Here is a 202445-nt window from a genome sequence, read left to right as displayed (position 1 = left end):
AGAAAGAAAGAAAGAAAGGAGGGAGGGAGGGAGGGAGGGAGGGAGGAGGGAGGGAGGGAGGAAGGAAGGAAGGAAGGAAGGAAGGAAGGAAGGAAGGAAGGAAGGAAGGAAGGAAAAGAAAACCTAAGAGCTGCGCATGATCAAACTCGGCTGGGGCAGTTTGCAACACCTGTGCCATATGAGGTACTCTGTACCATCCCAGGAGGTTCCAGGTTGGTTCCAAGAAGATCTGCCTCCACCATCACTCTTGCCCTGCAACAAGCCTACAGAATGCATCTTGCTAACTCTTCCCTGGATGGAGGTGTAGTGAAATGCCTGGGTCAGGGACAAGACTAAATGTCAGTTTTATAGTCCTTTTCTTTTCAACCCCATTTCACACCAGTATGTGAGCAACCAATAACCTCAAACCCAGAAAACACCCCGAACTAAGTTGTATGAGGCGGTGACTCCTGAATGCCGGGAGAGATGTTACATCTTTCTGGTCCTGGCCTCTTAGTTCACTGTCTCTATGTCTAGCATCCTTCCTTTCTACTGTCCCCAGCCCCAATGTCCTGGACACCCCTGTTAGCCTCACTGGCTTACAAACTGGCCTCCTGATCATGCTGGAAAAAGGTGAGGACGTGAAGGCTTCCTTCTCACCCCACTAAGCATGGCCACCTACCCGAAGTGACGTCATGGTTAATCCCACTAACAGAAATGACAGCTTCCGCAAGGTTATTATAATTCTCATCAAGCACCATTCCCTTGATGCCCTGGTGTACCTGCGAGAAAGTTTACAGTGCATGGTTATGACCATAAGACATGTGTTCAGTGTTTGGGAGTCCTAAAGCCCTTTTTCATATGTTTTTACATTCGATCTTCGCAAAGATTATGGTAATAGCCCCTTAGCTGGTCTCTCCGCCCTCCTGTTCCCGACAACCTCTCTCAACAACGTGCTCAAAGTGATCCTGTGAAAATCCAAGGCAAATCATGACACTAGTCTACTCTCTGTCTCTATGGATTTGACTACTCATAGAAGCAAAATTATACAATGTTGTCTTTTTGTGACTGGGTTATTTTTCTTTATATACTGTCCTCAGAGTTCATCCATGTTGCAGATCTCAGAATTCCCTTCTTTTATAGAACTGAAGAATATTCCATTGTATGTCCAAACCACATTTCATTTACCCACTCATCCATCAATGGATTGCAAGCTGGGCCACAGCTACCTTTCAGCTACTGTGAATGCTGCTATTAGCATTGGTGTACAAGTATCTCTTTGAGATCCTGCTGTCGGTTCTTTTGGACCTACACCCAGAGGTGGGGTTGCTGGATCATGTATGCTATTCTATGTTTAACATTTGAGGAACCACATACTGTTTTTCATAGTGGCTGCATCATTCCAGATTCCCAGCAACAATACACAAGGGTTCCAATTCTCCACATCCTTGCCAATGCTTGCTACTGTCTGTCTTTTATGGTAATTTTTTTTCTTTTTTTATAGACGTCATCCTAAGGAGTGTGTATTTGATTTGCATTTCCCTAATGACTCCTTGTTGCAAGCCTTGCATTTTCTGTGGTGTCCCCATCAGGGTGTCTCTTTTCCCCTAGAAATCTGCATAAATTTCTCCCTCACCTCCTTTAAGTCTGTTTAAACGTCATTTTCTCTGTAAGGCCTTCTTCATTAGATTTCGCATTTAACAAGTCATAAAATTTACTTTATTATTTTGTTTAGTGTCTGTCTCTCCTCCCTAGAATACAAGCTTTATATGGGCAGGGGTATTTGTTTGCCCATTACCCCCAGCACACGGTACAGTTTCTGACAGATAACTGTGCTCAGTAATGTTGAATGAGTAAATCTGATGGGTAGAAACAGCCCAGATGTATGGTATGGAGTCAAAGTAAAAGTCAGAACTAAGCCTCACAAAAACCCTTGCCTACCACTGGAAAACACTTCTCTTTCTGTAACCAGGAAAGTTCAAGAATGGGATTTTACCTGTTCCAAGAATTGGATTAGGGCTTCCCGATTACCCAGCCACTCACGCTGTAATTCCTCTTGGCGAGGAAACTTGTCGCAACTCAGTTCCAGTGTGATCTCAAAACAGTTGGTATGGAGATAGTTAAAGTCTTGCATTCCTAAGGGGAAGAGGGCAGAGGGAGATCTGTATAACCAGGATCCCATCAATGCCCCCACTCAACCCTCCACAACCATGATTTCTCCACGCCCTGCCATGACCTTCCATTCTAGCTCTCGGTCTCCATTTATTTCTTTCCTCCAGAAAACCTTTCCCCAGCTTCCCAGTTTCCTCTCGTCATAAATGCCCATGTTGTCACCCCCATCCCCTCCTCCTCCCCATTTCACCCCTTAAATTCACTTCTTGACCCTCAGCGTTTCCACAGTCTGCTGGTTAGTGGTGCCTTGATCTGAGACCCTGCACTTGTACTGCCTCCGGGGCACAGACCTTCTCTTTGGGTGATGGTGTTCTTCAGACCTTGGAGGGTAGAGAGAATATGAATGTCTTGCTTTCACATCCCTCCTCCTATCTGAGAACACAGCACTAACATGAGAACAGTTAACCCAGAAAAACAGGCCCTTGGAAAAACAGAAGGCAGCTATAGTTTTCTTCCATCGAATGTTTGCCTGCTTCTATCTTCTGTATTCTCCAATTGAATCAAGGATTTTTTAATATACTCCCGATTTATTAGAGTGGTGTTTATGTAACAAGGGTATTGGGTTAAAAACTTCATTGAATCAACTTCACCTGCTCTAAGCTGATGAGCATAAGTGGCTGTTACAGAGAGGACGGGGACAGTTGGAGAACTGTGCCTCTGACACTGGATCGCTCTCTGCATCAGAATCATCAAGAAGGCTGTGCCTTCCAGCCAAATACAGGTTGCTGGGCCTTCACTAGGGTTTCGGTAGGTATGGGGTGAGCCCCCTCTTCCAATGTGCAGTTCTAACAGGCTCCCAGGTGATGCTAATAACACTGGTCCGGAGACCGCACTGTTGGAACAATCATTTTAATGAGCTGAATAAACTTGGAATCGTACCAGCTTATTTTAGGGCAACGATTTTCAGTGGAAGCAAGGTCAATGGTTTCCCAGATGATGGGAAGGGGGAGGGAGAAACAAGTACGATTTGGAAAAGTATATTTCATATTTTAAATTGGGGGGAGCGTGATCTATTGGTTTTCTAATGCACACTAAAAAAAACAATAATAAAGTTCAACAAAATCTTCTCACTTCGTGTTCAAGCAAGTTTTCAGCCACAAGAAGTGGATCTCCTCCCAGTACTTAGTGACTCCCTAACCTTCCTCCTCCTTACTTTCCATAGAACCAGCTACCAGCTCAGCTCTTACCAGTGAGCTTTCTAGTACCTGAGCTCTGTCCAGGTCCGATTTGAAAGTATGGAAGAGATAGCTGCTAAAACACTAGGCCCTAAAAGAACCTGGCTTCCTGCTTCAGCCTCCTCCCTATCTTTAGGTTCCCTATCTACCGAAGGTCATAAACAGAGGTTCTATCTCAACCCTTGGTGTTGGGGAAGGCCCAAGGAACAGAGAGAGAAGCCCCTGCTGGAGGTTTCTGCTATGCTATCAATAGCCGATGTCCATGGCAAACACTGGCTCATAGGAGATGGGCAGGCAGGATACAGAGAGCACATAGTGGAGGAACTGCTGGTGTCCAGGCCAGCTCCTTTGGTCATCTGTTGCTATGTAAGGCATAGCTCCATGCTACTTAGAAAAGACCTTAACAGGGGCGCCTGGGTGGCTCAGTTGGTTAAGCATCTGCCTTTGGCTCAGGTCATGATCCTGGGATTCTGGGATCAAGCCCCACATTGGGCTCCCTGCTCAGTGGAGAGTCTGCTTCTCCCTCTCCCTCAGACTTTCTCCCCTGCTCATGCTCTAGTTCTCACGCTCTCTCTGTCTCTCTCAAATGAATAAATAGAAAAACCTAAAAAAAAAAAAAAAGAAGACCCTAACATTTGGGGTGCCTGGGTGGCTCAGTTGGTTAAGCATCTGACTCTTGATTTCAGCTCAGGTCATGATCTCAGTGTTGTGAGATCAAGCCTCAGATCGGGCTCTGTGCTCAGCGAGGAGTCTGCCCAAGATTCTCTTTTTCCCTCTCCCTCTCTCCCTCCCCCTCTTGCTTGTTCTCTCTTTCTCTCTCTCTCTAACAAATAAATAAATCTTATTTTTTAAAAAAGAGAGAAAAGAACCTAACATTTGTAAGCCGGGCATTTCCAAATGCTTTATGCACATCGTTTTGCTTAATATTCACATCAAAATTACAATGCAAGTATTGTTATTCTTTTCTTTTTTCTTTTTTTTCTTTTTCTTTTTTTCTTTTTTTTTTTTTTTTTGAGAGAGAGAGCATGGGGTGGGGCAGAGAGAGACGGAAAGAGAGAGAATCTTAAGCAGGCTCCACACCCAGTGTGCAGCCCAATGTGGGGCTCAATCTCACAACCCTGAAATCATGACCTGAGCCGAAATCAAGAGTCAGATGCTTAACCGACTGAGCCACCCAGGCGCCCCAGAAGTATTGTTACTCTTACAGATGAGAAACTGAAGCACAGAGAGGTTAAGTAATTACCCTGAAGCCACATAACTGGTAAATGGGCAAGCTGGGCTTCCACCCAATGTACCCTTACAGCCACACTCTTAACCACTTGACTACACTATTTCCCTCCTATGCCCTGATCTACTGTGTAAAACACCAGTTTTAAAGGACCACACGGTGGCCCTACCTTCATTTTAAAGAATCACAAGATGACAGTTAATGTCAACTTAAGACTTCTCCATTTCTCAGATCTCTACTTGAATGCAAAATTCTATGGTTTTCCTGTTGTTTCCCTGAGAAAGAGAGATAAGCCCTATTTCACTTTGGCTTGCAGCACTGCTGTACCCAGGACTCTTCTTACCCTTGCTGAGAGAATACCAGGAAGCCCCATTGGTGATGCCATCCGGGAAGTAATCCCCACAGTTCCAACCTTGGTGCATCCATCCATGTGCATACGAGTAGACCTTGGCCAGCTGTAGGTAAAATAGATGGAAAATGCGCTGAGTGTTCCCAACTCATACAGCAATGCTCACACTCAGAAATAGGGTGACACCATGAAACCCCACTATGTATAAACAACTGATTACTTGCCTTAGTGAAAGAAAATACCAGCAGGCATAGGAAGATGGGGTTTGTTTGTGTGTGTGTGTGTGTGTGTGTGCGCGTGCGCGCACGTGCATGTGTGGGAGACTAGAGTTAGAAGAGCTGTATTCTGATCTTTCCACTATCTGGGGGATAAGTTTCTTCAAGTGCAAAGTGAGGGGTGATATTAGATGATGTATAAACTCCTTTCTAGGTGTACCATCTTCTAGTTGAGTTTTACGGAAGAAAACAAGGAGCAAGTAAGATAGGCCTTGGCCATGAAAACAATTACAGTAGTCCCCCCTTCACCCATGGTTTTGCTTTCTATGGTTTCAGCTACTCATGGACAACTGTGGTCTGGAAGCAGAAGACTCTCCTTGAGACAATATGTCAGAGGGTCAATAGTAGCCTAACGCTAGGTCACGATGCCTACGTCATTCAGTTCATTTCATCTCACCGTGTACGCATCTTATCATCTTGCCTCATCACAAGAAGGGTGAGTGCAGTACAGTAAGATTTTCTTTAAAGATTTGTTTATTTATTTGAGAGAGAGAGCAAGAGAGTGAGCACGCCCACAAATAGGGGGAGGGGCAGAGGGAGAGGGAGGGTGAGAATCCTCAGCCCAGCTGTTGAGCACAGAAGCCGACTCAGGGCTTGATCCCAGGACCCTGAGATCATGACCTGACCAAAACCAAAAGTCAGCTACTTAACTGACTGAGCCACCCAGGTGCCCCTACAGTAAGATATTTTGAGAGAAAGGCCATATTCGCATAACTTTTATCATACTATGTTGTTATAATTGCCCTATTTTATTATTAGTTATTATTGCTAATCTCTTATCATGCCTAATTAATAAATTAAACTTTATTGTAGGTATGTATAGGAAAAAATTATATATAGGGTTCAGTACTATTTGCGGTTTCAGACAGCCACTGGGGGTCTTGGAATGTATCCCCAAGGATAAAGGGGGGACTACTGTATGTATTGGGGGTGAGAGGTGTGTTGGAGGGAGAGGAATATATGTGGAATCTCTATAATTCTCTTTCATTACTACTTCATAACAGTGGAAAAAATGAGATTACTGGAAGAAAAAAATATAATAATAAATTTTCTTTGCAAAGCAATAATTGGCGTTATTCTCTGTGGAATTCATTAATCGATGAATTAATAATGTTAATTTTTATATTAATCATATTTACTAATCATATATCAACTATAAAAGAATTAGTCCATTCTTTTTATTCTCCTGCTGTTTTGAACTATTATATAAATATTTTTTCATGCACAAGATCTATTTTTCATTAATGTAGCCATATCATCATAACCTTGTTTATTAGACCCCCTAAATACTCTCCTGAGCCCCAGATGCCTCTGGCCAGATGAGTTGCCATTCTGCATACCTTCTGGAAGAGCTTGTCATCAGGCGTGGGGGTATTGGCAGTGCGGCGGAACCCTCGGACCCGGTGCTCCAGGGACCTGTCATATGGGTAATTGGCCACCACTGCCCCTCCATGGAGATTGGCCGAAAGAATGAAGTTGAAGGAGCGGATCCACTGGATCACAGCCTGGGTCTCAGGTTCCACCTGTGGAGAGATGAGGGCCTGGCAGTGAAGCTGCAACCGGAGGTGCCAAATGGCTCTCCAAACAAGTCTGTCAGGAAGCGGCCTGAGAAGATGGCATGTCCGAATACAACAGAAAGTGTCCTCCTGGATATGAGAAGTGTAGATGGGGAAATTTTGGTCTTTTGCCTGATGGTTTAAAAAATGAAGTAGACGGACTCTTTTTCAAAATGAAATCGCATATGGAATCCCAATACACAAAACAGCTAAAAGAAGAGCATTTAGGGCAGTGAAACCATTGTGTATGAGACTACAGCAGAGGGCAGAGGCCATGATCCATTCGTCAAAACCCATAGAATATACAACACAAAGTAAACTATGGACCTGGGTGATGATGAGTCAGCGTAGTTCTTCGACTGTAACAAATTACCACTCCGATGGGGGGAGGTTGATCCCTGGAAGCCAGGGGTTTATGGGAACTCTGTACTTCCCCCTCAGTTTTGTTGTGAATCTAAAACTGCTCTATAAAAAATAGTCTATTACTGAGAACTTAGCAGGCGCAACTAGCAGCTGAGAAATTCAAAGTTCAAGGTGAAGCTGTCTCAAACATTCAAGAGAACATCAGACTCCAATTGTACATAGGAAGAGTGAAGAGGAAGAGGCGGATCAAACAGGTGTAGAGGTTAAGGACATAGAATTGGTCACGTCACGAGCAAACATGTCAGGAGCAAAGGCAGTCCGAGCCTGAAGAACAGCAGTAATGTTATTACATGACAATGTAACCATCAGAAAATAGAGAACTTTTTTTTTTTTGGTGTTTCAAAAGAATAACTATAGCTTGGTTTGAAATTTGTACTCTTTCTATCATTCATAAAGTTGTGGCTTCTTGTTGGATGAAAAAAAAAAGTCTATTTAAAAAAAGGGAGAGAGAGAGATTGGTTTGAAGAGGGGTAGCATGGTTGGAGAGCTTAGAGTTCCCTGAACCTCCTTCTATAGCTAATTGTTGGTGAGCACACAGTGCGTCCCATGTAAGGGAGACTTCTCTATAGGTGCTAGTCCTCTGCCAACAGTACAGTGCAGTAGAAAGAATGTTGGCTTAGGAGCCAGAAGACGCGGGTTTTAATCCCGAGCCCATCAATTACTAGCTGTGTGAGTTGTAAAACAGGGATGGGTGACTGCTCCGTGCACTACCCCCCAGTGTTACAATGATCAACTGAAATGCTAAGAAAGAATTTTGTACAACTGTAAAGTACTGAGCAGCCAGCCGTAGGATAGCACTTTCCTTTCACTACCGTGGCCACTAACATCAAACAGTATGTGCTCCGCAAAGGGCTCTCTGCTGGGGGAGAGAATGAATACAAAAGGCAGAAGATACCCTTCCTACCACTCTGGACAGATAAACATGAGGTTAAGTTGATGCTAAATTCTTGCCTGCTTAACTGATGTGAAGATTGCTAGAAATTCCAGATGCTGATTTACCTGCTTCTGCGTGCAGATTTCGTCTCCTACCTGACTTTTCCAGTTGTCTGGAAGGGGCAAGTGGTGGTTGGGGCCTCCGTGTTTCTCATTGTAGTAGATGTAGGTGTTGAGATCAGGGAAGTTGCGGTTCAGGTCCACTCCATTTGCATTGCTCCTGCCAACCAGATACCCAGAACTGTCTGCGCCCTAGTGGGAAAATGAAGAAATGAAAAAGGAAGGTTTCCGACTGAGTCCTATAGTTGAAGAAAACTATGTGGCATAGTATTTTGGGGCATTAGCTTAATCTATCAAATGGTGTAGCATTTTCTTCTTTAATTCATCTAAAGTCCCAATGGCATGGTTCAAGTTTTCTTGTAGACCACATGCTGATGGTAGAGATCCCAGGAGAAGCTCTAACAAGAGTAGGGTGTTTCAGAATAATGGGAACCTCTATTTTTTTTAAATATAGCTTTATTGAGATATAATTTACATACCACAAAAGGTAGGATTTACATACCATTTTAAGTGCACAACTCAATGAGTTATTAGTCCCTGCTAACACAGTCTTGTGAGCACCAGCACAGTCTAACTTATGAAGATTTCTAACGCCCATCCCGTCATTCCTCATTTTTGTCCGGTCCTGGGACATCACTTTCTCTCTCCACAGATTTGCCTTTTCTGGTCATGTCAGTAAGAGGGATCACACATTAGATGTTCGGCTTTTATCGCTGAGCATAATTTTTTTGAGGTTTCTCTGTGTTGTAGCATGTAACAGTACTTCATTCCTTTTTATGGCTGATTAATATTCCATTCTATGGATTTACTATACTTATCTATTTACCAATTAATAGACTATTATATGGCCCTAGATCCTAGGGCTGCTCTAAGCTGTAACAAATAACATGAACTAGGTGGCTTATCACAACAGAAATGTATCCTCTCACAGATCTGGAAGCTGGAAGTCTGAAATCAAGATGTCAGCAGGGTCATATGTTCCAAAGCTCCAGAGGAGCTCCTTCTTTGTCTCTTCCAGCCTCCAGTGGCTGTTGGCCATCTTCGGTGTTCCTTGGTTGTAGACGCATCACTCCAATTTCTATTCCCATCTTCACAGGCCTTCTCCCCCATGTGGGTCTCTGTACAGATTTCTTTTTTCTTATATGGACACTAGTCATATTTAAGTTAGTCACCCCAATCCAGTATGATTTCACCTTAACTTGATTGCATATCTAAAGACGCTATTTCCTAATAAGGTCACAGCCAGGGGTTCCAGGTAGACATGAATTTGGGAGGGGGATACTAATCAACCCCGCACATGGACATTTGGATTATTTCCACTTTTTGGCTATTGTGAAAACGTTGCTATGAACATTCCCATACAAGTCTTTGTATGGATGTATGTTTTCACTTCTCTTGGTAGATACCTAGTAGAATTGCTGGGCTATAATTTAAGTCTATATTTAACTTTTTCAGAAACTGCTAAACTCTTTCCAAAGCAGCTGCACCATGGAAATCAACCCAACCCCTTTATTTTTTAAATTTAGGATCCTTGTTTATTTTTCTTCTTAGCAGTATAAACTTCCTGGTTCCCTTAATTTCTCTGCTCACACTTCAAACTGTATCATTTATTTGGTCATGTAGTCACTCATTCATTCATCCTTGTAGCCAAGCAACATTCACTTAAGTGCATCTCAAAGCCCTCTGAAAGACACTAGGAAAAGAGATAATGAGACATTAGGCCAGCCTTCTAGAAACTCATAATATATACAGGGAGATAGATATATATGTAAATAATTAAGATATATCAAGTAGTAAAATAGAGATATGTTCAAAGGCCTTCACAAAACTGAAATTCCATTCAATGTTTTGTATGGCATTGGAGAAGGGGAATAGGTCCACTGGAGCCCTGGGGACTGAGAGTAGAGCCCAAATTGGTGGCTGTTCCTGGGAGTGGGGTGAATGGACGGATGTTGGGCAGCTAAAGACTCACAGATGTACTAACACTTTCATATTTTAAAAAAAATCCTTATTGTTCTTAGATTTCTCTATTTTTCATGGCATGCTGCTCATATTTTACTCTTATATCTCATTGAGAACATAATATTTATTTAAGCTACCTCAAGTTTCCTACATTAATTCTGTTCAGGGTGGAAATATTTATATAATTTTTCAATTGGGAGTTTGATTTTTCACTTCTATGAGATAATGATTTTCATTACATTTCCAGGAGTTTTTCACTACTTGCTCCTTCATATCAACGTAGCTCCTAACTGTGCATATTAACAGCTATGTTAATTTACTTATCAGTTGATTCACCACTCATACCAGGTCATTAGGCTGGCAGGGGAGGCCTTTCCTTAACAGAAAGTTCCCATAAACAGGGTAGGTGGTATATTCACTCACTCCCTATTCCTGCTGCAACAAATTACCACATACTTAGTGGCTTAAAAAACACAAGCTTATTACCTTTTAGTTTTGGAGGTCAGAAGACTGAAATGGGTTTCACAAGACTGAAATCAAGGTGCCAGGAGGGCTGTGTTCCTTCTGAGGTCTCTAAAGGAATCTGCTTCGGCTTTTCCCCCTGCTTCTAGAGGCCACACACATTCCTTGGCTCATGGTCCCTTCTTTCCTCTTCAAGACCAGTAGCACAACATCTTCAAATCTCTCTGACTGTGACCTTCTGTTTTCCTCTTCCACATTTGAAGGACCCCTGTGATGGATTACACTAGACCCATCCAAATAATCCAGGATATTTTAAGGTCAGATGATTAGCAACCTTAATTACATCTGCAACCTTAATCCTCCCTTGCCATGTAACATAACATATGCACAGGTTCTAGGGATTAAGATTAAAAATCTTTGGTGGGGTAGGGAAAGGGGAGGTTATTCTGTTTTACCTATGGGTACCTTTAGTGTAGTGGATAGGCATGTCTCCCCTGTGTAGCCACGCAGACAGGTTTCCTCTGGGTATGGCAGGTAGTTCTGGGAGTTTGAGAACCTGGTGGGGCCTCTCTTGGGCTCAGGTTCAAGATCTGCTCCCTCTGAACAAGTACACAACAGGTGAGCAAAGGTGACTGGCTCCCCAGAGATGGCTCTAGGATTTAGGGGGCTGGCAGGGGTTTTCTCTACTTTCTCCCACCTCACCTCATTCCCCAAAAGATGTGGGCAAGTCTGACATTCTTCAGTCTCCCCACTGCAATATTGGGAAGGACCAACAGAAGGAAAGCAGCCAGGCTAGAGGTCTTCCCCCACATCTCTTTCAAATATTCCTGCTACTTTGGAAACTCAAGGCTCGAGATGTTAATGTGCACCTTTCTGATTTTCCAGTGTGGGAACAAAACTTTCTTTTCTCTGTTGTGTTGGCAGGAAGTTGTGAGATTGCAAGGGGCAAATCTGTGTTTCATTCAACATCTTGGCTCCATTCCCCTCCCTGCCTCTACTTACCTCCCCAGCCTTATCCTCAAGTAGGTTTAAAATGGAATGGGCCAAAAGGACAGATGTTGTATGGTTCCACTTGTACAGGACAGAGTGGGCAGATTCATGGAATCAGGGAGTGGAGGGTGGTTGCGAGGGACTAGGAGGAGGGGGAAATGGGGAGTTCCTAATGAAGGTACATAAAGTTTTGGTTGAGCAGGATAGATAGGTTCTGGAGACCAGAACTGGAGACAACATTGTACCTATGGCCAACAATATTGTATTGTACACTTAAAGTTTTGTTAAGAAGGTAGATCTCATCTTGGGTGTTCTTACTACAATAAAATTTTTTAAAAAGTAAAGTAATGAAATCTAGTCTTAAAAATGAAAAAAAAATGCAAGACTACCTCAAAGAGACATATTTTTAAATTGGAAAAAAAAAAAGCCTCTTTAATTTACAACCCCCTGCCCCCTCATCCAAAAGCCCAAACAAACCAGGTTTCAACACAGCTTTTAAAGGAACATATCCATCGTGTAAGGCAGATGCCTGGCTTCACACTGGAAAAATTCGAATTCAGTAGATGCGGGGGGAGGAGGCTAGGAATCTGTATTTCAAAAAATCTTCCCCTATGATTCTGATGCACAACCATACCCCCCCCCAAAAAATCATTGATTTAAAGTTAAGCACACTAACATTTTGAACTTATGTCAGAAAATAAAGTAAAAGCCCATAGACCCCTGCACAACGTAATTCTAGAATAATTTAAAGGCTGAGTACTATACTACAGAGGAAAAAGCTGTACAGAAATATAGTATTCACTCAGCAAAATAGACAAATATCCAATCACTATGTCGTACACCAGAAACTAATATAATATTGTCATTATACTTCAATGAAAAAAAAAATACAACCCAAAACATGAAGACTCTAGAATTAGCCCGCGACCGCACAATTCTGGGACAAACTAGTTCTATACCCCCCAAGTGCAACTGGAACTATAACGTGGGAGGGAGAAGAGTATGTAGGGAAGCAAGCATCAGGGGAAGAAGGCCTGTTTTGCAAGAGCCCTCCCTTAACACCTGTTGCGTATTTTCCAGTTTAGGAAGCGTTGTCACAGACCGCCTCCCTGATCCTCACGATACAGCCGCGAGGTCAGCGGGAAAGGCGTTGAGAGAACGAAGCTCGGAGGGAGCCCACGTTCACTGCCTAGGCTGCCACAGGGCTGAACCGGGTCTCCACACCGTGCTGTGGACCCACCGGCTTTTTCTCAATGACACGGTGGCACTGGCAGCGGGACCGGGGGGGACGCTCTGACGGACGGGGCGGAGGGCTCTGCTGTGCGCAGGGCCCGTCCCGGCGCTCGGTACCTGGGCGGCGGCCACCTCGTAGCCGTCGGGGTTCATGGACGGCAGGATGTGCACGCGCGTGCCCTCCAGCAGCCGCACGATGCGCTGGTTCCCGCTCCGGAACTCCTCGCACAGGAACTCGGCCAGCTGCAGCAGCAGCTCGCGGCCCAGCGCCTCGTTGCCGTGCATGTTTCCCACGTACTTGACTTCCGGCTCCACTGCAAGCGCGAGAAGAACACGCAGGAAGAGAAGATGGGGAAAGCTTGCACGTGCCAAGGATTCCTCACCTTGCAGGGGGGCCTTTTCCCTCTTTTCCCGTAACGAATAAGTGAAAGTCTTACGCTTCGGTTGGGTCTTTCCAGTGATCCCTGAGGCCTTTTTGAACAAATTGCAATTATAAATGCTACAGAAATTCATGCCATCGAACCCCTACTGTGTTCATTACTCCTAATCTTCACAGAAAACCTGTGAAGAAGGCATGATTAGCCTCAGGAGGAGAGAGGAACAGAAGCAGCTGAGTAACTTGCTGGAGTCACCTAGTTAATTAATAAGATGGAGGCCCAAAGCCCAGGCGGCATTTACAGTAGCTTGGTACTTCTCAGAAATAAACCTTTTCAGGGTAAAGATAGTGTTTTCCCAAGACCTGCTTGTATAAAGTCTGGGTTGTGGCATAACAGTTCCTAATCGTTCCAGTTGAAAACTGAATTTTTCTGGTACCAAGAAAACTAAAATATATCTGAGAATGCCATGTCTTGAGGCACGGAGGAGGAAGAAGTGTGCCTATGCCTTCTCTTTGGCTATGCTAACTGTTCAATTGAAGTAAGAATTGAGGGCTTGAAAAGAGCCTCTAGAACCACTTAAAATCAGTCTTGCCTCCTTTTAAAAGGGAGAAAAACTCTTGCCACTTGATTTCTCTTCCACCCCCCACTCTCCTGCTTCCGTGACTTTTCTGATTCTGGACCTCTTCATCTCCACATTTCCAAATCCTCCTCACCATCCTTCTAGGCTCAATTCAGATGTCACTCACTCTGAGAAGACATCTTGGTTTCTCCCTGCTGGGAATGAACTTGCTATTGAACTTTCCTTTACTTTCTACTCTGAGTTTTACCTAATTTTGCACATCTCCTGTTTCCTTTACTAGACCGGGCCTTCGCAATGTATGCACATTTTAATTTTCCTTAGGATACAATCCACTGTATTTATCTTAGTATACCTACAGCAGTCTTTCCCAAAGGAATGTCTATAAACCACAAGGATTGTGTAGTGAATCTTCTATAATGTGTATTTTTAAATCTTGGGGTATTTCTTTAATCTTAGATTATGTCTTTCTTTTCTTGGCGCTAAAATATCCCTTCTTTTAGAAAAGGATGGTGATACCAGATGGCAGGTAGTATTCTTCAACATCCTTGTTCAGCAAAATAAGATCTGGAAAATCTATGTTGGTCCCCTCCAATCTGTTACTTATTAAAAAAAATTTTTTTTAAACTAAGGTGAAATTCAAAAGTCTGGGAACTACTGCCCTATAGAACCCAGCATAATGTCTTGCACCTAAAGGCACTTAATATAAAATTCTGTCTCCACTTTCCATTTATCCAGAATAAAACCACTTCTCATAACTAACCCCTGCTATCATCTTGTTCGAGCCCCATACGCTGACACCTGGTTTGTTACAGGAACGCTCTTTCTCGAACCCCTTGCATCTGCCCCACCCATGAAGTCTATTCTCCCAAGTCACTGGTCAGCAAGAGTTTTCTGTGAAGGGCCAGATCATAAATACTTTGGGATGGTAGGCTATATTGTCTCTGTCTAGCTACTTGACTCTTCCAGCAACAGCAGACATAGTCAATACGAAAACAAATGGGCAGGGGTGCCTGGCTGGCTCAGTCAGTAAGGCATGTGATTCTTGATCTTGGGGTCCTGAGTCCCAGCCTCATGTTGGCATCAAGTTTACTTAAAAAAAAGAAAATGGGCATGGCTGGGTTTCAGTGAAACTTTATTTATCTAAACAGGGGGCTGGCCCTCAGGCTCTAGTTTGCTGACCCCCATTCTGAGTGCTCTTTTATAAATTTATCCCTATTCTGAGTGGTCTTTTAAAAATTCTAAGTCAGATTGTGTCATTCTTCTGCTTAAAACCCTCCAGCCGCTTCTCACTTTACTCTGGAAGCCAAAATCTTTACAAAGGCTTATAAGGCACCACATGATCTCCTGCTCAGTATCTCTATCCCCAATCACACCACTCCCAGAGTGAACATTCCCATTGTTCAGTCTGCTGGAGCCACGGAGGGGGCAGGGGAGGGGGCTCCTTGCTGTTCCTCACGCACGCCAAACACAATCCTGCTCTTCCCTCTGCCTGCAAACGTTTTCTTCCCCAATTAGGGGGCAGCATGCTCCATCACATGCTCAAAAATCACCTCAAAGGAGAAGCTTTTCCTTAACAGCAAAGACCCCCTCCCTGGCATTGACATCTTCTCTCTCTCTTTTCAAGGTTATTGTTCTCGATAGCACTTTTTCCATCTGATTCAATAGGTATTTCTTTCGTTCCCACTTGTTTCCAGTCTTACACCACTAGAATTAAGGCCCCCAAGGGAGGGGTCTTTGTTTTCTCCTCTGTTTGTTGTATGTTCAGAATCTACAAGCGCTTGCAGATAGCGCATCAGAGAAAGAGAATAGTGAGGACTAGAACAGGATGAGAAAGCCTCAAGAAGGCCTTGAATGCTAGGCAGTGGAAGGGGGCGAGGGAGGGACTAACCTATAATGTCCACCAGCACCCACAGGCTCCTGAAATGAACACACCCCCCAAAAGCATGGTGCTTTCAATGTAAGTGTGGCTTCAAAGCAAAGTCTTATCCTCATTTAATGGCATAGATTTCCTTGAGCCAGCACCAACGCACCCCTACCCTCCCCACTGGCCATGTAACATCCTGAAGCTGTCAGGGACAGGATCCACTGCGTGTGAGGTTGTCACTGAAGGATTCTAAGCAGGGCAGTGAGAGGATTCTATCAGTACTTGGGGAAAGTATTCTGGCATCTGTGAGCTAAATGGAAGGTTTAGAGAGTGGTGGCAGGTAGGAGTTAGAAGAGTCAGGAGCCTAGTGCAGTGTTTCAGGCATGTTGTGATGGTGTTTGGCTAGTGTGGGGGATGTGGAAGTGGAAAGGAAGAGAGAGATTTGAAGCTGACAGGGTGAAGGAGGAACTGACATAATTTGGATGTCACAATTGCTGTAAGTAAAGAAGTGAGAAATTAGAAACGACTTAAATGTCTATCAGTCAATGAACAGTTACCTACAACCATGTGATGGAATATTATGCAGCCCAAAAATACAATGTAGATGTACATTTATGGACATGGATGCTATTTCTAAAAGACAATGAGATGAGAAAATCAGTTCTAGTATGATTCTATTTTTGTAAAAAAAATATATGTGTTGTGGGGTTATTAAACATGCATACAAAAAAGTCTGGAAGGATATGCATCAATATGTTTAACAATGATCATCTGTGAGTGGTGGGATTATGCGTGAGTTTTGTTCTTGTTTCTTTATCTAATGTCTATTTCAATCTAAACACAGATCGCTTTTATAATAGAAACAAACTAACAGAAAGTAATCCAATGAATAAAACTAATACCCAAGGCCTCAAGCTCTCTCCAGGACCCATACACTATCACACTGTCATTACCCAAAGAGAAATCCCTAAACACGTTGAGGTTTCCTAGCACAATGAGAAGAGCTAACTGTTTCTGCTTGGTCTCCTGAAGCACTGGATAAAGATAGCAAAATAGGATGGAAGAAAGAAGAGTAGCGGGAGGGAAGGCAGGGGGATGGGGTGGGAGCAGGGAAGAAGACTCACCTTTTACCATGAAGGTCTTGAGCAAACAGAACCTCAAAAGGAAGAACAGACTAGAGGCTGAATTGGGGCAGCAGCTCCCCAGAAGCAGGGGCAATTTGAGGGCTAAGTAGGGAAAGACTTAGCACAGCTGGAGAAAGAGGTGATACTTTATAGGTGGAGGGGTCCATGGACATCCCCAGAAACCACCCCAATTACTGGATTTGTAAGGGAAAGGTCCTGCCCCATCCACTCCAAGAACTGCTCAGGGCTTACAGGGCTCGTGGATTCCAGGGTAGTCGCTGAATTCCAGCACGTAGAGGTGTCTTCCCTTCACACTGCGCCCGATGCTGTAAACCCGCGTGATGTAGGGGCATTCGTTGTGCACCTTGTACAGCGTCCGTACAAGCTCGTCATAGCGGTGGTGGCGAAAGGTCACGGGGGCAACCAACTTGAAGAGAAGGAGAAGGTGGAAGGAGACTGAGAGCAGGCCTGACATCTTGTTGGGCTTTCTCAAAGAGACCCACTAAAATGGGCTCTACCTCTCCCAACAACTAGTCAAAATCCAAGGGCCAAGAACCAGCTCCTCCTAGTTTCCCACCAGTAAACACCAGTGTGACAGAACCTGGCAAGGAAGTGCAGAATTGTCCCGTTCAGAGCTGGAAATTACTTATGTAGCTCGGGAACAGCCACTCATCTCTCCTCCCCCGTCTCTCTGCTTCTCCTAATCCAGGGAAACCGTTTGAAAGGTTTTGTACTCCCCCAGAATGGGTAGTTTCACTGATTCTAGCTTACTGATTAACTGGACTGTAAACAAGCTTCAATAAATAGTTGCTTATAACCCTTTGATTCCCAGAGAGTTTTCAGAAACTTGGCCTAGGCTTATTCCCTATATTACAATTTAAGGAGTTATATTAACGAGAATTCTCTGTCCGTTTCAATCAATCCCACACACAGATGCTAGACTCCTTCTGAAGTACAGCTCAGAGTTTTGTCCGTTTTCCCCCTCAAATATCTTTCAACAGATACCACTGAGAAAATGAAAAGATGAGCCACAAGCTGGGAGAAAACAATTGCAATTCATAAATCTGATAATATATCCAGAACACATCAAGAACTCTTACAACACAATACCAAAACAAGCAACCCAATTCAAAAATGGGCAAAAGATTTGAATAGACATTTCACCAAAGTAGATATATGAATAGCTAATAAGCACATTTAAAGATGGTCGCCATTATTGGTCATAAGGAAATACAACATAAAACCACATTGAGACATCATGTCACATCCACTAGAATGGCTACAATCAAAAGTCACAATAACAAGTGTTGGTGAGAATAGGGAGAAACCGGAACCCTCCGATGGGAAAATAAATTTTACAGCCACTATGGAAAACAGTTTTGCAGTTTCCTAAAAGGTTAAGTATATACATACTACGTGACCCAGCAATTTCACCCCTACGTATCTACCCAAGAGAAATGAAAACATACATCCACACAAAAACTTGTATATGAATAATACTTGTAGCAGTATTATTCAAAATAGACAAAAAGTGGAAACATCCAAATGTCCATTAACTGGTGAATGGATAAACAAAATATGGCATATATCCATACAATGAAATATCATTTGACAATAAAGAGGAGATACTGCTATATTGTGTAACATGGATGAACCTTGAAAGTATTAAGCTCAGTGAAAGAAGCCAGATACAAATGGCCACATATTACATGATCCAATTCATATAAATGTTTATAAGAGGCAAATGTGTAGAGACACAAAGTAAATAAGAGGTCGCCTAGGCTGGGAATGGAAATGCAGTAACTAAGTGGGCAGAAGTTTTCTTTTTAAGGTGCTAGAAGTGTTCTAAAATTAGATTGTACAACTCTGTAAATATACTAATTTACAGATTCATTGAATTGTATAAGTAAAGCAGGTGGATTTTTTGGTATACAAATTATATCTCAATAAAGCTGCTTTAAAAAAGAAATAAAAATAATGAAGTAAGCCCCTCCCCACAAAGTTAACTATAAACTTACCGTAAACCCAACAATCCCACTCTGGGTACCTAACCAAGGGAACAAAGACTTGCACATGAGAATGTTTATAGCAGCCTATTCGTAATAACCAAAAGATAGAAACTACCCAAATGTGCATCGACTGGTGAATAAATAAATCAAATGTGGTATATCCATATAATTGAACACTTCAGCATGGATGGGCTCCAAAAACACTAAGTGAAAGAAACCAACATAAAAACCATGTATTAAATGATTCTTTTTCTATGAAATGCCTTGCAAAAGTAAACCCACAGGGACAGAAACCTAACTAGTGATTGCCTGGGGTTGGGGATGGGAGTGGGGATTCACTGTGAACAGGCGTGAGGCATCTCGTTGGAGTGATGAGGAGGTTCTAAAACTGGATGATGGTGATGGTCACACAACTCAGTAAGTTCACTAGACATCAGTGAGTTGTACATTTAAAACGAGTGAATTTTATGGCATATAAATTATACATGTTTTCGAATTCTACATGAACAAAATGTCAGCGGATCTTCATGTAGTATAGTGTGAAATACAAATGCCTCAGCCTGGTCTTCAAGTCCTTTCTACGAGGCCCACTTGTGACTTGCCATCCTGTCCCTCACCTCAGTGCAGCCTCACCACACAGCCTACTGTATTCTGAGCACGCCCTCACTGCCTGCCTTCCTGCTTTTGCTCGTGCTGTTTCCCCAGCGAGCTTAACTCAGCTCCCAAACCTGGGTCTTCCTCACTTTCCCCTTCAATTGCTACCATAATCAGTCTTTGTATTTCCAATCTTACTGCTTTGCCTGTTATGTACTCATCCTCTGTGCTGGGTGTTAGGATATAGTGCAAACCCACTGACACCCTGTTCCCGTTCTCTAGGATGGTTGTCGCCTCTAACACAGAGCCTGGCACAGGTGTGCACTTGTTAAATGAATGAACGAACAAACCCAATATTGACTTTTCCTCTTGCATCCTGCTGCTCTATCTCTAGCAAACTTTCCCAAGGAAATCTTACACTTACATAACCTGTCAATAAAGACCACTATTTCCTCTTAGATATGTTGAGTGAACACTCTCTAGATAGGCCAGTCTAACTCACATGTAGTCCAGAGGTTTGGCCCAAGATAAGTACCAAATTCTTAGTACCACAGGGCTGCTGCCTTACACCCATTGCTAAAATCCATAATATTCTGATGAGATCCTGACACCCCAGGTCATAAATCCAGACAGAAGGCTGGGAAGGCATTACTAGTGCTTTCACACATTAGGCCCTTTTTCTAGGACAGTATCTACTGTGATTACTGAAGGCTTGGTTTGGCAGCCCTCAGAGAAGCACAAATTGTTCCTCTGCAGAAGAATTCCCATTTCTCTGGCAAATGCGCCCAAAGTTATTATGGGGACCTAACTCGTGCTAAAGAGGTGACCCCCATTCTCTAGGAGAGAATGTTTGAACTTTGGACTGTGGTAAACAGGGAATACTCTCTATATATCAGAGCTAACCTTGACACTCCTTCCCTGGAATTCCACTTCGATACCAGAACACGTGCCCTAAAGCCAGAGTGCATGCAAGGCCTCTCCAAACAACTAGAAGTGGAAGGGGCCTGTGTGTTAGAGGGATATGATATTTAAGTGTTTCCAGCTTTAATGAGATATAATTAACATAACATTGTGTACATTTAAGATGTTCAATGGGATTTTTTTTTAAGATTTTATTTATTTATTTGACAGAGAGAGAGAGGCAGCTAGAGAGGGAACACAAGCAGGGGGAGTGGGAGAGGAAGAAGCAGGCTTCCCGCTGAGCAGGGAGCCCAACATAGGGCTCGATCCCAGGACCCTGGGATCATGACCTGAGCTGAAGGCAGACGCTTAATGACTGAGCCACCCAGGCACCCCCAATGGGATGTTTTCATACATGTATATGTTGCAAAATGATTACCACAGTAGGGTCAGTTAACACTTCTGTCACCTCAGTTATCTGTGTGCATGTGTGTACGTGTGTGCGTGTAGTGAGAATATTTAAGATCTGTTCTCTTTTCAAGTAGTTACTGTAGCGTTGTTAACTACAGTCACCGTGCTGTACATTGGATCCCCAGATGTATTCATCTCACAGCTGGGAGTTTGCGTCCTCTGACCAACACCTCATTTCATCCATCCCCCAGCCACTCTCAACCACCATTCTACTTTCTGCGTCTATGAGTTTGGCTTTTTTAGATTCCACATATAAGCGGGATCTACGGTATTTTCTTTCCCTGTCTGACTTATTTCACTTAGCATAACACATAAGGATATGATTTTAAATACCAGTTCAACTCCCTCTTAGGCCATTTGACCTTGGGCAAATTAATTAACTTCTCTTAACTTCAGTTTCCTTCTGTATAGGATGGAGAAGAAACAGTTCCTTTCTCATGAGTTGGGTGGATCAGCTAAGAAAATGCATGCAAGGCCTTTTGCACAGTGCCTGGCACATCGTAAGGGCTCAACACATATTATTAGCAGTATTAATAGTAGTAGCAGCAGCATGAAGCTTTTTTATTCTGTGCTAGAGACCATGCTGGAAGACGGAGATACAATTCATTTGTTCAACAAATTACACATAGGGCCTTTACTACTAAAGGCTAACAGCTTTACTATTATTATTTTTGATCTAGAATAAAACCAACAAAGACTCCTGCCCATGGGGTGCTTACATTCTGGTGAAGGGACAGACAATCAGGATGAAAAAGGCAGTTCCTATCCTCAGAGCTACAGAGGAGCAAGCGCAGCACTGGGGAAAAGTGATGGATGTAACCACTCGGGACCACTAAGCAGGGTCACCTAGCCTAGCTTGGGAGGGCCAGGGACAGCATGTGGGAGTTGAACTAGATCAGAGGGTCCTGTCTCCCCCCGAGGTAGGTGTAATAATGGCCTCCAAAGATGTCCGCATCCAAATCCCTGGGACCTGTGAGTATGTGATATACATGGCAAGGTGCATTGAAGTTTGCAGATGGAATTCAGATTGTTTATCTGCTGATCTTGTGATAGAGGGATTACCCAGGTGGGCCCTGTGTAATCACAAATGTCCCTATGAGTGAGAGAGGAAGACAGGAGGGTTAGAGCCACAGTGATGAGATGTGAGAAAGAGGGCAAATTTTAGGCATTTCCTTCTTTCTGGGTTCTCAGTATCCTCAAAGCTGCCCCTGCCTGGACCAAGAAGTCTCCACTATTTCACAATTTTCCATTGCCCTATAGGGTACCAACTCGTTCCTTATTTATTCCCCACAAGAGCCTGGGGAGGAGGGTCCAGCAATTCCCATTTCAGAGGAGGGATTTGCCCAGAGTCACATAACTAAGTAGTGGGGGAGGGTCTGGACTCCACAACCCCCTGGCAGTGAGCCCAACATTCTACTCAACCAATTCCAGAGGATACAGATATGCAGCAGAGGTAAGTTCCCACCAGGGAGATGGGAGCAAAGAAAGGAGTACATGAAAATTTGCAAAGGAGTGGGAGGAGGTAGAAGAATATTCACATCAAGTAGGGAGGTGAGGAGCAGTCATCCTTCTTCCTTCTGTCACTCCTCCCTACACCCTAGACAAAAGAGAGAGGGAGTGGGGGCCGGGAGGAAGAGAGAGAGAAGGAGGAGGTTGTGGGTTCCCAACCCACACCTCCAGTTATTTAGTTTTAAATGTTCTTTCTATCATGCAGCAGTAACTGAGTTTCCACAGAGCAACCTCATCATTTAACCCTGCTAAACACATCGTAGTGGGCTGGACCTGTGGATGAAGCACGCGCCCAGCTCCATTCACATCAGCTACCACCCTTGGAGATTTGGGTTTTAAATGTTATGAGAGAGCAGGGCGAAGAGAACCTGGCCAAGTGTGGAGAGTATGGAAAGGCAATCCTCAGGAGAGACCGAGCCCCTTCCGATTCTCCTTGCCGGAACGTTCGTCTTGCAGCTTGTCACCTGGGGACCTTCCCCTGATCATCTCATCTAAAAAGGCCTCCCCTGGTTATGCTTGGTCTTATCTCCTGTTTATTTTAATCAGAGCATTTCACTTGTCAGTCTGTAATTATCTTGCTTATTTCTTTTCTTGTTTACTTATTTATTGGCTGTCTCCCCCAGCAGAAGGCAAATCAGTGAAGGCCAAGACTAACTTACCTTACTGTTCACCATGTAATCCCTGGACAGTGTGTTGGACAAATTAATGAATGAAGGAAGAAGATAATGTATGAACTAAGATCTGAGATCTGAACGAGCAGATGTTGACCCGGTAAAAACAGTGGAGAGTTTGGGGATGTTTTTGAGAGGGAAGAACCTGTTATTTCCTTCTTTCCGTTCCAACCATGTGGAGTCTTCTGGGGTCTGTCCTGGATTTCTTTTCTTTACCTGTGCTTGCTCCTAGATGATCTCATCCACAAATCTCAATATAAGCTGATGAGTCTCACATTTATGTCTCTTGCTCCTACTTCTCTGAACTCCAGAACTGTATTTCCAACTGCCTGCTTCCCATCTCCACTAGGATTTCTAATAAGCATTTCTGCTGAATATCACCCACACCCTCCAGTCTCTAAACCCAGAAGAGAGCCTTACAGATGCAAACTGTGTCCACAAATGCCACCAAATGATGGTGGGTCAACTGGATTAGAAGAAACCCAGTCCTCTCCCCCAGCACTCCCTTTCACCTCGCCCTGCTTAATATTTCCCCAAAGCACTTACTAACATCTGACATACTGTATATCTGTCTGTTTATTGTCTTCTCTCCCTGTAAGAATATAAACACCTCGTGGGTAGAGAATTGATCTCTTGTATTTTCTGATGTGTCTCTAACAACTAGAGCAGGGTCTGGATATAGTAGGTTCCCCATAAATACTCGCTGAGTGAGTGAATGATGGAATGATTCAATGCTCTTACTCACATAACCCCATCTGATCTTTACCTGAATCTTTCTTGGGGGACCATTATATCTCATTTATATACATGAGAATCCCTAAAATTTAAATGATTTTCCCAGATCATATAACTTATATTTGGCAAATCTGGAGATTAAATTAGCTTTCTGACTCCAAACTTTCCACAATGCCAGAACTATCACGTAGGCCTGGTTACATTATGAAACGGCCTCCAATTTGGCTTCCTGTTCTTAAGGGTCCTTGAAAAGAATTCTCTTTTAAAATGACTATATGCTTATGTAAAAAGGAAATACATTTGTTATAAAAATGTAGAGAACATAGAAAAGAATAAGGATAAAAATAAGATGCTTCCCCCAAACCCCATCAACTAGGAATAACACCGTTGGTAATAGTCAATCCTATTGGGATAACTCAAATCTGTTCCTTCCCTCCTTTGCCTCCTCAAACTGACAAATATTACCACGATTGACCCAATTTCTCAGGCTAAAAACTAGGACTCATCCATAATCCCTCTTTTTATCTCACTCCTCATGTCACCAAGTTATAGGAACTCTACTTTGAAATATATCTGGAAACTATTTCTCTCACCTTGACCACCGTCGTCCTAGGCTAGGTGACCATATATTTCTTGCTTGAATGACGACAATAGCTTCACCCTGTGTTTCTTGTTTGGATAATGATAATAGCCTCCTCGAATATTCTTCTTGTTTCTATTTTTGCTCCACTAGTTTTATTAACCATACCATAGCCAGAATTTTGAAAACATAAATCAAATTACTTTCCAACTCAAACGATTCAGTGATTTCCCACTGTACTTAACATAAAATTCGTACATGACATAAGGGCCTAGTCAGCAACAGTAACAATGTCCTTTATATTCCTTGGACGTACTAAGTTTATTTCTGCCCCAGGGCCTTTATACTCGTTGTTTCCCCTGCCTGGAATTCTCTTCTCCTACATCGTTGTGTGGCTTCTCACTTTACATCATTTAAGTTCACACTCAAATACCACCACTTTAGAGAGGCTGGCCCTGATCTTCCCACCTACCTAAACTAGTCCCTGGCTGCCACCCCTTTCCATTCTCTATCCCTTTGCTTGATCCTTCTTTGTGATACTTTCATTACCTAAAGGCATATTATGTAATTAGTTGTTCCTTGTTTGTTTGTTTGTTGTATCTACTACAAGATGCAAGTTGCATGAAGTCAGGATTACTGTCTTGTTTCCCTGCTTTTCCTCAATGCTTGGAATGATGCTTATCACATACTAGGTGCTCAATAAATGTTTGTTAAATGAATTTGTAAATAGAAGGATAGATAAATAATTTTACAAAAAAGGGATTATAGCCTTTATGCTTTAAAAATAAAAATTACTATACTGAATATTTCTTATACTTAACAGAAAAAAAAAGAAGTTGAAATAAAGCCAAAGGAATTGCTTACCTTTCAAAAAATGTCTCTTCATAAGATGACATAATAGTTGCCAAATAATGGCTCTAAAGAAAAAGAAAAGCATAGAAATCATTAAGGATGGCGATTGTTATGCTGTTAGGTTTTTCAACCACATATTTCACTTGTAGGTGGTAACTATTTAATCTATGCTACAAAAAATCTTTTTGTTTGTTCATTTATTCATTAAACAAAAATATATTGAACACTTCGTGTCAAGCTCTGGTATGGTGCTAGATAGTAAGACAGGCAAGATCCCATCATGGTGTGTGTGTGTGTGTGTGTGTGTGTGTGTGTGTGTGTGTGTGTGTGTGGCAGAAAATAGACAGTGAATACATAATGACTGAGACATTTTCAGATTTTATTTATGAAGAAAATAAAACAGTACGTGGTGACAGAGACTGGCCCAAGGCAGGCTAGGGTGGGTTGGAGTGGCTGATTTGGATTGGGGGTCAGAGATGGACTGTTCTGTGCAAGTGACAAATTTATTTGAGCTTTGCATCATCAAAGGAGTCAAGGGAATCTCTAGGAACAGAGAGCAAGCAGTCCAGGCAGACGCATGGCCTGCTGGCTAGTCTGGAGACTGGAGAGCTGGACAGTGCAGGAGCTTGGAGACCAAGGAGGCCACACACGTCTGAGAGGAGAGCAGGGAGGTGGCACACACCTCATCGTTTGGCAAGCAGTTCAGATTTTATTCCAAGAGTAAGGACAAGCTTTAAACAGAAGGATGGCATTAAGTGAGCTCTCCCTTATCCTAAAAGCTCCTTTGCAGTCCGATGGCTCCGGATTTCTGTTAGTCACATTACTTGATACTGTAAGATTTCTTTTCAGTTCTGTGTTCAATTCTCGCAGTGTGGAGCTGGCTTTTAGATTTAAAATGGTACAATGTTTATCATCATTGTTCAAAAACCGTGGCTTCTCTTTCTCCCACCCTCTTCCCTTGGCTTTCTTTCAGAAGAAAAATTAATTCTATTGTTTCCCATCATTACATATTAAAGAACATATTTGTAGAGATGAAAAAAGACCTCAAGAGAAATGTAATTTAAACCTGAAAATAGTTCTTTTTTCCATGGTATTAGGTTGATACCTTTTCAAAGTGCATTTGTCTGGCCTTCGCAGTAATTTTTGTTTACTCGTCAAAGCCTGCCATAAAATCAAGGCTGTCGGTGTCTTGTCTATTCTATCATTCTTGACAATAGAGTCCTCATAAAAAGCCATGTACTCTTGTGCTTCAAGGCTGTGCTGAGCTCTTCGTAATGGCTTTATTTTTCTCTCTTATTTTTCTTCCTGAGTTCTTCCTTCAGCCACCTCCCTGATATTCTGTCTTCCTGAATGGCTTTTCTTTATATTCTAATTTTCCAGGAGTATTCTCTGCCCCTCAACTCCCTATACCCATTAGGATTAGATAGAAAACTCCAACTGATTGTAACTTTACTTCTTTCTCAAGCTGACGGAGTTTGGAAGCAAGCAGTTCAAGACCACTGTGATCATCGAACAGCCCAGGCCCCTTCTAGTTTGTTGCTCTAGCAATCTCGGTTAACAGACATGCACCTTATGCATGGACAGATGTTCCAGCCCCACCATCATGTTCACATTCCAACCACCAGGAAGGAACCCACCTTCTTCCTTGAAAAGCAAACTTCCCACCCTCAGACACTGCTGGTAGGAACAGATAAATGGAATGTGGGGTATACATATTCAACAATAAAAAGGAATGAAGTACTAATGCACGCTATAACATGGATGAACCTTGGAAACATTATGCTAAATGACAGAAGCCAGTCACAGAAAACCTACATATTACATGATTCCCTCTGTATGTGGTGTATGCATTATATCTCAATAAAGCTGATGAAAAATAAAAACAAAAGCAAACTTCCCAGTTTACACATGGCTTCCACTTCCATCTCCGTAGTCCCACGGTCATGCCTACAAGGAAGGGAAGCTGGTAAACGTAGTCTTTATCCCAGACAGCCATGAGACCAGCTAAAAACCAGAGGTTCTGTTCCAATAAAAAAAGAGGACAGAGACTGCAGGACACTGATTATCCCTGACCCAACTTAGTCAGACCTTAGACCTTGTCAGCCTACCCACAGAGGGTCACTGGATGCACTTTCCAGGAACATGACACTTAATTTTAGGTAAACTGATCTCTTTCCCAGGTCTGTGCAGGGATGTGTTAGCTTTGTTTAGATCAAAATTCATTTCATTTGGCAGTCATTCTTTATAGTTTTGTTTTATAACATTTTCCTTGTTTATTGAAAGCGGAAGATTTTTTTTTTAACTTTTGGCTCTTTTATTTTGTTTTCAGTTGGTTTCAAAAGTTGGAAGTGAATTCAAAATGCCCCTTTCCTACTATTTTTTACTCCAGTTTTTCAGGATAAATACTCTTGAATACGTTTTTTCCTAAATGCAGCCCTTCTGGGATTTTGTAGAAGCTAAAGTCTGCCTGGGATTTCCTCTACTTTTTGAATCTAGCCCAGCCCCCAGTGTTGGACCTTCAGTTCTCTCTACAGAGAGGCTGTTCTTCTCGAGATACACTCCCCTCAGACCTCACCCCCCCACACACTGTCTGCTTGTCAGATCTCACTTTTCTTTTTCTTTTTTTTTTTTTTAAAGATTTTATTTATTTATTTATTTGACAGAGATAGAGACAGCCAGCGAGAGAGGGAACACCAGTAGAGGGAGTGAGAGAGGAAGAAGCAGGCTCATAGCGGAAGAGCCTGATGTGGGGCTCGATCCCATAACGCCGGGATCACGCCCTGAGCCGAAGGCAGACGCTTAACCGCTGTGCCACCCAGGCGCCCCCAGATCTCACTTTTAAATAAAGGTTCTGTATAAACTGTGGAGTTCTATGTATACTTTGGCTGTATTTATTCATTTCTTACTGTCTTGATTAGGATGCTTTCCCCTTTTGCCTGTTCCTCAGGGACCTCAAATGCAACCCCTTTGAATCTAAACACGATATCTCTTCTCCCTTAGCTGCTCTTCTTGGGAAATGGCACCACCTGTTGCCCAAGTCTAAAACATGGGAGCCGTTGTGAATGTTCCCTTCTCACCCATTTCCCAAACATACTCACTCATTAAGGCCTTTCCCTTCTCTTTCTTGATGATCCTCACCACTGCCCTTGCTTTTCACCTCCACTGCCACTGCTTCAGTTCTGTTCTCATTCATCCTGAACTGGATCTGTCTTCCCGCCTGGGATTCAAACCCCTCCGGCTGCACCTGTCACACAGCAGCCAGTGTCATTTTTCTTCAGAAACCACACCTAGTCTCCTGCGAGCCCCTCCCATCACTGTTCAGATCCTTTATTGGTTCTCCACTCTTCTAAGTTCAAACCTCTCTGCCTGGCAACAAGGCCCTCTAAGGCCTGTTTACTGCCTGTCCCACATCAGATGGCCTCTCTTCCCCAATACCTCTCCTTCCTGCTAGCCATACCAAGCAACCCACAATCTTTCAAAAGCCTTTACAATATTCTCCCCAATCTTTAAAAATTATGGTAAAATACACCAACAGGAAAGAGGTTTGCAACCTCTTGTCTCTCCATTTGGAAGCTATCTGACTCCTATTTGTGTTTCAAAACTAAGTTCGGGCATCATTTTCTCTAAATCTTTCATTTACCCCTGGTCTGATTTCAGTGTCCTTGCCTGTGTTTCCATAAAACTCTGTGCATACTTCCCTACAAACATAGCATGATGTCGTAATTGTTGGCTTATTTGTTTGTCTTCCCTTAAATCCAGGGACAATAGCGCATTTCTGGATTGCCGGTCCCGCACCTATACTTGAATTATATAACAGAATTAAACAAATGTTGAAAAACATTAACAAATAATGAACTATCTCCTCTGCATTTACATTTTGTTGACTTTAGAACAGGGCAGGAAATGACTAAGTGGAATTTCAGAAACCCAGGCTCTCCCGTATGCCCCCACTAACCCTGCTTCCAATAGGGCAATCATTGGTTCAGTGACATGTTGACTCAGACTGCCCTGCAGCCAGTGGCAAGCAGGCACAGCATGGACTCTGAATCCGTTCTGTGTACCAGGATTGCTTCATTTGTCAATAGCCCGTACCTGTGTAATCTTCTCTGTTGGAGTAAAGTGATTCTTTCTGAGTTTGAAAAAAACTAATGTAATGTGTGTTTACTGACATGACATCATATCAGGTATCAGGGTATCAGGCAGAAGGTTAACTGGAAAAGAGAAGCCTAACTCTAAGTGATCTGGTCATCTGGGATGAAGGGACTAATGTATGCCAGACTCTGAACAGTCTGCTAACTGGACCAGTAACGGACCATGGGGTATAGCAGGGGGCAACTATATTTTATTGATTATAAGGTGCTCTTACTTCACGTTTTCATGTCTCTGAAACTGGAATGTATTTAAATTCAGAGAAATACAATATTACAATAAGAAGTATAAGAGAAATCTGATGTCACTGTTATACCAGAGAAATATAATAACAAATATTAATTGATTGATTAGTGCCTAAGCCTGGAATTTCATACATTAATCCAGGAAACAGAGTGGGAAAAAACATGAATGGCTTACAAAGAATGTCTAAAAACTTAAATCTGCATTGACTATGGGAGAATTTTCAGTGACTTGAGAGTAAAAAAACCATCACTTATGAGCTCCTTCCAATTGTCAGAGAAAATACACACATTTCACTCATCCTCAACCTCCTAACCTTGGAAGGTAGGCGTTATTAATTCTACTTTTTAGATGAAGATCGAGAAAGTCTGGTCCTGCCCAAAGTCACATAGCTGGAATATCTCATAAACGATCAGATATCAAAACCCGTTAGCTTTGTTCTATTCTATGTTCCCTCCTGAAGCAAGCACTAACCCTAAAAATAAAAATAATTGTTATCTAAGACTGGAAGAAAACCTTTTTCATTTTGAGCAATTGGATCATCATTGGCGATCAAACCTATCTCTTCCACGTTAGAAACTAACAGAGAAGAGAAACAGGAAAGAGAGGCCTGAGTAAGCTTCTTGAATTTGGCTTATAAGAGCCCTGAGAACGGAAATACGTGAGGGTTATTTCATCCCAAAAAACCATAAATATGAAGTTGAGTTCAGCTTCATGAAAAAATCGGACTACTCTGAATATAACGTTGGTACCAATTACATAAAGATCTGGAGACTTAAACTTTGACATCACTGAGGCCAAAGGTATTTTGCCCTAAATCTTTCTCACTGTGATTGCAAATTTGTAGAATTACCATTGTTTATCTGATAGGACCTATGCCTGGTATCAAATCTTCCTCTTATATCAACATCAACCTCAGTCCAGCCAGAGTTCACCAACCCACCTGGGAACCTCTAGATTGGACTGTTGACTCCCCAAAAGTGGCCCAATTCCTTCCAGTTCTGGTTGTGCCGGTTACTGGGATTTTTCCCTTCTCCGTACTGGCCTGTTCCAATTCCATACTTCTGAGTACATACATTCCAGCATGCCTTCTGCTGGGATATTGTCTTGAACGCAAGTCTTGACACTGCATGCCCTGAGGCATGGTTTAGAAGATCACCTATGAGCCATGAAGTACTTACTAGTCATCATCTTCTATTTTATCAGGACAATTTGTGCTATTATGTTATGTTTGTATATATATTCTTTCATTTTAAAGAAGTTTTATTAAGATATAATTCACATACTACAAAAGTCACCCACTGAAGTGTACAGTTCAGTGGTTTTTAGAATACGAGTTGTACAGTCATCATTGCAATCTAATTTTAGAATGTTTTCATCATCCCTGTGCTCATTTGCCATCTCTGTCCAGTCCTAAGCAACCATGAATCCACTTTCTGTCTCTATAGATTTGCCCGTTACGGACATTTCATATAAATGGAATCATACACTATGTGATCTTTTGTGTCTGCTTCTTTCATTTAGCACAATGTTCTTGAGGCTCATTCACACTGTAGCGTTTATCTGTACTTCATTCCCTTTCTCTGGCCAGATAATATTCCATTGTATGGCTCTTCCACCGTTTGTTTATCCATTCACCAGTAGATAAACATTTGGGTTGTTTCCACTTTTTGGTTATTATGAATAATGCTACTATGAATACTCTTGAACAAGTTCTTGTGTGGACGTGTTTTAGTTGTCCTGGGTATACACCTTGGAGTGAAATTGTTGGTTATATGGTAATTCTACACTTCGCACTTTGAGAAACAGCCAAATCTTTTCCCAAACAGGCTGCACCATTTTACATTCCCAGCAGAAATTTATGAAGATTCTAACTGCTCCCTATTTTTGTAAGTACCTGTTCTTATCTGTATTTATTTTAGCCATCTAAGTGGGTGTGAAGTGGTATCTCATTGTGGTTTTGATTTGCATTTCTCTGGTAACTAACAATCTTGAGAATCTTTTCATTTGTTTATTGACCATTTGTATATCTTCTCTGGAGAAATATCTATTCAAGCCCTTTGCCCATTTTAAACTGGGTTGTCTTTTTATTACTGAGTTACCAGAGTTCTTTATATATTCTGGGTACAAGTCTCATATCGTATATGATTGGCAAATATCTTTTCCCATTCTGTGGGTTGTCTCTTCGCTTTTTTGATATTGTCCTTTGAAGCACAAAAGTTTAAAATTTTGATGAAGTCTAATTTACGTTTTTGTTGTTGTTGTTGTTGTTGTTACATGTGCTTTTGGTGTCATTTCAAGAACCCACTGCCTAACTCAAAGTCATGAAGATTTACTACCATGTTTTCGTCTAAGAGTTTTACAGTTTTAACTCTCACATTTAGGTCTATGACCCACTTGAAGTAAATTTTTATGTATGGTTTAAGGAAGAGGTCCAACTTCATTCTTTTGCATGTGAATATCCAGTTGTCCCAGTCTCATTTGCGGAAAAGACTATTCTTTCCCTATTGTCTTGATACCGTGGTTGAAATCAATTGACCATAAGCGTGAGGTTTTATTTCTGGATCTTCAATCTATATGTCTATCTACACACCAGTGTCACACAGTGTTAATTACTGTATTTTTGTAGTTTGTTCTTTTCTCCAACTACAGTTTTTTTTTAATAAAGAGAATTACAAAACATGGAAAAATCAGCTCAGAAAGTCCACTTACTTCTTTAGTAGATCATTTTTTGACATAGCAACATCAACTTTAAATATTATTACATAAAGCATGATGGAGAAAAGAAATTTTGCTTTATAATTAGAAAAGTCACAATAAAACTTGCCAAGAAAAAACAAGCCATTTTGAAAATAAACATAGTCCATGCCAAACTAGTATAAAATGAAGCCAGGAGTCTTCAAAAGGCAAAAAAACTTTCTTCCTAATATTTTCTCTCCTTTTTATGGTTTGTAAAATTGAGAGACTCTCAAATTCAAAGGTTGCTGAGCTGTTCTGATTTGGCTCTTTTGGAATCTGTTTTTTCACCACTCTTGTCCTTGGATTTATCTTCTTCCTTAACATCTACTTTTTTTTCGTCCTCAGTTTCCTTCTTGTCTTCTTCGGGTATAGTTTTCTTTGCTCTTTCCTTACGATAGCCACATTTCTATGACCTCCTTTTCCTTCATCCTCAGAATCCCTCATCACAAGCTATCTGTTTACCTGGTATTCAAATAGAAATTCTCTCGTCTGAATCTTCTCCATCCTTATCGCCACTGTCTTCATGAATAGCATCTTCTGGAATAGCTGGATGCCAGATGCATGAGGTACCATGTGTAAATTTTCAAATAAATGCTGTTTTATCTTTTCTATATATTCTGTAGTGTTCTGGTCTGTCATGTTTGAAGGACTATTATGCAGTTTGCAGTCTGGTCCAAAATACTCAAAAGTAATCATTATATGGCAATTCACTGGGAACCTCACAACTGAGGGCAACTGCAGTCTTGTATGTCCAATATTGAGCAACATTACACAGATTGTCTATCCATATCCCCCAAGCATCAGTAATAGTATACTGAAAGTTTTTACCACTTCTACACATTTAGCATGACCTTTGACTGTCAGATGGAAGCAACCAAGTCTACCACCAAACAGTGAGTCTGCACCACACTGTGACACCACAGCACTAGGCTGATACATCTCCATCACTTTTAGGATAAGAGGCTTATATAACTTCTCATGACTCATCATCCATACCATCTCTCAATGGAAAATTGACAGCAGAGTATTTGCCTTCTTCTGGACCAATATCCCTCAAGTCTCCTGTTCCAGGTAAGTATTCCCCCTATTTATGGAATAATAGTCATTACATAAAAAGCTTCTTGAGCACCATCACCATGATGAATATCAGTAATAATATATAAGCACCAGTTGACAAAATTCAGTCCATCAAACTCTGGGCAATCATCTCCAATACTAAATTTCTGCATCTGCTTACTATAGTCAGACATGTTATCTGGTCTTACTGAATGTAAACATTTGATGTATTCATCACTGTGATATTTTGTCATTTCTTCAGCAGTGGTTTTATGGGGATTGTGTATTTCCATTTTTCTTTATAAGTCATAATTTAGCAGCAAGTTACAGGTCATGAAGATTCTGAGGTTTCATGGGCTGACCCTGTCCATAATAATAATTTCTAGTATCACCATCATAGTAGTAGCTGACTTTCTTCTCGTCACCTCCCTAACACTAGGCCATGGACTCCCAGACCACAGCTGGTTCCCAGCTCTGACTCCTCCTGCTTCTGCTGCTGGGCCTCAACCCGACTTGGGGGTGGCAGTGCCGCGGAGAAGGGCAGGCTGGCGGATGGAGAGAAAACAGTGACAGGAGGGCTCAAGAGCACCTAGTATACACAGTAAAGTATTGACAGTGATTATCTCTGTAGAGTACATTTATTGATTGATTGATTGATTGATTGCTTTTCTGCATTTTCCATTTTTTACGTTGAACACCTATTATCATTGTAATTAGAAGCAAAACATATCAACCGTTATTTTTGAAAATACTAATCAAATGATTGGATAACAAGGAAAAAAATATTTGCTGAGCAATCCTACGTTATTTTTATGAACTTATGGGAAATAGCAACTGGGAGCCAACCAGCTACTGCGCAGAGGCAAGGGTATATGGAGCTCTGAATTTCAGAGGGGAACAAGATAAACTGGCCAAGGTCTTTTTGATGGCCCCAGGCTCTAAGAATCAGAAAATTAATAATGGTCAATAGCTTACAAAAAAGAAAGGAAATTGTACATTTTGTTTTGGAAAAGTCTATATTACAAAGGTGAGATCAACAAAAGTTTGCAAAAGCAAATTCCTTTGTCATCTGGTAATACATGATATCTGATTGACTTCCTTTGGTTTCTTTAAAAACCTGCATTGTACTCAATTACCAAACAACAAAATAGTTCCTGGATGACTTACCTGATCTTACTGGTGTACAGACTTAAATGGCTTCCACCCAATTTGGAGAGTTCTAACAATTTGATTTGACTGACTTTGCCATCACCAGTGAATTACTTAGTTACACCATAAACTCAGTGAAGCTAAAAACTGTCCAGAATGTGCATGTGTATGACTTGGGTGGATTATTTGTATTTACGATGGAAAAAAGGCACAAAGTATTCTGTTTACCTGAAGCTGCTATTTTTATCCAAAAAGGGTCCTGGATCAAACTTCTCTGGATTGGGAAACTCCTTGCAATTGAAAAAAACTAAAGACAGTAATGCAATACAGTGGTGCCCTGGAACCAAGAAATGGAGAGTGGAATGTTACTTTATCACACTTATTCTTGGTTCATTAAAAAAAAAAATCTAACATTCTTAATTATAGTGGACTGAAAAGAACTGAGCACTCTTAAACTAGCCTAATGGGCGGTTGTCTAGAGTTATGGCTATTTTACACACGCTCTCATACATTACCTTTTACTGAATAATAAGATGGTTGTCAGTGGGAAGAGCAATATTATGGTCAATGTGCAATAATCAATTGTTGAAAAACTAGGGTTTGCAACCTATATTGTCTAGACAATGAACTTTAATTGCCCCCTCAAATTGGGAGCTTACATTTCACAATTTTTTTCTTTCTGAATCCAGCTGTGAATGAAAGAAAATGAGATATGAAATTGCTGAATCAAACCCCACTTCTCTCACTTATAAAATGGGGCTGGGTAATCAAAACAACAGGCTCTCTTCTTTTTTCACAAAAGAGTGTGAGGATTAAATGACAAAATAATAACTATAACCACAATTTATATTGGGTCCTTCACATTTACCTGACACTGCACTTAGTTTTTTAGAAATCTCATTTAATCTTCACTTTAACCATGTCCAGTAGGCTCTTTGTTCATATGGTATAAACAAGGAAACTGACATTCAGAAAGAAGAAATAATTTGAGGTTAGACTTTAAGCAAGTGGCATGGTTAGAACTTGAACCAGGTTCTGATTATAAGGCATCCCTATTTAAGTGAAGCTACCTTTTTCCCTTTTTCCTTTATTTTGCATTTCCTTAAACATTATTTTACGATGATTGGAGTAAGTAATACACACACATGGTATAAAATATAAGAAAATGTACAAAAGGGTGAAAAGTGAAAATGTATCCCCTTTTTTCCTATACTCTTTTGGTCTCCTTCTTGATGTAATCACTCTTACCCACTTACGATATATCCTTTGGGAGATAGCTTACAGATTAAAAAAAAAAAAAGACACATATATACATCCCCCACTATTTTCACACAAATAGCAGCACCTTATAGTGTTCTGTCACTTGCTTAGTATTCTACTTTATTGAAATAAGGGAATTTCAAAAATTCTTTTGAAATGAACATTCAGGGATCTCCAGTCTTTAAATATCACAAATCCTGCTATGCTGGATATTCTTACTTTCTTATATTCATGAAGGATAAATTCCTAGTAGTGAAAGTGCCTTTTAAATTGTGTTTTGAATTTTGATGAATACTGCCACATTGCCTTCCATATAGGTATTTTACAGTTTACAGTCTAACATTCTCTGTGTATTTATTTGAGCCACCAAGAATAAATTTTTGTGTAAGATGTGAGGTAGGGATATATATTTTTTCCAACTCCCCCAAAGTTTTCTGAATTCTATTGAATAATCCATATTTTCCCTCTAGGTTACGAGGAAAAAGGTACCTTTATCATGTACTAAGTTTCAATATAGAATCCAGTTTATTTTTATACTTTAATTGATCTATTAAAGCTATAGTACTCAGCTTCAATAACTGTAATTTTAAGATTTTATAATTTGAGAGAGAGAGAGCCAAGTGGGGGGCAGAGCAGAGGGACATGGACAAGCAAACTTCTCATTGGGCGTGAAGGTGAATGTGGGGCTTGATCCCACGACCCTGAGATCACAACCTGAGCAGAAATCAAGTCAGACACTTAACCAACTGAGCCACCCAGGTGCCCCAACAACTGTGACTTTATATTTTAACACTAGGTAGAGCTATTGTGACTATTCTTTTAAAATTTTCCCTATCAAATTTTGGATGGTAATTTAGTTCCAAAAAATATCTGGTTGATATTGAGATCTCATGAAAGTATAGATTGATTTTGGGATAACTGCTATCTCTTCCTTCCCACAGAATAAGTTAATTTATTAAAAATCTTACATCCTCTCTTTTAAAGTTTTTTCTATAGATCTTGAAATTTCCTGTTTATTCCCAAGTATTTTATCCTGGTTTTTATTAATAAAAACCTGGCCTCATTATATTTTTTTAAGTTTTATTTTATATAGGGTAGCAATTGATTGTTTTAAAATAATAAATCTGTGGGGCACCTGGGTGGCTCAGTTGTTTAAGCATCCGACTCTTGATTTCGGCTCAGGTCATGATGTCAGGGTCATGAGATGGTGCCCCATGTTGGGCTCCTTGCTCATCTTTGAGTATGCTGGAGATTCTCTCCTTCTCCCTCTGCTCCTCCCTGCACTCATGCTGTCTCTAAAGTAAATACATTTGAAATCTTTAATACATTTGTACCTAACCACAGAATAATTCTATTATTGAGGCACGTTCAGAAAAATTTTCTTGTACTTTCCAGGTACAATTGTATCATCTACAAATTTGCCTCCTTTAAAAATTTTTAAATCTCATTCCCTTTTTCTAATTCTAGTAATGGTAGATAGACTTGTTTTATTCCTGATATTAATGGGGATCCTTTTACTCTTTTATCAATTAGCCTGATTTGAGAAATGTTTTCTCTGGCTAAGGAGGTATTCATCCATCCCCATTTTATTAAGGCTTTAAAAAACTAAAAATGGATGTTAATTATCAAAACCATTTTTTTTTAAAGATCTTATTTATTTATTTGACAGAGAGAGACAGCCAGCGAGAGAGGGAACACAAGCAGGGGGAGTGGGAGAGGAAGAAGCAGGCTCCCAGTGGAGGAGCCTGATATGGGGCTCGATCCCAGAACGCCAGGATCACACCCCGAGCCAAAGGCAGATGCTTAACGACTGAGCCACCCAGGCGCCCCCAAAACCATTTTCTATACAAATGAGACATCAAGTGATTGCCTCCTAAATTCTATTTACATGGTGAATTTTATTTTTGAGAGAGAGAGAGAGAGAGAGAGAGAATCTTAAGCAGGCTCTATGCCCAGCACAGAGTCTGACACCAGGCTCTAACGACCCTGAGATCATGACCTGAGCCAAAATCAAGAGTCAGACACTTAACTGACTGAGCCACCCAGCTGCCCCTATATGGTTAATTTTACTAGATTTCCTAGTGTTAGACCACTCCTGTGTTCCTGATTATCTTCATTTGGTGGTGGTGTACTATTTTTAATGTGATGCTAGGCTATGTGTTAGTAGACTTTTGCACTGATATTTTTAAGACTGGTAGCTATTTCTGTTTTATAGTGTTTTGGTCAGGTTTGGCACCTTTTCCTCCTCTTCTATTTAGAATTGTTTAAATGTAAAACCCAACGCCTTAATCACTACAAAAAACTGACTACATCCTCAGTGCACATGTAAATGTTTTGGTAAATGCAAAATGCTCTACAAATATTAACTGTTAGAAGAAGCAATATCCCAAATGTTGTGGTATGTGAGGTCCTGGAAGAGAATTTGGGTTAAAGGTTGACACTTGAGGGGCGCCTGGGTGGCGCAGTCGTTAAGCGTCTGCCTTTGGCTCAGGGCGTGATCCCAGCGTTCTGGGATCGAGCCCCACATCAGGCTCCTCCGCTGGGAGCCTGCTTCTTCCTCTCCCACTCCCCCTGCTGTGTTCCCTCTCTCACTGGCTGTCTCTGTCAAATAAATAAATAAAATCTTAAAAAAAAAAAAAAAAGAATGTTGACACTTGATTACCTTAGAGCTGCAGACACATTTTCTATTCCTTTTTTTTTTTAAATCCATCATAAAAAATAAGATTTCATGAGATTCTCATTACTGGAAATCACTGCCCCCTATATACATTCTCAGTGAGAGTGGGAAGGGGCCTTGGAACCCTAGATCAGCCTCAACCACTCTAGGAAGGCAGAAATGCACCCCAACAATCACCATGCAGAAATCATTATGCTAAGTGCATAAAAATATGTTGCTGAATGAACCCAATGAAGAGCCCCGTGAGGATGTGTAAACAAGTTCAGAGATGTTAGGTAACTTCCCAAGGTTACACATTACGTCCTCACATAGGCACCCTACCCTAACTTCTATGTCCTTCTTTTCCCCCCACTTCTCACTTTCCTGCATTTCACATTCATGCTTTTGTTCTTTCATGCAACAAAACTGACTGACTCATATGGGCCAGGCATGAGCAATAGATACCAGCCCAAGAAAGAGCAGAATCACAGTCCCTGCCCCCAGAGAGCTGAACACTTGTGAGGAAAGACATTAAACAGGTAAAGTCAGGTGTGTGAAATGTTCCAAGGCAGAAATGTGGAGTGCTGACCTGAGCCTGAGCCAAGTTTAGGGTGACCTGTCTGAAGAAGTGAAGACTCATCAGGAGTTAGCAAAGGAAAGTTGGAGTTATAAGGGGAAAAAAATTAGCCAGGTCGGAAGAACAATATATGTAAAGGGACACAGAGTAGGCACATTCAAGGACCCAGGCTGGAGAGGTCAGTAGGGGCCAGATCACAAAGTGCTTCAATGCACACATCTGGGACTTAATCCCAAAGCAACCAGAGGTCACAACTTCTAACTCACAAAATTCCTTTTCCACAGCAAGAGGCAGAAATCACTTAGTTCTAAATCACTTCATTTTAATACCTACCCAGACCTACAGGATAATTGGTTTGAATTAGTTAAATTTCCCTGGTCTGCAGCAGCAGACAAAGGTACTAAGGGGTTGGAGCCCACAGGAACCCAAGTAAAGGGCTGCTTTCCCCAAAACTCCCGATTACCAAGCCCTGATGCCCAACATCACTGTGAAATTGTTCCAGGAAGGAAAGGTTGAGAGCTGAGGAGAGCAGGTCCAGTCCTGGCTCTTGGACTAACACCTATATTAGTGAAATTAGTTATATCGTATCACTGCCAGTTGTAATTTGTACAATTTGTCCTTCCTCCGCCTCAGTATAACCGCCCCTTCCTTCTTTCTTAGACAGACTCTGAAGGGCACGATGCTCCAGTCTCCCTCTTTCCTCTTCTGCTGCTGGCCACATCCCACCAGGAATCAGAACATTCTTTGTTAAATTCTGTGAGTCAGGAAGAGTGGAAACCCTGCTTTCACAATTCTTATACCTAGGAAGCAGTATTCTGAGAAGAGTATAAGAAAAGCCTCTACAGTTGAGTTAAACTAGTAAATAAACTGGCTACCTAGTTGAAATGGCAAGGCAACCTTAGGAACACCTTAAGACAAGAGAAAAGAATGGAGACATAAGGAAAAAATACAAATCACTGATAGTAAAATAATTTTATTTGGTTTCTTTTTTTAAAAAAAGGTAGCAATTCACATATAAATTTAGACTTCAAGATTACAGTGTATATTTGCCAAAAGGAACATCCCTGCAGGAGGGATAGACTTAGAGCCTGAGCGAGCACTGGGCAGCACACTCCATGGAGAGTTTAAGTGGAAGTAGTTTCTTCACAACTTCACAACACTAGTTCCCTGTTCCTCAACTCTGCCACCAGGGGGCTTGTAAGAAAACCCAAATCCATCACTTTGGGGCAACAGCTTTTAGCTCCTGGGAATAGGAAACATTCTAGGAATGAAAGCACAAAGGTCAATGACCCAAATTTCCCACAACAATCATATCTATCTGCAGCAACAATACATGACAGGTGAAGAGTTTATTCTTATAGTTCAAAGGCTCTTTAAAGGAGGGCTAGAGAACACAAGATCCATTCATAAAGAGAGTGTATATAATAAGCAAAAATAAAAAAGGATTCTCTCCATTATTACAAATGCCTCTCTAATATAAGGCCCAGGGAAAAGACCCACTCAAATTTGGGATTCCTTCCCCATAGAAAGTGTTTGGCACAACCCGCAAGCTGTCATGAGACTGACAGGACTGACAGCGGAAAGGTTTCTGGAAGTGGTCCCATGACTTCTCTGTCTGGCTTGACCATAGTATACATGAAAGGTGTCTTAATAAGCTGCACAAACTCAGCCTAACTATGGGGCACACTGTTTCAGGAAAGCTAATCCAAAGGGAAAAAAGGCCCAGATGAAGTAGGTCTCCCATAGCCACAGGCTAACTCATAACTCACTCTGTCATCCTCTCATGGGAAATTAAATCCCCTGGCTGTCCAGGAAGTCAGTGGAATCCTGACTTCCTAGGGAGGGTGAAAGCTGGAAAACAACTTTGATTTCAGCATCTCAGAGCCAGGGGAAAAAAAACGAGACAAAGATGACCAAAGATGTTAAGTTACGCCGTTCCACACTCTGTAGGCTCCAGAAGAACAATATTGAGGAGAATCAGTGTGCCAGTAACCACAGCAGCCCTAGGACTTGGCCTTCAGGCAGAGGTACTGGGGCAAATAAATGTACCCCAAATCCAGTTTTAAAAATGAAAACTTCCTGCAGTTATGATACAATACTGTGCAGTGAACAGCTAGGAATTATATGCTGCTCCTAGCTCTGGTTAAAGCCCTGTCCCGCTCTTGGCCAGCCAGAGCTGAGAGGTGACATATAAGGAGTTGTCTGTGGCTAAAAACCAGGCACCTTAGTTATGAATGGCCTGGGGCAGTGACACAGACAGTCATCATTCAATGGAGGGGAATGCAGGGCCCTCCCCAGAGCTTTGGTTCAAAGCAAAGGTTTCATCTCACCCAGAACTTCAAGCCAAGCTCTATCTCTGAGCCTACTAATGCAATAACTAGTGATTAGGAATCCCTGGTTGGGTGGCAAGGTACTTATCCCAGCAGGCCACCAATTTGACTATAGGAAAACAAAAAGGTGCAAATAGCATCAAGTAAATCGTTGCTCAAGTGAAAGATCATTTCCTGGAGAACTTCAGCGGACTAGATGCTAATCACACGGATGAATGCTGGGACTGGACCCCAAAGAGAGAGCCTGGGCCCCAGGCGTAATCAGTCTTCTTTACACTTACCGCATCCTGGCCATCTTCTCTGGCCTCCTATGTCTTGAATGGCTGAGCACACATTTTCCCGGGGACCAATGTAAACATTATTCAATAGATCTCAGCTTAGAAAAACACAGCTTGTTACATACTTAATGTCTAACATTCCAGTGCAGGCAGTATCTTAGCATCAGACTTTCCCTCATTCATGAGTACCAGTTCAGAAAGGAACACACACAGGATACTTGATAAAACTGTGGCTGAAAAGACATTTGGGTGCCAGACAACTGGCTCTATCCTGCAATCGGCTGATAAACCAGGGCTACCACAGGAGAGGCAGAACAGACGGAGCACAGGTTCTCTGTGAATCTGAAGAGTCGTATAACCATTGTTCCCATTTAACCCCTTGGGCCACACTCTGATATGGGAGTACATTTCCACCACTTGCATCAACCTGTGCTCTCCTTGTTTTGGATGGGGCTCTCTCCAGAGGGTTCAAGAGCCTCCTTAGAGAGGAGAGAACTTTTTCTTCCAGTCCTAACATCTGAATATTTCGAAGCACAAGAGGAGTCCATGAACATGCTAGGGATGTTGCTGCCAAAGTAGATCTTACTGTTAGAAGCAATGGCCTGGTACCTTTTGAGCTCCAGATATTCCGGGGTCAATTTGTGCTGTGTAGGAGCAAAGAAGAGCAAAGGAATCAGGACACTTTGGTCCAGTAGTCATCTCTCTCTTTCCTGACAAATTTTCCTACTGCTCTTCTGAATCACTACTCAACTCGGAGTCATTGCCAATGATCTTTTCTCACTTTGACATGTGGTTATCACATTCACAGCTGTATTTTAGACTTGAAGTTCCTTAAACAAGCTCCTGTCCTAATGCAGGGAGAAGCTGTTCATTTTTTAATAAAGAAGGATTGAGGAGGTGGGTTTTTGGGAACAATAACAACAACTAACATTTCTATAGTGACTTGGAGCCTATAAAATACTTTCGTATCTACTTTCTTATTTCATCTAGCTAAGTTCAACCTGGAATCAGCCTGGAATCTCTGCAGGTTCTCTTACGAGGTAAACAGGTCAATAGATGAAATGGGAGAGTTTCAAAGGGGCTGGGCTCATAACCTTATAATCAACCATCTGTGATTCTGCTTTTCTTGACCACGTTCTGAAAGTGGAAAAAGATCTCAAGAAATCACCTGGTCTGGCCTCATGCCTCTAGAAGCTGGATGTTTAAACTGACTGTGATGGACACATGTTTGTCAATCAAACAGATCTTTCTCCCTGACACAGGTTTTTTGTTTTTTGTTTGTTTTTTAATTTAAATCATGGTGCCATAATACATCCAACCAAAATCTCTCTGGGCTTGATCAAAACTTATTTCTAGTATTCCCTGGAAAATACTTCCCTCAAAGCCTCTCGGAACCTTCCCTAATAATCTTTTCCTCATCTCAAGTCCCTGGCCTATCCTCTAGGCCCCTCATAGCCCCCCAACACCTTCCACTCCCTGGGTCTATACTCTCTCTGCTGAAACACTGCCATCAATCTGGTCACAGTGCATAACCAAATTACTTTCTAATGCCTTACTAATATAGGTCATTATCTGAATAGCATTTTTCAAAATGGCATAAAACTACTGTCCCTTTCAGCATAAGGCTAACCTCAATGACAAAGTCTTGATACTTGTGCTGAGCCAGCTTTTCTCATGACAGATTTGGATTGTTAGTTTTATACACAAGTTTCTCACCTTGTCTCCATCTTGACCAAATTCCATTCTGTTTCTATAGAGCTGTGTCTCCTCCAATATGTTAAATTTACTTCTAAATTTATTCTGGATTTCAAAGTACTGACAACTCTCATTCTATAAACCTATCATGTCTTATCATTTCTTCTGAACCCACAGTATGTTGTTCCTTTCTAAACCGAAAGAGTTTAAGACCTGTCTATACCTTAAATCTTGACTCTAGCCTTTAAACCACACCCCTTGGGCAACCTCTTTCTCAGCTCTTTCAATGTTCCGATCTACTCTACAATTCATAATTTATAAACCTTGGTCATACGCTTCCCTTCTCAGAATACCACAGGGGTTCTAGCTGCCTCTTCCTAAGTCCTGCTAAGCAGCCCTCCATTCTCTAAACCTAGATTAACCCGAGTCCCTATACAAAAACTTCACTTACATCACCCAACCTCCTTTCTCAAATTATCACACATAAAATTCCTCACAACTAGAATATTTTTAAATCCAGTAAACAAGCAGTACTCAGGGCATTTGAAAACGGGTGTGTTGCGGGGAACACTACTGATACTTAGCAGGCAAGGGTCAGGGATGCAAAACAGCCCATAATGCATGAGACAGTCTTCAACAATGAAGAAGTATCCCATCTCAAAATGCCAAGAAAGTTGCTGATGAGAAACACTGCACTAAATAAACTCAGCATTTATACAAAAAAGCTATCTTACCTGGGAAGCAACTCTAAATGGACTTTACTCTTCTCCTGTTACTCCTGTCATTACACGAGAAGACCCTCACCTTTCCTGATTACTGAGCCCTGATATGGCAGTATGGATGGATGATTTATGGGGTCTGACCTGTGTTTATGTATCTACCTGCCTTTGTCCTAGCTCCCCATTTTTACAAGGAACTATACAAAGTTCTCTCCCCAATGAGTGTGCAATATGTCTTGATAAGTGATTGGCTGTTTCTACAGAGTGTGATGGTAACTACCCTTCCTTGACACTAGACAGATCACCTCTACCACATCAGAGCCCCCCCCAAACCCCAGCCCCAAGGAAAACCAAAATCGCAAACGCTATATTATTAGGAGTGGCAGAGAGCCAGTCACCTTGTTTGAGGTGGCATATTTGTGTGCAGCATAATACTCGGCATCCGCCTTCGCCTTCTCTCGGGCCAGGAATGCGGCATCTAGTAAGGAGAACAGAGTCAGGGTATTTAAAACAAAGGAAAGTTGTAATCTATTTCCTCAGCTGGGTCAGAGCAGATTTTATGTTAAAGTAGGTGTCTCTTTCTCCACTGCCTAATATTTTGATTGCTTACTTTATTTTTTTAAAGATTTTATTCTATTTAAGTAATCTCTACACCCAATATGGGGCTCGACCTTACAACCCCAAGATCAAGTCACATGCTCCACTGACTGTGCCAGCCAGGCACTCCTCTATCACTTAAAGGCATTTAACAACATTAGCAGTTTTCAAATCCCAGTCCCCAGACAGACTCTTCTCAAAGGGGAATACTCTTGTCAACGTCGAAGAACTTTCAGCTCATCAGAGCCCAGTTCATTTTCCACCTAATGCTGCTCCTTCTTTCCTCTACCTCTCATCACTCAAAAAGCCTCACACCCTATGGCAGACTCAAGGCTTCAAGTAAAATAATGAAGTCCAGACACGAAAGCTCTGCTCTATTCATTGCACTGTCCCCACCCCCTCCAAATACGATCCAGAATCAGTTAATGCAGAATGATAGGAAGCAGCAGTATACAAGCAAAAGAGGTTGAATATCTGGTCTTCAAGACTGTGAGCTTAGAACATCAACATCTCACTATATGAAGTCAAGGAGTTTGAGAGCCTCTATGAAAATTGGGGCTTCTTTCTTCCAAGGCTAATTTTTTGTTATTTTTTTGGTTGCCAGGTAGAAAAGAAACTGGTAGTGGTGGGGTTCTTATCTTATACGTTCTTTACAACTGGTTATGAGTAATTCTCACACTTGTCTGCCTGAGAACAAAGTGGTAGCTAGTAAGCCACAATTTAAGGACAGAAAATGAAAGGATGAGTTACCTATAGTCTCAAACCAAACCAAGAGCTGAACACATATTGGCAATTTTTTAAAAATTTGTCTAAGGTATGAGGGCAGCTCCCTCCTCCAGACCAGATTATCCTATGGCCCTCCCGCCTATCACAATCAAGAGCCCAATCTCTGAGGCAGAGAGGCAGTATGGAACGGTCAGAGCCTCTTTTCTCCCTGATGTACCTTCAATTTCAGAAATGCGCTTTTCAGTTTCTTTCTCCATCACCTTCTGCTGAAACCGAATTTTTGCCACCTGTGCAATCTTCTCCGCTTCTATAATTATACACAAAAGAAGACATATTCAAAAACATTACTCTAGTTCCAGAAATACTCAGAATTAGCAGCACACTGTCTTAACATTTAATTATGTAAGGTTTTATGGGCTAACTGTTTCATTAAGTTTTATCCACCCAGACTATAAACTTATTCAACAGAAAAAAGGGAATTTATTTCCTAGTTCACTGTTCTGTTGACAGTGCTAGTTTTGTGGGAAAGGGGAGTACAAAAGGTTCCATTCCTTCATGGGATTACACAGCAACAGTTCACAAGCTAATGGGAAAAACGATACTTCATGAAAGTACTCAGAACAAAAACAGCAACATAAATGCATGGCAATACAGAACAATCTCATAAAATGGCAGGAAAAAGAAAGAACAAAGAAGGTAAGTTAAATCAAGAAAGGCCTTCTGGAAGAAATCCTAAAGAAAATAAGGGACATGACCTAGGAGGACATGGCAGAAGGCATAAAGACAAGAAGAACGAATGAAGTCACAATGAACAGTTGATTACAGAGTCAGCTGACAAGAGAAGACAACAAATAATTAGAATATAAAGAAGGCTAGATGACCCCCATCTTCAGTAACGGAATTTTATATACTCAGGATCAACTTGGTTGATGGTTAAATTACCATCAGAGAAATGACAAGATGAAAATAATATCAGAGAAGTATAACTCTGACTGCTGTTGAACAAAAAAGAGAAAGCAGGCTAATTCGTCTGACACTGTGAAAACAAGCATTGGGGATGAACAAGTTAGCTGCCGCAGGAAAAACCAAACACCCTCAAGTAAACCAGTGGCCTAACCAAAGGATCCAGGACCAGGGAAGAAAGACTCTAATTACACTTTCAATCCAATCACTGCAATTCTTGAAGAACATTCTCAATTCTCCTTTTCAGCCAAAGAGGGTTAGTATTTTAACACATCTTATCTCTGGCCCTTAGGGGAAGTACATAGTAGAGAAAAAATTTCCAAGTGGCTTCCTATTTCCAGAAGATCCAGTATCCTTTAGCAACAACTCCAGCACATACTTCCCTATTTCCTCATTAGCATAAAATCAACCTATACCACACCACCCTACAAACAGACTACAATGTTCAACTGGACTAGAAACTTACCGATAAGCAGAAACTCAAGATTAAACTTGAATAACAGGTAAGACATCTGGAGCCTACACCTAGAACCCAGAGAAACTGTTGCAGTCATCCCATTTAACACTGCTCTCTGACGTGCAGGGATAAACCAATAAAGAGCATGAGTAGACTTACAGTTCTGGAAAAATGGTGGAGTAGGCTGAGAAAACCCTTCAGCTAACAATACCTTAAAGTGCTAGACAATATATAACAAATTTTTTTTTTAATGCATGGCTAAGATCATAAGAAAGGAGGAGAAACCCTCAAGAGACATAAGCAAAGGGAGAGCTGAGAGCCGGTACGATGGTGGCCTTGGTGGTGGTTACTAGACAAGTGAGGAAGAGGGACTTGGATTATTGCCCATGCAGGGCCAGGAGATGAGGCCTTGAAATGTTAGAACTGAGACTCCTGTATAAAATCAAGACCACTAGTTGGCTTCAACTCCAGGGAGGCTAAAAAACTCGACCCACCAGCCCAGTGAGAAGTACACTTTTCTCTACCTAGACACATCACAGTGAAAATGAAACACCCAAAGATAGAAAAATCGTAAAAGTAAAAAGAAGAGGAAGCCAAACAAAAATGAAATAATATTGCCAGTGACAAAGAAAAGTAAGTTTCACTGGGCTTAGAACTGTAGGCTAGATTACCATTCAAGAATGAAATAAAATCGTTTCAGACCAAAGAAGAATGACTAAGTATCTACTCCTTAGCCTTCACGGAAAAAAACAAAACAACAACAACAACAACAAACTAGCAGAAAAAAGAATGAACTGCCAAAAACAATGGAGAGGGAAAAAAATCAAGTAATACCTATAAATCAAAATAGATGTTTACTATAAGAATCGATGATAATGATAATAATTAATGGGGGAATAAAAAGAACATTAAACCAGAATACGAGGCAACAATATGTAAAACTGGGGGACAGTGATAAGAATTAAGGCATTCTAAGGTTTTATTTAAGAGGACAGCAAGAATGATTAGCTTTAGATTTTGTCAAGTCAGGTATGCTTATTAACATTTTACAGATATGACTAGCTATACATTCTAGAAACAGAATATAAATCTTCTAATCAAGTAAAAGGAAGAAAAGAATAAAGAAAATCCAGTCAATTCAATGCCAATCAGAAAAGAGAGAAAAAAGAAGCAGAGGCAAAAATGCATGGTAAATAGCACAAAATTAAATGATATAAACAAATCCAAATATAGCAGTAACCACAATAAATATAAAAAGACTAAACTCACCAGTTAAAAGACAGATTCTCACATTGGATAAGATAACAAAATCCAGCTATATGCTGTTTACAAGAGACACACCTAAAACATAATGACATAGAAAAGTTGAAAGTAAAAGGATGGGAAAAGATACATCAAGAAAATAACTAACCAAGAGAAATCTGGCATAGCTATAATATCATTAAAGGTAGACAAAATAGATCTTAAGCCAAAAAGTGTGTCTGGAATAAAGAGGGTTATTACACAATAGGAGCAATTCTCCAGGGAGATGTAATAATCCTGAATATCTTAGTCCTAAAATATATAAAGAAAAAAATTACCAGTCAACAATCATGGTCATAGTGGGAGATTTTAATTTTAACACACCTCTCAGTAACTGATAGCTCAAGAAGGCAAAAATTAGAATACAGAAGATGTAAACGACACAATTCATAAGCCCAACCTAATGATATATAGAGAAAACTGCATCCAACAAATAAAGAAAACACATTCAGTCTTTTCAAGCATACACAGAACATTTACCAAAAAAGTATCCTGTATTGATAAGCCGCAAAGTAAACTTCAACAAATACTTAAGAATCCATATAACAGATCATATTTTCTGACTATCATGCAATATTAGAAATCAACAATAAAGTGGTAGCCCCCTAAAAATCCATTCAATCAGAGATTGAAAAAAATACCTTTAATACTTCATAAGTGAAAGGAGAAATCATAATGGGAATGTTTTTTAAAAACTAAAACTGAACATCAGTAAACTACATTTCAAAACCTGTGAGATTTACCTAAGACAGAACTTAAAAGAAAATTTATTATCTTACGTGTTTCCATCAGAAAAGACTGAAAACTAAAGAATTAAGTAACTCAAGAAGTTAGAAAAGAACCAATGAGAAAACTCAAAAAAGGCAGGAGAGAAGAATAAAATAACTGTAAATAATATACTTGAAAAGTAAGTGTAATAGAATCAACCAAATAAAAATGCAGTTCTGTGAAAAGATGAATCAAGTATAACAAACCTCTGGCAAAACTGATCCAGGAAAAGAGAAAGCACAAATAAACAATACAAGGAATGAAAAGGGGACATGCATATTTGGTAGAAGGTTTTAAAAGTCAGAAGAAAATTCTGCAAATTTATGCCCCCAAATCCGAAATTTCAGACAATTTTCTAGAAAAATATAACTGCCCAAACTTAAAGAAACAAATACCTGAACAGACCTATAGTTAGTATAGAAATTAAATCAGCAGGCTAAATGTTACCACAAAAAACAAACAAGCATACAAAAAAGCACAAACCCCGTAAGACCAAGATGGTTTTTACAAGTGAGTTCTACCAAACCTACAAAGAGGAGATGGTAACATATTTTATACAAAATGTTCCAGAACACAGAAAAAGAAGAAATGCCCTCCAATTCATTTTGAGGCTAGTATAACCATGAAAAAACTGACAGTAAGAGTATAAGAAAAAAAAAAATTGTAAGCTGAAATTTATGAAATACAGTAAAAATGAAAATAAAATAAATAAAAGTAAAAAATTTAAAGAAATTATCAGCAAGACATAAAGAGATGTATTGGGGTGAATCTCCTACATCATGATCAAGTGGGTTTATCCCAGGATGCAAAATAATTCAGTAATAAAGAATCTATTAATATAATTCACCACAATAGCTTCAAAAAGAAAAATTATATGGTCATCTCAACTGATACAGAAAAAATTCTCCAAGTTTTAATAGCCACTCATGATAAAAACTCTCAGCAAGCAAGTAACAGAAAGAAACTTCACTAACCCAATGAAAATTAAGTACAGCAAACATCACTGGGACTGTTTAAAGTTAGGAACAAGACAAGAATACCTGTCGCCATCTTTCTTTTCAACACTGCACTCTAAATCATAGCCTAAACCGTAAGGTAAGAAGAATAAAAAGATGTGGCACTACAAAGAAAAAAATCAGAACTATCCTGATCTGAAGACAATCTGACTGCTCACATGGAAAACTGAAGAGACTATTAGAAATAGCATTTTCAGCAAACTGCTAAACAAACAAAAAAAATTAAGAGCATACCTCTACAAAAGCAAAAAAACAGAAAATGTGCCTTCAAAAAAGAGCCTACCTATTTGGTGCACCTGGGTAGCTCACTCAGTTGAGCGTCTAACTCTTGGTTTCGGCTCAGGTCAGCTCAGGTGGTAATCTCAGTCAGGGTCATGGGCTCGAGCCTTGTTTCGGGCTCTGCGCTCGGGGGAGTCTGCTTGTCCCTCTTCCTCCCTCTCTGCCCCTTCCCCCAAGCTCACGCACACACTCTCTCACTTTGTCTCTCGAATAAATAAATAAAATCTTAAAAAAATGAACCTACTTATAATAGCAAAATCTTGAGGAATATACAGGAATAAGAGTTTAAGAAAGAAAGTGCCAGAACTTTAAGAAGAAAATTAGAACACTTATTGGAAAGACATTTCTCATAAATGGAGAAATATAAATAGATTTATAAGATTCAGTATCATAAATATTGTAATTCTCTCCAAATTGACATGTACAGGTAATATAATTCTAATCAAAACCTCACCACAGCATTTTACAGAACTTGCGCTGGTTCTAAAATTTATATGGAGGAATAAAGAGCCTAGGAAAATCCAAGACAATTTTAGGGATAGTTAGAAGAGTTAAGAGGAATAATTAAGGAGAAACTTGCTCTCGCAAATAGCAAGACTTAACATAAAAAGTGACGGTAATACAAACAAGGTAATTCTGGAGCACAGACCAAGAAATTAAAACAATATAGAGATCCTAACAACAGAACAAATTATATACAGTCTATCTTAAGACAGATGTGACATAGAAGAAATAACAAACTTTTCAATAGTCTAAAATAATTGGCTTGCTACTTGGAAAAATAAACTGAACTCCAATGTCACACTAAAACCTAAAATAAATTCCAGATGGATTCAATATCTAAACATAAAAAGCAAAACTTTAGAACTTTTAGAATAAAATTATTACTTTGAGTTTGGGAAAGAATTCTTAAACGGGAAAGAAAAAGTACAAATCATAATGGAAAAGACTGATGAATATGATTACATGAAAATTAAATATATATGAATGTCAAAGACATCATAAAGTTCAAAGACAGGCCACAAAGTGAGAGAAGATATTTGCAATGCATAAATCTGGGAAAGGATTAATATCCAGAAGATATGAAGAACTACAAATCAGCTCAAAAAAGGTAATCAAACAATGGGCTAACAGTATATTAACAGGCAATTCACATACCAAAAAACAGAATCCTGAATGACCAATAAACAATATTCAACTTTCCTAGTAATCAGAGAAATACAAACTGAAATTCTGTGATACGTGTTCACCATCACACTGACATAAATTTTAAAAGGTCTAATGACTCTAAGAATTGAGGAGGATATGCAGAAATGGGAATTCAATAAGGCAACAAAGGAATGGGAACTCAAACCCTGCTGAAGAGAAGGTAAAATGGAAGAATCACTTTGCAGAGCAATTTGGCAATACTGAATGTTAGAAATTTCAAGATGTATGTAACCCTATGACCTAGCAATTCTACTTCGAGCTATGTATTCCAGAGCAATGGTTCTCAAACTACCTATGGGAAAGCAACCCCCCCCCCTTATTTGTATTTCAGTCTGTTAGGAAGCAATATTTTATAAATTACAATAAAATTAATTACTAGGAAAAATATTAAAAACACAGTCTCCAGTTTTTTATTAGACTCAACAGATATAAAATTACTGTTAATACTGTAAGAACTTCTAAGCACTCATTCTCAATTTCTGTAGTCACCTCATTATGGATCAGAAACAAAAAGCTCATGATAACAGGGCACTGACCGACACCACATGTTGCGTAGCGCTACCATAGAAAACTCGGAACGTGTGCAACAAGAGACACGGATACTGCGGCACTGTTCATAATAAGGAAAAACTAGAAACTACCTAACTCTTCAACAGTAATCTATCAGAATGAACTAAGGTTCACTCACAGAATGAAGCACAGCAGTTAAAAATTAACTAGACCTACACATATCAATATGAATAAAACTCAAAACGATGTTGGTAAAATGAAGGCAAGTTGCGAAATAAAAGTTCGGTATCATTTTTATGGTTTAAGACAATTCTATGAATTGTTTATTATTACATATTTACAGTTAAAATATGGACAGAAAAGATCTACATAAAAACTTTAAGATAGAAGCTACTCAGACAAGGGAGGTCAAGAAATAGGACCAGGTAAGGGTACACAGGAGGGTTCAAACAGATAAATTTATTCTTAAAAGAAAATATGATCTGAAGGAATGTGGCAAGTATTAAGCCTTCATTTTACTATTCTCTGTGCATTCCCGCGTATTTGAAATAGTTAATGAAACACTTCTTAAGCTTTCAGCATCCCAAGGCACAAACGACTGAGAGCCTCAGAGGGCAGTCCAATATATGATATCCTGGAGTGTTAGGGAAGTCCCTGTGATGCAAAATAAGCTGTAAGCAATCCTGCCCTACTGTCGGAGAGGACAACACCTATTCACCCAGATAAAACTCACTGCATGTCAACGGCAAGGATGCATACTATAGTCCTGAGCTTTGGCCAAAAAATTTCCCTACTCTTAAACTGTATGAACAAAACTCTACTCCACAGAGGCTGGAGTTGCCCAAAAACCCTATCCATTTTTCTTGTCCTCGAAAAAGCAGTAGCAGTCAAAGACATGGTGGAGAGCCACTTCATTAACTACTGGCACCATCTAGTTTTAAAGGCTATAGGACATCTGAATATACAGAAGAGTTTCTAGAATTCTCCACTACGTATGATGCAATCTTATTTGATCCCATCAATAACCAGTGTCAGACTGACAAAGAACAGGACAAACTCATAACACACGTACTTAAGAGACATCCATTTCAGAAAGAAATCCAAGTACCTATAACAGCCTTTTTCCTCTCTGTCTCAGCTTCTTTCTCCACAACCTTTTGTTTCTGTGCAGCTATAAGAAGTTTTGTCTTTTCAGCCTCCCTGTGAAGCAAAATATTATAAAAATTAGAAATGATGTGCAGTCACAGGCAGTAATTCTGACTCTATATTGAGTCAAAGAACCATTTGTAACACGACCTTTCTGATCCATTAACATGCCTAGAGAGGTGTTACCCCATTTTACTTATAATGAATCTGAGGCTGCAAAGTTAAGTGATTTGCCCAAAGTCACCCAAATATAGGAAACAATTTACACATTTGAATTTTAGTCTGACCTTTTCTTCTAATTGTATCATGAAAAGGCCTGTGATCTGCAAGTACTCAGAGTACAGAAATGCTTCCTTTGTTGTTAGGCCTCCAGCTAGCCCACACAGCACCCCTGGGCCAATTAGCAAAACGCAACACCCTCTGGGCAGATGCAGTCCCTCAGGTGCATGGCCTGGCACGCAGAATGGAGCTAGATTTCAGCCCCTCCTCAGGCAGACACTCTCGTGCAGTTACCCTATTTGTTGTATGGAAGATATAATTAGGTGGTAGTTATTGGGTGGTGAACTGGGGCTCAATGTAAGGAAGAATTTTCTAAGAATCTGAGCTTTCTAATAATGGAAACGGCTGGCCTATCACTAAGCATGTACAAGTGGTGACTGGGTGACCACAGGGCAGAAAAGGTATAAAAAAAGATTACTATTACGTAGGAGGTTAGACCTCAAGGTGGCTTTTAAATCTGGGATTGCAATAGTCTACAAAATTAGGAAAGATCCAGATTTATCTGAAAAGTAACTCCAATAGTTCCCCCAAAACATTTCCCCCCAAAAGATCTCTTCTTTCCTCCTGCTAAAACCGATAAAGACATAAAATGGCATTCTGGGTACTATGAGTTATTTGAGGGCAGAGAACATATAGTCTTCATGTTTCCATCACTAGAAGCTATCATATTGAAAGCCTAAGACATCCTGAGCCTTCAATAAAAAAAATTTTTATACAAGTGGATCAGATCCATGATCTATCCAGCCTGGCACTCTGTGCTTTATAGTTTTAAAAGAGGAGTTCCTTTTCTACAAATGAAAAGGGAAAATAAAATTCGGTATAACAGAAGATAGAGACTTGGGAACAGTAAGGACTCAGCAGTAAATCACCCCAGGAAGAAGTATTATTATTTCTTGGACCCCCTATACTTATACAATCTGTTGTATTCCTGATTTTTGCAGTTATTTTTCCAGCATTTCAGTTTTCCTCTTAAAATACTTGCCAAATTTCCTAAAGACCTTTTGTTTCTTCTTTTCTGTACCTGTCATACAAGAATAATACTGCCATTTCAACCACAGTAGCTATTCCCCTAACACAGACCTTCAGAACACTAAGAAATTAATTTCATGTCAAGCAAATAACTTCTCATTCCTAGTCAACCCTGGACCCAAAAAAGAGAAGACTACCAGGAGTCAATTCAGGCAAAGCTTCCCAGAAGCAAATTATAAAGATATAGGTGTAATTTCAGATACACAATCACATATAATGGAGAACCAAACTTTATACCAATAAAGTATCTATTCTTACCACTGTAACACAGTGACACAATAGAGGCACTCTCTTCAACCTTAGCAGCTAGGACTCCCTCCTCTATTCGTATTTAATTCAAGATATTCATGTCCAAATTATAGCTCCTTAGCCTTTCAACCACAGTTCTACAGCAAATTGCATCCTTAGCCACTAATGCTGCTCCTGAAATGTTCATATATAAAGAAAAAACTAAGAATAATCTAGTGACTGAAGACACGAAAATCGATAATATTATCAGAATTAAAGTATGGAAAACAGATATACACCCCACCCCAGAGTGTAACATCTCACACATAAGTTTTCTCTGCACTGGTATATTAATATGTAGATAGCCCTAAATAAAAATTTGGGGATTCCAAGCATATTACTCACATTAACTCAAAATTTCTTCTTATGGCTTCTGGGATTTTGGGTTTTGTAACACGCACAGCCTAAAAAATAAAAATGAAAAGCCAAAGTATATTTGAAAAATAAATCTTCAAACTAAATCTTCTACTGAAAAGGCTCCTCAAACGAAACTAATGAAACAACTATGACATAGCTGCCTACTAACATGTGTGGAGATTCCACTAGAAAATCTATTCTTCACGCCATCACACCAAGAATCAAAGACACGCTGCTACTTGTTTCCTTAAAAAATGCTTGCCTATGGGAAAAAAATCACCCTATCCATTATGAAATAAACTCCTTTAGGGAAAAGGTTCTCCCTTAAAAGACCTCTAACAAAGCTCTCCCATTGGATACTTTTGTTTCCTTTTCAAGCCTGCAAATCAAAGAAAGAGAAGGAAGGCAAAGTTCCAAAATTTAAATTGTAAAGTAGGAAACAGTAAAAACAAAAATAAAAGCAAACAATGTTCACGTCAGTATATGCAACTTAATACAGTGGAAATAAATGTATTTACCACTTCCTAAACCTGCAATCACTGAGTACTGACTATACATAACCAGCCCAAAGTTGAAGGAAAATACCAGTTAACAGCTTACATTCTTTCTTCCCAGAAAGAACAAAGTCTACTTGTCCTTGTAGATCCTGTTTACTAGACATTTTGTTTCCCTAACCATAGTGTACTTTGACATTAATTAAGATTAGCTACTTGGGAAGTACAGCCTTTTGAAAGCTGACTCTTCTATATCAGGCAACTGATCTCTCAAAAGCTTTTGATTTAACTAAACATCACTCACCCCCCACGTATACTGCAAAAACACACAAAACACTGCTGATCTTAAGAAAGTTTTAATTTCTCTCCGAAAATTGGCTAAACTTTTAAGCAACAAAGGCTTTAAGCACATAACCTTCTTTTTATTTAAATTCAATTAATTAACATATAGTGTATTAGTTTCAGAGGCAGAGTTCAGAGATTTATCGTTCTTATATAATACAGTGCTCATCACATCACATGCCCTCCCTAATGTCCATCACCCAGTTACGCCATCTCCCATCCCTCTCCCCTTTAGCAACCCTCAATTTGTTTCCTATGATTAACAGTCTCTTATGGTTTGTCTCCCTCTCCGATTTCACCTTTTTTTATTTTTCCCTCCCTGCTCGTGCTCTTTCTCAAGCACATAACCTTCTTTTAAGGCTTTTAAAAGAAGACTTTTAAGCAACACAGACCTCCCTACATGAAAGAGAACAGCCAAATCTGTAAAGAATCTGAGAACTATCATAACCAAATACAAGAAGTAGTGAAATGGAATAAAAAGCTGGGGACTGTAGTGAAAAAACTCATTATATGCTGAAGTTGAGGCATGTGAGGACATAAGGAAAAACTCATGGAAATAACCAGAAGACAAAAATTTATAACCAGCATTTGTGAGAAATGCCAGATTTCACTATGTGACTACCAGAAATACAGATGACTTCAAATATGTTTTAATATGATTCAGAAGGAAGCACTGTCATTTTGCATTTAATTAAGATACTGACCATATATCTTCTTAGTCTTATTTTTTAAAAAGCATAAAATATGACTGTTTTCTGAAGACTTCTATCTTGCTGTATGAGGCTGAAGAACATACTACATGCTTGACAATCTTGGGAATCTCAGAATTTTCAAATATGTGTAAATTAAGCACCTACTATAATAGGTGCTTATATATGCACATTATATCAAAACACATTTAAAAAATAAATGCAAGTTATATCATAACACATTTAAAAAATAAAATGACAGGGCGCCTGGGTGGCTCAGTCGGTTAAGCGGCTGCTTTCGGCTCAGGTCATGATCTCAGGGTCCTGGGACTGAGCCCCATACTGGGCTCCCTGCTCAGTTGGGAGCCTGCTTCTCCCTCTGCCTATGCCCCCTGCTCATGCTCTCTGTCTCGCTCACTCTCTCTTCCTCAAATAAAATCTTAAAAATAAATAAATAAATAAATAAATAAATAAATAAATAAATAAATAAATAAATAAATAAAATGACAACATATCCAAAAACAATGGCCAAAATACACACACACACAGTGGGGGGCGGGGAGCGGATGAAATGAATATATCTGAAAGTGACCACGGGGTTATAAGCATATACTTTAAATGGAAAGCCAGCATATAATATAGTCACTTTCTTTAATAAGATAGGGAAAAAATACCAAGGATGCATATTTTCACCATTCAAATTTGCCATAGTAGTTGTTCAAAAAAAAATGGAGTATAAACACAGAGAAGAGCAAAATTAAAATACTGATTGTTATAGAGAATGTTTATTCAACAAGTATTAATTAGGTGCCTGTCTGTGTCAAGTGCTGTTTGTTCTGGGCACTATGGATATAGCAATGAACAAGGCAAGACTGCTCTTGTGAAATTGAAAATTTTAAAGGGAGAAAACACAATAGATAACAAAAAGCAAATAAATGAATAAGAAACTTTCAGATAGTTATGAGTGTTATGTGAAGAATTTAAAATAGGATGATTTGGAGACTGGGAAATGGTTGTAGAGAGGAAAATCAAGATTTTTACTTTGGCATAATTATATAAATAAAAAATCTAAGGAAATTCATGATGTTTCAGTCAAGCAAGATAAATTAGCTCTAAAAGATCTATTGTATAACACTGTACCTACAGTCAATAATAATGTATTGTGCACCTAAAAATTTAAGAGGACAGATTTCATGTTAAATGTTTATACCGCATACACACAAAAAAAAAATCCAAGGAAATTAGCCCCCCAAATTTATTAGAAACAGTGAATTCAGCAAACTAGTAGCTACACAATAAATTCACCAAGAATCATTTGCAGTCCTCAATGATTATACCAAAAAAAGACTACATATTTAATAGCATTAAAACTCAGTAAATCCATGAGTATTAATTTAAGAAATGAATCTTTCACCTGGTCAGAAATTCTAAAAGAAACAAAAATGATATGATTAAGTAAAGCCATAAACTACGTTCCCAGTTTTAAACTTATGCGCCAATTTAGGTACCTGATATAGCTTGGAAATTCAATAATGAAAACTCATCTAGGAGAATAACCTGGCAGAAATATCAAAGGCCACTATTTTTGGAAAGATAATACATCTTATCAGATTTTAAAAGTGAATAAAAAGTTGATTATCATAAGCATATACTAATGTGTTAAAGAAGAAAGGCTGACAAATACATCGGAAATTCTAAAAATGCATTCCAGCTCTCGTAACAAACTTTTATGGCAAGACTAAAGCAAGCAAAACAATGGAGATCTTGACCTACCAGTTTAAAAACATATTATGAAGTGACACTTTTTTCATTAATTGTTTTTATAAAAACAACAAATAAATATAACTAAATTTAAAAGATCCTTCTCACTGCTATGCAGAAAATAACATGGATAAAGGTAAAAGTCAAAGTGGGGCAACATCATAGGAGACTACCGTTGGAAATCCAGGCAAGAGATGGTGGCTTGGCTTAGGGAGGTAGCAGTGAAGATGAAGGAACCAACAGTTTTACACGGATTTTGGTGGTAAAATCAGCAGGATATAGGGTCTGATTAGATGTTAAGGATAAGAGGGCTGTTAAAGATGCCTCCCACACATCTAGATTTGTCTGAAGGGAAGGAGGTGTCATTTACTAACAAGAAGGAAATAATAAGAGAGAAGACTTGATGGGAAAAGACTAAGAGCTCAATAACTAATGAAGGAATAGGAAACAGAAAGATCAATGGAACAAAGTCCAAGAAACACTGTACTATATAATGGGATTTAGCATAAAATAGAAGTGGCATTTCAAATTAAGGCAGATGAGGAGATAAATTATTCCATAATTCTTGTTACTCCCAAGTTGGGGGCTGGGGAACTAGAGCCCTACCTCATAACTGACATCAAAATGGATTCCAGATGAATTAAAGATTTAAATCTAAAATCACATCATAAAGAGGTGCCTCGGTGGCACAGTTAAGTGTCGGACTCTTGGTTTTGGCTCAGGTCATGATCTCAGGGTCATGAGATTGAGTCCTGGGTTGGGCTCCATGCTCAGCACTCTCTGTTTAAGTTTCTCTCTTCCTCCCCCTTACCCCTCCCCCCACCCCCACCCAAGTGCACTTTCTCACCCTCCTTAAAATAAATAAATCTTAAAAAATAAAAACACAACTGTAAAAGCAGAGTAAAATGTTGTAATTTCCAATTTTATTTAAATTTCTATATTTTATTTTTTTTTAGTTTCTATATTTTAAAGTAGTGAAAGTGGCTTTTTAAATCATGCCAATGCTGCAAAACACCATAAAGAAAAAATACTAAAATTTCTACATAAGTTTAAAACTTCAGAATTACTGGGGGAAAAGACATTAAATGGTAAAGAAAAAACTAGGAGAAACTACTTCCCATGCATTTAATAACTGTAATAATTAACATATTAAAAACAGCTTATTTTATTTAAAAAATTGCTTATTTAAGTGAGAAAAAGATAAATTATTAAAAAATGAGCAAACACAACAAACAATTCACAAATGAAATACAAATGGCCATTAAATATCCTAGGGCATTCAACCTCAATAATTAATACAAAATATCAGATTAACTTCTCTAAAAGGATTAAGAGAGTCAGCAAGCATCTGTTAATTATTTGGGTACAATCACAAAATCAAATGTGTAGGAAACTATAGCTCACTAACACTGCTGATGAGAGAATGTAAGATGCTAAAATTTTTCTGAAAGGCCATTTGACAATACTTATCAAAAAGCCTCCAACGTGGGTATACACTTTCACTCCTCAATCACTTAAGAATATATTTTAAGAGAAGGATTTAAAAAGATGTATGTATAAGCTTGTCATTGCAACATGTGTGTAACGGTGAAAATTGGAGGCCACAGATTAATTAAATAAAAACATTAAAAGTGATGATGTAGTGAATCTGTATTTTTGAATTGAAAAGATGCTTATATATAAGTGAAAAAAGCAGCTAGAGTACAAACCCACTTTAATTTAACATTATTTATACATATAAACAAACATACACTCCTCTAGATTAAGAAGAATCTAGAAAGATACGACAAACTCATATCTCTCCATGGTATGATTACTGGTGAATTTCATTTTGTTATTCATCTTTTTCCCCAATATCCAATTTTTTTTTACAACATATAAAACACATTGTGTATAAAAATATTCAGGATATATAAAATACTACTACGAATCAGTAAAAAAAAAAAAAAAGTAAAACAACACAACAGAAAAGTGAGCAAAGAATATGAATAGGCAGTTGACAAAGTACAAACGGTCACACAAAAAAAAAATCAAGATTTTTTTAACCTCATTAATAACTAAAGAAATGCAAATCAAAGAGAGACATAACATCTTTCCAGGGCAAAAATTAGCATGTCTGATTGCTTCAAATGCTGGTGAGGTTTATAGAGAAATAAGTATTCACATACACTGCTGATAAAAATATAGATTTGTGCAGGTTTTAGAAAGATAATTTGTACATACAAGGAGATGTGCCAAGAATATTCCTACCCTATTGTTTTTTAATAGCAAAAATTAGAAACAACAGAGAAATGATTATGTAATATAAGGAAAGAATTCTAAGCAGCTATTAAGAATAAGCTACATCTCCCAAGTAACAATGTGAGCAGAATCTAAGAATCTGTGACATTCACATTTATTATCTTTATTTTTTATTTTATTTTATTTTTTTTAAAGATTTTATTTATTCATTCGACAGAGAGAGAGACAGCCAGCGAGAGAGGGAACACAAGCAGAGGGAGTGGGAGAGGAAGAAGCAGGCTCATAGAGGAGGAGCCTGATGTGGGGCTCGATCCCACAACGCCGGGATCACGCCCTGAGCCGAAGGCAGACGCTTAAACGCTGTGCCACCCAGGCGCCCCTCACATTTATTATCTTTAAAACTGAAAAGGAACTCCAGCCACAACTGAATGGACAACCAGGCAGATTTTACAAAGTCAGCACTGGACTTTTCAAATGACCCCTTAACTTTGGCAGCTTCCCTTCAGGCACCAGAGATAATGCACAGCATGAATAAGGACAGGGGAAACTCTCACCATCTTTCCAGTCTTGTTGATGAGATCACACGTGGTCACTTACGTGAATGCACACTCTCAACAGTGCAATACTTGAGACACCATGACCCCAAAGTTTTCTCTTTAGCTGCAGTAACATTCATTACCACAACAACTGATCTCCTAGAAAACTCTAAGAAAGGGCACTAGAGAAGCCATTTTACCACTTCTCATGTAATCCAGACCTATAGTCATAGCTTTTAAATATTACTGACCGTGACCACTGTAAGACACGCATTTTACAGCGATACCCAATATAAACATCTACACCACACTTAGAGAAAACAAAAGTTTTACAGAACGATACTTAAATTTAGTACATGTCATGTGTTCTGATTTCTTTTCTTATTCAATTTTATTTTATTTAAAATGCTGTCATGTCATGATCCAATAAAATTGATTTTAGAATCACTCATGGATTTCAACCCAATCTGAAAAAACACTGACTCAAAAAAACCAGCCTACAACTCCTCACCATTCTATCTCCCAATGCGACTGCCACCGCCACCACCATCACCACCACCAAATTCATCTGCTACCTTACTTTTACTCAGGCCATTCTACCCACTTAAAATACCTTCCTTACTCCTTCCCACCATACAAATCCTGCTAATTCTTCCAGACCCACCTAAAATTCCAACTCAATTATAGTCGTTTCCAGGGAGACTCTCTTGAAATGTTCTTGAACTCTAAAGACTTACAGCAATAATCATCCAATCAGTTCATCTGTCAATTAATCATATATGACATCTTTTGCTAGAATTATTGTTCAAATCTTATACTTGAAATCCTTTTTCATAATCTTACTGAGACTAAAACCTTACTCTTACACTGATTTATAACCATTACTGTATCTTAATAATGTCTCACAATTAGCAGTGCAGGGATCTCATTTCCTTTTAAGAACGTTAGGTTATCAGCTTATCAGAAGAAAATGCCACCCAGGGCAAGCTACAAGAGTATTTTATTTTGGCAGAGACCTAAGTCAAATTGAGAAAGCTATTCTATAAAATCCCGCAGCATTTCAATTAAATTATTGCGGAATAAACAATGTCCGATGAAAGAACAATTAAATTCAAAGTTCTCAAAATTCCTAGAGAATTTCCCCAGGAAAAGGGCTTACCTGTATGGTGAGGCCTGGGGCCATGACGTTTAAATCTTTCTGGAGAGCTTGCTTCAGGTTTTCATCTATTTGATCTGTTTTTGAGGCCAAGAACAACAGCTCTCATGATACTCAAAAACAATCTTTTTTCATTGTATTAATATTGAAAAAACCCAATCATTATTAGACCTAAAGTTTCCATGGTACTACTCTATAGAGCTTAAACCACTTCACATATATATATAAAAAAACTAATTACAAATTACAAATATGTTATTATATATTCATTTAAAATACATATTTAGTTTTCCCTTTGTATGGGAGAAAGTGTGAAATGTCAAACAAAGAATTTAAGGAAGAAAATGAAAAACAGGTTGTTTATCCAATAAATGGAGATTCTAGGTCTCTAATATCTTAATTCAGTGTGGCTACTGAACGTGTGTCCTGATTCTCATAAAAACCAAATTCCCATTTTTCAGTCTTTTTTTAAGATTTTTTTTTTTTAAGATTTTATTTATTTATTTGAGATAGAGCTAGAGAGAAAACACGTGTAGGACAGAAGGGCAGAGAGAGAGGGAGAAGCAGGCTCCCCAGTGAGCAGGGAGCCTGATGTGGGGCTCGATCCCAGGACCCGGAGATCATGACCTGAGCCGAAGGCAGCCGCTTAACTGACTGAGCCATCCAGGAGCCCCTAAGGTTTATTTATTCTAGAGCGAGAGAGAGAGAGAGCACGCGCATGAGCAAATGAGCAGGGGGATGGAAAAAGAATCCCAGGCAGACTCCACACTGAGTGTGGAGCCCTATGCAGAGCTTGATCCCAGGACCTTGAAATTATGACCTGAGTCGAAATCAAGAGTCAGCCACTTAACCAACTGAGACACCTATGTGCCCCTCAGTCAGTCTTTAACCCAAATCTCCAAATAACTAAATTTCATTTCCATGGATCTCTGCTAGTATTTTGGATTGGGGGGGGCATGACTGGGTGGCTCAATCAGTTGAGCATCTGCCTCTTTCAGATCATGATCTCAGAGTTGTGAGATCGGTCCTGTGACGGCTCCATGCTGAGCATGGAGGGTGCTTGAGATTCTCTCTCTCTGCCCCTCCCACCCCTCCTTCATGCACACACTCACTCTCTCTTAAAAAAAAAAACAAAACATTAAATTAAAATAAGGAAGGGAGGAGGCTCACAGGAAGGTCTCTGAAGTACACAAAAATGGACAATAAAGCTATCACTTCACTTGGTCTTGTAAGTCATGAATTTTCTATCCACCTCAATGTACTTTCACCATTATTAAAATGACTGGTGATATGAGAAATGAGGACAGTTTTCTCATACATCTAGTAGTTGTCAATCATCAGTGAGGAATCAACTGGTAGAGCTCTAAAATGATTAACCATCCCTATGCCTGCCTGTAAGAAATTCACTAAGAATTCCAGGGGGGAGAAGTAAGCAAACAACAGCAACAACCTTATCACAGGTCACAACTTTCACTATCACAAATGAAAAGTAATTTGTAAAGAAAAGAGTTAACACAGCAGGCCTGAAGCTGTGATCCTTAGAAAGGCCTGTTTGCAAGTTGGCCTTTGGCTGTCACCTGGATTTGGAAAGGATTCCCACTATTCCCAGAACTGGTAAGAATGACTCACTCTGCCTAAACTGTTTATACAAACAATGTGGTTTATGCTGAACACGTGCCTTCCTTCTGGGAGTGTGGAATTTTATGTGCTATAGGCAGAGGATGCCTATTTAGCCCCCAATAGCCCCCAGTAAAAATTCTGAGGAGTGGGGCTTGTGGGTGGCTCAGTCGGTTAAGTGTCTGACTCTTGATTTTGGCTCAGGTCATGATCTCAGGGTTATAAGGTCAAGCCCCTTGTCAGGCTCTGTACTGTGTGTGGAGCCTTCTCTCTCTACTGCTCCCTCTGCCCCTCCCCCCTAAAAAAAATTCTGGGCAGTAAGTCTCTAATGAGCTTCCTTAGTGGACAACAGTCCACATGTGTCCTCACACTAATACTGAAGTAAGTGTATCCTGCATGCCTCCACTGGGAGAAAACTCTTGGAAGCTTGTGCCTGGCTTCCTCCGGATTTTACTTTGTATCCTTTTGTATCTTAGCTGTGAGTAGAACATATACCGAGTCCTGTCAGTCTTCCTAGCAAGTCATCAAACATGGAGGTGGGTCTTGGGAAACTCTAAAAGACTTTTAAATTTCCCCAAATTATCAATTATTAAAATAGCAACAAAGCTAATTTTTACGATTATCAGAGTAAAAACAGAATATAGCCTGTAAATAATCTTTTTTCAATCTCTATTAAGTTATATATATTTCAGAAAATTATCCTTCTTAAAATATCTTTTAAGAAATTTTAAACTTAAGATAAAGAATATTTTAAAGACAAATGCTCTATTATAAATTCAGAAGAAATGCTCAAATAGGATAATGTTTACTAATATTACAGAGGTCATAGAGTTGACTAAGATTTCCAATTGGTTATTCACATACTTAATTTACAACGAATAAGACACTTACCAAACAATTCAATGTAAACTTCTTGAAGCGTGTGGGCACTACAAAACTGGTTCAGTTCATGGTGGATTTTATTGAAGATCAAGGTCTTGTCATAATCTGCAGTGTAGTTCCTCACAATATCAAACACTGAAGGAAAGGTAAAATCCATTTTTACCATGTATCTTCTAATTCAACCAAGGTAAAAGTTATAATATACATGAGGAAAAGTGACAACAAAATAGTGGAAAAATGAAACACAGCTCACAAACCTAGAAGTGTTCCTGTGCTCAATTTTCCAAATATCACTGCATTTGCAATTCTAATGGGCAAATTTTGAGTTCCATAACTAAGAAGAGTATACCTTATCTTGGAGATAATAAGGAACTGTCAAAATGTTCAAGGAAGGGCCTGACACAATCACATTTGTACTGTGGCAGCAGTGTGAAGATGAACAGTGAGGCAAGGAAAGTGTAAGGCAATTACTACAAAGCAAAAGTTTAGCAAGGACATAAAGAAGGCCTGAATTAATTGAAAAACACTGGATATGAAAGAAGGAAACAGCTGCCAAAGACCATTTTTGAAAAGATACTTTTTAAAGGCTGTAAAAAGGGATGCCTGGGTGGCTCAATCAGTTAAGCATCTGTCTTCCGCTCAGGTCATGATCCCAGGGGCCTGGGATGGAGTCCCGCCTCGGGGCTCCTTGCTCAGCAGGGAGCCTGCTTCTCCCTCTGCCTGCTGCTCCCCCTGCTTGTGTGCTCTATCTCTGACAAATAAATAAAATCTTAAAAATAAATAAAGGCTGTAAAAAGACACCGAACTAGAAGGAAAAGAAGTGAACCTTTACCGGGCCAGGATTTATATCCGGCAATTTACATACATTACCACTTAATTTTCACAAAAATATTTCCTAATTTTGCATAATAGGAAACAGAAACAAGAGAATTTCAGAAAAGTTCTTAAAGGCACATACTAAACCACACCAGAATATGTGCTCTATCTATTAAAACATGTTTTTTTCTTCCTTCAGACCCAAGGACTTGTTTTACTGGCTTTCCCATGGAAGATTTCAGATATAACTGGATTCTAGATCACAAATGATGGTCAGGCCATCAATAAATACTTGCTGACTAACTCACTTGGTTTGGTCATTTCCAAATGAATTGGTGATCCAACAGTTTCCTCATCTCTGGCTACAGAACCAGCAATATCTTTCCCTTCATCTAGTTTCCCAATCATAATTCGTTCCACCAGGGAAATAGATGAGAAAAAGACAAAAATAATCACAGAAAAATATAATCCAAATCCACGTGGCAGTAATACAGCTTGCTCTCTACTCTAAAATCCTTTTGCTTTTTGTGCCTGTACCAGTGCCATAAAATTAAGCATGAACTTACATTCATATATATAGATATATCTATATATCTATTTTTTAAGGTTGGTATCACATCTTCAGAAGTAAAATGAAAAACCCCTTAGGGAAAAGGGTCTGATTTCACCTTTTTAAATTGTTTTTGCCAAACACGGTATCCTGTACATATTAAGCATGCCAATTTTAATAATAAGGATAGAATGGCAGCTCTTTCAAATGAAAGCAGGGTCTCAAATAGATCCACATACACCCATGTTCATAGCAGCATTATTCTTAATAGCTAAAATATGGAAGCAACCCAAGTTTCCATCAATGGATAAATGACACAAAATGTGGTACATTTATACAATGCAGTATTACTCAGCCTGAGAAAAAAAAGGAAATTCTAACACACGGTACAACATGGATGAACCTTGAGGACATTACGCTAAGTGAAATAAGCCAGTCACAAAAAGACAAATACTATGATTCTACTTATATAAGGTACTTAAGAGTAGAGAAAATCATAGAGACAGAAAATAGAATGGTAGTTGCTTGAGGCTGGGGACAGAGGGAAATGGGGAGTTAACATTTAATAGGTATAGTTTCATTCTTGCAATATAAAAAAAAGTTATGGAGATGGATGGTGGTAATGGCTGCACAACAACGTGAATTTCTTCTTTAAGATTTTATTTTTAAGTAACCTCTACACCCCATGTGGGGCTCAAATTTACAACCCCTAGATCAAGAGTCACATGCTCTACCAACTGAGCCAGCAAGGTACCCCTGTGAATGTGTTTAATACTGCTGAACTGTACACTTAAAAATACTTAAGATGGTAAATTTTAAGTTATATGTATTTTACCACAGTAAAAAAAAAAGTTGGGGAAAAAAAATCAAACATTAAAAAAAAAGCAAATCTGTCTTCAGAAATTCTAATTAAGTTTTTGATTTGAACAGAAACCATTCCGTCTCTGTGGGTTTTGATCTTTTACCAAGGAAATGTTTTCCCCACAATGAGATTTTTCAGATTGCTTTGCAAGTTATAGCAAATCTCAATTAGAAAAGAGTTTTCTACGATCATAAATCAGTTTGGCCCAGGAACTGAGCAGTTACAAATTTTTTAGCACGCAAGGAAATGCTCTCTCATTCTGACTGGATAACTACAAACTATAGAAATAATCAATGATTGTCTTGTTCTTAGCAAAACTATGCTGAGAGAAGAGTAACACATACAGTTTGTGGAAAGTCAACTCTGTTTAGGACTTGTGACCTGACTTGTGACTCTGCCACCATTCCCCAGAAATGTAAAAGATTCCAGTTATCATTTTTTTACATGTATCAAAAACGAATGAGGTCATAAAACTTTAAAAGTACCCTTTTATTCCTTAAGGAATCTCTTTAGTTAAAAACAACATAAAAACAACAGAATAAGGGCTCTGGGTGGCTCAGTCAGTTAAGCATCCAACTCTTTTTTTTTTTTTTTTTTTAATTTAAATTTTAGTTGAACATACAATGCAATATTGGTTTCTGGAATACAACTCAGTGATTCACCACTTACATATAACACCCAGTGCTCATCAAAAGTGCCCTCCTTAATACCCACTCCCCCATCCACCTCCTTCAATCAACCCTCAGTCTGTTCTTTATTTTTAAGAGCCTCTTATGGCTTGTTTTCCTCTTTTTTTCTTTTCCCCTTTCCATATATTAATCTGTTTTCTTTCTTAAATTCCACATCTCAGTGAGATCATATGGTATTTATCTTTCTCTGACTGACTTATTTCACTTAGCATAATACACTCTAACTCCATTCATGTTGTTGCAAATGGCAAGATTTCATTCTTTTTGATGGTTAATATTCCATTGTGTGTGTGTGTGTGTGTGTGTGTGTGTACACACATATATACACCGCCTCTTCCTTATCCATTCATCAGCCGATGGACACTTGGGCTCTCTCCATAGTTTGGCTGTTTTCTGTTTTTTTTTAAAGATTTTATTTATTTATATGTCAGAAAGAGAGAGCATGTGCACAAGCAGGAGGAGTGAGAGGCAGGGGGAGAAGAAGACTCCCCGCTGAGCAAGCAGCCTGTTGCGGGATTCCATCCCAGGACCCTGGGACCATGACCTGAGCGGAAGGCAGATGCTTAACCAACTGAGCCACCCAGGCATCCCATAGTTTGGCTATTTTTGATAATGCTGCTATAAACATCAGAGTGCATGTACCCCTTCAAATCTGTATTTTTCTATCTTTTGGGTAAATACCTAGTAGTGCAATTGCTGGATTGTAACGTAGTTCTATTTTTAACTTTCTGAAGAAACTCCAAACTGTTCTTCAGAGTAGCTGCACCAGTTTGCATTCCAACCAATAGTGCAAGAGGTTTCCCCTTTCTCCACAACCGTGCCAACACCTGTTGTTTCCTGTGTTAATTTTAGCCATTCTGACAGGTGTGAGGTGGTATCTCATAATGGTTTTGATTTGTATCTCCCTGATGATGAGTGATGTTAAGTATCTTTTCATCTGTCTGTTAGCCATCTGGATGTCTTCTTTGGAAAAGTATCTATTCATATCTTCTGCCCATTTCTTAATTGGATTATTTGTTTTTTGGTTGTTGAGTTTGATAAGTTTTTACAGATTTTGGATACTAACCGTTTATCAGATATTTCACTTGCAAATATCTTCTCCCATTCCATAGGCTGCCTTTTAGTTCTGTTGATTTGTTTCCTTCGCTGTCCAGAAGCTTTTTACCTTGATTAAGTCCCAATAGTTCATTTTTGCTTTTGTTTCCCTAAAAATTCTAATTATAACTACAAAGGGGCGCCTGGGTGGCTCAGTCGTTAAGTGTCTGCCTTCAGCTCAGGGCGTGATCCTGGCGTTCTGGGATCGAGCCCCACATCAGGCTTCTCTGCTAGGAGCCTGCTTCTTCTGCTCCCACTCCCCCTGCTTGTGTTCCCTCTCTCGCTGGCTGTCTCTGTCAAATAAATAAATAAAATCTTAAAAAAAAAACCAAACAAACAAACAGAATAGGGGCGCCTGGATGGCTCAGTCTTGATCTCAGGGTCATGAGTTTAAGCCCCATGTTGGGCTCCACAGTGGGCGTGAAGCCTACTTAAAAAACAAAACCAAAACAGAAATATATGGGTACCATACCTGCACAAGGGGCCAACATATTAACCACTTCTATTCGGTCAATATAGATCATGACCCCACCACTAAAAACAAAGAAATGGAAAAAATGTGAGCCAAATAAAATTACAACCCCAGATTCCCACATCATCAAACATATCCCACAGGACAGAAATTTAGAAGGAAAATCTAAAGACATCCACAGCTCACTGATTAAAATGACCACTAACCACTACTCACTCATCACTCAGATGTCCCTACACACACTTTATCTAGCTCCTCTCATAACCAAGGCTCACCTCTGTAACTGCTGTAATCAAATCAGCTCACATGAAGGCTAAACCTGTAACCCAGGACTATTTAGCACTTTGCCCTTACTAACTGAAGCCAACAACTAAAGCAGTGCCCTTCTCAAACTTTTCCATCAAAGAACCAAGTAAAATGGTTCCCCAAGAGGTATGAAAGCCAGCCATGGGCTGACATTTTTTTTGGTTTCCTGACTTTCTTAATAATTCATGAAGAGTTTTAATCTACTTTTTAATCTGTATTTATTCTAATATGAAAAAAAGGATTTCCCCCCAAACCCTCAAGTAAAATTGACACTTCAGAAAGATCAGTCTTGTTAATTAATGACTTCCTATACTTCTTGGCCTGTCAGCACAGACCTTAACGCACATGTGAACCTCAATTTAAGATACGTGAAGTTAGAGATTTTGAAACTAAACAACTAAGTCTTCCTAACAACTTATAATGACATTTTTTCCTGATAAAAAAGGGTAATACCTACTCACAGAAAAAAATCTGAGAAAATAAGGGAAGCGTAAAGATGAAATTCACCCCAAATCTCATGAGTTGCCAATTTTGAGTCCTCTCTAAAGGGAATCCATAAAAGAGAGTTACAGAAAGACCTCGGAAAAACTTAATACCAAATACATAAACTTAAAAGAGGGAGAGTCTCCCTTTTTCTGTCCTTCCATAGATGTCCAAGCCTCTTTTACAGGCTTATAAATACAGGTATTTTAGTCATTTAAAATAGAGCATTTAAAACCTTGAATTTTACAATCTTTTTTGATACAATTCAACATACTGATTATACTCTAGAAATAATTTGGGCTTTGCTTGCCATTCTCCCCCTAAAACTCTTTACGGCACAGACTTTCAAAGTAAGGTCTTCAGACCAGCAGCAGGAGCATCACCTAGAAACTTCTATTAGAAATGCAAACTCTTTTCATATTTTTTTTAAAGATCTTATTTATTTATTTGAGAAAGAGAAGGAGAACACAAAGGGAGAATGAGAGGGAGAAGCAGACTCCTTCCTGAGCAGGGAGCCCGATGTGTGACTCGATCCCAGGACCCTGAGATCATGACCTGAGGTGAAGGAAGATGCTTAACTGACTGAGCCACTCAGGTGCCCTAGAAATGCAAATTCTTGAGCCTAATTCCAGACCTAATGGACCAGAAACTCTAATTAGATGGCATTTAGGGGCTGCCTGGGTGGCTCAGTAGGTTAAGCGTCCAACTCTTGGTTTCGGCCCAGGTCATGATCTCAGGGGTGTCAGATCAAGCCCTGCATTGGAGTCTGCGCTCAGTGTGGAGTCTGCTTGAGCTTCTCTCTCTCTCTTCCTTTGCTCCTCCCCTGCTCACTCACTCTCTCTAAAATAAATAAATAAATAAATAAATAAATAAATAAATAAATAAAATCTTTAAAAAATCTTTGTTAGATGGCATTTAGTACTACAGATGACAAGAAGGTGAGATGATTTCATTCCAACTATTGTTACTGAGTACCTATTCTGAGTCAAGTGCTGGGTTAGAGGCACTTTACATACACTAATCCTAATCCTCACAGTAACTCTGCAAGATAAGTCTTATTACCTAATTTTTACAAACAAGGAAAGTAAGCTTAACAAAATCAATAAACACATGTATGGGGACAAGGAATATATGGGAACTCTCTGTCCTTTTGCTTAGCAATGAACCTATAAGTGCTCTAAAAACTAGTCTATTAAGAAAAAAATCAATAAAGCAGATGTGGCAGTGCTGATATTATAGAAAGTTAAGTCTGCCAGCTCTGAAACTACTTTTTTCAATACCCAAGTGACTTCTGAGATAGAAAGCTTGGAGACAGGGCTTTACTCAAATAATGCTCAGAAGAGAAATTTCCCTGGGTTACTATCTTATCTATCTGAAAGATGTTTAAGTAACCAGAGTTTACGAACAGAAACGCCATCTGATTTAAAGGTAGGCTGGTAAGCAAAGGGAAAGCTTACCTTGTTCCACAAGGCACGTTTTTAACTTCATCGGTTTGTAGTGTTGTCTGGGGGAAAAAATTTTTTTCATGAATACTCAGGACACATATTGTCAAAGAACTACTGGTCCCAGAGGAAAACCTCCAGAGATCTGCTAAGAGGTAAGTACAGAAGAGCTCCATTACAATTTCAGTCCCCAAAGATTAGCTATCAGAGTAATTTCTTTTCGTATCCTAGTAGACGTGAAAAACAAGACAAAATATTTTATAACTAATGTCCCAATCAAGATGCACTTGCACAACCTAGAGTGGAGAGGTTGATTGGGGGTGGGAGCTGGGGCCAAGAAAAAGAAGTACACTTGGAAAGTTTCAATATTCAATCTGAAAGTTTCAACGTTCAATCTTTCAGAGTTCCTTATTTGCATAGAGCTGGCCTGGGATTGAAAACTACATGGCTTACCCACAAGGATACTACCATTAGGACTTGTGCTCTGAACTTTAATTCCACTGCATATTCTGGACACACTGAACCTTATTTAAGCATACAGCAAAATATTACTTTATGGAATATAAACAAGAAAGGAAACATGGTCCTTGTTTCTAAAAAGCTCACAATCAACATAGGAGATAAAACCCTCATAAAACAATCTATAACAAGTACAAAATATGAGAGTATAAACTCAATTGTTAGGTTAAGTGATAGAGAGTAAAATAATAGTTTGGAAAGCTCTCTGTGGTGAAGTATTCATAAGCCAGGTCTAGACGGGGAAAAATGAGAAAGATGAGGCAGAGACACATCTTAGGTTCAATAGCTTCTCAGGCCAGGAGCTCCTTAGGGCCTACACATACAGACTATACATTATGAAGAACACACAGAAAGACTTTGTGACTGTCACTTGCTTTTTACTTTTTTTAAAAAATATTTTATTTATTTGAGAGAGAGAGAGAGCGAGAACACGAGTGGGGATGGAGAGAAAGGGACAAGCAGACTCCTCCAGGGAGCCTGACATGGGGCTTGATCCCAGGACCCTGAGATCATGACCTGAGCCAAAGGCAGACGCTTAACCAGATGAGCCACCCAGGTGCCCTACTTTTTGCTTTTTCTGTGCCTTGGTAACAAGTGTTGGCAAATGAGATTTTCTCCGGGCCCCTGCCCACTGGGGACCGACATGGTTGTCCTTAGAGTCTAAACCATCCACCTTTCTCTTGCCTGAGGAAAGGAGGCAGGCCAGGCAGAGGACAGAACTGGAGGCAGTCTATCTAGGAAACGGGACCATGAGACCAAACACGTAGAACATTTGGACTGCTATTCTGGAGCTTTTATTTCTGGTGTGTTTGCTGCACAGCTGTCTGAAATGTTTAATAAACCTTTATAAACTTAAAAAAAAAAAAAGGAGCTATCCTATCAAATATACAAAGTTGAGGACGAGGTGTGTATAGATGACAGGAAACGATCTGGCTTGCCTGGAGCAAAAGAGGCAATACAGAGGAGGGCAAATTCTGGTAAGAGAATGTGCTATTAGACAGAGGGCCCAGGATGTTCACTGGGGGGCCTGGGCTCTCCCTAGTCCATCTTACATTCAGCCACAAAATGGACCTTTCAAATGTTTTTTTCCCTTAATTTCTATATTTCTATGTGATATGGTTCTCATTAACCATCTTACCTAGAGGCAAGAAAACCAGCTGGGAAGCTAAAGTATTACTTTGTTTGGATTAATTTAGTAAAAGCCATGGAAATTGAAGGCTGTCAGTTCAAGAGACATAACAGGAAGGATGTAGTAAGTAGCCACAAACAACATTCCATGAGAGAAAAGAAAAGAAGGAACTCTAGGGTTGAGAGATTAGGGGGATGGTAAACACTAGTGATAGGTTCTAGGCAGAGTGAGGGGAATTGATGAAGAGACGAATTCAATTTATTTCCTTCAAAATATTAACCAAATTCAATTTCCATATCCCATATCAACTTTTAATATACATTCCTATTTAACCTAGAGAATATAACCTAGCCAAGAACTAGGAAAGAATTCAAATGTTAAATCCTCTACTTAATATCCTATCTTCAAGTACTTTTATAGTTCTTTTCTATCATCCCCAAAATTATCTTCCCAGTATAAACAGTTATTTTAGAAGTAAGTCTTTGGTTATGTTATATATGTTTTAAAGGGTGTAGGTTTTCATATTTCTCTAAGCATAGGTTTTTTTTTAATATCATATGCAGGATCTCACATTTTCCAAGATGCTACTTATATATTCCTTTCAACTGCCAAGTTTGTTAAGTCATTTGTTTATATAGGTTGTGTTCTCATGTGTTCCAAAAATTCCTAAAAATAAATTTATGCCTCATTCTTACGAGAACAATTTCTTAAAAGAGTTTTATTAATGTATTTCTTTCCTAGAATGTTATTGTGTCATGTATAAAGAAAGAACATTCCTATTTAGCCACACTGGCTCTAGCCTTTAATATTTTGTAGATGCAAAGTACATTAGTTTAACTAAAATCTTTTTACTAATTTCATGTCTTATTAAGTATGACGATTTATTACTATTTATGTATATATACATATACACCATATGTCTGTTATATGCTGTTAACTTCTAAATATGTCTTAATGTTTATTGACTGTAACTCTTTTATATACTTCTGCAGCAGTATGACTCAAAATAATAAGCTCCAGAAGGCAGAAACAGATTTGCCTGGCTTTGAGTAAGGTTTTTAAAAAGCTCCTTATCTCTAAGGGTCTGATGATGCCATTGATAACATCATTACTAACTGCTTGGGCTGTTGGTGAGGTCATGTAATTAAAACCCCCTCTTTCATGGAGGAATAACTGAAGTCTATGGTTAAATGTTCTGCAAAGTCATGTAATCAATTAGTGGCAGAGCCAGAGCCAGAACCTGTCTCCAGGTTTCTGGCCTCATGTTCACTATACCATATTGCTTCCTAAGAAATAGGCTCAATTTAAAAACTTTCAGCACAAGCAGAAATGTCAGGAATATGAATGTGTTACAATCCCTGTCTTCAGGAAATTGGGAGACTTTCTGGAAAGAAAATACACAAAGAAACTTGGAGACTACAAACATCATTATTAAAGGAAATATGACAAGAGCCAAAATTTATGATACAGACTTTAGGAGCTATAGATTAGACGAAGAGGGATTTGCAATGTGACTTTAAAAGGCTGGCAAGATTGAGATAGAGAGCAGTAATGAAGGGAGAGATAGTGAGAGAAGAGGTGACAACATGAACCAAGGCAAGAGTGAAAAAATAAACATGGGAAAACAATATGGAAATGGGTCTGACTAGGGGAAAAACACTACATCTCATTTCAACAGACACAATTCTTGCCCAAAGCCATCCAAAAGGGAAGTGGAAGGAAATCTGGAGGATTTAAGTATTCATTACAAAACTCTCACTAGCAGGAAGCCTAGACTTAAATTACAAGATTAAATACACTGAATTTTCCTGAATCCTAGAAAAATTAGCAGCAGATAGTACAAAAACTTCTGAATCCAAAGATTTATGATCACACTGAGCTTGCAAAAGCAGTCATGATCTAGTCCTGTTTTGTCATCTTGTTGTATCAAAAGATATTTACTAAGTGTCTCCCATGGCCAAGATACTGTTTTCAATGAGCAGATGCTTATTTCAAATACTGTGGGATGCTGTCAAAATAGAACATTCACTAAGGTTCCACATAAAATTGTGCTTAATGTCCCAGGAAAAAAGCGAGGCAGAAAAGTTGTATATAGAAATTCAGATCCTCCATGTTAACAGTAGTCCAGGAACTGGCTTCTATGGAAACCAAACACCATTCTAAATGAAGTAATCAATGGTTTGTATTTCTAGTTGTGTTTCAAAGTCCTGCTTTTACTTTGACAGCAGAAACAAAGAACCTGCCGTATAGCACTATATAGATGGGGGAAGTCCTCAGTTCTTCCAAGTTGCCTGGCTCATACTTCTAATATACTTCAAGAGAGTGAGGTCGTTCAGAATTGTAACTTGTACTGTGACAATTGTACTTTGAACTTTGTAATTCCTGTATGTAAGTAAATACCACCATTTGCTTAAGCAATAAAGAAATCCAACTCCACCCACAAATGTGGTAACTGTTCCTGTCACACCTGTCTATCCAGTGGGGGGGTTCCCTAGGAATCACACTCACCTGCACAGATCTGAACGTAGTAATGAAAGGCAACATGATATGATAGCCTGGTCCACTGGGGCTAGTTAGTAAAGCTCCTCCCCTGCAAAAAGATGTTTCAATTTGACAAGATTATAAAGAGAGAAATCCTCTTCCCAAATCTAAAGTGCTATAATAAATATTTACTCTTACTCATGCTACTGAACAACTAAAGCCTCACTAATATGAGTTATTCATCATGAACAACTACTGGTCCCTAAAATAACTGCCAAAGGTGGAAAAGATCAAATTAAACTGCCAATGTTACACCTTGTTTCATAAGCTCCAACAACGATACCTCTGGGTCTCCAGCACTGCTCTCAGGTACAAAGGATTTTCCTTGGTCTTTAAGGTTCTGAGAAATAATTGTGAAAAAAATTCTAATGGTTCTCAGCTGCTGTACTTTAATTGTATATAACACAAACCAAATCAAAACATAATACATTTAATCACCAGGTTGAAAAAAGAAGATAACACAAAATTTCAAAGAATGAGAAAATTTCTGAGGCTCAAGACTCCTACTCCACTTACCTATATTAAAATACTGGAGGACTAAAGTCTCTATTAAAAATAACAAAAACTTAGCATGGAAAGATGAAGAATAAGGGGATAAAACTATAGATCGTAGATAACTGTGGACTTGTTCATCAAATTCTGGAATGTGAGAAATATGAAAGTACATCTTAAAAATTCTACAAAGAAGGCATTTGGGGACAAGTATCAAAAAGAAGTCCTATTTTACATAGTGAATAATAAATTTATAGAACTTTCTTATCTTGAAAACATAAATAGGTTTCAAAGAATTCATAACAAATAGCTAAGAAAAGATGAACTGAGGTCCATCCCTAATTCTTTGAAAGCCATACCTTGAAATGTTCTTTCCTCGATTTTACTGTCAGGAAGACAATGCTGAACTGGGTGGAAATATGGACTAATCTGTCACTTGTTATGCTAGATCTCCATCTGCTAAGACATATCACTAAAATTGTATTTGAAACTAGCACTTCACAGGGAAGACCATTCCTAAGATTCCGGATGGATGTCAAAATAGAAATACCAGTTTTGGGGGATAACAAAAACAAGTAGAAAGTTGAAGCTCTTTCAAATACATTATAATTGCAATATCTCCAAAATGTCCTCTGTCTACAACAAAAGGAACTGGTTGGAACTATGCTGAAGGAAAAACTATTCCACTTCACCTAAACAGCAAGACATCCCACACTATTCCTGGTCTCAACTTGAAAAGAAAGGGTAAGGTGGGAGAAGGGTGGCCCATCAATGCTGTATTTATGTCTCTCAAGGTCCAGGAATATAACAATTGTCATGGTCATGATGGCCTCCTAAGCCAAAACTGGCCACTATTTCCACTATTAGAGGAAAAAAAATCTAAGGAACAACCACAAACAGGACCAGAGTTTCTAAATGACATCTCTTAACTACAAACTAAAAGCCTGTACAGCGGTATGGGATAGAACAATGATTTATCCACCTCTTTAGTCACAGTAGAGTGACTACTGCCTTTCTTTCTTCCTTCTTCGTTTTTCCCACAAGTAAATGAGTTTTCGGTCTACTAAGAAGACTTCTCTGGAGGACGTCTTAGCGTCTCCACAAAATGCACAGAGCACTAGAACTGTCTAATACCTACAGGGTGCTCGTTCCCCACCCTCCCCCAGGGCTGGGACGAAAATCACTTCCTAAGGCTGGAGAGTTCCCCGATGCTGCAAGAGGGTACAACTTCATAGACTCATTCTAAGGCGAGTCCCCTTTCGACCTACTTTAGACCTGAGCCGACTGCACACGCCGCTCACCTGTAGTACACAGCCAGGTGTCCTTCCTCGATCTTGTGGATGGAGGCGTAGAGAAGGACAACCACCAAACTCACCACTGCGGCCACCAGAACCCGGGCTTGAGTCATATTCATCCTTGCTCCTCCTAGATGAGGGAGGAAAGGATCCCCAGCCCCGTGAGTGGCAGGCCCACCCCCTCCAGTTTCCACCCTCCCTCGGGAGAGCTGGCGTCCTTCCGCAGGCCGAGCCGGAGAGTCCTATGCCCCTTGTCTCGCATTCTTTCCTCCTCACACAGCCTACTTCCCCCTTGCCAAGCCCTCAGCCCGAAGCGGGCCGTGGGCCGCCCCTACTCGGTGAGCGTCCTGACACCCCCTCTCTCAACGGCCGCTCCCCACCCTCCCACGCACCCCCCCACCCCCCAAACCCGGCTTAAGGTACTAACCGGGAAGGGGCCAGCCGCAGACTCCAGAGGAGGCCGACCCTAAGGCCGCGCCTCACGGATCAGTGACGCATTGCCCCGCCTGCACGTGCAGCCGCCTCCTGGGCCGCGCCAACCGCCGCCAAGAGCCGACCCCGCCCACTCGCCCGGCACTGCGGCTGCGCAGCCACGCACACCGACGCAGCGCTCCCCGCGCCATCAGAGAGACGGGGAGCGGGCGGGACAAAATTCTCTCGGCCTCCCGCCTTCGGAGGTACATGCGCTCTTTTATGCGCAATGCTGGTTTCCTGCTGTGGAAGAGAGGAAGTCGGCCGTCTGGAGTAAGCAGGGATGTAGAGGAAAGGAGATGACGCCTGAGAAGAGGGACTGGTCAGTTTGTTCGTGTGCAGAAACCCACTCTTGCACTCTCAGAGTGGTAGCTGTTTATACCATGTGACAAGCACGTGCTTCAGGCACAGATCCTGTGTGAATTCAGGAGCAATAGACCTGTTGCAAGAAGTGTTGCGGCAGTTCAGAAGAGAAAGATATTCAATTTGACCACGTCTTTCAGTCACAGGTATTTTTCTGAGCACCGATTAACGTGCCGGAATATTGATCCAGTGAGGGCTTCATAAAGGTCATCCCAAATAAGAACAGAGGACCTCCGGGTATGGGTGTGTGTGTGTGTGTGTGTGTGTGTGTGTGTGTGTGTTCATAAAGGTCATCCCAAATAAGAACAGAGGGCCTCCGGGTATGGGTGTGTGTGTGTGTGTGTGTGTGTGTGTGTGTGTGTGTGTGTGTGTGTGTTGGGGTGGGAGGGGGGGAGGCCTCCAGGTAGGCTCAAAGAGCATTGCAACTTCCTTGAAGCCCATGTGATGGAAAGGATGGAATAGGCTATGCCAGGCCCAGACTCTGAAAGACTTGCATGCATTTTTTCTGCAGGGAGAGGGAGCTGGATGACTAGAGAACAGTTTTTTGGGGTTTTTTGTTTGTTTGTTTACCGCAGTCTTCTGTTAAGTTATAGATTTTGTTCATACATTACCAAAACCAAAAAGGACAAAGTTAAAGAGTAGAGATGGGAATGAGATGGATGAATGCAAAGGAAATAAAGGCAGCATATTTAAGGTGGGTTGGCCAGTAATCCTGTAAACCTTTAAAGGCTAGTAGGACCACAACTGGACAAGGGAGATTAGCATGGCAGAGCTCTGTAACCTTGAGCAGGACAGTATGGGAAAACAGTACTTTAGGGCCAGTGAGTCTGCAAAATGGCTTAGCCTGGAAACAGATTGGAGGCAGAGAAACCAAGTGGTTAGGAAACTTCAGGCCCAAGGTTACAAAGGTAGTAACTGTGAAAATGGGAAGTCCTAAATAGGATTTAGCAAGCCCTAAAGAGGTCACTCTGCCCTCTCCCTTCAATAAATGCACTTACCTGTATTGTTCATAGGACTTTTATTACCTACAAATATCTGGGACCTTGTCTGTTGCAGATAAATGATATTAGCGAGATCTAGCTATTTTACTTCCAGAAAGAAAAAAGAAGGAAAAACATCTTGTTCCAGCCCATTTTCTGAATGGATTCTCTTCATTTTTCATAATACTGCTGGAATTGAAGAATGAAATGTATACAATTCACAATTGCCATTCAACTCTGAAAAGGTGTGACCCAATAAAAAATAGAGTATAGAAACAAGTCTTAGGTGATCTCTCACTATAACCTGTTCTGACTCACAGTACCCGCCCATATCACCCCAGCCACACCATAAAATGGACACACCCTATAGCAGATCTTTTATCAGTTATTACAGTGGTATTTAGAAAATATGCAGTCATCTAAACAATAAATTCTTTTAACAATCATTTCAGTGTTTGGATGGCTTACAATGTTCAGACTGCAGATAACAATTCTTCTTGTACTGCCTTTGTTAACTGTTTCTGATCTTGCCATCTAGCTCACTGTCTTCCAAGCAACAGGTACCCAATACGTGTTTTATTGACGAAAACCTTCTATGACTAGAGAAGCAACAGACAGACTGCCTATTAAAATAGCTGACAGTCAGAATTTCCATATTTAGAGAAACAGTAGTACCAGATAACTAAAAAGTTAGAAGGAGCCAGCCCCAAGATTTCAAACTAGATTTCCATGATGGAAAATGACACTACTAGCAAAATGGCGATGGGGTGACTAAGACCTCAGTTTATACAGCAAGATATGAGCATGGTTTTTAGACATGGAAAGTGGCGACAGGACATCTCAGGAAAAAAGACTGTATTAAAAGAAGCTACCCAGTGCTGTTTTTACTGTAAGTCCTGTTTAATTCCTAAGGAAAGTACACTGAAGGCCCATTATGTTATTCTGTGCTCCAGTTCCACTTCATGGAACCTCTTCCTAAACCATATTCAAGCATTCTATCAAAATCTGATTATAATGAATAGAGATTCTAAAAGTAATTTAAAAATCATTTAATACACAAAGTGGAAAACTGTCTAGAATATAAAAGCATTTCACATTTTTTAAAAAACATATAATATCTTCTAAATTATTTATTTAACAGATGATAGATCCACAATCCTTTATCTGAAACCCTTAGGGCAAGATGTTTCAGAATTATGAAATTTTCAGATTTTAGAAAGGTAATTCAGTGCATATACCATACTAAATAAACACCCAGCAGGGTCTCTGGCAGCCCCAGCCCCCCAATAATCAAATATGTTAATATTTCCACAGCAAATAAATGAATATTCACAATAAATGGGATAAGTAGTTCAATGTCAGTTCAGGTTAGATTTGCAAGCAAATGAGTTTTGTTACCAAGCTTTTGAAAGATCTTGCTTTCAGAGCTTTTTTGATTTTTGGAATTACAGATAAGGGAGTGCAGATCTTTATAATTTGTAGGACAAGACATGAAAAATTCATTAAACAAATGACCCATTTTTACAAGTGAAAAAAAAAAACAGTTTTCAAAGACATTATAAATTAACAGGCATCTTCTTGATATTATTAAATGTACATCTTAAATACATATACACATAGCACATTTAACAAGATTTACGAAAATCAATTGCTATTAAAGGCACAGATGCACAATTCCTTCTGTAGGAAAGGGGTGCTGTCAAATGTGCAGTTGGATTAAACCAACTCCTTATGTTGCCAGGAAAAGCATTTCTGAACGCAACACAAGGAGGTAGAGTTTATTCTTCATGAAGTACAGTTTTAATTTGTGAGCAGTCTCTTCCACAGAAAGAGAGCCAAACAACTTTTACTTAAAGCACGTACATTAGTTGAGGTTTTGTTTTCTCCAAGCCCAAAAGTTAAATGGTAAAACATGTTTTTAGTCAGTTAAGTGTTGTATCACGTTTGAAGACAAATGGATTGCCATGATGTGCTTAAGTAGCTATCATATTTAAACAAGTCCACTGACATATAAAATTCTGTGTTCAGAAGTTAAAATTTCCTAAAGTCAAAATACTGTGCTTGTAAAATCATGTATATTTTCTGATCATAGACATTTCTTCCATTTGCTGGTGTCTGAAGAATGATTTCATGGGAGAAAAACAAATTTCCAACACGTGCAGCAACAACTTCCATAGGTTTGGGGACAGTGAATAAGTAGCAAGTCATTCTGTTAACCAACTCCAATCAAGATTCTAAAACCAGGCATGAAAAAGGTACAATTAGATGTTGACTATAAGCGGTAGGTTTATGGGTGTTACTTTCTGCAGATTTTCTGTGTGTGGACATTTTATAATCAAAAGTTGAAAAATCAAAAGTATGTTACAATTAGAGAGTTTAGTTTTACCTTCTTTCCTGCTGACTAAAAAAATATTTCAAAGAGTTTTCATAAATATTTGAAGTAAATAATTAATGAAAGGAAATACAAACAGCTGACCTTGAGACTAACTGTAATAAAGTTAATTCAGTAAACATTTTATTGTGGTTTCTCTGAGTTTTAACAAATCAGTAATTCACAGTAACCACATCTTCTTAATACTTCTATTAATTACAACTGTATTAACATTATTCATTTTACATACAATAGTTACTATATTTGAATTATAGTACCAATCCTGTCCCATCTTATTGGAGAAAATTTATTTTTGAACCAAAAAGGTACAAACCATTCAACTTCAGTGGTCACGTTGCAAAAAAAGTTTACCTTTAATTTGACCAAATATGCTACTGTAGAAGATTACTGAAGACATAATCCTAGTATATCCATGAGTAAGAGAAGATAGGGATTTGAAGTTGAGGATATAACTCAAATATTCTTTGTCTTTCTTCTGAGTCCTTCTCTTCCCCATATGCATCCCAAATGCCAGATGAGGCTAGCATGGAAAGTTAAAACCCTTTGCACTCAACAAACCTAAAACACCCATATCCATATAAGACTTACCATCATTCTACTGCCCTGTTCCTCATTTCCTTCACGAATAATAGTGCTTAAATGGCCAAGACAGTTCAAATTTTCTTCTATCATTTGTGCTATAGTCTCCCTGTATGATGAAAAAAAACAAAGCCTTTTCAAATGCAGCAAAGGGGCATATGAATTTCCTCTACCTTCTGGTCTTCAGGGTCTGGATGAACACTGCCCTTCCTGCAGCCCTGCAGCCCTGCAACCCAGCACCCCAGTGCAACTGATTCCTATAGTCTTCAGTTTCCTCATCCCTCCCACCCAGAGGCAGAGTCCTACTTGTTAATCCAAGCTGTTGCCTCTGCCCAGCTCAAATGATAAAAAGTCCACTATAAGTCCAACCTCATTTTCCTCTGAAATATAAGCGGCACTTACATACAACATTTCCCCCCGCTGAAAATGCCTCCTGGGGGGTGGGGGAGATAACTGTAGCACAGACACATGAAAAATCTCTTTTTGTTTCTGGACTATTTCCCTTTCCTTATAAGTAGTAAAAACATCAGTATGCTTACTTCAGAGACACAAATTTAGGGGTGAAGATAAAAAAGTACAATCTGGTCTGCAAAGATGAGGGAAGGTGAAAACTCTGGTTGGAAGCTACAGATGACAGCAATGAAAAAGAAAACAAGCAAGCTGATTCCTGAGGATAGCAGAAGAAAATAGCATCACAGTGGAGCTGCCCAGAACCAACAAGTATCCCTAGATTTGAAGGAAATCCTGATTCTGGTTTCCACCTTCCCCACCTCCCTCTGCCATATGGTCTCTATCCTTTACCTTTTACCAACCCTCTGTCTCTACCTTACTAGAATCTGTTCTAGGCCATGGATAGTAGCCAGTATAAGCTTAGAACTAAATTCTAATTTAGCTCGTATTCAAAAGGAAAAATTCAGGCCAACAGAGCCCAATCCTTAGCGGTTAAGTACTATGTGTACATTATAATTGAAATCAAGTTTACTTTATAATGTATTCCTACTGGAAAACATATTTAAAATTCCTGACATGCTTTTGCTAACAACCACAACCTCCAGTTAGAAATTATCTGTATAGAGTTGACATTTGCAACCATTAGCATCCCCTAACAAACCTAAATGCCTTTAATAAAAGCAAAAAGGTTAGTAATGTATTAAATGTTATTTGTTTCAACTCTGATTAATGGAATATTTCCTAAAGTCAAATAAATTACAGCCTGTGCTGTAGCTGTGGATGTATTACATTGGGCCAAATCTCTAATGACCCCAAGATATACCCTGCAACTTGCTTTCTTTAAAAAAATAAAATACCTGATAGCAGCTTTCCTTCCTGCCATGTGCTTTTCTCTCATAAAAGCAGAGTACAGAATATGCAACTGCATGACCTCCTGAGCAGTGATGTATATGGCTGCACTTCTGCAAACTAATTATGGGCAGAGCTTCCAGGTAATGCTGGTGCTGCTGTAGAGGTCTCCATGAGTTGTGAAAAAAGCGACAATACACAAGCTAGCAAAGAGCCACTGGCTCTGGATACGGCACATCTTATGCTGAGAAAAATAACAGAAATGGATAGTCATTCAGCTTTTAGCAGAAGAGTAGGAACTAATAAAAGAAACTCGAGTCTCAAACTCGAGTTCTTATTTGCAAAACTGATTTAAGGCATCGAAAAAAGTCTGATTTCAGAAATACTAAGTTATAAAATACAGTAGATTAAACTCAACAATTCATTAGAGGGGTGATGAATAAGGACCCCAAAATGATAAATGCAAAAGAGTGTAATTTCTGAGATAAATGGTTACGGAAGAAATAGTTTGGGTAAAAGAATTGATAAGCCAGTAAAAGAGAAAGAACTTAGAACTTGGATTGAGCTAAATAACATCTGGTGGTATTTACTTCCCAAGCACTTCAACATACAACATCTAATTGAATTTTCACAGCAGTTCCCATTTAACAGGTAAGGAAATGTTTACATTAAAAGAATCAAGTTAATTTGTACAACGTTATTACAAAGGGACAGTCAGGATTCAACCCTGGTCTATAAGGCACTGTCTTATAGACTGTCGTAACCACTACGCTCTCTACTCTACCTCATTCCTACCACTGCTCTTGAAAACAACTATCTATTGTTGCAAAGTGAACCCACCCATCTTGAGGAGTTACCACGCATGACAGAGGATGTTCACGTTCTGTTGAAGTTGGGGGAAGCCATGCTGATGCCTGAGGGGTTACTGCACCTTCTAGACTGGATACTACAAGGGACCGGGCAGAACTCTGTGTCTGAAGGGGGAAAAAAGTAAATAAAAAGATTACAGGCAATCATCACCATTGATTCATACAATTTCCTACAATATTCCTAAGATTTACACTTCTACCACTACTTATATGGACAACCAAAGTATTCCTGTACAAAACTATCCCCATCTTTATGTAAGTATTTGTACAAAACTGTCCTCCTTGACCCCTTTCTTGACTAAGATGAAATGTATCTGCCCTTCTCATTCCACCTTAGTTGGAGGAAAAAAACCCAGTTTTATTAACTGGTCAAGCACATCTACCCCCAAATTGGGTTGGGATACCACAGAGGTTTAGGGCTGGAAGGGGTAGATAAACATGAGAGGGGAAAGAACAAAGGATGATTGATCATGAAGTCCTGCATCTGAATTGCTAGTGAAACCACCAAGCAAAGAACATGAGCATCAACCTAATGCAAAATGCACACGTCTTTAAAAGGACCCAGGTCATGCTGACAAAAAAATCCCTTTTGCAGGGAATACCAGCAAATTAATGTCACATTAAATAATTCATTAAAAGTTGGGGTGCCTGGGTGGCTCAGTCGGTTAAGCATCTGCCTTCGGCTCAGATCATGATCCCAGGGTCCTGGGATGGAGCCCCGTGTGGGGCTCCCTGCTCAGCAGGGAGTCTGCTTCTCCCTCTCCCTCTGCCACTCCACCTGCTTGTGCTCTGTCAAATAAATAAAATCTTTAAATTAAAAAATAATTCATTAAAAGTTACTTACACAGGCAATTTTAAGGAGATGCCATATTTCTTTCTGTCTCTTTCCCTGCATAAACATGACAGTATTGTCAGCTTCTTTGATGTTACTGAGGGCCATTTCCACCTTGGGCAGTAGATCAATAATCTTCTGCTTACAGCCCAGTAACTTGCTGGAGAGATGAAATCAGTGTCAGATAATTATACACCCCCCCCCAAGATATACACCATACTCCTACACTCAGCTGGGAAAATGAACCACAATCAGCATGATAAGATTTAGTGACTGATCTCCACAGTGATGCACACAAACAGAACACCTAAATGCACATAACTGGGGTCAAGCTACCCAAGGTATTGCCGGATATCCACCTAGGTCTAGTGTATTTATCAAAAAGGGATATTAACTTTGAAAGGAACGTGATAAAAGTGCCCTGGCTTTTCAGTAGGAAATAAAACAATTTTTCTACCTCAGATGACCAAACAGCTCCTTGAGAACCCGGTCCTGACTCTGAACAGTATGCACAATGATCTTCACCATTTCCGTGCTATCGCTGTAGGAGTGATCTGTAAAAGATCTAAGTCAGTGGATATAACCTCTCTTCTGCATGAACATATCAGCCTCCAAATAAAAATCCCTAAAAATCTGGAACTTCTCCATTTAAATTTAAAACTGGATTAAAATTTTAAGATTATATAATATATAAACAATTATATATCTAAAAACAAAGTATGTGTGTTTGTGTGTATAATGCATATATAAATTTATCACTGTATCTTCACAGAACTTAATTGCCTGTTTTGAGAAGAATATGTTTACCCATCTTTAACCCATATTAACCCAAATCCCAGATATATATGCAGTTTTCTGGCCAGAAGATCAATTTTTCTTGGATGATTAACATCATTTATTTAAAAACAGTAGGACAGGGGTGCCTGGATGGCTCAGTCAGTTAAGCGTCTGCCTTTGGCTCAGGTCATGATCCTGGAGCCCTGGGATCGAGCCCCACATCAGACTCCCTGCTCAACGGGGAGTCTGTTTCTCCCTCTCTCTCTCTCTGCCGCTCCTCCTACTTGTGCGCTCTCTCACTCTCTCTCTCTGTGTCAAATAAATAATATCTTAAAAAAACCAAACAGGACAGTTCAAACTTTCACTGGTTAAAAAGAAGAAGGCCCTTGCCCCATCTAGATTGCTTGGGATTTCATATTTATCCATCTGTTCACAGGCCATGAAAACTTTGAAAAAAGCTGATGGACTTAAGGGAAATCTGATGCACTAATAAAAGGACCTGCAGACACCCTGAAAGTTCAGTTTGAGGGTAGTATGATACTATAAACTGGAAGCTAACAAATGTCCTCAAATAGGATGGCTCACTCACTGGAAACAGTGAGTTCTACAGTTTATAGGAGATGTACCTCAATTAAAAAACAACAACAACAAAAACAGGGCACCTGAGTGGCTCAGTCAGGTGAGTGTGTGACTCTTGATTTTGGTTCAGGTCATGATCTCAGGGACATGAGATCGAGCCCTATGTCAGGTTCCACACTGAGTATGGAGCCTGCTTAAGATTCTCTCTCTCCCTTTCCCTTTGTCCAGCTTGCACTGTCTCTCCCTCTCTCTCAAAAAAACAAAAACAAAAAAGCATTGTTATATTTCAAAAAGTAGTATTCAACGTTTTTAAAACTGGAAGACTGCTCATAGATCATGCTGGTATTTTCTTGGACGATAATTAATCTCAAATGCAAAAATATTATTTGCTACTACCTACTTAACACTTCTCATTTAACCCTCATAGGAGTCCTGTAAGATGGCTACTATTATTACCCAGATTTTACAATGAAAGGGGAATCAAAAAAGGTTTTTAAAAAGTTCAGTGTCCTTTTTATCACTGCAAAGACCTCTCCCCCACAGCTCAAGTTTATTCCCCACACATGGCCCTCTTTGTCTAACCCTTACTAACAATCAGATACAGAGGCTCCAAACAGGCTCCTTTCCCAACAGCATGCCTTCCTAAACCCCACAGACCAGGAAAACTTCCCCATATAACTAGCTCGTTTAGATGGTCAGAGACCTCAGAACATTCACCTTCCCCAGCATACAAAATGAAGAAAGTTGTTTTTTTTTTACCATTTTTAGCTAACGAAAGTCTCAAATCAACTCTCTAAGCTAGAACAGACACCAGAGACTATGTATCAAGTATGATTACATAAGTTCCAACAGTAGATAAAACTCCTTGTTACAGCTAGTTTGTCACTCAAGGTAATGATCAGTTCAAAGTAGCTACCCAGATAGCAAATTTATTTCTAGGCTCTATAATATGCTAGTATGCTGACAGGGCTACTGCAAAGTTTTTATAAAAATAATCCAGGGGTGCCTGGCTGGCTTAGTTGGTGGAGTATGCAACTCTTGATCTTGGGGTTGTGAGTTTGAGCTCCATATTGGGTGTAGAGATTACTTAAAATCCTTAATAATAATAATAATAATACTAATAATGATAATAATAATAAGCCAAACAAATGCTATCACTGACTACAGGAAGTTAATTTGACTAAGCCAATGGATGGAATTTTGTATATCTTTATCTGCAGTACCCACTTCATTGGTCAGAAAACTGGGAGTAATGAATACTGATTAAAGGAAAAAAAAGAATTAGACTTGCTCTATTGAAATCTTAAATTTCAATTATTTTATTCTAACCATAACTTCTATCACTTTTATCACTTTCTGTCAATATCTTAAACTTTTTTGTCTTCTATGAGCAAAATCCTAAGCCTGGATCAGTCTAACCGTCTGCTCTGTCAATTCTGCAGCCAAGCCACTAAACACCACCAACAAAAAAATTATACTACCATTTCCTCTGTTGTCACTACTAATTCACAGGCTTTCACTTCTGCTCTGGATTCTTTTTTTTTTTTTAAGATTTTATTTATTTATTTGACACAGAGAGAGACAGCCAGCGAGAGAGAGAGAACACAGGCAGGGGGAGTGGGAGAGGAAGAAGCAGGCTCCCAGCAGAGGAGCCTGATGTGGGGCTCGATCCCAGGACTGTGGGATCACACCCTGAGCCAAAGGCAGATGCTTAACGACTGAGCCACCCAGGCGCCCCTCTGCTCTGGATTCTTAATACATGTTCTGGGTCAGCAACATCTTCCATTGCACACACCAGCTTTTAAAAATCTTTAGCATACTCCTTAAATCCATGTAGTCATCACCTCTTTTATTAACCCCATCACCTCTTCTGTTAACAGTTAACCCCACTTCTTACTGCAGGGTGGGAGGCCACAAGACAGTAAGACCCCCACCTTCCAACCTCTACACCCACAGAAGTGTCAGTATCCACACCGACAATCCCTCTAATATCAGTGGAAGCAAGCCTAATTGAGCCAGCCTCTCAAGCTTAATGTTTAGGGACCTCCCTCTTCACAGGCTTTTGGCCCCAAGCACATAAATATGCTCAAGTCTACCTTCTGAAGACTGACCTCCCCTGATTCTACATCTCTTAGCTCCTCACCTGTCTTCTTTCCTTAACAGCAAAGCTTCTGAAAAGAATAGCCTAGATAAGCAGTTTTCAAACTTACTGGTCTCAGGACCACTGTACACTCAAAAATTCTTAAGAACCCAAAGGTGTTTTTTAGGAATTAAACTGAGAAGTTTAAAAATATTTACTTATTTACTTAATAAATAATAAAAAACTCATTACCTGTTAACATATTTTTATTAAAAATAGCTATTTTCCAAAAAATGTTAGTGAGAAAACTGGCCTTGTTTTACATTTTTGCAAGTCTTTTTTAATATCACCACTGATCTCATCAAAAAAGTTTAAGTACTCAGAAGCTGACAAATTTCAGTTGATGGATACGTTTCCCTAAATTTTAATTTTTTGCCTGAAAGATGGAATTTTATCATTGCCAACTAAGTGACAAGTCATGCTTCAAATTAACATTAAGTGACAGTCATGCTTCATTAACTTTTGAGAAGACACCTGCCACAGTGGCTTTCCTAAGAAAAACAGAAGACCTCAGTATGGAGCAGAAGTGGGCACTTCCCATTTCATCACACAGAATATTGAAAAGACATGTACCCAAGGGTCGAGATTTAACTAGAATTCTTATTACTTTATCAAGGACATGCTTAAATGAAACTTTTTTTTTTTAACTGTGAATGCACAGTGGTGAAAAGTATGACTACTTGCATAGTTTTGTACTAGTGCCATGATCCATGCTAAGTAAGGTATAAGCTGTTTACCTACCAATGCTTTCGCAGCATCAGTGAAAATGTCAACATAGTGAAAAAGGGAAATGTCTTAGTGTTATGAAAATATTTTTGTCCTCATTGATCCTCAGGGGTTCATGAACCACAATTTGGGAACTGTTAGTCTAGAATGACTTCTCTATTTCTTCCTGTCTCATTCCTCCCTCAGCCTCCTATAATCTGAGTTCTGTTCCCAAAAGGCCATATTTTGCCAAGATCGACAATGATGTCCAAACTGCCAAGCTGACTGAATATTTACATCATCATTTTTATTACCCACATCTCTGCAGCATTTCACCCCACTAATCACTTTCTTTTTGAAACTCTCTCTGTCCTGTTCCTATCATATCACTCCTATATATTCTGGTCATTTCTCAATCTTCTCTGCTGGCTCTTCTGCTTCCAGTCATCTCTTGAATGTTGGTATTCTCTGAGATTCCATCCTTGGCTTCCTTACTCAACCTACTTTTTCAAGATGATCACTTTACTCCTATGTCTGATCACTCTCAAACAGCTAAATATCTCACCCCAACTTCTCTACTAAATCTGTGTACATGTGTATATGTGTGTGTTTATATATACATGCATACATATACATACCTACATATATATATTTAATACTGTTTATTAGACATTTCTACTTGAATGTCCCACTGACACCCTAACATCAACATGTACAAAAACGAATTCATCTTCTTTTCCCATCAGGTCTGCCACCCTTTCTACACTTTCCATTATGGTGAGTGGTCCTACTGACCATGCACCCAGCTGCTGTAGCCACAATCTTGGGAGGCATCACGCCTCCCTACTCCAGCTCTAGCCATAATCAATCCATCACCCAACACTATCCGTTCTGCCTCCTAAATGTCTCTCTTGCCCTTACCCTCCTCTCACCCAGTCTCCACAGTTCAGGCACTCTGCCTTAGCTCATGGCCCACCCTATACTGAGTTATGATTATTTTAACAGCCTCATAACCAATGCCTGTCTTCAGTCTAGCCACACTTTAATCCATTATATGCAACTCTACCAAAGCCGTATTTCTGAAATGCTAATCTGGTCATGCCATTCCCCTGCTTAAAACTTTTTAAGGTTTCTCTTTGCCATCATGATGAAATCCAAACTCATTACCATAACATACCCGATCCTTTAAGATCCAGCCACATCTGATCCAGCCTCTCTCTCCCCAAACTCTACAATCCAGTTGCTACATTTCCTCAAACACACTAAGTGTTACACGTACGTGTCTTTACTGATGATACCTGTACATCCAAGAGGCCACCTCCTTTCACCTAGCTACTGCTACTTATCCTTTAAGGCTTATCTCAGATGTCCTCTCCTGCAAGAAACCTCCTCTAACCATCCCTGACCCCTAGGCAGGGTTAGGTGCCTATCTTACATGTACCTCATAAATGTCTGGTGCAGAGGAAGGCATCATTTTCAAGGTACACTGCTTTGGCCTAGCACATGGACCTTCCCTCTGATCATTCCACACCTGAACCCACTGTATCACATTCTTTCCAACCTCTCTAATCTTAAGCAGAACTTATTTTTTCCATCTTTCCACACATTTTCTTGCTTCTTCTTCCCCTTCTTTGAGTTCCTTTTTTCTCTTTCATTCCTTCCTTTCACTTCCCTTTAAAAAGTTTTCTATCTCAATTTTCTTGTTACTTTGCCTTCCTAATCTCTCAAATTCTCACCAACTTAAAAGCTGTTGTACTATAAACAGCTTTATGGCAATACCAAAACTAGAATTTATTCTGCAGCTTGTTTTAAAATCCAATCCCCTGGATTTGTTACATTTGTGATGGTTTCCTAAAATGTCTTTGTGTACAGTGGTAAATGTCTTACCTGAAGGTCTGTGCTTTAACTGCTTATACAGATCAATGGCACGCTGTTCCCTACGAAAGAGAAAACATGCTTCCAAAAGTGAAGATAATTCAATGACTAATAATCAACAACTTGAAATGAACAATACTATTTGAATATAGTATAAACCTATTTTAAAGCAAGTACAAATGGCCAACGAACATTTTACAGAGCATTTCACTGAGTAATAAGCAAGATGTAAAAATGCAAAGTTTAGGGGCACCTGGCTGGCTCAGTCAGTAAAGCACAAGACTCTTGATCTCAGGGTCGTGAGTTCAAGCCCACGCTGGGTGTAGAGATTACTTAAAATCTTTAAAAAAAATTTTTTTTTAAATAAATGAAATAAAAAAGTTTAATGTACTTCATATCTGCTCTGATCTACCATTACATATACAACATCCGTGCACCAGAAACAATTAAGTGGGCAAAAATGAAGGCCTGTGATTAGGAAAAAAAACCTGAAATTTCTGTCCAGACACTTAGGAAGTTAACTTCATTTAGGGCATTTAATGGGCAATAACTTGGGCCAGAACTATAGTAAATAGGGCAATAGTTTTTAACTTAGAATACTTGAAAATTTGTAACACTCACATGAACAGATGCTTTGATTAAAAAAGCAAAGGACATCCCTAAAGTTGTTTCCAGAATTTCTGTGACTAAGAAAAACTTCCTTTTAAAATATGATGGCAATATATTTGGAGAAAGGAAAACTATAGAAAAGAACAAATACAGGCTTAATCTGCCAGATATACACAGAAAGAACCATCTGCAACAAAAAATTATAGACACCAATACCAGCAACACAAGACTTCCTTCCTTACAGAGATTCCATCAAGTCTCCCTGACGTCTTCCATAAGGGCTCTTCTGCAGCTCCATGATTTCAGTGTGCAGGGACATGATCTGATCCTCCAGGTAACCAATGACACCCACCTAAAATATGATGAAACACAAAAGAAATGACAGGCTCACCACCACACAAAACAGAAAAGAACTCAGAGAATGACTTGCTGCAATCGTAGGAGAACTAAATGATTTAATATGAAACACTGATTTTGTCCAAGCTTTACCTTTCAGATTCTGACACTCTTTCATACAAGGACAGACTTAATACCTATGCTTCTCTCTTTTCTCTTCTGACAACAGTAAACTACTAGCATTTTCTTTCTCCTCTTGAGAAGCAAAAAGACAGAGGTGTCACTAACAAGACAGAGAAAAAGTAGCCACCAAAACCACTGCATCTCAGTTCTATGATTTTCACTGCTTCTTGTTCCCAACTGCCTTGAATAAGAATGCAGAAAGATAAAGATAATGGGCTTCCTACCCAAGGACATCAACTGCCTTATCCATGTTTTGGGGGTAAGTACTGGCATCCAGGATGGTAACAATTTAGTGGGACCACGGACAGATGTAACAGCTGAGGAAGGAATATGCCTCCTAGAGAATGAGCTATAACTAGCATGACCATATATATAATTTATTGTCCAAACGAGCATAATTTTGAGAGTGAAAGGGAGTACTACTGATAATTATGGCAAGGCAGGTATAAACTGGGACCATTTCAGGTAACCAGGATGTATAGCTATCCTATCTAAACCACTCATAAAAATAACAGCAATAACTACCATTTATTATTTACTCCCATTTAATCTGCATAACCCTACTAAAAAGGGTAAGTCCACATAATATAATATGGAAACTGAAGTTTAGTGAGGTTTCAGTTTAATCTCATTTGCCCAAAGTCCTTGTTTTTATCAACTATGGTACTTCCCTCTACATACACAAAGCATCTATTAGATTTTTGTCTGATATTCAGGAATAACGTGAAAAATATTCTACATACCAAAACCAAAGACAATTTCTAAGAGAGACCTCAGGAATTACTAAGTATATAGAATGAACTAGTGATCTTACCTCAGCATAGTGGATAGCCTTTTCTTCCATTTCCTTCCACGCTTTTAACATTTTTTCTGAGGCTAAAAAAAAAGTCTAAATTGGTTATCTCGGAAATAGCCATAGCTTTAATTACTGACCTATCCACTTTCTTGCCATATCAACATCAGAAACGGTGTTATAGGTTGAACTGTCCCCCAAAAAGATATGTTGAAGTCCTAGTTCAGTACCTCAGAATGGGACCTTATTTGGAAATAGGGTCACTGCAGATGCAATTAGCTAAATTAAGATGAGGTCATCCTGGAGTAGGGTTGATTAATCCAGTATGACTAGTATCTTCATAAGAAGAGAGGAGATACAGAGACCCAGACATAAGAAAGGAGAGCTCTATTTTGATAACAGGGATTACAGTGCGGCAGCTGCAATTCAAAGAGTCAAGGACTGCTGGCAAACCATGAGAAGCTAGGAAGAAGCAAGGAAGTATTCTTCCCCACAGTTTTCAGGGGGATCATGACCTGCCACACCTTGATTTTGGATTTTCAGTCTTTGGAACTGTGAGATGGTAAACTTCTGTGGTTTTAAGCCACCTAGTTTATAGTAACTTGTTATGGTACCCCTGAGAAACCAATATAAATGGTTTTCTCTTAAAAATGAAAAAAAGAAAAAACTAATACATGAACATTTTTTTAAATCAAACACTATAAAAGGATATAAAAAGAAAACACTCTCTGTTCCTCCTCTCCACTCTAAGGATCTTACTGTTAATCATGTTACACAGACACATACCCTTTTCCCTCACAAGTGAGACCATCTCTGTATACTTTATTTTCTTTGCTTTTTTCCCCAAATAAAAACACCACTGCCAAGTGATCTTTTAATATCAGTATACAGGTCTATGTCATTCTTTTTTAACACTTGTATAAGATATACAACTGACTAGTCAAAGATAATTTGGTGAAATAATTATAGTGTTTTGTCGCTCACCAGAATGCCTATCATACACAAACAGAAATAAAACATCAATCATAGAACCAGCTCTAGTGGGTAAACTTACCCAATTGGACAGTGCTGATCATTTATTCTAAGATACACATACCTAGCTCAAGACAAGTACACAAATAGGATTTGTTTCCCAAAAAAGAATTTTTGTTTTATGATAGAAAACAGAAATATTGGTGGTGACCCCTTCAGCATCTTACATTTCCTTAATACATCTGAAGAGAGAAAGCTTGGAGTCAAATACTGAAAAACTGGAGGCTGTGTGCTATACTAAAAAAAAAAAAAAAAAAAAAAAAATGGGACTCCGCAGGAGGTGGTTTGGAAGAAAAACCCCTGGAATTATTTGTGTTATTATTTACAGAAAGACAAGTAGTTTAAGACTTCCCTGGTTAAAGAGTCATCCCAATACAGACTTTCTATCTATTTTTTTAAAAAGATTTATTTATTTATTTGAGAGAGAGAGAGTGTGCACGTGTGCACAGGGGGGAGGGGCAGACGGAGAAGGAGAGAGTCTTAAGCAGACTCCATGCTGAGCACGGAGCCCGTTGTGTGGCTCAATCTCAGGACCCTGAGATCATAACCTCAGCTGAAACCAACAGCTGGACACTTAACCAATTGCGCCACCCAAGCGTCCCAAGACTGTATCTATTTTAAAAATGAATTCAAAAGTTCTTAAATTGCTTTTGAATTTTTCTGGAGCTAAACAATTTTGGTCCAATTATAGTCCAATTGTGGGGAAGTAAAGCTGCTAAAGTTTAAAAGGAGCTACTATTCAGCACACTGTTTATGATGACTTGAGGCCACCTGTCTCTTATTCTAATGTGAATATAAGTGAAACAATGGACTATAAGGCAAAAAGACAAAACAGCAGACGGCTTCAAGAGACTCAACACATCTTTCAAACACGTTACCCGAACACTCACATATCCCATAAGTCATCTGCTCACTGTATCTTTCCAAGTCAAGCTGAATGCTTTTGTGGAAAAACTCCAATTTAGCTTTCAGTTGCTGAGATGCTGAGATCAAAGTGTTCTTCATTTTTGTCAAGTTAGCATTGTATCGAAGAAGACTTAACCTAAACCACAGCCAAAAAAAAAAAAAAAATCGGTATTTCAGAAACACTGGACAAAAATTTAATAACTTAAATTGCCACAAATCCAAAGCCTAAATTTCTATTATCAATCTGTGAGAAACAGTTAATCTCTAGAATCTAGTCTCTAAAGACTCCCTGCCTGTGATATTCTAAGATAAAATAATCTTCTTATACTAGGACCATTCAGGAACTGCTCTCAAGCTATTGCAACTGGCTGGTTTCAGACCATTAGTAAGAATTCTTTAAGTCTGGTCAGAATATTACACTTCTGATTACCCCAATATTTCAGTATTACATGGAATACTGATTAGCGAAAACTGCAAGATTAATTCTTGAGCATTAATGCACATGACACTGCACCTATAAACAACAGAATCCACTTACATTGCTGCTCTTTGTCCCTGAAAGAGCCTGCTGTAGTCTTCTTTTAGCCCAGACACATAGTGTACTGCTTCAGCCCATACTTTACGCAGCTGTATAATTGGAAGCTGTATTTTGCTGTCCCGTACTTTATGTAAAAAGATGGAAAAAAAGAGGAGGGAAGTTACTTTTTAAAATTTTAGAGTTGGTCTATCATTCTTCCTGATTTCCTGTCCATACAAATATCATTCCCAGAGATTCTAGAAACTGATGCCAGAAATAATCAATTGTTACGGTTTCATTCAGTTCAATATACATTTACTGACCACCTGCAATACACAAGCCTTATTCCAGGTATGAGGGGAAATAAAAATGAATAATCACTACATAATCACAAAGCTTGCAATTATTCCTTTATCTGTCTTTTTTTTTTCTTGTATCTAACAGGGAATACTCCCTTTTTTCTCCATTAATCTGAATTCTTTATTTCTCTCAAGTTCTAAATGAAGTCCCATGTCCTCCACAATCTTTCCATGGTATTTCCTGCCTCTGAGTAATAAATTTCTTCTCCTGGACTACCAACCCAACTTCAGGAAAACATATAGGGTAAATAGCAGTTTAGTAAGATATGCTTTCTTCAATGCCAGATATATAAAATTATTTATTGATGGTTACCTCTTGCTCTTAGTAAAGGGAATGCTATTTTCTAAAACCATGGCAGGGGCGCCTGGGTGACTGAGTCAGGTGGGTGTCTGCCTTCGGCTCAGGTCATGATCTGGGAGTCCCAGGACTGAGCTCCACGCTGGGCTCCCCACTCAGCAGGGAGTCTGCTTCTCCCTCTGCCCCTCCCTCTGCTCATGCTCTCTCCCTCTCCCTCCCTCTCTCTCAAATAAATAAATTAATTTTTTAAAAAAACTATGGCAGATATATGTTAAGTTCAATGAAATTCCATTTTAACATTATGAAATTCTCCAAGATTGAAAGATTCATCCTATACTTTAAGGTGGCAATTAAAATCTCTGTTATTCTTTTCCAATGAAAACGTTCAGAGAAATGATACCACACTGAGTTAATACTGAAAAACCACATTATCTGAAGTAGATTTTAAAAAAATATAACTATATATCTGGAAAAATCTTTGCCTCCCCTAATAATTAATAGTCTTAAATAACCTTTCTTCGATTCTTACATACCCATTCTTATTCCTGAGACTTCCTACAACAGACAAAAAAACCCAAACCAAACGAAAACAAAATAACCCAAATACTTTAAAGAAAAGGAGTGTAGGGGAGGGGAGTCTTTTCAACACACACACACACACACATTATAGATTTTAAAAAATAAAAGGGCCTAAGGAATGATACTCCAGTAGCAAGAAGCATTCCTGGTGTCCAGATTTTGGTTTCTAACACTATTCTCCAATTAAAGGAAACAGGGCTCCTTGGAGAAATGGCTGATCCTAGGACTGGGGCAAGAAATATACAAGATAGACCTGGAACATGTTTTGGTGCCAAAAAGGAAGTGCTAAAAAACCAAAACAAACAAACAAACAAAAAAACAACAACAAAAACCCTCATTGATGGCACAAATAAAAGAGGCAGAGAAAGCCAAATGAAAGAGCTCCTAGTGATCAAAGATGCAACAATCTGAAGAACAAAATAAATTAGTCTTGGATTATAATCCAAAGTATAAGATAAATATCCATGTATCCATATTGATAGAATAAATGATTGAATAAATTAATAAATGGAAGAGACAAATACTACATGCAAAAGAATTCCAAATAAATTATGTATATCGTCAAAGGAGGGAGAGCATAACTCCTCATTCTTTGGGTTCTACATAGTGACTTCCTTCCAAAGAGTACAATATGGAAGGTGGGGGGGGATACTAAACTTTAAGGTGGAGAAACTGAGAGATACTACTTCAGCCAGGTGATTGAGGCCATCACCCAGAGTCACAAATCACATTGAAGTATGTACTCTTCATATACTGTGATGAAAATGACACTTCTGTGATCTTTCTCTCAAAACCCTAATCCTACTCTAAACATGAGAAGAAAAAAAAATCAGACAAACTGCAACAGGGGTATCCTAAAAAATACTTGATCAGTATTCCTCAAAGCTGCCAAGGTCATCAAAAACAAGGAAAAGTCCGAGAAACTGACACAGCCAAGAGGAGGAGCCTAAGGAGACAAGACAGCTAAATGTAATGTGGTATCCTGAATGAGATCCTGGAACAGAAAAAGGACACCAGATAAAAACTGAGGGAAAAGGAATAAAGTATGGTTTTAGTTAATAATTATATATTGGTTCTTTACTTGTAACAAATGTACTATATACAATATAAGATGTTAACGAGGTAAACGATATGTGTTGAGAAGGAAAATAACATGAGAACTTTGTACTATCTACTTGATTTTTCTGTAAATTTAAAACTGTTGTTAAAAAAACTAACAAAAAAGGGACGCCCGGGTGGCTCAGTCGTTAAGCGTCTGCCTTCAGCTCAGGGCGTGATCCCAGAGTTCTGGGATCGAGCCCCACATCAGGCTCTTCCGCTGGGAGTCTGCTTCTTCCTCTCCCACTCCCCCTGCTTGTGTTCCCTCTCTCGCTGGCTGTCTCTATCTCTGTCAAATAAATAAATAAAATCTTAAAAAAAAAAAAAACTAACAAAAAGGTAACACAGAGGAAAGATTACATAATTTTAGCCCTATGCCTAGTTTCGTTCTTGATTTTACAATATTATGCTTGATTTTAGTTTTGGGTATACAGAAACTGATCACTTCTTCCAAAGAAAAGAATAATTCTCACAGGATAAATGAAAAACATTTGAACGTTAAGCAGTATTTATATGATAAAATGAAATACCTAAACATGCTTAAATAATGAAGGAGCAACTATAAAGTAGGCTTAATTAATAGTGGAGACTCGTTCTGTGAGAGCCCTACCCCGCGAAAAGTAAGTCGTCTTCCAAATGAGGGATCTAGAGGTGACCTGAAATCTACCATTTCACCTTCCAAACTATATAAATTCATTTTTCACCACACTTAAAAACCCGAAGTAGGAAATACAGAACAGAAACACCAAAAGATCATTTCTACTTACTATATTGAGTCAAAATTATATTATTTCAGGTTTAAACCTCAGTCAGTAAATGAGCTATACTTACCAATATAATTTACACAGTCAGATAAACTTCTGGAAGCAAATGGTCCTTCATATACAGTCTTACTTTTATCAAACAAATACACCATATAGCTATCACAACCTCTCTGAAAAAGAAACAATTTAAAAAAATTCTTGAAAATAAGCTCTCTAAGTACTTAAACACCGCATTTCCTAATGTGAAATGCAAATGAATAACATCAATGTTTATTAGCACACATCTTACAGATTTAAGGTCTAGATTACTACTTTCAGAAAAATAAATAAATAACTGTAGTACGGGCTAAAGTGAAAAACAATCACCAGACCCAAAAGGACAAAAGCAAAGAGTCATAACAACATATATCCACACAATGGGAATACTATTCAGTAATCAAAAGGAATGAAATTCTGATACATGCTAGGACATAAACAAAACTCCAAAACATAATGCTAAGTGAAAGAAGTCAGACACAAGAGACTACAGACTGTATGATTCCATTTTCATGAAGTGTTTAGAAAAGGCAAATTATAGAGACAGAAAGTAAATTAATGGTTGCCTGAAGTGAACAGAATGGAGATTAAGAGCTAGTGGACATGAAGGACCTTATTGATATGGAGATTTCTTAAAACTGATTTATAGTAATGGCTGCACAATTAGGCAAATTTACTAAAAAAAAAAACAAAAAAAAAAAACACCGAATTGTATACATGAAATGGGTAAATTACATGATATATAAAATTCGCCTCAATAAAGTAAAACAACAACAACAACAAGAGTCATGAGCACAATATTTTACCATCCATCTATCCTCTGGCAGGATCTATGAGACTGCTCGTCTAATTTCAAGGTTCTGGGCTTTAAGTACAAAAGGGGGAAAAAAGAGGGGGGAGAAAACTGGCACCAAAGAGAAAGTCATACAAAGTTTAAAACATATTTTGTTCACCTTGCAAAGCAATGGTAAGAGTAATGAGTAGGATAAAATTAAAATAAGAATTTTAAGGTGCGTACCACCCCCCCCAAGGGAATTCCAACTACGCATCAAAAAAAAACAGGGCATGCAATCCCTCTATGCTAACAGATTTCTTATACTCTAGGTATATTAGAATTTTCTTACGACTCCATCTAGAACACATTGAGAGGCTGGTTTCCGAGGATCCAGAGAAATTCCTGTCTCTGAAAGCAGCTCTTGAGAACCAGTATTTATTCCAGTTTCACGCTCAATACGAGACTGTAGTGAATGAAGACTTTCATCAGGTGGTAACAAAAAAGAAATTATCTTTGCAGAAGTCATATTTAGGATGTGTACTATCTGTATAAATAAGAAAAAATGATTATTGATCATTTACTATATAAAAGACTCACTGCTAGATACTAAAGGTAGTATGAGCATAAGGCATTATCTCTATACTAAACAAGGTTCAATCATTTTCCAAAGTGAGATCTCCTTCCATAATTATGAAATGACATTCTGAAAACTGAACAGAAAGTTTACTTTTCTATAGCAGATGTTAGCTCCAAAGAATAAAGTTTCAAAATTATAAGGATGTACAGAATCTAGAAATAAAAATTTTAAGAGGCAACACTTAGGGTGCCTGGGTGGCTCAGTCGGTGAAGTATCCAACTCTTGATTTAAGCTCAGGTCATGATCTCAGGGTTGTGAGATCAAGCCCCGCGCCGGGCTCCATGCAGAGCTTGCTTGGGATTCTCTCTCCCTCTCTAAAAAAAATTATTTATTTAATTAATTTTTAAAAATTAAAAAAATAAAAAATAAAAAGGCAACACTTATTTATATCAGAAACTTACAGTAGACCTGGAAGGAAATATTCCCATTTATGAAGTCCCTAATAGATGCCAACCACATAGTTAAGTGCTTTCACATAACATCATGTTAATTAGATCTTCAAAGCTCCATTTTGGCAGAGAGAAACCAGAGCCCTGAGAAGTCTTTTGAAAACAACACGATTTTAAATCCTCTTCCTTCTACTGTCCTTAGATAAGCCATACAATGTTAACACCTATGTGACTAGTGTATGCAAATGATTAAAATTATTTTTTTCTTTAAATTCAATTAACATATGGTGTATTATTAGATTAGAATTATTTCTGCTAGAAATGCTTATTACCAAGGTAAAGCATTAACTTCCCTTTTATAATAACCTTTATGTTTGAAAAAGGTGAGAGGAAGAGAAGAGAACTGTCAAAGTTGACATGGATTTACAAAACCAGTATCCCAACTGGGACCTTCCATTCCTTCCCATCCTAGGCAAATTTTATACTATGACAGCTGCCACTAATAGCAATAGCAGAAACTTAGGATAAATATCCTAAGGTGGATATATATACTTTTACAAAGGGTTTACGTCAAACTAGGGAAGTAATCATGGAATCCCCCAACCAAAGCTGAACCATAAGAGAGGAAAAGAAGGAGAGAGGAAAAGTGAAATAAGTCAAGCAGAGAAAGACAACTATCATATGATTTCTGTCATCTATGGAACATAAGAACTAGGATGATCAGTAGGGGAAGAAAGGGATAAAGAAACGGGGGGTAATCAGAAGGGGGAATGAAACATGAGAGACTATGGACTATGAGAAACAAACTGAGGGCCTCAGAGGGGAGGGGGGTGGGGGAATGGGATAGGCTGGTGATGGGTAGTAAGGAGGGCACGTATTGCATGGTGCACTGGGTGTTATACGCAACTAATGAATCATCGAGCCTTACATCGGAAACCGGGGATGTACTGTATGGTGACTAACATAATATAATAAAAAATCATTAAAAAAAAAAAAAAGGGAGAGAGGAAATACAACTTACATTTATTCTTTTGTTTCTCAAGTATTTAAAGAGTTACTACTATGGTAAATACTACAAAGTGTGTTGTGGTGGTAGTGGATATGCAAATTGAGTAACTTTTGATCCTTGCCCTCCACAGGATAATGGCCAAATAGAAGACATTAAGAAATGTTAAGAGAACTGAAATACAAGGCAAAATGCTATACGTACTATAATAATGTAAAGTACTGTGCAGATTCCAAAAGAGTTTACTTGATGGGAGGAAAGGGATGCTTTATAAAACATGCACTGTGAGCTAAACTTTGGAAAGGAAGGAAGATTAGAACAAGGAAAGATTGAAAGAAAAAGGGTTCTTCTGGTTAGAAAACAAGGTAGGCAGAGGCAGAGAGGTAAAAAGGGATGAGCATAATCAAAGAACATAAATAATCCAAGGGGCACCTGGGTGTCTCAGTGAGTTGAGCACCCGTCTCTTGATTTTGGCTCAGGTCAAGATCTCAGCATCATGAGATCAAGCCCCGAGTCGGGCTCCACGCTCAGGAGGAAATCTGCTGGAGATTCTCTCTCTCTCTGCCCCTCCCCCTGCTCTCTCTCTCTCAAATAAATAAATCTTCAAAAAAAAAAAAAGTATAAATAATATAGTTCAAATGTACCTAAAATGATGCCCCCGTAGGGTATAATAGGAGATGTAAGGCCGCAAGTATAGGATGAAAGGAGACCAAGACAGATACTGAATACTAAATGTAAGGGTATGGACTTTATTCAGTAAGCAAAGAGAACTATGGAAGGCTTTCTAAATTGAGAACCTGACAAGCTCACAATTGTTAGAACACTCAAAAGGTAAATCTGACAAAACAATTGGATATGTAATTGGAAGAGAAGGAATAGTCAGACAAGTCATCCCACTTAGGTAGCTGGAAAGATGATAGTACAAGAGGCATAGGTAAAGCTGTAGGAGAGATTTAATGGAGCAAATGTGTTCAGTTCTTAATAAATTAAGTTCTGGGTGCAAGTGAGACCACCAAGTATAGTTATATAGCAGTTATAAACACTCTGCAGAAAAGTCACAACTGAGGAAATAAATTTGGAAATTGTCCATATTCAGTTTATTGGTAAAGTTCCACAACTAAAGAGATTACAAAGGAAAGGAAGAAAAAGTAATATGGAAAAAGAGAAAACCAAGGAGAGACACTTAAGGTCACACTTAAGAGCATGAAAAAGGAGGCAAAGAAGGAAAAATTAAATACTTCAGTTTCACCATTATCTTCACTGGCAAGTTCAGTATACTTTTTTCAACTTTCCTATATATTTAAAGTTTTTCATAATACACAGTTGGAAAAAAGACTAATCTTTTTAAAAAGAAAGAAGTATTCTAGTAATTGTATTGTTCATTTCTTTTTTAAATGAAAATCAAACAGGCAGAAGTCATTCCCTCTTTGAACAATATAATAAGCACCTTGGAAAATGTCCTACAATACAAACTGTTTTGCAGTTCACATTCCTGTGTTATTGATATTCCCCTGCCTGTAAGTCTTTCCCCCTGCCCACTCCCCTGATTAACTCTTACTTATCTTTCAAAATTCAGTCCTATTATCATGTCTCAGAAGCATCCCCAAGTTACTATGAATAGTACCCTATGTATACTTTATCCTGCAAACCTCACAATAATATTGAGCCTTTAAGGGAGAATTACTGTACCTGAGCTAAAAATAGATAGATAGATAGATAGATAGATAGATAGATAGATAGATAGATAGATAGATAATTTGCCCCAGATTCACAGACAGGTAAATAGTGGTTCTGCAAACTGAAGTCTACAGACCACAAAACAGATAAGGAGGACTCTTCCGCTATGCTCTACAACAAGCACATGTCCACGGGCCCCACAGAGTAGGGACGATGCTACCATCATCATGACAAGTCTGAAAAAAATCTGGGACAAAAGACAAAAACTTTCAGGGGCAACAAAGAACTGAAAGGTATCACCAAGTCCTGCTGGGGTAACATTCTAAGGAATGATTTATTCCTTGGCATAACAGAAGAAAACCAAATCAAGAAGCCAGATAACTTTACAGCATTAGCCAAGAATGACATCAACGTGGCCCCAAGTTTCTATTCAATAAGCTATGCCAAGGTTACAGTTAAACCTTACATGATTATAACTTCTCATTTCAATTTTTTTTGCCAGAAAATAAAATTTAGCCCCACCCCCAACTAGCCTCTTCCTGCCTCCAGGACAGCCTTGGATGCTCACCAGCAAGCCCTCGCCACTGATTCTTCCAATTTTAGAAACCCTATCCACTACTACCCAATTGATAACTATGGAAAGACGGTAGATGACAGTTGTTTCTGGGTATACAGCCTAATAGAGCCTCTCATTCATACCAATGAATATTTGCTGAAAACCTGATACATGGCCTGTTCTGTACAGAACACGGGGGTTGGGATAGCATGGTGACAGGGTGACTGATTGTTAGTAAAAGTAGTAAGAACAATCCCAGCATTAAAGAAGAAAACAACCTATATGGAGAGGCATGAGTGGAAGATGAGTAACAATTAGAAAATTTAAATGACAAATTACGTGGCAGAGACCATTCAGAGAAAAGGAGAGTTGTATATGTGCCAGTGTAGCTGAGGAGACACACAGAGACAGAGATCATTCTGGGCAGAAGGACAGCATCTGTCAAAGCACAAAAATGGATAATGTGCTTGATGGCATAAGGAGCAGTGACAAGCTAGTCAAGTAAAGTAAAAGGTAAGAGAAGCAGGTCTGGGGCAAGCACTTGGTTGGAGAAGACCTGCATGAGGAAAGCTCCAAAAGGCAGGCAGATCAGTTTAGACTTGACTTGGTAGGCAAAAAGAACTATGTTGGTTTCTTAGGAGAATAAAAAGCATTTTCAGAGGATGAGATAGGTAGTTCATGTTGCATGGACTGTAGGATGAGGAGGAAGTATACAGGCATGAAAGTCGGGCAGGAAACCTCTTCACCAAACCAAATCCAGTATGATTACACCCAAATTAATGATGTCTAATGGCACAAATACGAGGAAGGGGAAAATCCAAAAGACGTTTCATAAAAGCAATCAACAAAGACAACTTAGAAGTAAAACTGAAAAGGCTTACTAAAGAAGTAAAAACACATCAGCTCTAAGAATATAATTTTCTTTTCAAATAAGCATCAGAAAAGATTATTAAAATGTTTACGCTTATTTTCCAAATAAATTTGTTAACTTCAATGCAAGTCTTATGAAGTAGACCACATTCAAACTAACCTTCAAATTCAGAATGTGATCCATTAATACAAAACATCTTGGCTGCTTCAAAGTAAGATCTACCGGTCCTCCTCTTTGCTGAGGATCCCAATTCAGCATCAACTGAAGCCAGTTTTCCATGGGTTCTACTATTAAACTAGAAAGCATACAAAAATAGGGTGAAAATCATTATGTTCCAGTTTTCTTGTAGTATTGTGAAAAAAGGTAATTTTATAGGTTGCCCCTGTCCTTTCTCATTACTCATCTGTATCATTTTGTATCTCACTTTCAAGTAATTCATGAAATGACAGGGGGCGTTTTCCCATAAAAAACAACCCAAAACCTACATACGTAAGTACTGGCAATTTCAACAGGTGAGTCTAGTTCCATTCTCCAAGGAACCCATTTACTTCAGTATCCCAAGAATCTTCTTATAGCAGGAGTTCTTGTTTCCACTACACCTGTACTGTCCAATATGGTAGCCTCTAGTCACAGTGGCTATTTGCATTTACACTTACATTAATTAAAATTAAATATAATTTAAAATTGAGTTCTTCTGTCACACTACAACCTTTCAAGTGCTCAATAGTCTTATGGGGGCATCACAAATATAAAACTTTTTCAATATCACAGAAAGTTTTACTGCACAATACTACCTGAAACAGACAACAACTCTACTGTTCTTTTATAACCCTAAAGAAACTGAGGTGAACTTCCTCAACTAAAATATACTTACCTACAAAGGCTATTTGGTTGAGGTAAATGGCTACTAAACCGAACTTCTCCTGTCATCTCTTCACATGCAAATATACACTTTGGATCCTTCTTCTTAATCTTCTCATGCCTATAAAACAAGTTACCTCAGTTGACAACTGATTCTCACAAACACTCAAAGATTTTTTGTCATTTAATTTTACTCAATTATGTAATTAAAAGGCAATTACACCATATGAAGGGGGATGGAAGAAACAAAAGCAGGTAACTGAAAATTTCCATTCCCATCAAACACACCAAAGTTCTCTTCCATTTCTTACCAGGTAAATGGCTGCAGATGATGCAAAAAAGGCCTATATCCAGCAATACATTCAAATACCATGGTCCCAAAGCTCCAATAATCAACAGTGGCTGTGTAAGGCTTATTCTCAAAGAGTTCTGGGGCCTTAAAAAGAAAAAAAAAAAATGCTTTACATGTCAATCCTATGAGAAAAGCTACTTTATCTTTGAACTACTATATTCATGACCTTCAGAAATAAGAATACGAATTCTATACACTTAAATTCAAAGGAACAATCCATGTCTCACCAGATATTGCAGTGTTCCCACAAAAGATGTACACAGACTTCCTTGATCAACATCTTTGGCATACCCCAGATCAATTATTTTATGCATAATCTACAAAACAAAAAGTATTAAATGATTGAGAAATCTGAAAGGGAAAGGCAACAATGTCCTTATAAGGCTCTAGAGAGGGTAGCAGGGAAGGGCTTGGGCTCTGGAATATCACAATCGTATTTCAAGCCTGAGCTCCACTGCTTATGTGACCTTGGTCAAGTTACTTAACTTCTCTCAGTTTCCTAAATAATGGTATTACTAACAATTCTTCAGAGAATTATTATTAGGATTCAATGAAATAAAGAAAGAAAAGAATCTAACACAGTATCTGATACATGGTAAAAAATGTTTAAAAATTAAGTAAAGGCTATTAATTTTTATTTTGGTATATTCAGAATAAGCTTGATCCATTAACCAGAAGGGAAAGGTAAGGATGATTCCAAACTTGAAAAAGCATCATACCACTGAGTGAGTCTAACTTGAAGAATATCCTGAAGTCTCTGGATACAAAAAAAGCAGCAATAGTTGGTGCCAAACATACATGAAAGCCTCCTAAGAAAAGAGGCACCATCAAGGTTTCATCACCTCCAATTGACCACCATCATCACTAACTAAAGACCACACAATCCAATTCCAGGTTCAGACTCGGCTTTACATCTTTATTGGACTGGAACCTGAGTGCTAGTCACAAGAAAACTGTTTCAATTATTCTGATAAATACAAGTATTACAGGAGTCAATGCATAATTTCTGGTTGTTCTAAAGTGGTTGTTCTAAAGATGACTCATTTAAGAATCTGAGAAAGCAAGGTTTTGAATTTTACTTGAATATAGAATATAGGACTTTTGGGGAGGAGAATGAGTTTGTTCTTTCTTAAATAAGAAACATAGTTAAGTAAACATACTTAACTAAATCCAGGATGTGTGCGTGTATTGGATGTGCTTTGTAAGGGATTAACAAATTATTTTTATTTACTGCCTATTATCTCTACTAAATACTGTATTAGAAAACAGAAATGAGCAAGACAGGCACAGTTCCTTCTCTAATGGAGCCACTATGTTAGCAAAAGAGACAAACAACTAAACACAAAACCACAGTTCAATGTAATGAGGATAGAAAAAGTATAAAATGCTATGGAAAGACACCAGACTTCAAAGACTAATTACACCAGGGAAACTGTGTTCAATTGGCATGTAACATTTCCTCAGGTTTCACCTACCTTTCCACCAACATCCTGAAGAACTATGTTTTCAGGTTTTAGATCACGATGTATAATTTTGTTTTCATGCAAATATCGGATCCCAGACCCTAAATAAAGTTTAAAATGTATTTTGAGGTAACAGAAATACTGAATTAAAAATAAATTCGTCTCACATTTTGTACAAATCTACTCTGACATTCAAGCTTTTTTTTCTAAGTTTTTTTATTTAAGTAATCTCTACACCCAACGTGGGGCTTGAACTCACAACCCTGAAATCAAGCATCGCATGCTCCTCTGACTGAGCCAGTTGGGCACCCCTCTGATTCTCACATTTATACAGATGATTAATGATATTATACCACTTAAGATTCTCTCCACAGAAAATCCAGTTAACATGAAAAAAGTGCGGCAGAATTATATAACTCCCCAGTTTTCCCTCCCATCAAAATCATCTTCTTCAACTAGACTTGACCTGCATGACCTAGGAAAAGAAATCAAATATACAGGGAAATCAAAATATATAGGAAAACATATTCTTGGCTTCTGACCTTCTTCCAAGGGCCTGAGTGCAGGTAATTTTAGGGATTTTTCAGGAATAATTCTTATTAAAAAGAGATTTCATCCTAAGAGTTGACTTGAGGACCAGTAACCATGAGATGCAATGCCACTGGTAAATAAAATTACTATGTTAGGCAGAGAGGGATGAAGGGAGAATAAAATTGAATAAGGTCCTTTCACACCATTTTTTGTCAGCAATTGGAACATCTCTTAGTCAAAAATGGACTCCCAGCAAAAAAACAAAAATAACAAAATATCCTAGTTTTAGCATCAAGAGCAAATTTTTGTGATAATTTTTCTGATAATTTCTTATAGATGGTAAAAGTGTATGCTTTGTATAGTACATCAAAAATTCTCCTAAATTCCCAAGCAGTATATAGATCCTTTTATAAACCAAAGGGGCATTACGTTATGATGGTATTTTCAAACTGATTACATACCTATATCACTCAGTAAAGAAAGTATCTGGCTTTCTTTAAGTCCACAGCAATTTTCTGGTTTGTTGAGTAACTGAAGAAAAAAAAAATGTATACTGCCAATACTGCTGGGCAGTAGTAGTAACACATTAATCACTGATACACTAAGAGAATATTCAAATAAGAAAATAAGTCACAATTAAGAAAATGTAAGAAGGGAAAAATTACCAAAACCATACTGAGGACAAATTAATTTCATGACAAAACTTACACAAGTAAAGATAAAGGAAGAAAGTATGTGAAACTGAAAAAGGTTGAAAAAACCTCACATATTTAAAAATAGCCATACGGTGTATTTAAAAGGAGATGAGAAAGATTTGCAAAAGAAAAAAAAAAAAATAACCTCTTTTTTTTTTTTCAAACACAACTTCTTTATAAACACCTTAGATAGACATTGATATTTTGGTCTAACACAATAAATCCACTCCCATCCTGCAAACACCACCACCTACAAAAAACTGTGTGTTCTCAATCAGGGGTTAGTAAATGTTCCCAGTAAAGGGCCATACAGTAAAAACTTTAGGCTTTGCAGGGCACAAGTCTCTGTCACAACTACTCAATTCTAATGTTGTAGTAAAAAAGCAGCCACAAAAACAGGTAACAGGCCATAGGTTACTGACTTTTATTCTAGATTATCTTATTAAACATGATTCAAACATTGCTAAGGTTCATGATTTACTATCTCATCATCTCAAAACATCCACACTACCTTCCGGAGATCTCCTCCAGAACAGTATTCCATTGCTAGAAGAGGCACATCATTAATTAAAAAATTCAATTCCTCAGGTACATCACGGGCCTTTACAACATTGGCGTGGTTCAACCTAACAAGAGGGGGAAAACATAATCAAAATTTTTTTTCCAATGAAAAGAGATTGGGTTTGAAATGGTAATTAACTGGGGGGCAGTGGAAGAAAGGCTGGCATTATTGATAATATTCTAATTTCTCATTTGTATAATGAAGAATTAATAATTTTCAAAAATAAAATAGAGCTAGGGGTACCTGGATGGCTCGGTCAGTTAAGTGCATGACTCTAGATTTTGGCTCAGGTCATGATCTCAGGGTTGTAGGATCAAGCCCTGCATCGGGCTCAGTGGAGAGTTGGCTCGGGATTCTCTCTCTCCCTCTCCCTCTGCCCACCCCCTCTAAAATAAACAAATAAATCTTTAAAAATAAATAAAATACAGATAAAAATACTATCACAATCACTACTATTACATTTCTATGTGCCAAACAGTACCCGCTTTACATACTTTAATTCATTTACTTGTCACAATAATCCTATTGTAGGTAGATTTATTAATAGTCTCATCACACAGGAGAAAACTGAAGCACAAATTGATTAAGTAATATAGGATCACACAGCAAGGAGGTGGTCAAGTAAGGATTCAAATCTGGCAGTCTGGTTCCAAAGCCTATATCACACTAGTTCTCCCACAATCACTTAAAATGTCACCCATAGGTAATATATTAAAATTTTGGCATATTTCCTTCTAGCTTCAATCTGTACATAAATACATTTTTAAATAAATGTTAAGTCTCACTATATATTGTTTTCTAACATCTTTTTTTTTTTAACTTAATATATCATCCCAGCCATCATCATCACCATCAAGCCTGTGGATCTCAAAACTGGAATAGATTACCAGGTCCTAGAGACCTAAGGAAACAGACTCTCCATGTGTAGGTCCTGAGCATTTATACTGCTAACCAGGTTTCCTGGTGATTCTGCCACATAGCCAAGTTTGAGTACTTTAATAGTGAATTGAGCAAAGACACTGGAATCAGAAAGTACTTATTTCAAATTCAGACTCTATTAGCTACCAGTTGTAGGACTCTATGAGCTTCAACTTCCTCATCTTGAAATAGGGATAATACCTAAAAACAGGGTAGCTGTGACAAGTAGGATTATTTGTAAAGCACTTAGCACACTACTTGTGCAGGTTTTAATATATGCCCACTTCTTCCTTTAAGAGCTTAATTATTCTCCTCCCCTTAAGTGTAGGCTGTACTTAGTGACTCATTTCTAACAAATAGAATGTGGTAGAAAAGATATTACATCCGAGGAAAGATCATAAAAGATATGTCAGCTTTCACTTTGCTCTCTCTCCTCAGATCACTCACTTTGAGGAAAACTAGCTGCCATGTCATGAAAATATCCAAGCTTCCCTCTGCAGAGGCCCGTATGATGAGCAACTGATACCTCTAGCCAAAAGCCATATAAATGAGCTTGGAAGTGGATACTCCAGCCCCATTCAAGTCTTTGGATGACTGTAGCTCCACTCAACATTTTGGGGTGTTTCAGGAGGAATCTCCTGAGTCAGAATCACTAAACAAAGTCACTCCCAAATTCCTAAACCACAGAAACTGTGAGATACTAAATGTTTGTTGGTTTGTTTTTTTTTTTTAATTTAAGTAATCTCTATACCCAACGTGGGGCTTGAACTCACGACCCCGAGATCAAGAGTCACATTCTCTTCTGACTGAACCAGCCAGATGCTCCCAAATGGTTGTTTTGAGTGACTGAGTTTTGGGGAAAGCTTGTACGAAGCAATAGATACACTATTCAACAAAAGTAGGTAAGAGTAAAGAAATGAGAGTAGTGATTATATTTAACAAGAAAGTATAATGGATGAACATTGCCCAAAATCCAAAAGAAAAAGATTCTGCCCACAGAAAGCTAAGTCTGATAATACACAGCTGGCTTTTTAAAAAAGATTTTATTTATTTATTTGAGAGAAAGAGTGAGCACGAGTTGGGGGAGAGGGGCAGAGGAAGAAGCAGACTCTCCACTGAGGAGGGAGCCCAACTCAGGACTCCATCCCAGGGCCCTGAGATCATGACCTGAGCCAAAGGCAGCTGCTTAACTGACTGAGCCATCCAAGCACCCCCTTAGCTGATTTTTAAAACTAAACCTACTTAATCATAATGTGATGTTATTAGTTGAAACAGAACATATATTTGATAAGAAAGAAAAAAACACATTCCCCAAAAGATCCTGAGAACAGATTCCCACCCTCCTTCCCTATGATGACATCTGCCCGGGCTGCAGAGCTAGGGAAATATAAGTCATCAAATACACTTACTTCTTCATGATCTGGATTTCATGGCACCACCGTTCTCTGTTTTTGGTACTTAGTTCTAGGCGACATGACTTAATTGCTATTTTGACATCAAGTTCCTGCCAAGATAGAAAATCAACAGAGAAAAATTATTAGGTTCTTGTGCAGATTTACTTGCTATCAAAGAAATGCCAACCTAGGGAAACAAGACTCTGGCTTTACTAATTAAACAGATTTATCCACAGCTCTCTTGAGCCGATGCTTTTGCCAGGTAAACCACGAGACTATTAAAGCAATGCTTCAAAACTGACCTTCACCCCAGCCTCCATAATATGAAAAACCCACAACGAACATCATACCCAATGAGGAAAAACTGAGAGCTTTTCCCCAAGGTCAGGAACAAGACAAAGATGTCCACCCTCACTACTTTTATTCAACGTAGTACTGGAAGTCCTAGCCACAGCAATCAGACCACAAAAAGAAATAAAAAGCATCCAACTTAGTAAGGAAGAAGTAAAATTTTCACTATTTGCAAATGACATCCTATACAAAAAAACCCCTAAAGATTCCACAAAAAAAGGACCTTGAATAGCCAAAGCAATCTTTTTTTTTTTAATATTGATTTTTTATTATATTATGTTAGTCACCATACAGTACATCCCCGGTTTCCGATGTAAGGCTTGATGATTCATTAGTTGTGTATAACACCCAGTGCACCATGCAATACGTGCCCTCCTTACTACCCATCACCGGCCTATCCCATTCCCCCACCCCCCTCCCCTCTGTAGCCCTCAGTAGCCAAAGCAATCTTGAAAAAGAAAAATAAAACTGGAGATATCACGATTCTAGATGTCAAGTTATATTCAAAGCTGTAGTAATCAAAATAGTATGGTGGCACAAAAATAGACAAATAGATCAATAGAACAGAATGGAGAGCCCAGAAATAAGCCCCTAATTATATGCTCAATTAAACTATGACAAAGGAGGCAAGTATATGCAATGGGAAAAAGATAGTCTCTTCAACAAACAGTGTTGGGAAAACTGGATGGTTACATGCAAAAGAATAAAACTGGACCACTTGGGGCACCTGAGTGTCTCAGTTCTAAACGTCTGCCTTAGGCTCAGGGCGTGACCCCGGTGTTCCGGAATTGAGCCCCACATCAGGCTCCTCCGCTTGGAGCCTGCTTCTTCCTCTCCCACTCCCCCTGCTTGTGTTCCCTCTCTCACTGGCTCTCTCTCTCTCTGTCAAATAAATAAATAAATAAATAAATCTTTAAAAAAAAAAAAAAAAACTGGACCACTTTCTTACACCACACACAAAAACAAACTCAAAATGGTTTAAAGACGGGGGTGGGGGGGGGCAGAGTGCCTCAGTCAGTTAGGCATCCAGCTCTTGACTTTGCCTCAGGTGATGATCTCAGGATTGTGAGATCAAGCCCTGTGTTGGGCTCCAGACTGGGCATGAAGCCTGTTTAAGATTCTCTCTCTCCTTCTGTCCTCCCTCCACCCCCCATCCTGCTCGCACATGTGCGCACTCTAAATAAATAAATAAATAAATAAATAAATAAATAAATAAAAATAGGGTTCAAGACATAAATATGAGACCCAAAACCACAAAAATCCTAGAAGAGAACACATGCAGTAATTTCTCTGACATCAGCCATAGCAACGTTTTTCTAGATACGTCTTCTGAGGAAAGGGAAATAAAAGCAAAAATACACTATTGGGACTACATCAAAATAAAAAGCTTCTGCACAGCAAAGGGAACAATCAACAAAACTAAAAGGCAAGCCACTGAATGGGAGAAGATATTTGCAAATGACATATCTGGTAAAGGGTTAGTATCCAAAATATGAAAAACTGATACAATTCAACACCCAAAAAACAAATAATCCAACTACAAAATGGGAAGAAGACAGGAATAGACAGTTCCCCAAAGAAGATAAACAGATGGCCAACGGATACAAGAAAAGATACTCAACATCACTTATCAACAGGGAAATGCAAATCAAAACTACAATGAATATCATCTCACACCTATCAGAATGGCTAAAATAAAAAACACAAGAAACAACAAGTGTTGGTGAGGATGTAGACAAAAACCTTGTGCGCTGCTGGTGGAATGCGAACTGGTGCAGCCACTGTGAAAAACAGTATAGAGGCACCTTGAAAAGTTAAAAAGATAATTACCCTATGATGAAGTAATTGCACTACTGGGTATTTACCCAAAAACTTAAAAAACACTAATTCAAAGGGATACAGGTACCCCCATGTTTACTGCAGCATTATTTACAATAGCCAAATTATGGAAGCAGCCCAAGTGTGAATGGATAAAGAAGATGTAGTATAAAATGGAATATTATTCAGCCATAAAAAGGAATGAAATCTTGCCATTTACAATATGGATGTAGCTAGAGGATATAATGCTAAATGAAATAAGTCAGAGAAAGACAAATACCACATCATTTCACTCATATGTGGAATTTAAGAAACAAAACAAGCAAAGAAAGAGACAGACAACCAAGAAACAGGCTCTTAATTACAGTGAACAAACTGATAGTTACCAAAAGGGGAGGTAGGTGGGGGATGGGTGAAATAGGTGATGGGGATTAAAGAATACACTTATAATAATGAGCACTGAGTAATGTACAAAATTGTTGAATCACTATATTGTACATCTGAAACTAATGTAACACAGTATGTTTACTGGAATTAAAATAAAAAACAATAAAAAAAGAAAAAAGGAGGGAAAAAAATCTTGACAGGTCAAATGCCCAAGAAAATCAGACAGACACATTTTCTTTTTCCTCTCAACGGAAAAAAAAAATAAAAAGACCTCTTGTACTAACATATTTAGAGCTGAGGATCTTAATAATAATTAAAGGAACACTTCTTTATAAAATGAACCAAATCTCTTTTACTTTTTTTAGTGATTTAAGAAAAAGTCACACCTGTCACCCAAGTTCTTAGGAACTAACAATTTTTGTTTAGAAATACTCAGAAAAGATACAAGTTATGAAAAGTGAGACTCTGAGGTTCTGAGTTGGCTTGAGAAGAAACAATCAATCAATCAAACCTCAAATACATCAAAGCACACAAGGAAAAAGTCACTGAGGCTGATCCCATTACAGGTCTCTTCAGAACACTGTCTCCTACACACAACCAGAAAAATACAAAAGACCTGTCTCCCCAACAAACCCCTTTTTGAGCTTAATCAAGACAGCTAACAAGGGCCCCAGCCTTCAGCATAACTAGAATGAAGATGATAATTCAGGGCTACCTGGCCTCAGCAGCAAAGAAATAGTTTCAATATAACCAAGCCTAACAAAAAAAAAAAAAACCTCCAAAATTTGTTCCTAATCTCTACATTTCAAATGACATTTAAAAAATCCTAACAATGGCTATATTTCTATTTCCATATCTATAAAATGAACTTAATAGCTCTTGCCTATGACTAGTAATTTAGCCAATTCTGACTGAAATTAAACCCAACATGATGCACATTACAGGAAATATCCAGACCTCATCACATTCTGGCAACAGTAATAATGTAGCCCAGGAACAGGGACCAAACAGGAAGAAAAAAAAAAAACACAGAATATAGATGAGGAAGCAAGACATTAACTTGTATGGGATATTCTAAATGGGGGCAGAGGGATGGTGAAGGGAGATAAGACAGGTCATGTACAGAGAAAGAAGAAAGGAATTAGGACACACTACAATCTAGCTTAAATACAGTCCTCGCTCCCTTCAACCTTTCTTCTGTTTTCAGCAGGTACCTGGCTGTAGCTAGGCCCCATGTAATCTTTTACCACCACGGAAACAATTTAGTATAACCATGAACATTAAGCCCTAACACATGGGAATATTTCGGAGACAGATAGTGGCAATTGTTGCACAACAATGTGAATGTACTTAATGCCACAGAACTGTACACTTAAAAATGGTAAATGTTATCTATTTCACCACAATAAAAAAATTGGAAAATACAAAGTTAAAGTAGTTTCTTTACTAAAGTACTTCTCAGAGCTTTTAATATGCCAATGTGGATTATGACTCTCCAAGTGAAACAATATTATATACATCATTCACCCAATGTTATTTGACCACAATACCCTTTTTCAAAGCATTTCACCAGATTAATTTTCCCAAACACACTTTGAGAAGTGATACCCTATTCCCTAGGAAGAATTCTTTGGTTATTTTTGCAAGCTTCTATACTACTTTATAAATACCTTTTTTATATAGGTTACCACATTGTACTTAAAGTGTTTCTGTGTCTGCCTCTCCCACTAGACTTGAAATCTCCTTGAGGGCAGAAAATACTTTTTTTTGTTGACTTGGGTACCATCAGCACCCAGAATAATAATCAAATAAATAAACCATCTCACATCCTTTTCTCTTCCTCACTGTGATTTAAGAGATGTAGATAAAATACTGGGGCATGGCTTCCACCAAAACACAAAGATCTTGAAATCTATTAAGGGCAAATCTGAAGTCAGGCTTAAAAAAGTAATGATGCTATTTCTAAGTCTTAGGACAGAGTATTTCTTCTGTTTTCACTACAGGCTCAGTTGTCAAATGTCCCAATTTGGGGAAGAGCCAGTCTAGACACCTGGAAAGTTCCTGAGAGATTTCTAGGATTCTACAGGAACCCAAATCTCTTCCATTTAAAAATTAAGAGACAGAAAGTAGAAGGGTGATTGCGGAGATGGGGAGGGGGAGGTTTGGGCATGGGGATAATGGGGAGTTACCAGGAGTTATCATTTAATGATTACAGAGTTTCAGTTTGGTAAGATGAAAAAGTTCTGGAAATAGATGGTGGTAATGGTTGCACACCAATGTAAATGTACTTAATGCCACTGTACACTTAAAAATGGTTAAAATGGTACACTTTACATTATATATACTTTACTACAATTTTTTTTAAAAAGTGATGTGTTGATCTATCCCCAGTCAGGGACCAAGAAAAGCAGTCACAAAAGCATGCTAACAAGCATATTTTTTTTTTCTCTTATGACCAGACTGATGGGCAGGCTTGGAAAACAAGGCCACAGGCAACATTCCATTGAAGTAGTTGGCTCCCTCTTTTCTCTTTGAGTGCCTTACGTCCTCTCTGATTGTGAGAATATTAAATTTACTACTTGTCTAGCTGTCAAAGCACTAAATGCCTTAGTTCCTCACCTCCCGTTCTCCCTCTCTCCAAGATATCCTTCTATGCTGTATTTAGAAAGCTGCTTCACAAAATTTCCTGTTCCATCAGTGACATTTGTCATTGTGACTGCCACAGAAACATGCCTATTCCTCCCAGGTATAGTCCCATGTCCCCCACGTCCCACCCTATATTATGGACTCTCTACCCATATTAAGACAGCAAATCTTGAATTCATTTCTCCATTCACAGGCCAATTGCAAGCATTTTAATAATATTGTAATTGCTCATCTTGCCCCATGTTTTTCACTCAGATTTATCATTTACAAAACAATCTTCCAAAGATACCACTTTGATCTTGACATTTCCTTTTTTTAAGGTCAATTAATAATGGTAAAGATGATGACAATAGCAACAATACAGCAGCAGCAGGAGCTAACAAATGAGGGCTTTACATTGTACTGTACTTAGCCTTACACATATTATCTTATTTAACTCTCAAACAGACCCATGATGTATATAATTATTTTAACTATTTTACAGATGACAAAACAAAGGCTGTACTGCAAGGATTATTAGTCAAGGGTCTATATCTCTAAAAGGTTTGTGAATGTCCTTCAGGAGCACATGACCCCCTCAAATCGCAATGCATAAGGTGGCGGGGATGTGCAACTGCATTTTGCTGGGGAAAGGGTTCATAGCTTTTATTGGTATATTGAAAAATCATAGCTCAAACATGATTATTAACTGCTGCTAAATGGTTAAACATTTTCAATTAAATTAAAGCAAAATTCCTGAGTCTGAAGGTAGCTGTCTTTACCGACTAGGGCACCTCACGCCCAATCTACTTCTTTTCCTTAGGAAGCCATGATCATTTCACCAGCTGATCCTCACACTGTTCCCTACCCAGAACGCATCTCCAGATCTGAAGCCTACCCATGCTTCCAAAAGCTTACCTGTGGACCCATGAAACCTTCCTTGTCTATTCCAGTCCCTACTGATACCACATAGCCTCCAAGCACACACATGAACAGACACATTCCCACAGACAACCCCCTTCTTCAGTCCCATTTTCTCACCCATTCATGCTGGCAATACACTCTAATGTGCATCTGCCTCGCACATCCCGACACTCTCTACATTCGGAGACACAGACGCAGTGTCACACTCAGTAAACAGTTTGTCACATCTTGACATTCATACCAGAAGTTCCCCCTAAGAGCTCTATCTCACACACACTGACCCAGGACCTCAGATACAACCTCGGACTCAGTCACCAGACTCACAAGCACAGGATCACACATTCACTCAGTCACACAGGCTCACCGGCCCACAGTACTGCCCAAAGTCTCACTGACGATCTCTCACGTACTGACAGTCGCTGTGTTCCACAGACGCTCTGACAAACACCCACCGCCGCTCCCTCTCGCGCCCCACCTCACCCGATGCTGGTACAGGCAGACATTCCCAAAGCCGCCGGTGCCCAGCCGCTCCCGCATCTCCCACGGCCCGCCCGCGCCCGGCCGCAGCCCCGGGGGCCGCTCCATGGGGCGGGAGGGCAGGCGGCCTCAGGTTCCGCCACTGTTCCCAGGCCGGTTCCGGGCCGCCGAGGCTCGCGCGTCTTTCCTCTCGCGAGATGTAGGCGTCACTTCCGGTAATTGCCGCTGGAAAAGCCGTTCCCCAGCTTTTCCCGGGGGCACGCAGAAGCCTAAACAGCGAAAGGATTGGGAAGAGTGGAATTCGCCTTCCGTTCTCTAAGTCCCTTGGGCATTTTCCTGCCTGAGAGAACCCACATGTTTTCCCAGGCTTCAAAACTATAAGCTCTCCATTCCTTTCAAGTCATCGTCTCCACCCTGTCTACATTTCATCTTTCTTAAGACCTCTGCCATCTATCCTCCAACTCCACCACCCGCTGAACTGGCACTGGCAAAAGCCACCAATGATTCAAATATCGCGGAATCGAAGAACTGGAAAGACTCCTGCGCTACCAGGTCTACTGATGCATTAAATTTTGCAGTCTTTTTTTTTTTTTAATGATTAATCATCTTCCATAAAGTCAGGCTCAGCTCTTTTGCTTGACTTCTTGTACACCTGTTCCAGGATCTCCCCTGTAATCACAACAGACTCAAGGATGTGACGCTGTTGCGAAGTAAAGAATATTCCCCCTGATTTCGGGAGCTTTCCCCTAAATGCCTCGTGGAGCTTGCAGTCCGGTGGTCTTCCATTTGTAGGTTTGCCAGTGCAGTAGTTCCTCATTGCGGGGATTGTTTCTGATGCCTGATGCAGGGCTGCAGAGGAAGCTTCAGGAATGCTGTCGGTGCAACAAGAAGGGCTTCCGAGTGGCGGATAGCTTTAGCATGGAAGAACGAGCTTCCATTTTCACTTTGAGTTGGTCATATGCCTCAGCCTCACAGAACCTGGGGATCTAGTCGGTCACTCTGGGTATAAAAATCCCTGAGGCATCCAATTCTCTGAAGAAATGTATCAGTTGCATTAAGTGGTCATTTGAACCCCCTTTGAGATCATGTGTGCTTGGACCATCGTTTGCACAGCCCCACCTGTGGTATCTAAATAGTTAAATTCCAACTAACACTTTGTGCCCCACACACAGATGGAATATGCTGAGATGCCTAAAGGTGGATACAGCATGTGCACTACAGCAGTGTTGCTGGCTGCTCTGAAAGCATTGAATTAACTTCTGGCAGAGCACATGCGTCTATTGATTTGGAATCCCTGAATGGTGCAACCAGAATGTTGAGCACTGCATGTACAAGCCATGTCATGGTGTTGGGCCTCAGTAATGTGTGGTAGCAGATTCTGGATTTCCACATGTGCTTAGTTGCGATGGAGCTGGAGTTGGAGGTGATGGCAAATGATACCTCCCAAACACATCTGAGAGTTGGACAGACTGCACAGATGATTGTGGTACTGACTGCCCCTAACAGTATAAAGCCTTTAGTCTGCTAGGTGTACTGCATAGCTAGCACCGGAGTGTGTCTGAGCTCCACGGGGAGGGGGTGGGGCAAATTCTTGTAATACTCACTTGGAAGAGCTAGGGAGGGATGCTGAGGACCTGAGGGTACTGATGAGTGAGCTGACCCTAAAGTGGCCATCTTTGCAGGAACCAGGTTGTTTCCCATAGTTCACTCTTTGAACATCCCCATTCTCAGATGCTGCATAGCTTGGTTTTAAATCCCAGGATGGTCAACCTCAGGTTTCATGATCTTCAAGTTTGAGAGTCTGTTTTCTTCATGTATAAAATGGAAGCAATAATACCTCAGACATTTTGTGCCATTAAGTGTCCAATATAAAGGAACAATTACTTTTCTTTTGGCTTCCAATATACAGCATTCTCCTATGATCTCTCCCTCTCTCTTTTCCATGTACTTGTGGATCACTCTATTTCCAAGGACTCCTTAAATATTGATACTTCTTAGGCATTCATCTTCAGATTAGGACTGTATTCATCCTTATTTTCATGCATTCTCCTAACTTCAGCTATGGCCTATACCCTGATGATCCCCAAAGCGCTATCACCAACCCAGGTCTCCATGAGTTTAGAACTACCCAACAGCATACTACAACTATCCTAAGCAGAACTCCTCTTCCTTCTCTTAAAATCTGCCCCTTCTCTTCCCAATTAGACTGTAAACTCTGGGATAACTGGAACCATGTCGTGACATGGCCATACTCCTGGAGTCTAGAAAAACGCCTGGCACACAGGAGTTAAGTATTTGCTAAAGGGCTGAAAGAGCTCTTTTATATCAGTAAGATGAATGCTATAAAAGAAAAATGGCAAAGGCCTTCGGTCCCTTCTCCACCCTAGATTGTTCAGGGAGAAGCCACCTGTGAGATCCTGGAGTAACAGCTGGGTCCAAAGCTCTGGACCCTGTTACACATACACATACACACACACACACACACACAACTTCATTTAATGGTATAGGGAACATGAACATAAGGTACTTCCCAACCATGGAAAAGCATCTGGATTTTATTTGATGGTTTAATGTTTTTGAAAATGTTGATTAACATAAACTGTACTTGGAGCAGGATGACAGACATGCTTATTTTAACAGGAATTTCATCCTAGAAATATTTCCAAAAAAATACTCTATCTTAGGCCTCTTGCCGCAGGCAGGTTCCATGGGAATGCACAAAAAAGAGGCAGAGAAACAGTCCCCATGGGAGACTGTAGTTTCTTTAAAAAACAGGCTACTACTTCCTGTCAAGTTCATGAAGTGCCTTTCCCTTTGCTTAATCATCCAGAGTGAAGTCAAAGGGCTCAAAGTCTTTCCGGAAGCGGCGAGCCAGCATCTCCTCCTCTTCCTTGCTGACCTGACATTGCCTCCAGTCAGACTTGTCAGGAATATTAAGGATGGCTTCACTGGCCAGTACCTCCCTGCAGAAAAAAGTAAAAATGGACAGTATCAGCCTGAAGCCCCCTCTTCTATTTCTCTCCAGCTAGAGAGCTCTCCTCAGCATCACCCGAAGAAGGTTTGCAAATTCTTCTGACTTTGTTCATACCATTTTCTCTTGCCCAGAGCGTCATCTCTGCCATTCTATCAAAATCATATTCAAGTTAAGTGACCAGCTCAGGTCCTACCTCTTTCCTAAACCTTCAAACCCTATTTATTTTTATTTCTCTCTTGAACAACTGGAACTACTGGTACTTATAGAACCAACACTGACACAGTACAAAGACGGTGGGCCCTGGTGTTAGAAAGATCAGAGGCTTGGCGTGCCTGGGTGGCTCAGTCGGTTAAGCATCCAACTCTTGGTTTTGGTTCAGGTCATGATCTCAGGGTTGTGAGACTGAGCCCTGGTCAGGCTCCACGCTCAGTGGGGAGTCTGCCTGACATTCTCTCTCCCTCTCCCTCTGCCCCTCCCCCTGCCCACACACCTGCGTGCTCTCTCTCTCTAAAATGAATAAATAAAACCTTTAAAAATGAAAGATCAGAAGCTTAATTCCATCCCTAGTTCAACACTTGTTGTCTCTGACTTGAATATTACTTCATCGCTGAGTCTTGATTTCCTCACCTATGAAATGCAGTAAGGGTTTTGTGAGGTATGGAGATAACACAATCCAAGCACCAAACCAGCTATGAATACTATGAATACAGCTTGCCTTAAACTCTAGTTTTGTCATCCCAATTAGACCAGGACTTTGCTGAGGGCCCGGTGCAGATCAGGCCGAGCATCACACACCACTGACTTTCTGCATCTCCTAGAGGACTCAGGCCTACACAGGCACAACAGCACAGGCTCAATGTCAACAAAGTAACTTATTTTGGTTCTCAGCACTAAAAAATACATACTGACACACAGGCTCACATACAGGCTACCTTCTAATTGTCACTGCTTTGCATTTTTATTTATTTTTACACTCATTTTGATATATTAGAAATAACTCTACTTGGGACACCTGGCTGGCTCAGTCGGTAGACTATACAACTCTTGATCTGGGGGTTGTGAGCTTGAGCCCCACGTTGGGTGTAGAGATTACTTAAAAAAAATAAAATCTTTTTTTTTTTTTTAAGAAGAACTCTATTTGTGCATCTATATGGTTCATTTTCCACTTTGAACTACAATAAATAGAAGAGTTGAAAACAAATCACATGAGTTTTCTAAAAGTCACAGGATCTGAGCTCAAGTTCTACCTCCCTGGGCAAGCCTTGAGTCTATTTCTTCATCTATAAAACCAAAACGGAACCACCTTTCTTATACAGTGGGGGAAAAATATCTTTCCAAGTATTCTGTTAACTATAAAATGCTATGTAACTGTATATTAGTATTTTGAAAAACAGTCAACGTTGAAAATACAACAGACTATTATGAGCACAAAACCATTCAGAGAACCTCTCCTGTGGGCTCATGTGTCTCTGTGTGGGTCTACAATTGTGTGCCTAAGTCATCAGTGTCCACATCTGCATCTGGAACCATGGGCTAAGGCAACAACAAAAAGACGATAATGTCAGATGTTTGAAGTCCCTAATCACACCTATTCTCACTTATCAATTATGTTTTTGAAAATGCTGACAACCGTATTTCCTGGACTTATCCAATGGTAGCAATCTCTTGGAGGTTTCCCAAATTAGTCCAAGAAGGGTTCAAAGTTGACTCAAAGCTCAGTTCTAACCAGGAAAAAAACAACAACTGCAAATTAGACACCAGCATTAGATAATCTGTTCCGCACATCTTCTACTGCCCTCCCTCCATACTCTATTTCTTCTTGCCAGCAACTTCCTATCTTCAGTCTGACCAGCTGATAACACTCCCTATATAGTTTTACAATCATGTTCTGTCTGATATGAGGAGCATAAACGAAGCCTCATCTAGGCCTAAGGACACTACACAATGAGGTTATTACAATATACCTGGGTCTGAACCTACCGTGTGTGCTCATGGACAAGCTATCTAACCCCTCTAGAGCCATGCCGTCCACTAACAGGAGCCACTAGCCAGATCTAGCTATTTAAATTTTAATCCTAGGGGCGCCTGGGTGGCTCAGTCGGTTAAGCATCTGCCTTCAGCTCAGGTCATGATCCCGGGGTCCTGGGACTGAGTCCCGCATCGGGCTCCTTGCTCAGCGGGAGCCTGCTTCTACCTCTGCATGCTGCTCCCCCTGCTTGTGCTCTCTCTCTTGATCTAATAAATAAATAAAATAAATAAATTTTAATCCTAATTAAAATGAAATTAAAAATTTAGTTTCTCAGTCATATTAGCCACATTTCAAGAGCTCAGGAGCCACATGTGGCTAGTGATTACTGTATAGGACAATGCAGATTTATAGAACATTTCCAACACCATGGCAAGTTCTACCGGGCACGGCTCTGGAGCCTCACTTACCACTTCGGTAAACTGGGATGACAGTACCTATCTTACAGAATTGGGAAGCTTAAACGAAGCGATGCATGTAAAGCTCTTGGCACAGTGCCTGGCACAGAGCATATGCTCAATGAATGGTAGCACTTCACTCCTTTGGGATAGAAGGCCCACACCCTAATATTTGCTCTCTAAATCTCTCTCTCAGGCTCAATGTCAACCTTTTCTTGAAGCCTTCCACAAAGCAGAAATAAGTTCTCCCTTTTCTGAATTTCTGAAGTCCACTATTCCTCCAAACTTTTTTATGGTACTTTTCACATTCTGCATTACATTACTGTCACATTTGCAAATATCTGACTTGCCCTAGACTATAGGTTCCTTGGGGCAAAGACTGTTTCCTACTTGGCTTTTTATTCAATTGTCTATGCAGCTCACTAATCTGTTCAGAGTAGTCCTAGTAAAAATACATTTAAAATAAGAAAAATATACAAACCTTCCAAACTGTAAAGGAAAATTCTTTTTAATTCTATGGAAAAGCTTCTCTCCCGTGTCAAGTTCAACATAAAAATATGCTGCTCCTGGCTGTGTAATCTAAAGCAAACAGAGTTGTATGAGGACATATCATAATGCTTTAAAAATCTAAAACCTAGCTCATCTCATCTCTTATAAACTTTTATTTGGCAAAGAATTCAGTCTAGAAGCACAAGAAAAAGAATGTGAGCAGTACAGATCCCAAGCCAGTTAATGGAATACAGTTTAAAAAACCAAACTACCAGATATTACAAAGACCCTCCCAGTGGCACCCATCCTAGGACATTTCTCATTTTTTGCTCTTCCCAGGAATGCACTGCGGCATTGCTGTCATGTCATCCTCATCTCCAGTCCAATCAGTAACCCCATGCTCTAGAGGTCCAAACTGTCCACCTGCCTATTCAACATTTTTGGGATGCCTTGATATGACCTCAGGCTCCACACGTCAGAAACCACATTTTACTTCCCATCCTTTACTTTACATCCTTCCCCTCCTGTTTCACCTGCTTGATGTCAGAGTGCTCTGGGATTTCCAGCAGCTCCATCTGCTGCTGCTCTGCCTGGGTGATGAAGGCATCTTTGATGTCATCTGTAGTGCAGCAGCTGAGTGGCACAGGAATGACCTGAGGGGTGGCGGCGGAGAGGCAGACAGATCAGAAATTCTTTGTACAGGTCCCCGAGAGGTCATGCCTCCTGCACAGTCCCTGAGAAGTAGCAAATCCATCACAGGGGTGGACAAATGCCCCTCAGCAGAGATTCTCCTCAGGCCAGCCAGGCTTGTGTCAGCCTGTCTGTAAGGACTTAAACTTACGAGACAGCTTGCCAAGTGTGGGAGCCGATGCCTGATGCAGGAAAGGCTAGAGACAGATCTCTCTGTCATCAAGCCCTTGCCGGCTCCTATGTAATATATGTGGCAGAGTCGGGCCCATTTGAAAATTTAACAAATGTGCCAAGAAAGAAAACCACCACAACTACAAACCAATTATCCCTAAACAACCCCCAAATTTCTGAGCTGACAGCTCCATCGAGGCTCTGAAACTACTTCTCACCTCTAAGACTTCACTCATGCTGGTGAAATTATACCCACTCACATAAATACCACTCTCTTCCACCTCTACCTATCAAGGCCCAAATCTTTCTTAAAACCTTCCTCAAGTACCCATTCCGTTTCTAAAGAAGGCCCTTACTAACTGTGCTGGCCCATTCCTACTGACCATGCACCTCCCTGTGAAATCTCTGGATTTATCACTGGAGACTCTTTAACCTTTTAAATGAACATTATTCAAACATTTATATGAAAATGTGTATTAAGTATTTGAAATATTAAAATTTTAAATATTTAATTTTAGATTGGACTTATATATTGAACTATCAATTGATGTTATTTAAATCCGTGTCAATCTCCAGGTCCCCACAGGGTCCTTCCAAGTTCCTGGGTGGAGACCACCTACCTGTAGCTGGAGGTGATGGCTCTTATAATTTCTCTCAAACAGAACACACCGTTTCCCCCGACTTTTAAAGAACCGCCTCAGTGTCACCTTATACTTCTCCACCTCTTCTACCACCTCTGCTGAAAGCTCCACCACTGACTGGTAGTGGCCAATGGGCAGGATGAGGACATGGTCATCAGATAAGCCTCCTTTGGCCAGGGCAAGGTAGCACTAAGGAGGAAGCACATGGAATCAAGACATCAATGCTGCATGCATGATTCTTCAGGGAGAAAAGCCTACACAAAGAGTGAGCATGAGGGAGTGGACGAGGTGCTCGAGAGGCTATGAGCAGAAATTCTCCGGCTTTAGAAAAGCTTCTTTTAGAGGTTATAACGAGAACCTGGTGAAGAATTAAATTAGATGCAACAAATTTCTATCCAACTATCAAATGAACTGGAAGCAAATGGATGGCATACCATCAGGCTTCTGGCTTCAGACACACCGAAGCTGAAGGAGACCGGAATAGCAAATAGTGGGTTCTTCCCTTCCAGGCTCCAAACTTGAACACCATTTTTCAGTTATTACTGCCTTCAGTCACAGAGAGATACCACTTGATTTCAAAATGACCACTTTCCCTATGACAACAACCAATCCCACACCCCACTCCTAAGTACACCCTCTGGACTCACAAAAAGGCATCGATGTCATGATTAGCATCCAGCGTCCCTACAGCCTTAAGCTGCTGCCTAACGTATACAAAATGAAAACAAACATAACCTAATGGGACAGAAGGAAACTCAGACACATCCAAAGTAGAAAACTACAGCTCCCAACAGTGGATGTCAGCAGCTAAGCAGAAACTAAAAATATTTCTGTCAAAACCCAAACATGCAAAACTGCGCTACACTCAGACACTCTTTGAAGGGAAAACACACTGAGTAGAGAAATGGCCAGTGAATATCACCATAGGCAAATGAAGGTACTAGAGCTTTAGAAAAAGCAATCCAATATTTCCTTTTAGTGTCGGGAGTTCAAAGCTAAGACTGAAGGAAGGAGTCATTTATCATTAACACTGAGACAACCCAACAGAATGACAGAAGAGGTACCCGAGACAAACTAAAGCATGGTCATCCTTGACTTACTGGGCATAGAGGCCAGAACACATCTACAAGCTTCATCTTCCAGATGACTGAAGTTCATCAAAACCTCATAAGCACTAAAATATTTTCCTAATTTTTACAGTAATGATTTTTGATTGTATGTTTTAAAAGATTACTTTTGAGGGGCGCCTGGGTGGCGCAGTCGTTAAGCGTCTGCCTTCGGCTCAGGGTGTGATCCCAGCGTTCTGAGATCGAGCCCCACATCAGACTCCTCCGCTGGGAGCCTGCTTCTTCCTCTCCCACTCCCCCTGCTTCTGTTCCCTCTCTCGCTGGCTGTCTCTATCTCTGTCGAATAAATAAATAAAATCTTTAAAAATAAATAAATAAATAAAAATAAAAGATTACTTTTGAAGCCTGAGTCTTCTTTTTTTTTTTTTTAAATGATTTTTTATTGAACCCTGAGTCTTCTAATCTTTTCTTTATGTCAAAGGGTCACTGCCATAAATGTCAGTTTATATTGTACTATGCAGTGAAGCTATTGAAGGTTTCTAGTTCAGGCTCAAGAGCACCCCTCACCCCCAGTGCAGTACCTCCCAGTTCTTGTGAACCGGTTCACACTTGTCCAATCTCCTCCTTCCTTTCAATTTCTCACCTTCTGTTCCATACTTGAATTATCTCTAAAAATGTATAAATAGACCTGAAAGAATGTTTCTCCCATAAGGAAAACGCATGAATTTTGCAACAATTATTTTGGACTCTCAGCAGCCTTTCCCTCCTTTTACCAGTTTGTGGCCATGGGCCATTAACATAGTTCTGTGTAGATCCCTTGGAGAAGGCATGGCAAAGACAGAGAAAGCCAAGACAAAAAAAGTAGTGAGAGGAGATCAAGAGGAATGGTTGCAGGGGCGCCTGGGTGGCACAGCGGTTAAACGTCTGCCTTCGGCTCAGGGCATGATCCCGGCGTTCTGGGATCGAGCCCCACATCAAGCTCCTCCGCTATGAGCCTGCTTCTTCCTCTCCCACTCCCCCTGCTTGTGTTCCCTCTCTCGCTGGCTGTCTCTATCTCTGTCAAATAAATAAATAAAATCTTTAAAAAAAAAAAAAAAAGAGGAATGGTTGCAGGAAAGGGATTCTAAACCTTCTGCCAGATGCCCAAAGGTCCCAGAGATTCCCAAGAGGTTTCTACCAGACAAAGGACAACGTAGGCAAGTGCAGACTTGAATACCAGATAGGCGCTAGGCTAAAATTTTCACGTGGCCTGCTACTTGGGGTGCTGGACCAGGCTACAAACAAGACTGGAGATATTTTTTGCCCCTGTAGCTTCAGGCCTAGATGAGAAGGAAACAGGTTTCCTTGATCATCCCCTAGTCTCAAACCCTGGGCTAGATAACCCTGGGCAATTAAAAGGTGAATGGAAAGGAAAGGTCACTTCTCCCTGAGGCCTAGAGCAGCCCTGAGCTAAGTCACCTGTTCCAAATCTGTCTTCCCTGTGTGCCATTTTGAACTACTGAAGCTTCCCAAACAGAAAGCAATCCAAAGCCTGCCTACCATACAAGCTGTGTGGGAGAGAAGAATGGCATAAACTAATCCAAAGACGAAAACAAGGTCTGAGAGAGATAATCCAAAAAGGGCATTCCCGTAAAACCAAAAAATGTTCAGGTTTGCTCTTCTTCCTACTGAAGAGTTCATCCATAGACTCCACAGCTCAATTAGGTCCCAGGCCTTGACCCGTAGTGCTCCCCCTAGAGATAGGAGTGTGCCAATAATCAAGACATAAAATTTAAATGTAGAAGACTGGAACTCTTCAGTCTGAAACTATAAAGGCAGAGAGGGATGTGACTTAAAAAGGATACAATGATGAAATTGAGACTCTGGTCAGTCTATAGGAGGCCACAATAAAGGGCCCTCAGATTGTGAGGATAAGTTGAGGAAATGCTCACCCTCAGATACCAAAATTAGAATAAACCAATGAAAAAGAGATGAAAGTTATCTATTTACAGAAGCACTACACACTGAGAAACGAGTCTATAAATATTTCCATCAAGAGCCACAGGAAACAGCCAATTCTAGTCACAGGTGACTAGGGTACAACTGTAACCCTGAAAATTAAGCTTTCTTCACTTTAAGTGAATGCAAAAGAAGGATAATGGTCTATATAGATGCCAGGAAAATGAGGGTCAAAGACCAGTATTATTCAATACCTAAACAAGTCCTGTCCAAGGAAAAGTATCTGGAGAAGTCTGAAATGGGACAACTTTACTGTGAGACACACACAATTCATCAGTTTTCCACAGCCTGAATAAAATCATCCCCAGGATCATCCAGTTCTTTGATTCAGTGCTTACCAAGCAACCTTTTAATTATTATCTTGGGTTCCCAGTTACCCACACTAAGACTGTCGATATGGGTATTCCTGTCCTGGGATGCATTACTAACCAAAACTGAGAATTTAACACTTCGGTCTTTTATGTAATTATTTAGTATGACTCTGTTCCCAGCACTAAATAATTATAGATAAAAATTAATAAATTCAGGTTTCTTAATTCGAAAATAGAAAAAAAGAATATCATCAGTTTTCACCCAATATGAGTATATAGGCAACAGAGGACTCCCTTTTTAGGACAAAGAAAATCCTTTCTTAAATAGTGAGTAATTAATGAAAGCAACTCATCACCGCTAGTATGTACGGACTAAAGAAGGTTAAGTAGTATATGAAGGCATCACCCCAGGCAATACACCAATTTGTCAGAGAGGGAGGAAGGGAGGGGGCAATCTTGTGAAATCGGCACAAGAAAACCACAGGAGAATTGCAATAATCAAAAACACAGACAATAACAAATGTGGGAAATGTGGGAAAATAGGAGCCCTCATACATTGCTAGTGGGGATATAAGATGGTACAGCCATAGGGCACCTGGGTGGCTCAGGTGGTTAAGCATGTGCCTTCGGCTCGGGTCCTGATCTCAGAGTCCTGGGATCGAGCCCTGCATCCGGCTTCTCCCTCTGCCTCTCGCCCCCTCTCATGCTTGCTCTCTCTCGCTTTCTCTCTCAAATAAATAATTAAAATCTTAAAAAAAAGATGGTACAGCCATTTTGGAAAATAGTTCGGCAGTTTCTTAAAAAATTAAATATAAATTTACCAGCAATTCCATTCCTAGTTATCTATCTGAAAGAAATGAAAACATATGTCTACACAAAGACATGCATGCAAATGTTCGTAGCAGCATTATTCCTAACAGCCACAGAGTGGAAACAACCCAAAAGCCCATCAACTGATAAATACACAGACTATATAAAAAGAACAATAAAAAGGAACGAAGTACCGATACACGCTACAACGTGGAGCAGCCTCGCGCGTATCATGCTGAATAAAAACAGCCGGACACAAAGACCACATACTGGATGACACCATTTATATGGAATGTGCAGAAAAGGCAAACCTATGGAGACAGGAGGTAGACTAGTGGTTGCCCGGGGCTGAGGATGGGATTGGGGAGTCACTGTAAATGGGCGTGAGTGAAGCACATGTTCCGAAACCGCGCTATGTGATGGTGGCACAACTTGGTAAGCTGACTACAAACCGGTGAATTGTACACTTTATTAAAGTGGGTAAATTTTATGAAATGTAAATTAAAACTTCAATAAGTTAATAAAAGACAAACAAATAAGGGTGTGCTTCTCTGTAAAAGGTCCATGGAAGTAACTCACATGTGTGCCGATGTTGACCACCAAATGCTTTTCCACTTCAGGGCTGGCAAGGCAAAACCAGCAGGGGCCTGGAGGCTGAGCTGCATATGGAAGAAAGCAGATGTGACTACTGTCCAAGCGCTCCAGCATATATCCGGTCACCCTACAGAACTCAGCCTTGTCAGATCTTCACATGTCGTGAAGATTGGTATACAGCACTGCCACAAAGGGCTGACCCTACTGTGCTTCTACTGTGTCCCCCACTCCCCATCACCATTATCATTGAAACTGACCCCTATGAGAAAAGCTCTGAATTTGCAACCAATTCACAGGTGGATAACCGCAAGTGGATGGCCACACACTGACTAAAGTAGCATCTAACTGGCAACAAGCTGCAATGGAAGAACACTGAACCGGATGTCGGGGTCTCAATTCTAGCCCCAGCTATGCCACTAGCCAGCCAGGTGACTGGGTAATAAGTTTACCCCACCAAGGTCTGCTTCTTCAACTTTGAAACAAGGGGGTGGAGAAAGTGGATTTCATGAAATAACCTTAAATTCCTTCCTTTTTACCAGTTTGATTATTCTATTATTTTATGAACCTCATTGGTTTTGTAGACTCTTTATCTCATATGTTTTACAGACACGAGGGAAAAAAGGAGTTTCTCCATAGTTCTTTCAGGAATAACCTCAGATACCCTCAAGATCAGGCCATCTCAGTATTATTTTATTTTTTGTCTTAACGACCCATTGTATAGTTTTCCTTTTCCCGAACAGGCTCGTTCAGCAATGCCATGTCCCACACAAGACCGGAAGTAAGTTATTGCTCACACAGGAGACCTCAGGAACCAAGGTACTTACGAGGTTTGCGAGGCTGCTTTGGGTGAGGAGAAGACTTGCTGTCTCTGCCTGTAGATGAACGCTTCCTTCCCTGCTTTTCATTTAAATCAAAGAAAAACTGACAGGCTGATTCTTCCTGGAATAGCCAAAGGCAGAAGAGAAAATGTAATTAAACTAATCTTTAGACAAGGAGCCAACCATTCACATACAAGGGAACGTTCCTGCCATGTCGTATCTATCTTTCCTTCCAGTCCTTTCTGTCTATTCTAGATAAGAAAAATATCTTCCTAATCCTGATGCCCGGACTCTCAGTCATACTACTCAACACTTACTCAAAATACCAGCAATCCATCTTTTTGTAAAAGCAAGTTAAAATGCAAGTTATGGAGTGATTCTTGCCTAAAACAGAATAATAAGAACCTACCCAAATGCCTTTTCCTTTCTCTCTCAGTAGGGCCTCAGTGTAGTCCTACAATTTCAGAGGTCAAACAAGTCTAACGGAACTTTAATTAAAAAGATGAGAAGGTTGTTCAAGAAGAAAAGTCTGAGAAAGCAAACCATGCATATTAGTACGGGAACCTGATATTCCTTGTTTTAATGAGGGAAAAATTAGTTTCAGAAAAGTCTGCTATTAAGAAATTTCTTCAAAGTGAATCTTATTTACTTGCTAACACTCGTTATAAAATCACAAATTACGTTGCTACCAAACAGTTGGATCCTTGCCCTGAAAGTTAAAAAGAGGGTGCCTGGGTGGCTCAGTCAGTTGAACATCTTCTTGATTTAGGCTCAGGTCATGATCTCAGGGTCCTGGGATCGAAGCCCACCAGGCTCTGAGCTCAGTGGAAAGTCTGCTTGAGATTCCCACTCTCCCTCTCCTTCTGCCCCTCCCCCCACGCATTCTCTCTCTCCCTCTCTCTCTCTCAGTCTCTCTAAAATATAGAAATAAATCTTTAAAAAAAAAAGTTAAAAATACTCAACTTTAGACAAAGAAACACTTAACATGTGTAACTCCTACACATGAACCAAGTTTAGACAAAGAAAGACTTAAAATATGTAACTGTTAACCTCAAGCTACAATAAAAAAACACTGAGCTTACTTGAAATCTGTGAAGGCTTTCTAAACACCATCGTGATTTCCCAAGGGAAAAAAAAAATTTAGATTCCAGGGATTAAACTGGTCTCATGAACGAAATTATAACCAGGAACAGTATACGTGTAATGGGCAATCCAGCCCAGAAAATGCCGCCTCTCAAACAGAACACACCTCATGGGCAGGAGTTTGCTTTCCCATGGACGCTTCCTTCCCAGATTTCCTGTAAGGGTTTTCAGTAACATCTGGAGGCTGTTTGACCAGTTCTGCTGCATCCATTAGTTTCATGGGAACTATACTGAATGCATAAAGATACTGTGGGGAAAAAAAACAAACAAACAAACATAATATTAGGGGAAATCCTGTTTATCCAAATGTAATCAACATTTATTACTCACAGAAGCTTAGAAACTGAGTAAAAGAGCAGCTACTGGCCTGTTTATGGCTCAGAGAATACACAGTGAATCAAATATCCATTTAGTGATCTCTGTAGGGGCTATAACCTAGGGCTGATCAAGTCACAAGCAACGCATCAAAGCCCTAGCCTTCACAAAAATTAGCTTTTACACAAAACAACAGTCACTACGAGGCCCAGGCGAGACTTGTTCCATAATCCTCGAAGGCAAACTGCTTCTATCTCTAGTCCTTTACATTTGTGTACTTTGTCAACAGAATTGTGGCATTGTCATTCTTTTTGCTAATGAAAACTAAAGTGGACACCTTAACGTCTCCCTCTGATATTATACAACTTCTGCTGGTATGCTGATGAGTTTTCTCAGGGACTAGTAGCAAAGAAGTAAATATTCGTACACATTTCTACACTCTGACACTAATGGGACAGATACTGACAACTTTAGATGAGATATGAATAGATATTTAACCTCAGTACTGATCAGGGAAATGCAACTAATTAATAGTGATACACCATCTTTCATCCATCACATTGACAGACTTTAATAAAAATCGGACACTACCCTGTAAGAATGTGGACAGAAAAAAAAAAAAACTCACACACTGTTGGTGGGGGTGTAAACTGGAACAAAATTTTGAGATGAATTTAATAATGCCTGCCAAAATACAAATGTCTGTGCTTTTTGACTGTAGTATGAGTTGCACAGGGCTCAGGCTAACATGCCCCTGAGAGTAAAGCAATAGCAAAATATTGCCATAGTGAAAACAGTGAAAATACTGTGAGTGCTATAGGGTCCTGAAAGGGCAATTAAAAAAAAAAAAAGCACTAATCTAAACTTGCTAAGAACACACTGGGCTTAAAAAGCTTAAGATATAATGGGAAAAAACGAAATACGTGTTTGCTTATCTTTCTATGCACACTGTTTATGACATATTACAGAATAACCTTCACATAATTCATCTGCCTATCCCTCCTTGCCTGAGTGTTCTGACTGTAGCTGTCTCAATCCACAACACCCTGCTTTTGACCTGCAGACTCAGAAATGCTCACAGGGAAGCGAGAAAAATAACATACTCTTCTGGTATATTCTTTCATTCACCTGCACTGTTTTCCAGTACAAAGATAGATTCCAGGTATCACCAAGATTTCCCAAAGCCAAGGAGGGGTTGCGTAAATCCTACAAAGGCTATTATTGCTGCAAAACGAAGGTGCTAAAAGAAGCAAAGGATGAGTACCATCTGCAGGCGAACTCATGACTACCTACAAAGACAACCACATGGATATGGGAAGAAAGGAGTATCATTCATTTGAAATTCCTCCTTGGTTCCACTGGGCCTATTTTCCCAAACCCTTCTTTAAATTCTTCTACAAAGGACTCAAGGAAACCTGACCTTTCACCACTATATCTTCACAAAGGAGTCACTGAAGGGCTGGGACCTTGCAACTGGAGAGAAGAAAGATCTGAACGCTAAACTGGCAAGAGAAACATTTATTAGGCAGACAATGAATATTAACCTACAACCAAATACTCGAATCTTTACCTTTTTCTTTTCTGGATTTCCAACATTCGCCAGAGCTATGAACCTGGTGACATGCTGTGCATTTTCCTGCAGAACGACGTGGTTTCTATAATACATTTAACAGACAACAGGTCACCAAAAAACTTAAATTTTGATTGACAGCTATGAAATATGTAGACTCTGTGGGACCATGAGAGAGCACAGATCCTAAGTCCATCACCACCAGTAACACAGTCTCAGATGTCACCTGTAAATCCAGTAGGATAATCATCCCTGCTTCGCAGGGATATTGTTAGGAAAAAATGAGATTAATATCTGAAAAGCACAAAAACTCCAACATTTGGTTTTGAAAGAGTTGTAAAATTGGCAAAATGATAATAATTGCTGAAGCTGGGTGATGGGTACAGGAGGGTTCATTATACTATTCTTTTTTTGTGTGTAATAAAAAGCTATAATAAGGGATATAATAGGGTGGCTCAGTCAATTAAGTGTCGGACTCTTGATTTCGGCTCAGGTCATGATCGCTGGGTATGGAGCCTGCTTAAGATTCTCCCTCTCCCTCCCTTCACCCCTGGCCCCTTGAATGTTTTCCCTTCTCAAAAAAAAAAAAAAAAAGCAATATAATGAAAACCAAATAGAAATAAGTTTTAGTAGGAAAAAATATGCTTCAAATAGTAATTTATAGTATGATTTCATTTTTCTAGGAAAAATATAAAAATACATGAGTGTCTATATTTCACAGAAAAAAATATAACTGAATACACCAAAACACTTTTTTGAGCTTTTCTATGTTTTACAAGTATTCTACATTGAGCAACTATTATTTATAATTATAATAAAAAAGTTATGGCATTATAGATATTTTTATTTTTAGTGAGTTAACTGTTAATACAGATATCAACCCTTAGAGCTCTTTCCTTTCCTCATGCTACAGAAATTTCCTGAGTCTGTCACAATATACAATTTTATTTTAAAAGTCTAGCATAATACCATCGTATATAAACAAATACACAAATACTTCTTTTAAATTCACATTCCTGAAAGGAAATAAGCCAAAATACAGTTTGTCTGCTATAACCTGTTTCTTTAAGAAAGGAAATATGGGCCCCTGGGTGGCTCAGTCTGTTCAGTGTCTGCCTTCAGCTCAGGTCATGATCCTGGAGTCCTGGGATGGAGTCCCTCATCAGGTTCCCTGCTCAGCAGGGAGTCTGCTTCTCCCTCTACCCCTCACCCTTGCTCATGATCTCTCTCTCTCACGCTCTCTCTCTCAACTAAATAAATAAAATCTTTAAAAAAAATAAATAAAGAGAGGAAATACATTCATAGTTGGTAAATGGGACTGATGTCAGTATAAGGTGAAAGTCATGCTGTTTCATACGCAACTTTTAAAATGATTGAAACGAGTTTACTCATAATTAAATAGAAGCTTTAGCAGTATACATGAAGACATTAAGGAAAAACAGCTGAATGTCCTGCAGAAGTGTCTTTCTTTACTTTTACTGCAAGTAGTGACTACAACAGCAGCTTCAAGAACTGATAATACTTCCCACTGTTAGGCTACCTAGGTGTGGCAGGCAAAATACTAGCTCCCCAAAGATGTCCACGTCCTAATCCCCATAATCCGTGAATGTTAGCTTATAAAAGCAGCAAAGGGGAATAAGGTGACAGATGGAATTAATCAGTTGCTAATCAAGTGACTTTAAGATAGGGAGATGATCCTGGATTACCTGGGTAGACCTGACATGATTCACAAAAGTCGGAGAGAAAACACAAGCCTACCTCAAGAAGCAAGAAATATTACAAATAAACAACCTAACTTTACACCTAAAGGAGCTAGAAAAAGAACAAACAAAACCCCAAACCAGAAGGAAGGAAATAAGAAAGATTAGAGCAGAAATAAATAAAATACACACACACACACACACACACACACACACACGGGAACAGATCCAGTAATTCCACTAATGGGTATTCACCCAAAGAATACGAAACACTAATTTGAAAAGATATATGCACTTATATGTTTACTGCAGCATTATTTACAATAGTCAAAATATGGAAGCAGCCCAACTGTCCGCTGATGAATGGATGAAGAAGATGTGGTGTATGTATACAATGCAGTATTATTTAACCATTAAAAAGAATGAAACCTTGCCATTTGCAACAACATGGGTGGAGCTAGAGAATACAACGCTAAGTGAAATAAGTCAGCCAGAGAAGACAAATACCGAATGATTTCACTCATACGTTGGAATTTAGGAAACAAACAAAAAATGAAGAGCAAAAAAAAAGGGAGAGAGAGAGACTCTTACCTATAAAGAACAAACTGGCAGTTGCCAGAAGGGACGTGGGTGGGGGGATGGGTAAAATAGATGATGGGGATTAAGAGGACACACTGCAATGGGCACCGGGTGATGTACAGAACTGCTGAATCACTATATTGCACACCTGAAACTAATAGAACACTGTTTGTTAATTTTACTGGAATTAAAACAAAAAGGTGAAAGAGGGAAGCAGAAAAGTCAGAGGGAAAAGTCAGTTCAGAAGAAGTTAGAGTGGCAAGATTCACGCAGAATTACTGGCTTTGAGATGGGGCAAGGCGGCCATGAGCCATGGAACATAGCTGACCTCTAGAAACTTTAAAAGGCAAGAAAGCAGATTCTCCCCTACAGCCTCCAGAAATGAACACAACCTGGCCAACACTTTGATTTTAGACCAGTGAGACTCATGTCAAACTTCTGACCTACAGTACTGAGGTAATAAATGGGATTGTTTTAAGCAAAAAAGTTGGTGGTAATTTGTACAGCAGCGACAGAAAACTACTGCAGGAGAGCTGCAAGTGCCCTCCAAGAGCCGTGACGAGGCTTCCCTCATTTATTTTAAAATAAAAATGACTGATGAAGGATGCTGCCCCTGAATGGTGGGTTTTGTTTTTTTTTAAGATGTATTTATTTATTTAAGACAGAGAGAGAGAGCACAAGAGCACACGAGTGGGGGGAGGGACAGAGGAAGACAATCTCAAGCAGGCTCCCCGCTGAGCATGGAGCCTGACGTGGGGCTCGATCCCACAACCCATGAGATCACCTGACCTGAGCCGAAATCACGAGTCAGACACTTAACCAACTGAACCACCCAAGCGCCCTTGAACAGTGTTTTTAATGATAACAAACTGCTCCTCAAAGGAAGCAAAACACTTACAATAATACAATATAGGAAAGTAAAGCATGGACTGACTGTAATTTTAGGTGCAAATGTTGGTGGAAATTTACCTATGTTAGTATTTTTATTATGCTGGTTATGGTTTTTTGTTACAGTTCCGGTTGAAAAGCTGCACAGGTTTCTTCGTTGTTGTTGTTTTTTAACAGCTTTATTAAGATCTAATTCAAGGGGCGCCTGGGTGGCATAGCGGTTAAGCGTCTGCCTTCGGCTCAGGGCGTGATCCTGGCGTTATGGGATCGAGCCCCACATCAGGCTCCTCTGCTATGAGCCTGCTTCTTCCTCTCCCACTCTCCCTGCTTGTGTTCCCTCTCTCGCTGGCTGTCTCTATCTCTGTCAAATAAATAAATAAAATCTTTAAAAAAAAAAAAAAAAGATCTAATTCAAATACTATACAATTCACCCACCTAAAGTATACAATTCAACGGCTTTTAGCATATTCACAGAACTATGCAACCATTACCACAATTTAACTTTAGAACATTTTTATTACCAGAAAAAGAAACTCTGTACCTATTAGCAGTCACTCCCCATTTCCCCTCCAACTTAGTCCCTTCCATATCTCCAAGTATTTGCCTATTCTGGACACTTTGTATAAATGGAAATCATGTGATATGTGTGGTCTTTTGCGCCTGGCTTCTTTGATTTAGCATAATGTTTTAAGTTCCATCCATGTAGCATTTATCAGTACTCCATTCCTTTTTCTTGAATAACATTCCAAAGTATAGATATACCACTTTTTCTTTACCCGAGCATCAGATGATGGGCATTCGGGTTGTTTCCACTTTTTGTCTATTATGAATAATGCTGTTCTGATCATTTGTGTACAAGTTTTTGCATGAGTCAATGTTTTCACTTCACTGGAACAAGAGTGGAATTGCTGGGTCAGACAGTATCTCTGTATTTAACCTTTGTGAGGAACTGCCAACAGTTCTGCAAAGTTTCTGCACCATTTTACATTACCACCAGCAACACATGAGGGTTCTGATTCCTCCACATCCTCACCAACACTTATTATTTGCGTTTTTGATTGTAGCCATCTTAGTGGGTGTCAAAGTGGAATCTCACTGTGGGCTGGACTTGGATTACCCTAATTGCTAATGGCACGAGCATCTTTTCATGTGCCTATTGTCCACTGGTAGTATGTTCCTCGGGGAAATGTGTGTTCGGAACCTTAAAAGCTGGAAAGGTTAAAAAAAAAAGTTGGATGGGTTTTTAGAGGTTTGTTCCCATAACCTGTTTTTAGTACATGGTTTTAGAGAACAATACGCTTTTCTAGAATGCATATATGAAAATATAACAGAAAAAGCTGTATTATTTATGATTATATCTTAGGCTTTGGGATTATGGAGGAAGGATAGGTTTGTTGAGGTTTTGGGGGGTTTTCTTGCTCGCCTGTATTTTTTGAACTTTCAACAACACTTTTTGTAAAAAAAAAAAAAAAAAAAAAGGAGAAGTTTTTATAGATTATTTTAGAAATTATCCATGCTTTTCACCAGTGAAGATAATTCACAGTTAACTTAATTCTATCACTAATAAAACACTGGTTTTATTGTCTCTGCAAGATATACTTTAAAAACTCCACCCTCAAACTCAAACTAAGATAAAAGGGAAAAAAAATTGATACAAGTTCTTGAGTCTCAAGTTGAAATACTTCTGAAGTGATTAGGCTGAGACGTGAGTTTTCAAGACTATACAAAGAGTACTGGTTTGACCTGATCGAAATAGGACATACTGTGTTACATGAAGCTGGGAGAATTAAACAGTAGTATTCCTCCAGACCTGCATACCTTTAAGGGGCTGTATACCATCCAATCCCTTGTATTTCAAATTAGGAAACAAACTGAGAAGAGTTGAATAATTTCAGAGCCACTCACTTCAGTGCCTGAGTAACCAAAAGGAATGAAGATGTAACGTGGCTAAGATGAACAAGAGAAGTTCACACAGAAGATCCAGGGCAAATCTTTAAAAAGCCAAAATAATGCAGTGCTACTCACCGATAAGGAAGCCTCTCATAATAGGTCTTTTCCAAAGCGGCAAAATGGTATCTTGGTTTCAAGTCTGTAACCAGACTGGAGACCAAAGCAGAGCCACATTTTTTGGTGTCCACTTCTCCCTAGTAAACAGAAATTCAGTCATCACAGTGGACCTAGAAGTTATCAAGAAATGCAGGCAAACAACGAGACACTTTAAATTTGAAATGTGTATGTCGATACAAACGTAGGCACTAGGATTTGGATAGTGAATTGCAGACTGTGGCAATCAGAGACATCTCAAACACGTAAGAGGAACAGCTGCTAGAAGCCAGGCGGTAAAAGGTAAGGTAAGCCCTCCATACTAATACCAAAACAGGATTCATTACGATCTTTTTTGGAAAGTGATCTCTCTCTCCGGAGCCCACAGACTATGCTTCTATAATTTGCTTGGCTGTGTACCTGTAGTCCCGACAATACAGTCAGAGCCAATGCAGAAAATAAAAATTAAAAGCTAGGTTTCAGGGCCCCTGGGATCCACAGATTATTCCGACTATTTGGAATGGAATATTCAAGGACTTCGTGACATAAGCATGCAATCCTTTATTTTGCTTCAGTCAAGGAAGGTGTGGTTTGCGGAAGGATGCAACCACGCCCTTGTTAAAGTTTGTAACATCGAGTCTGTCAAAAGTATTAGGCTTATTCCCACACATCCCTAGCTTTCATTAACAACAAATTATGCCATCTCTCATCCATAATATTATTTACAAACTTAAGAGAAGGTATTAGCTGGAAATAAGGAAATTACCAAAATTAGTTTTCCACTAAATAAAGCCTCGAGGTGAGTTGTAGTGTCTCAGAGACTGGTAAACAATATTGTTTCCTCCCCTATGAAGATGTAGTCATTGATGAATTTGAATCAAAATCCTTTTGTTAGCACCCAAAATGAAGGGTCCTCATTTTTCTCATCCTCCCTCACAGGACAATACATGTGTCTTTCTCCCTTCCCTGCCTCTTCCCTAGCTCCGCCATATCTTCCCTAGCTTTGCCGTATGTTCTCACCGCAGTCAGCACTGCCGCTTGAATTCTAGGTGAAGAACAGCCACGAAGGGGAAGAGAATACTGTCTCTTTTCAACATCCCCCCGACAATGCCTGGCATCTTGGTCTTTTTGGTCACAGACACATTGTGCTGAAGCTGGCAGAAGACCCTTTTCTGGATCGTTACTGATAACTCTGCAACTATTAAGTGATATGTGTCTCTAAATGCATTCTTATGTTTCCCTTCACTGAAACTCAGCTGATGCCTTCCGCCCTCACATACAGCCCTTCAAGATCTTCCTTAGGCTTATTTCCACCAGTGTGAAAGCTGTCATTCACCAGCCTCGTTTATATCCCCTTCTAGATCGCTTAAAAAAATATTATGATGAAATGCAATGGTGAGCTCCAAGGTATCCCAACAGTAGCTTTCACATTAGAGAACTACCAAGTTTTCAACATCTCATTTCCCATCTTTAGATCACTATCTCTCATCCCATAATAATTTCATAAAAAAATATTTTGAAAGCCAAATGCTACAATGTGGAATGGAAGGTAAGAGAAATACAACTGCAGAGCTGCCACTAGCTGTAAATCTTTTCACTAAAAATTAGTGAACCCTCAAAACATATTAAGAGGAAGCCTGAAAGAAGGCACTAGAAGCAGAGAATATAATTTAAAGAAGCATTCATTTATAATTAAGATTTCACCGATCTCATCTGTGAATTGTGCTTTCATAAGATCAACTAGTTTCAAAGTTTTTCCTTTGGTCAGTTGATATAGAGTTTTAAGTATCCTGAAATAATTAACAAAAAATTTCTACTGAAAGGTACTAAGAGCTGAAATCCTCGAGATAAAGAACAAAAAGGGGACGCCTGGGTGGCTCAGTTGGTTAAGTGTCTACCTTCAGCTCAGGACATGATTCCAGCATCTGGGATCGAGCCCTGCATTGGGTTCCCTGCTCAACAGGAAGTCTGCTTCTCCCTCTGCCCCTCCCCCTGCTCGTGCTCTCTCTCTCTCTCACTCTGCGCTCTCTCTCTTCAAATAAATAAATAAAATCTTAAAAAAAAAAAAAGAGCAAAAGCCCAAATGAAGCCAGTGCAATTTGCTTATAGAAATTCCAACTGAACAAGCACTACTCACAGAAGAATTCCCAAAGTTCCCCACATACTTGGGCCATGGGGATGTGAGCAAGATATCAACACCCTTAAACTGGGATGTTGAACACAGCATTGTCCTCAGGGAAGACACATCCTTGGGACTAAAACTGTAACCTGGGACCGGCTCGTTTAAGGACTCTGTCCCACTGAGGTACACAACCTGCAGCCCCGAGCTCCCGGTGAAGATGCCTTTACGACCTGGGTTCAGAGAAAAACAGACAAGTTTTAGTCACAACTGCAGAATGAAATATTATCATGGTGATGAATCTCTCTCCCCATGCCATGAGTGCCCTACCTCCCCGCCATTCAGCATGTCTGAATGAGCACAGACTCTTCTAGAGCCCCTCTTCTGGCTGCAGGGTCTCAGAGGTGGATAGCTACAACCAGGCTTCCCGTTCAGGGAGAGCAGCCCCTACATGCAGGCTGCTGGAACCCACGGGCTAGTCTGTTCACCTGTGGTGCCTTACGAATGAAAAAAGCCAGGAAACACTAAGAAAAGGCCTTCCTGCCTTCTAGAAGAGATTCTACATGGATTAAAAGAACCCAGACACCTGGACCCAGGGAGAAGCAGTGAGAAAAATGAACAGCAGTTCTGAGGAAAACACAGTCTAGAATGCATAGGCTCTTCACGCAGGCAGCAGCTTCCAACGGAAGGAAGACATGTGGAAACAGCAACTGGCAAACACTAGAGACTCTACTCTCCTTTATTTTATTTTTTTAAAGATTTTTTATTTATTTATTTGACAGAGACAGGCAGCGAGAGAGGGAACACAGGCAGGGAGTGGGAGAGGAAGAAGCAGGCTCCCAGCCGAGGAGCCCGATGTGGGGCTCGATCCCAGAACTCCCAGAACACTGGGATCACGCCCTGAGCCGAAGGCAGACGCTTAACGACTGCACCACCCAGGCGCCCCTCTCCTTTAACTTTATTCCTGGCGTGGGCCCTTGACCCCGCTTCTTGCCGCTGGCTTCAAGACCTTGCTCCATCAACTTTCACTTTCCTTTCACACAATGAATCTCTTCTTCTCAGCTGGCTCTTTCCCCTCAGAGAACAGAGTACTAAACATACTGAGAGGGGCGCCTGGGTGGCACAGCGGTTAAGCGTCTGCCTTCAGCTCAGGGCGTGATCCCGGCGTTGTGGGATCGAGCCCCACATCAGGCTCCTCCGCTATGAGCCTGCTTCTTCCTCTCCCTCTCCCCCTGCTTGTGTTCCCTCTCTCGCTGGCTGTCTCTATCCTGTCAAATAAATAAATAAAATCTTTAAAAAATAAAATAAAATAAAATAAACATACTGAGAAACATACTAATTAATAAAGGACCATGCCAATTAACACACATATGAACTGAAACAGGAACACACACACCAGAAAAAAAACCTAAGAAAGGAACACACACTAACTGAAAAAGAAACTTCCTTCTCTTGTGTTTCCAATTTCTCAAAAGAGCAGTCCCTGCTCTCTAAGTGCTTTACCTCTTTGTTCCTGAACCCACCGCACTCTGGTTTCCCTCTCCCACCATTAAAGGTCATGAATCACCCTATAACTGCCAGTGGTCTCTCCTGGTCTCTGAAACCAGTCTCTCTTCATCTGGAGTCTACGAACTTGCTATCTTTACCTCTCCCAACACTGCTCTAATCACTTGCAGCTCTCTCTGCCTACCACCTAGATGAAGATATATGCCCCCACCAGAGTGGTGATTTCCTTCGCATTCTATTTCCTCCGAAACAATTTGACTCTGAAACTCTAGAAAGTTCACTTCCAACTACATGTTGGACATTCTCCCAACACTTCAAGCTCACTATCACGTTCATTGTTTGCTCCTCCTACTGGGCCTCAAAAAATATCTTTCACAGAAATAACCCAAACAGCTCAGTGCTCTTTCCACTCCTGGCAGTAAATTCATATGGCAAAATGGCTACCGTAAATGTCTACAGCCGCGATCTTAATCCAAATCCAGTAACTACTGTAAGAATCGCCACGAGTCAGGCCTATGTTAGGATCTACAGCAAAAGCATTTCAAAATGTGTATCTCAAAACAGTGGTTAAAAACAACAAACAGGGGCGCCTGGGTGGCACAGCGGTTAAGCGTCTGCCTTCGGCTCAGGGCGTGATCCTGGCGTTACGGGATCGAGCCCCACATCAGGCTCCTCCACTATGAGCCTGCTTCTTCCTCTCCCACTCCCCCTGCTTGTGTTCCCTCTCTCGCTGGCTGTCTCTATCTCTGTCAAATAAATAAATAAAATCTTTAAAAAAAAAAAAAACAAAAACAAAAAACAAACAAAAATCTGTCCCTCGATTTTTTGCCTAAAGGAGCCCCATGTGACTGAAGCAAGATGAGATAAGATTGCTTACATAAAGGCCACAGCCAGATGCAGAGAATAAAGGCCAAGATGGACTATGGTGGGGAAGGATGGGGAGGACATAGACAGCAAAGGAACTGTAGAAGCTTTCCAGAGAAGTAAGAGACCAAGAAAGAGGAAATGTGAAGAGCAGTGGAGTCGTTTTAGACAAAAATATGTCGAATGATCCAAGAAGCCACAGGATGACAGCAGGTTGAGGGGATAACAAAAACAAAATCTGACAGTGCTTTTCTAAATGGCCAGACATTAAAAAGAACCACTAAAAGAGATTCAAGGGGCTAAAGAGGGAACAACATCAACCTGAAATTAAAAAGTGGACCGGGAACCTAAGAAAGGACAAAGGGAATGAAAAATGTGAGGATCAGCACTAAATACCTGAATTTCCAAAAGCTTAGTAAGCCACAGAGCTACAGCTAGTTAGGAATCAAACAAACGGTGTGTATCTAGCAACGTCACGTGGCGAGACCACATACATGGAATTTGTTTCAACATAATTTATACCTTAAGTACTCCTTATACTATAGTCAAGTAGTTGACTCCTCTGGTTGGCTGCAGGAGTATTTACTGGCTTGGGGAAGTACAAGAAGATTGGGGAAAGGTGGGAGAGACTACAAAGGAAAAGATGCCAGACTCTTAAGGGTATAGATACAGACTTTGGGAAAGAACCCCATTCTCTCAGCAGTAATAGCAGAAGAATCCAGCCACAAGTTTCCCAGGAGACTAATTCCTGGGACACTTTATTATGTTAATTACAAACACAAAAAATATCAACTTACCCAGATAAGTAATGTTTTCCGCTAACTCACACCCATCAGCATCTTGGAAGTATTTTATTGTTTCCTGGTTATTAGCACCCAGCACATATGTTTGAATAGGAGCTAGTGAGAGAAACAGACATGACGCCATGCAGTTACCAGATCTGCTTTGTAATTGGAGAAATATTTCCCAATAGGAAAAATTATCACAGCAAAAGTAATGAAGCTGCAATCCTATTTCTGGAACGTGCTCACCACTGAGGATATCCTACCCAACCTGCAGCCTGACTATTTAATACTATCACTGGTTGATGAAGTGACATCTTAAAGAGGATGGCTAATATATAACAAGGAAAATATAGACCCTAAAGAGCCTCATAAAAAAAAAAAAAAAAAAAAAAAACCACTCAAACTAGAAAAAGGAAAGGACACGTGGTTGAATTTCTTCAATTCCTGCCTACTTAGAAGAGAATTGTTGTTGTTTTTTTTAATATTTATATATTTATTTGAAAGAGAGTGTGCACATAAGCATGAGTGAGGGGAAGGGCAGAGGGAGAGAGAGAATCCTCAAGCAGATTCCCCGTTGAGCACAGAGCCCAAAGCAGGGTTCAATCTCACAACCCTGAGATCATGACCTGAGTTGAAATCAAGTCAGACGTTCAACTGACTGAGCAACCCAGGCACCCCGAGCATTCTTTTTCTAAACCAAATCCAACCAAATTCAAAATGTGAACACTCAGATGCACAGGCACCCTTCCCAGCTCAATGAGGAGATCAAACGGAAATTCTTAAATAACTACTGTGTGTGAGAAACAACCCAACAAAAATTACGGGAACTTTGAAACTTTGTTAGAAATCATTTGTTACATAAAAAAATTTCTATACCTTTCTTGATGCCAGTTTTATACTCCTCCCATTCAGCATCTGGAGTGGAGCCGAAGAAATTTCCTACACACAACAGCAGCTAAAATGAGTTTTTTAAACAGACATATGAGTTGTTTTTTTTTTTTTATCAAACAGTACATAATTGATAGCAACATAATTCAGCTAATTATCCTACTTAATGGCCTCAAAGTAGGTTTTTTTCCCTTCATCAATATGCAGACTCTCAATACATAATTCTACAGCAACAACTGCAGTAGTTGATCTGATTCTATAAATTCCTAAATTTTGGCTCACTGGCTGTCAAATTCAAGTTGGGATGTGGAAGAGGGGGATTCTTCCAAGAATCTCTCTTGAAACACAAAACATTAAGTATTAGATACCCTGAGAGATACAGGGCACAAAAAACACACTTCCTGCCTGCTGTCTTTACTCATCTTTAACCCAGTGAACAGATTGTCCCCATACCTAGAATACTCTTCTGTTTGCTAGGGGTTTAGACTCTGGTTGGCGGCCCTACATAACATTTATATAAGGCTCTTTAGTTTGTGAAACATTTGCACATGTTATCTGACTTATTCCATCCCATACACCCATGAACTACATCTGCAGTTCCCAAACCCAGGGGTCAGAATCACCTGGGGAGGTTTTGCTCGTCTGTTTTCAGTTTTGTCCACAATAAAAAAGTAACAAGATTCAAATTCAAAAAGTATAAAAAGGTAAAGAGGTCTCCCTTTCCCCACCATTGTGCAGCTACTAAGTTCCTATGCTAACAAAAGGAACTCAGTCTCACAAAAAAGGAGAGTTTGTGTTCAATCAAGAAAGGAATAAAGGAGTCCAAACTTTATTTTAGTATATTTGACTCTAACAGTAAAATTAGATTCAGCAACAGGAAATGTCTTACATCAAAGTTTCCACTTTTCTTCTGAATTGCTCGAACTCTGTTGAATAAAACATCAAACTTTCCTTCAACATCTCCACAAGCCAAGCTGCAAACAAGAGATACATGTTAAGGCAATTCAGGAAACATGAGTGGGCCTGCCGGCTTTGGTACATATTGTCTTCCTGGATCGGGTACATATGTGACCCAGTCTCTCTGAGGTTACAGAGAGGTTCAGTGTATGTGAAGTATTACTGACCACAGGGCAGCTCCATCTAAAAGTCACCAAAACCTTCAACTCAACATATCTACAAGTTAGCTTATCATTTCCTCCAAAATTGAACCAGCTTCTTCTCCTCACTTCCCAAGTTTTGTGGATGTCTATATCGCTAAGTTGGTCACCTGGAGTAAAAAATCCCCTGTCTGGTCATCAAGTCTCATCAATCCCCTTTTCCAAACATCTTTCACATTCATTCCACCCTTTTCCTTCCCACTGCCGCTATCAATCATGCATCTGACAACCACGAACCGGACACTACAACATGCTAAGGCGATATGCCCCGTACTAGGCAAAGAACGCGCTAGGGGTACAAAGAGCAAAAAGACTCAGTTCAAACCTCAAAAAGTTGACGATCAGGGAAGGGGAGATACTCTGAGAAAAATGTACATGAAAAAGCCTACAACAGGAAATATGTGTAAAGTGTTAAGGGGCAGAGAGGTAGAAAGTGGCAAGAGCTGAGGTATGTAAGACAGACTGGCCCTAAGTTGTGAAGTAACTTGTTTATCATCTCATTTCTCATACCATTTCTTAACATCTTTGAACTCACCTTAAAATATTATAGTTCTAATTCTTTTGTTAGTATGTCTTTCTGGTGTGTCCATATCACTGAACACTTTCAAGCTGGGTAGAGACATGTTAGAAAGTTCATTTTAGTAACAGTGAAAGATGGTCTGGAGGAACAAGTAACTACAAGCAAAAATATCAGCAAAAAGGGCAATACTGAATGAAGATAGGAAGGAGCGAAACAGATGAACAATTTAGAATTCTGAACACCTGAACACAATCTGAACTGGAGAAGTAGGGTGGGAAATGAGGGAGGCAGAGCCATGAGAGCCCTGTGATACGGCAGAGGCAGAATCAGAGAGAGATCTAATGAATCAGGTGCTGGATACAACATAGGGAGTCCGCTTACATTTATTTCCTCTAATGCCTACTCTTCTTCCTAACCATCCTATATAAAGCCAACGATTGAATGATCTTTCCTCAAAAACATTAAGAGAACTCCACTGCCTCCAGAGCCACAGCCTTCCACAAGTCTTTGGTCCCTCTCTCCAGGGCTTTCTCCAAGTTCCCATAACAGAAACCTCCCCTACTCTCAGGATGATCACTCTCTGCCCCTGACATTCCCTGAGGTAGTGATCTCTCCTAACAGCCCCACCCTAGCCACCCTGAATCTAAATTATTCCCATCCTTCAAGGCCCAGCACATCTCTAAAGCCTTCTTGACTGGCTCAGAAAGTCACTCTCTTCTCAAACTTCGGAAACCCATATAGCATCTCAGAGCAAGCTCTGTAATAAACTACTGGGTGTTTTTATTTACCGCTGAGTACTACCTCTTCTAGGAAGTCCTCCAGTCCCTATCAGTCACCAATTCCTGGTGCTCCCACAGGATCCTGCGCTTCCTCCATCATAACAGTTGTCAGCGGAATTATAATTGTTTCTCGGAGAGCCATCATCCAGTTTGTACATCATAGGACACCTCAAAATTCATCATCTCCCCAACTAGGCCCTTTTCCAGTGTCTCCTATTCCACTGAAGGGCAGAAATTTTGGACCCACGGTGCTCACTCTTTCTCACAGCCAAACCATCTCCAAGCCCTGTTTATTTCATCTCCTTAATAAGCTTTCAATCCCTGCACTTTGCTTCTGCCATCACTCTACCTAATCCTAGCTGCCCTCTTCTTTGGCTCTAATTTGTTCTCACGCTGCAGCCAGAATCGCTTTCCAAAACAAAAATTTAATCCTGCCAAGGAGTTCTTAGACATTTCAATGGCTTCAGAATAAAGACAGAAGTATTGAGAAAGGGTTCGATCTTCCCTCTCCTGATTCCTCACAATTAGCCAAATACCCCTATTACACCTCGTTCCAGAACGGTGAAGCTTTTCTTCCTGATATTTATCACCACCATAATTTTACCTTAATCTGGATTCTTTGATCAGTATCTGCTCAAGACTCTAAACTCCATTAAGGCAGGAACGCCATCTGCGCAACTTCTAGCACAGTGCCTGGCACACTGCAAACGTTCAATAAATATTTGTTCAATGGACGGATGGAGTCTCTTCACTCCAGCGCCTCCTCCTCCCAAAAAAGAGCGCCCGCGCAAGAGCCCAATCTATCTCGTCTTTTCGCAACTGACCAGGGCCCACCAATGGGGCCCACGTCTAGGAATTTTCGTCAATAAATAAATGGGGTGTGGGAAGCAGTGAAGGGGAAATGTGTCAGGGTCCAGGACAGCCTAAGATGGAGGAGGCCTGACGCTGGGAGCTTCCGCCTCTTCCAGCGTGTGTCTTCGAGAGTCCCCTCTCGGAAGCGAAAAGACACCGGCTCTGGCCGGGCAAAGACGTGATCGGAGCTCACCAAGCTCACCAGCCGCCGCCACGCTCCCACCCCCGCCTCTTCTTCCTCCCTTCCAGCCACGAGAAAGCCCCCGGCCAGCAGATACGCGCGTGCGCGCGCTCATATACACACACGCGCGCGCGCGCTTCTGAGCTACGGTCACTCACAGACGCAGCGGTTTCTGAGCCATTTGTTCCAACAACCTGGACTGCGACGACCACCAAGAATTGGGACTCCGAACCCACACGTCTCTGAAAAACGCGGCAGCACTACACTACGACGTAAGTGCACCCAGCCAATGAGGGTTCGCTCATCTACGGAGAGCGCCGAGGGACAGAAGTCTCTCAGGTGACTTGGCCTCCAAGACGACTCGAGGAAGAGCCGTAGAGGAAGGAAGGGGTAATGACAAGGATTCCAATTACATTTTTATTTCGGAGCAATGGAAGTTATGGAGCTGCTAGAAAGTTCCGGACACAATGTCGGGCCCTAAGCTAGCCTAACCATATCAGTCCAGTGAGCAAGACATACTCCCTTCGCCTACGCTTTTTTGATCAGTTTTAAACCCATCCTAAAGTTAAGAGAATTATGGTTATCACCTTGGTTCAGTAAGTATCCACATGTTGCCACATTTTCTTCCTCCCTCTCCCTCTCCTTCAAGGTGCACAGCACTGTTATTCTCACTGAATCATTTGAAAGTATATTGCAGACATCAGAAATACCTCAGAGAGCATTTCCTAAGAATAAGGACATTCCCTACATCACCAAAATACCATTAACACACGTAAAAAATTAATTAATTCAATACTATCATCTGATACATACCCATATTTAAAGTTCTCCATTTGTGCCCCCCCCCCTGCAATTTTTTTTTTAATATCTGGGGCTTGTTTTAATTCAGGATACAATTAAGTTTCACACTTGTATTCAGTTTTCTCTCTAGTCTTTTTAAATCTACGATAGCCCACCTACCTTTTTGGTTTTGTTTTTCATGACATTGACGTTTTGGAGGAGTTCAGTCCAATTTGTAGGAGAAAACAGTATATAAGGAAATGGAAACAAAGGTGTTTCTGACAACCGAGGGGCACGGAAAATTCACTTAAGGTCAGCCAAGTAATCAGAAATTAAAACATAAATAAGTTTAAGGAAGAACCACATATTTAATATTTCTTGGAGAGAAATATTAAATTCCCTGTCTCATTAACTATTGATGCCCCTGCTTTGATGGCACACAAAGCATGTGTTTTTTTCTACTTTGGGGGCAATCCAGCACAGCCCGGGAGTAGAAATCAGGACTGAATCTAGAAGAGTAGGAATTTGCCAAATATGGGCAGGTAGTCACTTCAGGAAGAGGAAACAAGTGTTAAGATATGAAAACTCATCAGAGGAATTCTATATTATCTTTACAACTCTTACAAATCTAAATCGACTCTGAAATATAAAGTTTATGGAAAGAAAGCTCATCCATGGGAATTTAAGCCAGCTCAAGATAGCTGAAAACAGTGTGTCAGAGTAATAGAAAATGAAATTGAAAAAATGAAAGAAATAGGGGTCTTGATGCATGCTAAGAAGTCTGGCTTTAAAATACACATTCTTCTCAAGTACATGGAGAATTCCTCCAGGATAGATATGTTAGGCCACACAACAAGTCTCAACAAATTCAAGTATGTAGAAATTATATCAAGTATCTCTTCAACCACAATGATACGAAACTAGAATTCAGTAAGAAATAAGGAAGAAAATTAGAAAGTTAAAAAAGACGTAGAAATTAAAGAACATGCTCCCGAACAACTAACAGACCAAAGAAGAATTCACAAGGAAAAATCAAAAATATCTTGAGACAAATGAAAATGGAAACATAACACACCAAAACTTATGGAATGCAACAAAAGCAGTCCTAAAGAAAAGCTGATAACTGTAAATGTCTATATTAAGAAAAAAGAAAAGTCCTGGATAAACAACTTAACGTTACACATCAAAGAACCAGAAAAAAGAATAAACTAAGCCCAAAGTAAGCAGAAGGCAGGAAATATAAAGATTACAGCAGAAATAAATGGAATAGAGAATAGGAAAACAATAGAAAAGATCAATGAAACTAAGAGTTGATTTTTGAAAAAGATAAACAAAATTGACAAACCTTTTGCTAATCAAGAGGGAACTCAAATAAATGAAATTATCAATGAAAAAAAGGAGACATTTCAACTGATACCACAGAAATACAAAGATCGTAACAGTCCACTGTGAACAATTATATACCAATAAATTGGACAGCCAAGAAGAAATGGATAGATTTCTAGAAATATGAAACTTAACAAGACTGAATCAAGAAAAAGAAATCTAAACAGACCAATAAAGAGTAAGGAGTTTGATTCAGTAATCAAAAAACTCCCAATGAAGAAAATCCCAGGACCAGATTATTTCACTGAATTCTACCAAACATTTAAAGAATTAATGCCAATCTTTCTCAAGCTCCTCCAAAAGACTGAAGAGGAAAGAACACTCCCAGACTCATTATGAGGTCAGCGTTACCCAATACCAAAGCCAGCCAGATAAGGATACTATAAGAAAAGAAAACTACAGGCCAATATCCCTGATGAATAAAGATATGAAATTCTCAATAAATACTGGCAAATTGAACTCAGCAGCACATTAAAGGGATCATAGACCATGATCAAGTGGGACTTATCCCTGGGATGTAAGGATGGTTCAACATACTGAAATCAGTAAATGCAATAAACCTCATTTATAGAATGAAAGATAAAAATCATATGATCATCTCAATAGATGTAGAAAAAGCATTTGACAAAATTCAACATCCTATCATGATAAAAAAAAAACTCTCAACAAAATTGTGCATAGAAGGAATGTACCTCAATATAATAAAGGTGATATATGACAAGCCCACAACTAACATCATACTCAATGGTGAAAGGGAGAAAGCTTTTCCTCTAAGATCAGGAACAAGTCAAGGGTGCCCACCACCAGAAGTTCTAGCCAGAACAATTAGGCAGGAAAAAGAAATAAAATGCATCCAAATTGGAAAGGAAGAGGTAAAACTGTCTCGCAGATGACATCATCTTATACATAAAAAATCCTAAATTTTAGGATAAATAAATAAATAAATTTAGGATAAATAATTTTAGGATAAATAAATTTAGGATAAATAAATAAATAATTTAGGATTTTTTAATAACAACAACAACAAATACATAACTAATACATGAATTCAGTAAAATTGCAGGATACAAAATCAACATACAAAAATCAGTTGTGTTTGTATACACTAATAACAAACTACCTGAAAAAGAAAGAAAACAAGCCCATTTATAATAGCATCAAAAACAGTAAGCTACTTAGGAATACATTTAACCAGAAAGGTGAAAGATCTGTACACTGAAAACCATAAGATACTGATGAAAGAAACTGAATAAGATACAAATAAGCGGAAGGATACTTTGTGCTCATGGATTAGAAGAATTAATAGTTAAAATACCCATACTCCCCAAAGCCATCTATAGATTCAATGCAATCTCTATCAAAATCCAATGGCATTTTTCACAGAAATAGAAAAAACAATCCTAAAATTTGCATGGAACCACACAAGACCCTGAATAGCCAAAGCAATCTTGAGAAAGCAGAACAAAGCTTGAGGTATTACACTTCCTGATTTTAAACTATGTTACAAAGTAATAGTAATCAAAACAGTATAGTATTGACGTAAAAACAGATACATAGACAAATGGTGCCAAATCAAGAGCCCAGAAATAAATCCATGCATTTACAGTCAACTAATATTTGACAAAGGAGCCAAGAATATCAATGGGGAAAAAATAGTCTCTTCGATAAATGGTATTGGGAAAACTGGATATTCACATGTAAAAGAATGAAACTGGACCCCTGTCTTACACCACTTGCAAGCATTAATTCAAAATGATTAAAGACAAATATAAGACCTAAAACTGTAAAACTCCTCAGAGAAACAGGAAGCACTACACTTTGACATTGGTCTTGGCAATGGTTTTTTGGATATGACACTAAAAGCACAAGCAACAGGGATGCCTGAGTGGTTCAGTCAGTTAAGTGTCTGCCTTTGGCTCAGGTCAGGATCCCAGGGTCTTGGGATTGAGTCCCACATCCGGCCCCTTGCTCAGTGGGAAGCCTGCTTCTCCCTCTCCCTCTGCCTGCAGCTCCCTCTGCTTGCTCTCTCTAACAAATAAATAAATCTTTTTTAAAAAATAAAATAAAATAAAATAAAATAAAATAAAATAAAATAAAATAAAATAAAATAAAATAAACGCACAAGCAACAAAAACAAACACTAACAAGTGGGACTACATCAAATAAAAAGCTTCTGCGCAGCAAAAGGAACAATCAACAAAATGAAGATGCAACCTATGGAATGGTAGAAAATATTTGCAAACTATCTATCAGATAAGGGTTTAATATCCAAAATATATAAGGAACTCCAACAACTCAATAGCAAAAAAGCAAATAATCTGATTTTTAAAATGGACAAAGGACCCAAATAAACATTTTTCCAAAGACTACCAATGGCCAATACATACATGAAAAGGTGCTCAACATCACTAGTCATCAGGAAATGCAAATCAAAACCATAATGAGATATCACCTCACACCAGTGAGAATGGCTATTATCAAAAAGAGGTAAGTGTTGATGAAGATGTGAAGAAAAGGCAACCCTTGTGCACTGCTGGTGAGAATGCAAATTGGTACAGTCACTATGGAAAACAGCATGAAGCTTCTTCAGGAAATTAGACATAGAACTATCATATGATCCAGCAATCTCACTTCTGGGTATATATCCAAAGGAAATGAAATCACAATGAGATATCTGCACCCCACATTCACAGCAGCATTACTCATGATAGCCAATACATGAAAACAACCTAAGTGTCCATCGATGTATGAAGAAAATGCACTGTATATATTTACAATGAAAAAAGAAGGAAATCCTGCCATTTGCAATAACTTGGATGAAGCACAAGGGTATCATGCTAAGTGAAGTAAGTCAGAAAAAGACAAATACTGTATGACCTCACTTATGTGAAATCTAAAAAGAAACCAAACTCATAGAAACAGAGTAGACTGGTGGTTGGCAGGAGTTGTGGGCGTGGGGAGGTGTTGGTCAAAGGGTTTTAACTTCCAGTTATGAGTAAGTTCTGGGGATTTAATGTACATCATGGTGACTGCAGTTAACAATACTGTATAATATATAGTTTACCCTTGAACAACGCAGGGTTAGGGGCACTGACCCCTGCACTGTCAAAAATCTGAATATAACTTTGACTCCTCCCACTGTTGACTGGAAACCTTACCAATAACATAAACAATTGATTAACATGTATTTTGCATGTTATATGTATTATACACTGTATTCTTACAATAAAGTGAGCTAGAGAATAAAAAAATGTTAAGAAAATCATGAAAAAATACACATATAGTACTCTACCTAAAAAAAAATCTGCATATGCGCAGACCCATACAGTTCAAATAACATGTTGTTCTTGGGTCGACTATATCTGAAAGTTGCTAAGAGAGTAGATCTTAAATGTTCTTACCACACACACACACACAAAAGATAACTATGTGGACTAATGGCTGTCAGCTAACCCTATTATGGTAGTCATTTCACAATATAAACATATACCAAATCATCACATTATATACCTTAAAACTTACACAACGTTATATGTCAATTATAGCTCAATAGGGGTGCCTGGGTGGCACAGCGGTTGGGCGTCTGCCTTCGGCTCAGGGCGTGATCCCAGTGTTATGGGATCGAGCCCCACATCAGGCTCCTCCGCTATGAGCCTGCTTCTTCCTCTCCCACTCCCTCTGCGTGTGTTCCCTCTCTCGCTGGCTGTCTCTATCTCTGTCAAATAAATAAATAAAATCTTTAAAAAAAAAATTATAGCTCAATAAAGCTGGGGAAAAAAATAAAGAACTTACATCTCCTCACCTCCCAGCAACATACACACAGAGGAAAAAAACTGTATTTTCAGCTCTATCTTGGGAGAACCCTATATCCTAATGTAACTGGGGAGCTTGTCCACTACATCAATTCTAAAACACTAGTTTCTGTGTCAGAATATATATCTGACCAAGTGTTTCAAATCTTCTATAAAAAAGTTATAGGAAGTTTAGTAATGAGCCAAAGGGAATTACATTATACAAGTTCATCCTTAGAAACACAAAAGTGAATTGAAATATTTCATTAAAATTTTGGTTTCTGGGGTGCCTGGGTGGCTAAGTCGGTTAAGTGTCTGCCTTCGACTCAGGTCATGATCCCAGGGTCCTGGGATCGAGCTCCACTTAGGGCTCCTTGCTCAGCAGAGTCTGCTTCTCCCTCTGCCCCTGTCCCTGCCCTTGCTCTTTCTCTCTCAAATAAATAAAATCTTTTTAAAAACATAAGCAGAATTTTGGTTTCTGAGTAAAAAAACAAAAATAGTTTGGCTTTTTCAAAGAGGCTATTAGAAGTCACTTAAGGATTCTAAGCAGGAGGGGTAACATAGCCACTTTACATTTTAGAAAGGTAGTTCTGGGGGCGCCTGGGTGGCACAGCGGTTAAGCGTCTGCCTTCGGCTCAGGGCGTGATCCCGGCGTTATGGGATCGAGCCCCACATCAGGCTCCTCCGCTATGAGCCTGCTTCTTCCTCTCCCACTCCCCCTGCTTGTGTTCCCTCTCTCGCTGGCTGTCTCTGTCTCTGTCAAATAAATAAAATCTTTAAAAAAAAAAAAAAAAAAACGTTGTTCTGACAGTGTGGAAGGTGTGCTGGAGGGATAGTTATGGTGAGAAGACACAGCTATGGTGCAGTGGGCAGGGGACAGTCTGGAACAGAGACAGTGGGAAAGGACAGAATCAGGGTTAAGAACTCTTTGGGAGACAGAACTGAGGACCTCAGACCCCTTCTTAGGTGCTAACACCCAACTCTGAATAAAGATGCGGGTCCTCCAAACTAGACTGGCCAGTCAGTATCCTCCATCCATTGATGTCTCTAGTCTGAAAGGAAGACAGTCGGGTCCCTAGCAGCCCCCTGACCCTGTAGGCACAAGTAGGAAGATGTTTTAGAAAATGCTTTATTTTATGAGTGGCAGCCCCACCTCCCCACCTAACACATACACACACATACACACTCTGTCTTTGTCTTTATCACTTTTCCAAAGGGGAACATGTGTCAAGATGTCATCCATCTCCAGACATCTGACTCACGTAGAGAAGAGACAGGAGGGGCCCATCACATACATCAAGCTACCAAAACACTCTTTTCACTGCTTCTGCTCAATCTAGAAAACTCGGCCTGAAATTATTTTAAGATTTCTGTTATTTGCAATGTTATAGAAAAGTAAATTACTGACATTCACAAGGTGATAATCTGTAAAGAACAAATCTGTTTTTCTTTTTTAATTTAGGATCTTATTAGCAATACATCAGCATCATTAATAGAAAAAAACACTGTTGACACAGAAACTCAAAAAACCAGCCATTAAGAAAATAATGTAGTAATCAACCACTATGAGAGAAAAATGAGTCCTCTCATTTGATTCTACTGGCAAGCCCAGGTTTATCCTGAACTTTGAGAGACTCTCTGTCCTGAGTGGATGATGAAACATTCAAGTAAAAGGTAAGGAGTTGTAAGTGTGAGTTTCTGAGGGATACTGCCTCAAAAGAAGGTCAGGGGTAGCCAGAGTCCTCCAGTTTACTCCAATGTGGGGACGTTTCTGGGATGACCAGCATAGTTTCCTTTTGAGGAGTTTTGACAATTCATCAGCCTCAGGATTCAGGTCTTATAAATTATTCTTCCATGTTAAAAAAGACTTTGTTCCACAGGAATAAGTTTTTCATCGCTTCTCCAGCTTCTTGTACTTGGCTTCTGCCAGGGAGAGAAGGGAAGTTACATCTTTTAAAACCAGCTCTTACAGAGATCTTTTTAGTTAGCATTTCCAGGCAAATTCAACAGTATCTATTACATTAAAAAAAAACAAACAAACAAAAAATCAAACTACTGCCTTCAATTTCATAATCCGTCCAAACTGGATCCAAGTTGGAGGCACACCATAAATGTTAACTATCATATTAGCTAAGGACAGATATTTGTGTATCTATCATCGATGTGCACAACTTAAGGAGTCAAACACACACACACACACACAATTAAGAACAAGGTCACTAAGTTCTAACCGTGTCAACAGCATCTGCTCAGATATCTCCACCAGGATTAAGCAGATCTACTGGCATTGGAGTCATGGGAAGCCTTACTAAGCACAGGAAATTGTTCTCCATGCACTGTCCCAGGCACTCTCTGGAAGCCAGACTGGAACTTTCTGGACGTATAAATGTACGTTTCCCCTTTTATTTTCTTATTCCTACACCTCACTATAGGGAAGCAATTTTGAAAGACAGATATTTGAAAGACCATGAAATAAGCCTCTTAATGTGACAGATTATCTTTTTCTTTAAAACCTTGAAAACAAAACAAAACAAAACAAACCTTGAAAGCACCTGGTACAAAGCCTTCTATATAGTAGGGTTCAGTCACCATTTAGTAAATTTACTTATGGACAATGAACCTTAATCACCACTCATGTCAAATCTCAGTCTGTTACAGACCTCTCCCCTGAAGTAGTCAACAATTGTCAATGATGAAAATAAAATAATCTGTAAATTAGATCTAGGATAAAGACAAATGCATTGTTTTTAATCATGGATATAAGAGCCACAGCCAGTTAGCAAGCCATCAACAACACAAGTACCAGTTTCTTCCTTAAAGGAAAAGTAATCCTTCAAGAAAACTCAATCTTGATTGACTTTTCTATTTTTTAAGACATATATATCTACATTACTAAAGATGCTTCAGGCGGTTAAACCACAATTTTAAGAGCTTGAGCTCTGTAATCGAACAGACCTGGTTTGGAATATAGCTCTTTCACATGCTAGCTTTGTATCCTTATGCAAGTTATTTAACCCCTTCAATCAGTTTCCTCCTCCAAAGAATGGGGATAAAAATCATGTACTTATTTCGTAGATCACTGGGAGGCCAAAAAGCATAATATATATAAAGCACTAAGAACAGTGCCTGATACATAGCATTAAGTACTCGGGAAATAGTATATTTATTACTACACTATTAAATAATTACTCTCACTAGGTTTTTGTGAGGTTAATTAAAATAGATCATCATAGTACACCATAAATGTTAACTATCCTATTAGCTAAGGTCATACTGGGGGGTGGGGTGCTCTTATTAAATCAAAACAGAAATAAAAATGGTTACCCAGTTTTTTTGAATATGCATCCAACTTGTAGGCTGCCTGCTCAAGAGCTGCTACTTGCTCCTCAATTACATTGATCTGATCCAGATAAGGCTGCAGTCCAGCATCTTCGAAAACAAAGAGACCACATATTCATACAGCCTCAACACGGAGTGTAGAGAAGAGGGGGAAAGTAAAAATGCTAGTGTCCCTCCAGCTCTGCCCAAGACACACTAGGTGGGGTGACATGATTCTGATCACTCGCAGGACAAACACTAGCAGACAGGAGCTAGCTGATCAGGCAGAACTGTGACCTGGACAAAGCAAGTCTCTCTCATCCACTAATTTTCCTCTTTCAAGTTCCTTGCTCCTCAAGCAATCTTTCCATTACTGATTCAGTTTCTTGAGTAATCCCCTAGCAAGAACGAGTACCCTAAGAGATAGGGAACACAAATCCAAGTCCATGGAAAAATATATTCTGCCAGTCTAAATTAGCATTTTCCATTTATAGATGTTCTGGTTTTCTGCTTATAGAGTAGTCCTTTATGGATTTCATTGTTAAAATAAATTCACTAGACTCTGACCACACATTCTCTCCCCTCTCCCTTTCCAGGAATAAACTGATGACATCAAGTTTCAGAAGCAGAAACAACCACATCGAAACATGCTAATCCTCAAAATGGAAGAAATTCACCATAACTTTGTAGTTCACTTTTAGAGAATGAGCTCCCTCAGGACAGATGCCACGTTCCCTCTACTTCTCCACAACCCCAAGCACAAAAGAATATTAAATACAAACATGTTTAATTATAAAAATTATTACTTACACTTCTGGTTTAAGTCCTTTAAGTTTCTACTAATGTTTATAGCAATATCTTTCATTTCAAGATACTTCAGGCTGGTTAGTTTATTCATATTTTCCAGGAGTTTATAGTCTTCACTGGTGGCTTTAAAATAAACAGAAGATGTGATGCCTTTAAGATTTGTCATAGATCACTGGAATGTGGAGTCACAAGCCAAATGGTAGTTCAAGGCAGGACCCAAAGAACGTCAAAGGAGGAGGCCGCTACTGATTTATGACAGCTGTACTCAGCCTTTGTACTCTGAATGTCTAAGTAGAAACTCAGGGAATAATCAGCAGACTATTTAAACCAAATAAGATCCAGAGACTTCAGAATCTTGGTTAAAAGGGGAAATAATAAATTCATATCCTAAGAAAAGAGAGGTGACATAGTTTAGGTATTTCTATGGTATGATAACATGTAATCTGGAGGACTGCATCATAAATACATAATAAAATCAACTAGGACCTCACCTCTTCTTAGTAACTCATTTATTACTGTGTGAGTCTATATTGCATTTTACGCACTGACTTTTCTAAACCAGCTGCCTCCTTCTCATATCCTCAGTTCCCTTCCTCATCCCTACTCAAAGCAAATGGCTTCTCCTCCAATGTTCCTGAAAAGTGGAAAATTCCACTTATATGAGCTGCCTCAACCTTCCTGCCTCACTTCAAAACTTCTCTGTACCTCTGTATCTTCCCAAGAGGCAGGAGTGCTCCTATTCTTGCCAAGACAACTTCTCCCATGCTCTTGCTTCCACTTCTTCAGGGCCTCTCTTCAATCATCTCCTTTGCCTGGCATTTCCAAATTCTCTATCCTGGCAGCTTCCTCTTTATCTAGAAATATATTCCAGTTTCTCTCCAGCCCAAAAGCACTCTCTCTTCTGCTACACCTACACCCTTTGCTCAGTAAATAAAGCATTAAGGAGCTTCACTGCTAATCCTTTTGAAAGACCAGCTCATACTCCCTGCTTCCTCTTCCTCACCAATCACTCATGTAAACCCTTGCAGCCTGGCCTCTGGCCCCACCATCCAGGGAAATTGGGTGCTCCAAGGTCATCGGTGCTCTCCAAAGCACCAAATCCACAGCGTTTTCTCAGTTATTATCCTCCTGAACCTCTCCATAGTACCTGACACTATGATCTCTCTCTTTTCACAAAATGCTCATTTCCCTTGGCTGCTACATCATCATATTACCCTGATTTTCTCATCTCTTCCAATCCACTCTTTGTAAGTTTCCATGCTAGATCCTTTCTCATTCATCCTTAACTATCACTTCCCAACTTTTTCTCAGCTGTGACACGACTGATGAGTGGCACATTCATATGGGCATTCCCAGGATGATGCTAGCTTCCTTTCAAACTCAAAAAAGCATTGTACAAGTAAGAATGACAATCACAGGGAAATTATGAAATTATAAAATTAATTTTATAATAAGTAAATCATCTGTAAACCTAGGTACTTTAAGAGCTGTTGTCAGAAACAAATTCATTGCCCTATACAAGCATTCACTGAGATTATAGTTGAGGCCCTCAGCTATCCCTAAGCACATTCCTGCCAATCTCATCCTGCAGAGGCTTGACTCGCACTGCTGTGCAGGTGACTCCCGAATCTGTCTCCCCTGCTCTGATCACTCTCTGAGCTCAGTGAGCAAGTCACCTGAGTGTCCTGGTCATATCTAAAAATCAGCCAAGTCAAAACCAAAAATATTTTTACACTAAACATGGTTCTGCTTTCCCACTTTCCTATTTTAGATGATGGCACCATCAGTTTAAAACCTCAAACACCTCTTAGGCTGCTCCCATCCCTCCATAGGCACTTCAACAAGTCCTATAAATTCCACTTCTGTGATATTCTTGCACCCATGCTCCCCTTTCCACTCCTTTTACCATCACCCTGTCACTGACCATCATCATTACTTTTCATCCGAAATCTTGCTCCTATGTCTGAGCTCTCTCCTCTGTATTCATACCCTCACTGCTAGCAAATTAGTCTCTCTAAAAAAACGAGTCACACCCTAATACCTAGGAGCCTGCAAGATCATGTAAATGAATGAAGCAAGCCAGGTGTTTACATGTTAAACACATAAGACTATTCACTTCCACAAAGAAATATGCTCTCTCTCATTTCTTAGAACACTCAGTCGTCTTATCTATCATTTACTTTACCAACTTGGATAGAAATATTGGTACAGAAAATAGTTTCTCTACCACTACTAAAAAAACAACACTATAAGAACAGTGATAAATGGCAACTGAGCAGATCCCAGTAAAAGGGAGAAAAAAGAGTGGTGGGGACACACTGCATTGCACTAGTCCATTTAGAGGAGACAGCTGCTCAGCTCTAGTCAATCACAGCATCGCAAGAATGGGGAAGTAGTACTGCCAAATCTTTGGAATTTTTAAAGAGAAGCCAAAAATCTAGATTTTGTTACTTGGTTTCTCTTGCTCAGAAATAACTACAAAACTGATCAGACTGAGAGAGACTCACAAGCCCTCCCATTCTGCATCAAGCCTTTTCTCATTAATTCTGGTTCCCAAATTTAGCTCACAGCAATTTCCTGGGGAAGTGAAACAATGCTTATGTGAGGCCACACAGGACCAAACTTCACTTTTTGGACCTTTCTCCACACACAGGTCATGTGTTCATACATGGGTTCATTCATATACAAAATGAACCCAAAATTAACTATGTCCCAAAGTGTGGGTCACCAAATACTCAGACCACTGTAGTAGGTCCCTAAATCTGCAGGTCACTCTCCATTCCCCGATCTCATTTCTCTTTGCCCCAGTAAATACATCTGCTGGCTTATACCACCTCACTCACTAATCGTTTCCCCCTTTTGGTCAGAAATGCCCTTCATAATTCTGTTCAAAATACGCCTCCCCCAAGGAAGCATTTCTTGATGAATTCTTTTTTGTCTTCTCATACTTCGTCTACACTACCGAGGCTTACAAAGTTATATTAGGTATTTTTATGCATTTCTGAAATTAGCTAGTGAATTTCTCCAGGGAAGGAACGGACCTTTTTCTTTCCCATTCATGACCTTCCCAAACTTCCAACAGGCATATTTCTGGGCATGGGGAGTGCTGGGCAGGAAGCCACGGACCGATGCTGCTAACGCACCTCACAGCTCCCAGAGCCAAACTGCAGCTCCAGCGAGTGGTTTAGGGCAGAACCCGAAACAGCCCACAGCCCGCCTCACCTGTCAGTTCCCCAGTTAGGTAAGTTGCCATTTTGGAGAACATGTCCCGGCAGAGCTCAGTGATGTCAGCCTCAGCCGGCTCCTTCGCTTCCTCAGCTGTCTCCACGGCGGCATCGTCTGAATCAAAGAACGAGTAAGTGTCCCGCCCTACACCAGGTCCTATCCAGCCACGGTGTCCTCTCCCCACATCCCGCACCTGTCCTCACTCGCTCAGGTCGGCTCCATTCTCCATGTGCCACAATTTCAAGTCCCTCACTTTGTCCTTACCCCACCTGACACGCCAACACCGCTCCCTTGCACCGGCCCTTGGCTCAGACCCGACCCCGTGGCCAAACCGCCTCAGTCGTCCGGTCAGGTGCGCCCCTCCGAGCTGCTCGCTCCTGCCAGGTGACGCCCCGGCCGCCAATAGACACTTCATCCCCAGCTACTCTACGTACCTCGAACCGGCTCCTCTCTTTGGGTCGCGGGGACACTCTCGGCCGCCGCCGCCGCCGCCATGCCTGGCCCCGCGCTGCTTCCGGTTGTGGGATGCCCGCGCCTGCGCGCCGGGCGTGCCCCGCCCTCCCTGCCCTGGGTTCGGGGCCCTGGGATACGCCACCGCTCCACTGAGTCATGGGCTTGCGAGGAGTAATAACAAAGAGTAAGCTTGAAGCTGAAATTGAAGCTAAGCTAAGCTATCGTGACTCGATCCGTTGCCAAGAGGAGGGACGTCTGGAACTGAGCATGCGCTCATCCTTGTCACTAGTCTAGTAAAACCGACGACCTGTCTGGGGTTGCTTGCGCTCTGGTGGCCTGCTGACCGAAGTCACAGGAACAGGTTATCCTCTCCCTAGACACTCCCCATACAGGCTAGTATTCGTCGCCAAAGACTGCTCAGAAAATCCATGCTTTTTGAAAGTAGTCTCATCCAGCCTTTGGGAAACCTTCACTCATTGATCCCTAAGCCGAGATACTGACCCTTCCAATGTCTTGGTTAAACAACTCATCTTCCCCTTTTTCTTAAGCTGCAGGTTGGCTCTTACTTCTCTTCAGCTGATACAGTCTTTCTGGAAGAAAGCTTTGTAACTTTTTAGGGCTGAGGATATACTCTGGTTATCTTGATTGCATTTAGCTGTTTCACAAGTCTCCTAGGTGGATAGAGTGTACGTGATGGGATGGTGAAAAGGGTGGGAGAGGGAATGGATGAGAAAAAGCAACTGGGGAGCAAGGTGCAAAATGAGAAAGAGGTAAAGATCACAGGGAAGGAAAAAGGATATATAGTGGGTCTTGGGATGCAGATCTATACACCCAAAATCTTGATTAGAAGTTTTTAGTCCTGGGGCGCCTGGGTGGCACAGCGGTTAAGCGTCTGCCTTCGGCTCAGGGCGTGATCCCAGCGTTATGGGATCGAGCCCCACATCAGGCTCCTCCGCTATGAGCCTGCTTCTTCCTCTCCCACTCCCCCTGCTTGTGTTCCCTCTCTCGCTGGCTGTCTCTATCTCTGTCGAATAAATAAATAAAATCTTAAAAAAAAAAAAGAAGAAGAAGAAGTTTTTAGTCCTATTCCTAGTTATTCTCCATCTCACCCTCTTACCTCCCACACCCTACACCACACACACACACACACACACACACACACACACACACACACACACCAGCTACCCCTTATGCCACCGTAAGGGCTACCTTACTCTCTTCATCCTGAGAACCAGTTTCCCTAGGTCACTGTCTCCAAACTCTAAATGGTACAGTCATAATGCCCACCATTTCAAATCATTCCTATGAGCCAGAAGTTCTTATTTCAGCTCCTTCACATTGTCACTGCTTGTACTCTACACCTCCCGGCAGGGATGAGTGCTCCAGCCCAAGTACAAGAATGGTTCATAGCTCCAGCCTCTCTTCCCCCTACAATCCCAGAAGCAAATGCAAAGTCCTGATTTTTCTAAGGATTTTTATTGCTAGTCACCAGAGAAACCCATATTGTCCTTTGCAAGAATAGGGCCAGAGCCCACCACATTTGATTCCAAAGATCTCTGAATCCTGAAGACTTTTCTTTGTCTGAATCTCCTCAGGCTCCATCTATGTCCCTGTTTACAGGCCTGTCAGTTCCCGGTGTTCAGTGGAATGTTAGGAGTAGCCTCCTCAACTGAGCCTTCATGGTCTTTGCCCTGGATGGAGGGGTCACTCCAATGCCTCTGCAACATTGTAATCTCCACACATGAGAAAGTCTCCTCTCCTCCAATGCTTCCCCTTCTCTTTCACCTGGAAACTCTATGGAGAAGACAAGAATCCCATGGGTGCTAGCAGCAGATCTCTGGATGCACGAAGGATAAGATTCACTGGCAAATAGGAAGACATTTAGATAATGCTGCTCTCTTGGCTTCTAGTTTTTTCACAAATCGTGGCTATCCAGATGCCAGGTGCTAGGGAACTTAACCCTCCCTTCCTTTACTCTGTTTGTTATTAACTTTTTTTTTTTCATCACAGCAGAGCTGGGAGCACGGGGAGTGAGGGGCCCCGTGGGAAATGTTATCTCAAAGAGCTACACAGAGCTACATGGCTACATACACAGAAACACTGAGTCACAAGCCTAAGCATGATGCAAGCTACATGTAGAAACGTTGGTTCAAGAGGCCGAACACAGGGTGGTACTCAGCAGCAGCAGTGGAGGGAACTGCTGTCCTAGAAGTGGAGGGCATGCCCCGAGGAGGTCTCTGGGGAGGCAACGAAAGAGGAGCCTGCTGTCTGATGCTTTACGGCCCCTCCCCCACCACAATCCTGTCCAACCTGGACTCCCCAGGGGGCTGGAGTCACAGCTGGGATTGGCTGCAGGTGCTCCCAAATGCCTTGATCCCCCTGTTGGAAGAAAAAGGGAAGGGTCATTTGAAGGAGGAGTTTATGTCCCATTTCCTTTTTTTTTTAAATTTTTAATTATGTTATGTTAGTCACCATACAGTACCTCCTTAGTTTTTGATGTAGTGTTCCATGATTCATTGTTTGCGTATAACACCCAGTGCTCCATGCAATATGTGCTCTCCTTAATACCCATCACCGGCCTATCCCAATCCCCCCACCTCCCTCCACTCTGAAACCCTCAATTTCTTTCCCAGAGTCCATAGTCTCTCGTCGTTCATTCCCCCTTCTGTTTACCCCCCCTTCATTCCTCCCTTCCTTCTCCTACCGATCTCCCTGCTGTTTCTTATGTTCCATAAATGAGTGAAACCATATGATAATTGTCTTTCTCTGCTTGACTTATTTCACTTAGCATTATCTCCTCCAGTCCCATCCATGTTGCTGCAAATGTTGGGTAATAGTTTTTTTCTGATGGCTGAGTAATATTCCATTGTATATATGGACCACATCTTCTTTATCCATTCATCTGTTGAAGGGCATCTCAGCTCCTTCCACAATTTAGCTATTGTGGACAATGCTGCTATGAACATTGGGGTGCATATGGCCCTTCTCTTCACTACATCCGTATCTTTGGGGTAAATACCCAGTAGTGCAATTGCTGGGTCACAGGGTAGCTCTATTTTTAGCTTTTTGAGGGACCTCCACACTGTTTTCCAAAGTGGCTTTTATCTAGAAAATCTGGATTTGATTCTTCAACCTCAGACTGTCTCCTGGAGGCCAGGCAGCCCTCAGGCCAGAGCAACCAACTTCAGGCCTTCCCTCCACCCCTTTCCTTCCACTCAAATAATGACTGCTATGAACACATTGCCCCAGGAGCCTAAAAACAGGCTCTTTCAAAAATGTTTTGCCTCCACCCACTGAGTAGAAAAGATGGTAGAGTTCAAATGTGGGGAACCAAGAGGAACCAGGTGAAGGGCCACTCACCATGCCTGGGGAGGAAGCTAGCTGCCCCTTCCTCTCCAGCATCTTTAGCTTTGAGCCCACGGCATCCACCTGGGACATGACTCCTTCCAGGACAGTCTCCAACTGAAGGACTCTCCTTGTGAGTCTGCAGGATTTGAGAGAGATCGAGGGAGCAGAAATATGCGTCTGTGGGGCTAAGCGTCTATAGGGGCAGGGGAGCCATTATGGTCTGTGTCTGGATGGGTGCAAGGAAGGTAAGGCCCAGCCTTGTAGGGAGAATTAAAGGGGGGTAGAGGTTCTCCCTGGTCTAGGATGGAAAATTTGAAGTTTGGGGGAAAAGGCTCAGGGTAGGACATTACAAACACACTCAGTCCTGGGCTCCTGGCTGCACATACGTGTAGAATTCTTCTCCTGAAACCCAGCCACCTGCTCTGGTAGCCTCTGGACCCGACTCGCCTGGTGGGCTACTCACAATGGACCGGCCCAAGTCCTCAATCTCTGCGTTGAGGGCCACCTGATCAGGAAGTCAGAGAGGAGAAGATGACTCTGGGAATTAATCAGTTCCTCTTTCATCACCTGTTCTCATGGGCTTCCCAGAACAGGCCCTTGGGCTCCAGTTCATGCAATTCCCCTTCCCTCTCAAACTCTAGAGATAATAGGATCAGTGTGGTGGTGCTGGACACAAAGCTGGACCAACCTCTGGGAGGGAATCACCCCCCACAGAAACAAAACATGAGCTCTTGGAAGCCTTGATTAATGAGACCCTCACTAGAAGCCAATTCAGTCTGGGAAAGGAAGAACAGTACCAGAATTCCTGCCACTTTCCCTCCTGTCCTTGGTTTTTGGGTCAACACTGGACAGGGATGAAACAGGCACAGCAAGGGCAGCTAAGGATCTAGGTTTGAAAGTCCCAAGGAGAAGGCAAGTCCTCAGAAAGAATTGTCAGGGATTCTCAGGTAATTGATTCTTTCCCCCTAAGACTGTGTTTTAGAGCAGTGGTTCTCAACCTTGGAATCACCTGGGGAGTTTTTTAAAGTACTGATGTCTGGGTCTCTCACTCCCCGAGAGATTCTGTCTAGAGTATGTGACCTGAGTATCAGGATTATTTGACTCCTCACCCCCACCCCACCAGGGTATTCTAATGTGCAGCAGTTTGAGAACCACTATTCTAGAGAGTTCTTTCCTGCTCATCTATTGAAGGATTTGCAGTTTGGATTTGTGTTCTGGGTGTGTTGGCAGGGAGAGAAGAGTGAGTGGTTTTCTTTCACTGCCTCTCCACCAACCAGCTGGGCTCACCCTCTTCTCCTCCAGGTCCTGTTGCATTTGTTCCTGCTCTTTCTGATCCAGGATGTGATTCCCGTCTTGATCAAACCTGGTGAAGGCGGCTGTGAGCTCAGTGATTTCATGCTCTGCGTGCCCAAGTCTGAGGAAAACAGTATGATGAAATGACTCCTGACCTGCTGTGGCTGTGATCTCTCAGTTATGGACTCCCCATGTTTTTTCCAGACTCTCTGACCCTTGCTTTCTGGGAAAGAATGGGACCACGTGGGAAAGCCAGGATCTCCAGGTTCTAGCAACTTTACCCCCAAGAAATTGTTTTGACCTATGTGTTCCCTCTCTTAGTCTGCAGACTAGGTTCAGGCCTTCCTGATGTTCTATAGGAATTATTGCAAAATCTCTTTGCCTCTAGATAATCCATCCCCCACTCCCAACCCACTGGCTTCCCCTTCACTCCCTACCCCTGAAATCCATCCTCTAAAATGCAACTAGAGTAATTAATCTTTCTAAAGTGCAGGTCTAAATACACCCCTTCTCTGTTTAAAATCCCTCCTGGGCACCCTATTCTTTGGATAGATTGGTGATATTCAAGGCCTTTCCCAATGTAGCCCTTGTTCATTCCTCCAGTCCCATCTCCGGCTATGCCCCACTTTTATTTGATACTTTAGCAATGCTTAGCTGCTTATTGTTCCTATACATGTTGCTCAACTTAACACCTCTATGCCTTTGTACATGCTTTCATCTCTTCTTGGAATGGACTTCCCCTGCTTGTCTACATGTAGGCTATTCTCCTCCTGTAGATAGTCATACATCACCTCTTCCAGGAAGCCTTCCCTTAAGCTCAAAAATAGAATTCAATACCCTCTTTACTTTGTGCTCCCTCTCTTCTAGTCACTTCTTTGTTGAACTTGTTCTGTGATTCAGTTTATTTGCTTTCATGTGTATGAGCTGCTGCAGGACAAAGACTTTGTCTCATTTAATTGTGTGTCCTATTCAATGCCTGGCTCACAACTGGTGTTCACAATGTATTTGTTCAGTGTCTGTTCATATGTTTAACTGGGAAATGGGGAGGCTAACAGAATAGGCCAGTGTTTATGGGGGGACACAGAAACAGCTACAGAGTTTTGTGAGAGTGAGGAATGTGTGTAATGATTACATTAGTCATAAGAGTTGTTCAGTAAAGTCCAGGATGTTCTAGAACATGGTTAGAGACCTTTAAACCAAGGGCACAATTCTGAATATCAGAATCAGAGATCTATAGGCCAAAGTCAAAGGCCAAAAGCCAAGGTCAGAGGCCCATAAGCCAACATCACAGTTTTTTAGGTAAAGGGTATTTGGTTGAGTGCCAAGGACTTATAGACCAATATCAGAGAAGGTTGGATCTCTGGTTGCTCACTCCCTCAAGGTGTTGGTGAAATCCTCAAATTGGATCTCCTGCTCCCCACCCTGCAGGACCTTCTGTACATCTGAAACCCGTTCCTTCCTCAAACGCAGCCTCAGTAGGATCTTGTTGTAGCCCTGGAAGAGAAAAGGAAACAGGTACCAGTTCCCACAGGCTTCTCATCATCCCTTGCCCCCTTTGGTAAGTCAAAGCCACACAAGGGTGGGCACTGGGCCCTATACCAGTCAGGAACAGACCAGGGCACAGAGCCTTGGACCTGGACCCTGATGCAGATGTGTGGTTCAAGGAGACTGAGTGGTTACCTGTTTCAGGAGGTCAGAAATTTGCAGCTCATCCTTCTGTCCAGCCAGCTCTTCCTTGACCTCTGAATATGTGTCATTGATAATGGCCAGGAACATGTTCTGGAGATAAAAGTGGGGACCTGGGCCTTCACCCCCAGACCCACTAACAGTATTGAGCCCACTAACCCTACTAATATCCCAGACACATGTTCTAAAGGAGCCAATGCTTTCAATTGCAGCTCTGCAGCCCACTAACCCCCACATCTCAGGGTCCCCAGACCCCCGTTCCACACAGTCCTGTTAGGGATGGATCAAGCTCCCTCATCCACCTGCTATCCTCACTCAGTTGCTTTGCAGCAACCTGACTACAATGATACCCCATCATATGCAAGAGTTCACCTCCATATAAGGCCTGACCAATCACTGAGAGTACAGTTTTGCTATCTTTACCATATAACCTCAATCTAACCCATCTATCTCCAACCATAATCAAATAAAGAAACCTGCTGGCTTTCGTAATAAATATTAAACCCAGATCTTTCATAGTTGGCAGAGAGAAAGAGAGACTATAAAGTGATAGTGATAGAAATAGCCAGAGATTCCTAGAGGAAGGAGAGAATAGATATAGAAGCTTCTAGATTCAACCACTTCTCTTCATGGGGCACTTTTCTCTCCCTTTCCATCCTTGGAGAATAGAGGTTTCATTTTACTGAAGGAGCCTGCAGATTCCCTTATACTCTGCAAATCGCCTGGCTGTGCTGGCAATATTGAGCACATTAGCCAGCTTTCAGGAGACCCAGACCCACACCTCATTCTCCACCCATGATTTGAGACACCCATCTTAATCTTGAGTACAGAACATGGTGGGGGGCAAAACCTCACCCTCGGGTCCTTTATGTCTCCACCCCTCAGGCTCCCAATTCCCACCTCTCAGAGGGACCCTCACCAGGAGCACGAAGAAGACAAAGAAGACATAGGTGACAAAGTAGGCAGGTCCCAGGATGCGGTTGGCATTGTCAATAGCGTTGTAGTCAAAGTCCCCAAGGATGATCCGGAACTGAGTGAAACTGAGAGACCAGGGTCTAGGCTTCATCTGGAGCCTAATCATAACCCTGCCCCCTGTTCACACCCCCAACCCACTTTCCTAACTACTGCTCTTTGGTGAACTCAGACAGACCTCTCACTGAACTTCCAACCTGATAGAGACAGAGCGAGGCACAGAGATACTTTAGCATACACAACAGAGCTTCTGGAGATTCTCACACAGATGCTCTAACCACAGACACGCCTGCACACATACACCAAGCTTCCCCAAGGATACACACACCCACAGAGCTGGAGGGCGAGGGGCCAGGGAGGAGTGAAGGGAGCAGGACACACACATGCACTTGATGAAAGTGCTAAAGTTTTCCACTTGGGTTCCAAAAAGCAGGTAGCCGAGTTGTGCATAGGCAAAGAAAACAATGAAGAACATGACGGCGAAGCCCAGGATGTCTTTGGCACAGCGAGCCAGCGTGGAGGAGAGCTGAGTCATGGTTTTGTTGAAGCTGATGTACTTGAATATCTGGAAGGGCCACGTTGAACCAAGCAGTGAAGGAAGAAAAGAGAAAAGCTTTGAATAGTCCACTCCAGGGGCCTGTGGATGTCACCGGAGTTGCCAAACCAGACAAGGAAAATGAGACAAGGACCGAGGAAGGGAGAATGAGTGCCCTCAGGTGTTGCTGAGGATGAGAGGTCCCAACATACCTTGATCCAGGCAAAGAAGAGGTTCACAGCATTCATGTTGTTGTACTGTGTCTGCCAGAAGGCGAGGAACTCAAAGTCGGCATACATGTTTGGCTGCTGCAGGAGCTTCCCCATCAGCCGATTCACCTCAAGGGTTCGGAATATGTGGAAGCCCACAGCCACAATGGAGAGCTGTCATCACAGGGGTCAGAGGTGTTAGAGAAGTCAGGATCTCAAAGGAAGTTTAATGTAAGGTCCTAGGGGAGAGCTGGGGTAGGTAAGTCAGGTGGGGAGGAAAAATCCTTGCCTTCTGAGTTGTTGACTATTTCAGGTTCAAATGAAACTGAATAGGATGATTGGGGGAATGTCTTAAATCCCAAGGAGAAGGCTTTGGAGCCAGTGGTAAATATGTAGATTGTAAAGGATCACAGAGAATTGGAGCCAAGTAATTTTATTTCTCCTACCACTTCCTAGCCTTGGTCAAGAAATTAATGTGTCCTGTTAATAGGAAGAAGATGAAGAGGTGGAATATTTTAATAGAAGAGAAGAGAGAAGGTAGGAGTTTCAAAGGGACAGGTCATAAAGGCAAAAGACAGAAGAGGAAAAAATAGCGAGTACATAAAGGAAAGGCGATGCCTGGATCACAGATCAGAGGGAGAGGGCACGTGGGAGACAGGGTGCTCCCAGGGGCTGATCCAGGGGAACACCAGCCTCTGGCTTTGCGAGCTTTAACACAGTGATTTGACCAGAAGTCGTAAAGAGGCCTTGACACTCCAAAAGGAAGAACTTGGAGTCCCTAAGTCCCTAAGATCTACCCCAGGGTAGATCTCCTTCCTCCTCCTAATATATCCCAAGTACAAGATATCTGTCCCTCACCAAGATAACCACCAGGTCCAGAATGTTCCAGATGCTGCTGAGGTAATGAAGCCGGTGGATGTGGAGCTCCAGGATCTCCTCTACCACATAGTAGAAGATGAAGATGCAGAAGATGATTTCACAGCCAATGATAAAGAAGTCCCAGTTGCTGACATAGCGGATCAGCTTAACCGTGCGGATTTGCCAGGATGGAATGGCACCTCCTGTAGCTGGAAACTCCACCACCAGTCTGTGGAAAGAGGGGGAGATATCTGGTGAGGCCTGGACTGGAATAGTTCTTCCTATCCCCTCTCCTCCACACCCCCACCATAGGGTATAAGTTTAAGGAAGGGTCTCAAGCAGAGAAGGGAACCAGGAACCATGGATGGAGGGAAGAAGGGAAAGGGGACCCACCTCAAAACACAGAAAAGATTGATGTTGGCATTGTAGACTGAGAAGTCAATGAAGACCACCCGAGTGCCCCTGTCTAGCCATAGGCCCTCCTGAAGGTCCTGGAGTGCTTCTGCACTGGCCTGTCGAGATCCCGGAAGGTCCAGATAGTAGCCACCTCCACTGTAGCTTGTCAACCGGCCCCAGTGAGAGGAGCCCCCAAGCTCATCCTGTGAGTGGTATGTCCACCTGTCACAGAAGAAGCCATCTGAGCAGAGAGGTCTGAGCCCGTCCAAAAACTGATCTCCCAAGGCAATGAGAACACTTTATGATTGCCTGGGCTTTACAATGTCATATATGTTATATATACATATCACATGTAATATATATTTCATATATATTATCTTGTTTGATATTAACAACTATGTGAGAAAGGAGGGTCAATATTATCCACATTTGAAGATGAAGAACCTAAGACTCAGAGATGTCTGAGATAATCCAGCTAGTTAGTTGCTGAACTGAAACTCAAATATAAAGCTCCTGATTTCTCATGATGTCTCCCAAAACTGTGGATGACAAACCCATGTCCCACTTTTGACCCCAGACTGAGTAGTCCCCACTAGGGAAACAATCCAGAAAAGACCCTTTCTGCTCTTGTTGTGCACCTGGCTGTTTTACCATCCCGATTCTCTGTTCTGTCCACAAATTTCCTCCTCAGGCCCTTCCTTCCTTCCTTCCTTCCTTCCTTCCTTCCTTCCTTCCTTCCTTCCTTCCCCTTCCTTCATATCCTATCCATCCTTTTCCCCTTTCTTTCCTAATTCTTCATTCATCCTCAACCCTTGCTGTTTCCCCTATCAGGTCCAAGGGTCTCACTCTTCCAATTACGACTTGTGTGGCAACATCAGGGTTTCATCCATTCTCCATACCCCTACAAACATCTGGACAAAAAAGGATGCTTTCTCTGGCAGGACTGCCTCCAGAGTAGGGCAAATGTGACTGCGATCTGTATGTGGAAACGAGTCTAGAGGCTATGGCTCTGTTCGCTAATGTACCTTCTCTGTTCCTGAGTGACCCAAACCAAGATATCCGAATAGTCACAGATGGCACTCAGAGAGATGCCCCCCACCCTCTGCTCCCCCAAGGCTCTTCAAGACTAAGTGGAAATGGTTCCCAAACCTCAGGACGGTGTCAGGCTCAGAGAAGCAAGCCCGGCAGCATTGGTGGGGGGACTCACTCACGCTGTGCCATTGAGAGGCCCAAAGGGGAGTTGCTCTTCCTTGTCTGGAGAGTAGACGTTGTAGCAGCTCAAAATGTCCTCGCGGAAGTCCTCATGCACCACACAGGAGTCATTGCGGACCCTCAGCTGCCGCAGCCTTGGAACCCCCAGCAGCAGGTTCTCATAATAGATGAAAGAGTGGGAGCCGTGGCCCAGGCTCTGGTTGTTGTACCATTTGGTCCAATATAAACTGTCCAGTAGTGGGCCCTGGGCAAACTAGACCACAAGCTGGGTTGAGGTTGACCCTGCCTCATCCTGACCTTTATTCTTGGAATGACTTTTGCCTTCACTCCTTGACCCCTCAGCTTATCTCTAGTCTGCTTTTGTTGGACTCCTCATCTGACCCATAAACCTTGACCAGTTCTTGACCTGATGTGGTGCTACTCTTTATTTAAAATGCATTTTGAAGTTCAGCCTTTCCTCTGACTCTCAAGACTAGTTTAACTACTGGGTTGACTCCCTGATCATCATCACAGTCTCTCATCTACCTTCACCTAAACTCTAGTCTAACCCATTGATTGTTGCTTGACCCTTTGACTCATCCTCGTCCCGGAATGATCTGGTCTCTGGATATGGCCTGGCCTACTCTCTGACATTCCTGAGCCCCGGCCTGTGGCTTTATGCTTCAGGCCATTGAAAAGGAGAGGGGAGAGGTAGAGGGGATCTCATACTCACATCCCAGAAGTCCGCCATGCTGCTGATGGCCTGGAAGGAGACTCCAGTATCTGATGAGGTATGTAAGAAGAGCTCAGACATCACTTTGGTGTAATAATAGGCACTGGAGCTTGTCATTCCGTAGGTCACTAGAAACCAATCCAAGAGACTGTGTCCTGCTCATTGTTTCCCATATCCACTCTCCAGAGGAGACAGGAAAGCCCATATGCCCTGGGGCCAGAGATGCTACCTAGATGGGATCCCATTGGATGGACCTACCCTCTCCTAGATTTGGCTGGGGAGGCTAATAGGACTTTGGGGAAACCAGGGAATATATTAGGCCACAAGGTCTCCTCCTCTCCTCTCAACTTACCTCAGAAAGACTGAACTCCACTCAGAAGCTGTCTCTTGATATTGCTATTCTGAAAATTCACTTTTCTCTTCCTAAACCAGCTTAACTTCCTAGTTCTTATTCCCCAGAACCAAGATATCTCCACCTTCTGCATCGGGTGGTGCTTCCTTTCATTTGTCCTATATCTATGCCCTTGGCAAAGTACCTCCAAATTCTGGAGTACTCCAAGGCCCTGGCCAAACACCTTGCAATGGAGATGTGGTCTCCTGGACCTTGGAGTCAGTGACTCCACAGCAGTGGGAGTAGGAGGTAGGCATGACACCTCTGGCCCCAGGGCATCCTGATTAGCACAGTTGTCTCCTGGGGGAAGGAAACTCAGCATCCCCAGATCAAAAAAAAGACCTGACCTTTGCCCTGAAGAACTGACTCTTCCTTAACCACCCTAACCCATACACCCAATCTAAAGTAGGGCTGTCAAGGGAAGCTATAAGTTTTCTAGTTAAACGGCAGTATTTGAAGAATATAAGCCATTTATTTTATAGATCGTCCCTCAATTTAGATTTGCTTGATGTTTCCTTGTGTTTAAATTCAGGTTATACATTTGGCAAAGAATCGCCAAAAAGTGCTGTGTGTCCTGCTCAGAGCTTCCTATCAGGAGGCCACATTGTCTAATTGTATCATTACTAGTGATGTTAACTTTCATCTCTTGATAAGGCAGTGTCTGCCAGCTTTCTTCAATGTAAAGTTATTTTTTCTCTTTGTAATTAATATGTATTTTGTGGGGGGAAATACTTTGAAACGTTCTATTACTCATCAATCTTTCACCTACTAGTTTAAGACCCATTAATGACTTTTGCCTGATTATTACGGCCATGATTGTCAAGTTGTGATTTTCTCATTCCATCATTCCTTCTGCATTTGTTAGTTAGCATTCTCCTTAGGGAACTTTTCCTTCTTCCTCATTTAGTTTAGTCATTTATATATATCAGCACGAACTCATGGATTCTTGTTTTTTCTTTTTTCTTTTTTTTTTTTTAAAGATTTTATTTCTTCATTTGACAGAGAAAGACAGCCAGCGAGAGAGGGAACACAAGCAGGGGGAGTGGGAGAGGAAGAAGCAGCCTCCCAGCGGAGGAGCCTGATGCGGTGCTCGATCCCAGAACGCCAGGATCACGCCCTGAGCCGAAGGCAGACGCTTAACGACTGAGCCACCCAGGCGCCCCAATTCTTGTTTTTTCTATAGTTTATAATTTGTTAGTATTATGATATTGTTACTTAATTTTTTAGCCAAGTCACGCAAGATAAAGAAAGACTAAAGAATTGTTCTGGATTTAAAAAGACTGAAGAAACATAAAAACTAAATGTAATATGTGCATTTAGTTAGGATTAAATCCTGGGTAATAATTTTTTTTCTTTTACTATAAAGTTTATTAGTGGAATAATTGATGAAATTGTAATAAGGTTTGTTCATTAGATGATAGTATTGAATCAATGATAATTTCCTGACTATAGTAAGAGAATGTCCTTGTTTTTAGAGTTACATATTAAAGTATTTAGGAGCAACAGGGCATTATGTCTGCAATTTATTCTCAAATAGTGTGTGTGTGTGTGTGTGTGTGTGTGCGCACGTGCATGTGTGTGAAGAGAGAAAGAGAGAGATTGGGAAAGAGAACAATAAAAGAAATGCAAGCATGGTAAAATGTACATATTTGGGAAATCTGGGTGAAATATATATAAGAATTCTTTTTATTATTCTTGCAGCTTTTCTGTAAGTCTGGAATTACATCAAAAAAAGTTAAAGTAGGATTTGTCAGTCTCTTGTAAGCAATTCTGTTTAAGAATTTTCCTTTTCAGGGACGCCTGGGTGGCTCAGTAAGTTGGTGTGTCTGCCTTCGGCTCAGGTCATGATCCCAGGGTCCTGGGATCGAGTTCCGCATTGGGCTCCCCACTCAGTGGAGAGTCTGCTTCTCCCTCTCCCCCTGCCCCTGCTGGCACGCGTGCGTGCACTCCCTCTCTCTCTCTCTCTCTCTCTCTCTCTCTCTCTCGTATGTGCGCTGTGATAAACAAAATCTTAAAAAAAAAAAAAAAAGATTTTTCCTTTTCAAATTTTGGGTCACATTTTCTCCTACCACCCCTGGGTCTCATCCATAGTCCCGTAGGAAAGAGGGACTGGTGAGTGGTTGTAGATCAGACACAAGCAACATCACACTTTTCCAGGGGAAATCAGCAAAGAAGGAAGCATTATGATTTCACATTTCCCGATTCCACTCTATTAAGTCCAAGAAACAACTTTCTCTCTGATTCAAATCTGTGATTACCTGCCCTTAGTACCTGAAGGGCTCATACTCAACTTTTCCAGATCTAGAAAATGGATTGGAAGTCAAGCTCTGTCTTCTTTTTTTTTTTTTCAAAGATTTTATTTATTTGACAGAGAGAGACATAGCGAGAGAGGGAACACAAGCAGGGGGAGTAGGAGAGGGAGAAGCAGGCTTCCCACTGAGCAGGGAGCCCAACGCAGGACCCTGGGATCATGACTGGAGCCAAAGGCAGACGCTTAACGCTTAACGACTGAGCGACCCAAGCGCCCCAAGCTTCTGTCTTCTAAGAGCCCACCACAGAGTTAGAAGGATGGTCAGTGTGCTGAATTTTTCCTGATCCCAAAGGCTGATTAAATCATTACAGCTTCTGGATGGCCACTAGGTGGTACCCCTTGCTGTATCTTTTTCTCCTCCAATTCTCCAATTATAAATTACTACTCAGAGTTAACTTACTCTGAACTGGTTGTCAACCATTATGGAGGCATAACATCTTTGATTATTACCCAAGATAGTAAAGATTTGTATTTTGAGAAAAATTATTTCACCTGGTCAAATGCCCACTGACACTCAGAAATTCAGTATTCTTTGTAACTTTTTAATCGAAGTACATGCAAACAGAAAAGACCAAGAAACTATTTTAAAACCTTCTGAATTAAGGTTTATGCCTTGTGTGCAAGTTGGTACAGCCACTCTGGAAAACAGTGTGGAGGTCCCTTAAAAAGTTAAAAATCGAGCTACCCTATGATCCAGCCATTGCACTACTGGGTATTTACCCCAAAGATACAGACGTAGTGAAGAGAAGGGCCATATGCACCCCAATGTTCATAGCAGCAATGTCCACAATAGCTAAATTGTGGAAGGAGCCGAGATGCCCTTCAACAGATGACTGGATTAAGAAGTTGTGGTCCATATATACAATGGAATATTACTCAGCTATCAGAAAGAACGAGTTCTTAACATTTGCTACAACATGGACAGCACTGGAGGAGATAATGCTAAGTGAAATAAGTCAAGCAGAGAAAGACAACTATCATATGATTTCTCTCATCTATGGAACATAAGAACTAGGATGATCAGTAGGGGAAGAAAGGGATAAAGAAAGGGGGGGTAATCAGAAGGGGGAATGAAACATGAGAGACTATGGACTATGAGAAACAGAAGGGGGAATGAAACATGAGAGACTATGGACTATGAGAAACAAACTGAGGACTTCAGAGGGGAGGGGAGTGGGGGAATGGGATAGACCGGTGATGGGTAGTAAGGAGGGCACGTATTGCATGGTGCACTGGGTGTTATACACAACTAATGAATCATCGAGCCTTACATCGGAAACCGGGGATGTACTGTATGGTGACTAACATAATATAATAAAAAATCATTAAAAAAAAAAAAGAATTAAAAAAAAAAAAAAAGCAAACTGGCACATTTAATATAATAGGAAAAAAAGGCACACAAAATTTTAGTTAATAAGAACTGATTACGCCTTAAATATCCTATAAGTTAATCCATCTTTATTATTAAAAGAGACCCAAACTTTAAGCTGGTGTAAGTTCAGATTGGAATGTTATGTTATGATGTTAAATGTTATCTCCATGGTAATCACAGAGAAAATAGCTTTAGAATACAAACAAAAATAAGTGACAAGGGAATTAAAACACTTCATTGCAAAATATCAACTAAACACAAAAGAAGACAATAATGCAGAAAATGAGGGACAAACTATAAGGCAAATAGAAAACAAATAGCAAAATGACACAAATAAGTCCTTCTCTATCAGTTATTACTTTAAATATAAATGGAGTGAACTCTACAATCAGAAAGAGTTTGGCAGAATGGATAAAAATTATTGAGCTAAATATGCTGTTGACAAGAGACTCACTTTAGACTCACTAGAGACACAAACAAGTTGAAAGTGAAAGGCTGAGGAAAAAAAATATTCCATGCAAACAGTAACTGCAAAAAAGCAGGGATGCTAGAAATAAACTAGTCGCAAAAATACAAAAAAAAAAAAAAAAAAAAAAAAAAGGTTTATGCCTTGTGTAGTACCTATTCAATACCTTCCCTCCACCCAAATACCTTCTCTTCCTTGTTAATTCTTATTTCAGCAAATTTTCTACTTTGTCTCAAGAGATGAGGGGTGCTTAGCCCCCCCACCTCTATGAAATTCAAATTACTATTTCTCATACCCCAAATCGATACTCGGTAGAACATATTATCAGTCTACCAACCTGATTATTCTGAAGACACATTTTATATTCATTAAACAAACATTACTCAAAGTCTAACATGTGTGAAACACCTTACTGGGTCATTGGTTTCTATCCTTAAAAACTTCTATTGAGAAAGATGTCCCAGAATGAACTTTTTTAAATACATCTTTAACATTTAAAATCGAATTATACAGAATAGAAGCTTTTCATAGTATGCTGACCTATCCTGCTCATGTATGCACTCAGAATGAATTTATTGTTGTAGAATGAGCATGAGCTCTGGAGCCAGACTGACCTAGGTTCAAATCCCAGCTCTGTCACTTGCGATATAGACTTGGGCTCTGAGTCCCAGATTCCTCATCACTAAATGGGGGTATACAATATCTTTCTTGTAATTTTATGAAGATGAAAGATGATGTCTTTAGAATGCATTGAACACAGTGGGTGCTTAACAACTAGTTCTAGTGACCCCATTATATGCTCCTCTGGGGACAAGAACTATGTTTCATACATTTAGCAAAGTGCCTGGTTTAATAGTTTCTCAATGAGTGTTTGTTGGGCTGAATCAAACGTGGGGGAAAAACCCACAAAAAGAATAAAATGAAATAAATGAATAATTTTCAAACAAAACAAAGTGTTATGACTCCATATTTGACACATGGCAGCAAAGTCCTCAAAATAGTCAAGGATAATTCCTATTTCGTAGATGTTGGAAGGAGGCTGGAATGTTCCACAGTCCAAAGAAAGCAACAAATTCATAGTCCTAGGTAAGAGAAACAAAGCCAGTCCTTAGCTGGGTTAGGGAGCAAGTACAGTTGGCCAGTAATGCTTATACAATGTGATGATAGAAATGTTGATGGCACAGCTCAATCCTCCTAATATGTCAACCATCCAGAACATGAGGTGAGTACCAGGCTTAGAGGTTACTGCAATCTGAACCCAAAAGCAGGGCAGAGGAAGCCCAGGATTGCTACACGGAGTGATGATTTCAGCTCCTATGTCTCTCCCCATCATAATACGATATGGTGACTGCAATTCTGACCGCATCAGAATTACTTGGAAGGCTTATTAAAACACAGACTGCTATAGCATGGGGCTCAGTAATGTTTGTTTCCAATACATTCTCATGTAATGTTGATGCCACTGGTTCTGGGACCACACTAGAACCACTGCCTTGACCTGTTGCTACATAATCCCACTTGTCTTTGATAGAGTAGTCAAGAAGGCAGGTGTTTCCCAGTGCCTGTTTTCATGATTCTCAAACCTGGGAGTGAGGAAGAAGAAATAACATCTTTCCCAAGAGGCTCTCAGAACCTTCCTTCTGAGATAGAAAGGGATAGGAAAGCTTTTACAAATTACATAGACGTCTTAGAACACCACCTCCTCACTCTGAGGGAAAATCACCGAATCTATTGCCCTGCGGGGTCACCGGCAGTCATAGGAGTGGACCACATCCTTCCAGCATATTGTAGGAGAAAAAGATTGAAAACAACTTGTTGATCGTTCCTATTGTCTTCTTTCCCCCAAGCATTTCCATTCAGGTAAATCATTTGACTTTACCATGAAGAACCAGCTTGTCTAAGTGAAACACCCAGTTCAGAGCTTTCTGAATCTGACAGGGACTCAGCATATCCATTCTACCATCATCCTTCTCCATGTCAGGAGAACGAATAGACCAGAGTAGCCATTTATTACCTCACAACATCTATTATATGCCTTATGCTAAGTGCTTGACATGCCTATTTCATTTAATCCTACAACAGCACTATAAATATATTAGGTGATATTATTATCGTCCCTATTTTCCAGTCTCAAACAGCTGAAGTAACCTGCCCAAGGAGCCAGGATTCAAAGGCAAATCCATCTGCCCCCACAGTAAACTAATTCTGTTCTGCTCCTGGGACTAAGCTGTATCCAAAGAGTAGAAGTTATAGGAGCGACAATATAAACTCCATCAAAGGCAGAATTTCCTGACCACCAGTGCTCTCAAATTATGAAATGGACCACTCGCAAACACCCGTTTCATCTCTGACGGTGTCAGCAAGGACTGCCTGCAGAGGATCACACGGAGAGGGCTCCTGCCAGGGGCTTCCCTGGTTCCTTCCTTTAAGGTCCAGTGAAGGAGTGGAATTGCTCTGTTTCAAAAAGCAACACTAGACCAGGAAATGGGTGGGAACTGGAAGGAATCAGAATTTGAGTCAGTATGTGGAAGGTCCGTATGTCAGTACATTACTACCTTTTTAATATAGTGAGGGCCTCATTGCAGGAAGTTTTCAGACATTGGATAATGACTGCGTTGGAACACTATCAAGAAGATTCAGAGACCATGTGTTGGTCTCACAATCCAGCACGGAGTGTCTGATTTTTTTCTCTTGGACAGAAATTAAGTTCTCTTGCATAGATTACATCATGCCTTTTAACGCTGGCCTCAGATCGAATTCACAGTTGCTGAAAAATAACAGTAACTGACATCACAGACACATATTGTGCACTGGGCTTTGTACACATTTTCTCCAATAAGCCCATAAAAACCTCATAAAGTAGGAACTACCATCTGCATTTTATGCTATTAAGTAATTTGTCCAAAGGTCACATAGCAAGTAAGTAGAACTTGCGTTCAAACTCAGGTCCGTCTTACTCCAAAGACCATGAATTTAGCCACCATACATTACTCTACCATATTCTCTACCACTCAAATCCTTCTGATTAGGGACTCTGACTCTCCTGCCAAAAATCAAGCCAAATGTTTAGCATTACACAAGTTTATAAGGCACCCTTATAAGAAAACTCTTTTTGGAGAGTCTAATATCTGAGTTAGGAGGTGAATTGCAAAAAGCATTTGATAAACTCGAAACATCACCATCTTAAAGGAAGCTCCAAATTCCTTCATTCAGGTATAAACAGATAATTGTATACAAATCTGTATCAAGAGTCACACTCTGCAATAGGTGAGTCCCAGAGGAGGAAAAACTCACATGCCCAAAAATGTTACCTGGGTTGTTCATAGTATCAAAAGATTGTGAACAACTTAAATGTCCTACAAAGAGGCAATATCGAAGTAGACTATGATATCATTGAGCCACTTAATGGAGTATTACACAGCCATTGAAATGGAAGTAAACACAGAATGCAAAATTGTTTCTGTGCTATCGTGACAATAAAATATATTACAAAAATACTAGTTATGTAAAAACTTGAAGGAAAAATGGACTTTCTAACGAATAACGAGTAGTATAATCGGTGGGTTTTGTTTCTTTTCATTCCCATGGAGTTCAAGTAATGCTGTAGTAATAATACAATATAGAAATATTAAAATTATTTTTAAAAATCTGTCCACCTATTTATTTCCAAGTCATAGGTTGAAATTTCCAGGTGCTGGATACTGTACCGGACTTCGTGACTGCTTCCTTAAGATCCTCTCCTAGTTAATACCATGATTTTATTTGTGATGATATCACACCTCTGTGGATCATCTCACATATGTGGCTAGAAGCTGAATTCAACCCCAGCTCTAGGATTTGGACGGGAAGCTTAGGCCTAAATTCATTCACAAATGTCCCTCCCTTGGTGCCATTGCACCTTGAGGGATGACCATGTAACCCATCTCAGACCAAGGAGTCATGAAGAGAGAGTTCTGGAATCTTTTAGGACTTTCTCTCTCATAGTAGATATGAATGAGAAAGCCCCAGAGGATTCAGCCCCACGATGAAACTGATCGCACAGCTGGCAGAACTGAGTAACAAACAGACGGGGCTCGGGTGATGTCATTAAGTCACTGGATGGATCATCCCCGATGATTTGCCCTCCTTTGGACTTCCATTATCTAGACCATAAATCCCATATGGGTTAAGCCAGTTTTCACTGCATTTTATTTCATTGCAACATGGTCCTTACTTATGGGAAAACCATGACATTTTCAAAGAGATCGCATTATTCTTGAGGAAAATAGAGCTAGAAAATCTTCTGCTACTGTTCGAATGTCTCTAGAGGGCAGTCGATGACTTTAGCATATTTGTGCCAAAGTCTACATTCATTAAAGTACATTATTACCCTATATTAGAGGGGGCTTGCTGACCAAGTCAACTGATGTTGATATTCTAGGAACATACCTACCATTAATTCCTCAAGGCTCTCCAAGCTTTATTTCTGGGTAAATCTAGGTCTCTAGAATACCATAAAAATTTACACACACACACACGTGCATATGTATGTTTATAAGCACTTATAAATGTATATATATGCATTTACACATACATACATATACAAATATGTATATATGTATGTATAGTGTGTGTGTGTGTGTGTGTGTGTGTGTGTATATATCCCTACTCTTAAAAATGCTTTAAGAATGAGGATTTAATATGGATATTGATGGAGGCAGATATAAAACACAGTCAAAAGAGAAGTAGCCTCAGTCTTGAATATTGCTTTTATCCCTTATGATACTCCATGACTCATATAAAATTCAACAAAGCCAACCCCCCCCCCCAGAGCTAGGGTTGTGCACTGGGCTTTGCACACATTGTCTCCAATAAGCCCATAAAAACCTCAGGATTTGGACATTATTAATTTGTGTGTTTTTTCTTAGTCACCAGTGAGAACTGTGCACTGTTTATGTTTCTTCTTGCTTTGGCTGCCAGGAACCTCAGTCTTTGTTCTTATTTGCTGTACTTTTGTATACCTTAGGTTTTCTGGTACAAGTTATCTTCCTCCCCTGTCTTTTCCCACTTTTTTGCTAAGTCTTTTTATTATAGTTCTAATGGGCTATATTTTATTGTGTCTGTGATATTAATGTAAGCTGGCTTAGGTCCCTTTTAGACATAGGTGGGGCATAAATATATTATTATTAAAGAAGTATGGCAGTAATAATTATTATTAATCATCATCATCATGAGCTTGGATAATAACTTGATTTTATCCATTCCAATGTTTATAGTAGAGACTGAATATTCTTGTCCTCTCTTTTGACCTGTTGGAAGACCTTCCCAGCTCAGAGCAGGAACGAGAAGTCCACAGTTACTTTGTGTGCCTACTTTCCCGGGTGATTGCCATACAGGCCTCATACGCTACTGAGCTCCTTTCTTGTTCTATGTGATGGGACTTAGCTGTCATTTTCTAACAGCACTCTCCTTGGGCAGGAGAGTGTCAATTGACAAAGAACCTTGAAGAGCTTGGGTGTTCTGCCAGCAAGTGTGTAATTATAATTCCTTTATGTATCTATACCACTTCTTTATTGGAAACTCTGTGCCTTCAAGTTTTTGAAACTCAGAAGACAATTGCTCCTTCCTAAGCTGGATAGCTGTGAGGAAAAGTATGGAGGATGTTTCTGCGGAAATCTGGAGGTCTCTTCCCTCTACCCCCAAACCCAGCCCTGACAGTCATTATATGGACAGAACTCCCACTGTTCCATCAATCTTCCACTTGTTGAAGAGTTGGAAGTTCCTTGGGCTTTATTGATTTTATAAATTTACCCTGTGGCTACTCTGAAGGCCTCTTCCTAGTCCCTCTTATCACCTGGTTTGCTGAGAAGCTCTCTGAAACATCTCTCTACCTATTTCTTAGTTCACTGGATCCAGTTTGGCTTTGGTCCTATAATCTGGGAGGGAGGGAAGTTTTATGGTTACTCTTACAAGATGATTCTTCTTCCTTGTGAAATAAAATATAATGCCTTGAAACTGTCACTTCTTATGCCTCCCCAACAGCCTCTGATAATAGTTTCATAATAACTTAGCAAAACACCTTAATATGCACTCCTGGTGGAAAAGAATCAGGTCTCATCAGCCTCCCTGATGATTTTGTGTCAGGGAAGTTATAAGTGCCTTGGTTTCTCTGGGTTCCCATTAATTGTTGCCACTCCGATGTCAAACTATGGACAAGAATTCTTCTCCCCCTATTTGTCATAGACTACTAGTCATTTCCCTCCCCTTCTTACATGATCATGTAATTTTATGCAGAGGCACATGGCTGCCCAACTAATTACCACATTACCCAGCCTCCCTTGCAGCTAGTTATGGTGACTATTTGAACAAGTTCTGGTCAATGGAGTGTGAGTGGAGTGGTATGCTTCCACTTACAACTTCTGGATCCTATCATTAAAAGGAAGGAATATTCTTTCCCTTTCTACTTTCCTACTTCCTGAGAGCTGTAATAGGGACGTAAGAGCAGGAGCTGAAGCATGGGTAGAAGTCGCATGTTGAGAATGACAACACAAAGAGGTAGAAGCCAGTCTAGGCCCCACATGACTGTGGAGCCCCATATTAGTCCAGGGCTTCAAAACGCCTGGCACGGAGCCCAACCTGGGGCTCAATCTCATGACCCGAAGATCATGACCTGAGCTGAAATCACGAGTCAGACACTTAACTGACTGAGCCACCCACATGCCCCTGTATACGGCTTCTTATACAACTCAGATTGTTATGAGAGAGAGAAATAAATTATCTTATTTAAGCACTGTTACTACAGCTAAAACGATATCCTAACGGAAGCATTTCATGTGATTACATCCATATTAGATGGGTACTTTGGAAAAGGAATTTTTCTAGGAATTAGGGAAAAAGAGCTGAAGTCAACAAACTGACAACACAAAATTTCTGTTAAGAAAAGTCAAATATAGGGGCGCCTGGGTGGCACAGCGGTTAAGCGTCTGCCTTCGGCTCAGGGCGTGATCCCGGCGTTATGGGATCAAGCCCCACATTAGGCTCCTCCGCTATGAGCCTGCTTCTTCCTCTCCCACTCCCCCTGCTTGTGTTCCCTCTCTCGCTGGCTGTCTCTATCTCTGTTGAATAAATACATAAAATCTTTAAAAAAAAGAAAAAAAAAGTCAAATATAATCACAGATCTCTCAGTTAAAGCCATTTACTGAATATACGAAACCCTTTTTCCTTTGCTTAGTACAAGTTCCCTATTAAGAAATCCTCTTGTTGCTGCTGTCCTTCTTGGGCAATTCCTTCTTCCACCCACACATTCTAATTCATGCTATTAGGTCATTTAAAATTGAATTCCAAATGCCACATGTTTCTTAAGATGGAAAGTAGGCAGAAGAAAATTGCAACTTAGAAATGAGGGAAGGGTTAAATCCTCAGAGCATTCACTAGAGGATTATAAACCCAATGCATTTCACTAAAATTCAAACATATTTATATGTGCCCAGAAAATGGCTGAAAGGATATACACCAAACAATGAATAGTGTTTAATAATAGTGGCCTTTAACATTTTCCATAATATTTTACTTTTTTTTTTAACAAGAACTATGTATTAGTTAAACTTTTGATAAGGATATTCCCATGGTTTGGGGGGAAGGGGTAGAATTCTTTTGTAATGAAACAAAGAGAAACACTGCTTTATATTTTCCTTTCATACTGGCCCTTCCAAACTCTGACTCTGGCAAAGCTCTTGCATATTCATAGCCTGAGGCCTTAGTTGGCTCTTATTCCCAGCCCTGCCTTCTCCAGGGTGAGAGCCAATAATGTTAAAATAAAACAAAACAAAAAACACAAGCAAATGGCAATGACTTTGGGTCTCCTCAGACTTGAATGGTTGCCTGCTTCTGAGACCCACAAGAGTTCCGGTCTCTCTGAACATTTTGTCCTTCGACATCTTGCCACCATCCTGGAGCAAGCCCCCCCCCCCCGCCCCCGCCCCGGCCAGCATCCAGAGCACGGCAGCTCACTCTTAAAAATTATTAGGAACTCCAAAAAGGTTTTATTTGGGTTATAGCTAACAATAATTACCTTATAGAAATTAAAAGTGAGGAAAATTTTAGATATTTATAATAATGATTCATTTAAAAATAATGATAACAAACCCCATATACATAAACAAACAACATATTTTTATGAAAAACAACTATTTCCTAAAACAATAAATAAATTCAGTGAGAAAATGGGATCGTTTAACATTTTTGCAAGCCTGTTTAATGTCCAGCTTGAAAGAAGATTGCTGGATTCTCGTATCTGCTTCAGAATTCAGTCTGCTGCTATATGCAGTTTTGGTTAAAGTATCTGAAGAAAATATGACCTCTCACAAATATGATGGTAAGGGAAAGGGTCTCGGGAAGCCCCATACTGAGCACACCTTGGAGAACACTGCCCTTTGCCTTGTATCTGTGACTAAAACCTCCACACAGGCCTAATGATCTGCCTCAACTTAAAATCCTAGGTTTACTGCAGTCACCACCTAATAGCATAAAGAGATAGTTATCAGTATTATTATAACCCCTTACCTGAGTCCCATGTTCCATAGTTTTCAAATGCAATGTTCTCCCATGCAATGTCTCTCAGTAGCTTATCAGGTATGGTCTGACCTTGCCCGTGAGCAGTTTTCCTAATGTTAAACGTCACAATTCAATCAAGTAAATTTTAAAGATCTAATTGGTTTTATTAGTTAAACCACGAATCAGGCAGCATCCCATCTAGCAAGTAGAGGCGAGCTCCAAAGGGCTACAGAAAAGGAAAGGTTTTTAAAAGTACAGAGGGAGTGGAAAAAAGGAAATTATCAGCAAAGAAGCCACTGTTTTTGGCAACGTAGCCCTTCTATGGGGAATGGAAGGAGTCTATCCATAAATATCCTAGTGCCGGCCAAGAAATTCCCATGTTGACTGATTAAAGGTTACATTTTTGGGGGGTTGAAACTGCAATTAGCTTAGGTATTAAGTCTGGATTTACTGACATGGGGCCTTAACCTAAGTGACACCGTTTGGGCCTGTGGTTTTATTTTTAACACGATGAATCATGAAATTCAACTTTATATGATCTGCTCAGGGCCATTTAGCTGGCAAGAGGCAGAGTCAATACTCAGACTCTTTATGAATGCTAACTACATGTTCTTCCTCTGGCTACTCACACCAGCAGAGCCCCAGACTGATCTCATCTACAAAAATTTAGAATATCTGGATTTTATCAGCTACTGCTGCCTGCTCTCCTGTACTTTATCATAGCATAGTTATAGGTAAAAATTCCTTCCCTGATTCCAAGAACTGGCATTTAAATGTACTATAGTAGTCCTAGAGACCAACGACAGCCCCACATGGGGGAAAACTACATGACAGGTTGTCATCTAGCATTGGACAACAGGATATGTCCAGGCTCACCCATCTTGTAACAGTGATCCAGGCCCTCATAATTCTGGGGCACCAGGGAATTCCGCTACAGCAAATATAGGCCAAAGTCTGCTGGTGGGACCCAAATCCCTATTATTTAGGTTGAGCTGACTCAGATGACCTCACTCTAGTACTAGAAGGACTTTGTAATTCACTGTGTCTGGATGGGCCACGGGTAGCTGAGTATGCTAAGAAAAGCATGAAATCATGATCCCATGGCCGGTCTTGATCCCTGGCAACTGCTTCTAGAGGCCCTAGTCTTTCTGATCTCAATAAGCATTATTCTGATGCTTTCTCAGATCTCAGGCTTCCAGTGGGTTAAACTTTACATTTCAATATTTTCCTAATTTATACCTTGATGTGGAATGAAAACTGATATTTATTGAAAGCCCACTATATGCCAGGCACTGTACTATTTGTACTTACTTATTTTCCACCAATCTCACAAAGGCAGTCATTATCATCATTCAATATATAAGGAAATCAGGACTTCCAGAGGTTTGAGTATCTTGATCTAGCTTGCAAAAGGCGATGGCTAGTAACTGGTTGCACCATCATTTGAACCATGTCATCTAATTCCAGGTCCCATGCTCTATCACCATTGCACCTTCACTAATGTCATGGTTCTATGTGACCAATTATCTTCTGCCATCATTACAGTCACATAGGGTATAGGAGCTCACCCGCAGACATTTTCTGAACCTCCAAATTTCTGTTCCTTTCCTTGTCAATTCTAGGAATGCTTGGTCAAGAAAGACATCTTCTATGGAGGTTCCTCAAATAATTAAAAACAGAATTACCATATGAACCAGCAATTTCATTTCTGGGTATTTATCTAAAGAAAATGATATCACTATCTCAAAAAAGTTATATGCACCCCTATGTTCATTGCAGCATTATTTACAATAGCCAAGACATGAAAACAACCTAAGTGTCTATTGACAAATGAATGGATAAAAAAAAAAATGTGGTACATACCTACGAGGAATATTATTCATCCACCAAAAAAGGAAATGCTGCTATTTGCAACAACATGGATGGACATTAAGGACTTTATACTAAGTGAAATAAGTCAAAGACAGATACTGTATGTCACGTATATGTGGAATCTAAAGCAAAAACAAAACCCATCAAACTCATAGATACAGAGAACATATTGGTAGTTGCCAGACATAAAGGTGTGAGGGGAGGTGTGAAATTGGTGAGGTCAAAAGGTACAAAATTCCAATTTTAAGATAAACCAGTCCAGCATGGTGATGTCGTGTACAGCATGGTGACTACAGTTAACAATATTGTATTGTATATTTGAAGGTTGCTGAGAAACCTCTACGACATCAGCCAAAGCAACCTTTTTCATGACACATCCCCAAAGGCAAGAGAAACAAAAGATAAAATGAATTTATGGGACTTCATCAAGATTAAAAGTTTCTGCACATCCAAGGAAACAGTCAGAAAAACTAAGAGGCAGCCCACGGAATGGGAGAATATATTTGCAAATGACACTACAGATAAAGGACTGGTATCCAAGATCTACAAAGAACTTCTCAAACTCAATACACGAGAAACAAATAAACAAATCAAAAAATGGGCAGAAGATATGAACAGACACTTTTCCAATGAAGACATACAAATGGCTAACAGACACATGAAAAAATGTTCAAAATCATTAGCCATCAAGGAAATTCAAATCAAAACCACACTGAGATACCACCTTACGCCAGTTAGAATGGCAAAAATAGACAAGGCAAGAAACAACAATTGTTGGAGAGGATGTGGAGAAAGGGGATCCCTCCTACATTGTTGGTGGGAATGCAAGTTGGTACAGCCACTCTGGAAAACCGTGTGGAGGTCCCTTAAAAAGTTAAAAATTGAGCTACCCTATGATCCAGCCATTGCGCTACTGGGTGTTTACCCCAAAGATACAGACGTAGTGAAGAGAAGGGCCATATGCACCCCAATGTTCATAGCAGCAATGTCCACAATAGCTAAATCGTGGAAGGAGCCGAGATGCCCTGCAACAGATGACTGGATTAAGAAGTTGTGGTCCATATATACAATGGAATATTACTCAGCAATCAGAAAGAATGAGTTCTCAACATTTGCTACAACATGGACGGCACTGGAGGAGATAATGCTTAGTGAAATAAGTCAAGCAGAGAAAGACAACTATCATATGATTTCTCTCATCTATGGAACATAAGAACTAGAATGATCAGTAGGGGAAGAAAGGGATAAAGGAAGGGGGGGTAATCAGAAGGGGGAATGAAACATGAAAGACTATGGACTATGAGAAACAAACTGAGGGCTACAGAGGGGAGGGGGGTGGGGGAATGGGATAGACCGGTGATGGGTAGTAAGGAGGGCACATATTGCATGGTGCACTGGGTGTTATACACAACTAATGAATCATCGAGCCTTACATCGAAAACCGGGGATGTACTGTATGGTGACTAACATAATATAATAAAAAATCATTATTAATTAAAAAAAAAAAAAAAAAAAAAAAAAGTGCATACTAGCCTTGGCTGTTGGTCTAGCAGAAAGGGACAATGGGTAATGAGAACAGGGAGCAAAAAGGAGTGATGAAATTTATATCTGCTTTCAATGAGAGGGAAAAAGGGCTAATTTATCCTAAAGAGAATGCATTCAAGAAGGATGAATTTCATTCTATTTTAAGTTTACCCTACAATATATTTAATATGTTAATTTTGTCCATTGGTACATATTAGTCCATTACACAGCAGCAAACCTCCACCCATTTATTTAGTCTGCTGACATATTATTTCTCATCTATACTCATCAGGGTTACTCATTATAATGCTTATTACCTGCTGTGTTCCTAATAAAATATTAAGATTGTAACATCTCAGTAATCTTTTGTTGGAGAAGAAATAAAATTTTAGCTGTTGACGTTAAAAAAAAAAAAAAAAAAAAAAAAAAAAAAATGAAGGTTGCTGAGAGACTAAATCTTAAAAATTCTCATCACAAGAAAAAATAGTAACTACGTATAGTGACGAATGTTAACTAAACTAATTGTGATCATTTCCCAATATATACATATATTAAATCATTATGTTTTATACCTAAAATGAATACAATGTTGTATACCAGTTATACCTCAATAAAGAAAAAAAGAAAGACATCTTCCTAGCCTCCAAATTTACTTCAGCCTCTCCTATTAATATAAGATTCCACCAATCTACGGACAGAACCTTGACATCCATTCAAAAAAGGCAAAGTGAAAAGAGGTAGGCATTTCCTTACAACCAGTGATGAACAAAGAGCATCCAGTTGACATTAGTTGGTGTGTAGACACAAGTCCCCAAAGGCTGAGGGTCTCTGCCCTCCTCCCCAACTGCATGGTGACCAGATCCAGCCTTGTCCTGTCTCAGAACCGCTCCTAAACAGGGCCAGTCCCAGGTGCACCTTTGAGATAATAATACTGTCTCCTAAAACAAACAACCATTGTTTCCACACAAAGACCTTCAATGTTTCCTCTATCAACAAAAGGCTACAGCAATCCTGCCAAGAAGACAAAGAGCTGGAAGGCCTTTCATAACTATCATGATGGTGGGAGGGGAGGAGTGGAGGCAGGAAGATCATTCTCCAGCGCTTTCTATGCGGAGGAATAGGACCAACTCCACCCATCAGGGACCAGTCTGAATTACTGATCATTCCTGGACTATTCATAATGACAATAAAAACGGCTTACTAATCTGTGAAATGGAAATAATATCTATCCCTTACAGGACTGCTGTCAGGATCAAATGAGATAATAGGTATACAAGCTCTTTGTAAGGTTGAAAAGGCTGCCCAACTGATATGGTTAATGTGGGAAGATAGATGGTTCACCCACATTGCCTGCATAAAAACGATAGCTCTATTTTAGCTGATGAAACTCCAAATAGCTCTGGTATCTAGCTCCACCCAGATCCTAGAATAAAGCATAAGGGAGAAGAAATGTGGTCAGTATGGCTGACCACTATAGTCTATGAGCCTGTTAGGCTATTTTTCCTACCCCCAGGAACCCAAATCCTGGAAATGAGCCCCCTGGTGGTTGGTCCCTCACCTAGGGTTTAATGCTCCAAGCCTCACCCCCATCCCCTCCCTTGTCCCTCTTAAAACAGTTTAAGCAATTTACACAAAAGTAGATTTACATAATAAATTAAAGCATGAGAAAATTATCCATCCTCACTGGTGATCAAAGACAAATTAAGGCAAATTGTACCATTTTATGCCTACTTAATAATAAAAACTAAAAATGAGAATATCCAATGTTGGTGAGACTGTGACAAAATTGGTATGATCTTAGAGTACTAGTGGCATAATAAATTTGTATGGTCCCCTACAAAGGCAAAATGACAACACATAAACAAATACGAAGAAGGTATTCCTATCTTTTGTTCTAGCATCTCCCTTCCTGGAAATTCCCGAGGAAATACTTTAACAGAAATGGCTAGCAAGTATAGCTAAATATATTTACCTACAGTTGGCAAATATTTAAATAACAAGAGAAATGCTTTAGTTAATTGTGATGTGACTGTAGTCATTAAAATGAAAATATAAAACCTACTTACAAACATGAGGAAATATTTCAGATATAATTTGTAAGTGAAAGGGAACCATATGAGGGGCGCCTGGATTGGTTGAGTTGGTTAAGCCGCTGCCTTTGGCTCAGGTCCTGAGCAGCTCCCTGCTCAGCAGGGGAGTCTGCTTCTGCCCCTCCCTCCCTGCTCAGCCTCTCTCACTCTCTCTCTGAAATGAATAGGTAAAATCTTAAGAAGAAAGAAGGAAAGAAAGAAAGAAAGAAAGAAAGAAAGAAAGAAAGAAAGAAAGAAAGAAAGAAAGAAAGAAAGAAAGAAAGAAGAAAGAAAGAAAAAGAAAGAGAGAAAGAGAACCATATGATACAAATAGGTAAAATATATAAATATATGGATAAGGGCTGATAATAAGTGACGATATCTTTGGTGTTGTGGTGGTAAATTGTAGGTGAATTATATTTCAAAATGTTCTTTAATGTTTTTATATCATTAAAAAAATACAGCAATAAAAAGAAAAAAGTAATCAGCCAGTAGAATTCAAAATTATGCTTTTACTAAGGTAGGACACGTAGTTATCCTTGCTAAGATGTTGACAGGTGTTAATAGATTAATGTGTAACACATTTGGTGCAGAGAGGCTGTAGAAGACTCTAGTTAAAAGCCTCAAAAATTGAGTTTGGAATTGGATTCCTGCTTCTGCCACTTACTTGCTGTGTGGCCTTGGGCAAGCTATTTGACATATCCAAAACTTCCCTGATTTACAAAATGGAAGTGATAACAGAACCAGTATCCTAGAATCACTGTGCAAAGTCAATAAGATAAGGTACACAGTGTAGTGCTTTTATTCAATAAAAGGTTGGTGTGTGTGCTGTTAATAACAATGATAATGGTGGTGGTTGTAGTGATTAACTGAGGTCTTCCAGAGAAAATGCCTTAACTTACATCATGCTGTTCAAATTATATTATCCCTATATGTGAAGCCAACTACAAACCAGATAGACCTTGCTTTTTAGAGCAGTTTTAGGTTCAAAGCAGAATTGAATGGAAGGTATAGAGATTTCCCGTATACCCTTGCCTCTACGTAGGGACAGCCTTCCCCATATTCAAAATTCCCCACCAGAGTGGCACGTTTACTATAATCGATGAGCCTACATTGACACATTAATAAGTCCATACTTTACATTAGGTGTTGTACATTATATGGGCTTGGACAAATGTATAATGACTTGTATCTACCATAATATTGTCATATAGAGTTGTTTCACTGTCTTAAAAATTCTCTGCACGCCACCTATTCATCTCCCTCCCCTTGCAGATCCATGGCAGCCACTGATCCTTTTAGTATCTCCATAGTTTTGCCTTTCTCAAAGTGTCATACAGTAAGAATCATATAATATGTATCCCTTTCAGATTTGCTTCTTTCTTGAAAGGTATTTTTTATAACCAGTCTGGAGCACCAAGTAAGTATTTTGAAATTCCACTAGGTAACACTAAGATAATTACTATCAGTGATTGTGTTAGATTATTTATATATGTAATTTCCATAAGTATTATTCTCTTTGTTCTACCAACAAGGAAGTGCCCAAAGTCACAAAACCAGTAAGTGGCAGAACTGGTATTTGAATCCAGTTAGTCTAACTCCAATGTTTATATCTTTCCATTATGCCACAGTGTTTACCCTAATGCCAAATATGGGTCCTAGAGCATCTGAACCCAGTCATAGGAACTGACAGGGAAAAGCACACGATAAAGTTGCATCTCCAACTACATGTCATTGAAGGTCTTAGAAGACAGCATCCTGATAGAACAATACAACAGCCACCATATTTTGTGTCAGATTTTATGGCTAGGACTTGCATTCCTATCATTAGGCAGGAGAGCTTAGCACAGACTAGCAAAATTACAAGGATCTAGTTCAATGTTTCTTAACCTTTTTTGGCATTATCCCTCAACTCAGGGGCGTCTTTAGACATTTTCTTCCTAATCACCCCTCACCCCAATTAAATTTTAATAGCACATAAATACTACATTTGTTTATGTACTGTGGCCTTTTCTGGGGCCAAAAACTTTTGCAATATCTAAGTTGGGTTTTTTTCTTTTTCTTTCTTTTTTTTTTTTTTTTTGCCCTCCAAGAAACTGTTTCTACCCCCTAGGGGGTATATAGTCCCCACTGAGAATATATAGTCTAGTTGCAGATGGTCAGAGCTCAGGGAGGCTGACAGGGAGCTGAGATGCCAGGGAGGTGAGGTCAGGACCTTGGAGAGTGCCAAAATAGCCCTACTGAGACCATGTCCAAGGCTCACTATTGCCTCTAGTTTTGCCTGAAAGAAGAAAGAGGCTTGGGAGAGGATGGGGGCTAGGAAGCTCTTAACAGTACTCTTTTACTACATGTCAGAAGCGTCAAAATGTAAAGGACTTCAGAACCTTAGGCACATGCTGTTCTCCCTTCCCAGGAACTTCCCTTCTTTTCATCTTCCTTTCAAGGAGCTAAATCCTCCTCATCTTTCAGCTTCTGGTTCAGATATCATTTCCTCTGCTGTCCTCACAAATTCCCCAAATCTAAATATAACTGAATTGCATCACAGAACTCTGTACTGGTCATATGCCCACGGAGTATTTTGTCCAGCACTGGGCATCATATAGGGAGGCCCATCATATAGGGAGGGCATCAGGTCAGGCGACCAGGGTGGTGACATTATGAAATATTTTTTACCATATGCCTATTTATTTACTGGTATTAGTTGCTCTTTACTGGGGTAATGACTTCATGAATATTATCTCATGTGAACCTCATATAATCCTACGGGATTGGATAGGTATGAATTAGGAAACTGAAACTCACAGAAATTATGCAACTTGCTCAAGTTTCCTCAACTGGTGAATGGTAGAGCCTGGTGTTTGTACCCAAGTCTGTGTAAATTCGGACCCTATACCTTCAATCGATAATTTTTTGACTCTAACCTACCATGGTGCACTTGTTCTATCCTTTCACTTGGTCCTTGAAACTTAGACACCAAACCTTTCCAGTTTGTGTCTGTAGCTAGAACTTCAAACAAGCTTCCTTCAGTGCCTGTGGCATGGTGGCCTCTCACATGGAAGAATCTCAGCTGCATTGACCACGACTACACTACTTGCATCTTTAGCCCTTTGATTGGGTATCTGAGCTCTAAGGCCTGCTGAAATCTTTCTCCTTCTGCCTTTAAAGAAATGGAGATCAGACCTAGCATAATAACCACATGAAACCCAGCAAAATATTTTTCGTTCTAAACCGAAAGGAACTGTTTTCTACTTTTTCAGAAGGGTAAAAACTTCCACTCGCCAACGGAACATGGTGGTTGCTGGGTTGGTGTCAGGAACGTGAACTTAAAAACCATGTTATTTCCCTTGTAACAAAGTAACTTTAACAGCTTTCTCACCATCTGCCTTCTTCTCCTGACCTCAGGGACAAGTTCTTTTTAATCGAAATATCTTAAGCTGAAAAGGTAATCAGTCCGAGGACACAGCCTGCTCCCACAGACAGAGGCTGTCTCCACAGGCATTGCTGCAGAAGCGTGTACACAGACGTACATACAGACACTTCTCACAGTCAGATGTACACAGAGACAGATGTTACTCACAAAGACAGATGTCCACCAGGAACACGATGTATACTAACAGCTCCCGCAGGGTGGTCTTGACGTAAAGCTCCCGGTTCTCAGCTGTGTTCTCAGTCAGAGTTGTTCCCCAAAGTCCTAAGGGACATTGGAGAGATGCCTAGGATTTCCACCAGCAGGGTTGCTCCCAGGTGCCTGACCCACCAGTCCCTGGATTTTACTCCCATTTCTACCTCGGCCCTTTGCTCACCCATCACCTTGTATGTTGGCTGACTCTGGCTACTCTAACCACACTCAAGCCTGCCCTCCTTCATCAAACACCCTGAGGTAGACCATGGAAAAGACTTTGGGTAGCCGAGGATGAAGACATGGAAAGGAGGTCCTTGTTTCAGGTGGAGCAGTCTGGGGGATCATCACAAACCTGTCCTCCCTCAAGCTAACTCCCTCCATACCCTTCTGGGCCCCCAGAGATAACTGTACCAGGTTCTCCTTCTAAGAGACCACTACACTGGCCTCTGTGTTCTGGGGCCTTTAGCTCTAACAGACAATTCATAAAGCCCAAAGAGACTGAGATCCCACCTCTTCTTCAGGTCACATCTGCCCCCCAAAAGCTTTTGGGACTCCTTTCCTAACTCCAGTATCCCAGGAGAACCTTCCTCCCACCAGGTACCTCTGATGCCACGACAGATCTGGAAGCAGCAGCTGGATACCAGGGTCCTGTATGCCTTCTCCCGGGGTCCATCTTCAGGCTTTTTGGGTTGGGGCTGGGGGGGCGCTGCCCTGGATATGGTGCAGACCTTCAGTGTCCCATGTGGGGAGGGGGGACCACTGTAGGCAGGGTTGTCCCAGGCTCCACTCCCCATCTTTTGGAGCTCTTGCCCCTCGGGACTTTCCACAGCATTCATGGGGGTAATGAGGTAGGGGGCCTGGGTACCTCAGGTACCCACTGTCACCTGAAGAAAGAGGGAGCAAAGACACAACCCAGTCTAGCCAGCAGAAGGCAAAGGAGCAGGAGAGCAGCTGGTGTCAGGAAGCCTCTGCTTCCTGCCTTTTGTAGAGGGAATCTGTACGGGCTGGGGGGAGGAGGCAGGTGGGAGGGAGTGGGGAATGGTTATCAGTCGCTTCAGAGGCTCTTTCTCTCTTCCTCTAGCTTCAGGAAAGGGGGTGGAAGGGAGCTGGAAGGCAGGGGTTTGGCAGGAGAGAGAGAAGACTGGGAGGGGGATGTGGAGACTGGGGTGGAAGGAAGGAGGGGTGAGCGAGGCCAGTGCTGGGGGGAGAGGAGGGCTGCTTACAGAAGGGGCCTGGTAGACAGGTGGTCCCAGTCAGACAGGAGAGGAGATGAAAGCACCGTGGGAGGAGCTGGCAGACTCCACTTCAGGTCTGGGCTAATTTTCACTAAAAGCTCCTGAAAGGGCCGACATGGATTGGGCTGCAGACCAAGGGCAGGGACAGGAGACCAGAAAGTGCTGCCTCTCTTCCAGGCTCATTCAATGGCATCTGAGTCTCCTTTAATGTCTCACCTTGAGTTGTCCCACGGTGGGGTGGAGAAGGGCAGCTACCCTCCCTCACTCCACCCCTATAGCTGGGCGAAAAGCTAGTGGCAGGAGGAGCCTGTGTTTTGGACACTTAAGGGTCAGGGTCTTGGACTGCCATTGAGATGGGGGGCAGAGAGGGGGACACTACAGAGTTCCAGATTGTCTGTAGCCTTCTGAGGTCTGCCCTCATATGACGTATGAGGGAACTACACTGACAGAAGGGTATTCCTTAAGAGTGGGGGCTTAGCCTAGGGAAGAGCCTAAACCCTGATTGGGAGATTGCATCAGACAGCAAAGGGCAAGAACAGTGTGACTTGGGACTCTTTAAGAGGAGTGGATGTCTGGACCCAGTTCAGCTGACCACTTTATCTTATGGCTCTTAGTACTAACCTGAGGGCTATTAAGCACGAGCACAAAATGGAACTATGAGAGGTATCAGAGCCGATCTGCTTTCTTTTCAATCTCAGGTGTCTGTGCCCCCAGCACACCCCTGCCTAGGCCCCGCTCCAGCCTCTGATCACTTGCCCTGGCTCCCCTACAAGCATGTTCTATGGCCCAGAATGGTACTGACCCCACAGGTGCAGGGGGTTTCCTCCTCCTTGATGGCCGGAGTGGGGGCTGCCCTCTCTCCAGCTGCTGGTTCCCCATCTGGGCCATTCTATTGCTCCGCTTGACCGAAGCCCACCTTCCCCCTCAGTCAAACACCAGCCTAGTGGAAATCACCAGTCCTGAGTGTTCCCATAAAGAGATCCTGATCCCAGACCACCCAAGGCTGGCCTCGGGTCCTTGATAAACAGGTGCTCTCCAACACCCAAGAAAGGGTTGGAAAAGCAGCAGCTCTCTCACCCTGGCTCTGCAGCATGGCTGTTCTGCCCCAGTCCCAGACACGGTGAGGGAATGAACTCTGTCTGGGCTGGAGTCAAGGCCTCTCTGTGAGATTCCCTAGAGGGAAGAGCTTCATCTCTATATTTTAGCAGCTAATGAGACATATTCCAAGGTGCTTGTTTTCTTTGGGAAGACAAAAGACCATTTTGTGTGAAATCAGCTGACAGTGAAGGAATAGGAGCTGCTGCCTCTCACCCACAAGCTTTTCAAACAATTTCAAAAGGACCTCTGGCTTGCAAAACGGAGCATTAGGACAGGGGTAATGAACAGGAAGCTAGCAGTATAGTTCAAAGAAGCAGGGAGAGGAACCGGAGATGGCTTCTGATTTCTTGGGGGAGAATGTTATATTCCGAGGGAGGCTTGTGATCAACAGGGGTTTGGGTGGACTCAAAGAGGTTCATCATGCGACAGGTCCCACACCCTTGTGATCTTAAGGCCAGAGCTGGACTGCTTTATTCACGGTCGCCCACTGACAAACATTGCCTTTCCCTGCTCAGTCTTGAGCATTCCCCATGTGTGTGGATCAACCCATAATAACCCCGGGAGCGCGGGTTATGCAACCAAGCTTGAGAAATTTTCTCAAAAGGTGCTGCTCATTCCGACGTTGTTTCGTCTTACTCAAGAAGTCCTAAGTATGGCAATCAAGTGGGAGCTCCTGATGCTTTCGTCTGGCAGTTCTTCGTGTCCTCGAGTTTCAATGGCACTTGATTTTTCCAGAGTGGCCAGTTAATAAGGGCAGCCAATACCAGAGTCCTGTGGCCCTGGTTGCCTTTTAACAATTTTGCAACACCCGAGAGGCTTGACCTTGAAACCCAAAATACCGGTTTAACTCTTGGTTCAGCAACTTACTAATTGTATAGTTTTTGGCAAGTCCCTTTGACACTTAGTTCATATATCTACAAAGTGTTCGTATTAAAGCCTGCCCTGCTGACCTGAAGGACTGATTTAGCATTAAGACAGTAAATACAGAAACCTTTATAAACTGTGTGCTATAGTTATCTTACCATAGCGTCCACCCTTGTGTCCTCCACTCATCCACAGCAATTCAGGTTTCAGGGACATGCCTTCAGTCAGGACTCCGTCGTCATTATCTCTGAGAGACAGGGGCCCCAGAACCCTCTGTCTCCACCCCATCCCATTCCAGCTGACACCAGCAGAGTGGAATGATGGCATTTCACCTGGAGACTATTGTAACAGTACTCTGGAAAGAAAATAGCTCTTAGAGGAGTTTTATGAGCACATGGCAAGTCTTACTGTCCATCAGAACCCAAAGTACTTCATTATGATGGCTCTTAGCCCACTTGGTGAATTGGTCCCATTGCTTCACTGGGATACATTTTTTGGTTGTAAGCTATCCTATTGCACACACCAGAAAAAGGATTACCACATTTCTGCCAGCAGTACACTCCTTTTTCATGCCATGCCCATCCTAGCCAGGCTCTTCAGTGCCACTCAGATCCACTAGGTCCTGACAGAGAGCCCAGAGACAGCAAAGGCCATAGGATGGAAACTTGTGGCTCATTTTCCTATAAGTTCTCCATGTAAATTCCCCCAAGATAAGCCACCTTCCATATTCTAGAGAAAGGAATCCTGGGGCAAATCACGGTCCAGATTCTATAGGGAGAAGCTTCAAATCACCTTCTGTGTTTTACATAGTGACCCTCAACTTTTTCCACCCCAATAAACATAAATAATAGGGCACACCCTGTAAGTAACAGTGGCTCACTATGGCAATGATTCTCAATGGAAGACGCTGGAGATCACTTATCTATAAGAAAATCCTGCATGTAAGGGCTTACCCTTCACCAATACACCACCAACCATTTGTGTGGCAAAAATACTGGAAGTTGAGTAGCTGAAGTTTTCAGCAACAGACACGGCGGACCCAGCAAACTGACATGAGTAGGCTAATCCCAAGGGAGTCCCCTCTCTCTGTTTTTGTACAATAAACATCATAGCACTGTGCCGGGGCTGCCACAAGCCACAGCTCCTTAGAACAGACAAGTCAGATCCATTGGAAGATTCAGGTGTATGAAGTCCTGTTGCAGCTGTCCCAGCCCAGAAAGCCAAAAAAAGAGCATTTTGTTGTATTTCCTCAGAGACTTCACAGAGAGGCTGGAGGAAACCCACTCCCCTCATCAAAATGACCCACTTCAGTCTTTTATTTCCTTCCTATTACCTCCTGGGCTTAACAAGTCCTGCTGGAATACATTTTGTATCTTCATCTCTCCAAAGACAGCCTTTTTAAATGAGCCCTTCAGCTTTCCTCCCATCTCTAGAGAACCCTCCTGGACAACTATCCCTGTTTGCCCATGCCTTCTACACAAGATTGGACAGGGAGAGGGAACCAGCCAACACCCACGTGGTGGGAGATGGAGGATGCCAGCAACAGAGGATGCCATCAACGCAAATAAGGAAGTTAGTCTTCAGTTGCCTGGAAACTTGGGTCTGAGGCCATGATCATGCCCTCTGCTGAGTGTAGTCCAGACATGGAGGGCTCACATGGTCCTGAAGTAATCAGTCAGCATTATCGCTTAAGGCAGAGCTCCAGCTGCGGCAGGCAGGGCTCTGTATAGGGTGGTGAGGGTCAGCCCGGCCTCCTTTTACAGAGGGTGCAGCGGGGGAGGAAAGAGCTCCATGTGAGTAGGAGACACCAGACTAGAAAGAAAGGGGGTGAGGTGGAGGGGAAAGAAAGGCATGAGAGAGAAGAGGAATTATCCGGAAGAGGACCTGAGAGAACACAGTTCTTTCCTTCAGACCCATTCACCAAATTTCACAGGAGACCTGATGACTGATTGTCCCAAGCTTGTGAAGAGGGGAGACTGGAGCACCTGGGCATTCACTCTCCCAGCATCATTTCAGGGTCTTGGGGCAATCACCCAACACATCCCCTGTCCCAGCTTCTGAGGGCCCCATCACAGGGGACACATATTTTTCTATCCTGAGTCCTCATTCCAGTGATAATTCATCCCATGGGCATTTGCTGAGGGCCGACGATACAGGAGGGACTCTGGGATAAGGAGCAAGTAAGATCATCAGGGCCTCTGCCTCGTAGAACTTACATTCTGGTAAACAAGATAGGCATCAAGTAACTTGTGATTTGTGATCAGAAGAAGTGCTGCAAGGGAGAAGGACAGGGAGCAATGTGGCAGGAGACCCAAAGTTCTAAGGCAAATGAGGAATAGAGTCATGACTTCTGCCTCTCTTCCCCCTCTTGGCCCTGCAGTAAACAGGGTTGTCTGAGATTCAGAAATGTCTTACTGCTACTATACACAAGAAAACAGACTGAGTTAAATGACCAAACAAGGAAAAAGTTATGACAATGCAAGAAATGTTGCAACTTGCAGTAACCTTTATCCTTCATAGTCACAGGTGCCTGAGTTGAGCTCATCATGAAGGCTTTTGCATTACATTCCTTCTGAACACATGGAATCCAACCACTTTTCATTCCTGAAACCGATGATCTCCATGACACCTGGGAAAGAAGCAGAAATTAATTAGAGAGCTAGAGTAGTAAAACTACAAAGCGATGAAAAATTTCCTACGGTGATGGCTTTACAGGTGTAGATTTACCTCCAGGCTCATCAAGTTGTATGCGTTTAGGATGTATAGCTTTTTGTATGTCGATCATACCTCAATAAAGGTCAATTCTGCACTTTAAAAAAATTTTCTGGATGGGAATTTGGAACCAAGAGCTTAATTTTCTTTTATTCTGTTCACCTTATACTCCCAAATCTAGAATTCTATCCTGATGTTTCTATCAGTATAATTGATAACAATTTTTTAAAACCTGAAAAAGAGGAAGCTCAAATATCCAACAATAGAAAAAATGTTAGATAAACAAGGATACGAGTTTGAAAAATATCTGTGAGTTAAGGATGTAGTTCTTTTTAAAGGGCAGGCAGGCCTCAGAAGAAGGACAGAGTAATGTGTTTATTGTTAGTTCTGTCTTTGGGGGCTAGAACTTGCTCCTCCTGCCCCATCTCCTTGAGAAGAGAGAATTGCATAGACTCGGATCCCCCCAAGAAACTTAGGACCCATCCAGCCTTCTCTTCCTTCAACTTGAGGTGGACTTTGGATGACACAAAAAGAAGCAGTTTTAGTATTAGAAAGGGTTTGTCGGGAAACTCTCACCCTGAACTCACCCAGAAGTGCGTGTGATACGGTATTGCCATTCATTAAAACCGGT

General features: G+C 40.4%; 6 protein-coding genes, 1 long non-coding RNA gene, 1 other non-coding gene and 1 pseudogene across 19 annotated transcripts in view; 1 reads left to right on the top strand and 8 right to left on the bottom strand.

The window, feature by feature from the left end:
• CPN1 (carboxypeptidase N subunit 1) overlaps window positions 1-17485 on the bottom strand; it is a 30521-nt gene extending 13036 nt beyond the window's left edge. The window contains exons 1-8 of one of the 3 annotated variants that reach the window (XM_087862806.1): window positions 17344-17479; window positions 16995-17169; window positions 12915-13111; window positions 8187-8342; window positions 6519-6701; window positions 4898-5009; window positions 1976-2115; window positions 662-761 (exon numbers count right to left, since the gene is read on the bottom strand). In XM_087862806.1, the coding sequence (XP_087718932.1) occupies window positions 662-761; window positions 1976-2115; window positions 4898-5009; window positions 6519-6701; window positions 8187-8342; window positions 12915-13082 (859 nt within the window). In that variant the 5' untranslated portion in view covers window positions 13083-13111; window positions 16995-17169; window positions 17344-17479. Of the gene's footprint in view, window positions 1-661; window positions 762-1975; window positions 2116-4897; window positions 5010-6518; window positions 6702-8186; window positions 8343-12914; window positions 13112-16994 lie in introns of all 3 variants that reach the window. The other 2 variants (XM_087862807.1, XM_087862804.1) reach the window with 2 other exon arrangements.
• Window positions 17486-27727: 10242 nt separating this feature from the next.
• Window positions 27728-36157, bottom strand: LOC148109780 (histone deacetylase 2 pseudogene; annotated as a pseudogene).
• Window positions 36158-39849: 3692 nt separating this feature from the next.
• Window positions 39850-77833, bottom strand: ERLIN1 (ER lipid raft associated 1). 2 transcript variants are annotated; one of them, XM_045802858.2, is made up of 12 exons: window positions 77677-77833; window positions 77256-77379; window positions 75430-75511; window positions 71289-71335; window positions 69043-69104; window positions 64568-64693; window positions 62063-62136; window positions 54829-54887; window positions 52850-52941; window positions 45455-45544; window positions 44313-44392; window positions 39850-42144 (listed from the first exon to the last, which is right to left on the bottom strand). In XM_045802858.2, the coding sequence occupies exons 2-12, from the start codon at window positions 77366-77368 to the stop codon at window positions 41923-41925; spliced, it is 1047 nt and encodes a 348-aa protein (XP_045658814.1). In that variant the 5' UTR covers window positions 77369-77379; window positions 77677-77833; the 3' UTR covers window positions 39850-41922. The 2 variants fall into 2 exon arrangements, with proteins under 2 accessions (XP_045658814.1, XP_087718929.1); XM_087862803.1 differs by lacking the exons at window positions 69043-69104; window positions 71289-71335; window positions 77256-77379; window positions 77677-77833.
• Window positions 77834-80096: 2263 nt separating this feature from the next.
• CHUK (component of inhibitor of nuclear factor kappa B kinase complex) lies at window positions 80097-118080 on the bottom strand. 5 transcript variants are annotated; one of them, XM_087862798.1, is made up of 21 exons: window positions 117893-118079; window positions 111323-111417; window positions 108945-109059; window positions 108200-108269; window positions 107220-107308; window positions 105972-106061; window positions 105704-105828; window positions 105406-105513; window positions 104691-104826; window positions 99745-99939; window positions 98652-98754; window positions 95508-95631; window positions 94954-95105; window positions 93053-93114; window positions 91962-92071; window positions 91123-91172; window positions 85492-85588; window positions 85047-85194; window positions 84191-84307; window positions 82044-82143; window positions 80097-81297 (listed from the first exon to the last, which is right to left on the bottom strand). In XM_087862798.1, the coding sequence occupies exons 1-20, from the start codon at window positions 117995-117997 to the stop codon at window positions 82075-82077; spliced, it is 2160 nt and encodes a 719-aa protein (XP_087718924.1). In that variant the 5' UTR covers window positions 117998-118079; the 3' UTR covers window positions 80097-81297; window positions 82044-82074. The 5 variants fall into 5 exon arrangements, 4 of the variants coding, with proteins under 4 accessions (XP_087718924.1, XP_087718923.1, XP_045658811.1 ...); XM_087862797.1 differs by having other exon boundaries at window positions 84174-84307; window positions 94978-95105; XM_045802855.2 differs by having other exon boundaries at window positions 84174-84307; window positions 117893-118078.
• On the top strand, window positions 81179-97354 carry LOC148109779 (uncharacterized). The gene is made up of 3 exons (XR_015724751.1): window positions 81179-81318; window positions 92285-92497; window positions 96912-97354. It is a non-coding gene; the product is annotated as an uncharacterized LOC148109779 (long non-coding RNA).
• A 2328-nt stretch (window positions 118081-120408) lies between the features above and the next one.
• On the bottom strand, window positions 120409-149095 carry CWF19L1 (CWF19 like cell cycle control factor 1). 4 transcript variants are annotated; one of them, XM_045802856.2, is made up of 14 exons: window positions 148924-149084; window positions 146166-146250; window positions 145265-145343; window positions 144401-144502; window positions 141252-141466; window positions 139097-139215; window positions 133905-133989; window positions 132126-132266; window positions 130883-130997; window positions 130044-130123; window positions 125258-125467; window positions 124310-124429; window positions 123769-123866; window positions 120409-120852 (listed from the first exon to the last, which is right to left on the bottom strand). In XM_045802856.2, exons 1-14 carry the CDS (start codon window positions 148944-148946, stop codon window positions 120708-120710), a joined length of 1617 nt encoding a protein of 538 aa, XP_045658812.1. In that variant the 5' UTR covers window positions 148947-149084; the 3' UTR covers window positions 120409-120707. The 4 variants fall into 4 exon arrangements, with proteins under 4 accessions (XP_045658812.1, XP_087718927.1, XP_087718926.1 ...); XM_087862801.1 differs by having other exon boundaries at window positions 145265-145327; window positions 148924-149052; XM_087862800.1 differs by lacking the exon at window positions 144401-144502 and having other exon boundaries at window positions 148924-149095.
• Window positions 124631-124779, bottom strand: LOC123796061 (small nucleolar RNA SNORA12). The gene has a single exon (XR_006780661.2). It is a non-coding gene; the product is annotated as a small nucleolar RNA SNORA12 (small nucleolar RNA).
• A 7048-nt stretch (window positions 149096-156143) lies between the features above and the next one.
• BLOC1S2 (biogenesis of lysosomal organelles complex 1 subunit 2) lies at window positions 156144-162659 on the bottom strand. Its single transcript, XM_045802860.2, has 5 exons — window positions 162507-162659; window positions 162070-162186; window positions 158851-158970; window positions 158047-158151; window positions 156144-156645 (listed from the first exon to the last, which is right to left on the bottom strand). Exons 1-5 carry the CDS (start codon window positions 162565-162567, stop codon window positions 156614-156616), a joined length of 435 nt encoding a protein of 144 aa, XP_045658816.1. The 5' UTR covers window positions 162568-162659; the 3' UTR covers window positions 156144-156613.
• Window positions 162660-163912: 1253 nt separating this feature from the next.
• On the bottom strand, window positions 163913-197034 carry PKD2L1 (polycystin 2 like 1, transient receptor potential cation channel). 2 transcript variants are annotated; one of them, XM_045802875.2, is made up of 15 exons: window positions 196507-197034; window positions 195861-195974; window positions 173747-173874; window positions 173034-173287; window positions 171820-172044; window positions 171427-171655; window positions 170572-170742; window positions 170208-170389; window positions 169772-169892; window positions 168847-168945; window positions 168539-168660; window positions 167161-167287; window positions 166260-166378; window positions 165886-166009; window positions 163913-164904 (listed from the first exon to the last, which is right to left on the bottom strand). In XM_045802875.2, the coding sequence occupies exons 1-15, from the start codon at window positions 196739-196741 to the stop codon at window positions 164731-164733; spliced, it is 2424 nt and encodes an 807-aa protein (XP_045658831.2). In that variant the 5' UTR covers window positions 196742-197034; the 3' UTR covers window positions 163913-164730. The 2 variants fall into 2 exon arrangements, with proteins under 2 accessions (XP_045658831.2, XP_045658830.2); XM_045802874.2 differs by lacking the exons at window positions 169772-169892; window positions 170208-170389.
• Window positions 197035-202445: the final 5411 nt, after the last annotated feature.

Source organism: Ursus americanus, chromosome 6, assembly GCF_024610735.1.
Source record: "Ursus americanus isolate L20-20 chromosome 6, mUrsAme1.1.p, whole genome shotgun sequence".
NCBI classification, from domain to species: domain Eukaryota; kingdom Metazoa; phylum Chordata; class Mammalia; order Carnivora; family Ursidae; genus Ursus; species Ursus americanus.
The sequence above is the reverse complement of the archived record's forward strand: the minus strand, read 5'-3'. Positions and strand labels throughout refer to the sequence as shown.

Coding starts and splice junctions, on each gene's coding strand:
- PKD2L1 (XM_045802875.2), bottom strand. CDS start 196,741: ATGAATGCTGTGGAAAGTCCCGAGGGGCAAGAGCTCCAAAAGATGGGG. Junction 173,875..195,860: donor CCTGGTGGACATCTGTCTTT/GTGAGTAACATC, acceptor ATTGGTTTCTAG/TGACCTACGGAATGACAAGC. Junction 168,946..169,771: donor TTGTCTTCTTCGTGCTCCTG/GTGAGGGTCCCT, acceptor TTTTATCTCCAG/AACATGTTCCTGGCCATTAT.
- BLOC1S2 (XM_045802860.2), bottom strand. CDS start 162,567: ATGGCGGCGGCGGCGGCGGCCGAGAGTGTCCCCGCGACCCAAAGAGAG. Junction 158,971..162,069: donor CCTAACTGGGGAACTGACAG/GTGAGGCGGGCT, acceptor TTTATTTTAAAG/CCACCAGTGAAGACTATAAA. Junction 156,646..158,046: donor TGCATATTCAAAAAAACTGG/GTAACCATTTTT, acceptor TCTCCCTGGCAG/AAGCCAAGTACAAGAAGCTG.
- CHUK (XM_045802855.2), bottom strand. CDS start 117,997: ATGGAGCGGCCCCCGGGGCTGCGGCCGGGCGCGGGCGGGCCGTGGGAG. Junction 109,060..111,322: donor GAAATCCAGATCATGAAGAA/GTAAGTGTATTT, acceptor CCCTCTTGTTAG/GTTGAACCACGCCAATGTTG. Junction 85,195..85,491: donor GAGCTGTTTGGTCATCTGAG/GTAGAAAAATTG, acceptor TCATCTCTCCAG/CAAGTTACTGGGCTGTAAGC.
- CWF19L1 (XM_045802856.2), bottom strand. CDS start 148,946: ATGGCTCAGAAACCGCTGCGTCT. Junction 139,216..141,251: donor GGAACTTTGGGAATTCTTCT/GTGAGTAGTGCT, acceptor TCTGTTTACTAG/GGAGAAGTGGACACCAAAAA. Junction 125,468..130,043: donor TGGTCAACATCGGCACACAT/GTGAGTTACTTC, acceptor CTTCCTCCTTAG/TGCTACCTTGCCCTGGCCAA.
- ERLIN1 (XM_045802858.2), bottom strand. CDS start 77,368: ATGAATATGACTCAAGCCCGGGTTCTGGTGGCCGCAGTGGTGAGTTTG. Junction 44,393..45,454: donor GCGCATTTCTGAAATTGAAG/GTACATCAGGGA, acceptor TCTCCTTACTAG/ATGCCGCATTCCTGGCCCGA. Junction 42,145..44,312: donor AATATGCCACCTCAAACAAG/GTGACTGGCTCT, acceptor GCTCCTACACAG/CACAAATTGACCCCGGAATA.